The sequence below is a fragment of the Amphiura filiformis genome, chromosome 2, assembly GCF_039555335.1.
Source record: "Amphiura filiformis chromosome 2, Afil_fr2py, whole genome shotgun sequence".
NCBI lineage: Eukaryota > Metazoa > Echinodermata > Ophiuroidea > Amphilepidida > Amphiuridae > Amphiura > Amphiura filiformis.
Window position 1 is genome coordinate 91,889,056 of NC_092629.1, and position 239,510 is coordinate 92,128,565.

General features: G+C 37.3%; 8 protein-coding genes and 1 long non-coding RNA gene across 10 annotated transcripts; 3 read left to right on the plus strand and 6 right to left on the minus strand.

The window, feature by feature from the left end:
• Window positions 1-413: 413 nt before the first annotated feature.
• LOC140137629 (uncharacterized) lies at window positions 414-7,893 on the minus strand. The gene is made up of 3 exons (XR_011856875.1): window positions 7,777-7,893; window positions 2,330-2,480; window positions 414-499 (listed from the first exon to the last, which is right to left on the minus strand). It is a non-coding gene; the product is annotated as an uncharacterized lncRNA (long non-coding RNA).
• A 7,609-nt stretch (window positions 7,894-15,502) lies between these two features.
• LOC140172079 (sodium- and chloride-dependent taurine transporter-like) lies at window positions 15,503-54,059 on the plus strand. Its single transcript, XM_072195428.1, has 11 exons — window positions 15,503-15,644; window positions 21,420-21,551; window positions 22,272-22,572; window positions 23,478-23,616; window positions 29,641-29,775; window positions 33,551-33,654; window positions 39,386-39,510; window positions 40,460-40,572; window positions 41,626-41,763; window positions 51,506-51,608; window positions 53,908-54,059. Exons 1-11 carry the CDS (start codon window positions 15,503-15,505, stop codon window positions 54,057-54,059), a joined length of 1,584 nt encoding a protein of 527 aa, XP_072051529.1.
• Window positions 54,060-73,379: 19,320 nt separating this feature from the next.
• Window positions 73,380-78,988, minus strand: LOC140137636 (uncharacterized). The gene is made up of 5 exons (XM_072159375.1): window positions 78,596-78,988; window positions 77,252-77,381; window positions 76,607-76,676; window positions 75,772-75,928; window positions 73,380-73,770 (listed from the first exon to the last, which is right to left on the minus strand). The coding sequence occupies exons 1-5, from the start codon at window positions 78,701-78,703 to the stop codon at window positions 73,612-73,614; spliced, it is 624 nt and encodes a 207-aa protein (XP_072015476.1). The 5' UTR covers window positions 78,704-78,988; the 3' UTR covers window positions 73,380-73,611.
• Window position 78,989: 1 nt separating this feature from the next.
• Window positions 78,990-95,598, minus strand: LOC140172093 (uncharacterized). The gene is made up of 5 exons (XM_072195443.1): window positions 95,524-95,598; window positions 87,677-87,782; window positions 83,389-83,451; window positions 82,713-82,814; window positions 78,990-79,010 (listed from the first exon to the last, which is right to left on the minus strand). Exons 1-5 carry the CDS (start codon window positions 95,550-95,552, stop codon window positions 78,990-78,992), a joined length of 321 nt encoding a protein of 106 aa, XP_072051544.1. The 5' UTR covers window positions 95,553-95,598.
• Window positions 78,990-180,616, minus strand: LOC140172085 (Fanconi anemia group A protein homolog). The gene is made up of 31 exons (XM_072195436.1): window positions 180,464-180,616; window positions 170,392-170,504; window positions 168,584-168,674; window positions 166,185-166,336; window positions 165,055-165,147; window positions 163,599-163,779; window positions 162,961-163,046; window positions 162,409-162,442; window positions 158,309-158,461; window positions 156,807-156,949; window positions 156,036-156,111; window positions 155,392-155,633; window positions 152,811-152,984; window positions 151,706-151,794; window positions 149,676-149,736; window positions 149,415-149,464; window positions 146,707-146,783; window positions 145,089-145,211; window positions 143,283-143,440; window positions 141,554-141,757; window positions 140,173-140,289; window positions 137,952-138,028; window positions 136,736-136,841; window positions 135,767-135,928; window positions 133,090-133,163; window positions 131,224-131,461; window positions 95,643-95,788; window positions 87,677-87,782; window positions 83,389-83,451; window positions 82,713-82,814; window positions 78,990-79,010 (listed from the first exon to the last, which is right to left on the minus strand). Exons 1-31 carry the CDS (start codon window positions 180,513-180,515, stop codon window positions 78,990-78,992), a joined length of 3,564 nt encoding a protein of 1,187 aa, XP_072051537.1. The 5' UTR covers window positions 180,516-180,616.
• Window positions 104,675-111,142, minus strand: LOC140146828 (uncharacterized). Its single transcript, XM_072168707.1, has 2 exons — window positions 111,063-111,142; window positions 104,675-109,479 (listed from the first exon to the last, which is right to left on the minus strand). Exon 2 carries the CDS (start codon window positions 108,318-108,320, stop codon window positions 105,138-105,140), a length of 3,183 nt encoding a protein of 1,060 aa, XP_072024808.1. The 5' UTR covers window positions 108,321-109,479; window positions 111,063-111,142; the 3' UTR covers window positions 104,675-105,137.
• A 29-nt stretch (window positions 180,617-180,645) lies between the features above and the next one.
• Window positions 180,646-199,627, plus strand: LOC140146829 (NADH dehydrogenase [ubiquinone] 1 beta subcomplex subunit 9-like). Its single transcript, XM_072168708.1, has 4 exons — window positions 180,646-180,792; window positions 181,672-181,814; window positions 184,360-184,415; window positions 196,519-199,627. Exons 1-4 carry the CDS (start codon window positions 180,692-180,694, stop codon window positions 196,672-196,674), a joined length of 456 nt encoding a protein of 151 aa, XP_072024809.1. The 5' UTR covers window positions 180,646-180,691; the 3' UTR covers window positions 196,675-199,627.
• A 4,461-nt stretch (window positions 199,628-204,088) lies between these two features.
• LOC140146830 (uncharacterized) lies at window positions 204,089-218,107 on the minus strand. The gene is given in 7 exon segments (XM_072168709.1): window positions 204,089-206,272; window positions 207,844-208,003; window positions 210,637-210,768; window positions 212,955-213,021; window positions 213,023-213,054; window positions 213,475-213,642; window positions 218,010-218,107. Coding segments are annotated over 6 exon segments (843 nt in total). The 5' UTR covers window positions 213,587-213,642; window positions 218,010-218,107; the 3' UTR covers window positions 204,089-205,932.
• A 55-nt stretch (window positions 218,108-218,162) lies between these two features.
• On the plus strand, window positions 218,163-233,501 carry LOC140146832 (M-phase phosphoprotein 6-like). 2 transcript variants are annotated; one of them, XM_072168710.1, is made up of 6 exons: window positions 218,163-218,314; window positions 222,709-222,781; window positions 224,074-224,186; window positions 225,706-225,799; window positions 230,823-230,917; window positions 231,497-233,501. In XM_072168710.1, the coding sequence occupies exons 2-6, from the start codon at window positions 222,719-222,721 to the stop codon at window positions 231,633-231,635; spliced, it is 504 nt and encodes a 167-aa protein (XP_072024811.1). In that variant the 5' UTR covers window positions 218,163-218,314; window positions 222,709-222,718; the 3' UTR covers window positions 231,636-233,501. The 2 variants fall into 2 exon arrangements, with proteins under 2 accessions (XP_072024811.1, XP_072024812.1); XM_072168711.1 differs by having other exon boundaries at window positions 218,169-218,313; window positions 222,696-222,781.
• The last annotated feature ends 6,009 nt before the right edge of the window (window positions 233,502-239,510 follow it).

Consider the following 239,510-nt stretch of genomic DNA (forward strand, 5'->3'; position numbering starts at 1 on the left):
GTCTCGTGTTAGGTTGGTTGACATCGGATGTCATGTCTCGTGTTAGGTTGGTTGACATCGGATGTCATATGCCTCGTGTTAGGTTGGTTGACATCGGATGTCATATGTCTCGTGTTAGGTTGGTTGACATCGGATGTCATGTCTCGTGTTAGGTTGGTTGACATCGGATGTCATATGCCTCGTGTTAGGTTGGTTGACATCGGATGTCATATGTCTCGTGTTAGGTTGGTTGACATCGGATGTCATATGTCTCGTGTTAGGTTGGTTGACATCGGATGTCATATGTCTCGTGTTAGGTTGGTTGACATCGGATGTCATATGTCTCGTGTTAGGTTGGTTGACATCGGATGTCATATGTCTCGTGTTAGGTTGGTTGACATCGGATGTCATATGTCTCGTGTTAGGTTGGTTTCCTGGGGTCCATCCTTCATCTGAGTTCTTCAAAAAGTATAATTTAAGTTATAGATCGTTGCAAGTTCTTTGAAATCTCGTGGGCTTCCTGTGTAAAAAGAGAGTAATTCTTTATTATTGAAAAATATTAAACTTTTGTGTGCTGTTTGGCTTGAATAGGAGGTAAGTGCAACTTTCGAAATCCGACTTGAAGCCACTCAAGCGCCCATAAATCAACCAAATGTTATCGTAGAGCAATAAATGAGGTATCAAAATGCGCAGGAGAAAGCTGCGCTTTATACATTAAATAAGTTTTTGCTATAATATTTCAGTTCCCGATATATCTGAGCATCTATAATCGTTTCGATACTTTCGATACTTTCTGGGTTGAGTTTAGATAATATTGCGAGCACAGCGAGCAGGAAAATTTGCATATTTAAACTGTTTTCCTAAGCCTTTTAAGAGCGTTTTATGTAAAAGGCGCCCAATAGATGTGTGCCAAAAATCTTGAATCCCCAATTTAACCCTCCCAGGGCTCATAATTATTGCACAGCCCCTTATTGATTTCATTAATGAAAGAAATTATGAACACTTTTGTCATTCATTTTTTGTTTGAAATATCTTATTTTTTGATTTCTCAAACTATGCGGTAAAATTTCCCCTAAAGCAAAATGCGCACGTCCAACGGGAATAAAACTTTTTAGCCTATAATGAAAGACAAAGATAAAGAGAATTTATCGCGTCTGACGTCACCTGTCAATCAAACTCGAACACGGTTTGTTTACAAGTGTCGTGATGATGACTTGCTGAACGCGGATTTATAACCGGGCGCCTTATTGTTAATTTTGCACCTTTCGACATGCAAACCATCTCAAAAGTTAGGTCTTTATAGTAGGAAACTTTCTTTGGGGAAGGCACCATGTCCACAATGCCTAGAAAAGCTGCTTTTTGCCTTGTAAAAGTACGTAATTTTGAGATGGTTTGCTGCTATTCCTTTTCTCCGATCAGCACCAAATAGATCGGTCTTCCTTTTACGCGCTGATTAACCTGTGTGAACCAATCAAGGATCGTAAATGACAGTGACATCAGACGCGATAAATTCTTTTTATCCTTATCTTTAATTATAAGATGTGTACAAGTTATTCGTTAGATTTATAGTAGAGCTGCTAAGCTCCCAAACTGGGAACCATCATGCAGTTCTTAGTAGAAGCATGAGATTTCCACACATGATGTACAAGGTCCAATGTTGATTTTAAGACGTAGAGCCATTTTGGATTTGACCTCTGGTAACCGCTAGAGGTCACAATGTCAGAGGTCATTGGGTGGCAGATAGGTCACTGTTGATCTTGGACTTCCATACCTTTGACTTCCAGACGAGCAATTTGACACAATATTTGGGTTTTTTATTAGATAACTAGTAGGAAACTCCGTAACGGTAGGTTGCAGATAATTTAGTATATCTGTCAACAAAATCGGAGCATTTTAAATTTTTTACACCTGTATGACCTTTCGTGACCTAGTACTTTATGCGTGGAAATTCTCATGCTTCCACTAAAAAGTGTACAATATTTTAGCTTAGCAGCTGTACTTATGCTAAACATAATTTTTGTAACGGGACCTGGGGTGGGGCGGGGGCAAGTTGTCCCTGACTTCAAATACCGGGACAAAATTAACCAACATTTGTGATACGTATCTGATCTCCGGTACCATTCTGCATGCATTTAGACTTGCTTTACCATTGTTTACGTCACAACTAGCTTCATTTTAGCATCCAAACTGCAAGTGCTAGCGCATTTCGTGTGCAGCATTTTCCCAGTAATGTTGGTAGCCCCGGGGTTGGTAGCATGTCACTGGGTTGATTTTGCATTTTTCAGTTTATACAGATTATTATTTGCTTCCAAATATAACATGAATTATGTATTTACTCTTTTGTGCTTACCTGAGTAAGATATGGTGATTATTTCACTCCTACTGTAAGAGTTTGACGACCTCGGGTGCTTTTATTAACGCAAGTATTGCCGCAGTAAGTTCCGCTATGGCTAGTGATATAAATGCAGTATTGAAACCATGGGTGATATCGTAGATCAAACCTAGATAAACCAAACATAGGTATAAAATAATTCCCCTGTCAAACTTTCGTGCCACTTGCCGCTGGGCAAACGACATGACGTACGTATCAGCCAATGGCAAGCCTTGTTTGTGTCTGTTTGTCTGCATTTTGTGACACTTTTGACCACATTGGCGCAAGGGAATTTTAACATGGTTTACAAAAGTAGCTGTCATTTTCTTATTAATGGTCACAGGTCAGTGGTTTTTCAACTGTGAGACGTCAAGATGTTGGTTTGACAGCATAAAACGTCTAATTTTTTAAGTTACAAGCATTTTTCATGAAGGCTTATCATGATTTATATCATTAATATAGTCAGTTTAAAGTATCTCAATATATTGATTGTTGTTGTTGATGTGGTTATCATCTTGAATTGACCTGTACCCTAAATTATCACTGGCAACTCTAAAATGCAACGCTCATTCTAATTCGAACTCTAAACTGTAACTCTAACTCTAAAGTGCAAGTCTAACTCTAAAGTGCAAACTCTAACTCTAAAGTGCAACTCTAACTCTAAATCGAACTCTAAAATGCAACTCTAACTCTAAATCGAACTCTAAAATGTAACTCTAACTCTAAAGTGCAACTCGAACTCTAACTCGAACTCTAAAATGCAACTCTAACTCTAACTCCAACTCCAACTCGAACTCATAAAAAGTAAACACTCGCGGCATGGCAGTTAAATCCAGCATACACATAAATACGCTCTCCTTTTGTAACTTAGTTACATTTTTGATGTAGACGGGTTCTACACTGGGCTATTACAGTTGAAATCAATACACCCCTATATGACGGCATGACTTTAATCTTCCACACAGGGAGTGTGAATTTCAAATGGAGTCGCCCATTCAGGGTTGTCTGCTCCAAAATGGGCTATTCCAGTTGAAATCAGTACACACCTTATGAACGACATGACCTTCATCTCCCACACAGGGAGTGTGAATTTCACATGGAGTCATCCATTCAGGGTTGTCTGCTCCAAAATGGGCTATTTCAGTTGAAATCCATATACCCCCTATGAACGACATGACCTTAATCTTCCACACCGGGAGTGTGAATTTCAAATGGAGTCACCCATTCAGTGTCGTCTGCTCCAAAATAGGCTATTCCAATTGAAATCAATACACACCCTATGAACGACATGACCGTAATCTTCCACACAGGGAGTGTGAATTTCAAATGGAGTCACCCATTCAGGGTTGTCTGCTCCAAAATGGGATATTTCAGTTGAAATCCATTCACTCCTATATGACGGCATGACCTTAATCTTCCACACAGGGAGTGTGAATTTCACATGGAGTCACCCATTCAGGGTTGTCTGCTCCATGGGCTATTCCAGTGTGGAAATCAGTACACACCCTATGAACGACATGACCTTCATCTCCCACACAGGGAGTGTGAATTTCACATGGAGTCACCCATTCAGGGTTGTCTGCTCCAAAATGGGCTATTCCAGTTGAAATCATTACACACCCTATGAACGACATGACCTTAATCTTCCACACAGGGAGTGTGAATTTCAAATGGAGCCACCCATTCAGGGTTGTCTGCTCCAAAATGGGCTATTTCAGTTGAAATCCATTCACCCCCTATGAACGGCATGACCTTAATATTCTATTCCACACATGGAGTGCGAATTTCAAACAGGGTTATCCATTTGAAATCTACACCCCCTGTGTGGGTGATTATAAGGATATGTCTTTCAATTTTAGTTTGTATCTCAACTAGAATATCCATGCCCCATTTGTGGTATTTTATTAAACCAAATGACTGTGCAGACTATATCGAGAAATAACGCGAATTCAGAGTTTCATCGCAAATATAGCAATATGCCGCAGCCATTTCCCACAAATCTTTGAAATATTTTCGTTTTTTATTTTGAAAAGGGATTGTTAGGGAAACACTTAATATTGAGTGCTACTGACTTATGTTTTGAAAACAAAAATTTACAGACTGCGTGAGAGTGTACTCACTCAGTTAAAATATCAAACATATTTTTTACAGAATCAACCAAAATGTTCATTAATATTCATCGGAGATTAAAGCCCAGGTGCTCGTTGTTGAAGTGTAATAAATCATAGCTTTAAAACGATTAGTTCTAAGTCAGTGAGGAAGTGAGGTATATTAAACAATCGATCAAATCTATCATAATAAATTACAATCAAATATTATGGCATATATAAGCTTAATGAGTGCTCATATGCTATACCACATTAACTTAATGGGTGCATTCACACATTTTAGAAAGGTTGTTATAATCCATACGCCTTGCGCCTTACAGCCGTATGTGTCATTTATTCGTTTGAACACTCGTCTAATATCACACCATACCGCGTGAGACTGTACACCGATCTCTAACCACCTATGCCTACTTTTGACGTTAATTAAACAGAGATAACATGCCCTAAAATTTATTGAATTCCAGTGCGACCAGTATCCTATTGGGCATATTGGCCAGTTTTCCAGTTAAAGGGGCATTTCGTGATCCACAGCCTCATCCCCCCACTTTACTAAAAAAAAAAGTTGAGATTTTTATATCACTGGAAACCTCTGGCTACATAATGTTTATGTACAAAATATTACTTGCAGATTAATTCGTTTAGCAAAGATATCGTGAAATTTGAATTTCGTTCTGGTGCACCAGAACGAAATTACAACGCATTGTCTATGGAGCAGTGTAATACACATAATCATGCATAACTCGCGAACGCAAAATCGGAATCAACTGAAATTTTGGGAATAGGTTTTTTCTTGGATATCTAATGAAAATGACATAAATAGAGGATGCTAGGATCACGAAATACTCCTTTAAGTGGGTTAGTAAAAGTAGCCAAATAGCTATTAACACTCAGCAGCGTTGCTATCTATGCAGCCTTTCCGCCCAAAATCAGAAAGTGCAAGCTATAATTTATATACTGCTATATATTTAAATAATTATAATGGTCTGACGCCCAGCTTCGCCTTATACATGCAATGGAGATCAAATGCAGATATTTCTTTTTCATATTCGTGAGTATTTCAAACATTCTTATGTAATTGACACAACAAGCCTATACTGCATAATATTGCAGCTTCTTTCTTTGATTGACACCCAAAAGCCTTGTAGTATCAGGGAGTGTTCACAAATATTTTGGTGGGTTGGAAAATATGGGGGATAAACAAAATGGGTTCTAAAAGGAGGATCCAAAAATTCAGTCCTTAATAGGGGGGGATAAAAAAATTGAGGGTAAAAATCTGTAACATGTACGACAAGAAATATACATTCCAAATGTTTGTGTACTTTCATGCTTCAAATCAACAAAATTTGAGCATTTTACAATTATTTATTATGACTCCAATGAGTAATTACCCCAAACGGTAATTTGTAGCTATTAATGAGTTAATAATATATATTTTTGGTTTCATTTTTAGGACATGAAGGGGGGGGATTAAAAAGTTTTAGACCATAAAAAGGGAGATAACAAATCCACCTTTTTTAGGGGATCAAAATTTTTTGATGTTCAAGGTTCCAACTTTTCCAACACACTCCACCAAAGTATTCACTTCCTTATCTCAAAGTTGAAACCGTTTTCATATTGTGGAAATGATGCATATCAACAATAGTAGTGTCATTTATTATATTTTGTTCTTGAAAATACTATCTCTGCTTGTATCAAGGGGGTACTACACCCCTGCCTAATTTTGTGCCTATTTTTGCATTTTTCTCAAAAATTATAGCACATGCAGACAACAGTTGTGAAGTTAAAGTCAAAAATGAGGGAAAACCAATATTTGATCAATAAATCAATAACTGCTTGCCTTGAGTTGCTGAATTTTAATTAATCTTAATGGCACATTAAGGAGTATCGTTATGAACAAAATGAAAAAATACATCACTCCCAAAATTACATTATCCAATACTTGACATTTTCTAACCTCTACATTGAATATGTTGGAAATTGCATTTTCATTTCCAGAGTGATAAAGCTTAGAACTTTGTGAATCAGGGCTCACACAAAAAGCTACATGCAAATGCAACATGAAATGTCTTCGTACAAATACAACAACTTTGTGAATCAGGGCTCACACAAAAAGCTACATGCAAATGCAACACGAAATGTCTTCGCACAAATACAACACCATCGTTTTTGCATCGTGTGGGCTACTTAAGGAGCAAACCGTCACTCAGAAAACCCGTTACTCGGAAGGCCCACTATTCAGAAAATTCTGAATAGCGGGCTTGTTTTCATTTAAAATGACCCGCTAATCAGAAAATATTTTTTGAGTACCGGGTATTTTCTGTGTGGCGGGCCTTCTGATTAACTGGCCCTTTGCAGGGTTAAGGTTATGGTTAGGGGCAGCTTCGGGTTAGGATTGGGGTTAGGGTTAGGGGTTGGGGGTTATGGTTTAGGGTTTGGGTTGGATACAGCCCGTTTGTCAGAAACAAAATTCTCAGTAGCAGGACCTTTATCATACAATTATTCAGAAAGTCCGTTATTCCGAAGGCCCGCTACTCAGAAAATTCTGAATAATGGGTTTTCTGAATAGCTGGTCTTCTAACTGCCAGGTCTTCTGAGTGATAGGCAAAATCATATTTACATGAAAGATCAGTGATGAATTAAAGTTAACTATTTCAAAATTGAGGGCGCAAATCTCAAAATGTTTCTTTAACAATACTCATTTTGCAAGATTTTGCAAAGTGCCAAGAAGCTTCAACTTTCATGACTTTGTTGATTTACTAATAGGCTTTCCAATTGGGCTATTCCATTTAAAATCCATACACCCCCTATGGAAGACATGACCTTATTCCACCACACAGGGGGTGTGAATTTCAAATTGCATTACCTGAATGGTTGACACAATCTATACCCCCTGTGTGGGATATGAAAGTCATGTCTTTGATAGGAGGGATATGAATTTTAATTAGAGCAGCACCAGTGGCGTAGATTTCTTTTCCCCATTGGGGGGGATGGGGTTAGAAAAAATTTCTTGAAGTCAGCGACAAAATAAGGTTATGGTACAAATGCGCGCGAAGCGCTCGAAAAATTTTGCAATATTAAAGCTAAAGTGGTTAAATATTGTACAAAAGTTGAATAAATTCGCGCGGAGCGCGAAAAATTTAGCACTTTTTAGGTTGAAATGGCCAAATATGGGGTTAATTTGATTGGAAACCCATATACAGGCGTCAACATTGGGGGGATGATTGTATGGATCATCCCCCCCTGGCAAAATATTGGGGGGGGGGGATAAATCCCCCCATCCCCCCGGGATCTACGCCTATGAGCAGCACATTAACATACCTGTCAAGGGTCCACCTGCAAACAGCCCCATTCCTTGAAACATGAAAAGCAATCCTAAGGCACCCGAATAACTCTCAGTGCTGCTGATATCTTTGGTTATAAGAACCATTGCTGCAGGGGGTGTTCCTATTCCAATACCAGCGAAGAACGAGACTGCAATCAATGCCCATGTAACAGACGCAATTGGATGCAAAATTAACGCCAAGCAACTTACAGCAGAGAGTACAGCAAACTGCATTTGCGCCGATACGTTTGCTGTATCACAAAAGAAAGTAGTCATTACTCGTCCAGTTAATGTACCAAGACCTCCGATGGCTGAAAGCAAGGATGCAAATCGGGGAGTATACCCAAGTGATATCGCGTACGAGAAGAGAAACAGCATCCACCCTGTGTAAGCAATGCCCCAAAGGATAAACGCCACAAAGTAAATACAAATAATTGGTTCTTCCACAATTATAGAAAATCCAAAAAAGTTGCTACATCTCTGAGCTAATGTATTATTCAAATCGTCATCCGTTCTATCACTACATTTGTCTAATTTGCATTTCCCTAATTTGCATTTTTCTAATTTGCATTTTTCTAATTTGCATTTCTCTAAATTGCATTTTCCAAATACGCATGAATCATGAGATGTTTTTGTAGGAACATTATCAGGTAAACATGGTAAAGGCTTCAATAGTGCCGCCCGATCTCCAGTTGAAGGCTTCAAAAGTGCTGCCCGATCTCCAGTCAAATGTTTTAAAATTGCCGCCCGAACTCTAGTTAAATGTGTCGCCTCACTTTCAGGTAAAGGCTTAAAAAGTGCCGCCCCAACAGAGATATTGAAGCATGAAGCCCCCATTAATATTGAAGCACTTCTCCATCCGTACATGTCGATAAAGAATTCAGTAACGGTGGGAACAATGTCATGCCGACAGCAGAACCGACGAAGATCAAACCGACGGCCAAATTGTAGTTCTTGTCGGCAAAGTAATCACGGACGATATTTTGAACGGCCACAAGTGGTAATCCCAATCCAATTCCTGTAAAAGATAATCATAATACATTGGATTGGCGTTAGTAGTTCGAAGGGGAAGGGGTGCGCCTGATTGAGGGGTTGATGAGTCTGATTGAGGGGCACTGAGGGGACTACGCTACTTTCGTAATATCTGATTTTTCACAAGTAAAAGTAGCTTAACTATTAATATATATTTTAGAGCTTTTTACTTTAAAGGCAGCATGATGCAGTCCTGTCTACAGTAGAATGCACCACTGAGGTCCCGGGTTCAAGCCCCGGCCATGCCCAAGGACTATATGTGCACTTGTAAATAAAAGTACAACTAGAGCTAATTGCGCATACACATATACGCGACCTTAGCAATAGCTAATTAACTAGGTCTATAGCTAATTAGCCCAGCTATATATCATGAATGCATGTAAGCGGTAGTATACATGTATTATGCTGATTTTACTGAGAGGTCTTTTTTTGAAATGCACTATAACTTTGGAATTTGGCTAGAGACCAAGGTTAATTTGTTAGCTCACCTATAGCATATGCAAGTTCAAAAGGTCCGGCATATGTGTAATTCATTGGAATATACATGTAAAATTACAGTATGAGAAATCATTTTGATAAGGCCAAGTAAAATAAAAAACATGTTTCAAAAAGGAGGAAAAGGGGGCTTTTTATTTTTTATCGTAAAATTGGTGCAAATACCCATAATTAGAACTGTTTTAGCGCACACATTAATGCCCGGAAAAAGGAGGAGGCCTCTTTTTATATCTAGTTCAACGAGATATGCCTCCTTTAATTATCACTAAACCTTCCAAAAGTGTTTCTTGTATATTAGCAAGTCTATAGAAAGCATCTTTACTCCCTAGATATATATTTTTTAAAGTTATAACTGACTTTCAAAAAATAAAAATAAAAATTGAAGAAACCTCAAAAAAGGAAGCGGGAGAAGACGTGAAACATGATTATTTTTTTATTCGGCCTAACCAAAAGTTATTCAATATTCATGTAAATATTTCTGTGCAACTTTGGTCATGCGCTATTATAGACCGACTTCCTAAGGTATTTTGCTACATACTGGAAGTAATACCTACATGACCTTTGACCCTAATGACCTTTGACAAAATGACCTTTGACCCCAATGGATGTATGCAAGTAATGTCATGCTATATCATAATTTGTGGAATGACTTAGAATTTTTAGTAACAGAACAGAAAATCACATCAGCCATAATGACCTTCGCATGACCTTTGACCTCAAGGCTAATGCATGTGTCAAGTGACGTCATCTTGCTGTGTAATTCGTGTAAGGAGTAGCAGTTTTAGTAAAAATAATAGGAAATAACATTTTCGGCCATAATGACCTTTCCATGACCTTTGATCTTGTTTTGGTCATGTGACATTTGTGCCACCAGCTATTGGTCCTGATGACCAAATAACATTGTTGTACTATATATATTTGCTACAGCATCAGCATTTTAGTGTATTTGGTCATATACCGGAAGTATCCCCTTAATGACCTTTGCCCCCGATTCTGGACAATAACTTTTAGACACTGGGTATAGCTGATGCATGTACCAAAGTGCCATCATCGTGCTGTGTAATTTGTGGAAGGAGCAGCATCTTTAGTGAAATCACGTTTTTGGCCATTGACCGGAAGTGGATGACCTTTGACCTGAAGTTGATCATGTTTCATTTGTCCCCCCACCCAATGGTCCTAATGACCAACTATGGTCAACATGGCTCAAAGCATATGGCTATGGTGGCTCATTATAAGATTGACAGAAAGAAAGAAAGAAACAAAGAACTTGACAGAAACAGACCTTAGCAATTTTGCAAATTGCTAAGGAATACATTCACAAATTGTTTTCACCAATGGTAATTAATCCTGTTACATCACTACGACTAATAGCATACAACAAATCGGCTGTTCAATGCACGAAGTGGGTAAGTGCAATAGCTGCCCTGCGAACATATGCCAATTTACACACAGTATAGTGTAATGGCAGCTGTACATGGCAGCAATTGCACATACTCACTACTGGCACTGAGCAGTTGAAATTAGAATACACCATCTTCAAATAACTGGACTGCTCAGTGGCAGAAGTGGGTAAGTGAAATGGCTGCCCTGTGAACATATTTTGGCAATTTACACAGAGTATATTGTACTCATCTACGCTTACCCACGAACTGTAGATTGGTCTCCAGCTGTTACTAATAACACAATTGTTGAACTAGTCAACTATAGTTTAAACTCCGCAATCGAGTTTTCGCACTAACACTTGATACAAAGCAATGAAATTTACCTGTCAAAATGATCAGTTTTCAAAGTTATTATCTAATAATGAAAAAGTTCAAACTCCCTATCTAAATGCATTGGACCATAATAAGTCGCCAGGTTGAGAATCTACCACTATAAAGTTCTTTATCAGATGATACTTTACAATTTGTTTTTACTGGCTATTTACCTGCGTCATATTCATGCTACGATCTAACAATAATGTCTGAAAATCTAAGGAGTTCACCTGTAGTTCAATCAGTCTAAACTGCATGCAAATGGTGTTTTTGGACGTTAAAAACCATAATATAGTGTTTCAATTTGATATTTATTACTTAATAAAAATAAGATATCGTAAGTGTATTCAATTTTTTCTGTTGAATGTAAGACCATGTTTAGTACCACCGATTGTGTTTAGTACAAAACTATCGTAAGTGCCACTTGTCATGCTTGTACGATGGTCTTCCATTCCACAGAAAATATCATCCTCATATTATTTATCATGAACTTTGTTTGCAACAATTATAATACACTACCCTATTATCGCTCAAACACATGATTATTACATCAGAAAAGAATATCCCAATTGTAGGCATTACAGGGGCGTACAGAACTCCATGAAAACAATATATAGCCGAGAATTTTGATCTGAAATTGTTCAAAATTAAAGCCTAATTGAAGGCATCTGGTGCATCCTATTTACCCGCTATTTTATTGTTTTTTCACTATTATTGATTTTTTTTAAATGTGTCCAAAAACAGTAGAGAAAACAGCCACATAACACCCAGTTGTAATGTAGCCAACTTGGTCCTATTTTCAGTCCTCAAAAGCTTAAATTGAATACATGAATACAAAACCCACCCAAGTCCATGGGAAGTGATTTTGAGAGAAAAACCTGTGTATCACTTTAATTCCTTAAGTTAGATTTACCTGGTTAATATGGTAAGTTTTACGTGCAAATGAGTGTATTAAACTGTATAAAGTATGACGATTAGCATTTCAGGGACTTTATAGGGTTCATTTTAAATTTTGGACTTGGGTGGTTTTTTGAATCATATACAAAGACAACAACGTTGGAATGAGATTACTACTAGTAAGATAATACAAAATAAAGCACACATGTATGTATAATGTTGATAAGCATTCTGTCATGTAATATAAACCACACACGTTCCTTTATTAAACCAATTTTTTTTCAAAAGTCACTCTCCAGTAACGAATGTGTTACAAGTGGACTTTTATACATACTGGATTTCAATCAATGTGTTACAAGACTCAAATCACGGAATTGGGTGGTTCTTTCATACATGCTATTTCTCACATGCTCAATAGACACAGATGATGAATTTGAGTTGTTCTTTCATACATATGACAGGCCTATGTATAGCAACAATTTCCCATGCTTAACTCAATTTGGTCAACGTATGGATTTGGGTGGCTTTTGTATTCATATATTCAATTGTCAAAAGCCATTCGGGCCCTCAACAATTTTCTGGGGGCCAAACTCTGTTGGCAAAATGTTAAATGTTACACTGACACTTTATAAGTCCGGTTTACAGACGCATAGCCACGAATTCTTGATGGTTGGATCACATAAAGATGAAATAAAGATGAAAAACTAGTCCCACTTGCGTGAAGCAGTGGTGTCAGAGGGAGAATGTGCCCCCTAATAATTGGGCAATGTTTTAAAATTCAGGCCCAACTGAAGCCATTTGGTTTACTTTCTTACACTATTAGTGTGTACACTTTTGTTGGAAAATGCTTGAAATATTTTGAAAATAGACCATTTTTCTAATATTGCTTTAAGAAAAAAGGTGGCCCAAATTCTGCACATAGCAGTAAAAACAAAACCAAACAGAAAAAAAACCCGACGTTTAGAGCAGATAAACTGCTCTTCTTTAGGGACAGACAACAAAATATGAAAGCAAACAACAAAAACTACATGCTGTAGTTAAAAACAAATTCAAGTCAAAAACTGAAGGCATGTTCAAATAGAACTCAGTAGCAAACAAGATAAGCTCAGAGCAAAATAAGCATGTCATTATATGAAACTTATATGAAACACGGTTCACTACAGAGAGAAACTGGAGAGCAATAAAATTATGTAATAAGCAACACCACAGGGCAATAGGGTATTGTCCTAATTGACAGGCTATTCAGGGGCGTAGACAGCTTTCTTGGTCAGGGGTGGCAAAATAAAATTTCGAGGGCACAGACGAAAAATAAATTGCAGTTGCATCATACATACCGGTAGATATAAACCGTTTTTTGTTTTTATAGAGACTGTACATGACATGTCTTGGAGCTTCCAAAAACACGAAAAAGGCTTTACTGGGACGTTGTAAAGTATTTGACACTATTTTAGCCCACGATTGGGTGAAAGGGGCTACGTTGTGACAATGTGCGCAATTTGTTTTATTTTACACTATTTTGGCCCATGATCTGGTTGAATTTTGGTGGAAAAGGGGCTCCCTTGCCCTTTTTCTTTTCCTTTGCCCTCCAGATTTTCTCTTCCTTTTTTGCCAGAGGGGCACTTTTTTCTTTCATTTTTTGTCAGGAGTGGCACTCTGCCCCTCTTGCCCCCTGCTGGCTACGCTACTGAGGCTATTCCTAACCTACCCATGGTAACTTATTGGAGAAGTGCTAAAATCAAGGTCACGTCTTCCATAGGGTGTATGGATTTAATCTGGAAGAGCCCAATGTCCTACCTGTTATCAACAAAGCTAATGATAAATCAACGGACGTGGTAGAGAATCCGACCCATATGAATCCCAAGCCTGTAAGAACCCCTCCTGAGAATGTAAGAATCCGGGAGTCAGCTAAAGTTGTAATTGCAGCCCAAATGGGACCTGTAATTAAGGAATGTCAGAAATAACATGATAATAATTAAACACCTCAAATAAAGAAAGTCCTCAGTTATGTAAACCCGTCATGCACCAAAGCCTGATCTTGTTAAAATGACAATTTTATTGATAAGGTCGTGTGCATAATCTTGTTAGCTCCAATTTGATATCAAATTTGCTGCCAGACACTCTAACTTGACAAAGATTGATACCAGTTATGAACTTTGGTGTATTTTCAAAAGTTGCAAATCAAAACGATGCACGCGGTAAATATCCCAAGTGGCGATGCAATGCGCGGTTTATTCAATTGTTAATTTGAAACGCATGGATGAATGATGAGAATGAAGTTTAGCACATAAAGGAACAATGCTAGAAGGCAACTTCTATGATTACGGGGAAAAACAGTTAAAATAAAATCTAGCATAAAGTTTAAACAACCTTCTAAAACTCTTTCTAGAACTGTTTTACCTTTTAATTGGGATAGATGACTATCTGACATTCCTCATGAAATAATTAAGTGAATTAAACTATCTTTAGTTTGTTTCAATCATGTTTCACCATTTTCCAACTCCGTTTAGCAACTCACGCCAGGCGCGTCTGCTCGGGCAGCTAAGTTTGTTATGCTTATGTGAATTTACGCGAGCGTGAGTTGGGACTTTATAGCAAAAGCCGAATAATTTCCACCTTATATATTAAAGCCGAACAAACCTAAGCGGACTCATGTAAGGCGCGTGTTGTCTTTATATGTCAAGTTCTATACCCGCAAATTTATCAATTTCAATTGGTTTTCAATCAAAGATAATCTTCCATATCGTTGTTTTCCATTTATATAAATAACTCATATGAATATATTTATCCTTGTTTGGTTTAAACCTTACCTAATAAAAATTTGACCCCAGCTCCTATACCACAACTGATTCCCACTTGATATGCAGTCATATCAAGCCCGCTAATGAAGTAAGGTACAAATACACCCAATGCTTTGTGGGTTCCAAGTTGAAACATGTAAAACACGAATCCTCCAACAACGACCATGTACGCATCCCATGTCGTCCGCGCCATTGTTACTTTTTGAGGTGTAATGACGTGCAGTGCATGCAGATTTAAGGAATTATGTCCTTTAGGTACGATATGTGCATGATAGTTTCCCCTATGGTATTCGTTATGACGTCCCTTATGACAGATTCATCCTGATTTGAATAAAGTTCTGTCCTTCATAGAGTAACACCGGGCAATAAATAAAGGTGATAGTTATGGATAGTAATGGAATCGATCTAGAGACCTTTCTGTCTCTTAGAACAATCTTCCAATATAGCTGCAATTTCAGTAAATTGGTATACCCGTTCTGGTTGGTTCATTGCATACACTCCATATGTATGTATTTATGTATGTATTTATATATTTTGTATGAGCACTCATGAGTGAAATTTCCTTTGTTGAGCCAATAAAGTATTAGCCTTACCTGTTTTTGTGTGGCGTAACGATTTACCACGTCCCGGGACCACGTCCTGGCAACACTGCAATTTCTGAAAATTATATACCAGAACATAATTATGTCACTCTGGTAGCGACCATAAGCCAGCTTACAGAGAGTTGCTCGCCCATCGCACCAACCATGTCGAGTACCAATAGCGACGGATTGAAGGAAAGAGGCCAATGGGTTGGTCGTTTTGACTTTATATTTTCCCTCATCGGTTTTTCTGTGGGATTAGGCAATGTCTGGAGATTCCCCTACCTATGCTACAAGAATGGCGGCGGTGAGTCGTAATTTACTATTATTACTTGTTGAAGTTATTAGTATACTACAAGTTGTCAATATTGCAGGAAATACTCATTCGCACCTGCAACAGTATAAATAAATTTCACCACATTTATGAAAACAGATGGCAAAGAGGCTATGCAATATTGACCATTATATACAATTTGCAATCGCCTACGTCCAAGGTTAGGAGTTGGGTCCCTGGTAGTCCATAATAATGGCCAAAAGACTAAAAACATTTTTAAAAGGGTATACACGGTAATGTTGGTCGAAGCAGCCAAAATGTTATTGAAAAATAACACTTTAATGTTTTGCAAAAGTTTATTCGACAATTCATATACTTTGAAAACTTGCTTTATTATTGTTGTTAATGTACGTTTTACAAAAGTGGTGTTGTTTCAGCCCTCTTTGCAACATAACTCAAGAACCACATAACAGGATCTACAAAAGTATGTTTGTGATATTTTAATTCTTCCAAACACTCGCTATGAAATGATCAATGCAATTTTTGCAAAATTCACTACCGTTCGCAAGATGCTGTGAACTACCAAATCACGACAGCTAATAACCTTAATACGCATAAGGCCAGTCAGAATAGTTACACTTGTGAATTGGTCGAATATTCATGGTATATCATTGTATTGTGTAGTATCAATAACCTCTGGCGAAAATTGTTCTAGGTTTTTTGAAGCGGACTTTTGTAGGCAGTGGTACAGTTACACTTTTGTAAGCAGTGGCGTAGCTATTTTTGTTAGAATGAAGTTCAGTTAATTTCGGTATTAAATTGATATGCGTATTTTAGTACACGGTGTTACGTAGAATTATCATAAGTCAGTGCAAAATTTGCTACATTAGTGGAACCAAGGTTTTTTTGCACCCTTATACCCTAGGTAACAAGACCTGAGTTGGTTCCATTTTTTTCGAATGTGTCTTCGGCGGCCATTTTGAAATTCAAAATGGCCACTATTTTTAGCATTTTTAAAGCCATATTTGTCCCGAAAGTGTACAAAGTCATATTTTTTAATGATTATTTATACTTTTGATTGTCAACATCCACTAAGAACATAATTATGATCATTTTCTAGAATCCAAGATGGCTGCCAAATCCAAAATGGCCGCCAATTTGTCTAAAATGTTCTGCCAGCTATAAGAACATTGATTTCTTTCCTTTTTTGCTGATTATTTTCACTACTAATGTTTCTGAGAATCCACTGAGAACTTAAAACTTAATTTGGTCCATTGTCTCCAATCCAACATGGCCTCTAAAGCCAAAATGGCCGCCGTTTATTAAGATATAGTATACCGCTTTAGGCAATTACTATCATTGAGAGTAAAATACACGTATCTCATTTCTGTTAGATATGGATAAGGAAATGATTGTAAACATCTTAATTTCTTAAAATAGTGCAACAACATTGTTTAAGGAGAATATAGGTGCATTTCACCTTTCAAAATGGCCACCAAAATGTCTTGAAATTGGCTAAGATTAATTTGTCAGCATTTATGCAATGAAATGCAGAAAATCATGTTTTTAAAAGTTGAAATTTCAATATTGTAATTCAACTTCAGATATTTATGATAGAGCTGACCTTGAGGCATTTAAATGCCTAGTTGTCATCATCCATGTTATCAGTATTATCAAGTTCCTCAGCACAACTGTATTGGTACACTCTTCATCTGCTCCACAAGCACATGCTACTGTACAAGTCAGATTGTCTGCAGGAACATCTTCTGGAGCATTTGCTTATTCCACATCCACACCTAACAAGCTCGACAACAGACTCGGGAGCTATTGCAATGTCTGACAGGATAGGTACTGGAATGTTATCTGCATCACTCGACCATCCTAGCTCGAACGGGTCTGGAATATTTGGATTTACCACAAGGTCTTGACTACAAACATTATGCTTGCATATGCGCCCGCAGAATGTGTTGATGCCACATTGATTTTATCAATCCCCCCTGGTTGGCTCTTGAATTGTTTCCATCTCAGTTTTTCATCTGTGTTAGCCTGAAAGTCATTTTTTGTGCCCATGAGCCTGCACAAAAACCTCTCACAGCCTGAAACAACACTTTGATGTCCTACGATTGGTTTCAGCAAGATTTTCCTTCTGTTGTCACCTGTCCCCATAAGCATGGTTGTCTGAAGACCATGAACCGTGAGTCTGCGAAGGGCAAGGACCATAACATCTGTATCTGGAACAGAATCTGGAACAATCTTCCTTCATCCATTAGGTCGTCTCCCACAGTTACTACTTTCAAATGTAGCCTGAAAACCCATCTTTTAACCATTGCTGATGTTGTTTCTTTTGCATGTGTTTTGTTTTCTTGTAGTCTTTAGTAGTAGCGTAAGTTTTTTTGGAAAGTGCAATGATCATTTCTTTGAAATTGCGCTATAAAAAAGCCGTTGTATGTATATATGTATCTTAGGTCATGATATGGACATTCTTTCCAGCTTCAGAGATCTCTGCTGCATGTAGCATGATTAGAGCGTCTGCTTTCCTCTTGTGTACTAACACCTGTCGATGTCTGAACATTATTGTTGCTTTTCAGATGCAGATGTGTTACAGTGACTATGAAGGTTGCCGTGTGATCTTTGATAATTATGGAAGAGAAAACTCCATGACTCAAAGCTATTTTTGGCTAACAATGAAACTAAGAACACCCTTGCAATCTACCTGGCAAACAAAGTTTTGAAGTTGAAGATTCCAGTAGTCACTGTAACACGTCTGCATTTGAGAAGCAACATGAATCATGTTCAGCCATCGACAGGTTTTAGTACACAAGAGGAAGCAGACACTCTAATCATGCTACATGCAGCAGAGATCTCTGAAGCTGGACAGAATGTCCATATCATGACCCAAGATACAGGTGTTATGGTCCTTGCTCTTCGAAGACTCACGGTTCTTGGTCTTCAGACAACCATGCTTATGGGAACAGGTGACAACAGAAGGAAAATCTTGCTGAAACCAATACATATCCGTTTTGTGACATCAAAAGCAGGATGCGACACATGTGGACATATCAGAGGTATAGGCAAGAAGACTGCCTTCAATGCCTTCACTGAAGCAACAACCGAAGAACTCACAGCACTGAGTCAACTTGGTGATGCAGAAATGCCATCTCAAAGTGTTGTTTCAGGCTGTGAGAGGTTTTTGTGCAGGCTCATGGGCACAAAAAATGACCTACAGGCCAACACAGTTGAAAAACTGAGATGGAAACGCTTCAAGAGCCAACCAGGGGGATTGATAAAATCCCTCCAACTTCTGGTGCGTGGCATCAACACATTCTGCGGGCGCATATGCAAGCATATATTTGGAGTCAAGACCTTGTGGTAAATCCAAATATTCCAGACCCGTTCAAGCTAGGGATGGTCGAGTGATGCAGATAACATTCCAGTACCTATCCTGTCAGACATTGCAATAGCTCCCGAGTCTGTTGTCGAGCTTGTTAGGTGCGGATGTGGAATAAGCAAATGCTCCAGAAGATGTTCCTGCAGACGACACAATCTGACTTGTACAGAAGCATGTGCTTGTGGAGCAGATGAAGAGTGTACCAATGCAGCTATGCTGAGGAACTTGAAAATACTGATAACATAGATGATAACAACTAGGCATTAAAATGCCTCAAGGTCAGCTCTATCATAAACGTCTAAAGTTGAATTACAATATTGAAATTTCAACTTTTTAAAACGCGATTTTCTGCATTTCATTGCATAAATGCTGACAAATTAGCTGAAAATCTTAGCCAATTTCAAGATACTTTGGTGGCCATTTTGAAAGGTGAAATACACCTATATTCTTCTTAAACAATGTTGCTGCACTATTTAAGATGTTTAGAATCATTTTCTTGTCCATATCTGACAGAAATGAGATACATGTCTTTTACTCTCAATGATAGTAATTGCCTAAAGCGGTATGCCATATTTTAATAAAAGGCGGCCATTTTGGATTTAGAGGCCATCTTGGATTGGAGAAAATGGACCAAATTAAGTTTTTATTTCTCAGTGGATTCTCAGAAACATATGTAGTGAATAAATCAGCAAAAAAGGAAAGAAATCAATGTCCTTATAGCTGGCAGACCATTTTAGACAAATTGGCGGCCATTTTGGATTTGGCAGCCATCTTGACAATCAAAAGTATAAATAATCAGTAAGAAAAATATGACTTTGTGCACTTTCGGGACAAATATGGCTTAAAAAAGGCTCAATATAGTGGCCATTTTGAATTTCAAAATGGCCGCCGAAGACACATTCGAAAAAAATGGAACCAACTCTGGTTTTGTTCGTAGGGGTATTTAGAAGCTAAAAAGCATTGGTTCCACTAATGTAGCAAATTTTGCACTGGGTTACGTAACACCATGTACTATTTGTGCTGAACTGCGCGAGAAGCGCGCGAAAATGTTGACTTTCATCGCTTGGATGGGGCACAGAATCATTGCTGAATTGGTGGTGCCTAGGGCGCGTTCCCATCTGCTCCCACCCCCGTCGCTACCTCACGGTCTGTAGGTCTTGTGGCTCTTGAGTAATGGTGTAATAGTGTTGAAACGAAACATTTTCACAAAACGTCACATATCTCAAGAACAGTAGCGTAGTCCAGCGGTGGGGCAGAGTGCCCCCTCCTCCGACAAAAAAAATGAAAGAGAAAAGTGCCCATCTGACAAAAAACGAAAAGGAAAATCGGGAAAAACAAAGGAAAAGAAAAGTGCCAAAAACAATGAAAGAGCAAAGTGCCCATCTGACAAAAAACGAAAGAGAAAATCAGGAAAAGCAAAGGAAAAGAAAAGGGCAAGGAGCCTGTTTCCCATCAGCCCGATCATGGGCCAAAATAGTGTAAAATACCAAATTGTTGCTCGCTACGCGCACACATTGTCAATAAAGTCCTTTTTTAGAAGCTCGCAGACTTTTACTTGTACAGTCTCTCTCTCTAAAAAAGTATATCCCACCAATAATACTGTGCCAAAATGATGCAACCGGAATATCTTTTTCGTCTTTGCCCCTAAATGATTCTTTTGCCCCTCCTGACCAAGAAAGCTGGCTACGCCGCAGTTCAAGAACAACAATATATTAAATAATTTTTAAAGCGCATGTTTTGCATTCCGCACCCATTCAAATCTTCAAGTTGCACTTCTCATTAATCCCTTAATATATGATTACTCTGACACTGCCTTAAGGTCCGTTCATACTACGCCGCAATTGGGATGCAATGCGTTGCCGCACTGCATCGTACCGCAGAATACTGCACTGCGGTATCGCGATAAAGTTAAATACATTTTAACATGGAAATGCGATGAGTTGCGGCAAAAAGTAATCGATATATCGGCAACACATCGCATCGCAAGGCAATTGCAGCGTAGTATGAACGGACCTTTAAGATGATGGGCTGTTTATGATTTCTGGCCCTGCGATTCGTCAATTTCAGTGTACCGCGAAATTCTTGAACAGTCTTGAACATATTTGATCTTGAGCGTCGAGGGTTAAAGTCCGTTCATACTACGCTACAATTGCTTTGGGATGCGGTGTATTTCCGCACTGCATCGTACTACAAAGTACTGCAAATGCGGTATCGCAATAAAGTCAAATATATCATGTATATTGTAACTTGGAAAAAGGTAATCGATATATAGGTACCGCACCGCACCGCAAAGCAATTGCGGCGCAGTATGAACGGACCTTTAGATTTCAAGCACGTTTTGCGCATCTTTGTCAACTATATGAGCATGGTAAAAATTTACATGTGCTGATTTTCAACACTCCTACTCCGCTCTTTTGTAGGTGCATTTCTTCTTCCATATCTAATATGTCTTGCTGTTGGTGGGATTCCTGTATTATTGGTTGAGTTAGGACTGGGCCAGTTCATGTCGCAAGGAGGCATAACTTGTTGGAACTTGTTACCCGGATGGCGAGGTAAAACAGTAATTTATCATCGCTCGTAATTTAGTAATGACAAATAACTGATTACTATTAAAGCCATATAGTAACATTTGCTGAGGAGGACGCCCTCAATGTTTTACACAATTATGTTTTTACACTAATTGATTATACTAGTACTTTAGTAAACTAATATAACCTGAAAATCAAGGCTGTAATTGTGACAGGATCCGAGATTTTGAATAAAACGTTAGTCGAACGCATACGTGATGTTCATAACACAGTATGTTCATGGCGTGCGGGACGGCCATAAACATCGAAAGAACCGACTGAGTCACATTCGACAGAGTGGCTCGCATTGGGGCCATGTGATGTCATATTGCCTTGTCATTATTGCCTTAAGTTAATTTTGGACCAAAATTTAAAAAGGACATACCTGACAGTAAAAACCTAACATATTGTGAAACAAAATAAATCTATTTCTTATAAAAAAAAACTTTCAAAGTAATGGGGTGTGCAGGCAGCAGTTCAAAACTAGCGGTTTTTCAATGAGAGGTGTTTATTTAAAGCGATTAAGGTTAAACTATAAATTAGAGGTAAATAGCAAATAGAGTAAAATGCATTCTATTTGTATATGTCGATTTATTCCGTTACAAGCAACCCGTCACCCATAGCCCTGCGGGCTTCTTCTAAATTGGATCTAGAGAATAATGCACTAAAAAGCTTATTATTAGCACTTTACTTCTTTTCGCACAGGGATCGGTATAGCCAGTATCATAGTTGTTGGCTGGTTAAATTGCTATTACAACGTGATCTTGGCCTGGGACATCTACTACATGTGTCTGTCCTTTGCTAAACGACTACCATGGTCCCATTGCAACAATGACTTCAATACTGACATGTGTCTAGAGCCAGAATGGATCTACGGTAATACCAATGCTACGTCCTTACAAGCGTGTGGAGTAGACGGAACAGCAGATTTTCGTAAACAAGTTTGCTTGAATGGAACACTCAGAAACCTGAGTGATTTCACACCAGCTGTAGAGGAATTCTGGGAGTAAGTATCATGGAAGAATAAAGCGCCACCATATTTATGTGACCTTATTGTTACTTATTACAATTAAATGATGAAAATCAAAGTCATACGATGTTGCCGAGAAGTGTCAAAAGAAAAATGTCACCATATCGATATAATGGCTCAAACAGTACATGTACCCGTAGAGGAGGCGAACCTGTATATAAACAGTGAATGGAGTATCCATCTATCTCTTACAATGGCGATTGAGCCAGACTCATCCATGTTGCTGTAGGGGGATCGCTATATCGACGGGACTCGAACCCACAATCTCACCAACATGTGCTGTAGCATACCTCATGATATAGCGAGACTATGCTGCTGCTCCTCCTCCTCCTCCTCCTCCTCCTCCTCCTCCACCACCTCCTCCTTCTCCTCCTCATGACCTGTTAGGTTGTTTCTGTGGTCACCCCAATGACAAACCAGGGGACCTCAAACTGTGGATTGAAAATGCAATGTATATCCAAATATACCCACATGCACCCAAATATATCACAGTATGGGAAGCATCAATTAGCATCAAAAATTAACAACCAATTACCCACAAGGTTATCTGATGATATATATATTGGCCCAGCTGGACCATGTAATATCTGGAGTTGACCTGTTTCTGGGGTGACCTCAATAAGAAATTAGGTGGACTAAAACTGTGAAGTAAAAATGCAGTGTAATGTTCGAGATGAACCCAAATATCTCGGAAATGCACCCGAATGTATCAGAAATACTAGCATATGTATTATAAATACACCTAATGTTTCAGAAATGCACCCAAATACCTAAAATGCACCCAATTATATTAAGATTGCTCCCAATAGTGCAGTGAAATTGTAAATATCGTTGAAGGCAGCGGTAACGTAATGCATTTTTCTCTGTATCGACACAAATAGACGAAAGCTACTAAAGGTCCATCTATCCTCTGGTATAGACGACATGGGAGGCATCAATTGGCAACTTATGCTTAGCCTAATTATCGCCTGGGTCATCGTGTTCTTCATCATCTGTAAAGGTGTCAAAAGCTCAGGAAAGGTAACTGTGAAATCATTCAGTCAGTACTTATGTAGACTTCTCCGTAGTCCACTTGCCAATTGTGCATTATTCTGGCTATTAAATTTAAGCTTAAAACTCTGATTTAATTAATGAGTGCACAATTGATAGATTTTCACAACTGATCTTTTCAGTCACCGTACGCCCTCTGTTTGTTAGCTTTTCGGATAATAAACTGGCAGATTCTAAAATTAGAATTGTTCAGTATTGAAGTGTCATTATAATTATGCCATTATGATATGTTGCATTCAATAATATAAGCCTACGTAGGGCCTATACTTTACTTTTACTGTCACAAATATAATTATATAGCCTAAACTTTTCATAACCATTTTATACTAGTATTTTGATGTACTAAATATCAGTATAATTTCGAGTTCAACTGAATGCGTTCATCATGATTAATAACATTTTTATTTATCAAAAATCGACTATGGCATAGTCTAGTACTTATGCACAGTGGCGGGGCTACGGGGGAAGGGCAAGGGGGGCATTTGCCTCACAAACATTTTTTCTTCCCTCCCCAGTTTGCCCCCCACTTCTGAGACAACCTCCCCCCAAATTACGTAAATTTGCACTTTTGCGGCAATTTTGCCCCCCGAAAAAAATCCTGGTGCCGCCACTGCTTATGTATTCATGCCTCCCCAGCAAACAGTAAAACGTTTATTCGAAACATTTTTGCAAAATATGTTGTCAACACTGAAATCAATTCCCAGCAAACACAAAACGTTTTCGACATCATTCGCAAAAGGTTATAAAAAGGTTGTCAGAAAACGTTTAAATGTCGGGTTATATAAAGGGTATAAAAACGTTTTAATAACATTCCAAAAATATTTTTGAAAACTTGATACAAAACATTCTAAACAGAATGTTATTTTGTGGTTGAAAAAATATTTTTCGAAAAATGTTTGCCCAAAATATTTGCAATAACGTTTTAAAAACGTTTTCATGACTTTTATATAACCGGACATTTAAATGTTATTAAAACGCTTTGAAAAAACATTTTAAGGATATTTTTGTGTTTGCTGGGTGCAAATATTTTAACATAATGTTATTTAAGTGTTGACAAAATATTTGGCAAAAAATAATTGCAAAAAAGTTTACAATAGCATTTCGAACACATTTTAAAAATATTGTTGCAGTGTGTTTTCATACAAATATAACCCGACATTTTAATGTTACGTTTTTGCTCAAATCAAAAGCCAAAATATAACTTATTTAAAACGTTTTTAAAACGTTTTTGTGTTTGCTGGGTTCCTGTTTCGAATGTTTTGCATCAATTTTTCAAAAATGTTTTTGAATGCTATTATAACGTTTATACTCTGTATATAACCCGATATTTAAACGTTTCCTGTGCAATTTTTTGAGTTAATGCTGCTCGGTCTATTCAACACAGACATTTCACTATGTCGATTCTAATAGTGACAACTTAATAGTATCACGCGATACAAAATATATCAGTAGATTTATCGGCAATGGTATTTTTTTAATATAGGTTGTTCAATGACGATAGATCAAAATGATATTTTGAGAAAAAGTGAAAAGTAATTCGCATGACATTTATTTTCTTAAAGGAACACTCCGGCAATCACAACATTATGCTTTACATGTTAGAAAAACAATTCCTAATTGAGGTAGTTATATCTAGACAATGATAAAAAGGTGCGCTGACATTTTCCAACATAAGTCTCCGGCAATCACAACACTATGCCTTATACGTTAGAAAAAATAATTATCAAGCTCGAATCACATGGTTTTATCAAAAACAAACTCATATTGACCATAAAAACGAATAAAAACAGCCGGCTCTCTACACGCGATCGATATTCAAATTCCCGCGCCGAAATTGCCTGTGGCTTTGGTATCACATAATAGATACTATTTTTCTCATTACTATCCTGAAATTTGACGCTCCAAGTCGATGTACAGCCTGTCTCAAAAAAAATTGTGCAAGTGAAAAGCGCCCTCTTTGGCAATTACAAAATAATATTGTGACATTATGCTTATATCAACGTTAAGGGCGCAATCTTAGCTCTCAAATGCCGTTTCTTCTGTTCAATTGGCTTGTTTCAATCTCGAGATATGTTTATTTAACAACGAAAGGGTAAAATCACAATTGTGCCACTTTTACTAGGGAAGAGAGCTGTACATGTAAAATCAATGATATAGCTGATGTTGATGCGTCTAATGCACTCTCCCTTAGTGGAATTTAGTACCATGAGAAAGCACATAAGGTTATAATCGTATTATTTTTGAACGTTGCATTAAAATCTTTAGAAGTTGCTAGCTACTCTAGGAAGGAAATAAGAGTAAAGGACCATTCCTGGTGGAACTTAATTCCAGTTAGACCATGTCTAACTTTAGACCCTCTCTAACTCTTTTGTGCATACGGACTTTAGTGTGCAATATTTGTTTGTCTTTTAACATGTCTTGACTGACTAAGAGAGCAGCATTTACCATGAAAAAATCATTGACGTGCACATGTATTTAATTTTACAGCAGAACGTGAAATATTTATTTATCTTTTCTGTGGAAAAAGATAATCATTATTCCTGCATCATGATAAAATAGTAAAAACAGAAAAAAAATTGTATTGTGTAATTGATGCATTCTTTTGATTTCACGAAGGAACTCTTGATAAACTTGATGATATCGCTGATTTACATGCAAAGCTCTCTTATCTAGTAAAAGTGGCACAATTGTGATTTTACCCTTACGTCGTTAACTAAGCAGATCTCGAGATTAAAACAAGCAAATTGAACAGAACAAACGGTATTTGAGAGCTAAGACTACGCCCTTGACATTGATGTAAGCATCATGTCACAACGGTATTTTCTAATTGCCAAAGAGGGCGCTTTTCTCTTGCACAACTTTTTTTGAGACAGGCTGTATTTCCGGAGAAATCATGAAACACAGCGGTTTTTACAGGTTACCAGTTTGTAAATACAAAAAATTACTTCGGATTTCTGGGGAGGGAATTAATTGCGAATCAACAGTCTCCTCAACAGCTACTTTGGTTTCGCGTTATACACATTCTGTGAAAAAACCGAACCACACTAACTGCTGAGGAGACGGTGCGGCGTATTTAATAATTAATTTCCACGATGGACATCGTGGGCGGTTTAGCTCAATTGATTAGCGCGTTATGCTGTTACCCGCGAGGTACCCGGTTTTTTTGCTCTCCATTTTTAACCCAAACTTTTTTATATTCGTTTGAAATGTACATATTGCAAGGGGAAATATATTTTGTTTCCTTTTTTTCTGAAACGGTACGAAAAAAACACAAATATTTTCTGTTCAATACGGGCCGGGCATTGTACAGCATGTCAGCATTCGTCATACGAACGGGAATGTTGTTGTTGCTTGCCTGCCCAGAATGCAATTCACGTATACCAAGGTATTGGATTGCAAATTTGGCTATTTATTCACATTTACGCTGAAAATGCTCTCGTTTTTTCACAAAGCAGCATAAAGGGGGCGATATTTGATATTATTATGTAATTTTAAAGACAATCGATATCCAAAACCAATAGGGTTATCCCCCTTTAATACAGTAATTATTACAACCGGTAATTTTCAGTGGTGATGGAACGGACTATTGAAATACAGATATCTGCAGTGTAGGCCTATTATAAATTTATGACACACCGCGCCGCACGTGTTCTATTACGAACATATTCAAAAGATTAACAAACGTAAAAATCTGAATGAATATTTTGTCCACTCTTAAGGAATCGGATAATAACGTATGCACAGTATTTTTATAGGACCTGAAAGCACATCAGATATATTGAATTACATTCTGAGTACAAGGAATGTCCTTCTGATATCAAATAATTTTGATTTTTTGAAACTCGCGATATAATACAAATTGGCACATTATTAAAATTTGATATTTTTAATATAGTCCTCAAAGTAAACTTGGTAAATCTAATGATATGTACTTAAGGTTAAATACAATTGATTTTCAAGGATTGATTCCAGAGGGGCGTAAGTTAATAATGGAAACAGCCATGCAGAAAAGAATGAACTCATGCGTACAACATTGTACAATAGTGTATCAATCTGAACTAGGGCCACGGACAAACCGCGGCTCGTGAGTCATCCTATAGGCCCTATGTTGCAGGGATAGGGAGGGGGCGACCATGATAGGACCATATGGGCTGATGGGGGGTGATTGTGTGCAGCCGTTTTCGGCAATTTTCCTTTGGATTTTCTAAATTTTCAATTTTCAAAATTATCCTGGATGATAGGCCTATCTGTCGTGAAATAAATCAATGCTTCTATAGGCTATAATAGGCCTAGTAGGCCTATTTATACCCTGATTATGCAATACTGATATAGGCCTATATAACAATAACTACAACAACAATAACAAAACCAACAACTAATATTTTGTTATAAACTAATTTGTAAAAATATATTCATAGGCCGCGCGCCGCGCCTATTAGACTAGTATAGCCTAAAATTCCTGAATTATATAATGAAAAAAAGGGCAAAAACAATCAATTGCTGCAGTCAGAAAGAAAGAAACGAACAAGAAAAAAGAAAAAAAGTGAAAGAAAAATAAAATAAAATAAATGGAATGGACCACATAGGGACTCGAACACGTACCAAAGTTTTCCAGCTCAAAACTATAGTATTATATACCGGTAGTCGAACGTGAGCCCGGTGCGCTAACCGATTGAGCCACTGGGGGATACATGAAATTGATCGATCTCAAACTGACTAAGTATTATGGAATAGTGCATGCATACCAGGCTCTTATGATAAACAAGCTCATTACCGCTGTAACGGTCGGAGGTATCGATGGCGAAAAACCTCGTTTTTTGCAAAAGTAGCTTACATTTGGAGTGAAATTCAAATGGTAAAGTATAAAGCGACAGACATTTGAGAAATAATGTAGGCAGTTAGAAATAAAAATTAACGTTCCACAATCCAGATATCGATAATGTAACATAACAGTGTTTTGTGGTACAAGATTCTCGAAAATTGTTCCCAAAAACGGGCTAATAAAATTTAATCGGTACTGTATTTGGTTCTTCCCCATGGCAACATTATTTCTTTGGTCGATTTGTAGTACAATACAAAAAAGGAGAAAACAATCACTCGGTGTGGTTTTATACGGAGCGAACATTTGAAAAAAACTGCATGGAACGCGTTTTTGATCTTGTGAACATGGTGCGTAAAAATGATTTAAACGAAGGATTTTCAAACGGATCCTAAAAATTTGTATAAACACTCATAAATAATGTAAAGATACATCCATGCACCAACATTTGACTCACTGCGATATTTGATTGCTGAGAAAACGCGGTTTTAGAGAACAACTTTATACGTCTTTTATACGTTTTTTATACGTTTCTTCGTGTAACCTTAAAGTGTATTACACGTAGGTTAATACAGGATGTATTGGACTCGCAACACTGTGTTTCACGTTGTTAAACGATCATCAGGCGAATGACTAGACTACGGAGGTTTTTTTCTTCCTTGCATGGCGAGTGTTGCCATGTTTGGATCGGCTTTCTTATTGTATACACTTTAGTGTATGTAGCTGGGATGAAAAGCCGACAATCAATTTAAAATTTTGAAGAAATTATACACCCCTACTCCAATTTTTTTTTTTGAATAAAATATATATATTTTCAATACCAAATGTCAAAATATTCATATGGTGGACTGTTCAGAAGGACATTCTTCGTATTCAAAATGAAATTCGATATGTCTGATGTGCTGATGGTCCCACAACAAATATGTGAAAACGTTGCTACTTGAGCCTAAAATAACAGAATGTTACGATTTTGCTAGCACTGAGGGTAGCAACTTTAAAATGTCAATTTTTAGATTTAAAATGTTTTAGGGCATCATGTCTGCCCTTTCGTTTTGTGTTTGCTGAGATGGGTCTGTACTAGAGTCAAAATAATTAAATTTGTGCTAGAGTCAAACGTTGTCATAACATGAAAAACTAAACGCATTCCTTCACCAAACATACATCTGCTATTTCAGGTAGTGTATTTTACAGCGTTGTTTCCCTACATAATCATGACATGTATTCTAATACGGGCAGTAACACTTGAGAATGCCGTGGAAGGAATCAGATTTTACATGAGGCCTGATACGAGTAGACTTGCCGATGGTCAAGTAAGTATGTCCAGGAGGGTCAGAGTTCAGAGGTCACCAAAAGACCCCCCTTTTCAAAAATTTTCGGGAAAATTCTGATAAAAATTTTTTTTTGTCAGAATTTCCCCAGTCTCACGGAAAGACCCCCTTTTTTTGGAACCTTCTCACTGAAAGATCCGCCCTTTTTTCGGTGTCTAGGCTCTCACCGAAAGACCACTAGTTTCGAACTGCTGTCCGCATATCCCCATCACTTCAAAGGTCATATATTCATTTGTTTTTATTTGGCTTGGTGCTAGATATTATTAGAATGAAAATATATATGACCAGTGAATTTGATTTTTCACGGTTCTTTCTGACTTCGATTTGTTAAGGCACTGCCCATGTCATGAGAAAATGCTTAACATGCATATTTAAAGTTCCGCATATAATATGCCTCACTAAGTCCCATTCAGCATGTTCAGTGATCCCAGCAAATGTGTAAAAAAAATGAATTTTCGTATTTGTTGCTTAAATGTGAAGTCATTAGAATTGTTATTATGTCACGCGTACTTGGGAAATGGAACATTTGGCAAAAAACAAGGAAAATAGCAGTATTGACAAAGCCCCATTCAAATACATTTCGCTATGCAGTTGGAGGGCCATTCAACTTTGACGCGCTATTATTAAACTGTATACGCTATGAATACGCACACAACGAAAATTCAAATTTGCTTGGTTTGGGTTGCAGTTTTAAAAGCTTCCAAAATTCTCTCTACAACTCCTAATAGCTATATATTTTATATATAACTACAAGAAAGGCTTTCAACATTCCATATATGTTCACAAAAAATACCGTAACTTTGCAAGGAATATGACATGGGCACATAAACACAAATGTTTGTCATGAATTGAGATAAAAGAGTAACAAAAACTACTATATTATAAAAATGGTGCGAGTTCATAAATCAGGAATGTGCATATGATTAGAAACATGGCTTATTATCCTCATATTAAAAAATCAAGATTTTTGGTTGGTTAAGACAAAAACCTGCCAGGATGAAAAGGGTATTTTACAAGACGGGAAAATACCAGTATTCAGTAGGCCATGCGACAACAACATTGAGAAGATTCATGCGAGCAGTGTTAAACTGCGCGCGCGTATTTCACTGAACGCAAATGAATGGCGCGCTTGGGCGCAATAAAGTCGCGTGCGTGTACTCGTTCATGGTGTCAAGTCACGCGGTATTGTTATGAAGTTGTTTACTTAATTTTCGTCGATGGGCCGAATCTGAGTAACCATTTTATAACCATTATTTAAGTTTGAAATTTTAAGTTCAAAATTTGGGACAAAGACTAATCGATAGATAAAGGTTGAAATTACTTGTCTGGCTAAAAATTAGAATGTTTAAAGCGTTAAGACAGAAATTATCCGGGTTAGAAGTCCTTAGCAACGAAAATAAATTTGAAGGTAAAGCATACGCAAAAATCATGCATTTTAACTACAAGAGTAGACAAAATGGGAATCAAGCAGAGAATTGTAAAGATATTTTCAATCCAATAATATTTGTAAATTGCCCAAGATGATTGGATACACATAATACGATACATTTCAAATCGAAGTTTTCGGCGGGAAAGGTAAAAAGGCATACCCAAGAGTGCGACGGTCATTTTTGGAAAGGTCGCGTACGTTAATGATTTGACCTTTAACGGAAAACGCGCATGATGGCCCTCCGACTGTATGTACTCTACTTATTACATGGATTTTTCGAAGCTTGATGCCAGAGGCAGGGCGCAAGTTAATAACAGAAACGAAACAGTCATGCAGAAAAGTATGAACTTAAGCTTACTTAGTATATCAATCCAACAAGTTTATACGTCTTTTATACGTTTCTTATAGTTTCTTCTAGTATCCTCAAAGGGGCATTTCGTGATCCACAGCCTCATCCCCTCACTTTTCTCAAAAAAAGTTGAGATTTTTATATCACTGGAAACCTCTGGCTACATAATGTTTATGTACAAAATATTTCTTGCAGATTAATTCGTTTTGCAAAGATATCGTGAAATTTGAATTTCGTTCTGATGCACCAGAACGAAATTACAACACATTGTCTATGGAGCAGTATAATACACATAATCATGCATAACTCGCAAACGCAAAATCGGAATCAACTGAAATTTTGGGAATAGGCTTTTTTCGTGGATATGTACCGAAAAAGAGGAAGTTAGGATCACGAAATACTCCTTTAAGTAAGATATTACAGTTTCATGTAAAATGTCATATTTGTTCCTGAATACGAGGCTTTCTAACCACTAGCAGATTATCACATCTTACATCTATGCTGCTAACAAAGGCTTCAACAACTGATTCTTATGATTATCAGAACGAGCAAATCACTGAATGTGCCTTTAAAATAAATATATTTACTTTGTTTTGCTAATTTGCGCCTTTGTATGGGTATGAGTTGAAAGGTGGCTGGTCCAACTCACTTCACGCTATATAGCTACAGCACTAACTAATAGATCAATTCAACACCACATTTCCAAACCAAATATGCCGATTAAAATTGATGATATTTTGTGAAGTTCATCAGTTAAGTCAAATTATGATTAGAATTTTATTCAAAACAGCTGGAAAGCCAGCTGGCATTTTGAGGTGAAAATACGACTTTCTGAATGTGTGTACATCAAAAACTTAACGATATAATATGTGTACAACGCTGTATCTCATCAACTGAAAAAATCCAACATTGGATAAAATTCAGATTATGGCACATTAGTTAGCGTCATAGATGTGCTAACATATCACATAGCACATAGCCAAAACCTGTTTATTAAAGACAAAATAATACATTTTTAGATGAATCTGTAATTTCTCTACTTCAGTAGAGAATTAACCCATATGTATTTCAACGGGTTTCAACTATGTCAATACTGTTGTTTTCCTTGTTGTTTGTTATTTTTGTTTCATTTCAAATATACATAATGCCAGTTGTCATGAATTATCTTATACTGGATACTATCTTAAGGGATCTGGAATGAGCGTTTTGAGCGTTTCGACAGTATTTTTTGTGGGACGTGAGAGCACATCAGACATATCGAATTGCATTCTGAATACGAATAATGTCTTTCTGATATCAAATAATTTTCATTTTTTGAAATTCACGATATATACAAATTTTATGACAAATTATAAAAATTTGATATTTTTCACATTTTTGATATACAACAGTCCTCGAAGTAAATCTAATGATATATTCTTAAAGTGTATGTAGTGGGGATGAAAAGCCGACGATCAATTGAAAATTTTGACCTTTCATATTGAAGATATGGATTTTTTCCCCAAAAGACCTATTTTTTGTTGTTGTTTGAAAAAAAATCCATATCTTCAATACGAAAGGTCAAAATTTTCAATTGATCGTCGGCTTTTCATCCCCACTACATACACTTTAAGTATAAATCGTCAGATTTACTCTAAATCATCAGAAGTTTACTTCGAGTACTGTTATATATCAAAAATATCAATTTTTAATCATTTGCCATAAAATATCAGAAGGACATTCTTCGTATTCAGAATGCAATTCGATATGTCTGATGTGCTCTAACGCCCCACAATAAATACTGTCCAAACGTTCATACCCCATCCCTTAAGGCTATTTATATACAATTCTAAATTTACTTTCGCTGGGATGACTGAATGCGCCTTTACAAGTTTTTGATCTGTTCTGATGTTGAATTCTGATGTGTCAGACTCATCCATTATCAATGATGAGTACCAACCATTTTGATAGAGCTTGTACTTGTTATTTCATGTTTGAAGGTTTGGTTGGATGCTGCCACGCAGATTTTCTTTTCTTACTCTATAGGAGTAGGGACAATGACAGGCCTCAGTAGCTACAACAAGCAACATCACAATGTTCTAAGGTAAATACTGTGCGTGCAAGCCATAGGCTTCTACACAGATCTTCTTTTCTTATAGGAGTAGGGACAATGACAGTCCTCAGTAGCTACAACAAGCAAATTCAGATTCTACACAGATCTTATTTTCTTACTCTATAGGAGTAGGGACAATGACAGGCCTATACAACAAGCAACATCAGATTCTACACATATCTTATTTTCTTACTCTATAGGAGTAGGAACAATGACAGGCCTCAGTAGCTACAACAAGCAACATCACAATGTTCTAAGGTAAATACTGTGCGTGCTAACCATAGGCTTCTACACAGATCTTCTTTTCTTATAGGAGTAGGGACAATGACAGTCCTCAGTAGCTACAACAAGCAAATTCAGATTCTACACAGATCTTATTTTCTTACTCTATAGGAGTAGGGACAATGACAGGCCTCAGTAGCTACAACAAGCAACATCAGATTCTACACATATCTTATTTTCTTACTCTATAGGAGTAGGGACAATGACAGGCCTCAGTAGCTACAACAAGCAACATCACAATGTTCTAAGGTAAATACTATGCGTGCAAGCCATAGGCTTCTACACAGATCTTCTTTTCTTATAGGAGTAGGGAAAATGACAGGCCTCAGTAGCTACAACAAGCAACATCAGATTCTACACAGATCTTCTTTTCTTACTCTATAGGAGTAGGAACAATGACAGGCCTCAGTAGCTACAACAAGCAACATCACAATGTTCTAAGGTAAATACTATGCGTGCAAGCCATAGGCTTCTACACAGATCTTCTTTTCTTACTCTATAGGAGTAGGGACAATGACAGGCCTCAGTAGCTACAACAAGCAACATCAGATTCTACACATATCTTATTTTCTTACTCTATAGGAGTAGAGACAATGACAGTCCTCAGTAGCTACAACAAGCAACATCACAATGTTCTCAGGTAAATACTATGCGTGCAAGCCATAGGCTTCTACACAGATCTTCTTTTCTTACTCTATAGGAGTAGAGACAATGACAGGCCTTAGTCGCTACAACAAGCAACATCGCAATATTCTAAGGTAAATACTATGCGTGCAAGCCATAGGCTTCTACACAGATCTTATTTTCTTACTCTATAGGAGTAGAGACAATGACAGGCCTTAGTCGCTACAACAAGCAACATCGCAATATTCTAAGGTAAATACTGTGCGTGCTAACCATAGGCTTCTACACAGATCTTATTTTCTTACTCTATAGGAGTAGAGACAATGACAGGCCTTAGTCGCTACAACAAGCAACATCACAATGTTCTAAGGTAAATGCTATGCGTGCAAGCCATAGGCTTCTACGCAGATCTTCTTTTCTTACTCTATAGGAGTAGAGACAATGACAGGCCTCAGTAGCTACAACAAGCAACATCACAATGTTCTAAGGTAAATACTATGCGTGCAAGCCATAGGCTTCTACACAGATCTTCTTTTCTTATAGGAGTAGGGACAATGACAGTCCTCAGTAGCTACAACAAGCAAATTCAGATTCTACACAGATCTTATTTTCTTACTCTATAGGAGTAGGGACAATGACAGTCCTCAGTAGCTACAACAAGCAACATCACAATGTTCTCAGGTAAATACTATGCGTGCAAGCCATAGGATTCTACACGGATCTTATTTTCTTACTCTATATGAGTAGGGACAATGTCGCTACAACAAGTCGCAGCCTCAGTCGCTACAACAAGTAATGATATAATAATAAAATGGTAATAATATTTATAATCGTTAATTTTGAAGTTCTATCTTCATACATATAAAATAATATTTTATGATGTGATAACGAAACGTTACAATTTCCCTTATGTTCAACCAATCCTTTAACGTTTATGATAAAAAAAATCAATGAAGTAATTAAAAGTTTAATATCAAAAATATAACCATACAAAAGGTAAAAGCTTAAGAACTTGCTTGCACGTGCAATCGAAAATTATCATAATGATATTTATGAATTGAATATATGAATACAAAAGCCACCTAAGTCCATACTTTGGCCAAATTGAGTTAAGCATGGGAAATTGTTGCTATACATAGGCCTGTTATATGCATGAAAGAACAACTCAAATTCATCCTCTGTGTCTATTGGGCATGTGAAAAATAGCATGTATGAAAGAATCACCCAATTCCATGATTTGAGTCTTGTAACACATTGATTGAAATCCAGTATGTATAAAAGTCCACTTGTAACACATTCATTGCTGGAGAATGACTTTTGAACAAAAAAATGGGTTTAATAAAGGAAAGTGTGTGGTTTATATTACATGGCAGAATGCTTATCAACATTATACATACCTGTGTGCTTTATTTTGTATTATCTTACTAGTGGTAATCTCATTCTAACATTGTTGTCTTTGTATATGATTCAAAAAACCACCCAAGTCCATAATTTAAAATGAACCCCACGAAGTCCCTGAAATGCTAATCGTCATACCTAATACAGTTTAACCCGCCCATTTGCACGTACAACTTACCATATTGACCAGGTAAATCTAACTGAAGGAATTAAAATGATACACAGGTTTTTCTTTCAAAATAACTTCGCATGGACTTAGCTGGCTTTTGTATTCATGTATTCAATTGTTAACTACAACAAGCAACATCACAATGTTTTCAGGTGTGTTAACAGTAGACAGCAACAGGATGTTTTCATGAAGAAAATGAGGGCGCATCCTGAAATGGGGGAATATGAAAAGTTGATAAAAATTGTCAATTTTTGCCAAAAAAAGGGCGATTATCAGTGTTTTTTTTGTTCAGACATTCAGACTGACAGGGCACAACCTATGTGGCTAATTCCTAAAGTAGTGGGAACAAAGCAACAAGCACAATCTGGTCTATTTATATATATTGTGTACGGTTTATATGAACCCGGGATATGAACCTTTTGTTTGTTTTTTATACAGGCTGTATCAAAATGTTTGATAACATGCCTAGAATTTATTTATAGTTTTATGACCATATTACTAGTGCAATATTCTTCTATGAATAAAGTAGCTTCTCTGTTGCATTTTGATGTGGTAGTCTTGTCCTGGAATCTGATGTAATAATGCTAAGGCGGCATAAGGCAGGGTTGTAACGAGATACCAAAAAAAATGCAGGTCGGTGCCAACATTTGTATCTGCACATTTGAACCCATACGACGACGTCGTACAAAATATCAGCAGAGAAAATAATTTTCTGGGAGGTTTCAGCTGAAGTTTGTAGATACAACACAAACATGCATGTATTAAAATACGCATCTCTGGGCCACTTTAATATGCTTTATGTGCTTATTTATGCCTGGTATCAGTGGCGTAGCCAAGGGGGACAAGGGCAGCTGCCCCCCTGTGAAAAGTCTTGCCCCCCTCTTGCCCCCGCCCCCCACGCGACATTTAAGACTTTTTTGTGTTTCTGACCAAATTTACATTATATTTTGCCATTTTAACATAAAAAGTGCCAATTTTTGCGCGCTTCGCGCTAATTAATTCACTTTCTGTACCATATTTCACCAGTTTAGCTTCAACATGGCAAAATTTTTCTCGCGCTTCGCGCGCATTTGTAACATTAACTGATTTTGTCGCCAAAAGGTGCCCCCCTTCAAATTTGTCTTGCCCCCCTTTGCCCCCCCCCCTCTGAAAAAGTGCTGGCTACGCCACTGCCGGGTATTCTATCAGGAAAACAGTGTCCGTGCATCAATCAGCTGTTTGTGCAACATGGAAATGGAAGTATTATATCTGTTAAAGCCATATTATAACATTTGCAGAGGAGAACGCCCTCAAAAGTTTTTAATCCTGTTTTTTACACGATTGTAATGTACTTTAGTCAATAAAGATTTTGAATAAAACGATGGAAACGGCGATTTATTATTACGATGGAAATATTTGTCGAACACGTATGCACAGTACGTACACGGCGTGCGGGATACACATACCCCCCCCCCAGGATCCAGATCTGCCGAGGATCGTACCGTATTACAACCGCGGGAGAACATGCATGGGCGCCATAGTAAATTCCAATTTTCTATGCTTTATCTCACTTGTTCGGCTCAAAATTAAAAGGGTACATATCTGACAGTAAAAGCTAACATTTTATGGAAACTAAATACTAATCTATTTTTACAGAAATGTTATAATATGGCTTTAACTCAATCAAATTATGAATCTTCACCCACCACCGCAACAGAATCCATTTCATGTGCGTCCAACTCTCAACTTTCACATAAAAAAATTCTTATCGCGCGGTGGAAATTTCGTCGGCGATAAGAGCTGAACTTTGTTCAACTGTCGGCAGAATTGCCATAAAAGAAGATGCAGATCCCACATGATTTTACAAACTCGCAGCATAGCGCAATGAAATTAAAATGTAAAAGCGTTAAGCCCGATCCTGACTCCACTTCGCAGCGCGATGCGATGCTGCGATGCTGCGATGCTCAAACATCTCAGCATCGCGCGATGAAATTAAAATGTACATTTTAATTTCATCGCGCGATGTTGCGATGTTTTAAAAGCACGTGGGGTCTGCATCTCCTTTTAAGGTTATCCTACCAACCTTGATTTTCCACCAGCCAATCACAAACGCTTAAAGCCCGATCCTGACTCCACTTCGCGGCGCGATGCGATGCTGCGATGCTATAAAAACTGTAATCTGAGCCAGGTTTTTACAAGCTCAGCGGTGAAAATTCTCCTCGCGCGGTGGAAATTTGGGTCCGCGAAAAAGTTGAACAATGTTCAACTTTTTCGCTTCGCGATATCGCAGCCGTGCACGTTTGTGATTGGCTGGTGGAAAATCAAGGTTGGTAGGATAACCTTAAAAGGAGATGCAGACCCCACGTGCTTTTAAAACATCGCAACATCGCGCGATGAAATTAAAATGTACATTTTAATTTCATCGCGCGATGCTGAGATGTTTGAGTATCGCAGCATCGCATCGCGCTGCGAAGTGGAGTCAGGATCGGGCTTAAGCCCAATCCTGACTCCACATCGCAGCGCGATGCGATGCTGTAAAATCTGAGCCAGGTTTTTACGAGCTCAGCGGTGAAACTTCTCATCGCGCGGTGGAAATTTCGGTCCGCGATGGAGTTGGAAAATGTTCAACTTTTTCTCATCGCGCTGCGATATCGCAGCTGTGCACGCTTCTGATTGGCTGCTGGAAAATCAAGGTCGACAGGATGCCCATAAAAGGAGATGCAGACCCCACATGATTTTAAAGCATCGCGTGATGAAATTGAAATGTACATTTTAATTTCATCGCGCGATGCTGGGATTTTTTCAAGGTCGGTTCATACTACCACCGCATTTGCGATACATTGCTTTACGATGCCGATATATCGATTACTTTTGCTGCAACTCAACGCAACTCGTTGCATTTCCAAGTTGAAATGTATTTAACTTTATTGCGATATCGCAATGCAGTACGATGCAGTGCGACAACGCACCGCATCGCAAAGCAACGCATCGCAAATGCGGTGGTAGTATGAACGGACCTTAGGCCAGCGAAGTTTCTATATGAAAGCACAGAGCGGGCAACAATTCTTCGCGATACTCGGTGATATTTTGATGAAGTATACATGAATGCCTTCGCGCGAAGCTGCGAATTAATTTTTTCATCACAGCTTATCGCGAAGTGGCGAATTGGAGTATACATCGGACTTCACGCTGCGATGTAGAGTCAAGACGCACGTACTGCATGCGGGGTTTTTTTCACTCACTATTATAGGTCCTACTTCTTTGAAACAGGGACGGGTTGCTCTTTGCCTGTGTGAACAGTGGTACAAGTTTTTACTCTGGTTTTGTAATCTTCGCTGTGCTTGGATTTATGGCGGGAAAACAAGATGTAGGCGTAGGAGAAGTGGCTAAAGGAGGTGAGTCTATAGGTCCGTTCATGTGCGATGCGTTGTTTTGCGATGCGGTGCGTTGCCTACAAACTACTGCATTGCGATATCGCTTGGAAATGCGGAAATGCGACGAGTTGCATTGAGTTGCGGCAAAAAGTAATCGATATATCGGCATCGCAACGCATCGCAAATGCGGTGGTAGTATGAACGGACCTTATGTATGCTAGCCATAAGGTGCGTTCATACTGCGCCGCAATTGATTTTCGATGGGGTGTGCATCGTACTGCAAAATACTGCATTGCAATATCGCAATAAAGTATTTTAACTTCGAAATGCGACGAGTTGCGTTGAGTTGCGGCAAAAAGTAATCGATATTGGCAACGCACCGCACCTTAAGCTTCAACATAACATAAAAAGTCCAATTTTTGAGATATTTTCCAAAATATTAAGAGCTATCTCGAGTACCACTGAACCAATACTGGGCTTGTTTCTACTCATTTAATTGCATCTTTCATACTGATTCCAAATATGGTGATAAAATTTCCAATTCTAAAATTTGTGCATTTTAAAAACAAAATTGAAACTGGTCTGTAGTCGACACCCACGAGGAGAGTTAAAAGAATTCAACAGCCTTTATTTTCTATATTCCTATATTGATAAAGATATGTTTACTTCGTTGAACATTTACTTGTTACAAATCTTACAAGTCGCCATCTCGTAGAAGCTCGTTGAAATTCCCCAAATATAAAATAAATAGCGCCATCTGTTGATGGTATTGTGCCTACTTTGATTGGACGAGAACTGACACATGCGACAGTGTATAATTAAGCAACCGCAGTAGTTATCAATGTGCAATAGTCAAGATATCTGGATATCTGGATATGGATCATTAACGCCAATTAAGCAGTATAAAAGTATATTGAATGTACTTTAAAGTTTTTCTATAAAGATCAATAATATCTACTGGCACTTTCAGGACCTGGTTTGGCTTTCATCGCCTATCCAGAAGCCGTAGCACAGATGCCCTTACCTCAACTCTGGGCTGTTTTATTCTTCATCATGGTTCTTCTCTTAGGAATAGATTCACAGGTAATCGCCGTGGTTATTTCATACTTTTATTACGTCGCTAACATAACTATAACCCGTCCTATATCATACACTTACGTCGCTATCATAACTATAAACCGTTCTGTCACAGTCTCGCTTTCACTTTTATGATGAAATTTGATCAGTTTCGCCCTCGAGCAATTATATATTAAAGGAAGAAATAGCAAAAGTGATCCTGCCTGGAATTGAACCCAACACCTCTGGTGTACGAGACCAGTGCCTTAACAACGGGACCTTAAGATTAGAGTACGAGACCAGTGCCTTAACCACGGGACCTTAAGATTACGCAGATTGGGAATTCAACAATGTTTCTTCATTTCTTTATTTGGATCCGAAGTTTAAAACTTTTATCTTCATCCAAGTAGGTTACTAAGTTATCTTCTTGTAGACATGTCCTTAATTTCCACCCCGAAAAGCCAGTATTGGGGGTAATAAATTATCTTTTCCTGATCTTATTTTCACATACCACTGTATTTACAATGAAAAAAAGAATATCTTCATTTTGGGGGCCCAAAATTTGGGGACCATGGCCCAGGCCCACTGCTTTTGTAGTGAAGCTTTGCTTTTGGACATTCTTAAACACTTGAGAACATTCCTGCAATTTTATTGGTTCTTACCCGTGTGATATGACACGATATCACACGGGTCAGCGCGTGTGCATGGATGCGATACGCGTACTTGCTATTTGAACCAATCGGAGACGCATAGCAACAACAGGACTGATCGATTTTAAGCCTTAGGTATAATTCCTTGCAAAATGTGGGATTTAATTTGATAAAAAATACTTATGATATTTTATTTGAATTTGAATTGAAGTGTTTAAGAATGAGAATAAAGGTATTGCTTTTAACCGCTGTCGTGCATCTATCGTCTCATATAACACGGGCGACATCATTATTTTTGGCGTAAAACAACTCGGCTTCGCCTCATTGTTTTACGTAAAATAACGATGTCGCCCGTGTTATATGAGACGATAGATGCACTCCAGGGGCTAAATACAATACCTTTATTCTCAAATTATCGTGTGTTTTTTAGTTTTGTCAATGCGAAGGTTTCATCACAGCGATCACTGACACTTGGCCGAATGTTTTTCGGAAAGGACACCGACGTGAAATGTTCGTTGCTGCATATTGCTCCATATCGTGCCTTGTCGGTATCTCCATGACGACCTACGTAAGTACAAGAACCCCTGAAATGATGACCAGTGTTATTAAAAATCCGTCCTTCTCACACTGGATGGCATATGTTGCGTGTTGAGAACATAGGCGTAGATCCCGGGGGATGGGGGGGGGGGATAAATTCCCCCCAATATTTTGCCAGGGGATGGCCCATACAATCATCCCCCCAATGTTGACGCCTGATAATGGGTTTCTGACCAAATTAACCTCATATGTGTCCATTTTAGCCCCAAAAGTGCAAATTTTCGCGCGCTACGCTCGCATTTATTCTACATTTACACCATATTTCATCAGTTTAGCTTATTCTGTCGCCAAAAGGTCAGCTGGATTGACTATACTTGAAGAATTTTTTCCAACTCCACCCCCCAATGTCAAAAAAGAAATCTACGCCACTGGTTGAGAAAGTATAGCCAATTAGAAGTACAACGTTTGTCCGGGTAGTTTTCCGTTGCAACATCGTAAAATGGGGTAAAATTTTTCAAATTGGGTTGATAATAAAAGAAAATGCGTATACATGCGTAACAAAACGGCTGAAAATGTAAGGCCTGAAAGTGACATTGACGTTACATGTGTCACGTCTTAGCATCGCGTAATACGCGGACAAAAATTTTATCATATCGAATACCCTACCGAAGAGGCCAGTCCGGTATTCATAATTGATTCCAAGATGAGTTAATAATGCGCCTGTCACACTACACCGAATAGGTCTTCCGTACAAGAAACGGATGGTATTTTAGTAAATCCGTTGTTGTTCGTCAATGATCGTTTTATGTTCTTTTTATGTCCTGCTATCATCCGCCAAATGCGTTTCGTGTTAGGTGATGTTCGTTAAGTCTGTCGGCAAGTTTTGTGCATGCATAAAACTTGAAACGGAGTGTACCGAATACACATGTTCGGTATTTATCCGATGTGTGTTCGTATGGTGCTGCATATTGCCGGAGTTTGTTCGCTCTCCTTTCGTTCATGTTCGTTCTTTGTTCGTTGCACTCGGCCCGTGTTCGTTGCAAATACGTTACTGTGAGGCCTTCACCCCCAAATATTCTTCCGAACTGGTGATTTCGCCACCGGATAGCATATTTTTGTATTCGGTGATGTACGTTGACCCAGACCGTCTTAGTGTCACACTACACCGGATCGGTCTTCCGTACAAGAAACGGATGGTATTTTAGCAAATCCGTTAGTGTTCGTCAATGTTCGTTTTATGTTCTTCATATGTCCTGCTATTATCCGCCAAATGCGTTTCGTGTTAGGTGATGTTTGTTTAGTCCGTCGACAATCCGTTTCAAGTTTTGTGCATGCACAAAACTTGAAACGGAGTGTGCTCGAATACACATGTTCGGAAGTTGTCCGATGTGTGTTCGTACTGTCCTGTATATATACCCTGGGTTTGTTCGTTATTCTTTCGTTTATATACCGCAGGTGTTTGGGAGGTTTCGCAGGCGCTTGTGCCGGATGTAGGCCTATGGCGAACATGTGCATCGATCAGGGGGGGGGGCTTTCTGAAGGGTGTGGGACGCAATATCAAATCCCCCAGTACTTTAGTGACTGACAAGTAGAAAAAAGGGGGAAAGGAGGAGAGAAAAAAAAAAAAAAGAAAGTGAGAAAATTTGAAGAGAGGAGAGAAGAGAAGAGAAGAGAAAGTTAAATTGCACGTAATTAGTAGGCCCATGCATGTAAGTAGTATTGAGGGAGTGGCACTTTCTGAAGGGTAGAGGACGCGATATCAAATTCCTACCAGTTTTAGTGATTGACAAGAAAGAAAAAAGAAGAGAAAACATGGAAAAGGTTAAATTGTACGTTATTGAGTAGGCCCATGATAGTAGTAAGCCTGTAGTATAGGCCTGTGATTATTATAGGCAGTGCTTAAATGTGGTTCCTTGGCCCAAAAGCCTGTGAAAATTACTGCCGGCCGTCCATATACGGCCCGTGACATTTTGTCACCAAAGTCAGTATTTAAGACGGACTTAGGTCTATTCCTGACTTTAACATATCAATCCATGCATGCTTTACCTGAAATTACGAGTCTGAAGTCTTATATCTAGGTGTCAGTGGACCAGTGTAACATTTTAAATTTTGCAAATTCAATTCGGGCCTTCTTTGTTTATTGTTTAAGGCACTAATAGTGTAAAGATAATGCACCAAAATTTTCCATTTTTAAAACTAAATTTTTACACAATAGGCCTAATAATGTAAATACAGTCCCCATGCAAATGGCTTCAATTGGACCTTCATTTTGAAAAATGGACAAGTCTGTCTTTTTGCTTCTGCTTTGGACATCCACGTGTTATGTTTAAAACAATTGTTTATATTATACAATAATGGTGAAAACTTTTCAATTTCTTCAATTAGACTTTCGTTTCACCAATTTGCGGCTTTTTCAAACTAAAATAGTATCCAATAATAGTGCTAAAATTGATCCACAAATGGCTTCAATTGGGCCTTCATTATCCAAAGGTTTCTCACCTCTATTCCCCCCCCCCCCCGGACACTGGTTGCCCCGATATGTAAGATTTGTAGCCTTTTTTGTACTTTTGTCAAACCTTTTTGTAAGTTTTTCCCCTTAAAAGTTGTCTTTCCTCACTTTGTCCACCCTCTGAAAACGTGCTTGTTACGCCACTGCCTCTGAGGGGCCTCAAACCCTCTCAAACACCCTCTCTTCCCCCACTTTTCTGATAGGGTCGAAGTCCCTGCTGGTGCCACATGGGACGGATTCGCCGGTCATTTATCGGACGTTGAACGATCGGATATAAGACGCCTGCAGGATTATTAGCGGCCACAACGCATAGAGAGACGGACGAGAATCGGACCCCCAAATCCGGTCATTTGTCGGACGTTGAACGATCGTATATAAGACGCCTGCAGGATTATTAGCGGCCACAACGCATAGAGAGACAAACGAGAATCGGACCCCCAAATCCGGTCATTTGTCGGACGTTGAACGATCGTATATAAGACACCTGCAGGATTATTAGCGGCCACAACGCATAGAGAGACGAACGGGAATCGGACCACAAATCCCACCGAATCTCCTGCCGGACTGGTGATTTTTCCAACGGATAAAATATTTTTGTATACGGTGATGTTCGTTAACCCAGTCCGTCGTAGTGTGACAGACCTATAACGTTTTCATCAACGTTATTCAGTATGCCTATATTTATATAAATTGCTTTAGTAGTGTAACACATAAACAAGTACCGCCGGATCCGTAGCGGTCGCTGCGGGACAAGGAATTCAATTTTGCAGTGTTGGTGTCTTTGAAGCAGGTTCAAGTTTGACCCCTATTTTGACCTGTAACCCCTCTGTGAGCTTAACCTTTGAGGGCGCTCATCTTAAAATAATGCCAGAAAGGGTATTTCCATCCACACCAAGAAAAAGAACCAAGGGAGAACAGTGCCAGTGCATTGATTGGTCACCCCAGGTTAAATAAGAAATAAATAAATAAAATAAATAAATAAATTTGAAAAATTGTGTTCGGAAACCAATTTTGGACACTTTTGATGTCCAAACGATTTTCGGGAAAAAAGCGTCATGACATCGAAAGTGTTCGGAAACCGATTTCGGACACTTTTGATGTCCAAACGATTTTCGGGGAAAAAGCGTCTTGACATCAAAAGTGTTCGGAAACAGATTTCGGGCACTTTTGATGTCCAAACGATTTTCGGGAAAAAGCGTCTTGACATCGAAAGTGTTCGGAAACCGATTTCGGACACGTTTGATGTCCAAACGATTTTCGGAAAGAAAGCGTCTTGACATCGAAAGTGTTCGAAACCGATTTCGGACACTTTTGATGTCCAAACGATTTTCGGAAAAAGCGTCTTCACATCAAAAGTGTTCTGTAACCGATTTCGGACACCTTTGATGTCCAAACGATTTTCGGGGAAAAAGCGTCTTGACATCAAAAGTGTTCGGATACCGATTTCGGACAGTTTTGATGTCCAAACGATTTTCGGGAAAAAAGCGTCTTGACATCGAAAGTGTTCGGAAACCGATTTCGGACACGTTTGATGACCAAACGATTTTCGGAAAGAAAGCGTCTTGACATCGAAAGTGTTCGAAACCGATTTCGGACACTTTTGATGTCCAAACGATTTTCGAAAAAAGCGTCTTGACATCAAAAGTGTTCGAAACCGATTTCGGACACTTTTGATGTCCAAACGATTTTCGGAAAAAGCGTCTTGACATCAAAAGTGTTCGAAACCGATTTCGGACACCTTTGATGTCCAAACGATTTTCGGGAAAAAAGCGTCTTGACATCAAAAGTGTTCGGAAACCGATTTCGGACGCTTTTGATGTCCAAACGATTTTCGGGGAAAAAGCGTCTTGACATCAAAAGTGTTCGAAACCGATTTCGGACACTTTTGATGTCCAAACGATTTTAGGGGAAAAGCGTCTTGACATCAAAAGTGTTCGGAAACCGATTTCGGACACTTGATGTCCAAACAATTTTCCGGGAAAAAGCGTCTTGACATCAAAAGTGTTCGAAACCGATTTCGGACACTTGATGTCCAAACGATTTTCGGGAAAAAAGCGTCTTGACATCGAAAGTGTTCGGAAACCGATTTCGGACACGTTTGATGTCCAAACGATTTTCGGAAAGAAAGCGTCTTGACATCGAAAGTGTTCGAAACCGATTTCGGACACTTTTGATGTCCAAACGATTTTCGGAAAAGTGTTCGGAAACCGATTTCGGACACTTTTGATTTCCAAACGATTTTCGGGAAAAAAGCGTCTTGACATCAAAAGTGTTCGGAAACCGATTTCGGACACTTTTGATGTCCAAACGATTTTCGGGAAAAGCGTCTTGACATCAAAAGTGTTCGAAACCGATTTCGGACACTTTTGATGTCCACACGATTTTCGGGAAAAAAGCGTCTTGACATCAAAAGTGTTCAGAAACCGATTTCGGACACTTTTGATGTCCACACGATTTTCGGGAAAAAAGCGCCTTGACATCAAGTGTTAAATCCCCTAATTTCCCTTAATTCTTGTCAATTTCCTTAATTCACCAGAATTTCCTTAATTCTCTTCAATTTCCTTAACTTCCCTCAATGTTCCCAATTTCCCCTCAATTTCTCTTCAATTTCCCTTAACTTCCCTCAATGTTCCCAATTTCCCCTCAATTTCCGCTCTTTTTCCCAAATTTCTCTTAACTGCCCTCTATTTTCCCAAATTTCCCTTAATTCTTGTCAATTTCCTTAATTCACCTGAATTTCCTGAATTTCCTTAATTCTCTTCAATTTCCTTATAACTTCCCTCAGTGTTCCCAATTCTCCCTCAATTTCCCCTCATTTTCCCAAATTTCCCTTAAATTCCCTCTATTTTCCCAAATTTCCCTTAATTCACCTGAATTTCCCTTAATTCTCCTCAATTTTCCCAAATTTCCCTTAATTCCCCTCAATTTTCCCCAATTCCCCTCAATTTCCTTTAATTGCCCACAAAATCAATTATTTCACCTGAATTTCCCTGAATTTCCCTTAATTCCCCCAAAATTGCCCTTAATTTCCCCCATTCCCCTCATGTTCCCCACTTTTCCTAAATTTCTCTTAATTGCCCTATAGGCCCTCTCCCTCACCAAGTAGTACCATAGCCATGTGACAAACGATGTTGACGTAACAGCATTTTTTAGAAATTGTTGAAAATCGTGTAATGCCCCTTTAATGACATAATTAGCATATTTCGGGACGAAACTCTTTTCCAGTATGGGGCCGGTACCTGCCTTCCCCCTCTCTAAGTACCATAGCCATGCGACAAACGATGTTGACGTAACAACATTTTTTAGAAATTGTTGAAAATCGTGTAATGCCCCTTTAATGACATAATTAGCATATTTCGGGACGAAACTCTTTTTCCAGTATGGGGCCGGTACCTGCCTTCCCCCTCTCTAAGTACCATAGCCATGCGACAAACGATGTTGACGTAACAACATTTTTTAGAAATTGTTGAAAATCGTGTAATATCCCTTTAATGACCTAATTAGCATATTTCGGGACGAAACTCTTTTCCAGTATGGGGCCGGTATAGGCCCTCCCCCTCACCAAGTACCATAGCCATGCGACAAACGATGTTGACGTAACAGCAGCTTTTAGCGTTTGTTACTAACGGACTAACGGACGGACTAACGGACGGACGGACGGAGAGACATGGTGACTTATAGAGCTGCTACCCGCAGCTAAAAACGCCTAACAAAAAGTAATCACCCCTTTATTACGATATAAAACTCAAAATCTATGCATCAAATTTAAACAAGTATTCCTGAAAAAAATTGGTGTCAGTTCCAATTTACAATGTAACTATTATTTTAATGTAATGTTAAAGAGAAGTTTTTCACTGCAGCACTGACAAGAACATTTAGTGGTAGTTCATTTTATCATTAAATAGGCCTAATTACACACTTACATAGGCGTGCGTGTTTTGGCGCAACGTCAGCTTTCTATTCTTCAAATTTTTTCACAGGAGGAAGATCGCGAATTTCATCATTCGATATCAGCAATGTATCAGGCCCTTGCAACTCCTATACCAGCGCAATTCAAAAAGATTTTTGTTTAATTAACACTGGACATGCTGGATGTTTTTATAAAAATATTGTATGTGATGAAGAAGGGGGCTGGTGGTTTATTTGTGTAAAGGTCAAAATAGGATTCGAATAGGGTCAGGACTCTGTTTTGTCATCTTCCTTCTGTGGGTCTTTGAACCTGCTCATTGTCTGGTGTTTTTTGTTGTTGTTTTTTTTTGTTTTTTTTGTAATTTTGATTTTGAAATGGAGCCTTCATCTTTGGTTCGAGTTGTATTTTTTCCTGAATGTATTTTAATGCTTTCTCTCCCCCACCAGCTCTAAGTACTGATAAAATACAAAAAACTGAAAAAGAAAGAAAAAAAAAAGATGTGGACACCATCAGTTCCCCCGTGTATTATCCGCCGGCGCCATTATCACGTGACTGTAGAAAAATGCTGCTGCCACCAGATATAGGCTAAGTAAAACAGCGTATTACTATCAAGACTTATGTCGATATTACCAAGACAGAGATAAGTGTCTGACGTCATCTGTCAAAGTCGTGATGACTTGCAAAACTCGGCGGTAAACCGGGCCATGATTTTAAGCTTATTGTTAATTTTGCACCTTCAAACATACAAACCATCTCAAAAGTTAGGTCTTTATAGTAGGAAACCTTTTTGGGCGAAGGCACCATGTCAACAATGCCTAGAAAAGTTGCTTTTTGCTTTGTAAAAGTACGTAATTTTTCGGCACTTCCTGGTCAGCATGGAAGCAGGTCGATTCGGCAAAATCAATTCGTCCACAGTTGACTTGGCCATATGTTGACTTGGCCATATGCCAATTCATGCATTTGGCCCCAAGCTAAGTCAGCCACAAACCAATTCGATATTGACTAAAAGCACAGATATTGTTCCAATATCTGTGCTAAAAGGGATAAACGATTTAATATATTAATGAATATATGTGACCGTCCATCTCGAAACAGCTGTAAAGTCGGCTCGCGGTCAATTTTGTTTTATTTCGTGTTTAGAAAATATATCATAAGCTTTAAAATGAAAAATCATTTGACTCCAAACGATATCCAGAAGTAAAAAAAAAGAAAGAGGGTTAAGTGCACAAAGTACAAAAAAGTGACTATATCTCATTAACCGATGATCCTACAGATATGCGACCACTGACTTTTTTTTCCCTTATGACCAGAGGAAAAATTCGACATATGGCACGACTCGAGGATATTTGGTTAAAAAGATAGAGGGTTAAGTGCACAAAATCAAAAAAAGTGACTATATCTCATTAACCAATGATCCTACAGATATGCGACCACTGACATTTTTTGTTCCTTATGACCAAGGGAAAAGTTTGACATATCTCACGACTCTGTAGGAAATGATGTACATCATCATCATCATACATCATCATTTTATTTTCATTCAAATCAACATACAAAATATAAAAGACACAACATTTGAAAGAGGAGATGCTCAAAAGGCCCAAAGGCCTGAAGCGAGCACCCCCTTACACTGCCTTAAGTTACAACATACCGTACAATTACACAAAGTTAACAAATAAAAAAAAAAAGAAAGAGGAGAAGAACATGCAAAGAAAGACTCCAATATAAATATTTATAATGACCAGAGGAAAAATTTGACATATGGCACGACTCTCTAGGATATTTGGTTAAAAATAAAAAGTGAATACATCTTATTAACCAATACAGAACATGCAAAGAAAGACTCCAATATAAATATTTATAACATTTCATATAGATATTCCACAGTCCACACAAGAAATTGATAGTTGGAGTGGAGATGGGGGGGGTGAGGTCATTAAATAATCCCTAAATATTAGATGTAATTTTTTATTAGATTTTTCTTTATTTGTAACTTAAACTGGTTTACTGATTTTGCCATCTTTATATATTTATCAGTAATATTCCATTTCCTAGGACCGGAAGCCCGTGTTGTGAGGGCCACAAACTGCGGCTACGTACAGATACGCGAACGCTGACTTGTTTTGTTCTTTATGACCAGAGGAAAAATTCGACATCGCACGACTCTTTAGGATATTTGGTTTAAAAGATAGAGGGTTATTGCACAAAGTACAACGAATTGGTTTGTGACTGAATGCAAGACATCAATTCATCTAAATATACAGATTTGGTGTAAAAACAACGGTTATGGAGAAAATCACGAAATAGTTAAATTTGCCCAACTTTTTTGTACATCAATATACAGGGTTCGAATTGGCATGTGGGCGATTTGGTTTGGGGCTGAATTGACGAATAGTATCGATATCGATATTGATATTTTTACAGAGCACGTGATATTTCGATATGATGATTAGAATTGTCACGTGATCGTCAAACCTGTACTAAAGGTGTCAGTTCTGCAGGAACTGACACAAAAACTGAAATAAGAAAAACAAACCCAGGTTAATTCTGTAAATTTTGATACCTCATTAACTGGATAGCTCAAAGTTTTAGCCATGGCGACTCCTTGATGAAAAAGATGCATTTGCACTAAAAAGCTACTCAAGTCAGTGTACCATACGCCGTAGAAGTGACGTCATAATCGGATTAACTACCATAGCAATAGATGAATACAATTTTTGAATAGACCGCCCTACACTACAAGCAGATTACACTTATCACCTGTGTATGTCACAGACATAGATTGAATACAATACCGTTCTTTTCAAAGAAACTTATCTTACAGGTGCGAGTGATCAGCCTTTCTTTGACATCTATGGTTCAATGCATCGGTACCGAGTGAACGTTGTAGTGCAAGGCCATGGGGCGGTATAGTCAAAATTGTATTCATCTATTGCAATGGTAGTTAATCCGATCAACTACGTCACTTCTACATGACTGGTCAAGGATGACCCGCGGTGACCAGTGATGACCAGACACTCTAGCAAAAAAGGCAACATTTTCAATGGGTTTAGGTGCAACTTTTGAATGAGAGTCTTTTTCATTCAAAGGTTCAGCATGGCAACAAATTTTGGACTATTAAGACAACATTTGCAAAACAAAACTTTTGCTATTTCAATTTTAGATTTAGATTTAATTGTAAACATTTGTATTTGTAACTTTAATATTAATTATACCAGTTTGTTTGGTGAATATTAATAAAATATTGATTATTGAAAAATATTGATTCATAGATTTTGAGTTATTATCTCATAATAAGGGGGAGGGGTAATGACATTTTGATAGATGTTTATTTTGATGGTCTCTTTGTCTCAGGGAGGTATCTATCTGGTGCAGCTATTCGACTACTATTCTGCAAGTGGATCTGCGTTACTGTGGATTGCATTCTTTGAGACTATTGCCATATCTTACTTCTATGGTAAAGCAGAATAACCCTGCGACAAAAAGTATCCGAACACTTGGAAATAATCCTAATTTTAAACCTAAATAATAACTAATTTTTTAATAGATGCACTAATCCTGCTCATTAGGACACCCCTTTGAAGTTTTCGGATACTTTTTGGCGCAGTATACTAATATTTATCATGTTTGTCAAGCCTATATGTCATGTATGTGTTACCTTGTTACTTATAGGCATCATATCCCCTTGGCTCGATCTTGTGATCTTGACGGCCGATGTTTGATTGATCCCTAGTATTTGTGCAAATATTTTTAACATCTTTTTGCCAAACTACTGTATTAAGGAATCGGATATAAACATTTGCACAATATTTTTGTGGAAGCTTTGAGTACACCAGACATATCGAATTGCATTCTGAATGCGAGGAATGTCCTTCTGATATCAAATAATTTTGAGTTTGTGAAATTCGCGATACAAAACAAATTTTATAAAATTATAAAAATTTGATATTTTTTAAAACTTTTTGATATTTAACAGTCCTCGAAGTAAACTTTACAAATCTTATGATATGTACTTAAAGTGTATGTAGCTGGGATGAAAAACCAACAATCAATTGAAAATTTTGATCTTTTTTTTTGAGGGAGAGTGGAATGTATATCTTCAATATGAAAGGTCAAAATTTTCAATTTTTAATCATTTGCCATAATTATTTGCGATATCAGGTACAAATCCAAAATTAATAATTAGATTGAATACTTCTAATACATTGGAATTCAATCTATTTCAATTCAAATGTTTTAATCCAATTTCGGATTTGTCTATGATTGCAATCGATTAGATTGAATTTTCAATCTAAGGGATCTATAGACTTATGGATGAGTTGACCTCAATGTTTTTCAACAAAAGCAAGAGTGAACCCCATGCAACCACTGCACTGTTCAATAGCCTCATTGTGATGTGGCGGGAGTTTTAAAAACACGAGTCCTAAACAAAATATGATGCGCGTGCATACTGCCAGGCAAAAACAAAGGAAATTGTGATGATGCGTGCGCATACTGCCAGGCATTGACGTCAGAAGTCAACTCATCTATAGATCATTCCTATAATTGGCACCTTCCTGCCGTTGACGGAGTGAACATTGATATCACGTATTATAGGGTAGCGAATGCGGGATGAAGAAGGGTATCACGTAATTAGTCCATTATTTTATAATCATGTAATACCCTTCTCAACCTCGTTTTCGTTATTTTATAGCAGGCGGTATAATAGAACACGCGACACGTGAATGATTTACGAGGCTGCCGAAACTGCAAGGCTGACAGCCCGTTCAAGACGGTTAGCAGTAACAAATTAAAGAACAACACCAGTGGCGTAGCGTGGGTCATCACATGGGGGGGGCACCGACCATGATTGAGGGGCATCGGGTCTGATGGGGGCACGGGCACAAGCCGTTTTTGGGCAATTTTCCTATGGGATTTTTTAAAATTTCAGATCGATTGGGGGCACGTGCCCCCAGTGCCCCTATGACGCTACGTCACTGAACAACATAAATACTTGCAGTGGGGCACTTTTCGGGGCTCCGACGGTTTTAGAATAACATAATTTTGCTTTGACACCACAGAACACATTTAGAATTGTTTGTGAAGATTTCATGATTACGTGTTAATCCAATGGCGACGTCAAAAATCGCGATATCGCATCCGACACCCCCTGTTTATAATACGTGATATCGATGTTCACACCAACAGGGACAGGAAGGTTCAAATTATAGGAATGGTCTATAGAGCGTCATACAGATAAATAAAATAATAAATACAAATTCAAAGTATAGAACTTTGGAAAAGGCAATCGTTACTGCTAGTTTCACAGCATACCCTCACTTACGATCATTAGGTATACCGATCATCAGACGAATAATTTGTCATGGTTTCAACTTAACAGAAATGCATATACATGTGTGTACATTCTGTGGTGTCAGAATCATGACAAAGCCACCTCCACCACAGCCTCTACTCCAAAAGTAGTCAAAAGTGCTCAACCACTATAAATAGTGGGGGCGTAATATACCAAGTAATATCATCATGCATTTCTGTTAAGTTGTAACCATGACAAATTATCCGTCTGATGATCGGTATACCCAATGATCGCATGAAGTGAGGGTATGCTGTGAAACTAGTAGTAACGGTTGCCTTTTCCAGAGGTCTATACTTTGAATTTGTTTTCTACGCTCACCTGTAATGGGCTTGAGCACTTTTAATTCCAAAGTTAGTCACCTGAAAAATAATACTTGTTATAAAATAATAAATATATATTGCAGGAGGTAATCGTTTTCTTGATAATTTGAGGTGCATGTTGACGATTGATGCAGAGCATTCAACATTGTGGAATGTGTTAGAAAAATATTTGAAGATTTGCTGGTTCGTTGTTACACCAATCTCAATAGCGGTGAGTTCTCAAGCACCCTGTTAAAATAAATGGTCAATGCTGGCCTTATTGGCCTTTCGACCATTCCCTCCATGATAATTTCGTTTGATATTTCTTGGCAATGTATTATACGTATTTCGTCGGGCTTTTTTATTTTGAAAATTATGGTAAAAGGTGAATAAATAAATATCAACCTATGAATATGGGGTATCCATTTTAAGTCCATACTTCCCCTGTGGATAATTTAGTTACAGTCGTCCACAGAAGGAGTATGGGTTTCAAATAGACCACCTGGTTGGGTTCCATTTGAAATACTCTAGCTGTGGAAGGTAAAACCATATCAGAGGAAGTATGGTTTCAAATAATTAACCCTCACAAATTCTATTTGAAAACTTTAATACTCCCTCTGTGGAAGACAGTTCTTAAATCTTCCACAAGGGACAGAGGTATGGCATGGATGTCTTGGAATAGCCCAACGGTTTTTACCTCTACATCATGTCCCAGAGGTCTAGATGATAAAAAGGTTAACCTTTTGTCTTCAATGACCTTTTTATTTGTTAGTTATACGATTTACTATTGGGTGGGACCAACGCCCAATCATTACCATTCTCTTGTCCTTTAGTTAATCACGAGCGTCTAACTTCTTTCCTTGAAAGTGCAGGCATCACATGTGCGACGACAGACGCACTGCGTTTGTGCACGGTTGTTTGATGGCATGAAGAGTTGTATTAATATTTAAGCAAAGTTGAACACTGATGGCGCTATTTACCTTAAATCTTTACAAGGGGCAGATACTTGTATAATTACATTAAAACATCAAAAATTGATTAACAAATAGGAATTTTCTAAAACAAAGTATCATTAAATGAAAATAATATCTCATATTATTGGGATAAATTAAACCTATAATTATATGTAAATAGCGCCCTCAATTTGCACACAAAATATAATTTAAAGAATAAAATATACCCCAAAAGGCAGAAAAAGATGAAAATGGGATAAAGAAAGGAAAATCTATGTTTAAAATAGTTGAAATATATATGAGTATTAGAATAGGGCTCTAGCTGTTGACATTGTCCGGGTCTAGAAATGAAAATTATTTGAAATGAAAAATTAATTGTTAAAACAATACAAATGATCACATCAAACAACCGTGTGTGCGCATGTGTCGGTTCAAAGACGACAGGAACTGAAGACTGGTGCAAAAATATATACGATTTACCCTTCTGTTGCCTTTGTGTATTTTCAGGTGATTTTCATCTTTAGCTTTGTAAAACACGAGCGTCTAACCTATCAGGGTTATGTGTATCCATGGTGGGGCTACGGTATTGGTTGGTTTTTGGCATTGTCATCAATGGTTACTTTACCAGTGTTTTTCGTCATCTCTTTCTTATCTGCTAAAGGAAGTTTCAAGGAGGTATCTAATTATAACAAATTACATATTTAGAGGATGAAAAACATGTTATCCTGTCAGTGGCGTACCGTGGCCGCCCCAACCCCGGGGGCTGAAGAAGAAACAATTTTGCCGCCCCTTCCTTAACAGCCCGAAAAGGTTGACCCAATTTTTTCACGGTCGTTTGAAAAGTGAAGAGCAAAAAAAAAAAAAAAAAAAAAGAAAAGGATTTTAGGCGCTAGCGTCCCAAAAGCAACCTTTTTTCAAAATTTTGTATGCTTTTTAAATTTTTGGCGCCCTTTTTTCTTTGCTATTTCGTTTTGCCGCCCCCTTCGTTTTTGCCGCCCCTGTTTTTGCCGCCCCTTCTTCTTCCGCCGCCCCTTTGTTTTTGCCGCCCACAACCTTGACCCCAGGTGGCTGGCGTCCCCAAAGCCCCCCCCAAAAAAAAAATACGCGCATGCCTGTGGAGCAAAATGTTGTTTTTCCTTTTCTGAATATATGATGTAGCCATGGGCTTTAAAAAAATAAACCCCCTGGTGATTACATTTAAGTGACTATTTAAGTGACTACGGGAGCTAAATAGCCTCTGGCTCCCGTTTATTTCCAAGCCTGGCCAAGCTAAAGAATGTGACAACCACGTTACCCCACGCATTCTCATTTCAATTAGCGCTAATTTCCGCCAGCCCGGGCGCAAAGCAAAAGAACGTGCCATGTAACCGCCACGCATGCTCATTTCAATTAGTACCTGGTACCGCTTATTTTCAAACCTGGTCATTTCCAAGCCCAAGTGTCATGCTGTATTTAGCCATATATACATGTCCACCAACTTATAGTAATAGTATTTCTAATTTTAAAAAAAATTGACAACTTCAACATTCGGGTAATACCAAAAATACATGAGACATCAGTTCTGTCCCCGAAATTACCGAAACTGAAGATTCAACTAATACAACATTATTGTCATTTATCTTGTGCAGAGATGGCTCACCCTGACGACTTCAAATGTTCCACTTAAGGTTGGAGTTAATCAGAGTATGCTGACGAATCTATAGACCGCACGCAACAACTGTAGTCTTTGTTCATACTCTCACGCGACTGTCGCGCTGACTGGCGTGACGTACTTTGTTGAGCTTGTTACTGATATGTTTTTCGTGGGGAAGTAAGGGGTGGTGCAACAAATCATGTGTACCTCCCGAGGTGAGCAATTATAGGGGGGCAAAGATTTCTTGGCACGTCAAAAAGGGTGGCAAGGGTTTTGGCATGTCGAAAGGGGGGAGCAAAGGTTTTGACAGACCATTTGTGACTCCGCCACAACTGAGCCCGGATGTCGCCAGTGCCACTATTGAGATATGCTCCATCGAACTTAACAATAAACAATAGGAAAGAAAGGATTTATTGACTGTTTTATTGAATTTCACTACTTAAATGTCAAGTACTATAGACATGATATACATCATTTTAAAGCTAATTTCAAGCAGAATATTTTGGTTGAATATCTCAAAAATGATGATTGGCGACATCCGGGCTCAGTTGTGGCGAGGAGTCACATTTTGAGAATTGACCACTCCCGGGTACACATGATTATTACACAGCCCCTAATCAACGGGCCTTTTAGAAAGGCTACAACTGTAGACCTACTTTATTAATTAAGCCGAACGGTTCTGATTTTTTCTCTCCTTTATTATAATGCCAGTTTGTCTGAGCTCCATTTCTTTAATTATTATATATTTTCTCAGGCATGTATCCTCTGGATCCTCGCATTTAATATTTAATGTCTCATATTGACTGATGTCATGCTATGACACATTATAAGCCTATATTACGCTGATTTATCTTTATATTAATTCTAAATGATAATTGGGAATTTTACAATGAATTTTGGTGTTTGAAAACGTTAACTTGATTCTGTTAAATCTCGATTAGTCTTTAAAACTTGGCGTTGGTATTCAGCTTTAATATATAGAATTTTTCAATATCTATTTCAAGTTCTGATGAATTATTTGCGACGTCGAAAATTTGTGGCTTCGGTGGGTCGTTTCAAGTGTTTTTCCTATTTTAGTTCCTATGTACTCAGTTTCTGTTCCGTATATATCCTTTCATGACGTCACTCACTTGACTGTCAATCCTTTTTATTCGACCAAAAATGTTTCAAGCCCCTTGTGTGGGAGGAAACATTGGACTCTGCTGAGAAACAAACCAAAAGTTTAGAGACGTCCTATAAACGAAAGAGCTATCGTTAAGAGGCGGACCCACCCCACTCTCTCTCTACCTTCCTGAAACGTAAGTGTGATAATTTCAACCTTAAGATGAATATTGACAGACATCTTGACTAGTTTTTGGAGCAGCGCCCCCAGGCGCGCTCCCTATTTAATTTCACCAAAACAACCTACATACGAATGGTGGTTCTCCGTGACTTTTTCTGATTCACTATTGAACAAATACGCGATAAATGAGTTTAAAATGAACCCAAAAAATACAGGTTAGTCTCATCCCCGCTCTGTATTTGCCACTATCAGAAACAGCACGAAATAAACCGAATGATAAGGAGACTGATAATCTCTGTGACAACATTTTTGTGAGGCCCTTTAGTGAATGTTATTAATAACTTAAGGGTGTTGTCGAGTAGCTTCGAGTTGTCTGTATCATGATGTGATTGTTTCCTCATGGTCATGTTGTGTAGTATTGGGTCAATTAAGATAAAATTCGTTAGAAGATAAGATGTGTTTCGTGCAATATGATTCATCTGTCTTAACTAGTACATGATTATGGTCAGGGTACGTGTTAAAGGCCTATATGTTGAATTGCACCACAACTAATTGCATGATTATATTAGCCTACTATTCCTCAGCCATATAAAGAAAACACTAAGTGTGTTTTGTCTATTAACCATGGCAAGAAAGTCTTGGTGAAAACTATGCGCCTTTCTGAATGGTTTCAAGTGGGTTTCAAGGATCCAAGATGTGACTACTATACGGTTTGACTACAAGAAAAAATCATGAAATCCTTTATATCCAAATAAATTATAATGAAGAAGGAGGTGGCCTATATGCTTCACCCTAGCAGGGCGTAAGACAATGCGAAACACAAATGTGACGCGATCAAGCAAAATCAGTCGGAACTCGGCAATATTGATTTTGAGATATAGCCAAACAAAGCGAATATTTCCTTTTGTTTCCTCTTGTTTTGGAAACACTTTAATTGCTAATATCTTTGGAACTGGTTGTGCAATTTCAATGGGTTTTTCTGCAAAAGCAGCTTTGTAAATGCTATTTAGTAGCCTATAAGAAACTGAAAATTTAATATTTCTGAGTTCCGACTGATTTTGCTTGATCGCATCACAAATTAATATATGCGAGGATCAGAAATAAACGATGCAAGCCCGAGAAATTATAACTTAAATGGCGTGATTGGGGCTCGAGCAAACTGGCATATGAAAATATTGAGAGAGATAAAAATCAGTTCAATCAATTGGTAAAGCTCTGGACCGGTAATCCAGCGACCGGGGTTCAATCCCCGCTGAGTCCTGATTTTTTTTCTCTCTCAATATTTTCATATGCCAGTTTGCTCGAGCCCCAATCACGCCATTTAAATAATAATTTCTCGGGCTTGCATCGTTTATTTCCGATCCTCGCATATATTAATTTGTGTTTCGCATTGTCTTACGCCCTGCTAGGGTGAAGCACATAGGCCACCTCCTCCTTCATTATTTAATATATAATTGGCCGCTGAGACACAATGAGAGAGTTATCATGGGGACCTAAGTTGAGATTGCCCGAGTACCGACTGTGAACTCAGGTTGTACAGTGGTAAAGCTCTGGACCGGTAATCCAGCGACCGGGGTTCAATCCCCGCTGAGTCCTGATTTTTCTCTCTCAATATTTTCATATGCCAGTTTGCTCGAGCCCCAATCACGCCAAATAAATTATAGTTAGCTTGTACTGTCGTTCGAAATATTGACATTTGATCCTGATGTGTCCAAAAAAAATAGCAAAGATTGTTGAAACACATATAAATGCATACAGTTCACTTTTACTGGTCATTTAAACATGGCATTTGCCGTGATAAAAACTTCAGTGTAGCACAAACATAGTCATTTTCAAGACGAATAAAACATAGGCAACTTTGGCTCATGGGGCCCAATAATATTGGATTGGACATTTACTCCTCATTAGTCATTAATATTCTTCGCAAGTTGGAATTTTTCTTCAACATAATCACATATAAATATATTTTGCATCTGGACCTATAAACCATTATTTTTCTTACTGTTGTGAAAGGAATAGGCCTATTAGTACGTGTAAGTCAATGTTTGTCGGGATGTGTCAACAGTCCACACCTTTGTTGGTGGGGTGGGTGTGTGGATGCGGATTGGGGTGTGGGGGTGCGTGTTTGGTGCGAGCTGAGGGTATTACCAGTGTTGTAGGTCTCGAGACCGGCCTCGGTCTCGAGACCGGTCTCGAGACCAGCTAAGCCTGGTCTTGGTCTCGGTCTCGGTCTCGGACATGCTGGTCTCGGTCTTGGTCTCGGCCATCCTGGTCTCGAGGTCTCGGTCCGAGACCAGTCAAATAGCACCATTTTTGGTCATTAATTCTGCTTAATTCTGCACAAATAGTTTTCATAAATTGAATCATTAAAGATTAACTAACTCTCTAATTAACATTCTCATTCTTACCTCAAGACCTATTCAATTATTTATAATTAGGCCCAATTATTAATTGTTAAACATTCTGTATAAATTCATCATAAAAAAAACTCTATCTCAATCTCTAGAATCCTAGATTATATTTACCACTCCGTTAAAATCTATTTTAAGCAACACGTCATATTTCTTTGCATTTACCCAAATAATCATACGTATATCACTTAAAAAGTAGCAACATTACAGTTAATCCCAGCAAACACAGAAACCCTTCTTGGTTTTCTTCATTTTCAAAGGACTCAAAGGTTACCAAATTGACGCTAGGAAAGGTTATGAAACATTTTCTTTTTTTTACAATAAGGTTTCAGAATTTGTTGTACATAATCAGTGATAATGATATTATAATTTCAAGTTAGCAAAAGATTTATTTAATAACGTTTGGCAGAAAATATTTAACAAACAGCATTTTTATAGTATTTTCATAATAGTTATTTTAAAATCTTTCCTAAAGTCCACATTATAAACCTTACGCTTTAAAAAGCGTTGAACAACTTTTTGGGTAAATTTTATTATAATTTATTATTAAGTGAATTTATTATCTTTTTTAAAAGGAACATTTGTGTTTTCCGAGAATCTGTTTTATTTTTCCTTCAAATTCCGTTCATAGCGGATAACGCTAGATAAGACTTGCAACATGAATCATATAATGATCAAAGGCGCATCATAAAACTCTATGTGTTTTTTGCGCATTTCGCGCGCACAATAAATCGACCAAAATAGGCATAAGGGGATTGCTCGTTCCCGGAGACACATAAATTTTAATTTTAATGCTTCCGGCACCACTGTTCATTTTTCAAGCCCGGTCTCGGTCTCGGTCTTGGTCTCGGACCTGCCGGTCTCGGTCTTGGTCTCGGTCTCGGACCAGCCGGTCTCGGTCTTGGTCTCGGACTGCTTGGTCTCGGTCTTGGTCTCGGACAGGCCGGTCTCGACTACAACACTGGGTATTACTACAAATGATGATATCACACAAAACTTCACACATCAGTGGTTTCGTGCAACAAAGATTACTCTAAATTTAGCAGCATGTAAACTGATATTTGACTCTGTCATATTGACATAAGCTTAAAAACTTACCTTTTCAGAGTCTGAGTTGAGCAAAGACGTAACTTACGTTACGGCAAGTTAATGAAGACGCCGTGATGGCGTCGCAAGCTATACGTCTTTGCTCAACTCAGACTCTGATAAGGTAACTTTTAGCTTAGCTTACTCTATATTTTTTCCCATATAGCCAAATGATGAACTTTGTCGCTGCTCATCCCTTTTTAAGGGATTTTTTATTTACCAAAGTAATCGAACTGTTTGGCCGATCCTCCATAACGAAAGGCAGTACTCAGTAGCGTAGTCAGGATTTTGGTGGAAGGTTGAAACCCGGGGGTGGAAAACCAAATTTTCGTCCCCATTTGTAATTTTTTTTTGTCCCATTTCAGTCATTTTATCCCTGATTTTTTTTTTTGGGGGGGCATTCTACGCCATTGACGAAAGGACGTTATCTTGCTAGAAATGATAGCTTCTTGGAACAAATCAAAACGTCATTAGTTTGACAAAGTAGTCCCATGTTACAGTAGACTTAGCTCTATATCGCATTTTATATAGGCCCTACATGGTGGACATCCATGAAACAATGAGAAAAATTATAAAAAATAATAATGACTGCCATCATCATGCTATAATTTTTGTCGGAGGGGGATCCCAAATTTTAAAAAGTCAGCTTCAATAAAATTTTATGCCCCCCCCCCCACCCCACCGTTTACACCAAACAGGCATCAGTCTTTTTGAATAAAATAAACACAATATCTGTAGGCATCGTGTGACTCCCTACAATTTGGTCATCAAAATTTTGTATGACACCCCCTATTTTTCTTTCCGTATATTTGGGACCCTTTTCCCTAATCATCTTATAAAATCCAATTGCATGCCTTTCTGTTATCATGCTTATAGCTTAATAAATTTCATCTCCATCTACATCCAGGGCCATATACTGCCCCCACTGAACCCTCTGGAGGGTTAACATTTGCTCCCCTGCCCCCTAGAAACTCATGTAGGTCATCCAAATAAGGATTGTCAATTGCCCCTGCTCCTGAACTTTTCATTTTCACCCGATCATGGAGGGTGCGATGGAGAGTTTTCAGTGCCTTTATCTTAGCATGTATCTGCTCCCCCAACCGTACGGGGAATCCCTTGTCATGTAATAGCGTGGCTATCTCCTCCCAAAGCTTCATTTTAGCCCAGGAATAATTTCCGGGTCTCTCTAGATTTTGTGGAGAGCCAATGTTTCCTTGTCATTCCATTTGACCCCTCAGTTGCGTTTATTTATATTAACATTTGCAGCTGCAGCCATGATGATATCACGCAGAAAATTACTCTCCTTAAAATTTTACGCGACTGATATACTCACAGTTATATCGGACAGCCCAAAAGTGCTGTCCACACGTAATTACGATTACCGGACGTAACGTTTCGATCGGTCTTAACAGCTCTTAACCCTGCTCATCTTCGGCTTTGCGGATTTAAAGCACACTCATTCACACTGCCACTTATATCCGATACTATTACCGACGTAATTTAAGTCCGGTAATAAGTGATTTAAGTCCGACTGTGTGAACACGACTTATGAGATATAAACGATGATATTAGACTAACTGGTTATTAGACCATAAGGGTATTCGACCTAACGGTTATTAGACCAAATGGTTATTGAAAAATATTAGACCAAATGGTTTTAGACTATATGATTAGTAGACATACTGGATATTAGACCAAACAATATTAGACTAAATGGACATTAGACTATATGGTTATTAGACTAAATGGCAATTAGCCTTTCTGGTAATAGACCAATTGAATATAGACGAAACGGGAATTAGACCAAATGGTATTAGACCAAACGGCAATAGACCGATATCTTCACACTATTCCATTTCTCCCCCTTCTTTACCTTCCCTCTTCAAATTCTCTCTCCCCTCTGGTTTCTCTTTCCTCCCCTCTCCACACGCACTTCCATCTCTCTCCTCTTTCGAGCAATAACTTGAATAAAAGTCAACAAATAGATATGTATACATTACTCGAGTGTCTTTTCTTTTGTAATCTCGGAGGAAATATTTAGATGGTCTATATTTTTCACAGATAAATAATCTTAAATCTAAGGATTACGTTTTCAAAATTCAAAAACTGTGCGTACTTTAATGAATTAAGGTAACTTCAAACCTGATATTCTGCGGTCACACGATTATTTAACAAACTGAAATGAAAACCGAAACTGCTTTCTACAAGTTTTAAGTTTCTAACGAAGGGTACAGACAACGATATCGTTAATGACGTTAGTCAATAGGAAACCATGTGACTAAAACCAAACCAATCCTGACACTCATAACTTAAAACAACCGATAGTATCCCGGCTATCAAGTTGATTCGGACAAGGTCCAAATCCTTGACCGGGACGCAGTATTTTTTTCGTACATCATTTTGTTGATATATCGGGAACTGGACGCAGGTTACTTTGAAAAGGGTGTGAAGAAATCATGTACATCAGGGTCAACATACCATCACTTACCCGCGACCGGGGTTGATACAAGTTACCAAGTAGTACGATCAAGTTTTAGGGTCAAGTTTCTAAAACACCACGGACACTGATCATAAAAGTTTGGTTGAATCTCCGTTTTTATAACATTTGGCACAACGCCAGGCAGAACAAATATTGAAAAGACAATAAATTTAAGGATTGCTCTTACATTAAAATTCGACCATTGTGGGACGTTTTTCAGGCTACCGGGCGATCATGCATATCACGCTAAAGACGATGTACAAATGATTGACCGGCAGCCTGGATTTGTTGGAAAAACATCTCACGATGGGTTGAATCTGATATAGTAAGGGTTATGTTCAGACGGGGGCTCTGGGGCAATATTCTGTGACCTGAAAGGCTGTTGGAGCAGTTTGGAAAGTCACAGAGTATTGTCAGCTGTAGGACATTTTCAATAACACCAGCCTAAGTCTCCAGGATTGTCCACAGAAGAAGGAGAATAAGGGAGAGGTAACCCTGACAGAAACCTCAATCGACAATACGCCCTGCCAGCGTGTCGATTTAAGGCAAAATACCCTTCAAGCATTATGGATAAGTCTGACAAGAGAGGCCGAAATGGGCAACGAAATTGTAGCAACAGATCCAGGGACCGGTCAGGAGCGCAGGCTTCTAATGAAACCGTACAGTCAAAGCCGAAAGGAAGCTGTGAGGTAGAAGGGAGTATGGAAACTGGAAAACTGACTACAATTCACCTGTGTACATATAATGTGAGAACGTTGAAAGATGAAGAAAAGCTGGAGAACCTAATGGAAGATCTAGACGGTTTCAAGTGGAATGTTATTGGTCTGGCAGAAACAAGACGGGAAGGCGAAGGACTAATACATGTACAACTAAAGGGAGGCGCATGGTTTTTCAACCATGGTAAAACAGAGGACAACATCAATGCAAGAGGAGTGGGTTTCCTCATCCACCCTAATTTCAAAGATTATATAAAGGAAATTAAAAGCTATTTAAACAGGGTGGTAGCTTTGAATATTCAGCTTGCCAGAAAGGACCAGATGTGCGTAATACAGGTTTACGCCCCTACCACTGACTACGAAGACGTAGAAGTAGAGGAGTTCTATGAAGACATTCATAAAGCCATTAAAGACAACAAAGGCATATACACCATTGTTATGGGTGATCTCAACGCCAAGGTTGGAGAATGTAAAAATGGAGAAGAATCAATCTTGGGCAAATTCGGAGTGGGAGAAAGGAATAGGCGAGGAGAAATGCTCCTTGAGTTTGCTGCAGAACAGAAACTCATGATAGCCAACACATTCTTCAAAAGACAAAAAGAGGTAGGCCTACTGGACATGGGAAAGTCCAAATGGAGTAACCAGGAACCAGATAGACTTTATATTATGCAGCCAAAAAGGAATTGTGAATAACTGAATTGACATTCTAAAGTTGAAAGAGAGGAAAGAGTAATTCCAACTGAAGTTGAAGAACCGCTTTGCAGGTCTGGAGATACAGGACATAGATATGGATACTATATGCGACCACCTAACTACATCATTGTTAGAGGAAGCAGCAAGTATAGCACCATCAAAGAAAGAGGATGAAAGCAAATCTGAGGAGGATAAAGCAATTGAAGACCTCGATACAAGAAGGAAAGCTCTGAGAAAAATAACAACCAAATCAAGAGCTGGGAAGATCGAATATGCTGAAATTGTTAAAACAGTAAGGAAGAAGAGAAGACAACGAACTAGAAAGAGAAAACATGCAAGCATACTCAAGATTTTACAAAGTGGAAAAGGCCCGAAAAGTATCATAAAACAAGACCGCAAAAAGTCAAGAATTAATAAATTAAAGCACAAAGATGGAACTGTTACATCAGACAGGTCAGAAATTCTGCAAATATGTGCAGAGTTCTACCAAGACCTGTATACTTCAACAAAAACTCAAGAGAAAGGCAAACCAAAAGACACCAATACAAGCGTTAAAGCAACAGAGGTACCTCCAATTCTACACAATGAGGTAGAAGAGGCCTTAAGACAAATGAAGGACAACAAGGCACCAGGCATTGACGATGTTACAAGTGACATAATCAAAGCCGGGGAGAAGAGGCAATACTACAGCTCACAAAACTTTACAATTAAATACTGGAAACAAAGAAGATACCAAAGAAATGGAAAGAAGCTAAAATTATTCTACTTCACAAAAAGGAGGACAAGGCAGATATCAAAAACTACCGCCCAATCAGCCTTCTTTCTCATGTATACAAGATATTCACAAAAGTCATCCAAAGCAGATTAAAAGCTACATTAGACCAAAATCAACCCAGAGAGCAAGCAGGCTTTAGGGGAAGATTCTCAACCACAGATCACCTACAGGCGATAAATCAACTGATTGAAAAATCAAATGAATACCAGCTCGATTTATGTCTTGGTTTTATAGATTACCAGAAAGCATTTGACTCCATAGAGCATACGGATATGTTTGATGCACTGAGGAAGAGCTGAATAAACGAAAACTACATCTGCATCCTAGAAGATATATACACAGATACCATCGTCAAAATACACATAGATAATGATGTTTCCAAGAAGGTGAGAATAGAGAGAGGAGCGAGACAGGGAGATACACTATCACCAAAGATTTTCACAGCAGCACTGGAAGAGGTTTTCAAAAAGTCTAACCTAGAGAGAAAAGGAATCAACATCGACGGGGAGATGTTAACAGATCTTAGATTTGCAGATGACGTTGCACTAACAACAACATCGGTGAAGGATATGGAAGATCAACTGCAGCTTGTGCAAAGAAAGTATACATGTGGGACTGCAAATGCACGAAGGAAAAACACAGTTTATGACAAACTTTCAGACAAAAGAAACAATCGCAATAGCAAATCACCAGATCAAGAAAGTTGACAACTATAAGTACCTAGGACAGACCTTGAGAATGGATACAACACAGCTGAAGAGATCCTAATCCGTGTAAAGGCATAAGGTTGGAGATGCTTTGGTATGCATAAAGAACTGAGGCGAAGAGTTTATGACCAGTGTGTGCTAACAACTATGACCTATGGTGCAGAGACTTGGTCAACAACAAAAGAAATGGAACAGAAATTGGTAACAGCACAGAGAGCTATGGAAGGAAAATGCTCCACCTCTCATTGCGTGATAGAGTCAGACATACACAAATCAGAAAAGTAACCCAAGTTAAAGACATCTTGCAAAAGATTAAAGAAACAAAATGGAGATGGGCAGGTCACTTATCAAGAACTGACGATAACATGTGGACGAAGAGACTTACAGAATGGCAGCCAAGGACTGGAAAGAGGAGAAGAGGAAGGCAAAAACGAGGATGGGGAGATGACATCACCACCTTCATGAGGGCATCAGCGGCTAGGAACAGGAGATGGAAAATGCTGGAGGAGAACTTCACACAGCAGTGGGTGAAACAGCCTGATGAGTTGAGTTGAGATGTTCAGAGGATACCAAGTAGCACAACCATACTCCAGAATGGGGTGGACCAATACCTAGTACAAATGCTGAAGCGGGCTGATTTTGCGAGCTTTTTTGCACATGTGATCAATGTGAAGATTCCAGTAAAACTTATCAGACAGCCGAACACCAAGAAATTTTGCAGAGGACACACGTTGCAATTGGCAGGATGTTGAGAGTGAAATTGAGGGTCCTTCGCAGTGGAAATGACCAAGACTTTTGTTTTGGAGGCATTGACAGAAAGATGATTAAGGGAGAAGCAAGAATGGATGGAATCAATTGCGGATTGGAAATCAACCAAGTCTTCAGGAGCAGAGATAGGTTTGAAGAGAGTAGTATCATCAGCATAAAGAACAAAATAACTGTTTACAGAAAAGGATGAAAGACACATGTCATTACCAAAACCAAGAAACAGAGGCCCCAGGATAGAGCCCTGGGGAACTCCAGAAAGCACAGGAGTAGATTGAGAGTCCTCACCACGGATTGCAACCAACTGGGACCTGTTGGAGAGGTAAGACCTGAGCCAAGAGAGGAGTGGATCGGAAATACCAGCAGTTCTGATTTTTTGGAGCAAAAGACTGTGGGGGCCAGGGTCAAAGGCTTTGGATATATCAAAAAGAGCCACGGTGTTGCTTTTGTGATCTTCGAGGTGATTGTACCTATCAGAGAGTGGTTGTGAGTGCATCCATGGTGGAAGACTTTTGTAAGAAACCAAACTGTCGGTGAGGATTGTATTACTAATCAGGTGCAGCAGAACTTGACTATGAATAACTTTCTCCAGAAACTTACTGCAAATTGGTTACAATTAGATAGGGCTGCAGTTAGAGGCAGCATGAGGATCCCCAGACTGTTTCCATGCAACAGGAATCCGCCAGTAATAAAGAGTCAAGTTTAAGAAGATCAAAGAGAATGGGAGGGACAGTAGCCATCGTGCATTTCAGCCTGATGCTCGTGGTTCCATCAATCCCAGCAGCCGAGTTGTTGTTGAGCTTGGAGATTAAGGGGTGGATGTCATCACAAGAACAACTGCAAAGAGAAATGAAGGAATAAATGTCATAATGGGAAAGAAATTGCAGAAAATACTGGAAATTTCAGCTGAAGTGGTACCAAACATGCTGTTATGGTGAACACTATCAGGAATGGGAGATTGCAATAACTCCAAAAACGTTTGCTTTCGGAGAATCATTGTCAAAGAAAATTTGTTTAGCATACTTAATGGGTCTGTCACCCACCTTTGCAGTTTCTGAGAATACATCAGACATCAAATTGCATTCTAAATATGAAGAATGTCCTTCTGATATCAAGTAATTTTGATTTTGTGAAATTTGCGATTTAGTACAAATTTTATGGCAAATTATTAAAAATTGATATTTTTGATATTTAACAGTCCTCAAAGTAAAATTTATCAATCTAAAGATATTAACTAAAAAGTGTATGTACCTGGGAGGAAAAGCCGACAATCATTTGAAAATTTTGACTTTACGCATTTAAGATATTCCTCAACAAACGTTTGGAAAGTTTTTTCAGGCATCTATATCTCGGATTATTTGTGACATGCTCATATTGTGTTGCATATCATCGAAGAGCTAATTGATTCCCCCTTTACAATGACACCAGTTTTGATATAATAAAAAAAACCAAAAAACGGTTGAGTACACATCTGGTGCATGCATTGGGGTCTCAAACAGAATGTGCCAAATTGACCATTATTCTATGCAGCAATTAAGCTGCAATCCCATATCTTTGCAATCTGTATCCTCTAGGATAACAACGCCCGCCCCCACAGAGCTAAGGACTACTTACAGAATATGGGAGTAGAGAGAATGTAATGGCCTGCTATCAGCCCAGACTTGAACACAATTGAATACCTGTGGGACCAGCTTGGTCGTGCTGTGCATGCCAGAGTAGCCAATGCAACCACATTGAATGACCTATGACGAATCCTGGTTGAAGAATGAAATATGCCACCCCACAGCAACGTGTGACCAGGCTGGTGAGCAGCATGAGGAGGTGCCAGGCTGTTTCAAATGCGGCGTCATTGTAAAGGGGAATAAATTAAAAGTCCATTGATATGCAAAACTATATGAACATAAAAAATAATCCAAGATATAGATGCTTGAAAAAACTTTCCAAACTTTTGTTGAGCAGTTTACATTGTTTTCCAAAATACCTAAAAATTGTATTTTTCATTCATTTGGGACCAATTTTCACACATAAGGAAGTACTCTTGGCTAACAATACAATGCTTGGTGTAACTCAATTTGGCCAAAATGGTGGACTTGGACCCTTCAATTATCTGGTAGTTGATTTGTGTAATTGGCTATTCCAGTTGATATGAGTTTAATCTACCACACAGGGGGTGTAGATTTCAAATGGAGTCAATCATATTTTAAGAAACCCCGTTTGAAATGAAATGTACACTCCCCGTGGAAGTTTAAGGTCATGTCTTCCATAGGGGTGTATGGATTTCAACTGGAATAGCCTAATTTAATAGTAGGATGAGAGGCAAAGATACCACAGTAGTGACATCAATGACTGCACTTTGGTTAAAAGTTATTTAATCAATGTTTTATATAATATCAATACCACAGAAATGACTGAAACATAAAGACTGCACAGACGTCTACATATTCTTTTAGTTTTTTCCTTTATTAATATTGCTATATCTTCACCAGAGATGTCTGAAACATACAGACTATGCAGAAGTCTACATATTCCATTTAGTTTTCCTATATCTTCACCACTGAGATGATTTAAACATGTAGACTGCACAGAAGTCTACATAATCCTTTAGTTTTGTCCTTTGTCAATATTTATATAATATTGAATGGCTTAGGTGATAAAAACAAATTTGTGACATGATCAAGGGGAATGGGTCACATGTCGGCCCTGGTCGAAAATGAGTTTTACACATGTTTCTAAAGAGGACATTTAGAGCTTTCTGAAACTGAAAACCCCATGTTGATACGACTTTTCTTTGTGAAGTTACATCAATTTATCAATCACTGAAAACAATATAAAACAAAAGAATTTTAACACTTTCTTTGCAAATATCTCAAAATCAATATTAGCGACATCCGACTCATTTCCCTTGATCGTGTCACATTTGATCTTTCGATCGACCATCGATGCTTGGTCCATCCTTATTATTATCATTAATTGTGATAACATATGATTTAAGTATGTATTGATTTTGGCCAATATAAATTCAGCACTAAGGCCTAAAAAATGTTTGATTGGCGCAAGATAAAAAAAAAAATTAGGATAGGTCGATCGGCATTAAAAAAAAAAAATTACACACACATTTAAGCTGTAAATTGCATATGATAAAGGCCTTGGAACTTTTTTGTTTTTTTTTTTTTATTTCATTTTTTTTTTTTTTCAATTCTTTGGCAAAAAAATAAGAAAAAAAGTCTAGGGTTGGGCCTATTTTTATGGTCGGTGGGGTTATGTCAATCAAACATTTTTTACGCCTAATTCTCATTAATTAGTTGTTAGTTCATTAATAACAAGCATCGAAGCAGCATCGACAGTCAATCCAAATATCAAATCCAAATATACAAATTTGGTTCTGGTGCCTTTGTATTTTTCTATCGAGTGCAATATATACTTGTATCACACAAAAATATGCCTCTCAAACTAATCAAATTTATATCAGACTGACTTGGTAAAAATGAATAAAATTTGATTGATTTGACCTAACCCAGTGTGAGTGTGATGCCGACACAGACTACTACAGACCATGTATCAACAGTCAAAGTCCCCGTGTATTGTATAGTGTGATTTTCGCATATTCATGAGGGCCGATTGTTCGATTGTGCCGTGTCTAACAATCACGCATAGCGTATGCGTGCTCAGCGTATCTGTGATAGAGCATTGTGTGCCTTCGCCTTGGTTACGCGATAGACCATAAAAATACGCGGTTATTGCGTAGTAGTTTTGCCTGTCGCATTTCATGGAACAATCGGCCCTCATTATCGGGTGATGCGGAGACTTTGACTGCTTGTACCGTCTGTTATCTCTTTCGTCCATGGATGCTGATCAGCGAAATGTATGCATGCACACATCATCTGTGTATACAATATTTTTTTAATATTGTACAAAATAATACATGCGTACTGAGGTGTTGATGCGTTTCAGGGCTCGTGCATTAGACGCATCAACATCTCAGTAAAAGTGCATTATTTTGTACAATTTCAGAGCAACAAGTGATACGGATTTATTAACCTATTTCATACACGAGAAAAAAATCCCATGATATTTGCTCTCTTTATAACAAAATTGCCACAATAAATGTGGAAAATGCAAGATAATATAAATGCATCCCCTTGCAAGAAAAATGAATGCGCCCCAAACCACTGCGCGTACTATGCGCCCATGCAATTTATACAACATTTATGCATGGCTGGTAATTTACTAACATGAATTACATTCTCTTTCCAAGGTGAAGGAATTTAGTTTGATAATCTTACTGGAAAGCAATTTTCTTTGCTTTGAATGTGCAACTCTACCACCTGTGAAGAATGTGCACATTAAGTTAGGATTACGCAGGTAATAAATAAATTTTTTATCTGCCTGTGACATGTCCTAAATATTAATGAGGAGTACACAGGTAATGGGCTATTCCAGATGTATTCCGCACCCCCCCCCCCCTATGGAAGACACTTCCGGAATTCGGGGCTAAATTGTCAGCAGGAATTCACATGTCAGGAAAAACCCATGGAAGACACTGCCGGAATTGTGGTAATATGTCTAATATGGCCAGCCGGAATTCACGTAAATGTAAATGTCTTCCATAGGGTTCCAGCTGGAATTAGAACATTTTTGTTTCCAGCCAGAATTCAAGTAAATGTCTTTCATAGGTTAATCGAGATGGTGATCATAAGTGAAGATTCTGCTGGAATTGGAGCATTTTGACCATTTTCCAGCGGAATATTAAAAATGTGAATGTCTTCAGGCACATCATGGCCTTTCACAATCCCCACTCTTGTTTTTTCGTTTATTTTAGCAGCCGAATTTCACCTAATCTCAATGTCTTCCATACCCTCCAGCATGAATCTTTGCTAAAAATAACTGCTGGAATTCTAGACACATCTCAATTCCAGCTGGAATTGTATTTTTTAATTGTCTTCCATAGGGGTGCGGAATACATCTCACGTTTAGATAACTGTAATTGTGTTCTCGCCGGCCTACCAGAAAAAGAACTCCAAAAACTTCAACGCGTCCAAAACACTGCGGCCAGAGTCGTTACGCTGACAAAGAAATCTGAGCACATTACGCCAGTTAGGTACCAGCTACACTGGCTTCCAATCAGGGAGAGAATAGCTTACAAAATACTGCTATTGACTTTCAAGATCATTCATAGTCAGGCGCTGGTATATCTCTCTGATCTAATTGTCGCGTACACTCCAAGTCGGGTTTTAAGATCATCCTCACAGAACTTGCTTCGCGAGCATTCCAGCCACACAACTACCTATGGAAGGAGTTTCTCTGTGATTGCACCAAAGTTATGGAACAGTCTTCCTTCTCATATTAAAAACTCCGGCACAATTTACCAATTTAAAACACATCTCAAAACTCATCTTTTCAACCAGGCTTACAGCTGAACTGCTCGCGAACCATGTTATTTCATGTTATTTCTGATTATTTCTGATTATGTACTCTTTGATTGATTATTGTGTTTTTAATGATCTCAGCATGTGTATATTTGGCTGATTTTAGTTTTTTAGCTTTAAGTGTAAATTGGCTCAGCATTATTGATGTTTGTGTATTATTATGATTGCTGGTTTCATCCTGTTGTAGATTAAGAATTGATATTAATTTTGTTGGGTTTTATGCTTTTGTAGTTTTTAAGATGTTTGTAGTTTAAGGTATTTTCCTCTTGTGCAGCGCCTAGAGACCATTTGTTTTGTGCGCTTTATAAATGTCCATTATTAATATTATTATTATTATTATTATCTGGAATAGCCCAAAACAGATTTTCATCCAAGTGGTGTTTGACCAATGTGATTTACAGAAATTAAATGATAAGGCAGTATAAAATTAATGTTTTGGTTCTCGTCCAGAGGATTTCCATGAATTAATGAGGGAGGGACATTTCTTTTCCCATTGTAAAATTAGCATTCTTAGTAGTTTTCAGTCTTTTCCAACAGAGCTTCAGGAAAGGAGGAGGCCCTTTTTAATGTGAGATTCTGAGGATAAACCCACAGAGTACCACAAAAAGTCTTGGAAATGATCCATGTTATCTAATTAACTTATTTATATGTACAAGGTTTTCCTAAAGTATTCAATTTTTTTGAAAAATAAACAATCCCAGAAATTGAGGAGGGAGGGGACGAGAACCAAAACATAAATTTCATACGGCCTATCTTCCCCACAGAGATGTATGAAACATAAAAACTGCACAAAAGTCTACATATTCCGTAGTCTTGATCTGCCATCAATATCACTGTATCTTCATCACATAGATGAATAACACATGTATACTGCGCAGAAGTCTACATATTCCTTAGTCTCTGCCGTATCAATGTTGTAATATCTTCATCACAAAGATGCATGACACTTTGGTCAAGATTTTGTAGGAGACTAACTGGACACCTGGTGATGTAGTTGTGAAGAAATTTGTTGCAAGACAGATGAAATTCCAGAGAGAGAGGCTGTGAAAAACAAGCAAACATGGCCTGAATTATCATATAATATCATGTACATATTTTTTCCTTCCTTCCTTACCTCAAATGAGTATCAACACACGGGCTTTACGTGCACAGTTTGCCTATGCACGATCCTGGAACCTAGGATTGATTGCAGATATCAGAACTGGGGATTGTCCCCCTTCTCTTTTCGAATAGCTCTGACACTTAACGTGCACAGGGTTTGACTCTTCCTGTACACGGGACCAACAGCTTTACGTGACTTTCGAATCACGGACGTCGCACATACATTACCTATATCTGCATGTGCTAAGCAGTGTATGGGGGCGAGAAGAAATTCTACAATTAAATTCATTCTGTGATGGAACTAACTTAATTGAAGGATTTCTGACCATATAGGAATTTTTTGGGAGGGAAGAGAATTTTCACCTAAGGCAAGCCCAAGGCTTGAACCCTCGCCGATCGTATCTCCCGGCCGGCAGCGCAATGCCTTAACCGTCATCTTGCCCTTTTTAACTGGATATTTATAAGCTTTGAGGCTAATATGACTATCATTAGCATACATAACAATATCAAATATATAAACACATCAATTATATCATTTACATATAGTGTTTACAATTGTGGGCCCAAAATGTACCCATGTGGAACACCACAAATATAAACACTGATTTTGCATTGGATTGTGCAGAAATTGTCCAGGGTTTGTAAATCCTGTTGGAACACTGTAACATTGTAGATTAATTGTTCCTATTATTATCTTGATGTGAACCTGTTTTTGGTTCATCCTTCATGTGATGTTTGGTTCTAGGGTTAGAGTTTAGGGTTTGAATTAGGGTGTAGGGTTAGGGATAAGGTAAGGGTTAGGATTATACTAATCAGCAAATTACTTCAGTGGTGTCCGTCTGCTCTGTCTGTTCATCGCGTAAAAAGAACTAGGTCAAGCAATGCTACGCAGCTTGACTAGCGAATGAGGTACCGGTGTGATGATGACGTGATCCAATAAGCCAACGCCATAAATTGCGCCCAATTGGCAGACCGCTGAAGTACTGTGATGAAAACTATAAAATTTTGTGATGCTTACATGAAGGCAACACCCTGTTTTTAACCCTGCCTGGCAATGTAGTTTGACCAAAGATGGATACATCTTGAGCTCCGTACCCAGCAAACATTGCTTAACTGGGCCAATATTGGACCCCAGTGATTGGTCCAATAAATGTTTGCAAATCAGCGTCGGACTGGGCCAGTACAGGTGCTAAACTGGACAAGTAAAAGTACCATTTTAAGCTTGCTCTCTCTTTGCCCCCTTTCTCTCTTACTCATTTTCACGACTCTCTTACCCACATACTGGCAAGTTCAGCCAGAAAATATACTTGTCCAGCTTAGCACCAGCACTGGCCCAGTTTGATGCCGGTGTGCAAACATTTATTGGCCCAATCCCAATGTCCAGTATTGGACTTTATTGGCCTAGTACGGCTATGTTCACTTGAGAATGATTGATTGTTCTTATTATTATCTTGATGTGAACCTGTTTTTGGTTCACCCTTCATGTAAGCATTATCACAAATGTTTGGTTTTAGGGTTAGAGTTTGGTTGTGAATTAGGATGTAGGGTTGCAGATAAGGTAAGGGTTAGGATTAGTATTAGGTTTAGGGATCTAACATTTTGTGATGCTTACATGAAGGTAACACCCTGTTTTGTAATCTTGAGTTACATATGCATGAACATGTACAAGTGGACCCAATATTGAACCCTGTGGATTACCAAAAATACTTCTATCACTAAGTTCTGATTCTGCATTGGTATGAACACATTATGAATAAAGATAATTCCAGGGCTGTAAATTCTGAGTGCACACTCAACATTGTATATTGATTGTTCCAATCTATTAAAAGTAGTGGACCCAATACAGAACCCTGGGGAACACCATAAGTAAAAAAGTTCTGATTCTTCATTTGTTTGTGTGGAGATTGTTCCAGGGTCTGTACATCCTGGAGGTACACTCACCATTGCATATTGAGTATTATGTTGTTGTTCACCTGCTTCCAACCCTGCCTGGCAATGTAGCTCTACCAATGATGAATACATTGTGAGTAATGTGTGTATAAACTGTGAAGACAGTGACACATGCTGTAATTCTGTAGCTCTACTGTTAAGAAGTAACCTAAATGAATGAAAGACAAGGGGACCAATTTAAAGGGGCTCTATGAGATTTTGCAAAGGATCAAATGAGAGCCTACTGAGCAGTAATTTGTGACATGATCAAGGGGAATGAGTCACATGTCGACCCTGGTCAAAATGAGTTTTACATATGTTTCTAAAGAGGACATTTAGAGCTTTCAGAAACTGAAAACCCCAAGTTGATAAGACTTTTCAAGTTATGTCACTTTGTCAATCGCTCAAAACAGTAGAAAACAAAAGAATTTTAACACTTTCTTTGCCAATATCTCAAAATCAATGTTAGCGACATCCGACTCATTCCCCTTAATCGTGTCACATTTAGTGACAAAATCTGCCATACTGTAAGTATATAAGACATATTTTGAGCACCATATTAAGCTGATCTGTTATTTAACTGTGTTGGGGAAAAATGTTCCTGATCCGGACTTTCATTACAAAATCATGAAAAAGGCTGAACTAAATCAAATGCTGACTGTGTACATTATAAAAATTATGTACATATAAAAAACTAGACTTATAATTAGACCAAAATTGAGGGTACAAGTTTTGTGAAACCTCACAGTGCCCCTTTAAAGTCAACAATGCAGTTTGGTGAATACAGAAAAGCACAAGATATTCACTCCACATTGAAGTTAATAATCATTGGAAGTAAAGTACGTACCTAAAGAATACCACAGGAAACATCTTGGAAATATTTCTTGTGAACACGGTCTTCTTCAGCATAGTGTCCTCTGTACAAGGATATAAAAGCATACAGTTAAAGGTAGTTCAACCAAGTCATAGGGGAGTGTGTCGTAGCGGTGTTTGCGCTCAAATATTTAGACAAGGAAGATGACACTCAAGAGGAAGGTATATGGTAGAGTCCAAAGTTTACCGTTTTCTAAAATCCATTTTCCGTGTTGTAATCCGTGTTGTAAAATTTGTAGATCCATGCTTCATGAATAAAGCTTAAATACGGCAAAACAATGGTATTATGTCACAATAAAGTGTTCAATATGGCGATCAATAATTATGCTCTGATTGGCATATTCTCATGACTGTTACAATGTTTGGAGGGATAGTGGGGTTCATACCTTGGTAATATACCTTTATTTCAGTATTGTTAAACAGTATTTTTATCATTTAAATTGACACACACAATTTTTGTCACATCATACAAAAATGTCAATTTCCGTGTTGTACCTCCGATTCCATTATTTTTTTCCGTTTTCCGTAAAACGGAAAACTTCGGACTCTAGTATATGGGTTCTACAATTAAGATCCCAATGCTTGATATAAGGGGTGTCATGACATTTTCTACCCCTACCTTGGAATGCAGTCGTCACATCTGGCACTCTCCACATGGTGGATAAATTCTCTGCATTCCAGACTACATTATACCACATGATATCCCAAGATATCGCAACTAGTATACATTCCAATGCACAGACTCCAACCTATAAAAACAAAATGAGACAATCAATACAGAAACAAGACTCACTAAATAGGAAACTTGAGAATGACCCATTGCCTACATGTAGCTATGTAGGTAAAAAGTTCTGAAAGCTGACATAGGACATAAAGCTTTTGAGGAAGATCACTGATTAGGGAACCAGAATTGCATACCTTAAAAGCTTAACCCTCTCCACTGCAGACAGATGATGTTGACTGCAGATAACAAGTTCAAAATTTTCTTAAAAATTGAACAAATTCAGACTTGTACATTGCCATGACCATATTTGGAATCATTATGAAAAATGCATCAAAATGAGTACAAACAAGTATAGTATTGGTTCAGTGGTTCTTGTCATATTGTCTTGATAATTTGAGGAAAATAAGTATCTCAAAACTTGGTCTTTTAATTTTAAAGTCTATGGCTAGCATGCAAAGCATTAAAACTCATCAATCAAAAAATGAGGGTGTCCTCAACGGCCACTATATACCTGTACCTGCTGGTGGACAAGCTTTCAAAGATGGTCGGTCAGGTTTTTTTTTCGTGTTTTTTAGCCAATGACTTAAAAAATCACAAAAATCAACAATGTTTTCCGTCACTTCTCACATGCTTTTGCAGTCAAAATAAGTCTAAACAGCTGATTTTACATACAGCAATTTCCATCTAACATAATCCACTTTTAACAGCTAATTTTACATGCATACAATGTACAGCAAATAAAAAAGAAGAAAAAGTAAAATCTGTGTCAGTTGGGCCCATAGAACAGGTTTTTTTTTCCAGTGGCCTTATCAGTGCCCGTACTATTTAAATGTATGCTCCGCAACAGAAGGTGCTCTTTAGTATCAGTAATGAGCTATAGCAGTTGAAATCCAAACACCCTCTATGGAAAACATGACCTTAATCTCCATCATAGGGGGTGTAGATTTCAAATGGAATCACCTATTCAGCTAAGCTCATTTGAAATTCACACTCCCTGTGTGGGAGATTAAGGTCATGTCTTCCATAAGGGGTGTATGGATTTCAACTGGAATAATCCATTTTGAAAAAGACGACCCTTAATGGGTAACTCCATTTGAAATGCACACTCCCTGTGTGAGCATTTTGGAGCAGACGACCCTGAATGTCTGACTCCATTTGAAATTCACACCCCCTGTGTGGGATATTAAGGTCATGTGTTCCATAGGGGTGTATGGATTTCAACTGGAATAGCACAATTACCTTTGGCGGCAGGTTATCTTTCTGTAACAAAATTAGTTCTACTCCACGCAATATCTTCTCATCTTGTCTCTTGCCTCGTTCTGTTTCCTCCATGATTACTGTAACCATAGCAACACCCAATAGCCAGGGCTCTGTATTGGATATATCGCCATCTATCGTCTGCTCTGTTTGGTTGCCATGGTGAGGTACTAATGACTTTGCCCATTGGTGGATGGTGTTTAGGTTTACCAATGGAGCAGGAGTTTGTTGAGCATGGAGATTACTTGAAATCACTGGCCAAAGTTTTGACCAGTGTATCTGAAAACGTGAAAAAAACAACAACAACAAAACAAAAAAAAACCAAGTGGGTTAAAACAGTTGAACCACAATTGAGGATGCTGGTTCTAAAAGAGGGTTAAGTCATATTGAGTGCATTCTGAGATAAATGGCAAAGAAGGTTGTTATGTTCATGTACTTTCAATGTGGTTAGGCCCAAAAAATAAATTGCTGTATTGCCCCTCAAGAGCGAAAAATGGGAAAGTTGGGTCAGTCGTTCAATTTTCTTTTTTCCTTCAGTTTTTAAAAATCCCCACAAATATTAAATAATGCTTCTTCTATTAGGGACATGTGTCAATTTGATTACTGGATACTTAACTTGTTAGATAATCAATTTAAGACTAGTCATTCAATAAAATATTAAATTGAAGTGAAAAACATTGCTTTTTTTAACATACTTTAAAAAAATGGTGCCCTACCATGTTATTTCACTAAATTCACTATGAAACTTGCACAGAGGGTTTATATTAATTTTGGACTAATGACCATTCCCTTATAAACTTACCAGCAATGATACTGTGAATACTGGGCATGCACATAACACAGGCCTGGTATAAAACTTACCAGCAATGATACTGTGAATACTGGGCATGCACATAACAAAGGCCTGGTATAGAACTTACCAGCAATGATACTGTGAATACTGGACATGCACATAACACAGGCCTGGTATAGAACTTACCAGCAATGATACTGTGAATACTGGGCATGCACATAACACAGGCCTGGTATAGAACTTACCAGCAATGATACTGTGAATACTGGACATGCACATAACACAGGCCTGGTATAGAACTTACCAGCAATGATACTGTGAATACTGGGCATGCACATAACACAGGCCTGGTATAGAACTTACCAGCAATGATACTGTGAATACTGGGCATGCACATAACAAAGGCCTGGTATAGAACTTACCAGCAATGATACTATGAATACTGGACATGCACATAACACAGGCCTGGTATAGAACTTACCAGCAATGATACTGTGAATACTGGACATGCACATACACAGGCCTGGTATAAAACTTACCAGCAATGATACTGTGAATACTGGGCATGCACATAACACAGGCCTGGTATAGAACTTACCAGCAATGATACTGTGAATACTGGGCATGCACATAACACAGGCCTGGTATAGAACTTACCAGCAATGATACTGTGAATACTGGGCATGCACATAACACAGGCCTGGTATAGAACTTACCAGCAATGATACTGTGAATACTGGGCATGCACATAACAAAGGCCTGGTATAGAACTTACCAGCAATGATACTATGAATACTGGACATGCACATAACACAGGCCTGGTATAGAACTTACCAGCAATGATACTATGAATACTGGACATGCACATACACAGGCCTGGTATAGAACTTACCAGCAATGATACTGTAAATACTGGGCATGCACATAACACAGGCCTGGTATAGAACTTACCAGCAATGATACTGTGAATACTGGGCATGCACATAACACAGGCCTGGTATAGAACTTACCAGCAATGATACTGTGAATACTGGGCATGCACATAACACAGGCCTGGTGTAAAACTTACCAGCAATGATACTGTGAATACTGGGCATGCACATAACACAGGCCTGGTATAGAACTTACCAGCAATGATACTGTGAATACTGGGCATGCACATAACACAGGCCTGGTATAGAACTTACCAGCAATGATACTGTGAATACTGGGCATGCACATAACAAAGGCCTGGTATAGAACTTACCAGCAATGATACTATTAATACTGGACATGCACATAACACAGGCCTGGTATAGAACTTACCAGCAATGATACTGTGAATACTGGACATGCACATACACAGGCTTGGTATAAAACTTACCAGCAATGATACTGTGAATACTGGGCATGCACATAACACAGGCCTGGTATAGAACTTACCAGCAATGATACTGTGAATACTGGGCATGCACATAACACAGGCCTGGTATAGAACTTACCAGCAATGATACTGTGAATACTGGGCATGCACATAACACAGGCCTGGTATAGAACTTACCAGCAATGATACTGTGAATACTGGGCATGCACATAACAAAGGCCTGGTATAGAACTTACCAGCAATGATACTATGAATACTGGACATGCACATAACACAGGCCTGGTATAGAACTTACCAGCAATGATACTATGAATACTGGACATGCACATACACAGGCCTGGTATAGAACTTACCAGCAATGATACTGTGAATACTGGGCATGCACATAACACAGGCCTGGTATAGAACTTACCAGCAATGATACTGTGAATACTGGGCATGCACATAACACAGGCCTGGTATAGAACTTACCAGCAATGATACTGTGAATACTGGGCATGCACATAACACAGGCCTGGTATAGAACTTACCAGCAATGATACTGTGAATACTGGGCATGCACATAACAAAGGCCTGGTATAGAACTTACCAGCAATGATACTATGAATACTGGACATGCACATAACACAGGCCTGGTATAAAACTTACCAGCAATGATACTGTGAATACTGGGCATGCACATAACACAGGCCTGGTATAGAACTTACCAGCAATGATACTGTGAATACTGGACATGCACATACACAGGCCTGGTATAAAACTTACCAGCAATGATACTGTGAATACTGGGCATGCACATAACACAGGCCTGGTATAGAACTTACCAGCAATGATACTGTGAATACTGGGCATGCACATAACACAGGCTTGGTATAGAACTTACCAGCAATGATACTGTGAATACTGGACATGCACATAACACAGGCCTGGTATAGAACTTACCAGCAATGATACTGTGAATACTGGACATGCACATACACAGGCCTGGTATAAAACTTACCAGCAATGATACTGTGAATACTGGGCATGCACATAACAAAGGCCTGGTATAGAACTTACCAGCAATGATACTGTGAATACTGGGCATGCACATAACACAGGCTTGGTATAGAACTTACCAGCAATGATACTGTGAATACTGGGCATGCACATAACACAGGCCTGGTATAGAACTTACCAGCAATGATACTGTGAATACTGGGCATGCACATAACAAAGGCCTGGTATAGAACTTACCAGCAATGATACTGTGAATACTGGACATGCACATAACACAGGCCTGGTATAGAACTTACCAGCAATGATACTGTGAATACTGGACATGCACATAACACAGGCCTGGTATAGAACTTACCAGCAATGATACTGTGAATACTGGGCATGCACATAACAAAGGCCTGGTATAGAACTTACCAGCAATGATACTGTGAATACTGGACATGCACATACACAGGCCTGGTATAAAACTTACCAGCAATGATACTGTGAATACTGGGCATGCACATAACACAGGCCCGGTATAGAACTTCCCAGTAATGATACTGTGTATACTGGACATGCACATAACACAGGCCTGGTATAAAACTTACCAGCAATGATACTGTGAATACTGGGCATGCACATAACACAGGCCTGGTATAGAACTTACCAGCAATGATACTGTGAATACTGGACATGCACATAACACAGGCCTGGTATAAAACTTACCAGCAATGATACTGTGAATACTGGGCATGCACATAACACAGGCCTGGTATAAAACTTACCAGCAATGATACTGTGAATACTGGGCATGCACATAACACAGGCGCAGTATAAAACTTACCAGCAATGATACTGTGAATACTGGACATGCACATAACACAGGCCTGGTATAGAACTTACCAGCAATGATACTGTGAATACTGGGCATGCACATAACACAGGCCTGGTATAGAACTTACCAGCAATGATACTGTGAATACTGGACATGCACATAACACATCTTCTATAAATGTGCATACTTTGGCTACTTCTAAGTTTGCTTGACAGAAATGAAGAATTGCCTGTATTGAGGAAAAAAGTAAATAATCCAGCATTCTGAATTTGTTGCAGATATATCCCCTTGTTCAACTGAAGGCTGTGTTAAAAAGAATATTCTGCGCCTGTTTTTAGCCTTTCCGGTTTTTTTTAATCATGTAATGAAAATCTTATGAAGAAATTTAGTAATTTTTAAGGAAAGCCACTGTTACTATTATATCCCAAAACTGGGTTGGTGGCATGTCCCCACTAGTAGTAATAACAATGATGTGGTTTGACAGCAAAATGGGCTATTCCTGTTGAAATGCATACACCTACTATGGAAGACATGACCTAAATCTGCCACATAGAGGGTGTGAATTTCAAATGGGGTTACCTGAATGGGTGACTCTATTTGAAATCTACACACCCTGTGTGGGAGATCAATGTCATGTTTTCCATAAGGGGTGTATGGATTTCAACTAGAATAGCCTACTGTGTGAAAATTCAAACTTATGGCTTTAAAATACATGAAGTGATCAAAATTTTGCCCTGCAGGGCAGTTTGGCTTTTCGGGAAAATCCTTCTTCTTCTATACTCCCCATCTACCCTTCCACTTACCCTGAGAACATATGAGGTAGAAATATAAGATAATCCATAGGCACCTTCTTGATCATATGAGCGCTGTAAACAAACAAACAAACAAACAAACAAACTAATAAGCTGCATAATTTGGGCACTGATTGATTGATTAAGACTGAGATTAAACAATATAGCCGAATAGGATTTGATTTTACTATCCTCTACCATGTGATAGATGACAGGCAGGTCCAATATCTTGACTAGCTATATTTTGCGCAGCTATGATAAAATATCGGACCTGCCTACAGTCGTCTATCACAAGGTATCACAAACTCCCCTTACTTTATGTCACGAGTTATGCGTAGCGCATGCAAGCATACAACGCACTTCATACGCGCACATAAACAAGCATGTTACGCATTATCAATACCCCTGATGACTTAGGGTCGCCTACGGCCTGATAGACGACACCCAAAATCACACAATTGTCTAATCAGATCATGACGTGTCTACAAACTAGAACACTCCCACTGAATAAGAATCAGTGATTGATGGGCCTTTGCGTATGGTGAGTCACAAGGTGATTTTTTTTTGGGGGGGGGGCAAAATTTGACAAAAAAGGCCTACAAATCTTAAAGATCTTTAAGCATCCCACAGGGGGCAATATGTTTCACAGCTGTCCCCCATGCCGAGTGGTAACACATATGGGCAGTTAAGGTGAAGACCACCTTTTTTCAGCATCCAAATATCCCATATTTTTTCACAAACTAATGCACTAATGCATCAAGTGGATCTGTCACCCATGGATCCCGTATCATTTCAACTGAAATGCTAAATTCTCAGAGAAGATATCATACCCTTCCCAGAATCCTTTCCAACATGACGCATCACCTCATTACATCAAATAACACTCTTAATACATTGTAGAGGTCCCTTTGTTTTCATATTCACCTGGGAACCAAGGGAGAACAGTGCCAGTGCATTGATTGGTCACCCCCGGTTAAATAATAAATAAATAAATAAATAAATAAATAAATAAATAGACTGCCTAAAAATGGGTCGATAGACAAGAACTAAACATATTTTGCAAGATTTGGATGTACTTTGTTCATTGAGTTACATTTTGTCACTATCAACCCAAGAAGCACTAGATAGCAAATCAGTACAGGAAATTGAAATGAAAGAAATGCATTATGGGAAGTGTAGGATATCTTATTGCTGAAATCAACAGAGAGATCACTGATCTTCTTGTAATGTTGAATGGCAAAAAATAACTGACATTCCTCATGAAATAAGCATGTGAATTAGATATTTGGTTAGTTTTTGTTATTGAATGGGATTCAATCATGTTTCACCATTAATTGTTCACTAACAAATCAAGCAAACAACCATCCAATCAATCTATCAATATTATCTCAATCTATCAATATTATCTCCATCAATCAAGCAAACAAAGACAAAACTCCATAGTGCATGGTATATACCTATTTATATGTAACGAAATGTTAGACTGATTGATGATGGATTAATTGATCAATCAATTATCGCGATTCACAATACGATGTGCCGCCAGTGGTTGCTCTTGCCAGTCCAATTTTTTACCTCCAGTCCAGTGTTGACTTCGCTGCTCTAGACCCCATTGGCTTTTCACACGAGTGTGATAATAATGAAGCTGACAGTTCCACGAAGGATTCTAATATTCCTGTTTTAGTGCACATTAGCGTGCAGCATTATTATATTGACATTCAAACACACACTGATGTATGTTCCTGTGTTGTATTCATATTACGCGGGCTTTGGATGCCAACATTTTCCCATGATGTACTGGAAATTTTATCCTCTCCACAGCAACCACTGTAGGTTCATCGTATTGTAAATTGACCTGGGGCATACTCAAGTTTGGTTTTGGTAGGGGTGCGCTGCTGAGAGTTTGAAAGTGGACCCATCAATATACCAATTTTTCAAGAAATGTGGACACATTGATGTACCAAAAGTAACAAATTTTGGCGAAATTTCAAACAATTTTAGCTAGATTAAGGCAAAATTGGGCCAACTGATAGATGACAGGCAGGTCCAATATCTTGACTAGCTATATTTTGCGCAGCTATGATAAAATATTGGACCTGCCTGCAGTCGTCTATCACAAGGTATCACAAACTCCCCTTACTCTTTAATGAACGAAACTTGTTACCAACTTTATGTCACGAGTTATGCGTAGCGCATGCAAGCATACAACACACTTCATACGCGCACATAAACAAGCATGTTACGCATTATCAATACCCCTGATGACTTAGGGTCGCCTACGGCCTGATAGACGACACCCAAAATCACACAATTGTCTAATCAGATCATGACGTGTCTACAAACTAGAACACTCCCACTGAATAAGAATCAGTGATTGATGGGCCTTTGCGTATGGTGAGTCACAAGGTGATTTTTTTTTTGGGGGGGGGGGCAAAATTTGACAAAAAAGGCCTACAAATCTTAAAGATCTTTAAGCATCCCACAGGGGGCAATACCGTAAACGTTCGCCTAATGGCGCTATGGGCTCCCTTGACATAACTGGAAATTTAGACACAAACTAAAAGTGCCCTCCAATAAAAATGCCACCAGCAAATAAGGGCACATACCCTTAATTCTTGTTGAAATTTTTAGGAGGGATCTCTCTATTTGTATATGAAATTTACCCCAAGGGAAAGGAGCACAGGTGCGCCATTAGGCAAACGTTAACGGTATGTTTCACAGCTGTCCCCCATGCCGAGTGGTAACACATATGGGCAGTTAAGGTGAAGACCACGTTTTTCAGCATCCAAATATCCCATATTTTTTCACAAACTAATGCACTAATGCATCAAGTGGATCTGTCACCCATGGATCCCGTATCATTTCAACTGAAATGCTAAATTCTCAGAGAAGATATCATACCCTTCCCAGAATCCTTTCCAACATGACGCATCACCTCATTACATCAAATAACACTCTTAATACATTGTAGAGGTCCCTTTGTTTTCATATTCACCTGGGAACCAAGGAAGAACAGTGCCAGTGCATTGATTGGTCACCCCCGGTTAAATAATAAATAAATACATAAATAAATAGACTGCCTAAAAATGGGTCGATAGTCAAGAACTAAACATATTTTGCAAGATTTGGATGTGCTCTGTTCATTGAGGTACATTTTGTCACTATCAACCCAAGAAGCACTAGATACCAAATCAGTACAGGAAATTGAAATGAAAGAAATGCATTATGGGAAGTGTAGGATATCTTATTGCTGAAATCAACAGAGAGATCACTGATCTTCTTGTAATGTTGAGTGGCAATGAATAACTGACATTCCTCATGAAATAATCATGTGAACCAGATATTTGGTTAGTTTTTGTTATTGAATGGGATTCAATCATGTTTCACCATTAATTGTTCACTAACCAATCAAGCAACTAACCATCCAATCAATCAATCAATCAATATATCTATCAATATTATCTCCATCAATCAAGCAAACAAAGACAAAACTCCATAGTGCATGGTATATACCTATTTATATGTAACAAAATGTTAGACTGATTGATGATGGATTAATTGATCAATCAATTATCGCGATTCACAATACGATATGCCGCCAGTGGTTGCTCTTGCCAGTCCAACTTTTTACCTCCAGTCCAGGGTTGACTTCGCTGCTCTAGACCCCATTGGCTTTTCACACGAGTGAGATAATAATGAAGCTGACAGTTCTACGAAGGATTCTAATATTCCTGTTTTAGTGCACATTAGCGTGCAGCATTATTATATTGACATTCAAACACACACTGATGTATGTTCCTGTGTTGTATTCGTATTACGCGGGCTTTGGATGCCAACATTTTCCCATGATGCACTGTAAATTTTATCCTCTCCACAGCAACCACTGTAGGTTCATCGTATTGTAAATTGACCTGGGGCATACTCAAGTTTGGTTTTGGTAGGGATGCGCCGCTGAGAGTTTGAAAGTGGACCCATCAATATACCAATTTTTCAAGAAATGTGGACACATTGATGTACCAAAAGTAAAAAATTTCGGCCGAATTTAACCCAAATTTTGGCGATATTTCAAACAATTTTAGCTAGATTAAGGCAAAATTGGGCTATTTTCCGACAAAATTGAGAAAATTTTGAAAAAATGAGCATCCATATTAGCCTTAAAAAGGGGTTATTAATGTACCAAAAGACCAAAAATGCTACCCATGTTTGCGGCACGTCCCTGTATGGTCATTTGTATTGAGTAACCCCCCCCCCCGGAATGGACCAAACTGATCAGTATATTGATCAATTCTGTATCTCCTACCAGTTGGTGGTTGATGAAGTCACTAGCAGATTTCCTGCATTCTAAACTAGGCATTTGTCCTGGTTTGGTTGTGAAGAGAAGGTAAGCTGGCAAACAACATGCTAATCTGAAAACAAATCAACACAATGGGATATTCCTGTTGAAATACATACACCCCCTATATAAAACATGTCCTTAATCCCCACAAAGGGAGTGTAGATTTCAGATAATCCCATCTGAAATTCACACTCCTTGTATAGATTAAGGTCATGTCTTCCATAGGGTGTATGGCTTTCACTAGTTAGTTGGGTGATCTAGAGCAATTCCGTGACCGTGGATTGCGAAGGTTCGTTTTTCAGTGGATTTGTCTTCTATGAAGGTTAATTAAAAAATTTAGCGGGGTGCCCTCGCGAAAGTGTGGGCGGAACTGTGGGAGCCCAAAATCCAAAATGGTCGCCATTGGCCATTTAAAAATTATTTTTTCAATGGTTTGGCCTACAATGCTGTTCAGTATATGTTTTCTGAGGTTTTTTGGGTCGAGGAATTCATATCTGATATCTATTTTATGATATAACCAATTTTTGACCTTCTAATCCAAGATGGCCGCCGATTTTCAGCTCAGAAAGGTAAAATTTTCACATTTGTCGTAGAGCCTTCATAATAGGCTCTAATTCAAGCTCTCAACATGCCGAGTTTGGTGATGGACACTAACAACTACAAGTAATAATGATTTGACCTATTTTTGACCTTCAAATCCAAGATGGCCGCCGATTTTCAACTGATGAGAAAGGTAAAAATTTCAAATTCGTCGTATAGCCTTCATAATATACTCTAATTAGAGCTCTCAGTAGTAGAGTCTTCATAATAGCCTCTAATGAATACCGTACCCCATTCTGGCATACACATACACCCCCGCACACCTACATAAACATAATATTCATATTATTTGAATGAGTTTAGTCGTTATTGGTTTCAGGTCACGTGTGTTTTGCTCTGCACCCTATCAACAAAGAAAGAATGCAGCATCAAAGACATTTATATAATTTTATATTTAGAAAGAAACACTATTCTATGAGACATAGATCACCTATAACACTGCTTGCCTGTTACCTAAAGCAAAATCATCCCTTGTCAATGTCTACTGAAATGTAACAATCCGTGTAGTCCTAAGTCCTTTCATACTATTGTCCAAGGTAAATATGGTAAATGGGAGAGTTTACAAACAAAAACGAAAAACTGGTCAGGACTTGACAAATATGGTGATTTTTACAACACTTCTTCATGGAAATATGGGTCTAGAAGTCATAAAATGCATCACATGTTACATTATATCTCAATCGCATCTTCAGACAGGATTGAAAAGGCTCAGTATTCAAGTAAACCACCAAGTTCTGAAAGTGATGATGAGACAGAGGGACCATTGGCACCCAAGCGCGCGCGTTCATCTGTGCGTGGACCTCTTCACGAAAAAACTAAATGTGTATAGGTGCATGTCGGGTGTGGATCTGAAGCACCCGAATAGACCACAGGGTTAGCGGTCCATAATCAACACACACTCAGCATGACGCTCCTTTAAGCGCCACACAGTCCTCGTAAAACATGGGGAGCTGAGGGATCGTCTCACACAGCTTGTTGAGTCCACGCCAGCACTGTCAGGTCCTTTCGCAAATGATATCATGTACCAACAAGCCTGTTGGTTGCAGCACGTCAATCACACACAATTAAAGTTAGATGATGCAATGCATCATCAGAATGTGTGTCTCGCAGAGCCAAAAAATTTGCTCTTTAGACAAATGGATGGGTTCGATCCTTCACCGAGCACGAAATCCGTTCACGAGACCCTCTTATTCCCTCTGTTACTTATGTTGCATTGCCTGTTATAGTATCGATCTTGAAGTCGTCAGTGTTAACGATAACAATGGCTGGCTTGCTGTCTGCAATCTCCTGCTGGCAGGTTGCCTATGCTTCAACGACCATTAGAGTCCAGTGATCTTAAAATCAGCATAGCTGATGCAGACACGACTCTTGTGTAGAGTTCCACCAGATCTTGACTCCTCGTTATACAAGGAACATTGATGCCCAGGTTGATAACAGTGGTGGTGATCTGTCCAGTGCTGTGATCATGGATGCCAGACGAATATGAAATTTTTACCTTTCTCAGCTGAAAAAAGGTCAAAATAGGTCAAATCATTATTACTTGTAGTTTTTAGTGTCCATCAACCAACTCGGCATGTTGAGAGCTTCAATTAGAGCCTATTATGAAGGCTCTACGACAAATGTGAAAATTTGACCTTCATGAGCTGAAAATCGGCGGCCATTTTGGATTTGAAGGTCAACAAATAGGTCAAATCATTATTACTGGTAGTTTTTAGAGTCAATTATTCAACTCGGCATGAGGAGAACTTTAATTAGAGCCTATTATGAAGGCTCTACGACAAATGTGAAAATTTGACCTTTCTGAGCTGAAAATCGGCGGCCATCTTGGATTTGAAGGTCAAAAGTTGGTAATATTATAAAATAGACATCAGATATGAATTCCTCGACCCAAAAAACCTCAGAAAACATATACTGAACAGCATTGTAGGCCAAACCATTGAAAAAATAATTTTTTAAATGGCCAATGGCGGCCATTTAGGATTTTGGGCTCCCACGGATTCCGCCCACACTTTCGCGAGGGGCACCCCCGCTAAATTTCTTAATTAACCTTCATAGAAGACAAATCCACTGAAAAACGAACCTTCGCTCTCCACGGTCACGGAATTGCTCTAGATCACCCAACTAAGTGACAAAATTGAGCCGTATAGAAGCTATTCCACAAAATCACAATCGCAAGAAAATAAGGTTTAAAGTTGGACCATTTTTAGCTCTGTAGAAGAAGCAGACTTGTTAACTGCCTGTGCATGACAAATTTCACATAAAATATTGTAGCCAAAATCGAGAAAAGTTGCCCATATGTGGGATAGTACACTGTACATTATAAAATTCTCAAATGAAATATTTTAGTCAAATTAAAGCCTAAAAGGTGCAAAATGTAATGATATATTCTTAAAGTGTATCTAGCTGGGAGGAAAAGCTGGCGATCAATTGAAAATTCTGACCTTTCATATTGAAGATATGTATTTTTTCCCAAAAAGACCTAATTTTTTTGGTGTTTTGGGGAAAAAATCCATATCATCAATATGAAAGGTCAAAATTTTCAATTGATCGTCGGCTTTTCATCCCACCTACATACACTTTAAGTATAAATCATCAGATTGATAAAGTTAACTTGGAGTACTATTAAATATCAAAAATATCAATTTTTAATCATTTGCCATAAAATGTGTATTACATTGCTAATTTCAAAAAATCAAAATTATTTGATATCAGAAGGACATTCTTCGTATTCAGAATGTAATTCGATATGTCTGATGTGCTCTAATGTCCCACAATAAATACGAGGGGGTATCCAAAAGTTTTTGACATCACCTAGAAGGGAAGGAGCTATATCGATGAAATTTTATCAGTGTAATCAATGGTCTTTATGTACATAATGGTCCAAAAATGGTCTCATAAGTATGTTTACTTTCTTTACAGGTGGCGCTAGATGGGCAGTAGGCGCATAACATGTAAAATGGTGAAAATTGAGGCACGCAGCATGATTAAGTTCCTGCATTTGAAGGGTTAGGCCTACAATGTTCAGAAAATCTATAATGAAATGAAAGCTATCTACGGTGATGATTGCCCATCATATGGCACTGTTGATTTTTGAAAAAGGAATTTCCAAACTGGCCACATGTCCCTCACAGATGAGTCAAGAAGTGGACGTTCATCACTTTCGGATGATGCGGCCTCAGTGAAGAAACTCAAGAAAGTGGAGGATCTTATCATGAAAAGGTTATGCGCCTACTGCCCATCTGGCGCCACCTGTAAAGAAAGTAAACATACTTATGAGACCATTTTTGGACCATAATGTACATAAGGACCAGTGATTACACTGACAAAATTTCACCGATATAGCTCCTTCCCTTCTGGGTGATGTCAAAACTTTTGGATACCCCCTCGTACTGTCCTAATGTTCATACCCCATCCCTTAAGAAAGAGTTTTTTAATTTGTCAGTAGAGTACATTCCTGACAATGCCAGAGGAATAGGGACATGCATTGACCCTGAAGCTAGTGTATCTCATTTTTGACCAACATGTGGGTTAGCAAACTTTGCATCTATACAGATCAATTTGAGCCTTGTATACAGGTATTTTACGTACTAACCCAAAGATACTATACCCAAAAATTACAGACTAACAATTGCACCATACGTAACGCTATATGGGAAATCCACCATTTTGGTTTGTCAGTATGGAAGCCACTTATAATGAAAGACAAAGATAAAAAGAATAGTTTGCGTCTGACGTCACTGTCAATCAAATTCTCTATATACGATCCTTGATTGGCTAATAGCGTGTATAAGGAAGGTCGATTCATCTGGCTGGTGCCGATCGGAGAAAAGGAATAGCAGTGAATGGCGAAAAATTACGTACTCTTACAAGGCAAAAAGCAACTGTATGCGGGTTTGTATGTTTGATGGTGCAAAATTAACAATAAGGCACCCGGTTTTACCGCCGTGTTCAGCAACTCATATCATCACGACACTTGTAAACAAACCGTGCTCAGAGTTTGCTTGACAGATAACGTCAGACGCAGACTAGTCTTTTTATCTTTGTCTTTCATTATAATGTACCTGCAACATTATCATCGGCAAGGACCAGAAAACAAATGTCTTTCTAAGAGAAGACGGTGCGTTGCTAGCCGCTACAATATCCCATGGAATCTCATGCAGTATTTTAAGCGCAGTAGGTGCATGTATGATGTTTATTTACACACGTTCCTTATGCCGAGTTACAGAAAAAAATCCGCCATGTTTGTGTGTGGCTCTTGGAGGCCACTTAATCCAAGAGCGACATATGAAGAGCTAATTTGTTGCAAAATCCTTACATCCACTTTTTGAGAAAAACAGCTTTTTGCTGAACCATGAAATGGTATCAGCCTATAGGAGTGAATGTTACTTACTAGCTTACTTACTAGCTTACTAACTGACTAACCATTTGGTCTGAAATGGACATATCTCTAAATGCCACGAAGGTATGACCCCATGAGTGGTGTCATATGAAAGCATTTTAAGATTCATTAAAGCTTATTAAGGGGTCATAAAGGGGTCAAAGGTCAAGTTTTCCAAAATCCTCCGATTTAGCTGAAATTTAAACGCAATGATCCTTATGACATTCTCAACATGTTGAAAATATTTTAAAATTCATTGAAGGTCATTAAGGGGCAATAAAGGGGTCAAAGGTCAAGTTTTCAAAATGCTTCAATTCAGCTGAAATTTAAATGCAATGATCCTTATGACATTCTTACCATGTTTTAAATATTTTAAAATTCATTTAAGGTCATTAAGGGGGTCATACAGAGGTCAAATGTCAAGTTTTCAAAATGCCAGCTTCTCACGATCAAGGTATATTAAAACGGCAATTAATGAAACAGTCTTATTAAAATTAATACTATCCTGCACAGTATTGCTGCTTCATCAGATCGTCACAGTCATCCGCCTTTAGAACTTACCTCGTGCCCTTGCAAAGGGCACAGTTGCTCTAGTTTATTTTATATTCTTTACTTTTCCTCTTTCATTAACACCACTGGCTGCTCATACCTTCAGTAGCATTTCGAGATTATGTCCATTACAGACTCAGGGTGACAGTGGTATAGGCCTACCACAATATACTGCCGAAGCCACATGGTTCAGCTATGGTGCGGTTATCGCTCTAGTTTTAATTGTGCAAGTATTACTTGTTAGATTTGATTCAATGTGGGTTTGCATAAAGTGTTGATAAACAGAAACTAAAAGAATAGGTTGGTACAAATTTCAAGCCTTCCTATTTATTTTATTATTTCTTTTATATCACACCATTTGTGGATGTAAGGGCTTTTGCAACAAAATAAATTTACCCCTTTTCTAGAAACCACCTTTGCAATCAAATTTTAGCCCATTTGTTTGCACTACTTTATATAACTTAACTAACGCTTTCAAAATAAAAAAGAACTAGAATTTCGCGGTTCTCGACCTACGCGGTTCTCGACACAAAGCGTAGGCCACAATGCCTCCACCTTGACGCCCATCATTTTAACTGGTGCAATTTCACTTGGCCCCAAAATGACCTTCACATTACTTGCCTCACTAAGGTGCCCGTTCCCACCAAATTCCATGAACCTGCAGCAGTCTATAGCGATTTGACCCCAGATGACCCAGAATGACCCCAAAATGACCTTGACATTTTTGTATTCCTACAGTGGTCGTTCCCACCAAATTTCATGAACCTGCAACAATATATGGCGATTTGACCCCGGATGACCCAATGACCTTGACATGTCTCGCCAGGGTGGTTGTTCCCACCAAATTTCATGAACCTGCAACAATCTATGGCAATTTGACCTCGGATGACGCCCAAATTAACCTTGACATTTTTGTATTCTACAGTGGGCGTTCCCACCAAATTTCATGAACATGCAACAATATATGGCGATTTGACCCCGGATGACCCCAAATGACCTCACAATGATCTTGCAATTGCGCATATTTTGCGCTGAAAATCAAATCAGGTCAAGAACCTCTGGCTGTGCTACTCTCCGCCAAGTTTCATCACTGTAACTCATACAGATCACCAGATAATCTGTGCACAAGGTTATTTTGCTTGATATGCATAAATTATGCAAATTAGGTACTGAATTACCATATTTTGCGACGAAAACATGCTACAATTTGGAGACTGCCAATTGCCACCCCTCCATCAAATTGCATCACTATACACTTTTCCAGTTCTGAGAAATGGCACTCGCAAGCTCGGACGGACAACCAGGAAACATATATAGTCGGTGTGACGTCAACGCCGCCATCTTGTGGGTATGGAGTGCCTTGTTGCTAAGATCACGCGTTGACGCTTGACTGAAGAGGTGCGTCACGCGCTGCGACTTCCGCGTAAGCGGGGGCGTAATGTGTAACGCATGACATGCAGAACGGTAGTACCCACAAGATGGTGGATCCTGCGGAAAAGGCTGACGGCCTCTATACCTCCGGTGGAGGCATAAAAATTGAAATTTCTCATTTACTTTTTTAATTATGAATTTTTAAATAAATCCTGCAAAATGCCATTTTGGAGCATTTCTGAAGCTACAACTTTTGTTAATTACAATGATTTTTTTCAAACATAGTGACCCCAAAATAGTTCCTTTTGGTTTTAATAGTTAAAAAATATTCAAGGCTACTATACGTCAAAAAAAGTATTTTCCTAAAATTTTATATTAATTTTAAGTTTAGATTTCCGGAAATTCCCTAAGATTTCCTAAACGGGAAATATATGATATCTCCTGAAGGGAAGGTGGTATGAATGTCAAACAACCAACAAAATGTGTATTTTCCCCCACACTATAATGTCATGACAATAACTCAATTTCAGCCAGAGGTGGATATAAGCAGTGTTCAAAATTTTGGTTGAAAATAATGCTCTAGTTGTCCGGTGGACAACCAAAGATCTACAGCCAAAAGTCACTTTTTCAGCATGTTAGTTTGCTCAAACCTGACACAACTGATGAATTGTTATAACTGTTCATAAATTGACTACACTCACTCCACTTTATTGGTCACATGTAGTTAGATTGTGGCAGCTTATGGACAACCAAACACTTTGGTGGGCAACTAGAAATTACAACCTGGTTGTCCGTGGGACAACCCCTTTTATTTTCTTAATTCGGACACTGGATATAAGGCCTTTTGCAACAGAGCTCTTCATATACAAACATGGTGGAGTCGGTACTCTTTGATTCTACCTCATGTACTAACCTCATAAAACAAACTACACATACTGCCATCTCTGCATCTCTATTAGTATCTTCTTTGCAGTGTTTTATCTTGTTGTGGAGGCGGAGTCGGTACTCTTTGATTCTACCTCATGTACTAACCTCATAAAACAAACAACACATACTGCCATCTCTGCATCTCTATTAGTATCTTCTTTGCAGTGTTTTATCTTGTTGTGGAGGATGGACAGTAACCATGGTGATGAAGTGTCAGATGAAGTATCTGCAGATATTAGTAGTATCAACTCCTGTATGGGTAAAAAACATTCATAATGTCTGATGTTAATTGTTATGAAAAATGTAATTTGCTCATTCTACCATAGAATGAAAACCCAGCCTGCGTATTGAAAACAAAAACTGACAAACAATCTAATTTTCTTGAGTTGGTATTCAACGCTAGAGATGCATAGCCTCCTTCCAGCTGATGAGTGGCAGCGGTGCATGCGTAGTGGGAAAGAACTATCTATCGCACAGGTGGTGTGTTGAGGTCAGTGGTGGTTTCGCATGAACAATATGTGCAGTTATCCCCGTAAAATTGACCAGTAAAAAGCTTTAATTTGCCTACCCTGATGTCTTACCCCTGGTATCTGGTAGGCCAGAGACAGAAAGGATAAAGAGGGCTTTCAGGAGACTGGGGAAAAAGACAGAAATAGAAGGATTGAAGAAAGTGAACAAGGTGCTCACATGACAAAGCCAACGAAAATATTAAATCAGCGGGAACTAAATATTACCTTTTTAAAGTTCATTCTTTCACTCCCTCTGTGACAACTCAAAGAAAAAAACAGAAAAAGAAAAATTGCTTGTTCATGGTTCTGTTTAAATATGGACACATTCGGTAAACACCTTGATTTGGGTATAAATTTAAGTAGTGTAAAATTGCAAATGTTTGCGCACTGCGCAAAGTGAACCCATGCAATGTGTATCACCTTTCACTTCTTGTGTGACTCGTTATTTGTGTCAGTATTTGAGTATCAACACCGCTATAATGAAAGACAAAGATAAAGACTAGTTTGCGTCTGACGTCACTGTCAATCAAATTCTCTACGATCCTTGATTGGCTAATAGCGCGTATAAGGAAGGTCGATTCATCTGGCTGGTGCCGATCGGAGAAAAGGAATAGCAGTGAATGGCGAAAAATACGTACTCTTACAAGGCAAAAAGCAACTTTTCTAGGCATTGTGGACATGGTGCCTTCACCAAAAAAAGTTTCCTACTATTAAGACCTAACTTTTGAGATGGTTTGTATGTTAAAAGGTGCAAAATTAACAATAAGACGCCCGGTTTTACCGCCGTGTTCAGCAACTCATATCATCACGACACTTGTAAACAAACCATGCTCGGAGTTTGATTGACAGATGACGTCAGACGCAAACTAGTCTTTTTATCTTTGTCTATCATTATAGGTCATGCTCCCCTCTTCCACTAAACTTTACGAAGCTTTGTAATTCTCAAAATCAATCGTAACTTACGACACATCTTAAAATCCAATTCACTAACATATGACTTAGGATTGGTATGCTTCGTAAGTAATAGGTATTTACTACAGGGACCCTTCGTAAAGATAACTCTAGTAAAAGGGTGTTCGTAACTTGCAAACGGTTACTTGAGATACAAGGGGTTTAAAGTTTAGTGAAATGAAGGCTCAACACAAACGATACATGAACTGAACAGTGCATAGGCAGTTTTTAGGCACCCATATGTGCTCTATGTCAGATACAACACAGCAAGAACCATGAAATTAACTTCACAACTGTATAAACCACTTGACATCATTGTTTGTCAACAAAGACAAGGGACTGGTCTATCGATATGCTTGAACGAACCGCAACACTATTCAATGGATTTCTTATACGATGTGAAATGTGGTGGCCGATTTAAAATAAATGTGCTGAGCAAACTATGATGTGTACGCACACTGCAGGGCAAAGAACAATGGAAATTGCCATAATTTGTGCATACATGTACTGCCGGGCAATGGCATCACATGTCAAGTGGTCTATAAGAACTTACAGAATCGCTTTTCCGGATGTACGGCTGTATGTGACATTTTTGATGGGAGTTTTAACAAAGTAAAGTTTCAAATGGAGAAATCCAATCTCATTGCAAGCAAACCTTGGGCATAGATGTTATATGGTGGTGTGGTAAGAGTAGGAGTGGGGTTGGTCACTCAAAGGTCATTGGGTCATCTGAGGTCAAATTAAGGGCTGTGCAATAAGGCCAAAAAAACAAATATGTTGTGTTGCCCTCAAGTGGGAAAATAGAAAGGTTGGGTCGGACGGTCGATTTTCCTTTTTTTTTTTAAACCTTCAGTTTTTAAAAATCCCCACAAATATTAAATAAATAAGTTCTATTAGGGACATTTGTCAATTTTGCCTACTGGATACTTAGCAGCATGTAGACTGATATTGGACTCTGTCATATTGACATAAGTTAAAAAAGTTACCTTTTCAGAGTCTGAGTTGAGCAAAGACGTAGCTTGTGACGCCATCACGGCGTCTTCATTCAGCGTAGTGATTACACTCCTCCGGTCACCTGACCACGGACACCTATGTTGGAGAGACAGCAAGAGCTCTAGCCACTAGGGTTAAAGAACACACTAGAACCACAGCAGGGCTACGACACACACCGTCAACATCCCTATATCTTCGTGTTAAAAATTGCCGTGATAGTACGATGAATCCTCACGTTTTCAACAACCACGCCTGCCACACTGTTTCTATTCTATGTTTTACGATTTTCGCATGATCAATATATGGCTGGCCGAATAACCGCCTAACGTGGAGCTGCTACGCGTAGCTTACTTTTCACTTCGGGAGCTAAATTGACCAATCATGTTAGATCTTTTCATTACGCTGGAGCCAGTGGATGCATTCTCGTTCCAGAGAGAGAAAACTCTTGCCAAAATTAATGTTTACTATGGGGATATTAAATGAATCGATTGTAAATAAACCACGACCAGTTGTACAGGATCAATACCATTGTTTGATTAGTGTATAGTCAATGTTACCTTGCATGCATGCATGTGTCATGTGTGTGGCGTGTTTGTTTGTTTGTTTGTCTACTGTGTCAGGCCAGGATCACTGACACCCACGGTACTGATACTCTCATACTATCACGGTGATCATATTGTTGAATGTTGTTGACTTAAAAATAATCATGATGCAGTCATGTCTACAGTAGAACTCACCACGACCTTTGAAGGACTTAAACCCTATTAAAAGCTATTAAACCAAGATAACACTCAATGAAAACAGCTCAACTATGTTACATCAGATCTTCTCTGGTTAAATACACACTGCACTTGTGTCTGTTTTACCTGTGCAATGAGCAATGAGCTGGTATTATAGTTTCAGTTGGGTGAACGATTATAAAGCTTAACGCAAGGTAACAATACTGTGGGCTTTTGTTTACTTAAATGAGACAATAGTCTGCTTATTGTTAACCAGCGTTCTTGAAAATGAGAAGCTTAATGACTTAACACGGTTTAGAAATAATTTCTTCATATTTTTTGGTACAAAAGTACCAATATTTCCAAACACCTAAATTAGCTAAAATTTAGGACATGTTACAAAACTATATTTTCTAGAATTTCAGAGAATACTTTAAATATTGGCGGTTATTTTTTACACAGTAGTGACGCCTAACTAGGCAATGGCCTATACTTCTAACATACACTATTTGTAGAGGTCACGCGTCAATGGTGAGCGCACTGAGTATTGTGTATAGGAAAACGGACAGTAACTACAGTATGTGTGGCCTACTACTAGTATATAAAGTAAATCCGAACTGGTTTGCAGTTTGCTGAAGGTCAAATTCCTCAGGGACACCGCGCAAGTTATACAAATTAGCTCCCGGCGATACACTGCAGATCACAGAACTGCGTGCATAGTTTACCACCACTCTGCCTAGCTATATAGTTATGTACAATACTGTATGAGTTTCATGAGTGCATGTCCATCTTAATAATAAGTCAGTTCGTACTTTTCATAAACTACTTTTTTTTTTTTTTTCTTTGTGACCGAGGATATCTTGCAACTACGTGACGCTCGTCTGGCAAATTCTTAATGAATAAATTTGCTTCACGTAATGAGTAAGTCGTACTTAATTAGTCAGTTTTACCTCCGAGTAATGAAAAACTCTAGCATGATCATGATTGGTCAATTTGGCTCCACGGAGCAAAAAAGTCAGCTACGCAGTAGCAGCTCCATCGTTGTTGTGGCGGTTGCGGCCTACCATATCAGTATCCCATATGATATTTCTATTGCAAGAAAATTTTATTTGTTGTCAGGTTTTATCTTAAATACACTAACTGGAAATTAAATACACTAATTAGTGAGGACCTGTATTTTGCTGTGGATATGTTTAACTGCAATTTGCGGGTAAAAATTTGAAATCCTGAGTAAACATTTTGATCATATTCAACTCTTTGAGAAAAAATTTATATAAAAGAATGCATGTAAAATCCAGCTGCAATACAATGTACATTATTGACACACTATCACTCTCTTTATCTACGGCAATAATAGAATATCGATTTCAATCGAATTGAATACGATGCTCAGTTTTGAGTTTGTAGTTGACTACTAAGCGACCTAAGCGATCGATTGCTAGCCAATCAGATAGAACTCCTTTTCTTGCGTTCGTGAAATAAGAGTCGCCGTCGCTCACCAACGGAGTATTAAATTTATATTTATCGAATAGGAAGTCGACACTGTGCGACACTCAGCTCATTTGCATGGCAAAATTACCCGTCTCCTCCGCAGCCAATTTGGTTTCGCTCCATCGAAATCAAGCTGGCCACGGAGGAGACTACCCTCCTTTGTGTTTGTTCATTTGTGTATGGAGAGCCATTATTGGAGTCTATAATGACTTAGGCTACGCTCTCAGCTAGAGTCCAACGCTGCATTGTACTAGAAATACCTTTTCTGTGAAATCGCTATAGAGCCAACCGGGAACACATATTCGTTTTGAAAATATAGCATTAAAATTAGTATCACCCTTGTGGCCCCGTGCAGTGGAAAACCTTAATTCTTTCATTAAAAAGAAATGAAAATTAAAAACAACACGGATCTACATTCACCTATAAAATGGGCACAACAATTTGTCTCAAATATGAGTGAATTTTAAGAAACATACAGGATATGATGAACATTGACCTGACGCCATGATAGCAGGATCTATTAGTTGTTTTATATACAATGTATATACCGTATTGTCATAATACCAATATTTGTCATTATATATAATGAGTAATATTTAGCAACGTAAATGTGCAGTTCATATGCACAAACGAATACTGATCTTTATGATATTCAGGTTTTTGTACATCACATATAACATGTCACATAGGAGGTCATACGTATTGACCTTCATCTATTGTATTTGTTCATCTGTGTATGGAGAGGATTAGCGCCATTAAACGCCATTAAAACTCCATCAGTATTAGGCGTAGTTCAGTGAACTCACCGGGTTGCTATTCCAAGTACTTTGATAATACAGATAATATGTATTAATGGGTCGAGGCCATTGCATTGAAAAACCTAATAAATTATTCATAACAGTTACGTAATCAAGACACTTTTCATTTGCAAACCACCAAAATTTGTGATCTTTTAGCGTTGGAAAAGAAACCACGTGAATAGAGTGCCCTCTCAAGAATATCAACTCTCTGAAGCATAGGATTCATTCTTCATAATTTTGTTTATTCCATCTGCATCATAATCTATTTGTGTGCTCATATGTAATTTTTAAGTTGTATCGTAAAATAATTTATATTATTTACATGTACATGTATGTACAGTATTTATATGTAATTTTAAATTTGTTTTAATTTAAGAATGTTGTACTTTTTGATGCAGGGCCTCCTTGGAAATCAGTGTTTTAGCATTGAAGGGGCTACCCTGCCTAAAGAAAGAATAAATAAATAAATAAATAAATAAATAATTTATAATATGTGCTAGATGAAGAGGTAAACATTAGTTAGTGGTTTGCATATTAAGGATAACAAACTGTAATTTTTTGTAATTTTTTCCAATTGTTTTCAAATTAACTGTGAATGATCCTAGCACTTCAGAATAGGTCCAGTGGTTCTCCAAAGTCGCGAAAACTTTGGAAAAGAAATTAAAAAAAATATTAAAAAAAAAAAAAAAAATCGGAGTACTCCGATTTTCGGGGGGTATAAAACTAGGGAAATCGGAGTAACTCCGCGAAAATCGGAGTAGTTGGCAGGTATGGGTCAGGTGACCGGAGGAGTGTAATCACTACGTTGAATGAAGACGTCGTGATGGCGTCGCAAGCTACGTCTTTGCTCAACTCAGACTCTGAAAAGGTAACTTTTTAAGCTTATACTGGACACTTGTTAGATAATCAATTTAAATCACTTTCAATAAAATATTAATTTTAAGTGAAAAACATTGATTTTTTGAACATACCTGTAAAAATCTGTAAAAATCGTCATTCAAAAAAAAATTGCAACCCTGATTTTTCAGGATTTAGGGTCGGTCGCTGAGGGCAACACAACTAATTTTTTTGCCTAATTACGAGCCCCCCTGCCAACAAATTGCTTGCCCCCCTCTTGGCCTGCCAAAAAATCTTGCCCCCCCACCCTTTACACATGCCAAATTTTTGGGTTCCCAATTTGCAACTTTAAAGCCTTAATGTACGATCTTTTTTCAGAATGTACTTTTATTTTTTTCAAAACCGATTTTTGGCATATTTGTAATACGGTACCTCTACATTGAACCCTGTTGTGAAAGAACAGGGATAAAGACTGGGATCGTAATTCTACAGAATATTCATATCATGCTGATCACTCGCCCCAGGGGGGGTCACTCCCATTGTGGCCTGTACACCATCCGCGATAATGAAAACGCGTAAAAAGGGTAGTTTTTCGTGGGTAGGCACGATACGCGCGTAACGCGTTTAGGGTGTCAAAACATGAAAATTGGAAAAAAGGGTAGCAAAATTGCAATTGCTAAATACGCCGGAAATGAAATTTAGGGTATGAAATTTGATGTTAGGAATGAAATCCCTGTTTAGGGTGTCGTTTTAGCCAAGGGCTAAATCCTTGTTTAGGGTGCTTATCAAAACTTGATTATCGCGGATGGTGTACAGGCCACAATGGGAGTGACCCCCCCAGGTCACTCGCACCTGTAAGATAAGTATCTTTGAAAAGAGCGGTATTGTATTCAATCTATGATTGCAGACATACACAGGTGATGAGTGTCACCTGCTTGTATAGGGCAGTGCGATATATTCAATAATTGTTTTAACCTATTGCTATGGTAGTTAATCGTATTATTACGTCACTTCGACAGCGAATAAGCTTGGGACTCAAAATTTTGTTGTATTATCAGGAATTCTGGGTTAACAGATTTTGTTTAACTATTCCCCGGGCATAGTTCTGCGTGTGCTTTGTTCCCAGCGTAAAATGATATTACGAACGTGTTAATGTTTCCGCGCGCTATAATTACGCGGAAATCGTCTGTGCCGTTCGCATTGACACTATTACTTTCTCTGTCCAAAATCGATGCTTTTAACCAAACAGATGACAAGAATCTTAAGATTTGGTATACAAAACAAATATTGACTGCCTCGGTGATGTCAAAACCATGACTATGCCCTCAGCTTCGCTTCGGGCATAGTCATGGTTTTGACATCACCTCGGGCCTATTATAATAATTTTAACTGTGCCCCTCATAGCAGTCAATATTTGTATACTATGACTTATGACTAGGCCTATAGTTTACATAAGCAGACAACCCTACATGTACGAGGGGGTATCCACAAGTTTTTGACATCACCCAGAAGTGAAAGAGCTATACCGATGAAATTTTGTCAGTGTAATCACTGGTCCTTATGTACATTATGGTCCAAAAATGGTCTCATAAGCTCTTTCACTTCTGGGTGATGTTAAAAACTTTTGGATACCCCCTCGTATATACATGTAGTCTAGCTAAAGTGCACTCTCGGAAATCAACTACTAATTAACATCTTTAGATCAGAAAAAATGCGTAGTAAACGATAACCTATGTTAAAATAATTTTTGATATTCCCAAGGAGTCAGCAGGGGTCAAATTTCTCACCCTGTTACCTAGGGAACGAGACATCCTAGACAGGGCTGTCAACTTTCACGCATTGGCCGTGAGTCTCACGCATTGGGTCAATTTCTCACGGTCTCACGCCAAGGTAGTATAATCACACGCCTAGGTAGTAAATCTCACGCAAAAAGCTGAAAATAAGTAAAATCTCACGCATCGTCACAAATAATTTGTTGCTCCTACCCCCCCTTTTCACATTCTCGAGCGCCGTGGCTCAAATAATCATGGTACAAAATGAACATTGGAGTTGGCAAATCCCGGTACACTTCTGTCTCACACCAAGCAATTCCAAAAAGTTGACAGCCCTGCCTAGATGGTGCAAACTGTTTTAATTTAAATTGATTTTGCAAGACAAACAATTTGAGACAATTTTATGAAAATTGCAGGATTGTTAATTTTGACCCATCAGAGCCGCAAAATGTGACCTTTGACCTTTATGCTTATAACTCGAGAGCCATATGTTGCAGATAGGTTAAAGTATACTTTTTCTGAATCGTTATAACCAGAGGAATGCTTTGGCATGGTTTTTAACAAAATCTGAGCAATTGTGAAATTTGACTACATTGTAATTTTTTTATCCTTTATTTTACATAGTTTATCGCTTTCTACGCATTTTTTCTGATCTCGAGACATCGACTAGAAATTTATTTCTGTGGGTGCACCACTAGTCCCTACCTTAACCCCTTCATAATTATACTCAAAACAAAGGGCTATTCCAATTGAAATCCATATACAGTGTATATTATACACCCTATGAATCTCCCACACATGGGTAGTAGATTTCAAATGAAGTCACCCATTCAGGTGATCCCATTTGAAATTCAGGGTCATGCCTTCCATAGGGGGTGTATGGATTTCAACTAGAATAGTCCATTATTCAAAACAAATGAGGCTAGATGATACATAAAATGTGATTTGTTAAGTATTTTAATTAGAAATAACCATTTCAATCAATGTGTAAATAGTGAAACTTCAAAGTTAGTACAAGTTGTATGTGAAGTTACTCATTTATGAATAAAACATGCAATCCGCATTTTAAATTGACATAATTATTATTAATAAAAATAACTTTATTTTCTTCAACAGTACAGATTAATTATATAGTTGTCGCTTTCTCAACTTTTAACTCATAATTAAACGCATGCATCTCCGAGCTCATTGAAAACTAATACAAACAGGTCCGAAGCTGATAAAAAGGCATGTATTTTTGTGACAACTTATCAAGGATGGGGCTGTCTTCCAAATCTTCTCATTTCTATTTCATTTCTATCATCATTTTTCTTAGCACAAAATCTCTTAATAAAGTCTACTATGGCACCCGTCAGAGTGTACAAAAAGGGATTAATGGCAGAATTAATGGGTAACACAAAAGTCACCATCCAGGCAAATACATTGGGATGGATATTCTTCACTAATCCACTTTGCACCAAGATCCCAGTCATGATTATTGGAAACCAACAGCAGAAATCAGTCCCTACTATTGCTCCAACTTTCAAGGTCATCTGAATTTGTTCTTTCCTTCCCGTTGACGTCCAGCTTCCTTGGACGTACGGGCAACATTGACAAAAATGGCTATGTAACAAATAGCTATAACAAGAAAACAGATAAAGTTAAATCCAATAAATATTGCTGTGGAAAAGAACATACCTGGAGCCTGGCCCAACTGTTCTGTTTCAGTAATAGTGATATTTGTTCTTTCAACCCACGAATAATGGATTATACGTTCCTGCAGTAAGTGTGTGTATTTTGTTTTATATATGGCACTTTGAGCTAGAGGGAGTCCAATACATACATGTGAATTGTCATAAAAATTGGGATGATTTCCTGCAAGAATCGAGGGAACTATTCCCATTAGAATAGCCAAAAGCCACATCAGGGAAACAATTATCCAGGTTGATTTTGTGCGTAATTTGCGAGTAGACATAGGGTACTTAATGCCTATGAACCTGTCTATGCTGATGAGAGTCACAAATAATACTGAGGCTTCACTTGAGGTAATGGAAAGAGTACCGGCAATCCTACACATTGTACCAGTTCTCCACGCATTGGCATTCATTGGAAAATACTCTGCAAAATACACATCCGCAGATGCTATTATTAACAGATAAATACCCATAAGTAAATCAGAGAGAGCAAGATTTCCTAGTAACACACACTGAACCTTGTTAAGATCTTTGTAATGTAGATGTCTCCATATAATGACACTAATATTGCCAAATATGGCGGCAAATCCAAACACCCACACAAATATCATTAATGTCCTGTTTGCAAGCAGCCTATCACATGTGAGGTATTCTGATCTGCCTATCAATGGAGTGCAATTTCCTACATGTGGCATGTAGCATTCACATATCTCAGGCTGATCAACAAATACATTGGTGGAATTTGGGACACCTTGGAATACATTTTTACTCACTTTAGATAGTGTATTATTCATAAGTCTAAGTATTTTCAACTTTCTCAAGTGTCCTATTTTGGGAATTGTTTGTAACTGGTTGTTTGAGAAATCTACAGTAATAAGATGAAAAATAGTCTGAATTAGATCAACCTGTAATGAGGTTAGGTTGTTGTTTTGGACATAAAAGTATTCTAACCTGTGAAGATCACGGAATATCGCTGGCTGAAGAGCCGTCAGTTGATTTGTAGCGATAGACAGATTTAAAAGTGTGTTTAGTCCATACAATGCTCCATCCTGAAGTGTGACTAGTTGATTTTCACTTAAATCAAGAATCTCTAATCTGACTAGATCATTAAACACACCTGCCTCCAATTTGACTAACTTGTTATCATTTAGCATTAGTATCTCTAACCTTATAAGATCACTAAAGACACCCACCTGCAGCATGGCCAACTGGTTACTATATAACCATAGATTCTGCAGGCGTGTAAGACCACTGAACACACCCACCTGTAGTATATTCAACTGGATTCGGTATATATGTAGGTATAGTGTGTTGATTAGATCACTGAACACACCTACCTCTAAATTGACCAACTTGTTATCATAAAGCCATAGTTTCTGTAGGTTATTGAGATCACTGAACACACCTACCTCCAAATTGACCAACTTGTTAGTATGTAGCGATAGTATCTGTAGGTTAATGAGATCACTGAACACACCCACCTGCAGCATGGCCAACTGGTTACTATATAACCATAGATTCTGCAAGCGTGTAAGACCACTGAACACACCCACCTGTAGTATATTCAACTGGATTCGGTCTATATGTAGGTATAGCATGTTGATTAGATCACTGAACACACCTGCCTCTAAATTGACCAACTTGTTATCATATAGCCATAGTCTCTGTAGGTTATTGAGATCACTGAACACACCTACCTCCAAATTGACCAACTTGTTAGTATGTAGCGATAGTATCTGTAGGTTAATGAGATCACTGAACACACCCACCTGCAGCATGGCCAACTGGTTCCCATGTAGCCATAGCTGCTGCAGTCTGGTGAGATTACTGAACACACCTACCTCCAAATTGACCAACTTGTTATCACGTAGCTCTAGTATCTGTAGGTTAATGAGATCACTGAATATACCCACCTGCAGCATGGCCAACTGGTTCCCATGTAGCCATAGTTCCTGCAGTCTGGTGAGATCACTGAACACACCTACCTCCAAATTAACCAACTTGTTAGTATGTAGTGCTAGTATCTGTAGGTTAATGAGATCACTGAACACACCTACCTGCAACATGGCCAACTGGTTCCTATATAGATATAGTTCCTGCAGTCTGGTGAGATCACTGAACACACCTACCTCCAAATTAACCAACTTGTTAGTATGTAGTGCTAGTATCTGTAGGTTAATGAGATCACTGAATATACCCACCTGCAGCATGGCCAACTGGTTACCATCCACCCACAGTTCCTGCAGTCTGGTGAGATCACTAAACACACCTACCTCCAAATTGTGCAACTTGTTATCACTTAACCATAGTATCTGTAATCTTGTAAGATCATGAAATACACCTACCTGTAGCATAGTCAATTGATTACTGTCTAGGTTTAGTTTTGCTAGATGTTCAAGTCCACTTGGGAAAATAAGAAATGATTTTTGACCATGAAGTTTTTCATTTTGAGCAGAACAGTCATACACTATTTCTCTGTCACTGAACATGGTGTTACAAGATGGTGGACACTGAAAATCACAAACGGTGTCATTACAGATCACAAGCTTACTGTATCCTGCCACATGGCTACATTGAATCATTTCTGAATGGGTTTTACTTTCAGGACAAAGGAAATCTGCCGTTTCATTTGTCACAACTTGCACCGTTATACCCCCGCGAAAGTGAAGCCTCAGATTATCATGTTTAAACGATATGGGACAGGTCATACGAGCTGCCTTTAACACCACATACCTATTTGGGCACAGATTCAACTTCCCTATTCTCTCTACATACAAATAGTCTGCACCAATAAGCTCACCTGAAAGAATCATTATAGAAATACCTATGTTGTGAACTATATTGACAGTGCACTCATGGGTGCGACTCCCTGACATGACTATCCCCTCAGTTTCATTTATAACCGCACTGGTTTGACATGCTTCTGAAAGGGATACATTCCAGACAGGGGTATATGCAGTAACCATGGTAACTGGGGGAATGTTACAAAGGTATATGGTAGTCATGGCCACCAAAGCTATCACAGTTCTTACTGCCATTGCGCTATAGCTTAGAATAGTGTGATAACTACAATGGTCAAGTACGGCCTATGGCTGATGAAAGGTATTATCAATATTTAGTTGAATCACACGTTCTATTTAAGATAATAAGAATAATAATAATAATAATGGTTTTATAAAGCACAACAAGCAAGCACCACGACAGCAAAAGAAATGAATTAATTTCTGAACTTAATACAAATATAACTACTTAAAAAGTACACATGCACATACATGCATTTACAATAACACACCTATTTATAAAATAGGAATATACATGTACCCAAATGTATCAGGAATACACCTAAATGTATTAGGAATGTACCCAAATGTATTAGGAATACACCCAAATGTATTAGAAATACACCTCAATGTATTGGGAATACACCCCAATGTATAGGGAATACACCCCAATATATTGGGAATACACCCAAATGTTTTAGAAATACACCCAAATGTATTAGGAATACACCAAAATGTATTCTGAATACACCAAAATGTATTCTGAATACAGCCAAATGTATTCAAAGATGACAGTTATAAACAATATTACTATTAGTACTTCACCGCATATTACGACAAAAGTGAAATTAGTTCTCTAAGGGATTGGACTCTGGTGCTTTAACGTCCGTCTGCTCCGCTTAACATCAGTAATATGTGTTCAAATCATGTAGGAAAAATGAGCTGTCTGTGAAGAAATAACTGCTGACTATCACGACTTACTCATTCAAAATCAACACAATAAACTGGACATTAGATTATTTTTTGGATATAAATTGGCGCTGTTAGAATATTTGTGAGACCTCTTGTTGATGCTCCACGCTTTAGAAGAAATGTACTATAAACCAAAGATGGGGGCACTTGTTGTAATTTTGTTGTATCGTGGATAGTATAGTTTTAAAATGTTCAATTCTTCATGAGTACGCTTGTACCTATAACATCGGTGGGGCTACGCACATTAGCGGTATATATCCCCAGTGCAGACTATGCCAGATGCAGATCCACGAATGTTCTGACAATAGTTAGAGATTTAGGCAAAATTGTACCAAATAAATCGCAAGTGTTGGTGTTTAGAAAGAGACGGGTGATTTCCTGCGCTATTTGGGGATTGGTTTTCTTGCTTGTTGTGAAGCGTTAGTCCGTTTCTTGGTCGACTGCACTGTATAAAAATACAAAATACACAAATGCATAATCAAATTAATCAGTATAAAACTGATATTTAAAGTAAATTTGAGATTGCAGTGAAAATGTCCAAGTGCAAAAATTTCATTAAAAAGCAAGGTAGTTCTCACACCAGTAAAGTTTGTTCAGCTTATAGTTGGTGAAAACAAAACACTCATAACATTTTGTGTTGATACAAAATGACATGCACACAGATGGGCGCAACACTTACACTAGTGGCGTGTTGTATAGTGTGTGACTGGAGCACACGTATGTGAATTGTCGCAAGGCTAAGTTAAGTTGGGACTTTCTTGACGTAAGCAGTAACAAAAAAACAAATAATTTTCGCCAATTATAAGCTGAACAAACTCAAGTCTCACCTGCTTTTGTGATCACCTGCTGTCGTAATCAATCCCCATACGATTACAAATACCCCAACCTTATCAGATAGGCCTAAAATGGATGCAAATTAAAGGTGTCTCCCAACCCCCTCAACCACTCTCCCTACCATCAACTCTACACCCTGCCATCAACTCTACACCCTATCCCTTCTCCCATTCCTTTCCCAACCTCTCCACCTACCCCTTAACTACCTACCCTTAAACCACCCACACCACTAATATGCCTTAACCCCTACAACAACTCAACCCCTTACCCCACCATCCCTCCCCTTACCCCATCCTCCATCATTTACTTCCTAACCCTATGCACCTACCCAACAATACCTGAACCCCACCCCTATCCCTCAATCCATACCCCAAACCACCCTCACCCCAAACCACCCCTTACACCTACCAATCCACTATTTTGCCATTACCTGTACCACCCCACTACATCTATCACCACTCCTACCAACCCCATCACATAACAAGTACCACCTACCCTATTCAACCTCTTACCCTACCCCTTCCAAACCCCAGCCCTACCCTACACACCTATCCCACCCCACCACATCCATAAACTCCACCCAACCCTACCCACAACTCATATCCTACCCTACCACTAGCCCTACCCTACCCACCTTATCCCACCCCACCACATCCATAACTCCACGCAACCCTACCCACCACTCATATCCTACCCTACCACTACCATACCCCAACCAACCTCATCCGTAAACTGACCTACCCCACCTCACCCCTACCCCACTACTACAAACCCCATACCCAACTAGCAACTCTACCCCTTACCCCACCCTCTCCACCTACCGTACCCCTTATACCCCACCCCAACCCATACCCCAGCCTATTCTTACCACCAACACACCAACCCTCTCACCCATCCCATCCCCAGTATCCCCCCTACCCATCCCTATCCCACCTCACCCACCCCACCCATCTCCATCCCTACCCTTACAGCACCCCAAACCAACACTACCTGCCCCATTACCCACATTTCCACAACCCCACCCCACCCCTTACCCCAGGTCAAGAACATTACTCCGAATGCGACAACTCACAATATTTGAACTCTCCAAATGGTCCTCCCTCCCTTTAAATTACAAAAATCCCCATGCATCAACACTAACTGCATTTGATCTCAACTTTTGCAAACATTCAAGTTTTAAAGTTAATTACTTACATGATTAAACGAGATGAGTCATTAAGATGACCATATAACCTGCCAGTATAACGTTCATGTGATCGTCTATCCACTTTGTGCTATAAAAAAAAGTGTATAAAACAAACAATGAATTTGACTTATTATGCTCATTAGTAATGATTAGAGGTTAATGACTCGCATCAGTTGTTTTGAGGTATTGTAGAATATCTAAACATTGTGCTTTGGAACCGAGGAATATTCCGAGGTCCAAAGCACAATGTTTAGATATTTCACAATACCCGAAAATTAACTGATGCAAAGTCATTAACCTCATTCATAACCGTCACTTTTCACTTTTTAAATTCAATTTACATCACATTTTCTTCTTTTAATTTGAAAACAGAACACAATTTTAACTTTATCTGTTGTTTTCTCTGTATAAAATCGAATAGCCCATTCAGGAAATACCGCTAGCGACCAATCACACTAGCACGCAATCATCCGATGTCCAAATACGGCGCCAGCGCCCCGCAGAATTGTTCGAACGTGTAACACGCCACGTAACGCAGTCATTGTAGAGCGTACTTTTAGCTACGTCACGAGCCGCGGTCATCATACTTTTTCAATGACCTGCATTTGTGTCCGCGTATTTAATAGTTATTATCTGTGATTGGATCGCACTTGCTGCGTATATTAATGAGGTTATGAATCAATCATTGTTTCAAGCTTTATTGTAGGCTTTATAATTGCAAAAAAGCAAATTAAAACAGTACCAACTGACCAGCAGGGAAACTTTGAATGGATCTTAAAAAGATTCAAGTAGTGTAACCAAGGAAAATAAATGTTAAAAACTGTTTAATATGTACAACATCCAAAATGTAGGGTTAAAAAGACAAAACAACCTATAAGAGCAAAAAAGCAAACTAAAACAGTACCAACTGACCAGCAGGTTGTTTTGTCTTTTTAACCCTAAATTTTGGATGTTGTTGTACATATTAAACAGTTTTTAACATTTATAATTGCAGTAACTACATTGCAATGACCTCCAAATAACCCTCCACCAATTAAAATACAAACATACACCAACGTAACGTGCCACATCTCCAATATATCAACATAACGTGCCACATCTCAACTTTTGCCAAATATAATCTTCAAGTGCAATGAGAATGACAACTCACCATTATTTGAACTCTCCAAATGGTCCTCCCCCACTTCAAAGTACAAACATCTCCAATACATCAACATAACATGCCACATCCCAACTTTTATCAAAATAATTTTAAGTGCTATGAGTGTGACAACTCACCATATTTGAACTCTCCAAATGATCCTCCCCCACTTCAAAGTACAAACATCTCCAATACATCAACATAACATGCCACATCCCAACTTTTATCAAAATAATTTTAAGTGCTATGATTGTGACAACTCACCATATTTGAACTCTCCAAATGATCCTCCCCCACTTCAAAGTACAAACATCTCCAATACATCAACATAACATGCCACATCCCAACTTTTATCAAAATAATTTTAAGTGCTATGATTGTGACAACTCGCCATATTTGAACTCTCCAAATGACCCTCCCCATTTCAAAGAACTATCATCCCCAATACATAACATGCCACATCCCAACTTTTACCAAATATAATCTTTGAGTGCTTTAAATATGACAACTCACCATATTTGAACTCTCCAAATGGCCCTCCCCATTTCAAAGAACTAACATCCCCAATACATAACATGCCACATCCCAAATTTTACCAAATATAATCTTTGAGTGCTTTAAATATGACAACTCGCCATATTTGAACTCTCCAAATGGCCCTCCCCACTTCAAAGTACAAACATCCCCAATACATCAACATAACATGCCACATTTCAACTTTTACCAAATATAATCTTCGAGTGCTTTGAATGTGACAACTCGCCATATTTGAATCTCCAAATGACCCTCCCCAAACATCCACAATACATCAACATAATATGTAGGACCAACCGTGTAAAACAAACAAACAAACAAACAAACATCCCAACTTTTACCAAACACATGCAAAGTTTAATTGATGTGTTAATAACTTACATGATTTAAAATGAGAAATGTAAATGAGGTGTCCAATACAACCTGTCAATGCAGCGTTCATGTGATCATCAATCAACTTTGTGCTATGAAGCATGGAAGAGAAATAAATCAAATAATTAGTAAAATTATAATTTGTAGTTGTTATCAAAGAATGTCACCACTTTATAACTGCAGTAGCCATAATACAATGACCTCCAAATACCCCCTCCCCGGTAAGACGATTTGTGTATCAAAGAATATCACTATTCTCAAGCTTAATTTAATATCAAATTAAACAAAAAACTATATGCTTTAAAAAAATAAATACAACTCTGCATGTACTGTTAGGTTTTCATGTTTCAATCTTCAGACTCTCAGTGTTTGTCTGTCTACATTCATACATTTAAAGGGGGGTAACCCTATCGGTTTAGGATATAGATTCTCTTCAAACTTACATACAATGTCAAATATTGTCCCCTTTATCGATCTATGTGAGAAAACAGGAACAATTTCAGCATAAATGTGAATAATTAGCATATTAGCAAGCCAATACACTGGTACGCTGTGAATTGCATTCTGGTCAGGCATCCCGAACAACGGCCGAGTGCATGTCCCGGTGGAAACAGGAAGTGTTCGCTTTGGCACTGAAAACCGGCTCGCCCCTGTACACTTTTATACCCTCTATTCATACTGATTAATCTTAAAAACATTACATATCACTGCGCTCATTATCATTCTTGACAAGATAGCCCATGCTGTATTTACTTCGCTTAATTATTTCTTTATTTTTAGCTAGATGATGCACATTTTCACATATTTATGATTTTTCTTTGTTTTATTTTTTAACTAATTTTTTAATGGGGGGGAGGTGCTCTCATAATTTTTTTCATATTCCTCGTATCATGCTTGACAATATAGGTCATGTTTCCTAATTTATTTCGCCTCTTATGTATTTCTTTATTTTTGTTTTATATCATTATAGCGCCATCTATAGTTTGACATTAGGGGCCTATTTGATGTATTTTTATGGACTAATTGGTACTGGGGTGAAGTCTTCCGAATCTATTCCGATTTCATTCTATGACTACCCAAAACTCCCGTGTCGTGTAAAATGCTAACAACTGGTAGCCTGTAAAACCGCTGTGTTTCATGATTTCTCGAAATACATCGACTTGGAGCGCCAAATTTCAGGATAGTAATGAGAAAAATAGTATCTATTATGTGACACCAAAACCTCATCAACAATGAAAAAAATCGGGGGGATGATGCTATCGATCGGGTTACGGACCTTTAAAGAATTTGATTTATGCTTTGTATTTATTTATTTATATTATTTATTTATTTATTTATTTATTTATTTATTTATTTATTTATTTATTTATTTATTTATTTATTTATTTATTTATTTATTTATTTATTTATTTATTTATTTATTTATTTATTTTATTTATATTATTTATTTATTTATTTATTTATTTATTTATTTATTTATTTTTTATTATTTATTTATTTATTTATTTATTTATTTATTTATTTATTTATTTATTTATTTATTTATTTATTTATTTATATTTATTTATTTATTTATATTATTTATTTATTTATTTATTTATTTATTTATTTATTTATTTATTTATTTATTTATACATTTCCAGCATTACATCAATAGAATGCTAACATTTGCAGCTTAATTTATTATTTGTTTAAACCTTTCCTTTTTCTTTTACCTGATATTTGCTGCAACATTAAACATTATTCATGTATTTTTTATCAATATACTTTCATGATCATAAATTTTGTATTATTGCTATACATGTAGACTTGTTCTCTAACTATTAAACAGGTGCTACTACTCTACACGCTTTGCGTTTCTGTGGCATCCACATCTCACACACCACATTATTATAATATAGTATTATTTTGTAATAGTAGGCATGTCCACTAAAAATTGAAGTACTTTTAAATTGATTCAGACCTAACTTATTGGCTGGGAATTGATGAAAGAAACATTTTGGCGTTTAAATAATCTTAATCGGACGTTTCATTCCAGAGATATAGATGGCCGCCATGGAAAATAGAGGAGATGAACAAAAAGTGCATCATTTCAAATGAAAAGCGGTAGTCTTAAACATTGTTCAATCTGTTAAGGTCAGCACATTTTATCTTCAAAAATTATTATATTTCATCATGGCATAAGTTTGGTAACATTAATCACTACCAATTTTGAGAAATTGGCTCCAACTCAAAGGTTATCTTTACATTGAGCAATACACTGTGTGTGCATGGAAGCCATGATGGATAGCATATGAAATGGACATGGTAGTGAGAAGTGCACGGGAAGTGCATGATTTGAGATGGGTCATGTAGGCTTAAACATTCTTAAATTTCTTAACATCCTACACATTTTGTCTCCAAAAATAGTTAAATTTTATGAGTATGTAAGTTTGCTTGTCTGATTCACTCCAAATTCAGAGATAATTGCGTTTGAACACCTGATGCACGGAATGGTGTCACTTCAACCTGTTGTAGTTCTCATCTCATTAAATTTTTCATTAAAAAAAGTTGATCTCTTCATGAAGGAAGGTCCTCTCTATTTACTGACCAAACAGGAAAAAGTTTGGTTAATGTTTTCTGGTGGAATCAGGAATTTCTTGAAACACCCTGATATAGGCCTACATTTGGATCAAAACAAGTATGTACGCCATTTAACAGGCCTGGGATTTCTTGTATCGATCAGTTTCTACATAGACAATACGTGTGTGAGTGCACGCACAAAGTAAATAAAAAATCGTTCTAGTGGAAACTGTATTGACAGTGGGCATCCCTAGTAATAGGCCTATAATATTATTATCTTATTATCTATTGCATTTTGTATATTGATACTAATTTATTACAAAAATGTTTAATCAGTATTACCAATGTGTTTTGTGATGAAATAAAACTGAACTGAATTGAAAAAAGCGTCACTATGTCGGCTCTATATAATTGCAGTAGTCATATAATGCAATGAATATACAATTTCTGTCAAATTTGAATTTGGCTAAATGATGAAATAATATTAGTAACTGTCAGGAAGATATTCTAGTCATTTAATATCTTGGCACAATGGAGCTTTACAGGGGGATAATGTCTTAATTTAGACATTAAAGGGAATTTCAAGATTGTCAAGATTTTTATAACGACTGTATTTACTTTCTATAAACAGAATGAAATGACAGCACAGTGGCCTAAAGAGCAATGTAATATACATAAATGATTAGTAACTCACAAACATAAAATCAGAATCAGCTGAAATTTTTGGAATAAACTTTTTTCGCAGATATCTACTCAAACATACCATAAAAAGAGGATGCTAGAATCACAAAATACTCATTTAATTCAAAATTGCTATTGTTCTACAAACACAAACAATTTAGCTGATGCCAATTAGTGCAAGTTGGGACATTTGTGTAAATATTACAAATGAGCCAAAAAATCAATTTCGGAAAAAAATTGCAAAATTAATTCAATTAATGGCTTAAATAAGAAAGTAAATAAAAGTGACACAATTAGTATTCTCCTCATACATTTCAGACTGATCAATAGTTTGAGGAAATTCCTATTTTTTGGACAAACCCAGCCCGCTTGCATTTCCTCATACATTTCGTTCAGTTTCTTCAGTTATGAATAATTATTCTTCCTTTTCACTGGAAAAAAATGTTTTGTACCCAATGTTCCACAATGCTATGAAAAAAAAAAGTATTTGCCAATTTTTGCAAAACAGTGACAAATGCAGTCACCAACATGAGTAACATCTAATCATATTGATTGATTTCAAGCACATTGTATGTCTGAGGTTGAAAAGTTTTAATGATGGGTGATTTGATTTTCTTTTTTACCTGCATGGCCAAATATATCTCAAAATAGTCAGAAATAAGAAGACACAACTCTTTATCATTGTGTATAAAGGACGGGGAGCTAAAGTACATAAAGCCAAATTGTACAAGCATCAAGCTATGGCCCACATTTACACTGAAAGCACAGAATGAGTTATCTGTATACAAATAAAGTGCTTAGAAAACAGTATTCAATGTTTCGTCATAATTATAATTTAAGATTGCCATGGAAATGTGCAAGTGCATATAATGACTAATAAGGGTGCCCTAAGCTTTGATGCTCATTTTATGGATGCAGAAATCTAAAATCTCCTACTATTTTGGTCTATTTCAAGAACATTTTGGCAATTTTCACCACTATTTTAAACAAAAATAGGGCAGATTGGCAAAATTACCCATACATTTAATGATTGCACTTTTACATATCAAGAAAAAAAAAAAAAAAAAATCTGGATTCAATTTCTTTTCCAGTGAGCACACTGTTGTGATTTTATTCATACATACGAGTATCAAAAGTTTTAGAAAACGCCCAGAAGTGAATATATTTTGTCAGTGCAATCACTGGTCCTTATGTACACTCTGGTGCAAAAATGCATATTCCATTACTGATATTTACCAGAAAATCATGCAGATTAGATCCCGAATTACGAAAGGGGTGTAATTTGGCATAAATGGTGATTTCAGTGACCACTCCCTAAATAAACCAAGTTCTTTGTCAAAATTTTTATTATGAATCTAAAGAATATTATCTACTCCCAAATCGTGTGCAATATGAAGCTCATACGACATTCCGTTTTTGAGTTATGAGACAAAAACGAAATTTAGATGAAATATTTTGCATTCGGCTCAGACAACCTTGGCGGAAAATGTTGCCACACCTGAGCATTAATTGGCCAACATCCTTCCCCGCTCCCCTATTTCAATGTTGATTTGGAAAAAATCGTCATCATTTCTAAATTACAGTCTCCCAACATTGAAAAATGGGGGGGGTAGGGAAGGGGCGAGTGTAAGCTGAATGTACATTTGCAACTATTATACAAAATAATACGGAACTATCACATATTTGGCTCTGATTGCGTGCTTTTAACACCAGAACGTGCAGGTGTGGCAACGAATTTCCGCCAAGGTTGTAGTGCCACCTGTAAAAAAAGTAAACATACCTATGAGACCATTTTTGGACCATAATGTACATAAGGACGCCAGTGATTGCACTGACAAAATTTCATTGATATAGCTCTTTCACTTCTGGGCGATTTCTAAAACTTTTGATACCCCCTCGTAGGTATGAGTAAAACAAATCACAATTGAGTTAAGTATAAGAAGTACATCCAGTTGGATATATCATGTGGTTGATGTGTACCATACACACCTGTACACAGACAAAGTTAACTTTAGGACATTATATATCCCAGGCATGCATCCACTGACAGAATGAAGTACATTACAATTAGTTTATAAAACAAGCAAATTAACATTTTTTATTTTTAAATGTAAAAAATGGCAAAAAAGTACAATTGTGACACGATCTGGTCCATGGGGGCCAAAGGAAGCATTTTTGAAAATTGAGTTACTGTACTTATTACATTATACATAAAATAGGCTATCGTTTACTGAAAACACCAAAGGTCTAGCATGCTTGGTTCTAAAGTTACGAAGTTTTTTGATGTCTGTTTTCTTATGTATTTTATTGTATTTATTCCATATTTTCACCTTTATCTCAGTTTCGAATTTGCCACCTTTGGCCCCCATGGACCAGTTCATGTCACAATTTAAAGGCAGTGAGAGGTTTCTAGATTATTGAATAATATTTTTAATTATGACAACATTTTCATCAAAAAACACTATTTTTTAATATCTCAATAAATGGTCAATTATATAGACAAAATTCATGTGCAGATAGTCAAATGTTAAGTACGAAAAACTGGGATTAAAATCGACAATAATACCTTCCCCTAAAATATTTGAATTAAAGCCATAATGTACCATCTTTTAAAATGAGTTTGGTCAATTTTTTTCAAACATGATTTTTTATGGCATATTTATAATGTTTACACATGTCCCAACTTACACATAATTCAGTACCGTATTCGTTCCAATAAGCGCCCACCCAGGGTATTTTCAATTTAAATTTGCTAAAGCCAAAAAGGTACCAATAATGTTAAAGTGAAGGATAGATGTTGATACAGTGAAATAGCTGGGGGATTAGAAGTCCTGTGTAAACTTCCAATACATTTTCTGCATCAGAAAAGCTACTAGAATGTCTCAGGACCATGTAAAAAGTAAGCGCCCGCTTATTGAAATAAATACGGTAATTGGATTCAGCCAATCTCATTGCTTTATAGGTTAAATACCACTAAATAGGCCTGGGCGATACATTGAAATACGATGAGGAACTATTTGTTTTCATGGCATTCGAAAAGACTGCATTAAAATCGCTGAAATTGATCAAGTTATATAGCCAAAAAAGTACTTTTTAGAGTTTGATGATTCAAAGTGGTACATTTTCTCTCATTATATGACATTTTTGATGTAATAGTACCAAAATTCATACGCACGGCTTCGGTTTTTAGTAAATAGTCGCCTTATCATATTGTAACTTTCAGCTTCGAGGGCGCACTGTAATTTTAAGGTGTTTACGGTTCAGTGCGTTAAAACAAGAAAAGTCTCAGGTTAATCTATGTTGAATTTTTGATCATTTGGCATCTAAATCATATAGTTTCACCTGATATTGGTGGCATTGAACTGTGAGAGTTCTGAATATGAGAAAATTCCACCCGAAATTAGGCATTTTCCCATTGAAACACGTGTAATACATAATTAGTGGTATTTAACCTATAGAAACACTGAATTCTATGGATCTGATATTCGTCATGGAGACTTTTCTAGCTATTTTTGTTTACATTTCTCAATATTTAACTGTATTTGCCCTGGCAAGAAAACGTGCATCTTCTTCGACTACTAAGGTATGTTTTTAGAACCCGTTGAGGTAGTAACGGGTTGAGGGGGGGGGCTTGTGGCATTAGTATTGGGTTTACGGCTGGTTTCTGTGATTTCAGGGCTTCTAAATTCAACAACCTTCGCTTGCCTGCGTATACATATAGAAAGCTTAATGATGATGAAAAATCAATGTTGATGATCATATAGACATGCCACTTTGTTAATTAGACCCACATGCACATTTTGTTGGTGATTTCCTTGCCCTAAATAACGTACATAGGTCTATACGTGTAAATACAGTATAGGCCTAGGCTAGGCATTTTGCTTAAGCTTTAAGGCGCATGTAAGGCCTATAGTCACGTGTAAAATAAAACCTAGTCTTTGTGTACACGTTGTCTATGGGCCTCTACAGCATCCTGTGTGGCCTCACTCTATCCTAACTCAAGCCGGAACCCTAACCTGGTCTATCTCTATTTTAAACCCATATCTAATCCTCGGACCTAGCCGTATCTCTATCCCTATCCATGAGCCTAGCCCTATAAAAACCCTGTTCCTAATGCGAACCTGACCCTAATCAACAATTCTAACACTAAACAGCAAGCCTATATCGGAACACTAACCCTAAATCAATCTTAATCTGATCTGATCGTGCTAGGACAGGCTACAGATACGAATCTCCAGATATAGTCCTAGGTTGAAGCAAAAACAGCGAAACAGTCATCATACAGGGTGTCCGAAAATCATTGATATTTTACTCGTCATGCTGTTTTCCAGAAATTTTCTTGTTAAAACATGTATTGCAAATGTCAATGTTTACATTCATGGCATTTTACCCGAGATTCGAGCACCTTTGTGCTTATATAGGTTAAATACCACTAAATAGGCCTGGGCGATACATTGAAATACGATGAGGAACTATTTGTTTTCATGGCATTCAAAAGACTGCATTAAAATCGCTGAAATTGATCAAGTTATATAGCCAAAAAGTACTTTTTAGAGTTTGATGATTCAAAGTGGTACATTTTCTCTCATTATATGACATTTTTGATGTAATAGTACCAAAATTCATACGCACGGCTTCGGTTTTTAGTAAATAGTCGCCTTTATCATATTGTAACTTTCAGCTTCGAGGGCGCACTGTAATTTTAAGGTGTTTACGGTTCAGTGCGTTAAAACAAGAAAAGTCTCAGGTCAACCTATGTTGAATTTTTGATCATTTGGCATCTAAATCATATAGTTTCACCTGATATTGGTGGCATTGAACTGTGAGAGTTCTGAATATGAGAAAATTCCACCCGAAATTAGGCATTTTCCCATTGAAACACGTGTAATACATAATTAGTGGTATTTAACCTATAGGACCACAGAGCAAGTTTGAATTAAAGTCATAATCATGACTTTATATCCCCATAGAACACTACAGTTCAGCAGCTAAGATTATAGTAAATTAATTTTTAATTTACATCATTAGTTTTGCTTAAAATGTTCAGAAAACTTTCCTGACAGTTGTTACTAATATTTGATAACATTTGGCAAAGAATAACCAAATTAAAATTTGACCGAAATCATATATTTTAAAAGTCTTTAAGAGTACTTTCCCACCTCACATAAGCATCTAGTTGATTTCTAAATTTTGACTACAGTGATTTTAATACTACAAGCCTACTCTCAAAAAAATTCCGAACTCTTTTTACTCAAGTTTGCTTAATCTGTGAATCTTTCATATGAATATATTACAGCAAATTCTTAAGGGCTGGGGTATGAACGTTTGTACAGTATTTATTTTGGGACATTAGAGCACATCAGACATATCAAATTGCATTCTGAATACGAAGAATGTCATTCTGATATCAAATAATTTTGATTTTTTGAAATTCGCAATTTGATACACATTTTATGGCAAATCATTAAAAATTGATATTTTTGATATTTAGCAGTACTTGAAGTAAACTTTATAAATCTGATGATTTATACTTAAAGTGTATGTAGGTGGGATGAAAAGTCGACGATCAATTGAAAATTTTGACTTTTTCAGATTGAAGATATGGATTTTTTTCCCAAAACACCAAAAAAAATTAGGTCTTTTTGGGAAAAAAAATCCATATCTTCAATATGAAAGGTCAAAATTTTCAATTGACCGTCGGCTTTTCCTCCTGCTACATACACTTTAAGAATATATCATTAGATTTATATAATTTACTTCGAGGACTGTTATATATCAAAAATTTGAAAAATATCAAATTTTTATAATTTTGTCATAAAATTTGTATTATATTGTGATTTAAAAAAAATGAAAATTATTTGATATCAGAAAGATATGCTTCGTATTCAGAATGCAATTCGATAGGTCTGAGGTGCTCTCATGTCCCACAAAAAATACTGTCGAAACGCAATAAACGCTCATTTTGGATCCCTTAACATGTTTACAATATAATTAATTAATTGGATTTGATACAGCTACATGATGCTTTACAAATCTGTTTCATAAGGCCACAGGGCCTCACTCCTCAGAAGCACATAACCATATGGGGTAATCACAAAAATATACATACTGCAATACAATATTATATATATATAATATATCAGCTTATAGCTTACCTTTCATTCCAAGCATCCAAGTAACAAACGATCCAAGTAATAACAAATGCGACAAATACAAATCCACGTCTTGATTCTGGCGCAGCCGATATGATTATGCCCCGGTCTGCTCAATTTTCTGACAATACCAGGTACGCCCAGATTGGCACAAACCAAATTGAATTGCTAGTGCAACAAATGAACCAATCATGACAACTGTACTTCCCTGGCTTGGCAAGTACAAGACATTTCATTGGCTTATACCATCCGTAAGGCCATTATAGCAAATGGGGTGATACAGCTTGACACCAACTCTTCATTAAAACCTGTCAAAAATCAAACCCTCGTCCCAAGAGGAGTTATTGTTTCATGAAACTGATATGACATGATTATCTCATCCAGTTATTTTACCTCAAATTTCATTTTCTTTTGTATCAAATGGAGGCATAGGATTACCCGAGAGCAACCAACCAAATCTGACCAACCATAAACATCATGTGATGAAATTAAAACCTCCCATGATAACAAAAGTATCTGCTACATTCATTAATTACCAAGTTATACTTTGGGAGAAGACTCAATCAAAACTTTAAAACTTTTCTACAGGGTGAGTCAATATGATCTGTACACAACTTAATCCATTTTTTGGCATCTTGGTACACCCATAATAAAAATGAGCAAGTTTTTATGATGTGTTCGCAAATATTGATGCCTTGCCTTTTGATGCCTTGTCATTTATGTATTTTTGGATCTGTGTATCCATAAAGGGTGATGTAATGTTGTTTTATCTGCCATGATTCCCATAAGGGGTCAAAAAGCAGCCACTGGACATTGACCAGTGAGTGTAAAAAGCTCATTTTCAAGTTCCAATGCACTGCACTGTTTGTACAAAACATGAATTGGGATCTAAAACTAGTAAATTTGACAAAACAGGTTTTCTTACTCAATTAATTTAGGGTCCTATGCGCACAAAAAATTTATGAAATCATGGAAATATGTAACTCTGACATCTTGTGAGGTTTAGGTATTTTTACAGTAAACATAAACATGGATGTGTGTCCTAAATAACTAATTGGTTTAAAAGTCCAAAGACATTACTAAGGGAATAAGATAATACCAATACTTGGTTCAAGATATCATAGTTGTTTAAGGGTGCACACCAGTAAATAGCTCCCATTGACTTTCTGTACAAACAGGGTCCAGGAAAACGTCATTTTCTTGACTCCAGAGCGACTCAGTTCTTCAAAACTTACCCTTTCTGCAAGTCGAAGGTCAGATGAAGTCATTTATTGTAGAAATTATATACGGAGTCCAGCATTTTTTTCCAGAAAAATGCCGACTAGATCACCCTATAGCCCATACAGCATACACCACCTCACGAATAGCTTGGTGTTTCTGAAATGTAACACATTTTGAAAGTTTAGCCAAATTGTAATAAAAAGTCAGATCCTGCTCATTTTTCACAGACAATCTATTTCCCAGGCCTAAATGAGGATTAAATATGAATCTGGGCCTAATAAGTTGGGTTTTAAGCCTTTTCTAATGTATTTAATTTAGTCGTATTGCACGTTTCCTCGTTTGAAACACTGATTTTTTGCTCCCAGGGTGTAGGAGACTTGTATTTACTGGTGTGCACTCTAAAGAGTGCAATTTCAAATGAAGCATGTTTAGGGTGCTTTTTCAGAGTCCTTGTTCATGGATGATACCCCTTGTTGATATCAAGTATCCCCCAGTAGTTGTGCGTGAAAGTTTTACATTGTTATGAATAACTTAATAATGCTTACGTGAGAGCAGCCAACCAAAACTAACCAGCCATATAAAGTTAATCTACTAATTGACAGGATGAAATCAAAACCTCATGACGTAAATTGCTGCTGTGCCAAATAAGACCAATGTATCTGCTTTAACGGGCTATTCCAGTTGAAATCCATACACCCCCTATGGAAGACATGACCTTAATGTCCCACGGAGGGGGTGTAGATTTGTGTCTGTACAGACTTATTGCTGCCGTGCCAAATAAGGCCAAAGTATCTGCTTGAAAGGGTTATTCCAGTTGAAATCCATACACCCCCTCATACACATGACTGTAATGTCCCACAGAGGTGGTGTAGATTTGTGTCTGTACAGACTTATTGCTGCTGTACCAAATGAGACTAAAGTATCTGCTTTAATGGGCTATTCCACTTTAATATTCATACACCCCTAGTCAGTGTGGGACATTAAAATGTCCCACACTGACAGAGGGGGTGTAGGGGTGTGTCTGTACAGACTTATTGCTGCCGTGCCAAATAAGACCAATGTATCTGCTTTAATGGGCTATTCCACTTGAAATCCATACACCCCCTATTTTCCCACTCAGTCTTATTGACCTTTTCCCCAGTTGCACATCAGGGAAATTTTGACATACACATTTTGGCAAATTTTCTCGACAGAAAACAATGATCTGATACTTATAAATAAAATGTATGATTTTTACATATATTTTAGCAAACATTTCTCAATTTGGAGGGGGTAGGAGACCTCCCAGGCATACCCTAAATGGGTCATGCAGCGCTACAGAAGAAACTTTATACACTTTTACACTGTACAATTTTGACATACATGTATTTCTCAATTCCAAGGTCCCTTTCCCAGGTCCTGGGAAAGCCACTAAAAACTAGCTGTATTGAGCAGATTTAAATCACTTTGTCCACAAATTGGTAAAAAAGAATGAAACCCAGGTCCCCGCATCACATCTATCATATCCATTGACAGCAACGCAGGAAGGAACGGAAATTAAAAGTGTGATAACTCAGTAAATGATATCAGGACAGCCTATATCAATTACTGAAGACAAAATTTACAGCTTTTGTGTGGGCAGAATATTCCGGTCTGGTAATTTATCATTATTCTGTTGCATGTCAGATGGTAATTAATCATTAAACAAATCACTTTTAATTTGCACTTAATAATTAAAATTATTAAGTGCAAATTAAAAGCTGCGGTCATTGCAATGTTTAAAATATAAACAAATCAAACAAACAAAATGAAGATGAAGAACCATCAATATTAAAGGGGAGTGACCCGATAGACAGCCTTATCCCCCATTTTTCTTCATCTAAACTGAGGTTTTGTTATCAGAAGCAAGCTCACATTTTTCTCATTACTCCAGAAAAAATTTAACGTCTGAGACATGTTTTACTTATATGATGTGAACAAAACTGTGGCAATTGTGGTAACCACACCAGAATTATTAAAACTGCTAAAGCAACACATCTCAAAATTTGGAAAGGTAATTGTTTTAATGGTAGGCCTCAATATAAAACATAACATAAAAACCAGACCACCAGTGGCGTAGATTTCTTTTTGTAATTGGGGGGGGACAGGGTTGGAAAAATTTCTTGAAGCATAGTGAATCCAGCACCTTTTGGCGACAGAATAAGTTTATGATACAAATGCACACTAAAAAAATGTTGCCATATTGAAGCTAAACTGGTGAAATATGGTGCAAAAATGGGCACTTTTGGGGCTAAAATGGCCAAATATGAGGTTAATTTGGTCAGACACCCACATACAGGTGTCAACATTGGGGGGATGATTGTATGGTCCATCCTCCTCTGTCAATATATTGGGGGATTTATCCCCCCATCCCCCCAGGATCTATACCAATGCAGACCACGATCCCTTAAAAGCGACAAGAATTATTTGTTTGTAACTAAAAAACAAACACTTTATTATAGGACGTGTTCTTTATTTCTGTTTTTTTATTATTATTACTTTTACTTCATGGACAGATGGATTAAAATCTTCTAATACATTTGGGTGTATTCCCAAGACATTTTGGGTGTATTGCTAAGACATTTTGGTGTATTCCTATACATTTGGGTGTATTCCTATACATTTAGGTGTATTCTTAACACATTTGGGTGTATTCTCAATACATTTGGGTGTATTCCCAAGACATTTTTGGGTATATTGCTCAAAACATTTGGGTGCATTCCCAAGACATTTTGGGTGTATTGCTAAGACATTTTGGTGTATTGCTAAAACATTTGGGTGTATTCCTAAACATTTGGGTGTATTCCTATACATTTACGTGTATTCTTAACACATTTGGGTGTATTCTTAATACATTTGGGTGTATTCCCAAGACATTTTGGACATGTATTGCTCAAAACATTTGGGTGCATTCCCAAGACATTTGGGGTGTATTGCTAAGATATTTTGGTGTATTGCTAAAACATTTGGGTGTATTCCTATACATTTGGGTGTATTCCTAATACATTTTGGTGTATTGCTAAGATATTAATATACATCTGGGTGTATTCCTAATACATCTGGGTGCATTTCTAATACATTTGGGTGTATTCCTAATATATTTGGGTCCATTGCTAAGACAATTGTGTGTAATCTCCAGACATTTTGGGTGTAGTGCTAAGATATTTTAGCTGTATACCCAAGTTTCCTAATACATTTGGGTGTATTCCTAATACATTTAGGTGTATACCAAATACAATTGGGTGTATTCCTATACATTTGGGTGTATTCCTAATACAATTACAGTCCAAATTAAGTCCTATATCATGCCCACGAAAACAAAACCCCAGTGGCTACCAGTCGGTGATCATGTGCTTGCATTGCACGGGAGGGGTCCAGAAGGTTCAAATAACGGGGGTACCAAGTGAATTTTTTGTTCATCTTCTCTCCTTTTTCGCTTCTTCTTTAACTTCCGTTAGCAAAAAACAGTGTTCAGTGTCAAGGTTAATCCCTGTTTTGCCATCTTACATCACAAATATTGATAATGAAATACACTCAAAAATTAATGAGAGTCACATCATCTCTTCACACATAACCCAGGTGACAGGGAAACTGAACACCAAAGTATTTGGTTTACACAAGTACTAAACCTAAACACTTTTTTTTACAGGTGCAAGTCCAAGTTCTGAGATATTTTCTCAAAATATCAAGAGCTATCTTAAGAACCACTGGACCAATACTAGGCTTGTTTGTACTCATTTTAATGCATTTTTTATGCCGATTCAAAATATGGTCATGAAAATTTACATTTCTGACATTTTTGAATTAGAAAAAAAAAAAAAACTTGTCGTTTAGATCTGCAGTCGACATCCGCGTGTAGAGAGTCAGAGTAAATTATAATTCAAATTATAAATTAACCTTGTATAAAGCATTAAGGTAATTTACTAACATGATGAAATTAAAACCTAATATGATGTGTTGCTGCATGGCCAGTCAATTAAAGGCTCAATGAGTGATCCCAGCGAAAGTGTAAATCAATTAAAATAGCGTATAAATTACCTAAAAGTGGAGGATAAGTCATTAAAATTGTCCCAAGACATTTGGGATGTATTCCCAAGACATTTGGGTGTATCTCCAAGATTATTGGGTGTATTCCCAAGATATTTAGGTGCACTTTTGCACCCCATTTTGAAAGCTGTGGTGCAATTTTGATCTGACACAGAGCAATTTGAAGTGCAGTCTCACACAATCAACACATAAAGTCAGTACAATGTGGTATCGCAATTTTGCAATACACTTAAAGTTGTATCGCAACAGGTGAATTTTGGGGTGCAAATTGCGCTGTGATAGGGCTTATTTTTAATGCTCGCTATAGGTTTGTAACCATATTTGTTCCATTGATACCAAAATAAGTAAAAACATTCCCCATATGACACCACTATGACATCATAATGCAAACCTGTGTCCTCGCAAAATTGGGAAATCTTAGCTGAGGCGACAAAAAAACCCTGTTCTACAGATGGAGGCACCTTTCTTTCAAGTAGGTTCAGTCGGTCGGACGTTTTTTTTTTGTTTTTTACTGGAGGAAAAAATTACCCTTAAATATCACCAAAATCTGAAGGTTTTTTGCAAATATATTTCCAACAATTTTCAGCCAAAATTAATCATGATCAATTTTGCCACCAAAATGTCCAATTTTACATGATTTTAGCAAAATTTAATTTTGTACTCTGTCGCCCAAGTACAAAATATAGGCCGTCACACAGATGATATTTTAGTAAAAAATTTTATTACAGTATACACAGGTCTCAGGCCCAAAAAATACATTAAAAAGTTGGTAATTTATTACAATGCACTCAAATACTGATCATTTTCTTGCAGGGTAGTAAGGCCTAAAAAATAATGGTTTGATTGGCGTAACATACTATTATTTTTGGAAAAAAAAGGTCAGAGTCTGGCTTATTTTTAGGGTAGTTCGGGTTGCGCCAATCAAACAATTATTTAGGCCTAACATTAATTTTCCCAAGATTATTTAAAATATGGTTATTTGTAGCTTGCATTTAGTCTATACAGTATAAGATGGTACACGACCCAGTTCTTTTTTCACTTAAATGTCAATAATTTTGTTCAAAAAAAGGACATGTTCAAGTTGTGGCAACATTCACTAAAGGTACCACACATTTTCCACAAGTTTTGTATACCGTCTGATCTTCGTCTCCCCATGGGACCTGTGTATTTTTCCAAAGGTCATGTCCCATCTTATACTGCATGGCCTAATAGGGTGTTGTGCAATATTGTGGAATAAAGCATTGTTGCTCAATAACAAAAGTGCATACAAGTTTAATGAACTACACCAGAGTTGCAAAATGTTTCTTTCTTTCTTACGAAACAAAATCTTTTTTCCAGAGGAACAAATTTGTACCTACCCTATAGACGAATCCGACGAGCCAAATGATGGTCAGGATTAAGTCGACCATAGCTGGGGGCCATCCGCGCTAAACTAGCTTATAGTAAGAATTCCAATTGAATGAACGCACCTTTTAATAGCGTGATGATTTTTTGCGTATATTGCGCGATGTACGCCAGCGTGTGCGACTGTGCGTGAGTAACGCGGTAGTGAATCCCACCATGCCAACGCACTCGTGATTGGTTAGCATTGACTCCATGGTCGTGTTTTCGCGTTGTAGTTTGAAATACGCAATATACGATCGCTTTTGTATCAGTGCAGCTGTTGAAAGCTGCGTTCATTCAATTGGAATTCTTACTATAGTTCGTTTTTGGATTGAGATCCAAGACGGCCATATCGCGGGTGCATCGGAGCGAGTAGCACTTGCCCCGCGTCACGGGAGCGGTAAATGCTGCACGCCTGTGATTCTTGCGTTGCGTAAAATGGATGGATGGCCCCCAGCTATGGCCGCCAGTGAGGTATAGGAATGTGTCAAGTCGGATTTGTGTATCAAAGAAAGTGGAGACAGCGCAACTCAGTACCTGAGTATTACACAAGGCTAATCTTTACATTAAGTCACATGTAACAGTGCAGAATGTTGATGCGGGAGTCTTACTTTTTTATAAGATATTCTTGTTTGGAAAACTCACAAACTGCCGACTCATCCCGATCGATTTTAGTATCAAAGGATATTTGTTTATGAATAGGGGAATCACTAATAAAAGCCGTGGCGTGCTGGGAGTTCGCTCTCTCTCACTCAAATTCTCATCGGGTCAACACCACAATAATTGGTCGTTCTGTATTCATTTGATTTATGTGTATCTGCACCAGTGATATGAAATAAACTCATCACCAAACCAATTCCTGTTGTTGCCAGAAATTTTATTTAAACCAGTGGCCTACCGCAGCATTTTATATATATATCACCAAAGAACCTTGTTATACACAGGTCATTTGAAGCAGATAAATGACACTGCCACAGGGAGGCTACATCCGGGGCTTTGTAAAAGTCACATTCATATATTGCAATAAAATGACTTTAGTTGAGATGGCGTCAAAAAAAACATGGACGACCTCATGAATAATTAATAGCAGAAAAATTATGATGTCACTGTCCTCAGATTGTATGCAACAGTTGCGTATCCACAAACTTTGTTGGTTACCCAAATCATGGTTGATATTATACAGTAATGGCTATCGTGAGCCGGCTAAACTCGCGATCGAAATGAAGCAGTGTTGCTAGTGCAAAATTCATTGCACTAGCAACACGAGATGAAAATATGAAGGATTTGTCCCGATTTTCAGTGACACACAATCACCATGACAGCCCGCCCTGACCTGATTCCCGGCACTTTATATGCCTACTCAATATGTATAATATGGTAAGTGCCATCGGGAGCCGGCAAAGCTCGCTATCAAAATGAACCAGTGTTTCATTGCACTAGGGACACAAGATGGAACCAGATGGCACAGTTGTGTTTGACCAAACACGAATATCTATGACTGTGACCCCACCTAAACCCCTTCCCACAAACGAAAACTTTGTGACCCACATGTGGGAGCCCTTGTTACAAGGTTTAAATTTGTACATATTTGTTACAAGCCAAATGCGTACACATTCCCTTTTAAGGGAATTTTATCAAATTGACAGACCAAAATGCTACCTACATTGCACGACACTGTGTCGTACTTATTTAGCTTTTTAAAGCCTTTGAACTTTAACGTCTGGAGTTACGGCTATTATAGGATACATCTAGGGCCATGGGCCATCATTGTACCAAGTATGAACCCAGAGGGCGCTATATTTTTTTAGCTAGAGCTGTTTGAAATTTTACACATATTGCCCCCTGTAGCCCATAACCTTTGACCTCTGGGGTTGAGGTTACCCTAGGAAATATCTAGGGGTTAAATATCTATGCCCCGTTGCACGGGCATAGATAAATATCAAGGGATTTTGTCTTGATCCTTTTTTATTTTGAATAGGCGGTCGAAAACAAAACAAAACAAAAAATTTGTAATTCCGGTAAAAATCTGAAAATGATTTTGTTGTCATGTTGACTCACCTGAAGCAGTTGAATAAGCTCACCACGGCAGCCATTTTGTCCCTTCCTAACCGCTTCAGCCCCCTTGCTACCATGACAACACAACTTTCTATTGCTAAGCAATGATGACTTGATGTCGTGATCAAGAAGGGTTTCTAGTATCAAGGAGCAGGCGTGTTTGTAAGATCCTCCACAGCCGCCATCTTGGGTAGATTTAGAAAGGAAATGGTTATGGACTGCCCATCTGTAATAATCTTGTCTGCATAAAAAAAAATTAATGTTTATCAAATCAGGAACAGCCGATTAGTCGGAGGGGTCATAAATCCAAAATGGGTTAAAGTTTAGGGCATTTTAGGTTATGATCAGGGTTAGGGATAAGGCTAGGGTTAGGTTTAACATTAAGCTTAGGGTCAACATTTAATATTAGGGTTAGGGTTAACATTAGTGTTAGGGTTAACATCAGGGTTACGATTAACATTAGGGTTAGGGTTAACATTAGGGTTAGGGTTAACATTAGGGTTCGGGTTACCATTAGGGTTAGGGTTAACATTAGGGTTCGGGTTACCATTGGGGTTAGGGTTAACATTAGGGTTCGGGTTACCATTAGGGTTAGGGTTAACATTAGGGTTAGGGTTAACATTAGGGTTAGCATTAGGATTAGTGTTAACATTAGGTTTACATTTAGTATTAGGGTTAGGGTTAACTAGGGTGTATCCCTAATACATTTGGGTGTATTCCTAATACATTTGGGTGTATTCCTAATACATATGGGTGTATTCCTAATAAATTTGGGTGTATTCCTAATACATTTGGGTGTATTCCTAATACAATTGGGTGTATTCCTGATACATTTGGGTGTACTCCTGATACATTTGGGTGTATTCCTGATACATTTGGGTGTATTCCTGATACATTTGGGTGTATTCCTGGTACATTTGGGTGTATTCCTGATACATTTGGGTGTATTCCTGATACATCTGGGTGTATTCCTGATACATTTGGGTGTATTCCTAATGCAATTGGGTGTATTCCAGGTGCATTTTGGTGTATTCCTGATACATTTGGGTGTATTCTGATATGATACATTTGGGTGTATTGTTTTGCGTGTTGTTGTAAAGCGTCAAACAAACTGCATTTGGGTGTATCCCTAATACATTTGGGTGTATTCCTAATACATTTGGGTGTATTCCTAATACATATGGGTGTATTCCTAATAGATTTGGGTGTATTCCTAATACATTTGGGTGTATTTGTAATACAATTGGGTGTATTCCTGATACATTTGGGTGTATTCCTGATACATTTGGGTGTATTCCTGATACATTTGGGTGTATTCCTGATACATTTGGGTGTATTCCTGATACATTTGGGTGTATTCCTGATACATGTGGGTGTATTCCTGATACATTTGGGTGTATTCCTAATACAATTGGGTGTATTCCCCAATACATTTGGGTGTATTCCTGATACATTTGGGTGTATTCCTGATATGATACATTTGGGTGTATTCCTGATACATGTGGTTGTATTCCTAATACATTTGGGTGTATTCCTAATACATTTGGGTGTATTCCTAATACATTTGGGTGTATTCCTAATACATTTGGGTGTATTCCTAATACATTTGGGTGTATTTCCGATACATTTGGGTGTATTCCTGATACATTTGGGTGTATTCCCGATACATTTGGGTGTATTCCTGATACATTTAGGTGTATTCCTGGTATGATACATTTGGGTGTATTCCTGATATGATACATTTGGGTGTATTCCCGATACATTTGGGTGTATTCCCGATACATTTGGGTGTATTCCTGATACATTTGGGTGTATTCCTAATACATTTGGGTGTATTCCTAATACATTGGGTGAATTGTTTATGCTAACCTTTCAATAGCAGTCATTCCATCATTGTATGGTTCCACCTGTAATTCCATTGACAGCCATTCTTGTAACGTAACCTGATTAAAATAAACAAAGTTACTGTAAGGCAACAAAGAAAAAACTCCTGTTAAATAAGCACCATTTGGGTTTCCCTACCAGATGTCAATTTGTACCTAAATTCCTTCCCACAAGGTAAATGGGCATATTGCATAACAAAGGAGATGGATTAACTTCTGAACTGTATTAATGCAATATGCCTACTACCTTGTGGGAAGGAATTTAGATACATATCCGGTAGGGAAACCCTAATTAGGGAAACCCTAAAGGTGTGTATTGGCGCGACTAGTCATCATACAGGGTCCATGTTTTAGAATGCTCTGATTTCTATCGGAATAGGCTCAAATTTTTCATCTAGTCACAGGGTTAAAACAAAAATAATTTGCACTGCCTCTTATATTCGGTTACCGAGAAATAGGACAAAACGAGGTCAATCGCCATTTAACTCTGTTGACCATTAACTTTTGTGCTATTTAACATGGTAAAGGAAACATGGTAGATACCCTTGTGGCAAGATGAACAATTGCAACCTGTTTTAAAATAAATCAGAGCATTTTAAAATATTGACCCTGTGTGATTGACCTTTGACACGTATTATATCTCTATAACCCTCAGTCGAAGATAGTCGAAGCTATACATTTTTTAACCCTTGTGACAAGATGGATTGTCATGCATTTTAGAATTATCCAACCATTTTTCATTTTTGACCCGTGTATTATGGCTTTACCCCCTCCTGGACTTAGCCGATATTTTTGGTATGTATAGGAGCTTATTTTATTCTAATTATCTTAAAGGGGGGTAACCCTATTGATTTTGGATATGGATTGTCTTTAAAATTACACATAATATCAAATATTGTCCCCTTTATGCAGCTTTGTGAAAAAACGAGAGATTTCTCTGCGTAAATGTGAATAAATAGCAAAATTTGCAATCCAATACTTGGTATGCCTGAATTGCATTCTGGGAAGGCAAGCAACAACATGTGCCGCAATTACGTTCATCATGTGCCGTGCGTGCGTGGTTGCAGTTGCACTGGTGGTGACATTTCCCCCACAACCAGTTCTTCATTTTCGTCTGTATATCGTTCACAGTGGCGTACCGTGGCGGCCCCTTCCCCGAGGGGCTGAAGAAAATCCAATTTTGCCGCCCCTTCCTCAACAGCCCGAAAAGGTTGCCTCAATTTTTTTTACGGTCGTTTGAAAAAGTGAAGAGCAAAAAAAAAAAAAAAAGGATTTTAGGCGCTACCGCCCCAAAAGCAACACATTTTTATGTATAATACAATTTTTTTCACATTTTCCGCCCTTTTTTCTTTATTAATTCTTATTGCCGCACCTTCTTCTTCCGCCGCCCCTCTTTTTGCCGCCCCTTCTTCTTTCCGCTGCCCCTTCAATTTGGCCGCCCCCTGCTTTGACCCCTGGGGCTGGTTCCCCCAAACCCCCCCAAAATACGAGCATGGTTCATGATAGATTTTTGTGTATAAATTATGGCATAATGGCAATAGAGCTCAATATAGCAAAGCAAACTGAAATGCCCTGACGACACATGATGCTGGAAGTGGAAATGCCCATATTGAACGGAAAATTTTGATTTTTTTTTTTTTTCTTTTTTTCTTTAAACCGGTTTATTAAAAAAAGAAACAAAATATATTTCCCTTGCAATATGTACATTTCAAATGAATGTAAAAAAGTTTGGGTTCAAAAAATGGAGCAGAAAAAGAAACCTCTCACTACCCGATTTTGAACCGGGGACCTCTCGTACAAAAATATGATGCGCTAACCAACTGCGCCACGGAGGAAGCTCCCAATACGTTTGAAGTTTTAAAACTTTATAGTTTCGTTGTCGATCTGAAGTCTCTTCAGCAGTTATTGCGGTTCGCTCTTTTCGTACAATGTGAATGACGCGAAACCAAACTAGCTGTTGAGGAGACTGAATATTACGATTTCATTCATAATAATGCCTGCCCAGAAGTCCGAAGTGGTATACAACTGGTAGCCTGTATAAATTGAGCATGTTTTGCATGAATTCTCCGGAAATACATCAACCGTGAGTGTCAAATTTCAGGATAGTAATGAGAAAAATATTGTCTATTGTGTGATACCAAAACCTCATGGCCAATGAAAAAAAAAATCGGGGGATGATGTTGTCGATCGGGTTACGGACCTTTAAAGAGTCGATTTCAAGAATCAAATTGCAAATTAATAATAATAACACACTTTTATGAAGCGCACTTCACGGAGCGTCACAGTGTGCTTTACAATACATTTATGTAAAAAGCCCTAAAAATACCTTAATTACAAAATACACATAACCTTAAGCAAATACTATAATAAAACAAGTAAAATAACAACAACAAAAATAATATACAAAAGCACTACATATTAAAAACAGCAAAATGCTGGAGATTCCTGCAAAGATAAGTTTAGATAACACAGTCATTAATATCATTATTGATATCTCAAAGAATCAGGGGCAAGACTTCTCACAGGGCACAGGGGGCAGCTTTCCCCCCATCTACGCCATTGCTATCGATATATTGACATTCCTTACTAAACCCTAACTTTAACCTTTTCTGGACTAATCACACTTCAGACTAATGTTCTGTTCTCCAAATCATACCCCTTACCTGCTTATATTGTTGAATCAAATCTTGAGTTTGCTTGTTGTGATACAACTCAAAGGCTGCTGTCCACCAGACGGCTCCTATGACCCTGTGTTTCTTGCAACTCATGCCATTTGAGGCACATTGTCTTACATCTGGACACACCCTTAGTAGCAGGTGGCAGAACTTGTGTTTCAAAGGAAAATATGATAACAAAAAAGATAACAAATTTATGTAAAATAAATCGTTTACTCTCAGATGAAGACTTCACATTTCAAAATAATGGTATCCCATCAAAACTTGCCTTTTAGAAAAAGTCTAATGCAGTGTCTTAGCTAGAAATTGAGGTTTAAAATTGAGCCTTTAATTTGACCTTTAAAACATTTACCAGATTTCTACAGCCTATTGGGGGGTTCAAAGGGTTCAAATATGGGTTGCTATGCCTTGTTTTGCAAAGTTCAATAGCCTCGCTCAACACCTACATTTATAATGTAGCATTTGTCAAAAGCATTATTTTGCCCATCCTATGAGCAAACTCCCCGTTTAAAATGTCGGCTAGACAGGTGGCTAGCTAAGAGACTGGTCTAGTGCATGTCTGACATTGTCTGGTACAATTTGGATGACAAGCTGGCTGGTTTACTATTCAAAGCCTGTCTTCTGAATTCACCAGACTATTCATGTGTAATGTTTCAAACTATAAAATTTGCCAAACTGATATCAGTTTAAATACACATTTGGGTGTATCAAATATCAGATTTAAAAAATTTGAAAGATGTTATTAAAATATAACTTGTATCCTCAGATGTAGCCTTTCATTCATAGGCAGTTCTCACTGTTTTGCTTTTTCTCATGTTGTTCTTTTGCTTTTGTCTTTGAGTGCTTTTTTCTAAATGTAGCAGAGCTATAGAAATATTTAAATGTATGTATGTATAGACACCAGGCAGGCCCAATATTTTATCATAGTGGATACCTAAGCTAGAGTTGTAAACTTACTTTTTTGACCACATCATCTGGGATTACTGATAAGTTATTTTCCTGCTGGTTTTCTGATGAGCTTCTTGCATATCTTTGGGTATAATCTATCACTTCTGACGTAAATCTGCAAAAATAAAAATGAATAATAAGAATATGATCTAGACATAGCTGTTGTCTAAGACCATGAACACAGCCATGTTGTGACCCCTTAATGACCTTTGACCCCAAAATCTATGAAAGCCCCATAGACATTGGCTAAAATGTTTCAGTCAGACTCCAGTAATTTTTCTCGTTTTTTGACATTGTTTTTTTGACATTGTTTTTTTGACATTTTTTGACAATTAGCGCCCTTTCCAATGGCATTATTGTTTAGGCCATGATGACATTTGAATTATTACTTAGCCAATAAAATGTGTGCTTTTCTTAATGTGACTCTGTGAAAAGATTTGATTTGATCGGGTTTAACAACCCTGGATAAACATGACTGACTGCACGCTATGTACGTACAGATATGGCTCTTCAATACATGGGACAGACTGCATAATGTCCCCTCCAAAGGATGAAATTCTTGCATGGTTCATATACAGAGCCACCCATTCAGGTAACCCCATTTGAAATTCACACTCCATGCATGGAGGATTAAGGTCATGTTTTCCATAGAGGGTGTATGTATTTCAACTGGGATAGCTCATGTGACTACAGTCTGAAAAAATGTTGGTCATTTCGTAACACCCGAAATGTGACACAAATTGACATAAGGGACACACCCTTTGATTTCCAGGAGTAGGCATGGGGTTTTTTGGAAAAAAAACTAATGAGACCAAAAAATTTTGTTGTCCCACTGATGAGTAAAAATACCTCATTTTGCCCCACCTAACTCTGTATAAAGCAATACATTAAAACTGAAAATAAAAAAATTACACCTGATCCAAACTTCCATGCCCCTCTGAGAATCAAATGGTGTGTCCTTAAATAAAATAGAACTTAATTAATGAAGAATGAGGTGTCCTCTATTGGTTTCAAATAACATTATTTTCTGTCATTTTTATCTAAAAATCATCATCAAAATCTTATAAGTTTGAGGCAAAAATTAACTGAAAATGGGCTAAAATGTTTTTCCACTCAAGTTGCCCAAAAGTCGCGATTGTCATTTTAAAGCCATGAGATGATAGCTCAAAGGTCACCCAATTTGGCTACCAACTTGCAGGTTTGGCGATCCTCGGTATCCACTTACTGTATAGAGAACTGCATCCACTGAGCATTATGGTGTGGCAAATATCTGCTGATATGATGCAATAGGGAACCATCACTCTGGAGTTAACAAACACAAACAAACAAATAATACGATGTCAATCAAAATGAGGCAAAAGGAAGATACATGTACACATTATTTGGTCTTGACTTCACAGCACTTGTATATGACAAACAAAGTATTGGGAAAGTCTGGTTATAACTGTCAATGTTATAACTGAAAAATAAAATACAGGAATTCACAACAAGTCCAAGGTCATTAAGCAAAATCAGCATTGAAATTTGCAATGTATCTAGTGGGACAGTTTTGCAGTTTTGAGACACTTTGTCCTCTAACCTATAGGGAAAATTGGTCTTTGAGTGTATAAAATATTATTTAAAATGTTTTAATAGAACAACAAAAAAAGATTATTTCATAAACTAATTATTTACAATATTATTAATGATAACATTATTACAATAAATAAATGATTGAATAATAATTACAGCAATTTCCCAGATATGTCAGAGGTCAAAGTGTAAAAAAACTGATCTCAAAAACAAAGTTACAATTTTGATTGGGTTTATTCATATCGGATTGCATATCCCACTCACAGAGCCTGCACCGCCCTACCACTATAGACAGACTAGGGCTGTATAAAGGTTTGAGGGTGGCCAAATGTGTGCATCATATTATTTCATTTGATTGGCTAGTTGTGGTGTAATCCGCCCACCAAAAACTTGAAAACACCCACTGTGTGGAATCATAGGGCAATTCCAGTTGAAATACATACACCCCCTATGAAAGACATGAGCTTAATCTCCTACACACAGAGTGAATTTCAAATGGGGCTACATGAATGGGTGATTCTATTTGAAATCTACACCCCTTGTGTGAGAGATTAAGAACATGTCTTCCAGGGGTGTATGGATCTCAACTGGAATAGCCCAATGTTAAAAACAATAAACAAAAACAATGTGTAGCAACTGGGAGCCTGCCTAGGGCAGCAACACAAATTAATAGACCTTTTCAAATCAAAGTTTTCCTAAGTTTGTTATGGAAGACCCCGTTTACAATTCCGGGTCATCGACGCTAACGCAAACGCAACTATTACGTCTGACCACAAATCTGTGTGAAAGACACGGTCAAGCGTTGGTTGTGGCTTGTGCAAGAGATTGATATTTATATTGCGAAGATCACAAAGACCAAATCAAATGTGCCGCAGACGACAAACATTTGCATTTTTTTCTTTTACTGTCACATTGTGAGGTGCCAAATAGTGGAAGCGTTAGTTCAATACCTTTAGAAAATATTTCTCTGTGATGACTCATGTTGATTTTGGCTAAATATGGTGTATTTTCACTCAAAAGGGTATGTGATTCCGCTTGATTCATTGTGCACCAATTTGACCCCCTAGCTTACTGAATAAATACATGTACTGTGGTTTTCCGATCTTGATTTGAAAAGGTCTATTGCAGCCCCTAGCGCCAGCTATGCCCACAGATATTATTCATTTACACAATTGGTTTTCAAAATTTATGCAGAGCTCAAAAAAATTGCAGCCCCTAGCGCCAGCCAAGCCACTGATATTATTAAAAACAACAACAAGTCAGCCCTTTTAAGGCTATGATGGGCAGCAATTGGGAGCTTGCCTAGGGCAGCAATACAAATTAATTGCAGCCCCTATCGCTAGCTATGCCCACTGATATTATTCATACATCGAACTTATTGCACACTCAGAACTCCAAAAAAATGCAGCCCCTAGCGCCAGCCATGCCTACTGATATTATTAAAAACAACAAGTTGGCCCTTTCAAGGCTATGACTGTGCAGTAATTGGGAGCCTGCCAAAGGCAGCAACACAAATTAATTGCAACCTCTAGCACTATATTATTCATATATCAAACTTATTGCACAAGTGGTCTTCAAAATTTATGCAGAGTTCCACCAGGTCATTGTTCTGTCAAAAGTAACAGAAGATGGCTATATCTCAAATAAGCACAACTTTTGGTAAATCCCGTAAGCCTTTGCGGACGGACCTGTGATGTTGTCACACCGATGCACACATTGTTACTGCAATGCGCACTTCATGGCTTTGAAATGCACGCTAACTATGTTCGCCAAATTACGTGCACATTAGCGTGATGTCAAATAACATCATCTCAAGGCCTACCCGTAACGACTTATGGGATTTACCGAAAAGGTCAATTGTACCTATAAATTACCTGCTGATTTGTAGCACCACCAGAAATAAACACTGGAGGAAACAATTGTTGGTTCACTTGAAGATGGACTAGAAACACTGCAATACCGTGTATATGGGGAGTTGATAAAGTGTTGCCCTAAAAACGAAATGAAACTATGTGTTTAGTTTGAGCATGATGATAAAACAAAGAGAAGTCTTACACTTCCCACAATGCATTTCTTTCATTTCAACTTTCTGTCCTGATTTACTAGCTATAGTCTATATATCTACCTCGAGTCACCAGTACTAGCTTTAAAGTTCAGCATGTTCTGCGTTAGTTTAGCGTTACTTGATGCATGTACAATACTTTTATGCGCAATGATCAATGTGCCGCATATGTACATGCAAAAAAACTGCCCCAAGCCAACGCAGCGCACGCTGAACTTCAAAGCTAGTGCCAGTGACTCAAGGTAGATATATAGAGAATAGTGTAACATGGTCACTAGTGACAAAAAGTAATTCAATGAACAGAGCACATCCATATTTAGTCAATCTATTTTCAACATGAAAACAAAGAGAACCTGAACAAAGTAATATGAGTGTCATTTGCTGTAATGAGGTGATGCGTCATGTTGCAAAGGATTCTGGGAAGGGTAAAGATATCTTCTTTGGACAAAACATTTCTTGACAACAATAGAGAGATCAAAGGAGTGAGTGAGCCTTTACCGCACTTCTTCTTCTTTGTTGGTACGTGATGACAGACCATGTAGTCCATGTAGAGCCACGGTACCAATCACTCCACGTTTTATGTACAAGCGAAATGCGCTTAAAATAGTCACCGCTTATTTGAGTTTGTTGCAACTTTATTGTCTAAATGTACACTCACATTTTCAGCTCATTTGCTTCTGACAAGTGTTCACACAAAGTATTTCTATTTCACAGATGATGTTTTGCCATAATTTTGAACAACGTCCGGTTTCGGAGATGGAGTGATTTTTACGGTTAAATTTGCATCTAAATTATTTTCTTTGTGGTAAAATATCAAAAAATGTTGATGGTTATATATTGGTGAAAGTATACTCTACACGTGATCAGCTTTAATTTGATACCAAACTTGATATCTCAAACATGTTTTATCATTGCACAAACATGTCTCAAATTTGTGTTCTTCACTGTGTATTTGAATGGGGGCATATGTTTGTAGTTAATGGTGTATGCATGTATTCATGCATGTATTCATTACTCCCGATTCCAGAAATATACAGCACTAATTTTTTGTTTAAAAAATATTATTTTCTTTTGCCACACAAAACATAGCTAAATGCTAATCCTTTGGTTTGCACTAACTGGCAATAAAATCAAAATTTTAATAGCATGATGCTCCCGTGTCATACAAACATCATAATCAGTATGACTCTCACCTGCTCAAGTGCAAGGTTCCACAATCGATGATAAAGTGCACCAATTATGGATCTGTGTTTGCTCACCATGGCAACCACCTGACTAGCCCATAATGCATTGCTTCTGGGCCATAATGCATTGCTGCTTCCTGTATCTAGAGATCTATTAGATGATGTCACAGCCAGACAAGTCTTGCAGAAACTGTCTAGTATCATATCTACTACCTGTGAGAGATAAAGGGATACGGATCAATTAATGCCAAAGCGACATTTATGCGGAATTAAAATTTCACATTTTGGAAAGAACCAGTGCTTCTGAAACATGAAATTTTCTTGAATTCGTACACTTTCTTAGAGGTCTATTATAATATTAAGAAGGAAAATTAAATTCAGGCATGAAAAATCCTGAAAAGTTTGAAAAAGCCTAAAAAAGCGCATGAAATTGGCTATGAAAAACGCCAAAAATGGACTGAAATTAAAAGAAAGTGCAAACATTTGGTCCGAAGCCTGAATTCAGGGTTAAACATGAAAATTCTCAGGATTGAAAATTTCAAGATTTGAGTGCATTTGCAAAATTTTCATAAACGTAAAAACTTCCTGCTTTACAATAATGTTAACCAATGAGTGCTTGTGATATTGCACAGGAATTTAAATCTGTGTTTCACTCAAGGAAGATATATAAACATGGTGAAACAATAGATTACGTAATGCATTGTTCCTTTGTGCCAAATTGATTTGCTGACATGCTATCCATAAAAGTCCTACCACTGTTTTGATCAAAAGGGTTCCACCATTAAATTGGTAGTATGGTATTGACAGACCCAACAGCATAATAACGCTTTACCTGGCAGGTGACTGTTAATTGACCTTTTTCCCTCTATCCCACAATGCACTAGTTCAGGGGGGTATGACGTAGTTCATCAACCTCATAGATCGTGTGCATCCGATGGTCTATGCCATACCTTTGCAATTATTTTGTCTTATTAAATATGGGCATACTGATTCCATATATGTGGATTATCGTAAAGGCCATCAATGTTACTATATAATTATCCAATTATTGAATACACGAGTGATGCAGTTAGGGAGCGATGCAGAACATCTGTGTAAGAGATTGTGTTTACATTTTATTTTCATATCCGCAAAAAAAGTGAAACAGACGCCGACAAAATATCACGGCGTGTCCCGTCATTAGTTTATCACCATTAGGTCTATAAAATGTATACAAAGTTAGGTTTAAATAGCAGGAAACTTCTTTGGGTGAGGACACCATGTCCATAAGGCATAAAAATGTTGTTTTTTGCCCCCGGAAAGGTATTAGTGATTGCGGCGCCATTATCATGATTATCGGCGATTCCTTTTTTGTGATGAAGGCACCAGCCGAAATGTAATGAACATAACTCTGTACTCCCCCGGGGAGATGATGTAGTTTGCGACACTCATACCCCCCTGGAATAGTGCATGATGGGAAAGAGGGAAAAAGGTCTATAAGTGATGAATAGACAGTTTATGTGTAAGCGCCCCATTTGAGAAAGTGGTACCATTGTTCTCACGTATCCCAAAGGTGTATGGGTCTCAAGCCTATAAAGAGTTTAGCTTTTGATGTACATTAGAGAAAGCAATAACCCTCTTGATTATTTCAGCATACCCACCCCAACTCCTGGCATACTTGTTCACAATACACCTTTTCATTTCTTTTTTGACTGGTATTATATTTTTAATTTTGACACATACATCTAGGATGCCATACCTGCATGTGCTGTGCATGAATATTTTGGGTAGACTTATCCAAGTCCAGTATGACACAGTCTGCATCCAGTCCAACACTCTGTTTACCTAGTAGCTGTGTAATGCTATCTAGGACTGTACCAAGTCTATCTGAGATAATAGAGATATGCTGGGCTATACCTGTCAAGAAGAAGTAAGAGGTTAATATTCCCGGGGTTGCCAAAATTTTTGAGAAAACGGGGGTCAAATAATCAAAAAGTCACCAAATTTTTCTCTTAACCATTGTATTCTATTGGACAGGAACTATCTGATATCACAGGAGCCTATCTTGAAAAGTCACTCATTTTTTTTTTTCTAAACCAATGGTTGCTATGGGACAGGAAATTGTTGAAAGTGCAGAGAAAAGCTTCAACAGTCGCCCAATTGGGCTATCAAATCGCGGGTTTGGCAACACTGAATGTTTAATGGCATTTCTGTATTTTCAGATGCATTTTAAAACTTTCTACAAATTATTCAGTTTTCCTTAGATTTGTAGATTTTTGATATATGTGTACATCCATATCAAAATGATGCACTTGTCGGCTGCTACATGTGTCTCATTTCACATAACAGCTAGGACTAAATATCAGACTCATCTCAAGTGGAGGTCACTTCAAATCATCCCCAAGTCACATGGTTAAGGAATGTTCTCTGTATTCCTAAACCATGTGACTTTTGGATGATTTGAAGTGACCTCCACTTGAGATGAGTCTGGTATTTAGTCCTAGCTATTATGTGAAATGAGACACATGTAGCAGCCGACAAGTGCATCGTTTTGATATGGATGTACACATATGAGAAACTGCAAGCTATATCATTGGATCTCTGGCCATGTTCTTGACTGAAATGAATATAATACACACGATATACTAATACAATTGAATACCCGAGTGGAAGAAGGGCCCAACTCCAATTTTTTACAAAAATGAGTTAGACCCAGCACTTTATTGCCAACAGATTGTTCTTCCTTTTGTGTGAAAGATGAGCCAAAATCAACTCTCCAAATAGTCTTTCAAGTACATTTAATCATGGTTTTCATGGAGGGAAGGCCCAACTCCATGGAGTTGGGCCCTTCTTCCACAAATATTGGGTTAAACAGGAATTTTGTTCATCCATGAAATCTGCTTTTTACTACAATAAACTTTCTTGACATGCTTCTACTTGTGCAATTAATGGATAATTACCAAATTTCTATTCTATTTATAACACATCTGCTTACGAAACTGGCACTTGCAGTATATTAGTGGAAGAAGGGCCCAACTCCAGTTCGTATTAAGACCTGTATTGTTGCCATGGAAACATCATATTTAAGTTTGAATGTATGTAATATTGTATATTCATGTATTAAAGGTCCACTGAAGATGAAAACATTCTGCCTATAAACCTTTTCCAAATATTAAGTTTTTCCTTAATATCTCAAAAACAGTTTTGATGGAGTTGGGCCCTTCTTCCACTCAGGTATTCAATTAGATTGATATTGCTTAAATGGTTGGGAATTTTATCAGTTAAATCAGAGATTTTCTTTTCTTTTTATTAATTATTACCTCCTCCTTTTAATGTGTTACTAAAATTAGGGTAAGCATTAGTGTTAGGATTAGGATTGTACTTAGGATTAGAGTTAGGATTAGGGTTAAGGTTAGGGTTAGGTTACACAAAATAATTACACGGATCAACCGAAATATGGTTGGATCTGGAGATGAAAACTGTTGTATTTGGTTGGAATTCCTCAGTTGGGGGGGGGGGGGGTTGCCTTTCAAATGGATTAGTCCATGAGAAAAAGGTCCCTTACCATTAGCAGATGCATTCTGGGATTGAAGGCTACTCAGTACTGCTGAAGGCAATTTCTCCAGGCTGACATTCAGGGAGTCAATTGGTTCCAAGCAATCATCAAAGGCATCATCAGTAAATGCTCCTGGAAAGAAAACATTTGGCTATTCCAGTTGAAATTCATACACCTCCTGTGGATAACATGACCTTAATCTCCCATACAGGGGGTGTAGATTTCAAATGGAGTCACCCATTCCAATATCCCCATTTGAAATTCACACTCCCTGTGTGGAAGATTAAGGTCATGACTTCAACAGAGGGTGTATGGATTTCAACTGGAATATCTCATTGCAACTTGACTAAACCTCACAATTATTTGAAAGAAAACAAACAATGCCAGGATAAAATTTAAAGCAAGAGAACGACACATTGATAAAATGGCAACTTTGTTGAAGCAGGGTGCCACTTTTATAATTAAAGACAGAGATAAATGCAATTTATCGCATCTGATGTCACTGTCAATTACGATCCTTGATTGGTTTACACAGGTTAATCAGCGCGTAAAAGGAAGACCGATCTATCTGGTGCTGATCGGAGAAAGGGAATAGCAGCAAATGGCGAAAAAGTTCGTACTTTTACAAGGCAAAAGCAGCTTTTCTAGGGATTGTGGACATGGTGCCTTCACCAAAGAAAGTTTCTTACTATAAAGCCCTAACTTTTGAGATGGTTTGCATGTCGAAGGTGCAAAATCAACAATAAGGCGCCCGGTTATAAATCCGCGTTCAGCAAGTCATCATCACGACACTTGTAAACAAACCGTGCTCGAGTTTGATTGACAGGTGACGTCAGACGCGATAAATTGTCTTTATCTTTGTCTTTCATTATAAGTACCTGTTGTGTGTTCTGTGAGCCAGATCAAGTGACTAATAAGCGATGTCTACTCTACAGGACCTGCATATAGTGGGAGATTATTTTATACATTGTTTACATAATTGCATACGTAAAAATGGCCCAAAATATTCATCCATCTATATAAGTGTGCCATATGTTTCAGACCATAATCCAGATTTACATGGGCAGTTAATAATATCACAGTTTGCTTGGTGTACAGTCACTGGGTGGGCGCTTATGGGGGCATGGGCAGTTAAAGGAATGAATACGGTACTTGCCAAATCCTGAATATTGCCAAGCGCTTGAGTGTGACATCAAACATTTGTGGGAGATCGTCCAGGAAATTGGCTACACCCCCTAATTTTTGTTGTTGCTATTTTTATGCTAAAATTTCATCTAATTCCAGAAAAGTTAACAAAACAAACAAAATTCTTTTTTCTTTTATTTTTACAAAAATATACAGAATTGTTAAATTTATGGCTCCAGATTCGAATTTCTGGATAAATCCGAAATACTGTAAAACCGAAAATTTTTGCAAGATTAATTTTTCGTGTTTTGCGAATTTTGAACTGTTTCCCTTGTTTTTAAATTTGTGATTCTAAGTTTCCTTACATTGACCTATACACAAAAGGAATATATTTGCGCATTGCTATTTTCACGGTAGCAGCTTGGAACGTGAAAAGCGCGAAAATAAACGTAGCGCAAAAATTCCCACTTTTACAGTAGTTACAACTCTGCTAAATACAGACCTTCAAGAAGAGAGCTGGCTTCCTTGGCGCAGGCATCTTCATAATTCTGCAGCATGCTGGCTGGGATCTTGTCAGCACTGAGTAAAAACAATTGATTGGGGTAACAAAATTAGGGTAGGACGGTCGGCAATCTTTTTTTTAACATACAGGGTGTCCCAAAAAAAAGAGGCCCCTCATTGCGCCCTCGTTTTCTCCTATTTCTGAAAAGTTGATTCAATATATTTTGATATGTAAAGAAACCTTTAATCGTTAGCTTTAATAAACCAAAACAATTATTTCAATCGGCTCACAACTTTTGAAGATATGCCCTTTTGAATAAAAGTACCCTTTATTCACTCTGTCCACAGATAGCAAACAGAGTGGTTGGGATGGGTCATGCTGTGGAGTGGCCTGCACGATCACCAGACCTCACACCACTTGATTTTTTCCTTTGCGGCAAAATCCAAGATCTTCGTAAACGTATTACTGAATGCATTTGCAAGTATCCGGTGCACAAGGATGGTATATATGCAACGCAATTGATGCAATGAGGACCAGGGCTGAAACCTGTATTCGCCAAGGAGGCAACCAGATAGAGGGCAGAGCAGCATAGTAAACTCACTTCAGAAGAACCAAATACAAACCAAACAGCCTTTTAGGGCTACCCTTTATCCTAAAAAGAGAGATGTCTTATGTTGTAAATAAAAAAAAGAAAGCAAGAAACAACAAAGTAAGAAAGTAAGAAACATAATAAAACAAAAACGCATAAATGACCAAGAAAAAATAAGTAATTGCAAGTAAAGCAAAAAAGTCCCATTCGGCATCAATTCTACCCACAAATTAATGACACTATTAATAAAATCCATTCCCAACCCACCGGTAAAGCCCATTCCATAAATAAAGTTATTTTATAAAGTTATCATTGAGGAATGTTTGATATTCATGCATGGTATGTGTACTCCTTTTCAATCTTTGAAATAGCCAAATAACCTTCTCGGTGGACAGAGTGAAAAATGGGTACATTTCTTTAAAAGAGCATATCTTCAAAAGTTGTGAGCCGATTGATGTAATTGTTTTGATTTATTATAGCTAACGACTCAAGGTTTCTTTACATACCAAAATATATTTGATCAACTTTTCAGAAATAAGAGAAAAAGAGGGCGCAATGAGGGGCCTCTTTTTTTTGGGACACCCTGTACATTTTAAGTGGTAAATTGCATATGATAAAGGTCTTGGAACTTTTTTTTTAAATTTTCAAAATTTTGTTTGCAAAAAAAATAAACAAGAAGTCTAGGGTCGAGCCTATTTTTAGGGTCGGTCGGGTTACGCCAATCAAACAATTTTAGGCCTTATCTGCAGAGGTAAACTCAGATCATTGTCCCTGCCTTCACCTGTCAATCAAACTCAAGAGGTTTGTTTATGATTTATTGTGATCATTGAAATTTCAGAATGCAGTGAAAAACTGTGTATAATGGTTGATTTTGCACCTTCGAACAGTGGCGTAGCCAAAGTTTGTTCGGCTTATATAAGGCGGCAAATATACGGCTTTTGTTACTGCGCGTGTCAATAAAGTCCCAACTGATCACGATCGCGTAAATTCACATGAGCATGCGCCAGTCACGCATTACGCAACACACAACTAGCATAAGCATTGCGCCAAACTGTGTGCATGCCATTCTATATCAATACACGTTGTTATGAGTCTTATTTTTTCTGCCTTATATAAACCAAACAAACTTTAGGGATTGTGGCGCTCAGGGTCAATTTTTTCCCCAAATCTTGTTAGTTTTCACTTTCAGATACATGTATGTCGATCCTCATTTAATTTCGGGCTGAGTCGTTTGTTAAGCAAAAAAACGAACTTACTTTTTAATTTCATTGTATGAGTCATGTTCAGAGTTTATTAACCCAATCACAAATGGACTTATGGCTCTATATGGCCATTTTAGTGTTACTCAGAACCACACACCGGAAACATGGCATGTTCCCTATGAGAGTCGAGGTACCGTGTGGGCAAACCCAAAAATAGCGCAGGCGTACAAAAAAGAAACTTCGCGTGTAAGATGAGCGATTTCGCTAGGTCTGAACACTGTACCGACCAGCGTCAGCTGAATTTAAGTACGCTAAGAGAGCACAGGAATGGAAAATATTGCAATCTGTGTGTTACTAATCAAAGCTCAGAACAATAAAATACAAAGGAAATTGAAAGCTATTATTGGCTTTATCTCAAAATCAATACAGTGGAAACTCTTTAATATGAAATTTGTGGGGCCACAAAATTAAGTTTGTCTTATCAGGATTTTCCCTTATCCATCACATATTACATAGGGATTCAGTGCCAGGGACCTGAAAATCAAGCTTGTCTTATCAGGTTTTTTGTATTATCAGAACTTGTATTAAAGAGTTTCCACTGTATTATAGTTTTTGTCAGAGAAGAACGGCACTTGTTTACATTTTGAGAACGTACAGAGCGTAAACTCGGAAGTGGGTTTCTGATTGGCTGAATTAATCGTCTGACAATCATAGCAACAGACCAGTAATTGGCCTATTGTGCGTCGAATCGTTGGTCGGCGCAGATCGGTGCCCTTGAAGTGAACAAAAGCTCCGCCCATGTGGCTCATTAACTGGGCGCTTGCGTCAATCTGAGCAAAGGGCTGCTGTTCATTTTTGAAACCCAGTGTAGTGACTTGGGACTCATTTCATTTTGATTACTTCAGTATTTATCTTACCATTTCAATTCTTCAATGAACTTCATTTTACTGTCTGGCACATCTGGCAGCTGGGAGGGGAAAGAAAAAAGAAAAAGAAAATTACTGGGCCATTCATTATAACGACACACAAAAAACTGAAAAACCAAGACTGAAACCAAGACTGAAACCAAGACTGAAACCAAGAAACCAAGACTGAAACCAAGAAACCAAGACTGAAACCAAGAAACCAAGACTGAAACCAAGAAACCAAGACTTGGTACACAATGTACAGTATCTTACCAGTCTAGGTGTAAGCAGTGCTGGTAGAAATCGACCAATGTAGTAAGGTCTCCGAAATATGCTGCAAGTCAAATGAAATTAGAAACATAATTATTACAGTGCTGGAAAAACAAGTTTATTTAGTTTGTGTCTGGCAAAGACAAGAGCTGATTTGAGATTACTTGGTACTCTAGGTCGGTAAACATGAGTAGGATTTAATCGTTCCATATAGAAGTCCTTTTCAGAGGGCAGAGCTTTCAGAACTCTAGCGAGTGTCATCAATAAATCAAGTGACACTCATTGACACTTCCTATCAATCTCATTGACATGTCCTATTGACAGGTACCCTAGATATAAGACACATCCATCATGTTTATTTAGTTGCTCTGAAGATGGCACTTGAGTAGAGTTCCAAAAGCTCAGCCCTCAGGACTTCCTCTACGGAAAGATTAAATCCTACTCATGGACAAGAGTTAACCAGAAGTGCTTTTGCCTTCCTGCAGTCAGTGACGTAAGCATTAAATCAAGCATGTTAGTATACAGACACACGCACGTTTAAGGCACAAGTTGCACCGACTAGAGGAAGGCAAATAGACTATAGAAAACGATGGAAAGTTTGATATTTAGAAATATTTGATCTATTTGACCCATTTCGTCGACGAAAAAAAGAAACCATGTTCATCGGCGCTGTGCATTGTTTTTACCGCGTTCTTCTTCTTCTTCTTCTTCTTCTGTCAACACTATGATCAGCCATCGTAGCCACATGCTTTCAGACATGTTGACCATACTTGATCAGTAGAACCGTTTGGTGGTGCCACAGATGTAACATGATGAACTTCCGGTCAAATGTCATCCACTTCCGGTCAATGGCCAAAACTTGGATTTTCACTAAAAATGCTACTCCTCCCACATATTACATAGCATCGTGGCGTCACTTACACACATGCATAATCTATATCCAGTGTCTAAAAGTTGTTCACAGAATTGGGATCAAAGGTCATTAAGGGTTACTTCGGTAAAAGTCTGACAAATTTGTAAAAATATTCAAAAAATCACTGTCTTTACAAATTACATAGCAGAGAGTCGCCATTAGCACACATGCATCGCTACTAGCCAGGATCTTTAGGATGCCTACAGTTTTGGGGTCAAAGGTCATTAAGGGGTTACTTCCGGTCAAAAACCAAAATTATCAAAAACGTTTAAAAAATTTTTATCTCAAAATGTAAACAGACCAGAGTAATATAACTATCATACATAAATCAGTGTTACCTGATGTATGCACAGTATTTTTATTTTTGGGGTCAAAGGTCATTAAGGGGTCACTTCCTGTTTTTAGCTAAATAACTTCCAAGAATTTTTATCTCGACAATTAAACATAATAGAATTTTTTAATTAAAATTGGAACAATACATTTTGTCGGTGTACATAAGGTTTTTTTTTTTTTTTTTCAAAGGTCATTAAGGGGGGCAAAAGGTCAATCATAAATTTTAAAAAAAATCAAAATCCATGTTTTTTTTAATGATACGCCGAACTCCGAGATCAACACTCTTTGACATCCTAAGCACTATGTAATATTTTTGCGGGGTCAAAGGTAATTAAGGGATCACTTCCGGTTCTCACAGATTCGGGGTCATAACTCATTTGTCACTGCTGGCTGTGCATGCTTTCATGATGCAGGCTAACGCATAATCAGATCTCGATTTTCTTTTCTTTTCTTTTTGGAAATGACCCAAAAAAATCACCAAAATCACCCATTTTGTTCAAAATCTGGGTCGGTCGGGCCCGTAGAACAGGGTTTTCTTTTTTCATCGCCTTAGGAGCAGATTGCCACTGTTTACGCTGTGATTTGTACTATGGAAATGGGCTACTCCAGTTGATATTCATACACACCATAAAGAAAGACATGATCTTAATCTCCCACACAGGGAGTGTGATTTCAAATGGGATTAATGGGTGACTCCATTTGAAATCTACACCCCCTGTGTGGGAGATTATGTCATGTCTTCCATAGGGGGTGTAGGGACTTCAATTGTAATATCCCAGTACAATACCTTGCTTCCATGACATTATTAGGCATCTTAGATGTTCTCTCATATGCAGCCACTGACTTCTCTACATCCTCCATGGCCTGGTCTTGCATCTATTGAAAAAATATCATGGTAGGTTGTTTTTTAAGAATATTGATAAACACTGTTCAAAACTAGCGCTATCTGCTTGTCCATAAATCACAGCGAACAAGCGTATTGAACCATGCACTTATCCAGATGACAACCACAAAATTTTATCTAATAAAATCATGATTATGTAGTTGTTACACTCCCACAAAATTTGTTTTTTTGTTGTTGTACTTGTTGCTCAAGTAATAAGATAAATCAATACACTTGCGGAGAGCTGAATGTTGATGGTTGTCCAATGCACTCACCCCTGAAGGGTTTTCACAGATCACAGTTTACGCAAATAACAACCATCATCAGATTGTGTGCACTTGTACACTAGCTTCCAGAGAAGTACGGGAAGTCTTTTGCTCTGATTGACGCAGAGCTTTGTGCTCACTTCAAGAGCGCCACTCTGCGCTGACCAACATTTGACCTGCAATAGGCCAATCAGATTGTTGTTATGATTGTCAAAAGATTAAATCAGCCAATCAGAACTCCACTTCTGTGTTTAAGCTGTGCACACTCTCAAAATGTGAATTTGTGCGTATGGGTTTACCGACAAATGAGGATACGCACAACATTTCACATTTACACCGCAGAGCACTCGGCAACAAGGGACCGTCCTAGGTTTCGGAAGTAGTGCAAACGACCACAACTGAATGTATAAATGCATTTGAGAGATACACCCTCTATTGTGCATTAAACATACCATATGCGGTTGCCAGGTAAAATTGCATCTGAAACACATACACATAATAAATGGCAAAAAACTTCCAGTTTGTCGATTGAATGCCGTTTCAAACATCTGCATTTGCCTAGTCCTAAACTGTGGACTGTCCACGTTTGGAGGCTAACACCCGTAGGGGTGTGTGTGTGGGCTGTACAAACACTCTGTGAAGTCAATTATTACCTACCTGTGTTTTACCTGACCAGTAGGGGTGGGGGTGTGTGGGGGGTGGTTGGGCTGTACAAACACTCTGTGAAGTCAATTATTACCTACCTGTGTTTTACCTGACTGCTTCATGCCAATACTACCACCAGATGTAGAGCTGTATATCCCCTCTGATTCCAATGGCACCTTGAGATCAGCCAGTCTGGTTTTAGCTAACGAGTTATAATCAGCAAGTGATTCTCTGCTCTTTGTTGGAACATGCGGCTGGTTCTTTAGGTGGGCCTTTTAATTGCAAAGACACAAATATCAATCTTATTGCATATCACAAATGCTTATATAAAACTCAATGAAATAATAGTGCAAGTCAATTGAGGACGTTTAAAAATAATAGTTTTGTCTCATGTTCCCCGCACGCATTTGATTCTTGCTGCGCGATTGCTCCAGCAAAATTGGCCTTAAGTCACAAAATCATGTAAATGGAGCAAGTAACGAGTGAAATAATGTGGTGGAGCATTGAAACTGCATGGACAAAAAACTACCTCCATGCATCTCGAAATACACTCAATGTGACTTAACCCCCTTTTAGAACTAGCATTCTTAATTGTTAACCAATTATTCTCTGATTCTCTGGGGTAGCATTTTGTAAGAATGTATTTGGTCTTTGATAAAAAAATTTCTATGTGTCAATCAAGAAATGGCTTAAGGAAGCTTAAGTAGCTGCCATTAATACACTGAGAAAAATCTCAAGAAGTATTGGGGATCGATCAAGTGGATTCAATATTTCCAGACTCAAACGTTATCCGGGTGTCCCAAAAGTAACTTAACATTGTGAATTTGCCATAACTTGCGTTGGGTTAATAATGTTGTTACAAAAATTGCACAGTATGTAGATAATTCTTTTACAAATGTTATGATACCAAATATGCCTATGTGGTCTTGACCCTTTGGCATGAAATTAACGGATATCTACCATACCGTAAAACCCACTTTTATAAACGCGAAATAAGTCTCGTCATTTGAGACGTGATAACACGATATAACGTGTCATCGTTTTGAAATCTGTTTTGTTTAATTTTGCTGTGTTTGTTTGATTGTTTGTTTGTTTGTTTGTTTTCAATGCGTAATCTTCATTTTGTATTTTATCTGGATTTTATATGGAAACTGCTTAAGATCTTTTCTGAGGATTCGATGAACAGTTGTACGCGGTACGTTGTTCTCCATTGAAAGTCGAAGTACTGGTCGTCTTAGGCTTTTCACCACCGCTCATCGTATGACATCGATGTTTGTAGCCGATCTTCCTGTTCTTCCCCGTCCTGCCCGAGGTAGATCATGAACAGATCCAGTTGATAGGAATTTCTGCACTAGTTGCTGGATTGTATTTCGGCTGGGTGCATAATTTACATTAAAATGTTCCTTAAACTTTGCTTGAGTGAGTTTGTCCGACTTTGTCTCGGCAAAGAACCATACGATCTGAATCCGTTGATCTATAGGAAATTCATTCATCTTCACTTCAACTGTTTTAAAGTAAAGTTTAATATTGTCAATATATCCTAATTATAAACTAAAACAGCAGCAGCATGTAATCCATGAATGTTCATACCTAAATGTAGCGTGTGCAGTGAGTGAACCAACTATATTGTTCAGGGAAGCACATCATTCTTGAACCCGGGGCTTGAACAAAGAACAAATGAGCTTGCTTTTGTGGGTTTAATACACACATATGTACAGTCGCACAGTAAGGTCAAGGGGTCATCAATAATGCTGTTTTTGGTATCAGAATAATTCTAAAAGATCAATCTATGTGAATATGTTCTCCATTTTGGTATGAAGTAGGAAATATTTGAGATATGGCAAATTCACAATGTTAAGTTACTTTTGGGACACGCTGTATTAATTGACCCAAGGGATCTTGGTGGAATCTATTGGTCCCTGAGGTGAACTGGAGACCGTGGGCCTACTAATTTCTCGAGACGGCAGGTCAAGGGAAAATAGTAGGCTCACTGAGAGGACCAATAGATTCCACCAGATCCCGAATATAGAGCAGTAAATATTTATTTTATATCCTTTATTAATATATTCTATGTTCATTGATTGGTTAAAAAATTAGAAATGCAAGGCCTTTATAGGCCTAGGCATACATGTAGGCTAGACCTAGTCAAGGCTAGGCTGGCCTTTCTTTGTTTTGATTTAATGTACATGCTCGCAGCACACACACAGTTGAGTGGCTAAAGCTTATCGTGAAAATTTTGTAACCTCTACAATACCAGCTTGAAACGAGTAACCCTGTTCTCTATATTTCACTGTACACTATCAAGATACTGATCCTGATGTAACTCAGATTATGCCCAATGAAAACGCTGTATTTTAGCTGCAGTTCTGTGCTACTTGTGTGCTTCGGAAGACAACATGACTTGCTACACAGTAACACCCCGGAACTGGTGAATCCTGCGTACATGGCGACGAGTTGTACCAACCACTAGGAACCGCGATGTGCCAATGAGGTTATACGCACTCAGAGGGAAATACCCCAGGGGGAAATACTCAGAGGGAAATAGTACCCCATTCACTCATCAATTGGCTTTTTGCATAATATTTGAAACTATTTTTGGTCACATTATACTTGTTTAATCAATTAATAAACAAGAACATATTAATGAAGGATATAACATCTAATATCTCTGTCACCTACCTTCAGGTATTCAGCAGGTTCATGTGGAACAAGGCTTGTAAGAAAAGCCAGAAAAAATGCCACCGTCTTCTTGTTGCTAAGGCAACTAGCACCCTCACCAAAATGATCCCTGAACCATTGAGGGTAGGACTGGAAGACATGTGGTCCCTCATTGGCTGCCTGCCTGGCCAATAGGAAGGCAGCAATCAAACCATCTTGCTCACAGCTCTCTAGTGATTGGTTGAGAAGCTTGTCAATCATATCTGTATTTAAGATGAAAGGAAATAGACATATTTTACATTTTTAGAAGTTCCATATAGTCCTACCAATTCTGAAATAAAAGACCACATTATAAAAAATAAAAAGCTTATACCCCTATATAAGCCCTTTCGCAATTTTGGAGAATTGCAACTGCGCATGCTCAGACATCGCCACACAGTACTTTGACGGAGATAAACAGAACCAATCTCCCCATTGGCGACCTGGGTCTGTCATGGGTTTAACCGTGACAGACATGGGTCATGGTTCTGCTAACAAACCCGGGTCTGCAGTAGACCCCTGTCTGCCACAGACCGGCATACATATTTTTCGTAGCAGGGTCAAGGGTGTTCTGGAAATTTCTATTCCAGTTTAGAAAATAAGTTTTATGATTTACACCACTTTACCTTTCATCATCTGTGGTGCTTTCTGGAAACAAACAAGCAGGTTAGAAGAAAAGGTCAACAAACTTTTCCAGTTTACCTGAAAAAGAAAGGACAAATATGTCTTATTTTTTATGCACAAGGTTTAAGGAACACAGAATATTAGTTGAAATTGTAATAATTGTCAAAATATTTATGCAGGTGATTTAATCTCTCTCTCTCTCTCTCTCTCTTTGACTCCCCATCCAAACACACCACTCATTCATCCTATACCCACTGAACTCACTCACTCACTCACCCACCCACCACCTACCCAAACACTCAATCAATCATTTATTAACCAATCAATAAACAAATCAAAGCAATCAATGCTTAATCAATAATCAATCAAGTAATCACACAAACTGATCAAACAATCAAGAAAGCAAACGAAACAATTAACCAAGCAACCAAACTGATCAATCAAGCAAACTGATCAATCAAGCAAACTGATCAATAAATCAAGCAAGCTGATGAATCAAGCAAGCAAACTGAACAATCAAGAAAACAAACTGATCAATCAATATTCCAAACAAACTGATCAAACAATCAAGAAAGCAAACTGAACAATTAACCAAGCAAGCAAACTGATAAATCAAGCAAGCAAACTGATCAATCAAGTAAGCCAATTGATCAATAAATCAAGCAAGCCAATTGATAAATCAAGCACGCAAACTGATCAATCAATGAGACACAAAAATTGTTCAATCAATCAAGCAACTAAGCAAAATGATTGCTTGATCAATCAATCCCTACCTCCTCTCTTTCCAATACTCTCTGTATGACATCCATGGCATCTTTACATTCCATAGCTAACAACAGCTCCCTGTACATACTGGTAACACCAGAGGGCGCTTTTCCAAATGACCACTGCTCCTGGGTTCCAATGGCATCCTTAACTAAAATTAAACACATTATTGCAGAAAGAGATTTCTTTCTCATTTTATTGGTACATTTTGTAGGAGTAAGCCAAACCTGTTGATCTTTGTGATCAGAATCTCAGATACTCACCTCTTCAGATGAAACACAAATCTTACTATAAATAGGCTAATGTTGTATCTGAGGAATATACCAAGACGGCAGGGATAAAATTTGGTTGAAAACTGTCAAGAATTGGCCTTAAAATCATTAAAAAAGTGAGTTTTTCTGGCAAATACATAAGATTTTCTTTGATTTCTGTGCACCCTGTATTTACTTACGCTTGCTTAGCGCGGTTATGATTTTAAAACTTATGGCGACACTCAACCAGTAGTAAGTTTATACTGCATTTCATTCATTTGAAGGTAAGCTCATGGTTTTAGGTTGCAATGATATTACAAAGTAATATAAAATGGTGTGATGTTCTGTGATTTTAATCCAAATTCCATAATTTTAAACTGTTTTTTAAACTGTCAATGAGGAAATCCCCCCTCCCCCCAAAAAACAGTAACTTCACCAAAATTCATGACATACACCATCTGGGCAGCCTTCCTCAGCCAATCTCTCCTTCAATAAGGAATTAGTGCATGACTGTATCTAGCTGCAGTTTCACTCAGCCTGGCTGTGAAAGCTGCACCGCCATAGCAGAATTGGTTCTCTTTGGGTCTATTTAATATCAGACAGAATCAAAAAGACTAGTTTGCGTCTGATGTCAATGTCAACTCCCCACGACCCTTGATTGGTTAGTGGTGCTTAAAAGGAAGAAATTTCATCTGGTGCCTTCATCAGAGAAGACCAATCGCAGAAAATGATGAAAAATTATGTTATTTTTACTTGGCAAAAAGCAGCTTTTCTAGGCCTTGTTGATGACATGGTCCCTTCAGGAAAGAAAGTTTCCTATTACTAAGACCTACTGAAATGGTTTGTATGTTTAAAGGTGCAAAATCAACCACAAGGCACACTATTTACCGCCGCATTCAGATGATTCAATCATCACAACAACTTGTAAACAAATCTTTTCTGAGTTCGATTGATAGGTGAAGTTACACACAAACACACATTTTTATCTCTGGCTCTGTATAATTGGTCTCTTTGGTTTGGATTTGAGGTTAGGGTACTTGATAGGAATGGCCTCTTCAAGTTGAAATGCGTAAACGCAACCTTACATGGAAGACATGGGTTTAATCTCCCACACAAGGGGTGCAGATTTCAAATGGACTCACCCAATCAGGTAACCTCATTTGAAATTCACACTCCTTGTGTGGGAGATTAAGGTCATGTCTTCCATAAAGGGTGTATGGATCTCAACTGGAATGGGACAATATGTACGTGATATTTACCAGTAATATGAGCTTTGTGACTGAGCACCAGTACCAGGAGATGAGAGGAAAACTTGATAAGACACTTGTTGGGTAGACATGAGTTGTTCCTGACTAACGCTAGTAGCTTGGCTAAGGCTGTCGGGCCCTTTGCACCAGGATTATCTAGGATCTCTAAATAAATTGGCATCAAAAAGATACAATGTAGCATTATATTAGACATAAAATTATTTAAATGTGTTTGGAAGATTACACAAGAAAATCTTTTACATTTTGTTTATCCACTGAGTTATAAAGAGGTGAAAACCATACGGCCTTAATCTCTCACGCAAGGGGTGTGAATTTCAAATGGAGTCACCCATTCAGGTAGCCCCATTTGTAATTCACATTCCCTGTGTGGGAGATTAAGGTCATGACTTCCATAGGGGGTGTATGGATTTCAACTGGAATAGCCCATTTTGGAGCAGATGACCCTGAATGGGCAACTCCATTTGAAATTCATACTCCCTATGTGGAGGATTAGGTCATGTCTTCCATTGGGATGTATGGATAACTGGAATAGCCCATTTATACATGAGCACTTTCCACCAAGATTAACTGCCATGAAAGACAAAATCCAACTAGTCTTAGTGACCAATAATTACAGAAATAATGTGCAATTTCAATCAAGAATAGATTCTTATTTTGTTTTTCACAAATTTTAATTTAGAGCCAACAAATGAGGTAAAACAAAGAAGAATGCTGTTTCATTCTAGCGCCTATAATTAATGTCAATGCATGTATTATAGTTTGATCAGCTCTTAATTGGTGGGAATTGTTAGGCTTTTACCACTACGCCGTAAAGTAGACCCATGTTAAGAGTGATACAGTTTGTTTATCTGATTTATTTTGTGCGTGTTAAATAAAGTAGAAAGAGTACATGTATAGGACTGATTAATACTTTTTGGTGAGATGTCACAAGACAACTCTCAAAATAATTATATTGCTATTAATCTGCGATGTTATATGGCCCGCCGATTATAAGCTGACCAAACTATAGCTTGACGATCATTATTGAGCAGATGGGACATATAAATAAGAAGTAAGATGAATAGCGATATACACACAGTTTATACGTCAATGTTTCAATGATACACATGCACGAGATGTGTCAACCATCACTCGATCGGTGAACTCGGAATAAAACCTGAGATCTTCAGGTTTATTATTAAGCACTTCAGGCTAAGTATTTTGATCACATGGTATTTTAGTACACCTTTGGGCATTACAATCATTAAGCACTTCAGGCTAAGTATTTTGATCACATGGTATTTTAGTACACCTTTGGGCATTACAATCATGCAAAAGGTAGAAATTCAAGAAAAACTGAGGGCATCGTTGTGGAGCAAATGACACATAGCTTTAATTATATCCTTCATTTATAGATTCTTATTCATTGATTGCTTAAAAGTGTGTCACGTGATCAAAAATAAACACACTATTCTGGAAAGAAGTGGAAAAAGTACTATTTACGTCCGTAAATAGTACCTCCAAGCCGTAAATAGTACTTCTGGATATTACTATTTACAGATAGCAGCATACCTCGCAGTCCATAAAGCATAAAAATAACATTGACTATGAGAATATTTTGTCACTGCCGTAAAACGGCACCACAACCATGGCGAAATATTTAATCAAGCTGGAGTGGCTGGTTCTACTGAAGAAGATTCACGATTTCAGCTGTTTAATTTGAACTTTTTTACCAGTTCTATACTAAAAGGCAGTAAACCTTTGACGGGCGCGTATTGTAGGGATACATCACGTATGTACTGCGTTGCACGCACTTGTCTCTGATTGGCTGCTGAGGCGATCTGTTGTTGCCGAGTGGAAATTTATGAATGAACTGTGCGCCGTACGCGTTGTTAGCGCCGAATTTGCAAAATCACGGTAGTCGCGCTCGTCAAAGGTTTGCTGCATTTGACTATAGCGCAGGAATATTTACTGAATTCAGTATATAGACCAACACAGAGACTCAGATTCAGAGCGACACTGACATGGTAAGCTTAAAAACAAACACTGACAGTGCGAGACCAGTCTCGGCCCGCCTAGGCCATGCATGCTGGCATGAAGGTAGCCGGCCTATAGCTAGTACCATGCATATGGAGGCCTATCGAGTTCGAGTTTTCACATGTAAATCTTTTTACATGTAGGCCTAACAACTTGAACAAATAAACACTGAAAGTGAGTAAGCTTAAAAACCACTAACACATGAACATGACAGTGCGAGTTTTTGAACCGCCTAAACCGGCCTACTGTGCATAGGCCTAGGCCTATCTTGAAGCATGGTGGAGTTTTCATATCATCTTTTAACCAATCAATGAACAAAAAATCTATGAATGAAGGATATAAACAAATATATACTGCCTTCATTCGAGGTTCTCAGTAAAACTATGGTCCTCGCTGAGATCAATAGTACTATTGATCTCACCTCGGGCCCATAGTTTTAACCAGAACCTCTCATGGCAGTATATATTTGTATACTATCCTGACATGACAGAACAGGCCAGTTAAGCTAGCCAAAATGCACCCTCATGAGTTCTTGTTGGATGCAATCTAGCCAAATAAGACAATCCCCATCCCTATATGTGGCATTGGTACTGCCGACAAGGGAAGGGGAGCAAGCTCATGGACCCATTTGCATATGGGGCATCGCAAGGCCTGACAAAATAAAAAGTTACGAGATCAGGGGCTGTTAAAATAAGAAAAAAAACACACTAAAAGAAAAAATGTTCATAATCCCAAAGCCCTACCCTTTTCTGATTTTCTGTGCAAGCGAAATAAATTGAGGGTCAACAATTCAACAAATTATGTAAAAATCTGTCAGATTTTTCAATTTTTATGCACATCAGCTACTTGACTAACAAATTTCACATGGAACACCCTACATCTATATTACAGGGTGTCCCAAAAGTAACTTAACATTGTAAACTTGCCATAACTTGCCTTGGGTTTATAGTGTTGTTACAAAAATTGCACAGTATGTAGATAATCCTTTTAGAAATGTTATGATACCAAACATGCCTATGTGGTCATGACCCTTTGGCATGAAATTAACGGATATCTACCGTGCCGTAAAACCCACTTTTATAAACGCAAAATAAGTCTCATCATTTGAGACGTGATAACACGATATAACGTGTTATCGATTAAAATATGTTTTGTTTAATTTTGCTATGTTTGTTTGATTGATTGTTTGTTTGTTTGTTTGTTTTCAATGCGTAATCTTCATTTCGTGTTTTATCTGGATTTTATATGGAAACTGCTTAAGATCTTTTCTGAGGATTCGATGAACAGTTGTACGCGGTACGTTATTCTCCATTGAAAGTCGACGTACTGATCGTTTTGGGTTTTTTGCCACCGCTCTTCGTATGACATCTATGTTTGTAGCCGATCTTCCTGTTCTTCCACGTCCTGCCTGAGGTAGATCATGAACAGATCCAGTTGATAGGAATTTCTGCACTAGTTGCTGGATCGTATTTCGGCTGGGTGCATAAGTTACATTAAAATGCTCCTTGGACTTTTGAGTAGAGTTTGTCCGACTTTGTCTCGGCAAAGAACCATACGATCTGAATCCGTTGATCTATAGGAAACTCATCTTCACTTCAACTGTTTTAAAGTAAAGTTTAATATTGTCAATATATCCTAATTTTAATCTAAAGCAACTGTCACGCTTACGCTAGGCCATGTAATCCATGAATGTTCATACCTAAATGTAGCATGTGCAGTGAGTGAACCAACTCTATCGTTCAGGGAAGCACATCATTCATGTGCTTGAACAAAGAACATACTTATGAGCTTGCTTTTGTGGGTTTGATACAAACATATGTACAGTCGCACAGTAAGGTCAAGGGGTCATCAATAATGCTGTTTTTGGTATCAGAATAATTCTAAAAGAACAATCTATGTGAATATGTTATCCATTTTGGTATGACGTAGGAAATATTTGAGATATGGCAAATTCACAATGTTAAGTTACTTTTGGGACACGCTGTATATACAAAGAAAGAATTCGCCATTGCATAATCCCCCTTTATGGCTAAATAAAACCAGGAAGATAATGAAACAATAAGGACAACACTTACTTTCACAAATAGTGTCCAACAGAACAACACATGCCTGCAAAGTAATAGTCAACAAGAATTAGATGTATATGTGGCCACAAAAATATTCAAATTAACTCATTAATATTGATTTCAAATATACAGACAACCTGGTGCCAACTTGATCGAGGTTTAGGCCTCGAAATAACGGACCTTTACCTTTGAAATTTCAAGAGAGAGAATTAGCTACGGCGATCACGGTATGTAGATTGTAGAAATTTGAAAAACCCGGGTTGAATTTGAAAACTTGATGGGAAACTAAAATGCAAGTGTACTCAGGGAGCTGGACGTATTATATGAATCAGATTTTCCAGTGGAACAACATGAGAGAGGGCCATTGAAAAAAGTTTACCTCAAACAACTCCCCACCCGGGTTTACAAATGGGTACCGACTTTATTCAGTGCCAATCAGGTAACACGCACTGTGGAAGAGGTGTAGCAATGGCAGTAACATTATATGGAGGGGGAGTCTAGCCCAATCGCTTCCAGCAAGAGACTCTGGCCTGTGAACACAGGTCTGTCCCCTTTACCTACCTTTTGCACTGCTGTAGCAGAAGACGACGATTCATCAACTTCAATTCTAGACCCATATCCATTGGCAATTAAGAGCTGAGAAATATCTGAAAATAAAAAAAAAAAAATACAAATCAAAACAATTAAATATATAAGCGTATGTCTACTCTATGTCTAGTTGTTTTAAGGTTGATATCTAAGAAGACAGTTCATTTTCATTATTTTTACCTCACATTCTCATTATTTTTTCTTCATTTTTATTTTTCTCAAGGAAAAACATCTATCCGCGAAATTCTGTGCTTTCCGTTTTTTTCTTAAATTCCGTGGATTTTTCCGTTTTTCCGGGACATGGAGAACTTGCCACTTTAGATTAAGGTCATGTCTTCTATAGGGGGTGTAACTATGAATTTCAAAATGTAATATCTCAGTTTTGGTAAACAGCGACCTTAACAAAGACAGAGGACGCCACCACCTCCCAATATCATACAACCGGCTCATTGCGTCACATGCTAGTTCATGTGACTCCTCGAACTTCCCAGTAACATCAGTTGGCACCGAAGGTCGATGGATGTCGGCCGCAGGCCACCACAGCTAAACAATTAAGTCGTGAGAAATTGGTTCAACTTTTCATTCATTCAGTTTTGGTCTGTAACCATTACCTTTCATGATGTCAGTACATATTTCTTGTGCCTCTTCCACACACATCAACGAGCAACGTCCAACGTCACTGGTAAATGTTGTGAAGGCTTGAGACTGACCCAAATTAGATGTGATGAATAGGTCAAAGGTCATGATGGATTTGACATGCAATCGCCATAGTAACTCCAGAGGCAATGGTCCCTGTGGAAAACAAGAAAACAGGAATTTTGATATAGCTTTTCATTTGTTTCATAAAAGAAATGTCTCTACTTTCAACAGTTTATTTACTACCCACTCTGTAAAAGTGCTCATTTTCATGTGTATAGGTTTTTGTGCTTTACAGATTTTGAATTATACTTTGCTATACATTTTGGTGTATTCATTATACATTTGGGTGTATTCCTAATACATTTAGGTGTATTCCTAATACATTTGGGTGTATTCCTAATACATTTGGGTGTATTCCTAATACATTTAGGTGTATTCCTAATACATTTGGGTGTATTCCTAATACATTTGGGTGTATTCCTTATACATTTGGGTGTATTCCTTATACATTTGGGTGTATTCCTTATACATTTAGGTGTATTCCTAAAACATCTTAATACTAATTATAGAGAGTTTGTCCGTCTGTCTGCGCGCTACCTCGTGCACACGGTGCGCTATCGCGGAGTATCAACGGGATTGTGCGCGGAGTACAGTGCACGCATCGGAAAGCATTACAGTGTGACTAACAGGTGCATCTCAACGGACCAATAGGCCTATTTTCAATACATATATTTCGATATACGGAACATAGGCCTATTTCAGCAGAACATGGCTATTTCCGGGGTCCTCCAGAATGGTTACCATAAAAATAATCAGTTATGGTAAGGGCTATAACCGCGTTTGCGTACACAATCACGTTTCTCCCGATTGATTTTATTACTTTAGTAACAGCCTCCAATGGACAGGGCTTGGAAGAGGCGAATGGTGGATTTCCAGATTATGGGTAGGCCTACCGAACTACCTAAGTAAGCATCACAGCTACAAAACAAACATATTTGATTAAGTTGTGTCAAGTTGAGTCTTGATCATTGAGAGACGCATTTCAAAGTAGTTTGAAAGGTCATGGCAGGTATATTGGTAACGGGTTTTGGATATTTTGAAATAGGCCTATCACGAGAACCGCCCGACCGAGAACCGCGAAATCTAGTTTAGGTATATTCTTAATTCATTTGGGTGCATTTTTATTACATTTGGGTGTATTTAGGTGTATTCCTTACACATTTAGGTGTATTCTTAATTCATTTGGGTGTATTCCTAATACATTTAGGTGTATTCCTAACACATTCAGGTGTATTCCTAATACATGTGGGTGTATTCCTAATACATTTAGGTGTATTCTTAAAACATTTAGGTATATTCTTAATTCATTTGGGTGCATTTTTATTACATTCCTAATACATTTAAGTATATTTGGATGTAGAAAATTACCTTGGCATTGAGTTCCTTGACAAATTGCATCCTGTCAAAAGAGTGTGTTTCTTTCAATGTGGCAACAATGTCCAGGATAGATTCAACAGCATTCTGAAAGCAAACAAGCACATTTATTTTATTTATGTAAACTTTCTTTAGCCCTTCAAAGACAAAGGACTTAGTTGAAAGGAGGCCCTGCAAGTATATTTAAAACTGGTAAAATGTGAGCTACTGACCTGTACAGTAACAATATAAATTATAACTCATTTACATAACACCTCCATTTACAAATATCAATATTACAATTTTAAATGAGTTTAGAAGTTAGGGGATGATAAGCGAGTGGATTATTGAAAATGTGGGCAAAATATGCAAATAAAATGAAACTATACAGCACATCAGCCCATCATATCCTATCACCATACCAAGTTTGAAGTTGATTTGTTATTGCATTCAAGCTGCACAGTGGATTAAAGGTCGCCCAGATGGACAGCCAACCATCCAACCAACCAGGCAGACAGGCAGCCAACCATGGCTGGCAGCCATCTGGATGAAAACATAAGCCCCCACATATGTGTGGGGGCTAATAAAATTGTGTTTTCTTGTTAAATGCTAGAAATGCACTTACCACCTTCTTGATTCACCAATGTAAGTTAGTTATAAATGGTATACCTTCACTTTACAGTTACACAAGTACAATGTGCTATATTTGAATTAAAATCCATATACCCCCTGTGGAAGTCATAACATGTAATCTCCCACACAGTGAGTGTGAATTTCAAATGGAGTTAATTACCTGAATGGGTGACTTCATTTGAATTCCACACTACCTGTATATGAGATTACGGTCATGTCTTCATTATGGATTTCAACTGGAATAGACCAATGTTTATGACAATGGGCTATTCCATTGAAAATCCACACTACCCCTGTGGAAGAGTCGGTTAAAGTCTTCCACAGAGGGAGTATGAGTTTTGAATAGAATAGAGAATTGGGTAACTAACATTTGAAAAACTCACTCCAGTTGTGGAAGATATAGGTAAAGCCATAATACAGAGGGAGTATGGGTTTCAAAATGATTAATCCTGACCAATTACATTTGAAAAACATACTCCCCATGTGGATTATAAATGGAATAGCCCAATTACCTTTGCCTCTTTATCAAAGTATGGACACTTTGTAGGTTCATACTGCTGAAGAACTTCACTCAATTTGGCAACACACACATTAGCTGCTAGTGTTGCCAGTGGTATGCCAGCTGCTTCCGACTGCGCTTTGAGATAGGATATACAGGAATCAACTGCAATAAGGGAAAATAGCATAAAAAACTTTATTGGAATCCATTGTATCAGTCACACAATAGCCACCCCCCTACAGGTGCACTGAAAAGAGGGTGCTTACACAGTTGCAGGGATGCCAACCTTGCAACTCAAGAAACTGTACTCACAGACCCCAAAACTGTATTTTGCCATACAAAACTGTATTTTTTGAGATTATGTGTAATTTTACTTGTAACTAGCTATAAACATTAAAAACTAACTTCAGCTAAAATGACCCGTTGCATACCTGCCAACTTTTGAAAACTAGAAATGGGGACACTTGTGAAGCATAGCGAGCGTAGCGCTCGCGACTACGGCCGGGGTCCAGGGGCCCGCCTTATGAATTTGCAATCAAATTTGGCAATGCCAAAGAACCATTCCATCAAAGTAATAAATCAATACATAAAGATGCTTCCTTTACGAGTTATCACTCATTGAAAGTGCTACTTTGCTATACTTAACATGGAAAGCGGCCATCTTAAAGTCGTCATATTTCCTTAATCACATGACTGATCAAGCTGATTTTCGGATATGTGATGCACAGTTAAAAATTAATTATTAAATTAATCACTATAGTATCAGTCAATAGGCCCAACATCGGGTTTTGTTCATGTTTTCAAAAAAAAATTGAACAGTGTAATGTCAATGTCAATTAGAAGACTATACTGGGTAGGCCTACAATGTATAGTAATTTGTCTATATGTATGCATGGTTAAAGAAAAATATTAAAAATATTAATGTGCCACTGCGTGCAGTCATTGAGAAAACAAAAGCGGAAAGCATCTTACAGGCTTACTCTTTTGCAGACCTAAATAGTTAACTAAATACCTCCAGAAGACGTAGCATATAGCAGTTAGATGAAGATGCTTTAAAATAAAAAAATATTAATGTGCATGAAAAATTCGGAAGTCAGGAGAAAATTATTTCGGAAACCATCTTGTAGGCCTATTAAATATTTCTTTAATGTGCATGCATCGTGCGAAAGTCGGAAGTAAAAGGAGGTCGGAAAACCTTCTTGTAGGGTTATTCTTTTGCACCAATAGAGCTAAATAGTTAACTAAATAACTTCAGAAGACATAGCATTAGGTGGTTAATAAAAAATATTAATGTGCATGAAAAATCTGCAAGTCAGAAGAAAATTATTTCGGAAACCATCTTGTAGGCTTATTAAATATTTCTTTAATGTGCATGCATGGTGCGAAAGTCGGAAGTAAAAGGAGGTCGGAAACCTTGTTTGCTTATTCTTTTGCACCAATAGATCTAAATAGTTAACTAAATACCTTCAGAAGACATAGCATTAGGTGGTTAATAATTTTTTTTTTTCGATAGGCTAAACAGAAAATCGTATTTTTGTAGGGGAAAACGTAAAATCGTATTTTAAACAAAAAATAGTACAAAATACGGCAAAATCGTACTAGTTGGCATCCCTGCAGTTGTCATTTGAAAAATTTGGTATAGGGGGCTTATGAGGGAGGGGGTAATAACTAGGTTGAATATACAGTCACTCAATCTACCTACATGTACCGTATAATATCAAATAAACGCCCCTGGGTCAAAACATTTTCGAAAGGGGGCGTTAATTGAAAGTCTTTTATATAATGATAATTCCGATTAAAAACAACGCTAGTACCATCTGGCAGTGCAATTATTATATCACTCGTACATAAATTCTAGACAGTTCATTGGTTGATAGCCATTTATCATTTTTACCATCAGCCTCTCCATGTGATAGTTTTTACCATCATAGTGCTGCGCCGTAGTGCACCTGCGCCACGCCAAGCCATGCACTGACTTTTAGATTCGCCGATTTAGTTATGGGGTGGACAGTGGACACCAAAATGTTAAGTATAATGGCAAAACATGGTGTTATGTTGATGAAAAAATGTATTCCCTATCTTAAATAGTATTTTTGAGAAATTTATGTATGAGTGATATAAAAAAAATATTAACTGTCTTAAATTTCCTGCTCGTGGAATGGAACAATCCATCTTTCACCTCATGATTATATTTCGACCCATCACAGTCACACTCAAAGACAGTTAATATTTGTATACTGGTACATTGGGTATATATACAAATGGGGGATGATTGTTCTAAATATTTAAATTCATGCACTAGCCCTTCTCCGGTTATAAGCCCACCCCCATTTTTGAAGTGAAATCTGCCATTTACATTGGGGGGGTGGGCTTATACCCGAGTGGTTACGGTATTTGCAAACATTTTCTTACCCGAAAATTGTCCATGCGTGTGAGATATTGTGTCATCTTTGTTGACTTCTGAAGGGATCACATTTCTTGATGAATTCTGCAAACTGGAGCTCTATAAGGAACAAACCAAAAATAAAAGTCCTTTCGTTAGGGGGAGGGGGTCAAAAATGTTTGTAAAAAACTAGTTAAAATTTCGGTCAGAGTTGGGTTTTTTTTAAGTTAGAATTTTTAATATTTCAGTTCAGACTTACATTATAGGGATGAAGTGAGGGGGTCATCAGAATCCTAACAAAGGCACTTTAGTTTATAAGATGTCATCAAACTTTTGGTTTAGTTCCTGATGGAACATGAAATGTACCGTACTGACGTGAGTATAGTCCCACCCCATTTTCGGGTGAACATTTTTCAAAATTGGGGGTGGGGGGAGGGGGTGGGACTATACTCGAATTTCAATTTTTTTTTTTTTTTTTTTTTTCGGCTTTGGAGTGTCCCAGGACCTAGACCTAAATGCTAGGATCATTCATGGTTGACCTAAAAAAAAATAAAATTCAAGATGTTTTGTATTTTTAATATGAAAATTGATAATTTGTATTCATGTCATACTCTATTTTAATGATTTCAAAATGCATTGAATTTGAATGCATTCTTTTTTTTTAATTTCTGAAATTTTTCGAAAATTTGGGGTGGGACTTTACTCGAAGGTGGGACTATACTCGCGTCAGTACGGTAGTAACAGATAACTAAACACTGTAGCTTGGCAGTATATTAACGCTTTCGCTCTAGGTGCTTTAGGGCTCTGGTATGAATGTTTTGACAGTATATTTTATGTGACATGAGAGCACATCAGACATATCGAATTGAATATGAGGAATGTCCTTCTGATATTATCAAGTAATTTTTAATTTTTGAAATTTGCAATGACAAATGATTAAAATTTGATATTTCTAAAATGTTTGATATTTAACAGTCCTCGAAGTAAACTTTCTAAATCTAATGATATGTAGTGAAAGTGTATGTAGCTGGGAGGAAAAGCCGATGATCAATTGAAAATTTTGACCTTTCATATTGTAGATATATACATTTTTCCCAAAAAGGACCCAATTGATTTCATCCCAGCTACATACACTTTAAGTAAATATCATTAGATTTATAAAGTTTACTTCAAGTACTGTATATTATATATATCGCAAATTTCAAAAAATTCAAATTATTTGATATCATTAGGACATTCTTTTTTTTTCTCTGTTTTTATTGCCCTGTACTTGGAACTGGTGGGTGGAGAAAGATACATCGAGATAACCACCAGTCCCTTCTTTAAGTCAGCTACATGACTACAACAAGTGCAACCATTAATTGCAAAGCATTCAAATAAATTGCTATAAGGGATATTAAAACAAAGGTAATTGATTCCCACCACTCGTAAAAGATGCTGTGATATAGGCCTATAGCTGCAAAAGCTGAAGCCAGGACAGATGAAACAGCAAGCCTATGGCAAAAGGACAACTCAAAAGCTAGACAATGCCTGGCTAAGACAAATGAAAAAGGCTATCATTAGGACATTCTTCGTATTCAGAATACAATTCGATATGTCTGATGTGCTCTCATGTCCCACAAAAAATACTGTCCAAACGTTCAAAGTTAATTTTGGATAGGGCACTTATTAATATGACGAAATGAAAGTGTAGTGGGGATTTACACACAAAATACAGCGCAGAAGATAAAATCATCATAATCCTATAGATGCTGGAAGCTTATGGTTTAGGAGGGAAGAGGTTCCACTACGAACAACTCAATTATATAACAGAGCTTCCTATTGGCTAAATCCTTACCTCTTTAATAAGTAGGTCCAATTGTTGATGATGATCTATAAGTTGTAGAACAGCTTCTCTTAGCAATGTCTTACTGCCTCCTGATAATGGCCTCTTATGGAGCTTCCTATTGGCTAATCAAAAATTAGAAAAATCTTTTTTTTTTTAATCATCCTGATTGGTTGATTTTAAAATAATTAATAATGACGATATATAGCGCCGGTATCCGCCTTCGACACTCAATGGCGCTTGACACAACAAGTTCAAAAGATCTGAGAAAAGTATATCAACATGGTGACACAGTTCATAAGAAAAATAGTCAAATACTAAAAGAGTCACTTTTGAATGCCTCATTGTACAGATGGGTCCTAAGTCCAAATTTGAAAGCTGTGATATTGTCACATGTTCTTAGTACGGTACTACAAGCAGTGTGTTCCATAGTTTAGGTACACCAACTTCGAAGGATCTATCTCCCCATAGGGTTCCTGGGCGAAGCTCCAGCAGGCGTCCATTGTCTGTTGATCTCAATCCAGCTTTTTTCGGAGTGAAAGTAATCATGACAACAAGAGCCAATTGGTTAGCCCAAATAATTCAGTCCCAGAACAAAATATTTACTTTCTGACCATGGAAAGCATGATAGAAAGTTCAAATTTGCCAATGAGTCAAGGGTTTATTCATATATTTCCATGACTAAATGGTTATGGCCCTCGGACATAAACAACTGTTTAGTCATGAAAATAATATGAATGCACCCTGTTCATATTAATTATCAGAACATTTTGTGATTCTAATTTTATCAAATAACAAAAAATAGTAAGTAATATTATTAAAAATGTGATTTTCTTTTATTTCCCCTGCCCCGTGATCGCACATTCAGCTATTGTCCTACCTAATACCCAATGACCCCCTTTTAAAAAAATCAGGTACTCAATGACCCCCCGTTTTCTATTTCCTGCTACCCAATGACCCCCTTTTTATTCCCAAAAGTTAACATCCAGTTGCTTGATTCAAGTTCCCAAGGTGGCCAAGTTTCTTTTTCACAGTTTTGGCACTTAATGTGCTCAATAACACCATTTTGGCAATCTTGTACCCAATGACCCCAATTTTACAGTTTGTTACCCCAAAAATGGCCCACTTTATATAAAGCTTCATACCGAATGACCCCATTTTTATTCAGGTTGTGTACTGAACAACCCCATATTTTTGTAATTGTACATGTATTTGACCTGAAAGCCCCCTACTTTTAACATGGCCTAGGCACATCCCTGTCATTTCAGTTACATGTAGGGAGTGCCTCCCCCAGGGTGTAACTATCGTGTTCTAATTCGAGTATGTAAGTTATTCACCCCTTGCCCTGAGGCTAGGTTTGCCAGGAGCCTACATGGCATCTTCTACACACTCAATGATCATCCCCGCATAAAAAATAAAATGTCGGTGATTTAACATGCACTTCATCTAAGCATGACCTAGTTATCAGCACACTTCAACAATTATTGCTCCGCTGCAATTCATGCATTAGGATATATCAGCAGGCTGCAAAATACCCGAAGGCAAATTGCCCCCTGACAGTTGCCTTGATGCCCTATTAATTGCTGACTATTCTTTAACAACCCGCGGTTTGCCGATGATGTTGTGTTAATGGCAGATTCAGAGGAAGATCTTCAATCACTTGCAACTCTAGTCCACACTCAAAGCAGGAAATTTGGCCTCACTATAAGCAAGGGAAAACTGAAGTACAGATCATCAACATAGTCAGCCACCCAATAACCATCTTCATAGAAAGTGACCAACTGAAGCAAGTCCAAACCTTCACCTACCTGGGAGGAGTTATCACAGAGAATTCAACCAGTACGGAAGACATCAAACGGAGGATTGGACTAGCAATGGGAAGCATGCGGAAGTTAACCACAATATGGAAGTCAAAAGAAATTAGTATTGACACAAAAATGGAACTCTACCAACCAGGTGTTAATCTTGTCAATAGCAATTACATATGGGGCAGAAGCTTGGACGCTCAAGAAAAGAGACGAGAAGAGATTGTTGGTGTTCGAGATGTCTTGTTTTAAAGATGGATAATGGGAGTCTCCAGAAGAGATAGGCTACGGAACACATCAATAAGAGAGGCAACAAGCAGTCAGGTCACAATACTAGACAAAATCAAAGCCAAACAACTGTTCTACTTTGGTCACATCATATGTATGCCAAAGGACAGATACCCTAAACATGCCCTTGAAGGTAGAATACCTGGACACAGGCCTAGAGGTAGACCCCCAAAGCGCTGGCTTGACAACATAAAAAAACAGCTGCCAAGAACTTGGGATTACATCAATCTACAATTCAAGGAGTATGGTCACAAACAAAGGCATATGGACTTCCATGGTGAGTGAAACGGCTGGCTCCAAGGTTCCCAGGATCCGAGGGAGGAAAGCAATAAGTCCAAGTAAGTCCAAAGTCAATTCTTTAACATGTGCCCTTTCAAATTTGCCTTGAAATGGGCACCCTTCAGAATCCTTATTTTATGCCGTATCAGAATCATTTCCCCTTCACCAAGTCCGCAACTGATGCACAGGTACTCTCAGAGAATTAGATTGTGATTACCCCCAACAGCTCCCCATTTTACAACCAGTGGTGGAGTGAAGCAATGGGAATTAAGGGGGTACTACACCCCTGGCCAATTTTGTGCCTATTTTGGCATTTTTCTCAAAAATTATAGCGCATTGGTGACAAGTAAGATATGTATATTATAGGGGCAAGGACTACAACTACTGCACTGAAAATTTATCAACTCAAGGCAAGTAGTTATTGATTTATTGATCAAATATTGGTTTTCCCTCATTTTTGACTGTAATTCCACAACTGTTGTCTGTGCTGAAATAAAATTTCCAGTGTAGTAGTTGTAGTCCTTGCCCCTATAATATACATATCTTACTTGTCACCAATGCGCTTATAATTTTTGAGAAAAATGCAAAATAGGCACAAAATTGGGCAGGTGTAGTACCCCTGCTAAGCTATCTTGCCCAAGGACGCAACACACCGACCGTGGACCTGCAACATTTTGATTATGAAGCTCGTGGTCGCGCCCCAACCATTAGCCAGTCCTCTTAGCCTTATACTCCAGAGTATAGTCATACTGTTTCACTCCCGAGAGTATAGTCGTACTGTGTGCGGTGCAAAGGGTGCGAGCGGAAACACAGATTCGCTGAGTGCAGATGAAATGGTGCCGATGTGCGAGTAAAAAAGTCCTCTTCCATTCTAGTGAAACGATAGTGAATTCAGTCTGCTTTGGAAGGTCTCCAAAGACGGGGCAGATACGACTGAAGCTGGTACCGTAGTGCGTTCCACAGGCAAATTAATGACGCTCAGGAAGAATGAGAACTGGTAGGACTGAATCCTGCAGGTGGCTGCCTCTGGTTTTGTTAGTACTCATAATAGCTGGAATGAATTTAGGTTGAACCACTTAACTTGGAATTAGGCCTGGCATTTTCGGGTAATTTTGTACCGGGTGCCCGCCGCATTTTTCGGGCGGGTAACCGGGTACCCAAAACAAAAAAAAAAAAAAAAAAAAAAAAAAAAAAAAATTATTAAAAAAAAAAAAAAAATTCAAGATACTTTGTATTTTTAATATGAAAATCGATACTTTGTATTCATGTCATACTCTATTAAAGGAGTATTTCGTGATCCTAGCATCCTCTTTTTATGACATTTTTCGGTACATATCCACGAAAAAACCTATTCCCAAAATGTCAGTTGATTCCGATTTTGCGTTTGCGAGTTATGCATGATTTATGTATTACACTGCTCCATAGAACGAAATTCAAATTTCACGATATCTTTGCAAAACGAATTAATCTGCAAGAAATATTTTGTACATAAACATTATGTAGCCAGAGGTTTCCAGTGATATAAAAATATCAACTTTTTTTGAGAAAAGTGGGGGGATGAGGCTGTGGATCACAAAATGCCCCTTTAATGATTTCAAAATGCATTCAAATTCAATGCATTGACACAGCTAAAATAATCGACCGGGAATCGGGGATCGTTAAAACGTCAACAAATTTCAAAACACAGAAAGCAGTAAACTTAAGGGGGTACTACACCCCTGCCAATTTTTTTGCCTATTTTTGCACTTTTCTAAAAAGTTATAGTGCATTGGGGACAAGTAAGATATGTTTATTATAGGGGCAAGGACTACAACTACTGCACTGGAAATTTTATTTCAGCACAGACAATAGTTGTGGAGTTACAGTCAAAAATGAGGGAAAACCAATATTTGATCAATAAATCAATAACTACTTGCTTTGAGTTGCTGAATTTTCAGTACAGTAGTTGTAGTCCTTGCCCCTATAATATACATGTCTTACATGTACTTGTCACCTATGTGCTATAATTTTTGAGAAATATGCAAAAATAGGTACAAAATTGGCCAGGGCCAGGGTGTAGTACCCCCTTAATGGTGAGCGGTCCGAATTTTGAGCCATACAAGTTTACGTGGTGACCTACATTATCTAGGTATCCCAGGCAAACCTTAGTTAACACATTTGCTAGTCAGTCAAATTCGCCGACAATGTCAATGCATTATTTACATAGAAATTTAAAACAACTGGCCGAAGAAGGAAACGTACATAAATATGTTTTCTATACTTCACTTGACCCAAATATATGATTTTTATGGTTATAAGACAATCGACATGGAATTTTAGAGGATTTTGATAGCAGTTCCATTAAAAAAGCTGCTATCATAATGAGACTAAGATCTAGAAACACCCCGAAATGCCGTTTTGGGAAATTTTGCTAGCTGAATCTTTTTGATGAAAGTCAATCTTTGACAAGATGTAACTTTGCTACGGAAAGTGCAATGAAAAAAAGGTTTTCAGTTTTGGCTTTGTTTACTCAAGAGCTTTAATTTGATATATAAAATGATGCAGTTTGATGGCAAATTTGAATTCACCTAGCATACCTACATTATCCTCATGGTGACAGAGACTCACTACTGGTCGCATGTCACAAGTTGGTACCCCCAAAAAGTTGGAGGTGTTACAATTTTTCGAATGTAGACGAATGAAAAATGTCATAGTGAACCAACCCCTTGTCCTATTGACCTACTTTGGGTCTCATTTTAAAGCTAAAGAACAGGGCTAAAACTGTGTAAGCTAGTACTGAAAAGTGAGTCAAACTAAATAAATGGCATCAGCTGGAATTGAAAATTGATGGGGTGGAGGAGCAGGTGGGTCAGGAGCAGGTGGGTCAGGAGTAATGTATTAGCATAGGAAAATGTAAGATTTCCATAGTGTTGGTTTGAATAAATTATTGTATCTTCATAACTCCTTATCATATTGAGCTTTTTAATGTCTCATTTAGAGCCAATTACTCAAAGAAACAAGATTGACTTCAAAATTGATCAATTTCATATTCCATATTAGTTTCTCATTACATTTTGTACCACGGGTTGCCTCTAAATGCACAGAAGTCAATGCAATCACGTGCAAAAACTGCCAAGGTCCATATCTCCTTTAATATTCACTGTATCATGATAAATGTATGTATTTTCTGAAAGGAAATTGCACAAGGAAACTAATTTTTGCATTATAAAAATGGTAGGAAGTAGTGTTGGGAAAATATGAATGATTAATTAAATTTTAATTAAAAAATATCAACTTTTTTTGGCGCACCCTGTATATCGTGAATGCGATTACATAATTTTTTGGAAGGGTGAGACTGATGCATCACTATGTTGTGAACATATCCTAGCACATTGGACAAAATCCAACTTCAGACATTTGTTGTGGGGTATTTTATGTGAATAAGGTCCAATTTGAGAAAAACGCATTTGAAAATTTTGATTTACATTGCGGCCTATGGGCTAATTAGTTATTAATTAGGCAACTACGCCAAAACGATAAACATTTTTGAGGTACAAATGGTATGAGATGTTGCAGTTTTACAATATCTATAACATATTAAAAAATAATTTTTTTGACCATTTTGACCATGTAACACAAAATGGACCACCTCATGACATGCGACCTACTGTAGGGTGCCAGGTCAAAATTTTAAATTGTTAATTGTGTATTTTTTTAAATTTTATCCTAAAGAGTATGTTGAAAGACACTCATTAAAAAAAATTTATCAAAATCGGACCGTCCGTCCCCAGAAACAACCGTTTTAAAGGCGTCAAAAAGCATAATTTTCGTCGTTTTGGTAAAAAGTGCAAAAGAGGCGCTTTTGTAGACAATATGTAAACAAAATTACTGTTTCTTTGACACTGCAATGTTTGTTATTGGAAGTATTCATCCCTTGTCTAACTATATTCTAAGTTTTATTCAAATAGCTATAGCCATTCTTGAGTTATCGCACTTTGAAAAACATCGTTTTGCCTCATATTTGATATTACCCATAATGCATTGCTTTCATGGCTCCACCTGTGAATCAAGCCTGTACAATCTCTATGGGGAATAACAAAAATTGTGCTACATTGAAATACATTTTCTAAAGTACTGTTGTGAAGTTATTTGAAATGCAATTCTTATGTAACTTGGCATGTTGGTAACTAGTACACATGATGTGGATCAAGTTTTATGTTCAATAATTTGATGTTTTGTTAGTTTTAAGGCTTAATTTGCATAAATTAGCATATCTTACAGCGATGGTACAAATGAAGCTCAAGATTTGCTATAATAAATTTGTTTGGTAATGTTTGCAATGTGATCTGTTTACACTTGACAGCAACTGTATAATATTGTTGAGAAGTGAATTAAGTATGAGTGTTCAAATGAACTTTTTAAAATTAAAATAACATACTTAAAATGGGATGTTCCATTTAATTAAAGGGGTAATTTTAATTGTTCTTCAATTTCGACCCTTTGTCTCTTGAGGGAAAACATGATACATGAATGCTCACATTTTCTATTGTAATGTTGCTAATAAAATATACCTGTACTTGAAAGAACACAATTCTAGTCTGTGTCATTTTTATAATGTATAAATATTTTTGTTGAAGATAATAGAGTAGGCCTGCTCAATTCATGGAACAAGTATAGTGAATCAATCCATGTTGAGGATTTTTGTAACTTCAATTTAGGTTCATATGTATTTAAATGTAGGCTTTATGAATTGTTTTGATTATATGTAATGTACATTTGTTTCCTATTTGATGTAAAAATAGGATGATTGAAAAATAAAATAAAAATCATTTAATACAAGTCTCATTCAATTGCTAACTGAGTGGAATATTCCATTTTGTTTATGGGTATTTCAAAGTATAGACCGAGGAGCAATTTAACCCTTGCAAAATGTGAACCAAAAATAAAATTAGAGCTAAGATTAACATCAACAAACAATTCTTTAATTGACTTGATTGAGCATATTCAAAACAAAAAACAAAACAAAACAAACAAACAAAAACCTCAAAGATAAAGTCCCATATCCCCCTAAACTCTCCTGTTTCATGAAATTACCAGTAACTTGAGACCTATTAAAATACGAAAACATTTAAAACACATTTGTGAACAATTAAAGTTAAAAGTCTTAAACTTTTTTTAAGAGATTGATTTGCATGTCTTCCTTTCACATCTCATGTCCCAAACCCCTTCCCATCCCTCTTTCCCGGTCCCCTCCCCCCTCACCACCCAATGTTGGTGTGTATTTTTTTTTTAATTAAATTTTTTTTTTTTTAAACGGGCTTAAATTCGAAAAAAGAAACAACAAAAATGTTGTACCGTATATAAAATAAACATACTAAATAAATAAGTATTATTTAAAAAAAAAGAAAAACTAATCTAAATTTAGGGCTTTGAAAAGTGCCCCTCCAATATCATACACCATGACATCACCCTGCGACATCACCCCTATTCCAAACAATGGAATAGCCCAGCTACACCTCGTGCGCGACTGCAATCCTGCATATACTTGGCCTGTTGGGTGATACCATATTGACCAGCAATCGTAGTAGACAATTAATGAGGGACAACATATTAATGGTTTGCGTGGTTGCATTAAAAACAAATCATTCTATTCACCATCTGCAAGCCTATGATCTTTTTAAACAAAAACCTGTACCACATAACTGCCTGGTTTTTATTGTTTATAAAACTCGGGATAAAACATCTCTAAAATGTACCAGAAGATGAACAGTCATTTTTTTAAATTACAATCACCAACACAGAACCGGCCCCAACCGGCTTCGAAGCGAACCACGTGTTAGTTGAATACGGCAACACATGCAGACTCGACAGCGCGCCGTCATACAGAACAGGCACATGCCTTGGTTTTGCACGTACGCTAGTCATGTGCACTAACAGTGGGGACGATATTGCGTGAGCTAGCTGGCAACACGGCAGCTGATTTTCACCTTGTTTCTCATTGAAACCAACGGGCGGGTATGGTATGACAATGTATGGGAAAGAAAATACACGTGGGCGATTTACAGAGATTTTTTTCAATGGATCTTGTAGCCGACAGAACAAGCTTTATTTTCATATCACATACAGTATATTGGGCCACGGGAACCATATTTCCGTAAGTGATACATTTTTAAAAAAAATATTAAAATACTTTCCTTTCTCAAAAAATCTAGGGATTTCAGTATATAGGGCATTGAAGTCTGTACTTAATATCCAATTAATAAAAATAATCATTTATAGGCGGCGTGTAGTTTCTATTCTGAGATATAAATCACCATTTTGACGAAAAATATTGGAGCCATCAGCAAAAAACCGACCAACATGGCCGCTCGAGTCGGAAAAAAGCTCAACTTTGGAAAATCGTAGATGCAAAAATACTCATCGGATTTCAATATTTTTTGGATTTCTATTTGATTTCATCCCTTTTTAGTTGTATTACGAAGTTGTATAGCTCTATCTTAAATATTAAACCAGAGAAGATGTAATAAAGAGGAGGTTGATCAAGCTATCCTCAAACAAATTATGTGTGAGACCGCTCACTCAAAGTAAATGATGAATCACCCTATTTAGCTGCTTTACAATAGAATACCACAATAGGGTTTGAACCGGGATGGGTGTGATACACAAGTTATGCTAACTGATTTTAGGATAGGTCAGTGTGTGCATGTCATCATGCCATACACACCATGCATGCAGACCCTGTCATCTTGTCAGATTTCAGATAAAATATGACTGAAGTTCCATGGCAAATTATAATTTTTGCTACTTGTTGCCACTTTCAGACTCTATTATTTATGATAAAGAATGTTATCAATTATCAGAATATCTTTATTGGGTTGGCAGGAAATGACAGGAAAATACATAAAATAGTAAAATAGAAATGATCAACAATCATCACCTCTCTAAAAAAATCCTAAAAATTTCTTCTTTAGAAATTTATATATTTACAAAAAACGGTGGATTTGGGGGGAAATTTTACAGCACTCGATTTCTTTCTTGTATTATCCACATGTGGTATCCCATCCAAGCAGCAGGTCCTTAACACACGCGTTTCATACTTTTTAACAAATTCTCTATAGAAACATTGGAAATATTTTCAATTCTGAAGTGAAAAGTGGTCAACCATGGGCGGTCACACACATAACATCATAGGATATTTCAAGTGGATGTCTAACTACTTGAGAATAAAGGACTATGAATAGATGCGACAGGATTACCTACGGGATTATCTCAAGGATATAATTCCGTTGACCCTCCTCTTTATTACATCTTCTCTGATTAAACAAATGAGAGCAATTCTAAAACGTTTGCTTTTTGCGTTCAACAAGCCGTGTGCTTGTGTGTGAACGGAAAACAACGGCACGCCGTGCGCTGCACAGTGGACATGGTGGACACCTACTCAGAGTATTCCTTTTTGGTTGGGTGGGAAATTTCCGTAGGTTCCTCCTGCGTAGCCGTAGAAAGCCCAGGGTGCTATTTGACTTCTTGACCCATTGATCATAAGCTTACAATTACATATATTACATGAAAAATAAATAATAATAAATATACACTACTACAGTCTACACATGTACAGGTATGCATGTATGGGATGCAGAATTCGGAAGGCATGCTTGCAAAATGGCATGCATGTCAATCCAGACTCATTTACCGGTAATATCAAAACTGATGAATAAAAATGAACACAAACCTACCCAAGACATCTTTGAGCTTTTTACTATGATGATGAAGCTTCTGTGTATCCATCTCTGACTAGCTACTAAGTAAATTTCTAGCACGAAAAGGTTTGAACCGCGAGTTCATTCGCCTGAGTTCATTTTTCCCGCTGGTGCGACCTCTTTTGGTTTGTTGATAAACAAACCACCAACAACAAAAATCCCGAGTCGGTAGAGGGCGTTTCGACTGAAAAAATCTGGAAAAAAATGGCTACTTTGGCTACCAGTTTCCTCTCACACTCGCAACGAGTGTTGCGTTTGTACAAGAAAAGCTACCGTCATTTGGAATCATGGATCGGAGCAGATAGGTATGATACAAAATATGTAAATAGGCAATCCAAAGAATTCAATTTTATGAGGCTTCTATGCCACAGACATGACAGAGGCTTTACATGCAAGTTTGGGAGCTTGGAATGGTGCAGAATTTTGCTCCTGTACTACAATCAAATTAAGTAATTCTTGGCCAAACTGGAACACTGTGAACGCTAGTGGCTCCGCGATAAACACACGTGAATATAGCGCGGTACAGAAGAAAGTATACACGCACCTTTATACACTGCGTACACGCTAAAGTTGTTTTTTTAAAACTTCTGTGGTCGTGCCTGTGCGTATCGCGTACACACAAGCGTAAACACAAAAGCATAAAACAATCATGCTGATGGGCAGTGATGGGCTGATCAATGCACTTGATAACAACCCGGCTGACCCATTGGTCTTCTGCGCGGCGCGTAGTAGGCGACCTTGTCACTTCTACGCGATCGTACCCGGACCACGGAAGTTTAAAAAAATTGAGTTAGGATTGAAATAATTACATGAAGGATCGACCGTAACACTAACAGTACATGAACACTGCCTCTTGTGCCTAGATGTAAATTAGTCATTGTGTAAAACTGAGTTTATACTCATGATTGGGTTACTCATCATCAGACTGAATCATTGTCGTTTACAACTGTACAAGTTATGCGTGTAATTTTAGTGAATGTTGACCGACAGAGGTTGTCGTAGTGTAAGGGTATTTAAATACAAAAAAAAATGCCCCTCATTAATATTAGAAATTGCCCCCTGGTTCTTAGCAAAACTTGCCTGTGGTCCCGGTCCCTTATTTCAATCCAGTCGTTGACTTATATTTCTGTAACAATACTTTTAATGTACCATGGTACGGTATAAAATTTTCTGATATATTTCAGGTTGAAGTTTATGTACCAGGCAGCACTTTTGAGGGATCGTTTCGATCAACATAAAAATGAGACTGATATGAGGGTAGCAACTCGGCTCTTACAAGAAGGGGAAGATGAATGGTGGGAATCGCAACATCCACAACCTTACAAATGTAAGAATGATATACACATGTACATGTAGATATATAGACATGTACACCTCACAACATCCACAACCATACAAATGTAAGAATGATTTATGACACCTTGGCTTATATTAAATTAATTTTTTTTTTACCTTGCGACACCGCGTTTCATTCAGCGTAGTGTTTACAATCCTCCAGACACGGCAGATCATTGTAATTGGGGGGGGGGCAGGTCGTAGACTTGTATCTGCCCAGCAAACACAAAACGTTTTTAAAACAAGTTTGGTTTTGGGTAAAAAGGTTTTAGTAACATTAATTGTAGGGTTATATAAAGGTCATGAAAACATTTCAAACACTACAACAACCTTTTTATAATATTTTCAAAATGTTAAATTGTAAAAAAAAAATGGCAAACATTTTTGTCAAATATTTGTCAACACTTCAATACCATTATGTTTGAATATTTGCAGTAAGTGTAAAAAAATGTTTTTGAAATGTTATAAAAGTGTTTAATACCCTATACCCATAATATAACCCAATATTTAAATGTTTTCTGGTAACCTTTTCTAACCTTTTGTGAATATGTCAAAAACATTTCAGATTCATTCACATAAGGCCAAGTAAAATAAATTTATAACATTTACATGTATATCATCCCTGCCCTGCAGGCTGCCCTCACCGATTTTATTGAGATTTTCAAATAATTTTGTTATTTTTCTTATTTGCTCCTTTACTTCGTTTCTGAAATGGCAAAAGCATGTACAGAAGTTCATGGTTATCATAACACATTGCAAACACTTCTTCAAGCTAAGGCGACGAAAAAAGAAAACCCTGTTCTACGGGCCCGACCGACCCAGATTTTGAACAAATTGGGGAAATTTTTTTTCCTGTACAAATGAATGCCGACCCAAATTTTGGAAATTTCAGGAACAAAATTTTTTTTTTCGTATTTTCTCAATTTGCAAATTATTTACCGATTATGGTTATTTTTGGGTCATTTCAAAAAAAAAAAAAAAAAAGCCGACCGACCGACCCTACTTGAAAGGTCCGTCCGCCCGTAGAACAGGGTTTCTTTTTTTCGTCGCCTAAGGGTAGGACTTATGGGGGATAAAACAAATATATTAGGGGCCTCCCACTTTTTATGATATTCTTGTGTTGACAAAGCCTTTGCAATTGCGATTTTACACAGAAATGAATGGCCAATTTATAACACAGTAACAAATAATAAGGGCCTCCCTCAACAAATTTTGAGAAAGTTTGGATGATATACATGTTGTTTATTACTTGGCCTAACATCATTTGGTCATGTTTTTTATACTGGGACCCTAAAAAAGGTGGTGCTGTCACATTTTGCTAAATCATTTTGTCTACTTATTCCTATATTTTTGCTAAAATTCATCATGAACAAATGGTTTTGGTCTTATTTTGAAGATAAATTATTAATCTAATGAATTAATAACAAATACAATTAAACAAATGTATTAATTAATTACAACAGCTTAATTAAGTTAATTAGTCAGGGGTGGTGCGGAAGTGGAGGAGCCGAGGCGGAGGAGCTCTGTGTAATTCCAATGGGAAGTTGATGTTCATTAATAAAATTTATGCACTTTGTTGCCTAGTAGAAGTAAAAATGCATTTTGCATAATGTTAATCTTATTTTTTAACTTTCTATAACTATAATTGCCTAGTTAATCTTAATGAACTTAGTAATTAAGGATTTAACAAGCTTTTAATTAATGCAGTGGAATGTGGGTCATACAATACAATGGGCTGTAATTTTGCATGCATGCATATGAAATAAATTTCAATATTGTTTTATCTTTGAAATATGAAATAAATCTTCTAAAAGGAGATTATTACAGTCAAAGGATTTAATCTGATGACATATTGATCTCTGGTTATTGTTAAATAGTTAATTGATGTAGGCTAATTGTACATGTATTGTACATGTACCTTTGTTACTAATTATTCACTGAATATTGATTTTTGGAACACCCTATATAGGAATTGGATATATTTAAATTTGATATTATAGCAATTCTGTAAACTATTTTGAATATATCTTCCAAATTTAATGGCACTTAGGGAAATTTTACATAAATTAAAAAATTAATTTACAACTTTTTTCACACCCTGTATAACACAATGGGCTTAACAAAAATAGTGCAAACTATACATTTAATGAAAGGACTAACTGTGTACATTCCAAATATCAAGTTCATTTTCCAATTTAATATACTATGTAGAAATATTGGGGCGGTAAAGAAATTTAATTTTTTCGGTATTTTTCAATGGAATCACCCTGTATATTTTTTGGTACACCCTGTATATCCATTCAAACTTTACAGATTTGCAATCATGACAATATATGCTTTCTAAAAATGTACACTTTTACTAGTTTGGGTGAAAACTTTTTGAAATATAATCAGAAATACAAAAAAGGAGTTGATTTTTGACAAATTGCAAGATGTGACACAATTGGGTCCCACCTCAAAAAACATGACCATTTACTTATTAAATTTTATTTTATCATCTATTGTAAATTTCAACTTATTTGATATTTTCTTAACAGTTATTGACTCACCCGGTGGAACCAGATATGAACGTGATATACCATCCCCTGAATTTGTAAGTTATAGTATGTGGCGCTATGTAGTGCTATTTGAGTTAGCATTTTTTCTTGCTACATTAGTGACACCAATTATGTTTGGCATCCTTAACACCTCAAATGATAAAACTAGAATTGGTTCCATGTTTTCTATGCCCCCATGCTTCCCACGAAGGTCATAATGGGGCCAAAGTGAATGTAAAATTTGTTGCATCATGTTGTGATATGCCTCAAATTGTTCTTCCCCATCAATAGAAATTTTAAAAAAGTCAATTGTCATATTGCACAGGGGGTGTAATAGGAATTTAAAAAAGTCAATTGTCATATTGCACATACAGGGTTGTAGATTAGATACTGAATCACCCATTCAGGTAACCTCATTTGAAATTCACACTCCCTGTTAGGAAGATAAGATTGTTTCTTCCAGGGGATGTATGAATTTCAACTAGAATAACCCATTTTGGAACAGACAACCCTGAATGGGAGCACGGTGGCCGAGCGGAACGGGCTAGGACTCATAATCGTAAGGTTGCGGGTTCGAGCCCCGGCGACGCCATCGTGTTGTGCCCTTGAGTAAGGCACTTTATCTCGATTAAGCGTGAGATTACTCCTCTCCACCCAGGTGTGAAATGGGGAGCTGTTATGAATACTGTCCATTGAGCACCGCCTAAAGGTATGAGCATGCCTTGGGCATTGTATGGCAGCTGACATATTCTAATGACGGCGAAATAAATGTAAAGCGCTTTGGTACATGTTCACATGTGAAAGGCGCTGTATAAATACAAACATTTATTATTTATTTATTTTAATGGGCGGCTCCATTTGAAATTCACACTCCCTGTGTGGGAGATTAAGGTTGTGTCTTCTATAGGGGGTGTTACTAAAATGGGTGACCACATTTGAAATCTACACCCTGTGCATGGGAGATTAAGGCTGCCATAGTGGGTGTATGGGTTCTGGAATCTATCCGAGGATAGGATTGTGTCAGTCGGGACCCTTCGTGATTTTCACTGGATTTTGGCCTGCCTGTTTTCCAACGACGTCCGTAACTTTTATATTAATTTCCAAGTAATTAAGGGCTGTGATATGAGCGTTTGGACAGTACTTATTGTGGGACATTAGAGCACATTAGACATATCGAATTGCATTCTGAATACGAAGAATGTCCTTCTGATATCAAATAATTTTGATTTTTGAAATTGCAATGTAATACACATTTTATGGCAAATGATTAAAATTGATATTTTGATATTTAAAACAAGTACTCGAAGTAAACTTTATAAATCTGATATTTATACTTAAAAGTGTATGTAGGTGGAATGAAAAGCCGACGATCAATTGAAAATTTTGACCTTTCGTATTGAAGATGTGAATTTTTTTTCCAAAACATAGGTCTTTTTGGGAAAAAATCCATATTTTCAATATGAAAGGTCAAAATTTTCAATTGATCTTCGGCTTTTCCTCCCAGCTACATACACTTTAAGAATATGTTATTAGATTTATAAAATTTACTTCGAGGACTGTTATATATATCAAAATGTGAAAATATCAAATTTTAATAATTTGTCATAAAATTTGTATTATATCGTGAATTTCAAAAAATGAAAATTATTTGATATCAGAAAGACATTTTTCGTATTCAGAATGCAATTCGATATGTCTGATGTGCTCTCATGTCCCACAAAAAATACTGTCGAAACGCTCAAAACGCTCATTCCAGATCCCTTAATAAGTAAAACCATAATTTTTTTTGGTTATCTGAACTTTCAAATTATGTTCCCACTTGTACTCTTCGATCTGGAAACACATCCAAATTCTTCAAGAAGCAAAATCCAATCATGGGGTGACAGATCATATGCAATCGCAGCTCCACGTCTATGGAATGAACTGCCTATTTATATTAGAACTGCTAAAAATGTTACTGTGTTTAAAAAGTTGTTAAAAACTCATCGTATGTCAGAGACATTCTGTAATTCTGAAGTTATTTTCCTTGATGATTTTGCTTCTAGTTTTTGTTTGTTTTTTGTTTTAGTGCCTTGAGCACTCTTAATTGAGTGGATATGTGCCTTGTCACTATATTATTGTTATCATGACTAAATTGAGGTATGAAGTTACTCCATTTCCGGAGGTTCTGCGCCCGAGCGCAAAACCTCCAAAACCGGAGGTTCTGCGTATAACGTGCGCAGAAACTCCGTTTTTGGAGGTTTTGCGCATGGACGACAGTGACTATTATTATAGTTAACTAGATTTCGCGGTTCTCGGGTTGGGTGGTTCTCATTATAGGCCTATCTCTAATTACCAAACACCCGTTACCCATATACCCGCTCTGACCTTTTAAACTACTATGATATAGGCCTGCGTCTCTTAATAGTGATCAATATAATGGGCTATGCCTTACCTGGTTCTGGTCCGATGAGATGCACCTGTAAATTAGTCACATGCACACTGTAATCTGCGATACCCGCATTGCGCCCTCGGAACTCCGCGCACACGCCCGTTGATAATCCGCGTACGCGCTCGCGAGCACGCGATAGCTCCGCGCGCACGCGATAGCGCGCGGACAGACGGACAAACTCTCTATAATTAGTATTAAGATAAACCACCACAGCGTGCGCAAAACCTCCAAAATCGGAGTTTCTGCGCCCGTCGCAAAACCTCCGATATTGGAGTTTTTGCGTATCAAAACTAACATTATAATAAATGTTTAAACATGCTTAACTTCATTACTTTTAGTATACGCAAAACCTCCAAAATCGGAGTTTTTGCGCCCGTCGCAAAACCTCCGATATTGGAGTTTTTGCGTATCAAAACTAATATTATAATAAATGTTTAAACATGCTTAACTTCATTACTTTTAGTATACGCAAAACCTCCAAAATCGGAGTTTTTGCGCCCGTCGCAAAACCTCCGATATTGGAGTTTTTGCGTATCAAAACTAATACTATAATAAATGTTTAAACATGCTTAACTTCATTACTTTTAGTATACGCAAAACCTCCAAAATCGGAGTTTTTGCGCCCGTCGCAAAACCTCCGATATTGGAGTTTTTGCGTATCAAAACTAATATTATAATAAATGTTTAAACATGCTTAACTTCATTACTTTTAGTATACGCAAAACCTCCAAAATCGGAGTTTTTGCGCCCGTCGCAAAACCTCCGATATTGGAGTTTTTGCGTATCAAAACTAATACTATAATAAATGTTTAAACATGCTTAACTTCATTACTTTTAGATACGCAAAACCTCCAAAATCGGAGTTTTTGCGCCCGTCGCAATACCTCCGATATTGGAGTTTTTGCGTATCAAAACTAATATTATAATAAATGTTTAAACATGCTTAACTTCATTACTTTTAGTATACGCAAAACCTCCAAAATCGGAGTTTTTGCGCCCGTCCTAAAACCTCCGATATTGGAGTTTTTGCGTATCAAAACTAATACTATAATAAATGTTTAAACATGCTTAACTTCATTACTTTTAGTATACGCAAAACCTCCAAAATCGGAGTTTTTGCGCCCGTCGCAAAACCTCCGATATTGGAGTTTTTGCGTATCAAAACTAATCTATATAATAATACGCATCGTCTATCTGTCTATCTGTGTGTCTGTCCGCATATTTTCTCGGAGACTAGGGGTCGCACGTTCCTCAAACTTGGTGGGTGGGTGCAGCTTGGTATGAGAAAGAACGAGTTTATATTTCTTAAGGTCAAAGGTCAAGGCCGGGGTCAAGTTCAATTGAAGTCTGATTTCAAACACTTTAAATGGCAAATCTAGCCATGCCAATGTGTTGACCTTGGACTCTCAAACAAAAGTTTCCACGGTGACCTTTTCGTCAGACCTACGGTTAAGAGGTCAAAGGTCAAGAAAGGTAAACATTTCAAATTGCCCCTATAGAGCTCAAACTTGGTGGGTGGGTGGACCTTGGACAAACAAATAATAGTTTCCACAGTGACCTTTTCGTCAGACCTACGGTTAAGAGGTCATAGGTCAAAAAAAGGTAAAAATTTCAAATTGCCACTAGGCCCTATATAGCTCAAACTTGGTGGGTGGGTGGACCTTGGACTAACAAACAAAAGTTTCCACGGTGACCTTTTCTTTAGACCTACGGTGAAGAGGTCATAGGTCAAAAAAGGTAAAAATTTCAAATTGCCTCTATGGAGCTCAAACTTGGTGGGTGGGTGGACCTTGGACTAACAAACAAAAGTTTCCATGGCGACCTTTTTGTCAGACCTACAGTTGAGAGGTCATAGGTCAAAAAACATAAAAAATTCAAATTGCTCATGAAACTTGGTGGGTGGGTGTAACTTTTGGCCAAGTAAGCTCAGATTTGAGAGCGAAAGTCAGGTCAAATTGCAAAAAGCTGCAATTGAGCTCATCTGTGAGGACAGTGATCCCAGCCAAAGGACACACCCTGATTTTAAGATCTGCAAAAGCCAATAACCATGACAGCCAAGAAATACGGGTAACCGCCTAGTATTATAATAAATGTTTAAACATGCTTAACTTCATTACTTTTAGTATACGCAAAACCTCCAAAATCGGAGTTTTTGCGCCCGTCGCAAAACCTCCGATATTGGAGTTTTTGCGTATCAAAACTAATATTATAATAAATGTTTAAACATGCTTAACTTCATTACTTTTAGTATACGCAAAACCTCCAAAATCAGAGTTTTTGCGCCCGTCGCAAAACCTCCGATATTGGAGTTTTTTTTTTGCGTATCAAAACTAATATTATAATAAATGTTTAAACATGCTTAACTTCATTACTTTTAGTATACGCAAAACCTCCAAAATCGGAGTTTTTGCGCCCGTCGCAAAACCTCCGATATTGGAGAATTTGCGTATCAAGACTAATATTATAATAAATGTTTAAACATGCTTAATCTTAATTACTTTTACTATACGCAAAAACTCCAAAATCGTAGTTTTTGCGGCGGTCGCAAAACATCCGATATTGGGGTTTTTGCGTATCAAAACTAATATTATAATAAATGTTTAAACATGCTTAACTTCATTACTTTTAGTATACGCAAAACCTCCAAAATCTGAGTTTTTGCGCCCGTCGCAAAACCTCCGAGATTGGAGTTTTGCGTATCAAAACTAATATTATAATAAATGTTTAAACATACTTAACTTCATTACTTTTAGTATACGCAAAACCTCCTAAATCGGGAGTTTTTGCGCCCGGCGCACCGCCTCCGATATTGTTGCCTTTGCGTATCAAAACTAATATTATAATAAATGTTTAAACATGCTTAACTTCATTACTTTTAGTATACGCAAAAACTCCAAAATCGGAGTTTTTGCGCCGGTCTAAAACCTCCGATATTGGAGTTTTGCGTATCAAAACTAATATTATAATAAATGTTTAAACATACTTAACTTCATTACTTTTAGTATACGCAAAACCTCAAAAATCGGAGTTTTTGCGCCCGTCCGCAAAACCTCCGATATTGGAGTTTTTGCGTATCAAAACTAATGTTATAAAATTGTTTAAACATGCTTAATCTTAATTACTTTTAGTAATAGTATACGCAAAAACTCCAAAATCGGAAAACCTCCATTTTTTTTAATTGAATATATCGGACCCCTTGAAACGTCGATAATGTATTCAAGTCATTACAATTGAGAAATCTTTTGTCGGTATATGTGATGCAACCTCATTGAAACCTCAATAATATATTATTCAAGTCATGAATTGGGACATCATTTGTCAATATACGTGTGATCTGCCGACAATAAACACCGCTAATGAGTTTCCTATTCACCTTGGCTTATCTTATAGGAGAGTAAGACGCTCTTTATGGGATTAGCTTATAAGACGCTCTTTATGGCAACAATTATTCCTACTTTACCCAAGGTTATTTATGATCATGCAATGTTGATAACATAGCATGACCACAAAGAGCAGAGCAGGCCTATTCATGTAAATATAATTCAGTGGTTTGAGAGGCAAATAGTCCCTTACAGGTATGAGATGTTCATGATGGCAATCTTGACCTACAAAAAGGACATTATGAGATGTTGACAATCTTCCAAAAAGGACATTTCATCCTTTTGAGTTCATCCTTTTGAGTAAATGTTTACTTCATTGATGTGTGACTAATTAGGTGTTCATACAGTCCTATATACTATGTGATTGTATAATAGGTAATTCAATGACCATCCAGACTACAGGCATAGTATCTTCACAAAAATGCCAGGACAGAAGGCCAATTTCGGGCTATTCCGGGCTATGTCAACATTAGTCTATTGTGTTGGCGTGAAAATTTTTAGCATGCAAGTGCCCTGCTAGTGCCTTTGAAACTAATTAACATAATTTGACACCCTTAACGTAAACAAAAACAAAATTGGACGTTTTATTGGGGTGCGGACAACTTTACTCTACGCAACGCAAAAATCCGTTTTCCGAAATAATGTAAAACGTAGAAGTTTTTAGCCTTACCAACTCGAAAAACTCAGTAATTTATTATAGATATTAGTTTTGATGCGCAAAAACTCCAATATCGGAGGTTTTGCGACGGGCGCAAAAACTCCGATTTTGGAGTTTTTGCGTATACTAAAAGTAATTAAGATTAAGCATGTTTAAAAGTACTACATTTCGGAAGTTTAAATATTATTATGCTATTCGTGTGGATACGCAAATCCACCATTTAATTCAACTTGAAATATGTTTTATTATCCTTTATTTTATCATTATTTTTTTGGTGAAATCTTAACAATATTTCCCCTTTCTTTTTATATTTGCCAAAAACTTTCATGAAACTTAAAAGTGCTGCATGAATGACTAGTTCAAAAGAACGTCGATAAACTTTGGCTTATCCTAAACATGGAAGAAAGAGATAAGAAGGAACCACAACGAACGCATTCACTTTGTCCACTCCCTTTACCGACATTTAATTGACATTGTTATTCATGAGGATTTACTTTGATCAATACCCCGCGTTAAATAGGTGATTGGTATTGTACTCCATGTATTTGCATGTCTTCTGGAGCGTGTCTGAAGGATGATTTGAACTAATGACCTTCCGTGCAAGCACTCTATAGGATTTTTTCTGGTGACGTGATCATCGGTCATTGATGGCCTACATCTTTTTCTTCCATTTCGCCCAATTTTCCCGAACTTTGATGACTTTTTTTCTCAGAGTTGGCAGTCTTTGGCACTGAAACGAGTTAGCTAGTTACGATTATACACATATAAACTATTAAATTAAACAGGTTTCATGTACCGGACTCAACCGGAACATTGTACATTATTTAAGAACATTTTGCATCTATTTTTCATCGAAAAAGTTCTTTTAATGCGTCAATAGATAAGCGGATTAAAACTTGGCCGATCGAAGTCGTTGTGGTTCCTTCTCATCTCTTTCTTCCATGTCCTAAATAACCTTGGGTAAAGTAGGAATAATTGTTGCCATAAAGAGCGTCTTATAAGCTAATCCCATAAAGAGCGTCTTACTCTCCATATAAGATAAGCCAAGGTGAATAGGAAACTCATTAGCGGTGTTTATTGTCGGCAGATCACACGTATATTGACAAATGATGTCCCAATTGCAATGACTTGAATATATTATTGAGGTTTCAATGAGGTTGCATCACATATACCGACAAAAGATTTCTCAATTGTAATGACTTGAATACATTATCGACGTTTCAAGGGGTCAATTTAAAAAAATGGAGGTTTTCCGATTTTGGAGTTTTTGCGTATACTACTACTAAAAGTAATGAAATTAAGCAAGTTTAAACAATTTTTATAACGCAAAAACTCCGATTTTGGAGTTTTTGCGTATAGTAAAAGTAATTAAGATTAAGCATGTTTAAACAATTTTATAATATTAGTTTTGATACGCAAAAACTCCAATATCGGAGGTTTTGCGACGGGCGCAAAAACTCCGATTTTGGAGGTTTTGCGTATACTAAAAGTAATGAAGTTAAGCATGTTTAAACATTTATTATAATATTAGTTTTGATACGCAAAAACTCCAATATCGGAGGTTTTGCGACGGGCGCAAAAACTCCGATTTTGGAGGTTTTGCGTATACTAAAAGTAATGAAGTTAAGCATGTTTAAACATTTATTATAATATTAGTTTTGATACGCAAAACTCCAATATCGGAGGTTTTGCGACGGGCGCAAAAACTCCGATTTTGGAGGTTTTGCGTATACTAAAAGTAATTAAGATTAAGCATGTTTAAACAATTTTTATAACATTAGTTTTGATACGCAAAAACTCCAATATCGGAGGTTTTGCGACGGGCACAAAAACTCCGATTTTTGAGGTTTTGCGTATACTAAAAGTAATGAAGTTAAGTATGTTTAAACATTTATTATAATATTAGTTTTGATACGCAAAAACTCCAATATCGGAGGTTTTGCGACCGGCGCAAAAACTCCGATTTTGGAGTTTTTGCGTATAGTAAAAGTAATTAAGATTAAGCATGTTTAAACATTTATTATAATATTAGTTTTGATACGCAAAAACTCCAATATCGGAGGTTTTGCGACGGGCGCAAAAACTCCGATTTTGGAGGTTTTGCGTATACTAAAAGTAATGAAGTTAAGCATGTTTAAACATTTATTATAATATTAGTTTTGATACGCAAAAACTCCAATATCGGAGGTTTTGCGACGGGCGCAAAAACTCCGATTTTGGAGGTTTTGCGTATACTAAAAGTAATGAAGTTAAGCATGTTTAAACATTTATTATAATGTTAGTTTTGATACGCAAAAACTCCAATATCGGAGGTTTTGCGACGGGCGCAAAAACTCCGATTTTTGAGGTTTTGCGTATACTAAAAGTAATGAAGTTAAGTATGTTTAAACATTTATTATAATATTAGTTTTGATACGCAAAAACTCCAATATCGGAGGTTTTGCGACGGGCGCAAAAACTCCGATTTTGGAGGTTTTGCGTATACTAAAAGTAATGAAGTTAAGCATGTTTAAACATTTATTATAATATTAGTTTTGATACGCAAAAACTCCAATATCGGAGGTTTTGCGACGGGCGCAAAAACTCCGATTTTGGAGGTTTTGCGTATACTAAAAGTAATTAAGATTAAGCATGTTTAAACAATTTTTATAACATTAGTTTTGATACGCAAAAACTCCAATATCGGAGGTTTTGCGACGGGCACAAAAACTCCGATTTTTGAGGTTTTGCGTATACTAAAAGTAATGAAGTTAAGTATGTTTAAACATTTATTATAATATTAGTTTTGATACGCAAAAACTCCAATATCGGAGGTTTTACGACCGGCGCAAAAACTCCGATTTTGGAGTTTTTGCGTATAGTAAAAGTAATTAAGATTAAGCATGTTTAAACATTTATTATAATATTAGTTTTGATACGCAAAAACTCCAATATCGGAGGTTTTGCGACGGGCACAAAAACTCCGATTTTGGAGGTTTTGCGTATACTAAAAGTAATGAAGTTAAGCATGTTTAAACATTTATTATAATATTAGTTTTGATACGCAAAAACTCCAATATCGGAGGTTTTGCGACGGGCGCAAAAACTCCGATTTTGGAGGTGTTGCGTATACTAAAAGTAATGAAGTTAAGCATGTTTAAACATTTATTATAATATTAGTTTTGATACGCAAAAACTCCAATATCGGAGGTTTTGCGACGGGCGCAAAAACTCCGATTTTGGAGGTTTTGCGTATACTAAAAGTAATGAAGTTAAGCATGTTTAAACATTTATTATAATGTTAGTTTTGATACGCAAAACTCCAATATCGGAGGTTTTGCGACGGGCGCTAAAAACTCCGATTTTGAGGTTTTGCGTATACTAAAAGTAATGAAGTTAAGTATGTTTAAACATTTATTATAATATTAGTTTTGATACGCAAAAACTCCAATATCGGAGGTTTTGCGACGGGCGCAAAAACTCCGATTTTGGAGGTTTTGCGTATACTAAAAGTAATGAAGTTAAGCATGTTTAAACATTTATTATAATATTAGTTTTGATACGCAAAAACTCCAATATCGGAGGTTTTGCGACCGGCGCAAAAACTCCGATTTTGGAGTTTTTGCGTATAGTAAAAGTAATTAAGATTAAGCATGTTTAAACATTTATTATAATATTAGTTTTGATACGCAAAAACTCCAATATCGGAGGTTTTGCGAAGATCGCAAAAACTCCGAGTTTGGAGGTTTTGCGTATACTAAAAGTAATGAAGTTAAGCATGTTTAAACATTTATTATAATATTAGTTTTGATACGCAAAAACTCCAATATCGGAGGTTTTGCGACGGGCAAAAACTCCGATTTTGGAGGTTTTGCGTATACTAAAAGTAATGAAGTTAAGCATGTTTAAACATTTATTATAATGTTAGTTTTGATACGCAAAAACTCCAATATCGGAGGTTTTGCGACGGGCGCAAAAACTCCGATTTTGGAGGTTTTGCGTATACTAAAAGTAATGAAGTTAAGCATGTTTAAACATTTATTATAATATTAGTTTTGATACGCAAAAACTCCAATATCGGAGGAATTGCGCTGGGTGCAAAAAATCCGATTTTGGAGGATTTGCGTATACTAAAAGTAATGAAGTTAAGTATGTTTAAACATTTATTATAATATTAGTTTTGATACGCAAAAACTCCAATATCGGAGGTTTTGCGACGGGCGCAAAAACTCCGATTTTGGAGGTTTTGCGTATACTAAAAGTAATGAAGTTAAGCATGTTTAAACATTTATTATAATATTAGTTTTGATACGCAAAAACTCCAATATCGGAGGTTTTGCGACCGGCTAAAAACTCCGATTTTGGAGTTTTTGCGTATAGTAAAAGTAATTAAGATTAAGCATGTTTAAACATTTATTATAATATTAGTTTTGATACGCAAAAACTCCAATATCGGAGGTTTTGCGACGGGCTAAAAACTCCGATTTTGGAGGTTTTGCGTATACTAAAAGTAATGAAGTTAAGCATGTTTAAACATTTATTATAATATTAGTTTTGATACGCAAAAACTCCAATATCGGAGGTTTTGCGACGGGCGCAAAAACTCCGATTTTGGAGGTTTTGCGTATACTAAAAGTAATGAAGTTAAGCATGTTTAAACATTTATTATAATGTTAGTTTTGATACGCAAAAACTCCAATATCGGAGGTTTTGCGACGGGCGCAAAAACTCCGATTTTTGAGGTTTTGCGTATACTAAAAGTAATGAAGTTAAGTATGTTTAAACATTTATTATAATATTAGTTTTGATACGCAAAAACTCCAATATCGGAGGTTTTGCGACGGGCGCAAGAACTCCGATTTTGGAGGTTTTGCGTATACTAAAAGTAATGAAGTTAAGCATGTTTAAACATTTATTATAATATTAGTTTTGATACGCAAAAACTCCAATATCGGAGGTTTTGCGACGGGCGCAAAAACTCCGATTTTGGAGGTTTTGCGTATACTAAAAGTAATTAAGTTAAGTATGTTTAAACATTTATTATAATATTAGTTTTGATACGCAAAAACTCCAATATCGGAGGTTTTGCGACGGGCGCAAAAACTCCGATTTTGGAGTTTTTGCGTATAGTAAAAGTAATTAAGATTAAGCATGTTCAAACATTTATTATAATATTAGTTTTGATACGCAAAAACTCCAATATCGGAGGTTTTGCGACGGGCGCTAAAAACTCCGATTTTGGAGGTTTTGCGTATACTAAAAGTAATGAAGTTAAGCATGTTTAAACATTTATTATAATATTAGTTTTGATACGCAAAAACTCCAATATCGGAGGTTTTGCGACGGGCGCAAAAACTCCGATTTTGGAGGTTTTGCGTATACTAAAAGTAATGAAGTTAAGCATGTTTAAACATTTATTATAATGTTAGTTTTGATACGCAAAAACTCCAATATCGGAGGTTTTGCGACGGGCGCAGAAACTCCGATTTTGGAGGTTTTGCGCACGCTGTGGTGGTTTATTAACTATAATAATAGTCACTGTCGTCCATGCGCAAAACCTCCAAAAACGGAGTTTCTGCGCACGTTATACGCAGAACCTCCGGTTTTGGAGGTTTTGCGCTCGGGCGCAGAACCTCCGGAAATGGAGTAACTACATACATGCTAAATTCTTACATTATTTATTTTCTCATCATAACTTTCTTTTTTCACAGGTATTAGACATGTATCATCCGAGAGAAAAGGCCCAATACCCATACTACTTCGCCAGACGAGAGAAACGAGTTGCAGATGAGACTGCAAGGTGGAATGAGCTCGTAGCTGAAGAAAAAGCGTTGCTAGAGGGCGCTGGCAAGAAGCTTGGCTCGTGATGTTGCGTTTGAACTGTATAGTGAATTATTATATTTTATTGCCATATCAAAAGTGTGAGATTGATTTGGATGGCACTGTTGATTTCTTTTTCTATCCTCTATAAACAAGAGTAGAATTGACCCATAGTTCTTTATGTATGGTTTACCTGACTGCGACTGAGAGTAAGAGGTTTATTCTCAAAAGGTTCAATGAGCTATGCCAGTTGAGTTGAAATCCATACACCCCCTATGGAAGACATGACCTTAATCTCCCACACAGGGGGTATAGATATCAAATGGAGTCTCCCATTCAGGTAAACCCATTTGAAATCCATACACCCCCTATGGAAGACATAACCTTAATCTTCCACACAGGGGGTATAGATTTCAAATACAGTCACCCATTCAGGTAACCCCATTTGAAATCCATACACCCCCTGTGGAAGACATGATGTTAATCTCCCACACAGGGAGTGTAGATTTCAAATAGAGTCACCCAATCAGGTAAACCCATTTGAAATCCATACACCCCTATAAGACATGACCTTAATCTTCCACACAGGGTGTGTAGATTTCAAATATTTGGAATTGGATCTGTTTTGGATATGCAGCTCTTTCCATTAAAATAGCCATGTGACATGGCAATGGTTTTGGCACTATTGACAAATTAGTAAAAAAGTAATAGGACTTATTTGCTATTTTAGTTTGAAAAAATTTGAGTGATGAAAAAATATTTTGAGTTGTGGTCTTCCAAAAAGGCTAGTTACTTTCTTGTGTGATTTTCTTACTGAGCCTGATTGGTAGAAAACGATATAATCAAAACAAAATTGAGGTTTTAGATCGCTTAGCCTTTTAAGCTTAATTCCCACATTCCTACTGTCTATTCTTACCATATCTCTGATTGGCTCAATACATGATATAGTCCTCCTTGCAACCAATCAAAATACTTCTTAGAAGATGATAATTTGGTCAGTAGGGCCCATGGGGTTAACAGATTGGAAACATACACTGGACTAGTGCTGGTGAACTGCTGTATGGAAAGAACATCCATTGCTATTGAACTATTTTAATCTGTTATCGGAGGTAGAAAAATATCCACAGTGCCATAAAATCTCAACACTTTTGTTCAACGTGCAAAGAAGACACCTGTCCAGCATGTGTGTAGTCATGTGTTTTCTGCAGTGTGTATTATATTGATTGAATTAAACAAAATGAGATGAAGAAATACACCAATTGTATTAGGCACATGAGCCAAACTTGTTTGATCTTAGGATCGACTGTTGGTGCTGCATTGATAGTCGTTATTAATGAACTATCAACTAATTAATCAGAATTACTGGTTAAATTGTATTGGTCAAGTCAACTTCCATGTTTCACAAGTAACAGCATTCAAGTAATTGATATTTTAAAACTAATAAAGGTCAACAAGTATCGATGCTCAATTGACAGCTATGGATATGATATTTATAAATTATATTACTCGGGATATATAAAGGGCACAGCCACTACATACAATTTGTCCAGCAAAAGTACCTAGATGAAAGCATCCACTCCAGAGAAGCGAATAGGACACATGTCGGTGTGCATGGATTTACTCAAAAATGATTCGTGCAAAGTTATTGGGTTATGCTGCAACTTAAATATGTTATGGAAAACTTTTCTACCAGGAACAAAGCATTTTATAATGATTTTTGTTGAGACAAATACACCAAATTTTGGATGACAAGTTGAAATTGTTCATGTCAATTGTCTTCCCATTTAAAATCACTGGGTACCAACCACTGTGCCAGAGGTCAACTCTCCAGACATACTGCCACCTGGCCATAATGGCAGCATGCAATGGTGTCCAAATGGATGCGGTATTTATAAATATCATATGCATAGCTGATTGAAAGTTCAAACACGTTTGGCTCTTATGCCTTATCACCCTATAGAGAAAGATTAGCATGACTGATATGATGAATATGTATGCAGTGTAACCTTACATTCTGGGGTGTACCTTCAACATTTTTTTTAACCTAACTCGTCAGACTAGTAACCAATACTTAATAGTCATAAGCCCAGGTGTTGCTACCAGCCAGACTTTTTACAGATCGACCAACCCTTACTTTGAAACTTTTAGGGCAGTACAAACTTTTTTAGGCCTAGGTACAATCTGTCATGGCACAACTTACTCGGAGTGACACAAAGTCACTAACGCATATTTATCGTAAAATTTGATGCAGTTGTTTTTGTAGTTTCCATGGGTTGTTGGTAAGAACCTGAATACCTGAAAACCCTGCCAGTTATTGCACCAATAAACACCATTATTATGTTTTGATGGATCCAAGTTGTGATAATATTGGATCCAAAACATAATAATGATAAAATTGGATGCTTTACGCCCAATATTTATTGGTTTCGCTATGAGTTGTAAAATATTGGACTCGACTAAGTCTTGTCCAATATTTTTAAACTCATAGCCCGACCAATAAATATGGGCTCAACCGATCCAATTTTATATCAAACAGGACGACAAAGGGAGTCCAAATAATTATTATCCTTCTCTATAATTGGGATTGGCCATAACTGTAAAAATCTACACATTTTCTGGTCAGAGATGAGTTGATTCTTGGTAGAATTCTTGTAAAACATGACCAAACTAGATGTAATTGCAATCAGACTTATAGCCAGGATTCACTGGGGCTGGAGGGAGATAAAAAGTGAATTTTCCATGCAAAAAAGGGCTCATCTTTAAAAAAAAAAATGAAAAAAAGCAGACCTTTTGTGAATTTGTCCTTTAATAAAATGGCTGATTTTCAATGCTCTTGAAGAAAAAAAGTGGACCTTTTTCCAGATTGGCATGGGGTGCATCTCCCTGGCTACAGCTCTGGTTGCAATTTATACCAAACACAACCAGGTTACCATTATTATCATCCTAGTTTACAAGTAACATAAAAAGTGTGATGAAATAAAAGATTTAAAGTTTAACGAATGAAGTGTACACCTCTGAAGTCTTTATGTGTCTGTCTGTATCCAGGTGGGCTATTCTATTTGAAATCCACACACCCCCTATGGAAGATGTGACTTTAATCTCCCACACAGGGGTGTAGATTTCAAATTGAGTACCCATTTGGGTAACCCTCATGGGGTGTATTAATTTTAAATGGAATAGCCAATTGTTGGAATATTAAAGAGACTTTAATAGATTTTCTGTCCAAAATCAAAGAGATTGTGATAACGCCCAAAGAGAGCCAACTCGACCATGTTTGAGTGTCCCTTGTTGGGGCCAAATAATGTACCTCCGGATTAGGCCAAAAAAATTTGTTTGCTTGCCCTCCACCGACCGACCAAAAATTGGCCAAAATCAGGGTCGCCCCTTTTCAAAAATTTTTTTTTAGATTTTAGTTTCTTGGGTGGGTCACTCACTACTTGACTTGTTATGCACCCGTGTCCAAGAAAAACATCTAAAAGGGTATGTTTTTCACCACACAGCGACGTCGACGTCTTTTTGAAAAAGGGGTACTTTTTCAGAAGGCATTACCATTTAGGGGTCCTTTTTCAGACGTTTAGGGTTAGTAATATTATTACTGATTCTTGTTACTTTTGAGCATATTTTCTTCATTATCTATATGTCTGCAACATCAAAAAGACACCTTGGGTATCAAATTAGTTAATTTCCCTGTTTACGCCATTTAGGGTATCAATATATATATTTCTCAGTTGACGCCATTTAGGGTATGGATTTTGCATGTGCTACGCAATTTAGGGTACTAGGATTTTGCATGTATTTCGCCATTAAGGGGTGCAATTTGGTTATGTGAAAATTCGCCATTAAGGGTGCATTTCAGAGGTGTTCGGACACGGGTGGGAGGCACTTTTGTGTGAGAGTGACCCCCCGGGATAATTTTAATGGGTTTTTTATTACTATCTGTGTGTAAATTTCATTCAAAGCTAAATAGAAGAAAATCTTTGCTGTAAACTCATAAAACATTTCATAACTGTCCATTGCTGCATCCATGTTTCCAATAAACTCAAGCTCAAACAAGGGGTGGTGCAATAATTATGTGTACCCCGGGTGGTGAATTATAGGGGGGGGGGGCAAATATTTTTTGGCAGGTCAAAGGGGGGTTGAGCAATTTTGGCACATCGAAAAGGGGGGCAAGCAATTTTTGGCAGAGATATTTTAGGCACCATTTCTTTATTATGCCTTAAAAGGTGTAGGAAAACAGGAACATGTTCAAATATGCAACATTTCGCTCGCAATGTTTAAGGTTTTAAATAAGGGTTCTTCAAAATCTTACAGGTGTAAAGAGGGGGGGGGGGACAAAGACTTTTGGCATGTCAAAAGGGGGGGCAAAGGTTTTTTGGCATGTCAAAAGGACCTATTCTATATAGGGGGCAAAGATTTTTTGACACAGCCAAAGGGGTGGGGGCAAGCAATTTTGGCAGACCATTTTGAGAATTCACCACCCCAGGGTACACATAATTATTGCACAGCCCCTAAAAGTAGCAGGGATGTGAATCTTCCAAGATTTTTCCTGATATCCTGGATTTTTTGGCCAAAATTTGGCAGCATTTTAGCCCAATTTCACACTGTGTTTCAGTATTTTCTACTACTTATAGGATATTTCACAAGCTTTGAATCACACCCCTGAAATAGCTATCCATAGCATCAAAAGTATAAGTGTGCAGGTGATCAGAGGAAACAATACAAAATAGATAGGAGAGGAGGGCAAAATTATATATTGTAAAATTGGTGGGTAGGGAGAAAAGTAAAAAATATTTCCCGGCTGCCATCACAACGGCGAAAAAAGAGAGGACATTACGTTTTGTTACCTGGAGAGATTTGATCATGTCTCACCCCCTTTTTAACCAAATCGACGATAATAACTCTTGTAGTGAGGGATGAACATTTAACCACAAATTGCCTCAGGCAAAACTCACATCCTGGGAACTAAATACCACACAAGGTCATTTTTATGTAACTCATTGACCCATTTGTGTTATATACTGCCTCTAGCTCTAATGACATCCTTGTAATCTGGTCAACTCATTGACAGATACTGAACCTCAGGAGGGAATTCAATTTTGATCAATTCTCTCCAGGTAGTGAAACGTAATGAGAAAATTGATCGATAATCATGCACGCTGTGTGTAATACGATGAATGGTGATGACATCCACTAACTCAGGTAATTCGCCTGGAAAGTCATTTACATAATGACATCCTTCGCATATATTCCCACCATCCAATCATATTTCTTTTTCACATACCATATAAGGATATAGTGGGCGTATAAATCCAAAATTTATTATTATTTATTTACCTGAAGAAAAAGGTTTTTGGTCAAGGCGTTTTGCTTCTATATACGACCTGATGAATATAGCGGTACTTTGAGGCGAATTTGACATGTAATTTGAACGCTTTTCTGAGAAAGATTGCTCTGACATCGTCTCATACATGTAACCCTTCGCTAATCTGCTGAATAATATTTTTTATGAAAATTACAGGTGTCTTTAAAAAGTAGATTTCCTAGATTATGTGAGAATTCCAGTAATTTGAGCATACCATTTTTCACTGACAACGCTAACTAGTAACTCCCCCATACCTATAACACATGGATCTACGCAGTGTAAATTGGGAGGTCACGATGTACTGTGCGGGCTCTGTATTAAGTATAGGGAAGAGGACAATAACTGCATAATGACAGAATTTATTCAAGCATTACTTTTAGAATTCAGCATATTCCTGTCGTCCCAGGAGCAAACTGCTGCCTAAAATGTCAGGTGGATGGGTGGTTATAGATTTCAAATATACCCCCTGTGGAAGACATGATCTTAATCTCCCACACAAGGGATGTAGATTTCAAATGAAGTCACCCATTCAGGTAACCCCACTTGAAATTCACATTCCCTGTATGGAAGATTAAGGTCATGTCTTCCATGGGGGGGGGGGGTGCATGTTTTTCAACTGGAATAGCCCATTTAGCCGTAATTTGAAAACAAAAGTATACAGGAAGTTATTATGTACAGAATTTATTTTAAGCACAAAATACATCAATAACTAACAAAATAAAACATCAAGAAATGCAGTCTGTCATAATTCTGCTTATCAGCACAACAGCTGGTTTATTTTTGGTACCAATATGGCCCACCTACTGTGAAAATCCAAATATTTGATGTTACAATTATTTTTTTGCACTTTTCCAATTTTAACTGTTTAAAATGTTTTTTAAATTTGTGATTTTATGATGCTAAGCATCCATACATTGAACTATATGAGGGGTTATTAAAAAGTTTTTGAAATCACCCATAAGTGAAGAAGGTATATAAATGACATTTTGTCGGTGTAATCACTGGTCCTTATCGATATCTTACACTTCCCACAATTCATTTCTCCAATTTCAATTTTCGGTATTGATCTATTAGTAGTACAACATGGGTCGATACTCGATAGTGACAATGAATAGAGGTACAGAGCACATCCAGATCTTACAAAATATTTCTTGACTATCAACCCATGTTTAGCCTGTCTATTCTCAAAATAACAACAAAGGGCACCTGTGTACAAAGTATGGGGAGTGTCACTTGATGAAACGAGGTACAAATGTTGCAAAGGATTCTGGGAAGGGCAAGATATCTTCTCTGTGAGGAGATTGTATTATAATTTAAGACAGAATTAAAAAGACTTGTTTGTGTCTGACATCGCTCTCAATCAAACTTGCTACGACCCTTGATTGGTTAATAGTGCACAAAAGGAAGGTTGATTCATCTTGTGTCAATCAGAGAAAAGGAATCACAGAAAATGGCGAAAAATTGTGTACTTTTACAAGGCAAAAAACACCTTTTCTAGGCTCTCCCTCATTTCAAATCATTAGTTTTGGTTTCTCTTTTGTTCAGAAACCAAAAATCAAGGGATTAAAAAGTAGAGCAGATCTGGTCTGCAATCTCTGTTCACTATTATGCTGGGAGGACACAGTATATAGGGTATATAACCAGAAGTTTACAATAGCCTATTGTGCTAACATAATTATTATCATGATTGATATCAGAAATCTATCCCTGCGGATGACAGTTGATGCTCTCTGTTGAAGGTGGCATATTACACCCCGAGTTTTAGGCCTAGAAATCACATACATGCGCGTATATTGAAGGATGGGGTGGGGTGGGGGCTTTGTTTATTTGTATGAAACATAAACGATGCATGGAGATGATTTGATTATGAATTAGTTTATTATCCCTGGTAAGCACAACTCATACCTCTTACCTAGACTCCCCTCTCACCCACCTATATAACCACCTCTTCCCTAAGTGTCTCCTTCTCCCCCCTCCTCCCCTACATTCGATATCTCCTCTATCTTGAGCTCTGCTCCCCCTTCTCTTTTCACTTCCAATGCTCTCTCCCATCTGTTTCTCTTTCTCCCTGCCCTTACCTCCCCCCACACACTCCCCCCCCCCCACACACAATCTGTTCTCCCCTCTATCTTCTACTTTTTCCAGTAAAAATTGCTTCAGTAAAAGTCATTAGCTTATTGGAAGTCATATAATGGCCTTCCATCGATTCAGGTACATGGGATTAAGGACATGAATCGATTTCGTTTATAACACCTGCGTGGGCACTTTTGTAATGTCGAATGCAAATATTTCGATGGTCTATATTTTTTCACAGCTAAAATAGCTAGCCATGGCTTATTCGATTTTGTAAACCACATCTTTCAATGTAGATTGCCATGCTCGATTTCTCTCCTCGTGAATATTGCACTGCGAAATTTAAACATTTCTTTTGTATACTTAGATCAGGTAACTTCAAACCAAATAATTTTCTTCTTCACACCACTCATAAGAAACTGAAACGAAAACCGAATCTGCCTGATACAAATGTTCAGTTTTTAACAAAAGGTAGAAACAAAGAATTTGATATCTTGTGAGGCAAGTGGTTAGGCAGGATAATAGGAAACCATGTGACCAAAACCAAAACCAAAACCAAAACTAAACATTTGAAATGACCGATTGTTGTTGGTGCCTACAGGAAAGAAAGTTTCCTACTAAGACCTAACTTTTGAGACAGTTTGTGTATTTGAAGGTGCAAAATTAACTATAGGTGCCCTGTTTTACAGCCACGTTCAGCAACTCATCATCATAACACTTGTATAATGTAAACAAACCCTACCTCAGTTTGATTGACAGATGATGTCAGACATGGCAGGAAAAAAGTGGGCAATACGGGAAGCTCATTGCCGGGAAATTTTTGGTTTTTGACCAAAAAAATAAAGAAATACATAAGGGAAATATGTCATACTGGAGGGATATTTGGTAAAACTGGAGGGAAATTCTGGATTGCTTGCAGGGAAAAAAACATTTTTTCAGCCTGTGAGTCAGACGCAAACTAGTCTTTTTAATGTTGTCTTTAATTATATTGCTCTCACTACTGATGTTCGAATATTACCCACAATGCACTATTTTAAATGATCCATACCACTTATTGTTGGCATTCTAACTCCACTTTGCCCACAACATTGCCAGTCCTTGTGTGTGACCATCATATATTACTCTTTTTATAAGCCTACCAAAAAATTCACTCTCTTCCTAAGAACATCAATTATGACAACCCACATGAAAGGAGTCAGTCTACGATTCAATAAATATAATCTGGGAAGATTAGAAAAGAAGGAATCGCTCACTACTCCTGATTCCAGAAAAATACAGCACTATCTTTTTTGGATTAAAAAATAACCTGTTTTGCCAAATGAAACATATCCCTAAATCATAAACATTTTTATTTAGTACTAACTACTAACAGTATACAACAGTCCAGGGACTGTCTTTTGGAATTGGCAGAAAAGCATTAAATAGCTCTTCTGGAGCCTTCAAGGACAGCTGTTTAGAATGTAAGGAAAGAATGGTCAACTAAGGAGAGCTAAATATCTCTCTCCTATATCAGATTTAAGGAGAACATTAGAGAGTAATAATTACTCTCACTCTCCTCAAAAGGCAGTCCCTGCAGTCTATAGTCGCCATTGAGCAGGAAAAGTCTCCTAGGTACTTGTGGCCCTTGAACATGTTTAAAAACAAAACTAACAAGATGTTACATAAAAGGTTTTGCTTTAAACATGTTCAAGGGCCAATGACACACAGGAGGTTTTTCTTGCCCAACGACGTAATGTTGAATGGCAGTGATCAAAAGGTCATATTTTGGGATAAAAGCCTCCTATAGGGCAAGTGACCTTTGTCAGCCTTTTCTTATCTTCCCGATATCATCAATCTGGTTTCAAAAAATCAGTTCAAATCAATTTTACTATCAGTGAGAAATGGCCTTTTTCTTTACAATTGAAACCCTTGCAACCAATGGCCGCATCAAGTCCAATTCGGAATCACCGTCACTCTCCGAAGTGTCAGAATCATCACTATTAGCATAATGGCCCAGGCCAGGTAACACAGCTACTACTTGTGCCCTTTTCACCTCTGACCTCTCACCTCCAACCTCTGACACCTGTTGGGCTGTTCCATTTCTTACAGCAGGGGTTTGGATAGTTGATGGTGAAGTACTCTGAGGTGCTGAATTGGATGTGTTGTTTGCTGCTGCTGAATCTGTGTCGACTTTTGTTTTTTTGGAAGCACTTTCATCAGCAGAGTCACTTCTGCAACAAAACAAGAAGATAATTATACAAATTAAAAACAGGATTAAGGTGGTACTACACCCCTTGATAAATTTGTGACTATTTTTGCATTTTTCTCAAAAAATAATAACACACTGGTAACAAAAGTTATGTATATTATAGGCAAAGAATCCAGTTACTACACTAGAATTTCAGTGACTCAAGACAAGCGGTACATTATTTATGATAAGAAAAGAGGTACTGCTAGAATGTTACATCATTTCTTGACATATATATTACGATACGTCAAGAAATTAGTACACCTGAGAACACGTCATTTGCTGTCACGCCGACTTCCAATGCGCAGTAACAATATTCGATAAACGATTTGCGCATTGCCGCAGATTGGTGTGACGTCAAATGACGAGTTCTCAGGTGTACTCACAAAGGCTTATGGGATTTACCAAAAGGTCAATTAATTGATTTTTGAATGATCCTGATCAATACTTGTTAGTGATGTAAATAGAAGATATTGGCTCTTCCATTTAAAATCCACACTACCCCTGTGGAAGATTTTGGAAATATATTCCACAGTAGGAGTATGTTTTTCAAATGTAATTACTCAGAGTTAATCATTTTGAAACCCATACTCCTCCTGTATAATGACTTTCACAACTGGAGTGAGTATTTCAAATGTAAGTTACCTAATTGTCTTATTCTATTTGAAACTTATACTCCCTCTGTAGAATACTTTAGCTAAATCTTCCACAGGGGTAGTGTGGATTTTAAATGGAATAGCCCATTGACTGCTCAGTGCGAAAAGAGGGTAAGTGCGCAATAGTGCCCTGTGAACATTTGGCAATTTACACACAGTACATTGTACTCATCTTCACATGGCAGCTACTGCACTTACCCACTTTTGGCACAGAGCAGTCGATACTCTCCTATAGTCTGTATTATCTACCTCTAGTCACCGGCACTAGCTTTAAAGTTCAGCGTGTTCTGCGTTAGCTTAGCGTTCCTTGGTGTGTGCACATACTTTTACGAGCTCGATCAACGTGCCGCATATGTAGACGCAAGAAACTACGCTAAGCCAACGCAGCACACGCTGAACTTTAAAGCTAGTGCCGGTGACTAGAGATAGATATACAGAATATACCATATTAGGTCTATCTGCGTATTTACACTGAGCACTCTGTATTTTTACCAGGTATTACCTGGTAATCCACAATCCGATTCAGCCAACAGCCAGCACGTTTCTACTGATGCATAAAATAAGGGTTGTGGTGTGTACCGGAAGTACTGAAAATATTTTCCTGACCCCCAAGCTGCTTTTAAGGTCACAATGTGATACATAAAATGTACACAAATGAATTTCAACACCCGGCAACCGTTAACCGTTGTGTTTCCACTGACAGAAATACCGGGTGTCACACCACATGTGCTACCTCATGAGGTGGATCACGGTTGCCGGGTGTCCACACTGCATCACTCTGAACCGATCTGTTTCCACTGAGCACATTAACCGGTAACACTCTAAACTAAACCACATTACCCGCCAACCGTCCCCCAGTAGAAACACACAGACTGTTATCTGTGCTCCTTTTACTTACTTTTTCCTCTTGACTGCGCCAGCCAAGAGTGATGCCTGTGATTTCTTCTTACTGATCCCGCTCTCTGATGGTGACTTTTTCTGCTCCTTAGTGGATGTTGTCGTACCCGTTGATGACGATGATGCAGATAACGAAGAATCTTCAACTGATAATACTCTGTTGTGAGATTGCAGGTTAAGGAAAGAATCTGTCAAGCGGTTAAATACAGTGTTTAATTAGAGAATAAAGGTATTGTTTTTAGCCCCTGGAGTGCATCTATCGTCTCATATAACACGGGCGACATCATTATTTCAAGTAAAACAATGAGGCGAAGCTGAGTTGTTTTACACCAAAAATAATGATGTCGTCCGTGTTATATGAGACGGTAGATGCACAACAGCGGCTAAAAACAATGCCTTTATTCTCATTCTTAAACACTTCAATTCAAATAAAAATATCATACAAATTTTAATCAAATTAAATCTACATTTTGCAAGGAATTACCTGGGGCTTAAATCGATCAGTCTCGTTGTTGCTGTGCGCCTCCGATTGGTCCAAATAGAGAACAGCGTGTATCGCGTTGACCCATTAGCGCTGACCCGTGTGATATCGTGTCATATCACACGGGTAAAGCTGGGTAAGAACCAATAAGATTGCAGGAACGTTCTCAAGTGTTTAAGAATCTACAATAGCTGCCCTATAAAAAAATGTGACAATTTCTGCATTTTATATATTGTACAAAATCTATAAATTTCTTGCCCTAAAGCCTTGATGTATATGTGTATTTCACTGTTGTTCATCCAGGGTTGCCAAAAGATTAAATAATCGAAAAGTCGCTCAATTTTTCTCTTTACCATTGGTTTCTATGGGGCAGGAAACGATCAGAAGTCGCGGGAGCCAATGTTGAAAAGTCGCCCAAATTTTTTCTTAACCATTGGTTTCTATGGGACAGGAAATTGTCAAAAGTCATGAGGAAAATCTTCAAAAGTCGCCCAATTGGGCTACCAAATCGCGGGTTTGGCAACCCTGTGTTCATCATCATTTAACAACAATGCGTCCACACCGTCTGCAGCTATATGAATGAATGAATTAACACATGCAAAAAAATTACTAATTTTGTGAACACATATAAAAACTTTGCTGACAATTTTTCCACTTTTTCTTCATTTATAAACTACGCAAAAAAAGTTTCTTTATGGTTAGGAAATTTACCCACTATTAAAATCTAGCGACCAATTGTGTACGTTTGCTAAATAATCGCATGCGGGAGATTGTCCCTGCGCATTTTGACACCTCAATCACTACTCTCGACACTCCTGAGAAAAGATATGGATGTTTAAGTAACACGAGGTCGAAAAATGAAAATTGCAAAGAAGCCTATTCAATGGTTTTAGAGCTGATTCACTGATCCAAGACGGTTTCATTATTCCCCCTTTTCAATTTTAATTTAAAGCATTTTAATTGATGCATGTTGGATAATCCATTGATTATTGTGCAGATGAATGATCAAAGACAAAGGTGAGTGGGTACTAAGACATTTACCTTTTGAGAGATGGATTTGGAAAAGGGACTCAAAACAGGTCATGATTACAGCTGCATTCCTGGAAGCAGAAGGAATTGAGACACTTGAGTGGCCCTCCAGAAGCCCTGATCTTAACCCCTTGGAGAACCTTTGGGATCAGCACAAGAGGCGAGTCAACAAGAAGATAAAGGCAGATACAACTCTGGTGGGGTTGCGTCGCATCGTTATCAACGAGTGGAGCGGGGTTGAGCAAGGTAACATTCAACGCCTCATTAGGAGCATGAGACGCCGCGTGGCTGCTGTAAGGGAAGCCAACGGAGGACACACAAAGTATTGAAAGACTGATAAAGAAAGAGATTAATTTCAAGTGAAGTTGGAAGCGGCAGTATGATGCCTGAAATGTGCTCAGCAATTAAACAAAAAATGTTATCTGCATGTTTGTTGTTTTTTGTGTTCTTTTATGCTGAAAACTTGAATAGGCCTTTTTGCAATTTTCATTTTTCGACCTCGTGTTACTTAAACATTCATATCTTTTCTCAGAAGTGTCGTAGAGTAATAATTGAGGTGTCAAAATGCGCAGGACAATCACCCTCATGCGATTATTTAGCAAACGTACAAAATTAGTCGCTAGATTTTAATAGTGGGTAAATTTCCTAACCATAAAGAAACTTTTTTTGCGTAGTGTAGTACCAAAAGTAACTACTTACTTCAGTATAAAATTGGTATTATCCTATGATGTTGATATTTGAGGCTGATTTTTTGTGCAAATGAATACATTATATCTTGCATGGCATGCTTAGAGGTGAAATAAAAGAGTACATTTTTGGAATTTGAAAACTTGTTTAGTGCAGTTTTTCAAAACTTATAAAGAGAATCCAAACAGGGGCCATTTTTGACCGAAAACAGGTCAAACTCTGTGTGACTTCTCTCTAGTCCAAAGGGTCGCTAGTCCAAGGTTCTTTGTCCAAAGGGTCACTAGTCCGAAAACCAAATTAAATTCGCTAATCCAAAGGTTCTCTAGTCCAAATATAGAATAAGGGTTAGTGTTAGGGTTGGGTCAGGGTTAGGGTAAGCGACCCTTATTCTATATTCGGACTAGTAAACCCTCGGACTAGAGATATTCGGACTAGCGAACCTTTTTAGAATTCGGACTAGCTAATGTTAAATTACATGTTCGGACTAGCGAACCTTCAGACTAGGGAACCGTAGGACTAAGGAGTCTTCGCACTAGGGAACCTTCGGACAAGAGCGTTGTCACCAAACTTTGACAGAATCTTGGATAAAAAAGGATATTTTATACTCCTCCACCTCCTGCATGATCTCCTTTTCTTCTTTCTTCTTCTGCATATCGATCTCCATCTGTCTTACTGCTACCTCATCCAGAAATTTACTCTCATCATCATCAAGACCTCTCACCATGTTTTCTGTTAAGAAAAAAAGTGCAGTGAATTAGGTTACATGTTGATTGTCTGAAGAGTCATTAGGACTAACAAAAAAAATTGTTTGATTGGTGTAATCCGACCTACCCTAAAAATAGGCCCAACCCTGACTTTTTTTGAAAGAAAAAAAGTAAATTAATAAAAGTAAAAAATTAAAATTAAAAAAAAATCCCTATCTACCCTAATTTTTTTTTATGTTACGCCAATCAAACATTTTTAGGCCTTACTCCAAAAACCCAATAAACCATAACCTTACCTTAACTGTAACCCTAAACTTTGCCCAAACCCTATTCACAACCTCAGCGTATAGCAACATAAGTGTGTCCCAATGAATACGCACATCGGCGAGGAAGTTATTGATATCCAACAAAGACCTCTGTGTGTGTCGTAGAAAAATATAAGTTGTGATTAAAATTGTTTATTTCAACAAATTTCAGAGAATAAAATCTTGAGATTGGGTTGAGTGATGAGTTAAAAATGACGATTATGAATTTGGTTAATAACCTTGCATCAGTTTTATAAGTCAGGCATTGTGAAAAATCCAAACATTTTGTGGACCTCGAAATACCCCTTGGGGCACAGGATATTCCTCGATTCCAAAGACAAAATGATTAGATTTTTCACAATGCCCTTCAAAAAACTAATACAGAGTTATTAACCCTAACTCAAATCCCAACACTAAACCCTAACCTAAACCTATCCCTAACACTAAACCTACAATTTAACCCTAACATTATCGCTAACCATATTCCAACCTAAAATGCCCTTAAACTTTAATTTTAACTCTTTTGGGACTTTTTGGGACTAATTTTAACTCTATTGGGAGCACGGTGGCCTAGCGGAACGGGCACTGACTCATAATCAGAAGGTTGCGGGTTCGAGCCCGGCTGACGGACATCGTGTTGTGCCCTTGAGTAAGGCACTTTATCTCGATTACTCTCTCCACCCAGGTGTCTAAATGGGTACGGCATTCTTAAATGCTGGGAAGGTAACAGACTCGCTGTAGAGGAGGTGTAGCGATCCCCCTATCGCAACATGACATGGAGGAGTCTGGCCCAATCGCCAATGAATGAGAGATGGGCACTCCGATCACTGTTTATACAGGATCGTCTCCTTTACCTTTACCTTTTGGGACTAATGATCCCTTGGATTTAACAGAATCTACAGTAATATCAAATAAGAATATAAATTCCAATTGCCATCGTTAGACTAAGTCTAAAGTTAGACCTGGTCTAACTTGTTTTGTGTATATGTGACACGATCAAGGGAAATGAGTCGGATGTCGCTAACATTGTTTTTGAGATATTGGCAAAAATAGTGTTCCAATTCTTTTGTTTTATATTGTTTTCAGTGATTGATAAATTGATGTAACTTCGCAAAGAAAAGTCGTATCAACATGGGGTTTTCAATTTCTGAAAGCTCTAGATGTCCTCTTTAGAAACTTTTGTAAAAGTCATTTTTGACCAGGGCCGACATGTGGCTCATTCCCCTTGATCATGTCACATATACAAACCTTACCAGGGCCGTAGCAAACAGGTGGACTGGGTGAACAAAGTCAATGGGCCGTGAGGGTTTAGAGGCCCAAGGCAAGGCCTATATGGGTTAGGGTTAGGGATAGGGCTGATAAAGGAGATTTGAAAACGGCCCACACTGCTGAACCCTGTCCCTGAACCTTAGTACATGTATGTAGTATGCACAAGCTATGGGCATGTCTCTTTTCTTAAAATTTTAATTGTCATAACTCTACAAAATCCCCAGCTATTTTTTTGTGTGTGATTCTCTAAATATATACAATTTCTGTGCGATTTCCCTGCAAAATAGTATACGGTACCAATTTCTGTGATATTTGCTATTTTTTCCTGCATGATTTGCCATTTTTCCCCATCGCAATATGAGACCTGAGCTCTTATGATACATCATCCGAGGAGCAGCTTCAGATAATACCTTGGGATTTGGGGCAGAGGTTATCTTTTGAATTCTTTCATGACCACTGAAGCATAGTCAAGGACACTCTCGCAAATTGAAAGACTTGTTGCTCGCAATAAAAGAATGTCAAAGGTCAAAAAACACAAATTTTGTGTAATCCGCTCCCCATAATATTGGTCTTACGAGAAAAGGCTGGTCTCATACATGTATATGCAATTTTGAGCCTCGGCTGGAGTTCTACTTACTAAACTGATGCTGATCATCATACTCTGCTTGCTTTCTGTCTTTCTGTTCTTGAAGTCTGTCGTATAAAAGATCTGTTGTCATATTCTTCTTCAGGACATTCTGGCCGAAAAAGATAAGAAATTTTGTAAAACAATTAGCGAGAAGGAATCTGGCTTGTGATAAAATAGGCTATTTCAGTTGAAAACCAAACACCCCGATGGATATGACTTTAATCTTCCACACGTACAGCGAGTGTGAATTCAAATGAGGTTTGTTTGCTTGTTTGTTTTTAAATGGTCGCTCTGATAGGACCAGGCTCAAACAAAATGCTCAAGCCAGGTTAAAAAGCCTATAAAAGCATGCTGGTCTATATGGAAAGAGAAGAGAGAAACAGCTTTGAAGAGGTTACTTGAATGGCCATTGGGCAATGGCAATTATGACATTTGAAATCTACACCCGCTGTGTGGAAGATTAAGTTTATTATATCTATCTTCCGCAAGGGGTGTATGTGTTTCAACTAGAATAGCCTGGCAACATTACCTTCTGGTTGATCAGCTGTGCGTACTTTCTCCCACTCCTCCTGTCTCTTCTGCCTCTTCTCATTCAGTTCTGTTTCCGACACAAAAGACTTGAATGCCAGCCCGTCTGACATGATGACTACGGTGTATCAATTAGGAAGGATGGTAGGGAGACAGCACTGTCAACTTCCTAAACCAAAACAAAAAACAAAACAATTACTAGTATCATCGGGGCTCAAAAAAGTTTTTTTATGCACCCTAAACCCTATAACCAGTAGTGGAAGATTCGCACTCCATAAATAGCATTCATTAACGATACAGGTGAGGTGACATCATTTTAAGGACGATTATACAGTAAATGTGCTATTGGGAATTTTCTACAGTACGGAAACAGCACGTTACCAGTGTGTTATTATTTTTTGAGAAAAATACAAAAATAGTCACAAATTTACCACAGGGGTGTAGTACCCCCGTAAGACAAAAATAAGGAATTTGTAATTTAGATACATGTACTGTCAATATCTGCATATATTTGAATGGGGCTTCAACTTCATCAATAGGCCTACTGTTGTTTTCTTTGTTTTTTGCCCAATTTTTCATTTCAAAAATCCCAAATGACAATTTGAATGGCTTATCCTTCACTTTTAAATTTAAGCAATTTATGAACAATATTATTTTTTTTACACTTTCGCTGGGATCACTGAATGGGTTTTTAAGCCTGAACCATCTTGTCCATTTTGTCAAAAGTGCAGGTAAATTAACCTAACTCACATCACACACACACGTAACATCTGCTCCGCTTGCAGAAAAGTACAACTACATTACAACAAGTCTAGTTGAACTTCTTGAAGTTCCGAGTATAAGTGTGGAAGTACTGTGATGTATGACAGGGAAACCTCAGTTAACACATTTGCTAGTCAGTCAAAATGGCCTAAACCGGCAATACAAATTTACATTGAAATTTAAAAGAACCGCTTGCTCAAGGAAACCTGAGAGACTCGCACATGGAATTGAGAGGGATTTTGATAGTAGTTCCATTAAAAAAAAGCTGCTATCATCACTCATGAGATTAAGATCTAGAAACACCCCCGTAATGCTGTTTTGGGGAATTTTGCTAGCACGCAGAATCTTTTTGATGAAAGTCAATCTTTGACTAGATGTAACTTTGCTACGGAAAGTGCTATGACAAAAAGGTTTTCAGTGTTGGCTTTCTTTACTCAATGGCTTTAATTTGATATATAAAATGATGCAGATTGATGGCAAATGAAATTTAAATTCACCTGGCATACCTACGTGATGCATCACGCAGTTCAGCGGCAAGTGGCAGAAACTAAAGTATGACTATGAAACCAACATTATACCATTGATACATGAACCTTTGCATCTTAGCAATACATAGTATGTGTGTCATCATTTCAGTCTGAAGTCTGATCTGAAGTAAGCTTAACCCATGAAAACAGCTTCAGCTAGCAACGCCAACGTTGCTCGAGAAACACTAGCCACGAATTTGCTCACGGATGCCCTCGCATTCGTGGCTAGTGTTCCTTTGCCCGGAATATCGGTCGGTAAACAAATTACGTAAGCTTACCGTTACGTAATGTCATTGTAATAACAATAGGCAATTCTGAAATACCCCCTAAATACCTCCTTGTACATAGCTTTACCTACCAATTTGTTACTATGCGAGTTGTTGATGTAATTCTCAGTTCTATGTGTCATTTCAGGTGCATTTAGGTAAATATTTCATTACTATTTCTGGAGAAATTGCTGCAATATTTTCCGGCGATCGGCTGGCATCACCATTTTGTCAGGAAGTAATTCAAGTAAAAGGTCAGAGAGATGCAGGTGGTGAACGCCGTGCAATCTCTAAATTCAGTAAATTTGCTTTGTCAGCCGTGTAATTGAATGGGATTTATATTTTGAAATTTAAAAAGCGTTTTAAAATATCACAAACAAGTAGGCCTATGTTTATAAATATTTACAAGCTGAAACCGTTGGAGTTCGATAATGAGCCCTACAAAAATAACCTTCAAATTAATTAAATACTGTAAAATTTGATTATTTACTGGTTGCGAGTCACTCTGACATAATTCGCCGTGTTGGTTAGGCTCCGATCACTCAGTGTGCAAATTGAATGGCGCGTACCAGTGATCACGGCAGCTGCGAAATTCATCGCACTTGTGTGGAAAGTGCCATCATGTGCATACGGCTTAGCAGTTTTGCCGTCTCTCTCTATCATGCATGTCATCCGCCGCCTGACTGAGGGCAGCAATCTAAGGTCAGGTCACGTCAAGTAAGCTCACGTGGTAATCAGAATAATTAAGATACTCTCATCTATAGAATCTGTTAGCCTATGACCTCCCAGTCATTATTCATGAATATTTACCTGCGTCAAATGCCCGTACAGGTTGAGGCTAAATTTCTGCCATCTTTTTCGTCGGCTGTGCAGTCATCAAAAATCAGCTTATATTTGCTTCAATTTTTAGGATCGTAAGTATCGAAAATGTAAAAAGGTGCGGCGTAATACATGAAATAGAATAAAGCTTATAATGACACGCTTATGAAGTGTGTTTGTGAACTATGAAGCATGTTTACGTCCCGGTACAATTTTATGTATCGGACTCTGCACAAGGATGAAATAGTAGCCATCTCTAACAGTAAATGCTAAAGCATTTACGTGTTAGAGAATAAGCCCAATCGCCATTGTGACTTCCGGTTTTTGAGAGCACTTTTAGGACACTTTGACCTCTGCCATATCGGGGAAATTGCTCTAATTATTATTATTTATTTATCTATTTAGTGTAAAAATGTTATCATTAAAAATATTTAAATAATTAATTTATACAACAAATATATTTTTTTGATTTGTTTTTATTCTAGTAAAACTTTTTAAAATTATTTTTGTATGCACAAAAACCAATATTTCTGATAGGTCAAAGGACAAAGTGTCCTAAAAATGCAAAAACTGTCCCACAATGCATTGCAAACTTCTAATGCCGATTTGGCTTATATGCAGTGATGCCAACGCCGCGCCTTAGGCGCACAATTGGGCTACTTGGCGATCACTTGCCGCTACTCAAAAAAGCATGCCGCTACTTGTCTAAAATTGGGCTACTTTTGCCAGTCTCAGGCATGCACTAATTTGATGTATTTTCCTTTCAATTTAGCCGATTTATAAAGGTTTTGAGTCTTTGAAGCTCCAAATTGAAATTACAATGGGTTTTGTGACCATTTATTGATCGGTCAGTAACTTCCCAGCATGGAAATAGTAGATGAGAAGGAATCACAACGAAATCGATCGCCTGTGACTAATCCCGCTTATCTATTCTTCTTTACAAAGGAAGAGGACTCAACAAATTCCCTTTTGAGGACACTCATATTGCCGCCATCAGCGTGATTTGGTAGCATAACTGGAAATTCATAGCGATAAATCTTTGCGCACAAACAAATTTTGAACCGGTTGATGTGACCTTAGTTGATGCAGCGCACTTTTAACGTTCATTTAGACTGGATTTTATAAACATTTGCAACAGATTTCTGCATTTTCAGATGCAGAGAAGTCAAAACAATATAAATATTGGGAATGTAATCAAAATACGTTGTATTTTCGACTAAAGACACTTTTAACAAAGTTTTACATTTCGTAAGGATAATCGTATTTTAGCTGACCCCAAATTTAATTAAAATGTAAAGGTAAAAAACAAGTTGTTCCGATTGTTTCCGAAAAATGGGAACAGATTCTATCATAAGACAAACGGAAAATCAATTCTATCAAATTGCCTTCACATGTGCCCCAGGCCGCCCACATAGGTAAATTTGCCCCCTAAATGTTTCAAATATATGACTTTCTACTTCCGATTTTGGTAATACACCCTTCCCACAAGGCATTATTTTTGGCTATGTTATCCCATCTGTCCCATAATGCATTCATATTTCCCGCCCTTTCCTGCTCACAAGGCCGCATTCAGTCCATAAGCATTGGTCGCTTGACTGCAGCTTTAGAATTGAAAATGTCATGTCATAGAAATGTTACGTCACCGATGACCATCGTGTTGGGATATAATCCCGAGGATTATGATGTAACTATAGTGTTTGACGTGTATAGAAACGTCAATGTACATGTCGGCAATGTGATTGGAACTTTGATGATGGTTAGTTGTGATTCCTTCTCATCTACTATTTCCATGTTCCCAGTAAGTACCGGAAGTTTCAAAGTCAAGTGCTTTTCCGCCCAATTGGGTGTTTTGCGTTCTAAATTCGGATAAATCCGCCCAAATATCCGGTATTGGGCGCTTTTTTGGAAGCTTAAAAAATTGGGCTACTTGAGACTCCTTTACCGCGGCCTGGCGAGTCAATGTGCCGCGCCTTGACGCTGAAAAGTTTTGGCAACACTGCTTATATGCTCGAACAACGCCAACGTATGTTCATCAACTTCATGTTGCAATGACATTCAGACAACATGGACAATATGACATTCATGACATTGTATTAACGCAAATTTTAATAGACAAACGTACAAGCTAAACATTCAAGTACAAAACAGCGTTATAATATTACCTGGTTGTGAGATTTTTACTGTTAAAATGAAGAAAAACACAAGCACAAAGTCGTTTCTCTAAAATCAATCAATCTAGGTTGACCTTTGACACGGCTACACACAGCCCGTGGTACACATGTGTAAGTGAATGATGAGTGCGTTGCAAGTTGATGTTTTGTGATTTTTAATTTTGCATCAGTTTATAAATCATTGAATTTGCAATATGATTGAAATAATATTTTTATAATTCATATCATCACTCGTGCACGGGCTCACATAGGGAAGAACTGCTGCATCGTTTTCCACTAGATAATTTGATAGTTTGGTAAGCTTAACTTTTAAAAGTTACATGTTGATGATGTTTAAGTTAACCCACTAAACCTGGTCAATAAATGGCATTCAATGGTCATGCCATGCCCATGATGCTGGTTCACAATGATCATGGCATGCATGGACAGGCAATTTGTGCACAATTCACAATGGTGCAAATTCGAAGATAAGATTTAAGAGTTCTCGAAATCGCTGTCGCTGAAGCATGACACTGACACTAGTGTAAAGCAATAAGTAGGTACCCAGGCAAACCTTATACTAAAATGCAGTAAACCTTTGACGAGTGCGTATTGTAAGGATACATCGCGTATTTACTGCATTGCACGATGCACGCACTTGTCTCTGTTGGATGCTGAGGCGATCTGTTGTTGCCGAGTGGAAATTTATGAATGAACTGTGCACCGTACGCGTTGTTAGCGCCGAATTTGCAACATCACGGTAGTCGCGCTCGTCAAAGGTTTGCTGCATTTGCTAGTCAGTGAAATTCGCCGACAATGTCAATGCATATATTTACATAGAAATTTAAAACAACTGGCCGAAGATGGAAACCTACATAAATATGTTTTCTATACTTCACTTGACCCAAATATATGATTTTTTATGGTGATAAGACAATCGCACATGGAATTTTAGAGGATTTTGATAGCAGTTCCATTAAAAAAATTGCTGTCATAATGAGACTAAGATCTAGAAACACCCCCGAAATGCCGTGTTGGGGAATTTTGCTAGCTGAATCTTTTTGATGAAAGTCAATCTTTGACAAGATGTAACTTTGCTACGGAAAGTGCTACATGAAAAAAAGGTTTTCAGTTTTGGCTTTGTTTACTCAAGGGCTTTAATTTGATATATATAAAATGATGCAGTTTGATGGCAAATTTGAATTCATCTAGCATACCTACAATAAGGCGATCTCATTGAAAATTTTATTAAAATTACACTTTAATTTTTGAAACATATAATTTCAATTAATGCTGGTTTCACGCGTCACTTTCCTGCCGCTCTGAAGATGATTTTACTTCACTGCGCAGTGCGCAATCGCACCAAAAACGCAAGCGGTGACCAGGGGCAAGCCGATAGATCGATCACTCCACCGCTTTGCCGCGGCGGTAGAACGCTGGGAGTTGAATTCAAGTCAACTCAGAGCGGTGCCGCTCTGACGTATGAGAACAAAATACGATTTTGGAGCGGTACTGAGCTGCAAGAGTGGTTTTCAGAGTCATGCCGCTGCCGCTCAGCGGTGTGCCGCTCGGCTTGCAGAAAAGTACAAGCGGCATGATGAAGCGGCATGCTCAGTGGCAAGGGGCAGAAAGTATGAAACAGCGTTCGAAATAGGGCCGGTCAGCCGGCCATTGGCCTGTAACTTTTTGGCCTTGCCGGTAACTTTTTTGACTGGCATCTTGTTGCCGGCCCGGCTGGCCGGTAACTTTTTAAGGTCAAGCCCGGCTGGCCTGTGACTGTTGGAGGCCTGCATATTTCGAACACTGGTATGAAACCAGCATTAGACTGTTCAAAATACATAGGTGAACATTGTTGTGTTCAGTCTGCATGGCATGCAGTGGTTGCCGCTTAGTAGTACAATGTAGATCTTTTTTAACGCACTCCACTGTCGGATTTTCTGCGCATGTTCGCTTTTACCCTCCGTTGAGTATTTACTGTTTTTGTGCACAGTCGCAGAGAATTCACTGTCGGACTTTCGGCGCTGAAACTCCCCACCGTTTGCTCGAGAAGTCTAGCCACAAATTTACCAAAAAACCTTTGCCCACTCCCTTGTTTTGATATGTGCCAAAAGATCTTTTTTTGGGGGAACCCAAATTTAAAACCTTAAATTGTCATATGCGACCGCATGAGCATGAAATTTTGCATACATATATATATGGTCATTTTCACGGTAAAGGGTGTAACTTTGGATTTTTAACATTTTGATCCGTTGTGTTTTAATAAAGCCACAGAATTCCATGATTTGTGGCCACATAAGTCATTTAGTTAGCAGCTACCTTGGGTAGCATAATCATCTTCGGGAGTTACTGCGTTCAGTTTTAGCAGGCTTAAATGTACCTAATATTGCCATTTTGAAAAACTATAAAAAACAGTAACATTTTTGTAAAACCCTGTGTTTTCTTCAGTTAGTTCATGGATAATTTTTCTTATCCTGAAAGTACGGTCATATGTTCAGTAAACACTGCCACATTAGATTTAATTGTGAACAGCACTGTATTTTTGAGAACCGGACTTGATATTTGTCGTTTCGGAGGCTTCATTTTCCGTTAACAATTGTTAACAAACTTTGTGGGTATAGCTTTGGTTCATAATTCTTGGTTATTTCTTCACTTCTTCTTGATTCATAACAGTTGATATCTTAACTTGAAATGGGTAACAAAATTAGTCGATTTGCAAGCTTTTAAAATTTTTATAAAATCTTGACTTCAAAGAGCCGATTTTCCGTTAACTTTTTTTTTTTTTTTTAAACAAACTGTTCAGCAAGCTTGGGCAAATATAGATAAAAGAGCTCATCCAATCTATTTATCAAAATGTAGCAAAGTAGATCCTCAAGTCACTTGTTTTTAAATCGTGGAGATATATATCACCGTTTGAAAATGGGACCCAATACAAACTTTCCGTTAACAATTGAAGCCTCCGAAACAAATGAAGCCTCCGAAACAACAATAAGGTTAATTATCATATATGCATATCTAAATTGGTGTGTTCCATATTGATATCTGCATTGTAATTGTTACATACATGATATGTGCAGAATGTCATAAATTTAAAAAAAAATTGATATTGTGGTTAATGTTTGAAAAATATACTGATACCCAAGAAAGCCCGTTTCGGAGGCTTCACATGCAAATAACACCATACTTAACAAATGGGTGAAAAAATTACCATGTTATAAATCTACAATATCTGCCGCATAGAATCATTGATTCAATACACACAAGAAAATAACAGCTTAGATGATCCCAACCAAGGTCTTAGCCAGCCATCGTCCACCAGTCTTTAAGGCGGCCTAATCTAATTTTAGGCGGGTGGATTTAATGGATTTTACAGATGTGATAGCTCTAAAACAGATGATTTTAAGGTTCTATGAACTTGAGACTAATTCAGAGTGACATGTAAAGGTCAAATCAGGACATATTTGACCCTAGTGACCCTTCCATGGGTATAGACAAGTTGTTTTATATTTGAGGGTCAAATTTTGGTGTCTGCTTGGACAGGTGGTTTCTGATTTCTGGCTAAGACTCTGATCCCAACAGTGTTGTTTTCAAAAAAACTACTTCTGCAATGTTTAACCATTGTTAACATGAAGCCTCTGAAACAAAAAAAATGACTTGCTGTGATAATTTAATTTTTGTCACAACTGAAATTCAATACTTACATGTAGAAGCAAAGCATGCAAATTGGTAATTGTGATATTTTTTACCTATTTTTTCATGTCAACTTGCAGTAGTTAGCAAAATATTTTACTTTTATGATCACCTGTGTTGTTAACTGAAGCCTCCGAAACACAAATCGCTTGAATTGCCAATTCTAAAAAATAACTCCAATTTCTGTGAAACTTGTCTGGGAGGTTCCTTTCAACAAGTAGTATTTGTACATGAAGTTAGACATTCAAATTATTTTAGGAACCCAATTAAAACTTAAAAAATATGTTTAAGGTTGGGAAATTTCCATTGCAAATGACCCTTGATGTTAAATTTTTCAAAATTGCAATTACAAACATAGCAAAACATGGTATAAAATTTAACTTATATCTGTTGACTTACTTTGGAATGGGATTTCACATGTATTCCAGCTTTCATGTCATAATTTTCTGAGCTTATGTAAAATACATTTTTTCTTAAATTTTAACCAAAATGTTATGGAAATGTCAAATTTTTTATCAGAAATCAAAAGGTTTAAGCCTTGAAACATTATTTTACTGGAATTTAAGTTGCTTCTATGCATGATTACAGTAAACAGAAACATATTTAAGTGGTTTGAAATTTTGACCCTAAAAATCAAAAGTTACACCCTTTACTGTGAAAATGACCATATTTGAATGTGTTCCTAATGTTTTCCTACACCTTTTTAGGGTGTACAATGTAATAGAAAGGGTGCCTAAAAATTGCTTGCTCCCCCTTTTGACCTGCCAAAAATCGCTTGACCCCCCTTTCGACCAACCAATTTTGCTCCCCCCTTCCTATAATCAACACCGTGGGGGCTCACCCCCCGGCTCACATTATAATTATTGCACCACCCCAGGCCCTTAGAGGTCGCCAGGATTCATGTTGTTGCCAGGGCACATATTATTGCATACATACCCAGAAAATGTCAATATGCACAATTTTTTCATTTAATTTTTTTTATATTTACTACGGTATTTTGTTTATATCACGGATTTGTTTGCAGAGTTCTAATCATGGCTGCCGGATCAAGTCAGAATGCTAAACCCAAACTCTCTAAACATCTCAAGCAGATGAAGGTAAGGCTGAAACGATTATCCCAACCGTTAATCACATAGCTACCAATATGTGCATGCGTCATCGGTAAAAATAGCGGATCAGTAAAAAAAATGAGATTAATAAATTTAATATTGGATTGGATATCGGCCAATTTTAGGAACTTCAATATCGGATTGGTGAGCTTACCCCCATTATATAGATGGGGATTGTTGTGAAAAGCAGGCCCTGATAAGAGCAACACATCCTGTATTCTTTATGGGGAGGAACACTTATCTTCAAATTCTGAGGCAAAATGAGTAGTTTGGCACGGGTTTAGGTGAACTACACCCCTGGCCAATTTTGTGCCTTTTTTTGCATTTTTCTCAAAAATTATAGCGCATTGGTGACAAGTAAGATATGTATATTATAGGGGCAAAGACTACAATTACTGCACTGGAAATTTATTTCAGCACAGACAACAGTTGTGGAGTTACAGTCAAAAATGAGGGAAAACCAATATTTGATCAATAAATCAATAACTACTTGTCTCGAGTCACTGAAATTCCAGAGTAGTAACCGGATTTCTTGCCCCTATAATATACATACCTTTTGTTACAAGTGCTTTATTGGTTTCTGAGAAAAATGCAAAAATAGTCATAAATATATCAAGGGGTGTAGTACGATCTAAGTGATATACGCACTGCCGTATAATAAGTACAAGTGTCATAATTATCTCCGCCAAACAAAGTTAGCTATTAGGGCACCAGAGACAAGTTTCTTTGATCTTTGTATCGACCATCGATGCTGCTTCAATGCTTGTTATTTTAATGAACTATCAACTAATTAATCAGAATTAATGCTAAATTTATATTGGTCAATATCACTACAGGCACAAATGACTATTTTATCCCAATTTTAAACAATGGTCAATTAATTGATTTCATAAATTGATTTCTTAAATTCCGAAGATCAAACTAATTTGTTTATATCGCCTAAATGAGCTCAGGTGTACAAAGCACATTTGTGATGCGATCAAGCAAAATGAGTCTGATGTCGATCAAAATCAAATTTCAGTTTTCAATCTCATTATATGAGCCATTCTCAGAGCTTTATTTTGCTGAAAACCCCCATTATAATTAGACTTATGGTTCCAGAGATATAACCATTTTAGTGTTGCTCAGAACAATAAAATGCAAAGGAAGCTGAATACTATTATTGATTATATCTCAAAATCAATATTCCCGACATCCGACTCATTTTGCTTGATCGCATCACATTTTACGATTGGTGTAATTTGCTAATCTTTTTGTTCTATTCTGTTGTCTCAATGTAGTTTATGCAAAGGACACAGGAAAAGGAGGAGGAAGATGAGCTAGAGAAAGAGAGACAACAGAGGATAGATGAGGCACATTGGGCGTTAGATCTGCCAGAATTACAAGTCAAAGAGTAAGTCATTCAACATGTTTCCTAACTTGACTAAATATTTTGAGAAATTGGCAAAGTGCTAAAAACCCTTCCCTAGTAATGCAGTGGGATTTTGAGATGACAAAAAATTGCGTAAGTCAAAAACAATTTTTTGGAAAAAATTAAAAAGTAAGGTTTTCTCATCAATACACACATCATATATCATTTTCAAGGATAAAGCCACCTTAATACCATAGCCCCAACCTGTGCCTCATATTATTTGGGCGTAAAGGACACTGCATTACATGTACCTTTTATTTGTTAAATAATTAAAGTACACAAGTTAATTTATGATGCGATCAATCTAGATGAGTCATTTTTTGCGATTATTGATTTTTAGATAGCTAAATAATAGAATTCCACTTTCTTTGTATTTTATTGTTTTTAACAACATAAAATGGCTATATCTCTAGAATTGTTAGTCCAATTGTCATGGGATTTTCAGTACAATAAAGCTCTGATAAGGTCACATACAATGAAATAGAAAATAAACACAGCCAAATTAAAAAGTCTCCAGTAGTTCCATCCCCATTTAATCAGATTCGGATGAGTTTATGGCAAAATAATTTATATAATAATTTTCTATACACTTTCCTTCGAAGGTTGATACCAAATTTGATATCAAAAGTTTAATCATCGTGAACATACGAGCTGTTGTTTGGAAATTTGTGCAATTTTAAAAATGACAAATTACGAATTTACCATGCAAAAGCCAATGCATGGTATCGGTTTATTATGTGGCCTGAAGCAACCCGTACAGGAATCATTGTGCACTTGCCTGCGCACAATTGAAAGAGCGGGGTATTTGTTTTGCATTTTGACATGTATGGGTAAACCTTTAACCTGCCGGCCTATTCAGGCAACGTAATTATTGGCACTCACGCTAGCTCTGCTACATGATACGATTCCCTATGTCATTTTTTAAAATTGCACGACTTTCCAAACAACGGTTCCTATGCTCACGATGATTAAACTTTTGATATCAAATTTGGTATCAACCTTCGAAGGAAAGTGTATATAAAATTATTATATGAATTATTTTGCCATTAACTCATCAGACTCTGATTAAATGGGGATGGAACTAGTGGAGACTTTTTAATTTAGCTGTGTTTACATTATTGTATTGTCCGACTCATTTTGTTTGATCATATCACAGATTTATGCTATGAAAAGGTGTAAATTGTTTTAATTAGAAGGAGCAAAAAATATTCACTTCTGGTTTTGATAAATCTGTATATGGAGAGCTTTGTTGCAAAACCCCTTACATCCACTTGAGCAATTTTGAGAAAACATCAAAAACGCATCAAAAAAATTACTGATATATGGGGATTTGCAACAAAAGCAGTTTTTGATGTGATGCTTGGGTAGGATGAGCATTCATATACAAAGCGCTTCATATATGCATATCATAATTATTTTGAGAAAAGTAGCTTAAACATGTGAGTAACTTTATAATATAAATAATTTGATTTTAACTTTTTGATTTTTTTTTTCATTTCAGGAGCAAATATGAAATGGAACCTAGCTTTGTTATATGTGAAGACCTGCATCAATTTGGTAGGATGTCCTTCAAAGGCATTAATCCCACTATTGAGGTAAGTACTGAGGTCTGCATTCAATCAATCAATCAATCAATCAATCAATCAGTCTTTATTTCATTCAAAATACAACAATACAATAACAGCAAGACAACACATTTGAATGAGGAGATGCTCAGAAGGCCAAAAAGGCCTGAACAAGCACCCCCTTAACCTTAGCCTAAGTTTCTTAATTTGTCTAGTAAAATACAAATACATACATACAAACACCCCCCCACCCTCTTTCATACATTCATGTAGAAACGAACTAAGCAGGAAAAAAATGACGAATAAAGAACATGCATAATATAAGTGTACGACAAATTAGGATTTCATAACATATGCTCACGTATATCGCAAAAGAAAGCTGAACATTTTGTGAATATAATATAAATGCTAAGAGATCAGTTAATTTTAATTTTTTGTTTTAAAAGGAGAAAAATAAAATAAGTAAATCAAAGTAAATCAAAGAGATATTAAGTGTACATTTCATAAGGTTTGTTTTAATTTGGGATCTAAAGAGTTTTACTGATGTAGCCGTTTTGGCGCATCTGTCAATCGAATGCCATTTTCTTGGCCCGGCGGTTCTTATTGTTTTGTTAGCAAACTCTGTTTTTGTAAGACAGATCTTGTAATCTTCAGCGTTTCTTGTGTGATACCTGAGGTGATTCCTCTGCTCAACGAAATAACTATTGAAGGCCTTTGGTAACAGATTGGTATTATACTTGTACATGAAAGTGCTTAGTTCGAGATCATAACTATCATAAACATTAAGCAAATTGTAATTCTTGAAAATAGGGGCTGAGTGACTTAAAAAGTGACTATTCGATATCATTCTAAGGGCTTTTTTTTGAAGTTTGAAAATCTTTTCCAAATATTTTTGACAAGTATTTCCCCATGCTAAGATACCGTAGTTTATGTAAGGAAGTATTAAAGTACAATATAGTGAATACATTATTAGTTCGGGAACAAAATGTTTCAGTTGGTTTATTACACCAACACCTCTAGATATATTCTTTGAGATGTTGGTAATATGAAATTTCCAAGTTAGATTCTCATCAATTGTCACTCCAAGAAATTTGGTCTTATTCAACCTTTCCAGGATTACATTATCTAATATAATATTATTAGTAGCATTGTACAATACGCGTGATGTTTTGTGATTTGTACCAAGCACCATATAATTAGTCTTGCTTGCATTCACTGATAGCTTATTAGCCTTAAACCAATTATTAACTTCTTTTAATTCATTGTTGATAAGATCGTATTTGGACACAATGTCCTTATGTGAATAAGTTATAGTAGTATCATCGGCAAACAAGACAAATTTTAGAATGGTGGAAGTATTTATGATATCATTAACATACAAAATGAACAATAATGGGCCTAGGATGGAGCCTTGAGGTACTCCACATATTATATCTTTATATTCAGATTTACAAGAATTGTAATACACATACTGTTTTCTATTATGTAAGTAATCTTTAAACCATTTTAAAACGTTTCCTCTAAAACCATAATGTTCCAGTTTATGTAATAAAATACTATGGTCGATAGTGTCAAAGGCTTTTGACAAATCTAAGAAAATCCCAACAGTTGTCTCATTGTTTTCGACAGCATTACTAATTTTGTCAATAAATTCCAAGATAGCCATATAGGTAGAATGTTTAGATCTAAAGCCAAATTGCTTATCATTTAGAATTTCATATTTATCAATGTAATGTATGCATCTGTTGAATACAAGCCTTTCAAGTATTTTTGAAAAGCATGGCAGGACAGAAACTGGACGATAGTTGGAGAAAACTTCTGGATTTTCTTTCTTATAAATGGGAATTACCTTTGCGATCTTTAACTCATTTGGTACTACACCAGCAGTAATAGACAGGTTGAATATGATAGTTAACGGAATCGATATTTCCTTTGCAATCTTTTTTACCACGTAATTACCAATAGTATCGTGACCAGCACTCTTGTTTTGATTAAATTTATGTATTATTTTTATAACGTCTTCATTAACAATTGGTTTCATGTACATGCTACTGCTTAATGGGCTCTTTAAATAATCATAGTACTTCTTGCCATTTGTTGTAATCTTGGAAGCTAATTTAGGTCCGATGTTAACAAAATATTCATTAAATTCATTTGAAATTTTCTGGGGATCTGACACCGTTTCGCCTTCATCATTTTTGAATTTAGCTTGCATATTTCTTTTGTTGTTACGTCCAATAATACTATTTATTGTTTTCCAAGTTTTTTGTAGATTGTGTTTAACAGATTCAAATTTCTTTTTATAATACTCTCTTTTTGATTTTCGAATTATAACGTGTTTAACTTATTTCTATATGTTTTGAATGACTCAAGCGTTTCATCACATGGCTTTTGTATATACCTCTTATACATCTTATTCTTAGTTTTATACTTTTGAGAAGACCTCTACTTATCCAAGGAAATTTTGGTTCTTTTTTATTATTACTCTTGCATTTTGTCAAAGGCACACATTCATCATATACATTATTGAAAATATGTATAAACTTATTGTAACTATCATTTACATCTTCATTATCCAGTTCAGCATGCCAATTCACATTGGAAAGTTTTTGCTTCAAATTATTTATATTACAAGTATTATGATTCCTCTTATAGAAGTAATTTCTTTCATCAGGCGATGTTTTTCTTACTGCCCGATTTTTGAGTACTATAGTTAATAGATGATCACTGACATCAGTAACTATTATTTCTGAGTTTACATCGTTGTGATTATTTGTAAGTATATTATCAATAATGGTTGCACTATGTTCAGTTATTCTAGTTGGTTTGTAAATTGTTGGCATGAGCGAATATGAATAAACAAGATTAAGATACTCATGAGTTTGTTTGTGACAGTCATCCTTTAACAAGTCTATATTAAAATCCCCCATTAGATAGCATTCCTTATTTTCTTTAGTTATTTGATCAAAAATAGGACCAATATCTTTGATGAAATGCTCGATTTTCGTATGTACGATAAATGGCACCTACTAACATATTTCGTGTATTTTCTCTTTCTATTTCTACAAAACAAGATTCAAAATTAGAGTTTGAAATACAAAGATCAGATCTCAGTTTATATTTGATTGAAGTGGAAATATATAAACAAACACCCCCTTTTTCTCTTTCTGTTCTGTTTGTATATTCCATATTATAACCATTTAAGTTGAAGTATTCGGATGGCGATTCTTTTAAGTGAGTTTCAGATAGGCCAATGATGTTAAATTCATGATTTAAGGTCTTAATGTTTTCTTTCAATTTTTCAAAATTTTTCTTGATACTTCTAATGTTAACATTCAGTATGGAGAGTTCACTATTGGTATCAATATATTTTTGGCTGAATTCTTCGGTGTTAAATAATTGCATTCTGGTATTTTGTTCATTTCAATAAATTCGTCATTTTTGTTATTATTTTGAAATCTAATTGGATTAAACATCATTTTATCATTGTCTCTGATTGGTTGAATACATGATATAATCATCTGAGTAACCAATCAAAATAGAGCTTTTATATCTCTCTGCAATTTTAAGCTTAAGATGGTACTACACCCCTTGATAAATTTGTGACTATTTTTGCATTTTTCTCAAAAATAACTACACACTGGTAACAAAAGTTATGTATATTGTAGGGCAAGGAATCCAGTTACTACACTGGAATTTCAGTGACTCAAGACAAGCGGTATGTTATTTATGATAAGAAAAGAGGAACCGCTAGAATGTACCTCATTTCTTAACCTATAATGATTCACTTGTCTTGAATCACCACAATTTCAGTGAAGTAATTGGATTCCTTGCCCCTATAATATACATAACTTTTGTTACCAGTGTGTAGTACTTTTTGAGAAAAATGCAAAATTAGTCGCAAAATTTTTCAGGGGGTGTAGTACCACCTTAATTGGACCATCCACTTTCATTTGGGAACAGTGGTGCATGTAACAAACTTTTTTTCAGTTCTGAAAGTTTCTTGGCGAATATTCAAAAAACCTCTTACCATGAAATGTATGGAATAACTCATATAATTTGGCTAATTTAAATTTAAAATATTTGTAAATAGCACCTTCAATTTGCACACCAATGTACAATTTATAGAATAAAAATTACCACAAAAAGCAGAAAAAGATAACTAATTTGATATAGAAACGAAAGTCTATGTTAAAAACAGCTAAAAAATAAAATATATGTGTTTATTTAGAGTGATATCTGTTGGTATTGTCCATGTCTAGAATTGAACAAATTATATAATAAACACCTCAAATAAAGAAAGTCCGCAGTCATGTAATCCGTCCTACACCAAAAACCTGATCTTGTTATGACAATTTGATTGAAAAGGTCGTGTGCAGAATCTTGTTAGCTCCAATTTGATACCAAATTTGCTACCGAAAACTCTAAATTCATAGAGATTGATACCAGTATATGAAATTTGGTGCATTTTCAAAAGTTGCAAATTAAAAACGGACCACGCGGACATGTAGAGGTGAATGGCAGAGCACGACCATTGACATAGCCCGAACAACCGCTAGCTCATATCGATCGCATCGTGCCCTAGTATTCATCAGTAAAGCACTGTAGCAATCCATGCGTTTTAAATTAACAGTTGAATAAAGCGCGCACTTGGGATAGTCGACAGGGGCCATCGTGGGCAAGCAAGCTTGACCATATTGCCATGCTAAGCAATTTCGACCGCGTGCTTCGTTTTAATTTGCAACTTTTGAAAATGCACCAAATGCCATAAACTGGTATCATTCTTTGTCACCTTAGAGTTTTCGGTAGCAAATTTGGTATCAAATTGGAGCTAACAAGATTATGCACACGACCGTATCAATCAAATTGTCATAACAAGATCAGATTTTGGTGTAGGACGGGTTACATGACTGCGGACTTTCTTTATTTGAGCAGTTTATTATTTTGTCAGAAAATTTAATATGTGATTACATCAAACAAGCGTGTAAAAGGCCTTTAATTAATAATCAAAGCACTACCAATATTTGATGCACATCATTTGGTCATTTTACAGAGAATTATGAAAAATATTGAAGCAGAAAAGTCTGAAAAGGCGTGTGAAGAGAGGGAGAAAGACCTAATGGTAACAGATAAAGAGATGGCTGATAGGTGGGTACAAAGATTTCACCATTGTTCATCACCGTCGTTTAAATAGTTTACCATCACAAATACGGACTAACCCTGACGCAAATTTGTAGTTTTTTATGCCTCCACCAGAGGTATTATGTTTCCTGGTTGTCTGTCATTCCGTATGTCCGATGTTGCAAGTGCAATTTATCAGCAGTGGTAATAAGGCATATAGAGATGTGATTTTGTGTAGGGGTAGCAATTAGCGAGCTTCAAATTCAAAATATATGCTAATTTGGTAGCTCATTCAATTAAATTTGCATGTATTTCATTTTGTCCAATTTCTCTAAATTCCAGCAGGGTTTCATCTCAAAATATGCTAATTTGCAAGCTCATTGACATAAATTTGCATGCATTTTATTCTGTGAAATTCTCAAACCTGGTGAGGCATATATAGACTATAGTGATGTGACTTGGTGGAGAGGTGGCAAATAGCGATCTTCAAATTCCAGCAGGTTTTCATAAAATATGCTAATTTGGTAGCTCATTTGCATAAATTTAATTATTTATTTTTTTATTTTATTTTTTATTGTTATTTTTTTTTTTCTCTATTCATTCCAGGTATAACACACTTGTGGGTACTATCGGAAAAAAGTTTGTGAAAAAGAGAGACAGAATGGAGAGTGACATAGACACAGCAGAACCAGTCATGAAGAAACACAGAAAACAATTTATGAAACCATCTGATGATGATATATGAACCTTGACCTTTGTTAGCAAGCGGCCATTTTGTTTTTCAAAGGGATGCTGATTAGTGAATGTGTGGCTGAAAAATACTGTGTGCATTTTATGAAATAATTTGGTGCATTTTTTAGTTGTGTTAAGTTGATGGAGATGAGGTTACCAAGTTAATTTGGTAAGAATCACTCTCGCATATTTTAGACAGTAAAAACAAAAAAGCCGCAGATTTCATATAGCACAATTATGTAAGATCATTGCACTTTGCAGAAAGTTGCTGACCATTCTGCCCAAACACACATTATAGCATTGTTCAGGGAGAACCCTGGTCAGCCTACATATAAAATAATCATCGCAGCCATGATCAGCTCCCCGAGTTTTGTATGGGGAAAACCGGGAAAATTAGCAGTAAGTTCCTCACCCAGGGGAATTTCATGTAAAAACAAAAAAGCTGCAGATTTCATAGAGCACAATTAATTACGTAAGATCATTGCACTTTGCAGAAAGTTGCTGCCCACTTTGGCCCAAACACACATTATGATCTTATTAATACCCTCCTTGATTGGTTCAAAATTGGACACAATAGTCATTTTGACCAATTGGCAGGTAGTTCTCATCAATCTCATGGGGTTAATTGTTTTGCGATCTGTATACTACAGATAGCGATTCATGCCTGTGTGCACACATATTGTTTATAAATTTGGTCAATTTCAATGTTGTACAAGAATCCTGGCATGCAAGTGATCCAAAGTTCACACCAGACTTTACAGACATGTTTCAACTCTCAGTGTAATTTTAATTTTATGGAACACACCCGGGGGGGTACTCGGTACATATGACGTGTCGGGGACGTGGGTAGCATTTTCGGCCTTTTGATATATCAATGACCCCTTTTTCTTAGCCTCTTTTGGTATATGAATGGGTCCTTTTTTCAAAATTTTCTCAATTTTGTCAGAAAATAGCCCAATTTTTCCTTAATCTTGCCAAAATTTTTAAAATTTTGGGAAAATTTTTAAAAACTAAGACAATTTGGGTTCAATTCGGCCGAAATTTTAGACTTTTGGTATATCAATGGGTCCAAATTTCTTGAATAATTGTATACTGGGTCCACTTTCAAATTCTCAGCGACACATCCCTACCAAAACCAAACTTGAGTACCCCCCCCCCCCCCGGGATCACACAACCTGGAATTCTCATAATACAACATTGAAATTTACCGCCTATGTGATACTATATAGTTTGATAACTATTGGTCATTCAATTTCAAGGTGGGGAGGGGGGAAATCAATGTAGCCAGAGAAGATATCTTACATTCTTGAAGAAATTCATCAGGTTTGTTTGATACAATTAACAGAATGTTCTTCTTGTCAAAACCAATTAATTTTGCTGACCTGACCGTTTCGGCCATCTTGGTCGAAGGCCATCATCGGAGTGATGGTACTTGATCCTTCCTTCTGGTTGATTGGTCACCAACAGAGGGCGCACTAGCGCCCAGAAGTGGATCGTATACTGTCAGGTCAGCAAAATTAATTGGTTTTGACAAGAAGAACATTCTGTTAATTAAAGATATCTTACACTTCCCATAATGCATTTCTTCCATTTCAATTTTCTATACTGATTTGTTATCTAGTGCATCATGGGTTGATAGTGACAAAAATTTCCCCATTGAGTAGAGCACATGCAGATCTTGCAAAATGTTTATTTCATCACTATTGACCCATGTTTAGCCAGCCTATTCTCAACATGAAAACACAGGGAAGCTGTACAAAGTAATAAGCATGTCCTTTGCTATAATGAGGTGATGTATCATGTTGCAAAGGATTCTGGGAAGGGTAAAATATCTTCTCTGGCTTTGAGTCTTCTTGGAGGATTTGTTATGGAGAAGGAATTGTCTGGGAGCAACAAGGGGCTCCCAACCAAAAAAAAAAAGACCAAAACCCATGAAAATACAAAGATAAACATGTCACAACTCCCTGTCGAGGTTGGAATTCAGTTGGCTGATAATGCCCCCAATTCATAGAGATTATCATAGGTGTAAATCCCAAGGGATATATCCCCCCCCACACACACACAATATTTTGATAAGGTTGATGGGCCATACAATCATCCCCAATGTTGATGCCTGTATCTTGATTTCTTACCAAATTAACCTCATATTTTGGCTATTTTAGCCTAAAAGTGGCAATTTTTGCACACTTCACATGAATTTGGTCTTGCACCATATTTCACCATTGTAGCTTCAATAGTGCAAAAAATTATTCTGTCACCAAAAGGTGCTGCATTCACTATAGCATACTTCCAGAAATTTCTTGTCAACATGCAATGAAACAGGGCCTCTGCATCGTTTGTGAATCGTAACTAAACAATTATTTTCCCACAGCCTTAGGACACACCAATGTGATCAATTCTATTGAAAAATCCTGTATTTTCAAAGAATGGTATATATTTAAGTTACCAATTACAAATTCTTACAAGTTTACAATAAATTATTTTTAATTGCTGAATTGAATTTTTTGAATAAATTGACCAAATTTATTAAAATAGTTTAAACAAGTCAATATTTCTTGTAATTCTTTGCAGTGATTTGATTTCTCATGTATCCATGGTTGTAGGTGGAAACGGGCTATTCCAGTTGAAATTCATATACCCCATGGAAGACATGACCTTAATCTCCTAACAGGGGGTGTAGATTTCAAATGGAGTTACCCATTCAGGTAACCCCATTTAAAATTCACACCCCCTGTGTGGATGATTAAGGTCATGTCTTACATACACTAGTAACTCCAAACATCTGACTAAAGCAGTATTAAAACTTTTTATTGTACGTAAAATATTGTATGTAACATATCTACATTGTTTAATCTATTGCCATTCTATTTCCAGTAATGTTTAAGGGCTGGGGTATGAACGTTTGGACAGTATTTATTTTGGGACATTAGAGCACTTCAGACATATCGAATTGCATTCTGAATGCGAAGAATGTCATTCTGATATCAAATAATTTTGATTTTTTGATATTCGCAATTTAATACACATTTTATGGCAAATCATTAAAATTGATATTTTTGATATTTAACAGTACTTGAAGTAAACTTTATAAATCTGATGATTTATACTTAAAGTGTATGTAGGTGGGATGAAAAGCCGACGATCAATTGAAAATTTTGACCTTTCAGTATTGAAGATATGGATTTTTTCCCCAAAACACCAAAACAAATTAGGTCTTTTTGGGAACAAAATCCATATCTTCAATATAAAAGGTCAAAATTTTCAATTGACCGTCGGCTTTTCCTCCCTGCTACATACACTTTAAGAATATATCATTCGATTTATATAATTTACTTCGAGGACTGTTATATATCAAAAATTTGAAAAATATCAAATTTTATCATTTGTCATAAAATTTGTATTATATTGTGATTTTAAAAAATGAAAATTATTTGATATCAGAAAGACATGCTTCGTATTCAGAATGCAATTCGATATAGGTCTGAGGTGCTCTCATGACCCACAAAAAATACTGTCGAAACGCAATAAACGCTCATTTTGGATCCCGTAAGTTCTAACAAATGTTTGATGACGTAAAATCGATAATATATTTCTGCTACATATTATATGTAACATATTAGCAATAGATTAAATAACATAGATATGTTACATACCGTACAATATTGTACGTCTAATACTCGGAGTGTTTGACTAAGGAATCCAATTCAGACCCTTCTTCAGACGGTAATAGGATTAACGATTTTAAATCTCTTGTAACCACTTGAAAACCTTTGTTAAACTCACTCAACTTCTGTCCCACACCTATGATGACTCTCCAGATATGTCTAGCCTGCATGCAGCTCCGGATTTCGGATTTCGAGTGTTAAACACTTGTAAGCAATCAACTGTCTAAATAAGTGTCTTAAAGATAGTAACTATTTTCAAATGTTGAGATTTGGTCATTCACAGCATCCTGTGAATGGTATTGAGCTTTGGCAAAATTGCATTGATCATTTCATAGCGAGCATGTGGAAGGATTCAAATATCTCAGATATACTTTTGTAGGTCCTGTGGTTCTTAAGTTGTAAAGAGGGCTGAAACGACATCACCTTTGTAAAAATGTACGTAAATCATTAAGGATAGACGCAGTATTATTGGTCGAAGTGTCCAAAATATGAATTTTTATTTTCTTAATATATTATTGAAAATTAGTGACACTTTGACGTTTTGCAAAAGTTCATTCTACAAATCATATACTTTGAAAACTTGCTTGATTTATTGTTGTTAATGAGTTATATACGCTTTACAAAAGTGTTGTTTCAGCCCTCTTTACAACATAACTCAAGAACCACAGGACCTACAAAAGTATATCTATGTTTGAATTCTGCTACATACACTTTGAAATGATGAATGCAATTTTTGTCAAAGCTCACTACCATTCTCAAGATGCTGTGAACTACCAAATCGCAACAGTTTAAAGTAGTTGCTAACCTTAAGGGATGGGGTATGAACCTTTGGACAGTATTTATTGTGGGACATTAGAGCACATCAGAAATGTCAAATTGCATTCTGAATACAAATGTCTTCTGATATCAAATAATTTTTATTTTTTAAATTCGCAATGTAATACACATTTTATGGCAAATAATTAAAAGTTGATATTTAACTAGTACTCAAAGTTAACTTTATAAATCTGATGATTTATACTTAAAAGTGTATGTAGGTGGGATAAGCCCGACGGTCAATTGAAAATTGTGACCTTTCTTATTGAAGATGTGGATTTTTTCCCAAAAAAAAAATAGGTCTTGGGGGAAAAAAATCCATATCCATATAAAAGGTCAAAATTTTCAATTGATCAAAAATGTGAAAAATATCAAATAATTTGTCATAAAATTTGTATTATATCGTGAATTTCAAAAAATAAAAATTATTTGATATCAGAGAAACATTCTTCGTATTCAGAATGCAATTCGATATATCTGATGTGCTCTCATGTCCCACAAAAATACTGTCAAAACGCTCATTCCAAATCCCTTAACAATAAATTAAGCAAATTTAAGCAAAAGTATATTAAGGGTCTGAATTAATAGGGCAAAGGCTATTGCCCATTCATCTTGGATTCCTTATTCAGACGTTTGGATTTACTAGCTAGTGATAGGGTGCATTTATTTAACTATTTGGGATTTATTACAACCTTGCCTGTACTACAACAGACAAGACTTCTACTCAACTCATAAAGAAAACACAACAAATTGTTTTATATATAGTTACTTTTATTTTATTTTAGGTATTGCAGAAAAAAATAAAGTTATATCAAACAATACTGAACACACAACACAACACAAAATATTCTAAAAATAGTAATGTACTATCAAGTACCCCCCCAATCCTGAGGAATGTGGGGAAAATGATGGGACTTAAAGGCCTATTCAGTGATTTGCTCATTTCGGAAAATCATCAAAATTCATTTGTTGCACCTTTGTTAGAAGCATAAGGTGTGCTAACATAAGATTCAAGACAAAATAGTATATTTTAAATGAAATACTAATATCTCTAGCCACATGTTTTTGAATGGGGCTTTGCCACTACTGCTGTTTTCCACATTTTTTGTTAAATGTTTCATTTCAAAAATACCCAATGGCAATTTATAGACATTTTTTTAACACTAACTTTTAACACTGAATAGGCCTTTAAAGAACACACTCCAACCCGTGGGATCCCTATAGGCATTACATGCCCCACATTCTTGTTGTTTCTACGTACCACACTAATCCCGGGTTGCAGGGCCGGGGAAATTACATGTTACAAAACGCTGCAAGCCCACCTGTACCCATGCCAAAAGCGCAGCAATCAAATAATCCGTATGTAATCCAAGCGCATACATTCCCCACCAGTGCCGCCCACATTTCCTGGGATATGGGTGGGGGAAGTACTTGAATAGCACTGATAGCTTCTTGCTAGACCTTCCCCACCCTTTGGCAATTCCAGTTAGAATCCACACACCCCCTATGGAAGACACAACCTTAATCTCCTACACAGGGAGTGTGAATTTCAAAATGGGTTACCTGAATGGGTGATTCCATTTGAAATCTACACCCTGTGTATGGGCCGATTAAAGTCATGTCTTTCAAAGGGGGGTATGAATTTCAACTGGAATAGTCCAATATGTTATGGCAGACATTACTGGCTCCTTGCTGGACCTTCCCCATTCTAAAATCTCAAATGAGGATTGGGTGTCCAAAATACACAAAATTATTCAAATTCTGGATAAAATTACAGTCCAATTGACCTTTTCGGTAAATCCCATAAGCCTTTGCGAGTACACCTGAGATGTTGTCATTTGACGTCACAACGACTTGCAATGAGCAGTAACGATGTTCGCTAAACGATGTGCGCATTGACACAGATCGGTGTGACGTCAAATGCGATGATGACGACATCTCAGTTGTACTCGCAAAGGCTTATGGGATTACTGAAAAGATCAGTTTGTAATTATTTAAGACTCGTAAGACGAAGACCCGCAGAAGCGCCACATTATCTTGTATATCCTTATAATAAATAGGTTTTTTCTTGTCAATAGTCTGCCATAAGTGGGCTATTCCAATTGAAATCCATACTCCCCCTATGGAAGACATGACAATAAGGGGAGGCGATCTTTTGTGCGTAATAATAGAGGGCCAGGGGATTCACTCTATCATTATAAAAAAATATTTGAAGAAATCAAAGAACCCTAGGAATAAAAATTGTAGTGTAATTCACGCCAGACACAATTTCTTTTAATCACAAAAATGAATTTTTGTAATCGATCAAAAACCAAACGTTTTATACGAATTTTGAATTTGGCCTGAATCCGTAAGTATGGCACCTCTCGCTCTTTTTCAGGTCAAGGCTGTTTTTACCATTATGCAGCGAACCATTGTTGAAGCTATTTCACATACATGTTCAAAACACTCTAGAGAAAGAATGTGGCCATATGCTGCTGAAATATCTTTTGTTGATTTTGAATGATGTCTTAACGTCTTAAATTTAAAGGTCAAATTTCTAAAATCAAAGCAAAACATGACAACGCAGATATTCCCCGACATATGCAATTTCATCATCGTATCAGTGTCTTTATTATTTGTTTGAGGCCTTTTCCAAATGTTTGTGCTATTTATGCATAAAATGGCCAATCTATCTTTACTAAATGCATCATTTTTATGTAAACAAAAGGCTAAAGATAGCATTATGAGATTTATGTTTTATTATTACACTCCTCTGATCATCTGCCTCTGTGGCCGAGCGGTAAAGACCGGGACTGATAATCAATGATGCTTGGAATCGTTGGTTTGAGTCCCATCGAAGCCTGTGGAAACTCTTTTTTCTTCAAAATTCACGATGGTATTCCGAAATGAGTAACTTGTCGGTAAATCGTGTATCGTATCCTTAACATGGAGTGTGAATTTTAAATGGAGTTAACCGAATGGATGACTGCGTTTGAAATTTATACCCATGTGTGTGAGATTAGTTAAGGTAATGATTTCCATAGGGGGTGTAAGGATTTCAACTGGCATAGCCATTTCAAGACTTACTGGATATATCAGTAAATAAATTCATAATACAATATTTGTTGTTAGTACTATTTTTTCACATGCATATTTTTGGTACAGATTTAAAAAGAACAATTCATCAAATATTTTGATTTTCTCATAAATACTTCGGTCACATTAAAGATAATTTATTTAGCTATGTATGGAAATGCAATAATTTCATAAAATCATAAATAAATTCATATAAATTGGTACAAATCTTGTACTTCTTATATAGCAATTATTCCCAATCAAGCATGATGAGAACAAAGGACTTAAATTTTAAGCACTTTATTGAACTAACAAAGGTGTTTACAGCCATAATGTAAATTTTTTTTTGT

Bases quoted from the DNA above. Each gene is read 5' to 3' on its own strand.
- LOC140172079 (XM_072195428.1), top strand. From the start codon at position 15,503: ATGTCGAGTACCAATAGCGACGGATTGAAGGAAAGAGGCCAATGGGTT. The intron at 29,776-33,550 runs GTAAGTATGTCC...TCATGTTTGAAG, and splicing joins GTAGACTTGCCGATGGTCAA to GTTTGGTTGGATGCTGCCAC. The intron at 41,764-51,505 runs GTAAGTACAAGA...TCTTTGTCTCAG, and splicing joins GTATCTCCATGACGACCTAC to GGAGGTATCTATCTGGTGCA.
- LOC140146828 (XM_072168707.1), bottom strand. From the start codon at position 108,320: ATGGCAGTAAGAACTGTGATAGCTTTGGTGGCCATGACTACCATATAC.
- LOC140172085 (XM_072195436.1), bottom strand. From the start codon at position 180,515: ATGGATACACAGAAGCTTCATCATCATAGTAAAAAGCTCAAAGATGTC. The intron at 152,985-155,391 runs GTAGGTGACAGA...TGCAATTAAAAG, and splicing joins AACCTGCTGAATACCTGAAG to GCCCACCTAAAGAACCAGCC. The intron at 146,784-149,414 runs GTAAGATAAATA...GTTTTTACTCAG, and splicing joins TTCATTGAAGAATTGAAATG to TGCTGACAAGATCCCAGCCA.
- LOC140137636 (XM_072159375.1), bottom strand. From the start codon at position 78,703: ATGGTTACAGTAATCATGGAGGAAACAGAACGAGGCAAGAGACAAGAT. The intron at 77,382-78,595 runs GTAATTGTGCTA...TTGTTTTTATAG, and splicing joins AAGATAACCTGCCGCCAAAG to GTTGGAGTCTGTGCATTGGA. The intron at 75,929-76,606 runs GTACGTACTTTA...TCATTCATTTAG, and splicing joins TTTCCTGTGGTATTCTTTAG to GTTACTTCTTAACAGTAGAG.
- LOC140146832 (XM_072168710.1), top strand. From the start codon at position 222,719: ATGGCTGCCGGATCAAGTCAGAATGCTAAACCCAAACTCTCTAAACAT. The intron at 222,782-224,073 runs GTAAGGCTGAAA...GTCTCAATGTAG, and splicing joins AACATCTCAAGCAGATGAAG to TTTATGCAAAGGACACAGGA. The intron at 230,918-231,496 runs GTGGGTACAAAG...TATTCATTCCAG, and splicing joins GATAAAGAGATGGCTGATAG to GTATAACACACTTGTGGGTA.
- LOC140172093 (XM_072195443.1), bottom strand. From the start codon at position 95,552: ATGGCAGTATGTGTAGTTTGTTTTATGAG. The intron at 83,452-87,676 runs GTAGGAGATACA...GTTTGTTTACAG, and splicing joins ACTTCATCAACCACCAACTG to CGCTCATATGATCAAGAAGG. The intron at 82,815-83,388 runs GTAAGTGGAAGG...TCCTCAATACAG, and splicing joins CTACCTCATATGTTCTCAGG to GCAATTCTTCATTTCTGTCA.
- LOC140146829 (XM_072168708.1), top strand. From the start codon at position 180,692: ATGGCTACTTTGGCTACCAGTTTCCTCTCACACTCGCAACGAGTGTTG. The intron at 181,815-184,359 runs GTAAGAATGATA...TTTTCTTAACAG, and splicing joins ACATCCACAACCTTACAAAT to TTATTGACTCACCCGGTGGA. The intron at 184,416-196,518 runs GTAAGTTATAGT...CTTTTTTCACAG, and splicing joins ATATACCATCCCCTGAATTT to GTATTAGACATGTATCATCC.